General features: G+C 37.2%; 8 protein-coding genes across 15 annotated transcripts; 5 read left to right on the forward strand and 3 right to left on the reverse strand.

The window, feature by feature from the left end:
- Positions 1 to 81,149: 81,149 nt before the first annotated feature.
- Positions 81,150 to 82,481, reverse strand: LOC129259432 (muscarinic acetylcholine receptor M2-like). Its single transcript, XM_054897722.2, has one exon. The coding sequence runs from the start codon at positions 82,479 to 82,481 to the stop codon at positions 81,150 to 81,152; it is 1,332 nt and encodes a 443-aa protein (XP_054753697.2).
- Positions 82,482 to 84,926: 2,445 nt separating this feature from the next.
- LOC129259431 (ligand-gated ion channel 4-like) lies at positions 84,927 to 100,143 on the forward strand. The gene is made up of 5 exons (XM_064098535.1): positions 84,927 to 84,967; positions 90,103 to 90,366; positions 91,277 to 91,563; positions 93,140 to 93,404; positions 98,700 to 100,143. Exons 3-5 carry the CDS (start codon positions 91,344 to 91,346, stop codon positions 99,073 to 99,075), a joined length of 861 nt encoding a protein of 286 aa, XP_063954605.1. The 5' UTR covers positions 84,927 to 84,967; positions 90,103 to 90,366; positions 91,277 to 91,343; the 3' UTR covers positions 99,076 to 100,143.
- An 8,027-nt stretch (positions 100,144 to 108,170) lies between these two features.
- On the forward strand, positions 108,171 to 124,915 carry LOC129258367 (peptidase M20 domain-containing protein 2-like). 4 transcript variants are annotated; one of them, XR_010293388.1, is made up of 9 exons: positions 108,171 to 108,547; positions 111,063 to 111,320; positions 113,891 to 114,094; positions 114,683 to 114,831; positions 116,264 to 116,406; positions 117,924 to 118,078; positions 120,405 to 120,630; positions 121,598 to 123,848; positions 124,159 to 124,915. XR_010293388.1 is itself a non-coding variant. In XM_054896653.2 (8 exons), exons 2-8 carry the CDS (start codon positions 111,138 to 111,140, stop codon positions 121,750 to 121,752), a joined length of 1,215 nt encoding a protein of 404 aa, XP_054752628.2. In that variant the 5' UTR covers positions 108,171 to 108,547; positions 111,063 to 111,137; the 3' UTR covers positions 121,753 to 124,915. The 4 variants fall into 4 exon arrangements, 2 of the variants coding, with proteins under 2 accessions (XP_054752628.2, XP_063954606.1); XR_010293389.1 differs by having other exon boundaries at positions 121,598 to 122,943; positions 124,168 to 124,915; XM_054896653.2 differs by having other exon boundaries at positions 121,598 to 124,915.
- Positions 124,916 to 126,409: 1,494 nt separating this feature from the next.
- LOC129258366 (retinol dehydrogenase 8-like) lies at positions 126,410 to 135,603 on the reverse strand. Its single transcript, XM_054896651.2, has 5 exons — positions 135,499 to 135,603; positions 133,657 to 133,930; positions 131,919 to 132,098; positions 131,045 to 131,138; positions 126,410 to 130,061 (listed from the first exon to the last, which is right to left on the reverse strand). The coding sequence occupies exons 2-5, from the start codon at positions 133,922 to 133,924 to the stop codon at positions 129,731 to 129,733; spliced, it is 873 nt and encodes a 290-aa protein (XP_054752626.2). The 5' UTR covers positions 133,925 to 133,930; positions 135,499 to 135,603; the 3' UTR covers positions 126,410 to 129,730.
- Positions 135,604 to 142,629: 7,026 nt separating this feature from the next.
- LOC129259429 (peptidase M20 domain-containing protein 2-like) lies at positions 142,630 to 157,611 on the reverse strand. The gene is made up of 8 exons (XM_064098537.1): positions 157,307 to 157,611; positions 150,548 to 150,798; positions 149,522 to 149,725; positions 148,350 to 148,498; positions 147,688 to 147,830; positions 146,953 to 147,107; positions 146,095 to 146,320; positions 142,630 to 144,235 (listed from the first exon to the last, which is right to left on the reverse strand). Exons 2-8 carry the CDS (start codon positions 150,731 to 150,733, stop codon positions 144,087 to 144,089), a joined length of 1,212 nt encoding a protein of 403 aa, XP_063954607.1. The 5' UTR covers positions 150,734 to 150,798; positions 157,307 to 157,611; the 3' UTR covers positions 142,630 to 144,086.
- A 19,181-nt stretch (positions 157,612 to 176,792) lies between these two features.
- Positions 176,793 to 188,860, forward strand: LOC129258905 (glycoprotein endo-alpha-1,2-mannosidase-like). Of its 5 annotated transcripts, XM_064098540.1 has the most exons (5): positions 176,863 to 176,965; positions 179,280 to 179,468; positions 181,476 to 182,465; positions 183,063 to 183,172; positions 185,528 to 188,860. In XM_064098540.1, the coding sequence occupies exons 3-5, from the start codon at positions 181,775 to 181,777 to the stop codon at positions 186,221 to 186,223; spliced, it is 1,497 nt and encodes a 498-aa protein (XP_063954610.1). In that variant the 5' UTR covers positions 176,863 to 176,965; positions 179,280 to 179,468; positions 181,476 to 181,774; the 3' UTR covers positions 186,224 to 188,860. The 5 variants fall into 5 exon arrangements, with proteins under 5 accessions (XP_063954608.1, XP_063954610.1, XP_063954611.1 ...); XM_064098538.1 differs by lacking the exon at positions 179,280 to 179,468 and having other exon boundaries at positions 176,793 to 176,965; XM_064098541.1 differs by lacking the exon at positions 179,280 to 179,468 and having other exon boundaries at positions 181,570 to 182,465.
- Positions 188,861 to 192,768: 3,908 nt separating this feature from the next.
- On the forward strand, positions 192,769 to 235,449 carry LOC129258904 (polyphosphoinositide phosphatase-like). Its single transcript, XM_064098543.1, has 25 exons — positions 192,769 to 192,920; positions 195,479 to 195,590; positions 196,073 to 196,171; positions 196,394 to 196,544; positions 197,262 to 197,316; positions 197,840 to 197,941; positions 199,851 to 199,901; positions 201,255 to 201,313; positions 201,816 to 201,956; positions 203,177 to 203,277; positions 204,015 to 204,177; positions 206,236 to 206,333; positions 207,602 to 207,735; positions 208,349 to 208,468; positions 209,676 to 209,724; positions 210,895 to 210,984; positions 212,524 to 212,582; positions 212,906 to 213,072; positions 214,497 to 214,632; positions 215,752 to 215,955; positions 218,165 to 218,248; positions 218,955 to 219,114; positions 219,465 to 219,544; positions 229,447 to 229,548; positions 230,545 to 235,449. The coding sequence occupies exons 2-25, from the start codon at positions 195,531 to 195,533 to the stop codon at positions 230,723 to 230,725; spliced, it is 2,646 nt and encodes an 881-aa protein (XP_063954613.1). The 5' UTR covers positions 192,769 to 192,920; positions 195,479 to 195,530; the 3' UTR covers positions 230,726 to 235,449.
- An 18,351-nt stretch (positions 235,450 to 253,800) lies between these two features.
- On the forward strand, positions 253,801 to 266,371 carry LOC129258901 (uncharacterized). The gene is made up of 4 exons (XM_064098544.1): positions 253,801 to 253,955; positions 261,317 to 261,492; positions 262,640 to 265,349; positions 266,026 to 266,371. Exons 1-4 carry the CDS (start codon positions 253,813 to 253,815, stop codon positions 266,120 to 266,122), a joined length of 3,126 nt encoding a protein of 1,041 aa, XP_063954614.1. The 5' UTR covers positions 253,801 to 253,812; the 3' UTR covers positions 266,123 to 266,371.
- Positions 266,372 to 288,358: the final 21,987 nt, after the last annotated feature.

Consider the following 288,358-nt stretch of genomic DNA (forward strand, 5'->3'; position numbering starts at 1 on the left):
ATGTGATCACTATCCAGGCTTGAAATTTCAATATTTTAGGACAAGGCCATTTCTCCATCTAAAAGCGTAAACAGGAGAAAAGGGGCACCGAACAATATCCAATATAAAATGAGATGGGCATTGAAGCCAGCAAACGGGGCATTAAAAACAACAGCTTCAGTGTCCTTGCGTTAATTTAAACCCTGATTATTGATGAATTCATAAGGCATTAGAATTAGTGAATATCATGTTTTATAGTAAGCAAAAAAAGAAAAAAAAATGTTTAGGTCCCAGTTTTTGTGAAAGACAATTCAACTGAGGACAAAGATTTCCTTTTCATCATGTATCGTTTAAAATCCGATTCTGAAAGCATCAGCGGCAACCAAAGTCTGGTCCTTTTCATGTCTGTGTTTGTGTACAAAAGGAGGGAAAATTTGTTTATAACGACTCTGTTTAAAAAATAAAAGAGGGGGGGTGGTACACTCGACTTTTATTTTCTTTCCATTTTGAAACCCTTATCCTTCTCCTTTTTTGCACATTTACATATTAGGATCTATCTTTGCATCAATGACAGTGCTGCTACTCGGTGATTTTTCATGATTTGGTTTTGGACAGGCTGGATATCGATACGAATTAGCATTGACGTTTCCAATGTAGAAAACGTAATATTTGTATTTGTATGAAGAAAACTTAGAGTATAGATGAAAATATTTCTGTGAGCATCTTCGATGCTTCAAATGCGCCCTTAATTTGCATGCACAATAAAGTATTTTATTAGTGTAATCGAATTCATATCTTTATCAAAAGTTGCCCTTGACATTCTAAATAAAAAAAAGATTTTCAGAGGCTTGTCAAAAATGGTTAAGAGTAATTTAGCCAATGTCTACGTCTTTATCTCTCGGGGGAAAAGGAGGCCCCTGAATTGGCAACAATGCATTGAAGAGGCGGTATCAATAATTAACTTTATATTATTGTGTCACTACGTAGACGAATATCTGATTATGACGTCATCATATGGGATGTTTTTTGTGAGTAAAAAAAAAAACACTTTTATAATAGGATGAAAGATCCCCCCCCCCCAATAATGTAATATTTTATGTGTGGGCGCGCCTTGGTCAAGTTGTTCTGACTCTCACCTTTCAAACAGAGGTTCGTGGGTTCGAATCCTAGCCATGGTGTGTTTTCCTTCAGCAAGAAATTTATCCGCAATTTGCTGCATTCGACCCAGGGGAGGTGAATGGGTACCCGACAGGATTATTTCCTTGAATGCACTGAGCGCCGGTGATGGTAGCTCGAGCTAAGGCCGGGGTAATAATAGCAGCGCTTTGTATCCTCAGGCAGAAAGCGCTTTATAAATCCAGCTATTATTATTATTATGTGATATGTTATTGTTTGCTGTGTTCTGTGTTGTAACATTCGATTTGTGCTAATGCAAGGTATGGCTGCATTGGATGGTAGCAGATATCCATGAAGAAATATTCCTTCCGTTTAGCACTTGGTAAAGAGTTACCTCCACGTTAATCGTATGGGCACTGTGTGAATATCGAGTCCAGATTCACCTTTTGCAATCTGTCTCAGCCATTCATCCATGATTCATTCATGATTTGGAGGATCAATTTTAGCATTGCATGTCAAATGTGTCTGTCATTGACGCAAACTATATACATTTGGTTTGGATATCTAATCTTAGTAGGTTAGGTGTTTGACAGAGTTATTAATGATGGGATGAGGTGTTTCGTTCCAGCTGACGATATCTGACGTGCCATTTCCTACTTGTGTCACTGTAGGTTTGCTTCCAATCTATCACTTTGATGCCTATTGTAGCTATTTTGGGTGGCTTTTCTATATTCAATTATATTATTATGTCCATCTTACAAATCTATTAATCAATTTTCTTTAAAAAAAACAACAAAAAGGTTATGCGTTTACTTTCAACTTCGTCATGAACAGTGCCGGATTAAGCGTGGGACTGCTTTGACTCATTTGAAGAAGAAAATATGTTGATTAAAGAAAGTTTATTTGTTGTCAAATGTCATGAAGCTGACATATTTAATTGTTTTGAAACCTTCCTTTCCCTTCATTCCTTAGCTGACGGCATAAACGTTGAAAATCTCTTGATTTACCTCTGGCGTACGGTAGGGGTCTGTTTTGTGCCCATGTTTTAATATGAACATCTTGATTATTGCTTTCAAACTTGGTTTCAAACGTATTTGAAAGAGGAACATTAGCTGATTAATATTTATACCAAGAAATGTTCATGCATTTAACAAAAGGTCATGATGGGTTGCATTTTTTATACTAGATCGTTTCAACGTAGATCTATCTCACTAACATTTTCGCGGTTTGTGAATCTATTATTTTGGAATAATATTTGTGCGAATTCTATGCAGAATAAATGATCAGTTGACGTTTACAATCAGCCGTAATCTTAATGGGACAATATAATATTTATCTTACTTGAAAAAAATAAAGACGAATAAATTGGAACATTTCAGCACTCCATAAATGTTCATATATGGCTCCTAAAATCATTTGTTTGTTTTCAACCAGCTTTTTGAAACATTCCCTGGGTCCTTCCTCAATGCATCTGATGCATGGCTCGGTGATTAGATGCATTACACGACCCACTTCTTGCCAGAGCATTTTACAGCCGACAGACGGTAAGCCGGCGATTAAAAAGCTAGAATAGCGATGTCCACACCTTCTTTTACAGCCCGAACAATTTTCGCCACACGCGCCTTCAACTCCCCTTCTCATTTCAGGATGGGCCTTTTTATTCACAGTGGCAAGTCGGTGAGAATTCACTAAGGGGTGGACGGATAAAACTATATGAATCTTGTAACATAGTTCTCGGGGGGTTTTCAGGCAAGATGTTGGGGGAAAAATCATGAAATATTACTGATCATCTTGAATAGCATGAAATACACTCCTGTCAATCATGCACTTACATCGCAATTATGCAGTGATATATACTTTTTTTTCAGGACCCCGTAATGCAAATAAAATGTCCAGATATGAACACCCATTTATAATTGGTATGTGTTGGTGCTTTGAACAAAAATGGTATGTCACAATGATCTTGATTGGCCCTCGTCAATTGATCGCTAACCTTTGAGTTACTGGAGCGCGGGATGGCGTTTACCCCTCAACAGTTTATTTTGTCTGGCAAGTTTCCTTGTCTTTTATTGGCTGATAAGCATTGTTTCTATGGAAACTGTGGCTTAAAACAGACTTTGTCGGATAAACCATCCGACAATTCCTCTTACAAAACATTCATGTGGTCTTGTGTAGTCTGCATGGCGTAGGTGCCACGACATTGGCTCCTGCGACGATTGCTCCAGGCATAATTTCGTCTAAGATGTAGGGTTGGGGTTAGGGTTGCAATAGGGTTTTATGTTAGGTTAAGGGTAGGGTATAGTGTTAAACCCAGGGTTGAAGTTGGTCATTCGATTAGATATGGAATTTACAGCGGAGCAACTATCGCCGGAGCAATGCCATGGAACCCAGGGGGGAGGGAAGATACAGTTTCCCCTGGTCCCTCCTGGATCTGCATCTGCTAGCTTTTTTCCAAACGACTCTAAATCAAATCATCCCCGCTCGAAACCAGTCATCTGAGGAATGAAAGAGAGCGAAATGGGGGTTTCACTGCTCCTCGTTTTCCCCCCTGCCGGACATAGACACGTGCAGTCAGATCAGCATCGCTTGACTGCCACAGATATTAATGCAATGTAAACAGCGGCTTAGATTACGCTCTAGCTCTCTGACCAGGTGGAAGATATTGGCAAGGATTCGGTAGGACAGACTGTGTCGACTACCGAACGCAGAAACTATTTGTTATTCCATTGTCATCAGTATATTCTACGTGTATAAACAATATCTTTTTATCGGCGATGTTAGTCATTAGAATATCATTTGGATTATTGATAACACGGGAGGCTCGTAAAATTGTCCATTAATTTGGAGAGTACGTTTCCATATGATTATATATGTAGTAGGAATAGTCCTGTTATTCCATTGGCGATGGCGCATAATGGAGGCAGGGTGGGTGGATGGTGGAATTCAGTCGAATACTAACTGCTAATAAAATGCTCGCAACATTTTTTTTTCAAAGATAGAATGCATTAATCAATTTATTGTGCGCCATTTTTATTTCGTGGGTTGTGTAGTTGACGAAATCGTAATTCACTCTCCTTATTTTAACATTGTAACCCACAAAAGCCACTTTAGCAGTTCCCTCCATTTCCTAAGGCATAGAGGGAAATGAGTCTCGCCAAATTGGCCTCATCCATATGTTTCATAGCCCGAAGATGGTAGCATTCTTACATTTTCTTACATTCTTACAGCATGGCAGTGCTAAGAGGTCTCACTGTCAGCGTTTTCAAAATACTGTCACATGCACTCCCAAAACCAAACCCCAAAACATTCTACAATACGACATCGTATATCAGTGCCATCTTACTTAGATATTAAGTAATTGGTCGCATTTCTTAATACTGTGCTGTTTGATTGAATCATGCAGTATACTGTTCACTAAATAGTTAAACATAATGTTTTTCACATTCTATTTAGCTATATAGCTATACATTATCTTAATTTTACAAATCAGGGCTCATCGGTGTGGAAGGTTGGGGGGGGGGGGAGAGCTCTCAAATTCCTCATCTTTTTTCGTATGCCACCCCACCTCCCCCCCCCATATTATACCTTGACGTACAAGTCGTTGATGGTTGAATAATGATGATGATGATAATAATAATAATTTTATGATAATATTTACAGGAGGTGTGGCATTGAAAACGTTGCACTATTGGGGGGGGGGGACCTCAGACTAGAGTATTATATCAAGGAAGCCGGTGGGCGTGAGTGTTGTTTTGTAAATGTTAAATAGCTTATGGACAGGGCATGTGCCAAGGTCGAATCGGTGAGGCTATCACCATCTCCCAAATAGAATACAGATTACATAGCTTACTTTGATAACATTGCTTTCGTTTGGGGGTAGTTTCATGGGAATAATTAAGAACTCACATCTCACAGTTTGCACACTGGTGCATCCTGCAGGCCAATGGTCTTGTTTGTAAAATCCATTTCCTTTTCATTTACTCGTCTGTATTTGTTAGCATTGAAAACTTGCGGTATTTTTTTTCTTCTGATGATTGAATTTGTTTCATACACGTAAATATCATTTATTTGTGAGTGATCATTATGGATTATATTTTTTTATCCGCGGGGGGGGGGGGGGCTTTATTTATTAATTTTATTGATTAAAAGACCACAATGAATGCAGATTTATTATTTATTGGCTCTCCCTTATTAGTATATAGTGATTGAATCAATGATTAAAATGTGTAAATGAATGATTTGAGAAATAAATATATCACTGAAGAAAAAAATGTTAAATGCGATGAACGAATTTACCTCTCATGTTTTTTAATCACATCCCAATGTTATTTACGCAGTATATCTAAATAAGATATTAACATATTCTATACATCCCGTTCAGTCATTGTGATAAATATGATAGTGTAGCTATACAAATGCACTATACCTTTGGAACAAACCTACTTTCTTCCACCTCGTAGATAGATCATCACCTTATACTGTAATATACATATCAATGGTGGTCACTTGCCTCCCAATCAAGTCGAATTTCCCGCATGATCTGACCTGAATGGTAACTGATTCCGGCTTTCCTCCCTCTCCTACGTTTGACATTACCTCCAAATTCTACTCGGGGCAGCCAGGGAGAAAATTGTCCCCTCAGGAGCTGTTGGTTTCCATGTTCTGGTATGCTCTGGTCGATAGCAATTGAATCGAGTGATACATTTACCAGGATGATCACACGCCTTTTGACATTTCTGCAGCCGAGACGCTATGTTTGGTCGAAAAGTGTGATTTGATCGGTTAGTTCCGTGTAATTGTACATTTATATTGCGCAATTCCTACATGTTTATACCCAACTGCGCATTACAATAATGTTATTATTATTACGACCTTGGATATCTCCATGCTATCTACAGGTGCTCTGGCATTCGAGGAATTTCTTCCTACTGGTACCCATTCACCTCACCTGGGTTGAGTGCAGCTAACTGTGGGTAAATTTCTTGCTGAAGGAAAACTCGCCATTGCTTGGAATAGAACTCACGCTCCTCAGATTGAAAGACGAAAGTCATATTCACTATAGACCACATCGACCACCACCCCCCCCCCCCACAGACCACGACGCCCCCAATACATTCTACTTCAATAAAGCAGTGTTCATCTCCTGTGATATTACACTCTAAAATATATTGGGTAAAATGCTCCATGAGGGTAATTATGTGTCCAACCAACATTGGACATTTCTTTTGGGCAGTTCTATTTATTCAGTGTGATGAAAATTTTGCCCATTCTAAAGTAATTTCTGCTTATTTTTTAACCTTACGGGACAATATGGTTCCTGCATTGGGTAAAATACTGCCCCAAATTGGTTGGGCATATAATTACCTTCGTGCTGGTTAAAATTTTACCCAACATTTTTTACAGTGTACGGGCCAATTGGTCTATGAATTCCTCTTTATATCATTTATCATTTTCATGTGTGGAGCTTAATCATTAACGCTGAACTAGTCGAGCAACTAATTTGTTACTCAACACTTACGATATGTCGCAAAACAATGTTAAAAGTCCTGTGACAGAACAGGCACCTAAACAATATAAAAATATATTTCATTTAGTACAAAATTGATCCCTCAACAGACATGGTGTTCGATGTTTTATTTATGTGCGTTAGCTTTAACATCTCACGAAATTGGTTAATATGAAGCTATTGGCAAAGATTTTGTACGTGTTAGTCTGTCTGTGTATAGGGTAAGATAGTTTCAATCGCAACGCTCTGATATCATTTTTTTAAATGGAAGTGGGGGTAAATCTTAGGAAAGCCCCGATATCATGGTTAACCTCTTCCACTCTCAATATGAACAAATCGGTGGTTTTTAGACAGTTCTCTAATACTCACTTGACGGAAAAGTTTTACCGAATATCTTTTGTCGGTGATTCTCAATTTGCAATTGGCTTTCACCTTCTAGGGATTCCACCAACAAAATTAATTCTAGAATATAGCAAGGTTAGGAAATTTCACCTTTCCGACCTTCCTTTTCCCCTCTTGCTTCCTTTGCTCAATGCGCCGAAAGTCACGGCTTATAAGTGATGCGAAGAAACGGATCGTGCGCATCAAGGGGCAAAGTGAAAATTGATGAAAATTTCTCGATGCTGTAACGCGATACATTCATCAATGAAGATCTAATTTAGTCATGTGATCGCTGGAGGGTATGCTGAAAACGTAGAGAAAGGATGATGTGGAATTGGTTTATACCTCGCCTTTTATGATAATGCCGTTCATTCCTCGTGACGATGAATTATATGAATGGTAACGTTTATGGGACAAATATTACAGATAATCTTGTTACGAAACCTTGCACAATTTATAGAACCCCGGGAACCTCCAAATGCAGTACGTTAATTTTCATTTATCAGTAATATTCTGATGGAAATTTAGCTAGAGAATGGGTGGCACTTGAAGCTATACTGTCACGTTTACATTCTGTTAAAAATGATGAGATCAAATTATGGATGAATTATGGATGCATCTATGAACTTATTTTTTATCAGGTTTGACATAAGTTTGTGGAATCGTCGAAAGTTAAGAAACTAAATCTACCCTTGTAACATATCACTCTGCGCATAAATGTATTCATGGGACTACAGACAAATTGTGAGCATCCCTATCTTTTAGGCTGATTTTATTTTGTTTGTTTTATTTCGGGTTATTCATATGTTTTGAATTGTGGTAATGAGATTGTTTCAGTGTGATTTCGAAATGTTGATACCAATACACTTAACGATTGGTCTTATGCTATTATACTTTAAGGTAACTGAATCACCCAACTGCTGTATTGTGAACTCTGTAGCTGTTGAGTAAAGTGCATTCCTTGCAGAAGTGAATATGTGAGACTACACACAGATGTTCCCAAACATTCCAGCCGATAGTTGTTTTGTTTGTTTATTGTTGTTTTGAGTTGGGTTGTATTTGAAATGACAGGCCATCGCTGAAGCAACCCTTGCAGTGGCCCTTTGTTGCCAATTGAAGTTCTTTGAGGCATATTATTGAAAATGTGGCTGTTTGTCTCGTTTGCTGAAGCTCGGGTTATGAGGCCCAAATGACATGGTTAAATTTTTTTTTTAAAGAAACTAAAATGTTTTCTGGCCTGTGAACAGTGATATCCCAGTAATAGAAGCTTTATCGAAGTGATGCATCGACCTCAGTCTCATAAGCTACGCTGTGGGATCACGATGAGTTACGACAATTATGAGTGGGGATTCAATACGTTTCATTCGTTATCATTATGAATTTCATGGCATCAGCTAAATTTGCATCCAACAGATTCTATGCCTTTTGGCGCCATCATCGTAGTATAGTCACGGCACATTACCTTTAAAACAAATACGGTAATACCAACCTATGTGCTAGACTCACAACGACGAAAACGACTCCAAACCGACCGCTGATCTGCCATTAGTAATAATATAACGGGTTTTCTCGATCTAAGTTTCGTTTCGCCGATGTGACCGTATCGATACCTTCGTATCAGATAAAGCTATTTGTTTCTCTCGAGCTTTGATGCTGTCCACCTGTTCCAGGAACAATCAGGTAGATGTTATCATCCATCTCCTCACTCATTAGAATATATCTCATCCCTCATTAGTCGGCCATCATCCCGGCGCCATGGCAACACGCACCACTGCTACGTGGTATCCTTGCCTTTTGGGAAGGCATCTTTGTCCTCCTGTCTCCCGCCCTGTCTCTAGGTCATCCCGTAAATACCGCACCAAGGTTAATTAATTGCAATCGCAATTGTTTTCAATACCATCTCGATAAAAACTCTCGAATCTAAATACATCATCAATCATATCCTCGGTGAGCGATATAAATGACCCCTCTCTGTATCACTCAGTGTCAATTTTGTGTTAATTATGCAGTGTGCACGGGTGATGCATCGCATACACGTTGGTCGAGTTGAAGGTTACTCCCAGTTGATGCGACAGTCATACCAAAGCAACTGACTCCAAACCGAACGGTGATATGCCATTGGGGATAACGTATTTTGATCGGACCAGAGTCGGTTTCGTAGGCGCGCATGTAGGATAACTCCCTGTTACTGATTAATCTTTCAATAGTGAGTTTTCGCAACACTACGCAGACGCTTACTGGAACGTTGGGAATCAATTGAAATTGCCCGTCGAATCACAATGAACAGCGTGGGTGACATTGTCGAAAGTTGGTGAACCGGGACAGCAGATCGTCCAAGGATTCGGAACTGACGAAAAATGGCCAAAAAAAAAATCGTTTTTCCTGAATCCAGGTCGACACTGCTGTTTTGATTCACCGATTTTCGACAAAGTCATGAAGGGCTTTCGACCATAGATTCTCAACGCTCCAGAAAGCGTCAGCGTAGTGTTTGCCAAAATACCCAAAATAGTGATAGTAACGTGTATGTTTGAAGTCATTTTGAAGTGTACACCCAATATTACTAATAGATTTTCATCTGATTCTATGGCATTATGTTGAAATCGGGTTCAGGTTCATAGAAAACGTTACGAATGTGGAAACTTTGGCACCATCATGACCATGGTGATAATTAGTATGGTTATGGGGGTTCAGCAGCATGCATCCATATTGTTGTCATAAAGTGCATGGGGACCGAGTCTGACATAATCATACAATTTACTTGAGGCGGGATCGGTTTCATGAAAGTGGCTCTCAACAGTTATTGATACAAGATCTATGACAAATTAGCTCCGGGCCAATCAAAAATGACGATGTCTGTAGTTCATTAGGCACTGTACGCCATTTCTCACTAGTTTTTACCCTGCATCTAGTGAGGCCTTTATTAGAAAATATGGTCCGCTCAATATCCTCTCCATGTGTCATGGTGATCAGAATAATTTTTGTCAAATTATTGAGGTGATACTTGATACCTAAACTCTTACCACTTAAACGCCTAAATATTTTAATGAGTGGTTTCCATGATCATTGCTACAAACCGAAATTCTCCAGATTTCATCTTCTGATTCCGTTTATTATCATTCCATCACAACATCTCGGCAGTGGTTAGCATGTATCAAATATAATTAGGCACGATTAAGCTTGAAATATGTGAAGTATTGGAATACTGACCCCTTTTGACAAGAAAAAAAAAAACGTAGATTATGTGCCCCATTTCTGAAAATCCTGGTTCCTTCCGCAATCTGGTGTTTTGTAATTCGATGTATTTTCCCCTTATTAGAACAAAATTGGCATTCATTTTTACCGATTTGTGGAAAAGTAATCGCACAAAATCAAACGCGCCTTATCATGGCTCGAAATTAGGGATTCATTAGTCGCCATGGAAACAAACCGAATGTACTATTAATTAACACTCTTTGTGGTTATTTTGAGACTGACATTGCTAAAACAGCTGCAATTATGAGGAAAGTCATTATTTTTAGTATTGTAATATTGACATGATTGAGCTGCTATCAGTTTTAAAAGATGTATGGTTTGCTTTCTTCCCTGAATTACGAAGTATTTTGAATTTGATACTGGACCCCCCCTATCCCCTTTTGTTCTAAGAAATTTTTGTAAGACTTTTTTCTTTATTACAATGCTTGGACCCCATGGAAGAACAGTACTGTCTATGGGCAGAGCTGAACTGGGTGTCCTTTCAATTTCACTATTCTCATGTCTCTTTGATATTGTTTCTTTGTATATGTTTGTTCTTACTTATATTTTTATGTCTGTCTTTTATATGTTCATTTGTACACTTATGTTTTTTTGTTTTGAATTTCGGAGAATTAATAAATACAAAAATACAAATGATATATCGTATATGCATACCCTTTAAAAAAGGTGCAGATATACACATTTAGAATGCTCAAGTGCAATGCAATTTTTAAATTGTTTCATACATTCGAGATTTAAACGGACAACTTAAACACAAATCTGTATTCTTACAGTTTGTTCTTTTTCATTTAGCATACTCAAGGTTCAAAAAGCACCAAGAATATGCTGCCAGTGTTACATTTTTTCTATCTTAAAAACATAATAAAACGTACCGAATGAACATAGCTCATGTTCATCATGACGAGAGATCAATGACGTCCGTCATTAAGGGGTTCTGGCTTTCACGACGCCCGATGGATTCAAGAACATAGAAAATGTATTGTCAATGACCTTCATGACAAAGCACGGCCAATATGTCTTTGTCGAAAATTGGTGAATCAAACCAACAGTCGCTACCTGCAGTTCACTCTGGACAAACGACGTATTTTCCATTTTTCGTCAGCTCCGAAACTTGGAACGAAACTGCTATTCCTCCAGTTCACCAATTTTCGACCAAGACTTCCCAGCTGGTCTTTGTCATTCGAGGGACACTTTCAATACATTTGCTGTGTTCTTGAATCCGTCTCCATTGTAACTGCGAAACCCCTTATTGTGTTTTGCCAATCTTGGGCTATAGTTTCCTAATGCATTGAAGATGCCAGTTATCATTTTTTTCTTCTATTTCAAACGTTTTTATAACTGTAGCAAAAAGGGGTCACAGATAAATGCTGTATATAAAGTGTGCAAACGCGGAACATATGATAGGAGCACCTGCACAGCCACTTAGCCGACTCTCTCTCTCTGTAGGCGCTTTTAGACACACCAACTTAAGATGCATTCAAAGGACGTATGAATATACATGTACAAACACCGCATACACATCTGATACCATACAACGGTCACTTATGCGATAATTGCATGAAAGCGTTCAGATGCAACTGACCAATATACTGTATTTTCTTTAAATGATAAAATTCCAATAGTAACATTACAATATATAACACATCATGATAATAATTTCAATAATGATAAGTCAAGCAAAGGCAAAACAATAGATTTGACAGATAGATTAAGCAATAGAAGGATACATCATTATTTGCCATTTAGCAGTCATCCTAGGGGTAAGGAAACGACGCCTCAGTATAAGAGCATTGAGACGCTGAAAACGTCCTTTATCCATACGTCATATATCTATACGTCTTATATCCAGATGTCATATATCCACACGTGGTATATCGATGCGAGACCTCTCTCGTGTGAAAGCGGGATGAGACTTGTTTTTTTTTTGTAAATGAAAAGAAATCTACCACCTTAAATGAATCATAATGAAAAGAAGCCTTGATGTCAAATAGCAATCGTTTTAGTAGGTTATTCCAAACATTTCATTTAACAACTTCCAAAATAGAGAGAGGAAGAAAGAGAGGGAGAGCACATTCATATATCCAGCCATTATAGCTTGTTGCATAGGAACGGCAATAGTCTCAAAAGCGCGCGCAAATTTTAACACCGAGTACATCCTTTGCAATGGGTACATCGACATCACAACAGCTGCCTCTCGACAGAGCTCTTGTCAAAGCTTGATTCCCGTAATTGTAACAATTGTGACAGCCTAAATTGGGTGCCAACCTAACACATTTCCACTGCTTTGAGCTCGCATTTCCATCCAATCTGCAGTCTGAGATTCATAATGACTGTAGTCAGTTTCGTTAGCCAGTTTATGCACCACATAAGTAATTTTTGCACAATTTTAGTCATTAAAATACCCATGGGAAATATTTTCCTTGGAACTTCAATTAATATATGTAAATAGATTATGTGATACATAATGTTAAAGCCTAATTTTGAATTGATTTATTTGACTAATAATTTCAAAATGAAACGGAAACTATATCAAGTTTCATCCCTTTACTTCTTTCGTTTTTTTTTTTTTTGCTTTTTTAGGAGGGGGCGGGATATTTTTATTCGAACTCTTCTATCACATATGTTGACTTCATTTCCTTTCTGCCTTATCCCAGAATGGAACAAACACACGCCTCTCGCATGCGTGCATACCCTTACACAATACCTCTACATACCTACCCAACGTAAGTTAAATAGATGAAATTAAATCCACACCAATAACAACTCAATTATCAAGTAAAAAAAAAAACACTTTGAGATGATTCAGTAAAATATCAATGAAATTATTACAATTTTAATAAACCCCAAAACAAAAGTAGCTGACTGGCATAGATAAGTGAAAATCATGTTTGTTTGTTTTTTGTAGGGTGGAATAATTCAAACTAAATTTAATACGCGATTTGGGACAGCATTCATGAAAGCCTGTTTGGTTTGTTTTACATGCTTATGTGTTGATTCAAATCTTTACCTGTCATCCACGTGCAATTGACATTTTTGGTTTCCTTTCTTTTTCATTGGTGTATAAACAAACATCAGTCGCGCACATTCCATTGTTCTGGAATTATGATTGAATAGAAATCCTGCATTTTTCATCATCATCATTATCAGGCCCGCTGCGTGGCGCATCACACAACCCCCGGTACGGTGGTACCATATTAGAATCATAGCATTTTGATAATTTGCCGGTTGATTAGTTTTGGCTCCGTCCCCCATTAGAGTTTTATCTAATTAAGCCGTATCCTGTGCAGTCAACCGGCATTATTAATTGTGACGTGCGTTCAATATCATAAAAAATATTGACTGGTCCGTATTCTAGGGGGCATGTCTCCCCTGCTCAACGGCGCGGCAAAAATCGAGGATTATTCTGGACAAATAAATCCATTTTGCAGATTTGTTTTATCGAGTGGAACATGAAAAAGGATGACCTCATTCGCTTGAAAAGCTGCTTGTTTGTTGCAATTTGTTATTTATTTTTGTTTTGTTATTTCCCAGATACCTTCAAATAATATTTTTGTTGACGTTCAATATATCATTTTATGCAATACTGAAATTACTAGTTGTTTGAAGATAAAATATTAATTTGCAGTAAATCGGAAATAGACATCTCTCATAATTTCTTAATTTTATGTAAATGGAACTCTTTTTATTAATATTATGATTATATAAATAATATTCAGATCACACCCAACACTGGCTTTTGTGTTTGTGCTTTTAATGATATTTTTATCTATCGTAAAATTATTCAATTCACGATAGTTCAGTGTCCGGTTTGTCCGATGTGGTGATTTTTAACCGAAGCTCATCATGAAGTCAATATGCGTTCAGGGGGAAATGTGCATCGTTGGTTCCTTGAATTTAGTGAAATTAGAATTCTATAGAGAAATCTTAGACAAGTTAGACAGAGAGACATCAGGGCCCCGTCTTACAAAGAGTTACGATTGATCCAATCAACCTCAACTATGGATAGCCAGGAACGTCATTATCTAAAATTGATGTTTGTCCAAAATGTTTTCTAGATATGATGTATATTCATACATTCACAGTTTTCTTGGGAATACAGTATGCTTGTCTATGTTTCTAATTTACATCGCGCAAATTTCCTAGGGAAAAAGAAATAACATTGATGGATTTCCATATACTTGAGGTTTATCGGATCAATCGTAATTCTTTGGAAGACGCGGCCCCAGATATGCATTTTGTGATGTGCCAGTCTTTCGTACCCTAGTTTTTGCCCCTTCTATCCTTACCATTTGCATTTCAAAAGCGGCAAACGATCCCCTGCTCACTATATGACTTTGAGTATATACATGTTCTGAAGCTACGCAATGCATTCTTAATTTGAAAAAGGAACCAAACGTAGAATTTTGAATGAGAATATATTAAAATCGGTTAAACTGAAAATAGTATCACTTTAGGGCGTATATTACATATATCGTATAAGCATTGAAAGTTGCATGGAATTAACCTTTTAAAACCATGCCTCACAAGTAAGAAATTATAATTCTATAAATAAAAAGACGAGTGTAAAAGAGATGAGGCGGTTCGATTCCATTGCAAATTAAACAGCTGAATTAAGAGTGTCTACACTGCAAAAACTCCGGTGTTGATTTAACACCAGCCCGGGATATATATATGTCCACACCAGAGAAGTATTGAAACAACACCAGATTGGAATCAAACCGATGCTGTTTTGATACTAATTGGTGTTGTATTAACACCTATCTGGTGTTAGACCAAAACGAAACTGGTGGTGTTTAACACATCTCTGGTGTGGACATATATAGATTCCGGGCTGGTGTTAAATCAACACCAGAGTTTTTACAGTGTACCTTTAAACAATATAATTACCAACAACGCTTCCCCTATGTAAACATTACTGTTTTGTTTTCTTCATTAAAGTTAGAAGTTATATATTTTGTGTATAAGCATGCTCTATATGACAAAACATCAAACATAAATAGCGGCCAGTAATTTCCATTTCTTAATGTAAATTGTGTTGAAAGTATATGGCATGAATATCATGGAAGTAAACCAACTTCAAGGTTGTATCATATTTTGAGAACAATGGTATTCTTTGATGCATAGTCATCTAACGCGTTTAGTTATCGTCTGGGCGCGTCGTGGTCTAGTGGTTCTGACTCTCGCCTTACAAACAGAGGGTCGTGGGTTCGAATCCTAGCCGTGGCGTGTTTTCCTTCAGCAAGAAAGTTATCCACACTGTGCTGCACTCAATCCAGGTGAGGTAAATGGGTACCGGCAGGAAATAATTCCTCAAAAAGCTGTGTGCACCTGAATCGGTAGCTTAGCTTAGCCGGGTAATAGTAATCACAGGGCCCGCTGGGATAACAGTTTTCGGAACTGAAGTGGCTACCCTGGGTAAATATGCCGTTACAATTATCATTATTATTATCATTATAAACCTAATCAGGTTATCATGCAAGTTCAGGTTCAAATCCAGTTTTGATTCCAATCATAACTTAACAAGAGACATTGATTTTTTTTTTTTTTTTTTTTCAAAGACAGTTACTTCCAATTAATTGTAGATCCTTCTTTATTTTATAAACACACATACTGTTGCTGCTTAGGGATGAACTGCTTGTGTCTCAGATTTAAAATTAAAAAGGTCTAAAATGGTTCCTTTCTTCTATATTGCCTTTAAAGTTTCAGTGTTGACGGCGGGAAGGGGGGATTACGATTCTAACATTCAATTTTGAATTCGCTCGGGAAAAAATATATCGAGTTGGTGTCATTTCATGCAGAAATACCGTGCATGAGTAAGCTCTGGATTTCTGGCTCAGTAGAATTTATACAAGTGATTTGAGCATAAGTGAATCTCTCATTTCCATGCAGCCAAGTGTCAGGATGTTCTGTTGCATGTCTTTAATGTTCAGTTTCTAACATTTGTTTTGCGAAAAATCTACAAATCAAGAAAGTAGTGTTTCACAAACCTCCCCAACGTTAGATACGGCTTTACGGACAATTTCAATGCATAGAGCTGATGTGGATTACCATAAAATCGAAAGTGATCTTCCCCATTATATAAGTAAATCATTAATAAAAGAAAAGAATGAGATGTATTTAGTATGGGGTATATAATATCACAAATGGTGAAAATACTGACAATTTTAAACCATGGCCATTATTTTAAAAACTAATGTTTTATATTTCTAAAATTTTGTCAATTTGAAAAGTTTTGATTTATTCTATCTCCATATCACGGAACATTCAACTTTTTGTTACATCATTTATCTCGTCTGATACAAAATGAAAACGAGTTTGAATGTTTTGATATTATAGTGCAATTAATGAATACCTGCTATTTTCGTTGATCATAGGGCCTACATTTCCAAACTCGCACAAAAAAAAGACCAAGGCCATAATGTGGCCCACACGTACTACACCTTTGCTACCCAGCTCGAAGTCGTATCTTAATATTCCTGACGCTCAAAAGTGAAATGAATGTATCTTTTGACAATGCCGGAAGGAACATTTTGATACGGATACTATACAACCGGCACCTTAAATTATGCACCCGTTAATTTCATTGTAGCTGCTATATACCATGTATAGGGAGACAGATACTTAGAAAAGAGTCAATGTTGTGTTTTAGAAACATCGGAAGGGACACTGGATGCATTACTGAAGAGATCTTCGCCAAAGGTGATCCATCAACTCCGCCATCTTTGGCTTTACCTCCTCGTCTTCAACAAGGTATGTCTTGAGGGAAAAGAACGAGCCCCTCTTCTCGGATGGCAGCGAGGCGAAATAGAATGCCAAAGAAGTAATGACAAGAAACTTCTAATTTGACATCTTCTCGCCGTAAACAAGTCTATGATGAATCGCGATGCGAGCTTGGAGTCTGGCAGCGTCGCGTTTGTTGGCTTCGATCACATGAAACTTTGATGCTGAATGAGGCTGAAGTTTGGGTTTTGGATAAAGACAAGAGAGATCTCTTCTGAAGCTCCAAGACACTCATGAATTCTGAACCTAAATTAAAGATGAGCGCCAGAGGAGCTTTGGAGCACCTTTGTCATTTCAAACATTAATGTTGCCATGGCTACGAGCAGAATTTATTCACTGCCTTCATGGAGGCAGACGTCTGTTTTTAAATGGGGAATTTCAAGTGTAAAGAAAGCAGAAAATTCACGATAATGCATTCTTTACGCTTGTGCTACCAATCCTTATTTGTGTTGAAGACAATAACTAAAATATACTTGAATATGTAAGTTAGGTAATGAAATTAATTGAGAAATATATAAATATATATGCAAGAATATCTAACCGTCCTTTTTAATATATATGACACCCCAAATAAATTGTCGGATGTTTTTTTTAAATCTCTTGGCATGTTAGATGTGTTTTCTTATATATATATTCATATTAGTAATACAATATCAAAAGACAACACAAGTTAAACGTATCTTTTTGACATAGAAAACAGTATCATAAAACACTGATATCGTGTGCCATGAGGGCAAGTATGCTTAATGATTTTTCTTGTTAGTCTTTTTGGAAAAGAAAAACCCTCGCTTCGACTTAATGACAAACCCTTCAAAGAATAAACGTTTTGCCTTTTTTATTAGATAGCCAGAGGACCATAATTATCTTGAAACGGTTCATAAACTTGATGTATTCACATATTCATCGATTGCAATCCCGTAAATCATGTAGAAGTCATGGGAATAAAAGCTGAAATTAATGTCTAATATGAGAGCGATCCAATGGGGATTATAAAAAAAATAATGTTTTCCATTTGGTTTTCATGTACACCGACCCTGGTTTAAAATGAACTATAAAAATATGATATATTAGTTACGTTACCATGCACAGTTTCAACGAATTTATCACTTAAAATGGTAGTTTAACGGGGCCGTAATCAAGTAAATAAACCAATGTGTCATTAAAGAAAAATAACCACAGATTCTCAAGACCCAATCCTTCGGATTAAAAAGAAAATCTTTATATGTTTAGGAACATTATACATGTCACTTTCAAGCAGGGGTAGAGTGCAACACTTTTGAAAGATAATGTCTTTAAAATCAAGGTTGAATGTTTAGCATCACAAATCTATAGATTTGTTAAGGTGTGAAATAGTTTAGGTAAATTAAATGTCTTCAAAGGTAGAAAGGTATGCAAACAAACCGTGTATGCTATCGTGTTTGCATGTGTATGATTGTTGAATTGAAAAAAAATATATAGAATACCTTGCAATTTTCTTTCTCATTAGTTAGCGATAACTCACATTTTAACGGAAGGATTTGCCACATACTTTAATTTTATTATTCAGTCATGTTAGTACTGTGTGCAAATATCGTACTCTGTTCGCATTTTTTCTGATCGTATCTTTTTAAAGTAGCTTTAAAAATGCTCACATTGGGTACACTGTTAGAAAAAAAAACAGATTTTACAGAAAGAAGTAACGAATCATTTTGTAAATTGTTAAAACAGGAAAGATTTTATACAATTTGTATAGAATTTTACAGGTCTGTTTTAAAAAGGGGGAAAACAGTTTTCTTACAAAAAAATTGTAAGGTTACATACACCAAATATCTATTTTCTGTAATTTTAAACAAATGCATGTAATATTACACAGCGCAGTAAGATTATACAGGTGTTCTCGAGACTCTGCTGCAGGAATTTTTTATTTTTTTTTAGAAGAAATTTTCTATTAGTGTAGGTTAGGAGTGGGTTCACCGTATAATAAATCCCTCCGATTCAATTTTGAAAAAAAAATGGGAATCCACACTATGCAATAGATTGGTGGTTGAATTATGAATTCGAAAGGTGTCATGATGCGAATATCTTTACCGAGTTTCCTCAATTAAGGTCATCGCTCGTGCTACAGCGGACGTCAAGTTGCTTCAAGCACTCAGATATGGTTGATACGTGAGGTCACAACTGCGATTAACTTCTAGACGATTGAATATTTCCTCTGAGGCTTTGAGAGGGTCCGATTCTGATTTGATTGTATTAGGTCCGGAATGGCCAGAATTGATGATTAGGATACAGTCCAGGGCTTAAATAATTTGATGTAATCCAAGGTTTCTTCTCATATCTTGTTCATTTCGAGGGAATACTTCACTTCTCTGTGTGCGAAGTGATCTGTCATAATATAAACATAAATAATTCATTAAGAATTATAATAAAACAACAATCAAATAACTATCATATAATATTATAGTCGCGCCAACGAAATAGACTGCTAAACAACTAAAAATGTATCATTCCTTTGGAAACAGCGTAGTAATTTTAATCGGTCTGGTGCCGGTTTTATCGGCACCAGACAGCGACGTGCTCAGTTGTGCTCAAAAGTAAGTGAACCCCACAACAAATTGGACTACTTCAAGCTGAGTGGTGAATGAAGAAAACAACACTACACTGTCCGGCAAGCGCAGCGAACCAAACTTTACTGAATGTAATATCTTATCACCTAACTTCACAATTAGATATCTTAAACATGGCAGAACTTGAACACTTTAAATATGTTTATTTTCTAGTAGGTTTCACGTTCTTTTGAGCACCACTGCATATGAATGGCAGTACACTGGAAAACAGTATCATTTGGTGTTGTGAGCAGATAACACCGATCAGGTGTCCAAAATATACCATTGGGCTTGAATATAACACTAAATAGTGTCGACAAATTGAATAGAATAACATTGGGTGTTGAACTAAACACTAGAGCACAGACTGGTGTAATCGTACCACCAATATGTCGACACTATTTAGTGTTATATTCAAGCCCAATTGTATATTTTGGACACCTGATTTGTGTGATCCGCTCACAACACCAACTGATGCAGTCCTCTCGCAGCACAGACTGGTGTAATCGTAACACCACTCTTTTCCAGTGTACTGTACTTTCTTGAAAACTGAGCCTGACTGCATCTACCAGATCATGTCCTGTCCATTATCGCCCACCAGTTCTTAAGAAGAAAAGCAAGGGACGAACAAGCAACACAGGCTCTGAAAATCAATATTTTAGGTGGCTTCGCACATCCCATTTATAAAATCGATTAAGCATCATGAAATATAAATATTTTAAAGGACTTTCACCATGGTCTTTGTGTGTGTTTAATTAGTTGTTTAGAAAGGGACTTATTTGTACATTGTAAGTAGCATTTATACACACAAATACACACACATGAAAATCGTTTCCATCTTATATTTAATGTCAATGCGACAGTCATAGCAACGAAACCCACTCCAAATCGATCAGTTCTTTGCATTGATTTCGAAAGGCATATCAAGCGTCGGTTTCGTTGATATGACTGTGGCATTAAAGGAAACCAAAACCCAAGGGGCCGTATTCTGATAGCAGGTTTAACTTAAGCTCAGGTTTAAAGTTGAGGTTTAAGTATGGATAGCCAATTGTTACATAAATCACTAACGGTAGAGAGATCATATCTCAGCTCATTTGGCTCTCAAATCATTCATAATTGTCTTGGAAGTATAAATAGATTATTGTCTTCAACATCGATGAATCAAGAAAGAGCACAGAAAACATAAGAAACGTTCAACTAAATAAAAAAATTTGATACTTTGGCTTCCTATACTTAAACCACAACTTTAAACCTGAGTTTAAGTTAAACCTGACTTCAGAATACGGGCCAAGATGAGAAGCAATCTTGTTGGAAAGAGTAAAATAAGAGGAATAATTTAAAACAAGTTTCATCAAAATCGGTTGTGAAATAAGCAAGTTATGGACGTTTGAAAAGTCTTGTTGTACTTTCTATGGGGATCCTCAAATTGGCAAATATGCTTCAAGATGGCTGATTTTGTGGACAACTCTCCAATTGTTTTGTACACAATTTTTCAGATTTTCCCTAGTATCTTTAATATTGCATATTGCCTCATTCTGAGCATAGCATATGCTATGGGAAAATATAATTCGCACCACATATGTCAAGGTCAGGAGGAGGGGATGTGAAATACATAAAATAAAGGGGGAAATCTGAAAATTTGTGTACACAACAAATGGAGAGTTGTCCAGAAAATCAGCCATTTTGAAGCTTGTTTTTTAATTGTTCCTCTCATTTCACTCTTTCCAATAAGATAGCTTCTTTTCTTGGGTTTTGGTTTCCCTTAACTTAATATTTGAGGCTTTACAGCCATCACCACGTATTTCAACACATGGAACATTTCTTACATTTACAGATCAATGTGTTTACTGGTCATAAAAAGAAGTTACCCTCGTTCATATTTTGGTGGCGATCGGGTGGTAAACCATGGAATACAACTAATAAAATCGGTGGTTTAGACATTAGACGGGAACGTATTATTACCATTATTATTATTTGTTTGACGTCACCTGTACCTGGGAGGCAAAAATTCGAACTGAATCAACGTGACTCGCGGGTCTCTCCTTCCGATCATGGATCCTATACTGATTGGGGGGAGTGTAGGTGGACCAATTCATTCCCCCTTCCTTCACCGAAGTTAGGTAATAAGTGACGCCCTCTTGCCAAATTAGATTACTCTTCACCATTCCTTTCAAATCTTGTGCTATGAAGGTTGAGCTATATTTGTGTCCGTGTATGATAATCCCGTCCTAACATTGTGTCCTTTTTTAAATGTATTTCCTACTTTTTTCACGTGTTTATGTATGATTATCTCGCCCTGGCGATGAATTCCGTACTGGAAAATCCATTTTGAACATACTCATGTTACTGAACTCCGTCGATCTGCATGCTTTAAGTTCCCTTTTCCTGTGCACATGTCTCTATCTTTAGCGACAGTATCTAAACACACGGGGTGTTTATTCTGTCGGGATGACGGTGGACCTGCATTAGCTCGGCTGGGTGCTCACAAATGGATAAATAGCTACCAGACTCTGATAGTCGAGTCTAATCCTTTTTACTTAATGTCTTTTAGCACAATCTCCGGGGATGCCTTTTATTATTCTCCCACTTCTTATCTAGTCTCTACAGGGTTCCTGGGAAGAACTTGTTCTCAACATGAAATGTTTCAAGACTTCTCTTATGATGTCTTCAGAAACATTTCCCTCCTTTAGATTATGTCTTAATACCCTTAGACGACACAGCAAACCTACTTTTTAAATGGAACGGAAGTTTCTATATAAGTTTTACAAACACAATAAGTATTGTGTTTATTAATTGTCCTTTACTACTGATTTTAGCTGTGTGTGTATATATAAATTGTCAACATTTAGAGGTCATCGCTGCATTAATATAATCGATCATTAATTAGAAATATGTACTCTTACATGAGAGGATCATCGTAAGCTCCTAGAGCTTGAAAACTAGGCCCAAGTATGATAGAGAAAAATACATGAATTATACAATGGCTCAATCCATAGATGCACCTTTAAAAATCCCCATCTCTCTTCTCTTTCTCTCTCTCTCTTCTCTATCTCGCTCTCTTTCTCTCTCTGTATATTTCTCTCGTTTGCCACGCCTTAAACTTCCGTCCCTCTTTCAATAACACCTCCACCCTGTCCATCACCCTCCTTCTTTTCCTCTTACTGTATCTTTAATGGTTAGCGTGAATTCGTAAAATAAATCGTCATTAATCATGTTAATCATTCGAATATTTAACACTCTATGCCCCCCCCCCCACACACACACACCGCTACGCTGTCAATAACATTCAGCGTGCTTCTTTAACCATTTATTCAGTGCGTGTAGACACGAAGTTGTGAAATTATAGTTAATATTAATATTTTAGTTTTTAACACCTGTAAAATCAAGAACAATTTAGTTCGGCGATTGGTAAAGATGAATTCACTATGTATCACGTGTCTATTTATGGGTCACATGTCTAATCATGGGTCACGTGACTGAAATTTGAAACAGTTAAGTTGATCATGTTCATGCCTAGACATAAGTGAATGTATTGCGTAAAATTCAATTTAAAATTAATCCATTATGTTTCTTTTTGGGCTAGCAAACTATTAAAAGGTCAACGAGGTTGCTATCTTACAAAATAATAATATATCATATATCCTTACACTCGTAAACTACAATTCTTTTTAACAACTGAATGAAAAATTATGTGATATGGTCCAATATTCACAAATATTATATGAGCATTTTTCATTACACATCACGAAACCTATAAGTCCAAGTTTTTATTAAGTAGTATGTATAGTGAGGACAAGAATAAATTGTTCATCGAATTCTCCTCCACATGTAGACATGGTTGAAGGTGCACAGACAGCAGACATGCCTGTGCCTTGACGGGCAGGTCAGAAAGGCCATAATTCAGTACAGCCGAATCTCTCAACACGTAAATGCTTACGACAAAAATAAATGTATATAATGTAAATACATGTACAAATTTAGAAGAAAAATACACAACTTGTAAAAAACAAAAGCTAGTTTGCTATTATGAACACTCTCATGTACCCATTTAAAGTGTCATTGACATGTTTTGTGGGACACGCTGTATAAAATGAAAGGGTATGTGCTACCAAAATTTCAACACTAGCAATAATTGTCTGGGTTGCATTTGTTAGCAGATAACGGACAAGCTACCATCTCGAACCTAGAAATGAGGATTTAGAGATAATTCCTGCTGGAGGGCCCTAATAGGTTTACGACGATAGATTACCCCCCTCCAAGCTGCGTGTGATGAGTGTTGTAAAGGCTTTCAGTTGATGAGAAAGTTGGCGGGCAACCCAAAAGGAAGGAATAAACAAGAGGAAGAATTAAAAGAAAGCTAATGTACAATTGCGAGAGGTGTTGAAATGTGAGTGGAAGCATTGATTGCAAAGCAGGAGTGGTGTAATTTGATATTTTGTGATAAAAAGCATAAGGTTCTTACCGCCTTCGTCATTTCGATCGCTGAGGCGTCTGTTTTCAATTGATAACGTTCCCTTGACTATGACCATTGCCTGTGCCTATGTTTATCACCTCTTACCAACTGAAGTGCAAACCGTTCCTTTCTTGTTTTTTTTTGTATTATAAGCATTGGCTATTGATATCATTACATGTATTCCTATAATAAAGATGAAATTCTCCAAGGAATGAAGCTACATCGAGCCGTTTTTAAATAAGACAAATTAATTGATAAGCACTCTCATATCGGCACGAATCACCGTGAACATGAACAAATATTGATATGAATATTGGTATAGTCAAGCTCTGCAAAATACATTAAAGAGGTATACACATGATTCGTACGACCAGGAATATCATATCGATTGTATGACACCATAAATGTCAGAAGGGAGTTTTAGACTTGAGACCAGTTTGCCAGTATACGGTTATGTAGCAGAAATTATGTTATGTACTTGCGCAGAATAGTTATGTTTCGTCTTGCGCATGTGCATAACTTCATTTTTGGCCAGATAAATGCCTCGCAGATGTTGCGGTACAATTTTAAATCTGCTGCCATGTTTATTTGGCAACGCTTCGTGAAACGATTCGGCAAGGAAAGGAGTTACAAGCTACTGAAATCCTTGTTTTTGATTCGCCGAGATCGGTCTTGTCAGTGATAATCACTTCCATGACGCTTTATTGAAAGCTCAATTAATCTAGAGTAGATGTGAACATATCAAAACAAGATTAATGCGGACCTGCATCATAAAACAATGCCACCAATTCTACAATTCTTTTTAGACTATTAATAGTTCATGGCAAAGCGTTTACAGAGATATTAGCAATCATACTATACAACATTGATTTTCTCTCTCTCTCTCTTTACTAACAGGGCCAATGTTTTCCGTTATACACCCATTGAATGCTTTATGTTATGATGGCACTCTCATCTAGCTGTTATAGTAAAGTATTATCTGTTTGTAAGTTGTATATCAATCTTCATGCCGTAACGTTATTACACTAAACATACATTTATAGAACTCTATGGGCATTTACAATGTAACGTTTTCCCAGTATTTATTAACATGAACTTGCATTGATTCGACCTGCCAAGAAAACAATAGGATTGGTTCCACGAAGAAGAATTTTCATGAACATGCAAAGTTTGTCCTGAAATTGAACCCTAAAGATGTGTTTGAAAGATAACTGTAAACAACATATTTTGTAGTTTTAAATCGCATTATTAACTCCAGTCGGTAAGTAAACGTATACCTCGAAAGGGGGTATTGACCGATACTCGAATTATATTGTGCGAGTCTGGAAATAAATGCGATGATATGCTATTCATGAATGTAACCGCATTCTGGTCATGGTCCCGGGGGCCGTTTCATAAAGATGTTCGTAAGTTAAGAGCGACTTTAAGAACGACTGGTGATCCTTTCTTGTGGTAAATGGTATACACAAAAACGTTCATTGGCGAGGGTTTTGCGCGTAAGAAAGGATCACCAGTCGTTCTTAAAGTCGCTCTTAACTTACGAACAGCTTTATGAAACACCCACCAGGTATTACCATAATTTTGCAATCATTATTATAGTTGTCTCTCTTCAATAATTAGGCACGTCAAGAATTATGGAAAATTGGCATCTATGTAAATATGTAGTTCCAATATGGCAGTGACCCTTTTTCCCGTTTACTTTTTTTTTTTTTGGGGGGGGGGTCATTGTTAATCATTATTCATTAATCCATTTATTCATTGAGGTTATAACCATTTTTTTACGTTATCATAATTTTGGTATTAGTAATATTAGAATCATTATACATTATATTCATCAACATCAGTATCGTTATTATCAACAGGAATATTACAGATATTTCAGAGAAATGAAATCAATATTGGATACCTTTGATTGATGAAGATATGTTTGCTACATCTCTGGATTTGATGATGATTGAAGAAATATTTGAAATGATAATTTTTGCCATATTGATGGGGGAAGTCTAAACCATCAATCGATCTGTTCACTAATTCAATTCCGATATGCACATTTAAAATGAAATTATAAGGCAATTTTGTTTATCCAGATGATCCAGGTAACTTGGCTCAAGCAGATTTAAGCATCTACTTTCACCTTAATTGATATTCCATTAAAGGATGAGATGTAATGAGTTCACTCAATCCTTTAAGGTTTACCAGATAACCATTGATGGGAATAGTCGGCGAGTGAGCACATTCATTTATATGACTGTGAATAATAATTATCTAAATAATGAAATAAGACCCTCGAACCCCTTCCCCCCCCTCCCGTTTTGCCAAAGTCATTGGTAGTCAATCTTTCCATGATAAGAATGATAAAAAACATTTTGCATTCTACTAAACATTCAACTGATATAATATAAACATCAACATGTTGATATTAAAAATGCTTGTTTCTATAGCCAGGATATTGATTTGATTTTACAGTTCCCTGGATATTCCCACGCATACATTTACACAACGTTTATATTTTTTCATGTCTCTTGCTCTGATACTATTCATTAACCGGAGGGTAGGAACATTTTGGACAAGTAAAAAGAAGGGAGTCTTCACTTTTTTTCTGTTAAAAATTATCAAAGACAGAATATGGAACGACAACCGTTACGGAGAACGGGCCCCTGTACCCCGAAACCAAACCAAACTGAATGCTGATGACAAACTTTGGTGGTCCACGGTTAATTAATTATACTACATAGACAATATACATGGTTTGCTTTGTGAGAATCCAAATAATTCATATTTAGGAGAAAACTCGGATTGCGTATTTTCAATATTTAATGAAGTCCATTTGGAGTACCCGACTCGCACTGACTGGATTGATGTGACGCGAAAGCCATTTCATTTATTAATGTAAACTTATGATACTGGGGCAGTGGCAGAAGTAGCATGTAGACCTCAACAAAGTATTGAATGCTGTCAAAATTGATGCAATTGCGACATTTTCGACTTCCCATAATTTCAGAACAAAAATAGACCAAGTTAAACCTTACTTCAGGATACTGGCCAATGTGTTATATATATATATATATATATATTACGTTTATTAGCAGTTTAATTCCTTGTAAACCATTTTCACTTTGAATTCTTGAAAAAAGTTTATATTTACGAAGTACATGCTACTTTGAATTGCAATGTCTACATCTACTAATGATGTGCGAGTAATCTCAGAATGGGTTAGACTTGCAACACTCTTAATCTAGTTTAAGACCCAGATACTTAACTGACTTATCAAATACATTGTAATAACAGTCAACCCATTACACCCACTTTCATGACTTTGATATACAGCCAAATGGGTTAAGTACGCGTGCCAACATCCTGCATAGTCTTGCACAATCCTACATGTTCACAAGTAGCTAGCCGGTACAGTTCTTGCAGTGCAGGAGTGAGAGAGTTGACAGTGTGTCTTGCGGGTATCACGCCATATGTGACGGAAAGCAGACGGTATGCCATCGAAAGTGGGTGACTCTTCCTTTTTTTCACCGTAGGGTAGTAATGTGAGCCGTCATGGGCTGGTCGTTGATCTTTGCCTACGTCTTCAAGGCACTGTACGGAACCGGAACAACGTGCAACGATATGGTCATGTAAACAGGTGAAGGGGGAACTAGTTTACCTACGTATATATCACAAAGTAAGAAAATTGTGATAAAGAGATAATCGAGAATGAGTTCAAATAAAATGCAGAGAGCGGGAGGGGATAGCATTGGTTAGTATACTGGTTTCGGGATATCATGCAACAACTGCAATATAAATTGTGAAAAAACAGATGAGATATTCCTATTTTCATCATTATCATCTTTGACAGATTTTAATACTTGCCATGTTGTATTTCATTGATCATGTTGAAGAGACATGGGCGATGTTGACTTTTTTGCCTAAAAACACTTGAAATGTGATCAGGAATTTTTTTTAATAATAATTTCTGTTATTCGATTTGGTTCTTTCATTTTCAAGTTTTTATGACTAACAGACAGCTATTCGCTAGTGCACCCGCTTATCAGTTTGCGTGTAAACATTGCAACATTCAAAGTAATTATTATCTCATGTTCTCGTCTTTTAACCACGGTATGTACCACTTAACTGTTATATTATCTACTTTTCGTCTTCTCATGGAGCTTCAAACTTCAACATCCACCTAAGATAAATCCATTTTAACATGTGTGATCAAATTTCCCTTTCCCGAGAACCAGACAACTGCAATGATCAAATTCGTCTTTATCTTTTATTAATGTAAGGAGGGAAGAGGGGAAGAAAATGAAATAAATAATCATATATTCCTGGAGCGTATAGATTCGGTTATTTCAAAGCACTGCGTGAAACGTCCATATTATTGCTACCCTGGATAACATGCGGTGAGAAACAGAATATTTTCCGACAGATGAAGCAAAGGGTTTTTACATTGCATGTTGTAATGAATAAAAATGTATACTCGCAGTATATGGTGATACCCTTTTTAAGTTGTTAAATTTCATCCAGAAAGAATAAACTTGTTGACGAATAAGTTCGTAAGTATTAGCTTGTCTCTTCTATATGTGTGTTTCCTGACTGTGATGACACATAGCATTATAAGAGGATAGAAATGGACTTTATTTGAAGAGAGCAACGTTGTCATTTAGGCTATGCCTTTTTGACGGTTGCATGATAAGTGGAAGATGTAAATATTTCTTTGATAACAGAGGTGTGTATAGGTTACAGGGGTAAAGTTATGCATTGGTTTCTATTCTTGATGTAGATTAATATGGTCTACGACGAAGCTCTCTATCAACGCATTGGAGTAACACAGGGCTATGATGTAGGTCCATTAATCTTCATGTGTATTTTGTCGAATTTCATTTTTACAAGCGATTCTTCCAGATTCCGCTGGCCGACATAATTCTTTTAAAACGAATATCCACTTAGTTATTCCTTAGAATAGAGAACTCGGATGATTCGTACAAAATACACTCTTATTCAATATGAAGTTTATGAAACGTCTAGTATATAAGGACAGGGAAGTGAGGAATGGTACTAAATTATTAGTCAATAATACATCGGGAAACTGGAACATTGTGGGGGTCGAATGAAAATCATTGCTTGAACTTGAAAGAAAGAGGAAAAGGTGTTTATTTGTAGAATCAAGAGCCGGTCTGGATTATTATATTGACGTAAAATATAGGCGAGGAATAACCTTTGTTCATTGAATCTCACGAAACTAAAAATAAAAATGTGCGTATGGGACAGAGCACTCATTAAGTAAGCACTTTATTTCTACATTCGATTTTGAAAAAAGAAAAGTACAGACTGCAAACCTGACTTTACTGGTGCGAATCCCTAATCCTATCACCGCAAACTGCAACACTTTCATTTGGCACGTTTGAAAGGGTAACAGTAGAAAGCTGAAATTGATAGCAGACGATATTAGCTGAGGACGGATCAATGCTGTAATTTCCGCTCGGTAAGGCGGGAATATTGGCGGGATTAGTGCTGCGTCACCGATTTGTGACTCCTATTTTCGCACATTGTGATTTGGATCGATCTCGGCGCCTCTTTCTGTGTGTAGGCCTATTTCGGCATGTTCATTCCCATATTGCCCCCATTTATTATTCTTTATATCATTCCGACTTTCTATCCCCTCTCTCTCCTTATCCTCTCTTCTTCTTCTCCCTCTCCATCTCTCACCCGCACTCATTTTTTTCCCTATATTATTTTTCTCTATTCTCGTAGACGGTTACCATTTTAGTCTATTTATTGTATTTGTATAAACAGATAAACTTATTTTCGCCATTATTGTTTTCTTCTTGCAATCTCATAAATTTTCTTAACAAATTTGAATGAAACTAATCATGCTAATGTGTTATTCTTGTATGTGTACGTGTGTGTTCTTTTTTTTTTGCCCGGCTGAATGTAAAGGTTTAATGAATTGTGCGTGTTGCGTTCGCATGTTTGTATCACGGTTTGCGTAGAAATGTTAAGTTAGTACATCGTCAAATTCCTACAATACTCACTGAAATTGCAAAAGTATAAGACATTATCACATTAAGCAATGTTATATTGCGTTTTTAATCGAGAAGCTATAAGGTAAAAAGCGATTCAAATTCTACATGGAATTTCAAAATCTTGATTTATTTTTGCTTTGGCTTTTTTACCAGTATTTTTGCACATTTGTCAATATTCCCTTCCATTATCTACGACCCACGATCTAACTTATATCATCTTTTTCTTTTTCCTTCTTTGTTATGTCTATCAGTCAAACAAATTTTGATATCAATACCGCATTTCTGAGTTTCGAAGGGATTGACATTTCCGATGGCTCTCGTTTGGCTGCTAAAAACAGATTATTGCGGGGAATCGACCTTGTATGTCACCGTAATTGAAGTATGATAAAAGGAGAACGGGTAACCACGTCCAGAAATTGTCCATGTGTCAATCCGTTTTTATTACCACAATTAAGCTTTAGATTTAACCCTGGAGAGGAACTAATAAGAAGTTTACAGAAAAGCATAATGCTTGCTGGTATTACTCCAGTGTGAATATTGTTCTCTTCCTATTTGTGTATGAAGATGGTTATGATACACCTATAAATGATTCATAAACTGATTTTTTTAATCTGAATTCGGTTACTATCTTGAGATGATATAATTTTCCAGCTATATTTTAATTATTGATAGATTTCTTGTTATAATTACTTTATTGTAGTCATTTTGATTCTGATCCAATTATCATCACAATCATTATTATCATTGTTATTATTATTATTAATATAATTATTATTAGCTCAATCGGCCCTCTGGTTGAGCTACATGAGGGTCACCAAACTTCCACACAGAATCTTGAAATTTTGATTAGAAAATTAGTATGCTAAATTATGCGAAATTCATTCATATATCACAAGAAATGCTTTTTTCCTTCATTTTGTAGATCAATTTCAATTTTGTTTGCTTATATAATAGCTCTAGGTGGGGATACAAAACTTCTACACCGAATTTTGAAACTCATTAAATATGCTAATTTATGTATATTTTTCAAAACTAAAAAAAAAAATCCATATTTATTTGTTGACCGATTTTGATTTGTTTTGTTCCATCTGAGAGCTATGATGTTCATTAAGGTTCTACACAGAATTTAGACATTTTGACTAAAAAAATAATTATTTATGCTAATTTATACGAAATGTATCATAAATCACAAGAATTGCATCTTCTCTGTCATTTCTTAATTCTATTTCAATTGTTCTGTTTCCTCAATTTATGTCACCAATATAATTCACTACAGTGCCAACTGGGCTTAAATTAAAAATTGTGTAAAATTTCGTTGCAAGATGCCGGATGCGCTCCACATCATTGATGTGCTAGTCATGAGTGTTATTGTTATTTATTTTTATTTTTGCATTATGCTTTTGTTTAGCATCATCATAATCATTAGTAGATGTGGAAGTAGTAATAGAAGTTGTAGTATAGTAGTAGCCATTATTTTTCATCAAGGGGCGAGGCAATGAAACAGGGGCGAAGAATAAACTGAGTGGGAAAAGGTTTGGAAGAGGGTAGCCCTTTCCAATGATGGGGAAATATGTTTGTAACATTCGTGTATGAAGACCGTATTTCTGCACACGAAAATGCAAACTTAGGGTTATGGAGACGAGAACAGCGACACAGATAGAGAAATGTGGTAGAATAAACCGAAATCAAATTTGATCAGTGAAACTTCACATTTTTCACCAATATAGTGTACATTGCAAGGGGGCTAGGGGAAATTTTATGCAAGCGAGCGTAGCAATTGACCTAGCAAATTTGCTGTTTTCACTAATGATACTGAGCGATTATAGTCCAAAAGACGGGATTGATCAGGGCACTCTAGTCAAAGGGTGTTTGCATTTTTTTAGCTATACCCCCCCCAAAAAAATAGCCCAAAACACTGCATTAGCAGCATATTCAACAATTGAAGGGCGTTTGTGCACGAGTGTGCGTAGCGACCGACCACAAAGATTTCCCCAATGGAACTGTAGCATTATAAAATAAAATAAAATAAACACAATACATTATAGGGAAATGAACAGTTTTACAATTATTTAAAAAAATACATAATTATTTTATTATTTTATTGTTCTACTTAACTACGCTAGTGGTTATGATAAAATCTGTCATTATTTCTTAGTTTCTCACTTGTCATTGCAGACGATGGCCGACCGTTTCGGGGAGACGAACAAGCTGTTTTTGAAGATATCATGATGAACTACAACAAGCACATGAGACCTGTACGAAATAACAAAGAAATGGTCGTGGTGGATTTTACCGTCAAGATAAAACAGATTATTGACATTGTAAGTATCCATTTAATCAATAAAATGTAATGAAATTTAAACCTGTGCAAGTACATGTATCCTACCTATTCTGGAGCTTGTTGTTGACAGAGTTTTGTTTAAACTCAATTTAGGGTATGAAGCACAAGTCATCAATTATGTCAATGCGAGCATCTCATGGGGTGAAAATTAGATTGCAATTGTTTTTTTTTGTGTGTGTGTGTGTTTCGTGTGATTGGAACTCTTTCCGTAATTGACCCCAGGACAATTATGTACATTAATTTTGTAAGCCACCGTAAATATATATATATACATATATACATGTATATATATATGTATATATATATATATATATATATATATATATATATATATCGTAAAATAGCCTTAAAAACGGACGAAGCTTTTCGACATGCACTCATCGGAGTAAAATCGCATGAATGACTAAGACCCCTGTTACATCTGAAAGTTTCCTACCCAAGACCCGACCGAGTCCACTTGCAACCTTGACTGGATTATTGGTGGATTAGCTTCGCGAACGGACCGAGTCCGAAATGTGGTCTGTTTACATCACAGCGTTCATTCCCTCCCCTATCGGTACGGTGTCGAGCGGTATCCGATTGCTGACACCAAAGGGCGCTCTCGATCTAGGCTCTGAATAATTTGCGCGCGCTAATTGAAGTTGTTTACATGTGCCGATCATTTCCAGAGAGAGTCGAAACGACTCTATACCTTTACCTTTACCCGAGATTCTGGAAGAATGCTGATGATCCCAGCAGTCGTTGAAGATATGATCGACTTGAAAAGGATACGTTTAAAATGCTTCCTTTTTTCCACTCAAATCAAAGACTTTATCAATCACAATTCACATGTCGCATGCCGCAAAACATTCGAAGAACGACGGGGCTGGGGAGGGGATAGCGCGCGCTATGACGTAGTTTGACAGCTTGCGAACGGACCGAGATAGGTTCCAAAGCTTGTGTGCGTTTACATCTACAAATCGGTGGACCGGCGGATCCTGCGCCTGGCAGACAACATTCTGTTCTAGGCACCAAATCCGCCGGCGGATCGTGTTCTACTCCGGCGGATTCAGTACCAAAAAAGGCCACTCTCTTCGGAAGATATCGTTCTTGTGCTATCGCGATATCCTTCACTCACATACGTGGAGGTGCCGTGACCGAGTGGTCTAGGCGGCCTGGCTATACATAGAAAGTCCGGGGTTCGATCCCCGGCCGCGGCACCTATGCCCGTGAGCCTGGAGGCATTTAATCTGCAACGCTCTTTTATCTTGCTTTCAAATAAATGGAAATGCTATATGCATTAGTGGTAACTATATAGGTGTGCACTGTTTAAAAAAAAAAATACGTCTTGTAATAAAAAACATGCATTTTTAATTTATTTCATACCTATTAAATCCTTCTTATCACAATTTTAGGGATAAATTGGATACAATATGCATCAATTATGATTGATACAGAGTATTAAATAAAGGCAAACAATGGCAGGATTTTGTAATAAGTTTTCTAAAGGGAAGTATAGATAATGATCACTGCAAATGAAATTCTTGATTTGCGAAATTCCTATGTATTATTATTATTTCCTCCACATTTTCTCGTATATTTTTTTTCTCCCTTCCCTCCTCTTTCTATTTCTCCCTTTTTGGTGCTATATCACCCACGCGTATACGCCCCAGATATATTCATAATGTGCCAGAAATGTTAGGAAACTGGAGATGAGGCAAAAGGGGCGAAATGAGCAGGGACAGAAAGAAAGGCAAAAAATAAAGAGATGAAAAACCAGAAGGGGGTATAGTAAGAGAAACAAAAGATATAAAGGATAAATTATATTTAACTAAAGATCCCATATTGATCTTAAAATTAGATGACTGAGAGGTAAATTAAGGAGCATACGATACGTGGCGTATCTAACTTTTGTCAGGGTGAACTTCCGGTCCCCAAGTTCAGATTCCTTAACAAAAATATTGAAGAAAAAAAGAATTTAAAAAAAATACATGATAAATTAAAAATTGGCCTACAATAAACTACATAAGAAATAAATCATGTTTTGACATTCTCTTTTTTTTGGATTTTTGTTAAAATGTCAAATTTATGTTTTCACCCAAAATTAGCATTCTACAAGCAATAATATGCGTTAACAGCAAAACATATTTTCATACACTTATTTGCATCATTTATTTGGAAATATGAAATTTTAATTTGTTGAAATTTTTCTAAACATTTGTAGTTTCAAAAACCAATATGCCTATACAGTGCGTATCGAACAAAACGGGACAGATTTGAAAAGTCTATAAAATTTTTGTTTCAAATTATGACATCTATATATTGGTGTTGATAGGTGCTCTGATGTCTTATCTTTCAAATGCCATTAAAAAAATAGTTTTGTTCATGCTTGAGCGAACACGGAATGTTTTTGTTTGGGGTTAAAAAGGAATCTTGCGCCAAAATGGCATAACATGATAAATATGATGATCGGACTTCTTGCTATTTAGCAGACTTCCTTTTAACCTTTTAATTATCTTTGACATAATTTTCGAATTATGATGTTAAAATTCATTTTCGAATCTGTTTATTTGCCTGAATTGTTCTGTTGTTTCTTTTTAATATGTTCTCTTTTAGCTTTCAATATTCATTTTATAAGCAAAAACTAAATTTTTAAACCGAAGTATGGGAAAGCGTGTATTTTTTTAATCCTTCCATTGTGTGCTACAAAGGTTATGGTGCTTTTGAACAGTGGCATACAGATGGGTGGGGGCTCGGGGTGTTACCCCCCCCCAATAAAAAGTGGAAAGGGAATACAAGGAAATATAGAAAGTGAAATATGATTTATTTTCTAAATATTTTGTCAAAATCTATCACAGAATTGGAAATTAAAAAAGTGGAAATTTTTGCTTGCTCGCTCACAACTATTTAAATACATTTTATCCGATCTGCCATATCTAGCTCCTTCAAAATTTACTCAATACATTGCCATTGAAAGACATGAATCCTTTCCTGTTTGCCCTGTCAAGCACTTAATTAAACTTGGTCAAGGAATCAATGACCCCTTGAAAATAGGATTCACGTTTTTCTATTATAAAAGTTCCATAACGAAATTTTTTTCACCTAATAAAATACGATTTGAATAACTACAAGTTCTCCCAATTAACATGATTTAATAACGCAAATCTTCTTCCTTGGGTTGACAAAAGTCTTCTTTTCTTACTTATGAAGGAAAATTCAAAGGTTAAAGAAGTTTTAATGAAAAAACAAAATAATTCAAGTATATAAATACATTTGTAAATAAAATTTGACAGCATAATTCGAAAATCATGGCGAAGATAATGAAAAGGTAAAAAGGAAGCCTGCTGATTAGCAAAAAGTCTGATCATCAAATTTCTAATTTCTGCCATTTTGGCGCAAGCCTCTCTTTGAACCCCCGACAAAAACGTCCCGTGTTCGCTCAAGCATGAACAATTTTTTTTTAAATGGCATTTCAAAGATAAGATTTCAGAGCATCTATTAACATCAAAATATAGATATCATAATTTGAAACAATTTTTTATAGACTTTTCAAAACTGTCCCGTTTTTTTTATACGCACTGTATGGGTCTGCACATTTTCGCCAAACAGTCTGGCAAACTGACACTAACATTGGTGTGAAAAAGCACAGTTAAAGAGATCGATGCATACTGCGGACTGAAAATAGTATACAAATTCAATAAAACAAAATGATGAAAATTTCATCAAAATCTGATCATAATAAATAGCAAAGTTATGGCGTATGTGCCAGGTCTATGTAATACATGAAATATCGAGACATTATTTCTCCTATTAATCCTCACCCCCATCGAGCCCTATGTCGAACGCTGTATGGATCCGCCCCTGAATAAAAATTCACTAAAGGCGGACGAAAATCCCCCCCCCCCCCATTGCGATCGACATTGCCAGAGCCGCGCATACGCGCGCTGCCGAGGTTGTCTGAATTACACGTATAGTCAATAGAACCAAATCCGCCGAGGAACCAAATCTGCAAACTTCAAGCCGCGCAAACCCGGCGGATATGGTTCCGATTAAAAACGATATCGGCCATTTAGAACGATATCTGCCGGCGGATACGGTATCCGCCGGTGGAACCGAATCCGCCGCTACACCGGCCCGATACCTACCCGAGACTACCTCTGGATGTGGTCTCGGGTAGGTTCGCTAAAAGGTGGCCCGAGGTATGTTTGGGATGTTTACATCTGATTTCTTTCCGACCCGAGGTAGGCCCCGGGCCGGCCCGCGAAATTATTTTTCCCACCGAGTTCTGGACCAACATATGAATATTCATGACTTGCGTCTTCGGATTAAGAGTACGCATGCGCGTGGACTTGGCCTCGACCAGTGCCGGTCGTAAGCATTCACGTTGCTCAGAATGAATTAGCATCGTCAAATTACCGGTACCCTTACATAGTTACAGAGGCCTTATAGGCTTAGATATATATATATATATATATATATATATATATATATATCCAATTCTTAAACACTTATCAAACTAGCTGCCATTAATGGCAAGACATGTGCTAGGCTAGTGCATTAACTTTACCTCAAATCCGGGCCTCAAATCTGGACCTGTCTAATGTCTAATACTAATAGCCGACTAATGCCATGTTAACTTCGAACCGGTTAATTCCCCTCTTTTGAACGTGAAGATCTTTTTTTTTTTGCTTGTCAAATTTTTTCCAGCTAAGAAATCCTTAATTTGGGGTGAAAACGATCACTGACGTTAGTTTGTGCCTGACGTTAGAATACGTTCCATGCACTGCAGTGGCGTAGCTAGGATTTTTTTCCTGGGGGGCACTGGGGGTCCTTGCTTTTTCAGGGGGGGGGGCACCGGCCATTTTTCCGGTGTGTGTGTATGTGTCACAAGGGCGGATCGGACATTCGCCAATAGGGGACGGGGCCCGAAATTATCTTCACCTATATTTTACCTGATCAGTCACTTTTTAGTTTTATTCTTATAAAACAACATAAACATGAAATAATCTCATAAGCCTTATAACAAGTGTGAGCGCGAAGCGCGAGCGATTTTTTTAAATAAACATTATGGGCAATGGTATGTGTGATCCTGAACAAGATTCGTAACTAGATGGTTACTGCAAACGCCAAGCACGAGCATTGCTTTCAGTTACCCACGAAGACGGTATATATTTCAATAATGCGAGCGCGAAGCGCGAGCAATTTTTGACATTCCGACCTAAAAAATTTTCATTCTAAGCACTTTTTGTATTAATAAATGGGATAGGTATGTAACTAAACAATTGATGCGAGCGCGAAGCGCGAGAGGAAAAAAATGAGATTTTAGACCTAAAAGCAGGACACTATTCATTTTTTGTAATCATAAATAGGATATAGTTAATTGGGTATCATTAATAATGCGATCGAGAAGCGTGAGCAGACAATTGATATTATTATGTGAAACTGGATAATTTAAGTACATTTTAAATAAAGAAAGACATGCAGGCTATCACGCATGTTTTAAATTTAGACCTAGATTCTGGGCATTCTGAATACATTTGTTGAATGGAACATTATGGAATACACGTAGACATTATGAACTTGGCAAATCAAACAATGTGACTACGCAGCGTGAGCTTAAAATGCTGATATGCAGACCATAAAACGGTCATTTTACAGAGCACTTAAATTTGTAAATAAAAAAAATAATGAAAGCTCGAAAGATCTCCCAGCTATGTTTTGTATATTGACTTCAAAACTTGCTCCATATCAGCCTATTGAGCAAGATATGAATCTCATCGAACAGGCAATTCTGGCGCGAAGCTCAAGCAAAAATTTTATATAGTAACATGAAAGATTTTTTTTTCAAGTCTTCCCCTCACAAATTTCATTCACTCGCCTTCCTCCCCTTATTTTCCTCTTCTTTTTTTTCTTCTGACTTTATTCTTCTTTTCCTTTTTCTTTTCTTCTCCCCCCCCCCTTTCTTTTTGCTCTGCCAATTTTTTCTGGGGGGCATCTGGGGGGCACACCAAATCTCAGGGGGGCACGTGCCCCCCCCCCCCGTAGCTACGCCACTGCTACGTAGCTACGCCACTATGCAATGGCGTACCTAGGATTTTCCAAAAGGGGGGCAAATTTTTGGAGGATATTCGTCCGCGAAAAAATGTGACAAGCCCCCCCCAAAAAAAAAAATTCTTCACGTTCAAAAGAGGGGACATACGTCTTTTTCATTGCATTTTTACATTACAAATTATTTATTTGGCTTCTCAAAGGGGGGGGGGGTGTTACACCCACAAATGTAATAATCGCCCACAAATGTAATAACGCCCACAAATGTAATAACACTTTACCCACAAATGTAATAATTTTGATCGCCCACAAATGTAATAATGACTTTACCCACAAATGTAATAAATTTGAAGGGATTTTTGGCGAATCTGTTCTAAACTGAAATCCTACGTTAATATAGCTCAAAAGTGCAAAGTCTTTTTTTCCAGACCCGGTTAATAAAGAAAGTATAATATAATCCAAAGTCTTTTTTTCCAGACCAAGTTGTTAAAAAAATTATAATATAAGTTCAAAGTCTTTTTTCCAGACCAAGTTGTTAAAAAAAATATAAAATAAGTCCAAAGTCTTTTTTTCCAGACCCGGTTGTTTCAAGAATTATAATATAAGTTCAAAGTCTTTTTTCCAGACCTGGTTGTTTAAAAAATTATAATATAAGTTCAAAGTCTTTTTTTCCAGACCCGGTTGTTTCAAAAATTATAATATAAGTTCAAAGTCTTTTTTCCAGACCCGGTTATTTCAAAAATTATGTCCAAACTAAGATGATGATAATGATATTCCAGTGGAATAAAAATGAGAATCGAGCTTAGTCTTTTCCCAGACCCAGTTAATTAAAACTGGTGGAATTAGTGTTTTGTTGTTGTTTTCACTTATACGGCGCATATTGTGAATATATGCGCTAAGAGTAAATTGAGAATCAAGCATAGTCTTTTCTCCAGACCCGGTAACTAAAAACTAAAACCCTATAGTAATGTGTTCGTATAGCACAAAAGTGCAAAGTCTTTTTTCCAGACCCGGTTAATTCAAAAATTATTATAAGTCCAATGTCTTTTTTCCAGACCCGGTTGTTTAAAAAATTATACTGTAAGTTCAAAGTCTTTTTTCCAGACCCAGTTGTTTCAAAAATTATAATACAATTTCAAAGTCTTTTTTCCAGATCCGGTTGCTTCACAAATAATATAAGTCTAAACTAAAACAACAAAACAAAGACCTATGGTGTAGTCTTTGCTCCAGACTCAGTTATTTCAAAATAGGAAATTATAAGAAACAATAAAAACAAACTAACTATATCAACAAAGACCCCACAATATCATTGATGTAGAATAACGTTGTTATTGTTATCTTGGGTTTTAACGTATCATTCAGATATGAACATTTATGCCTATGATTAATTTGTTGTTTTCGTGGTATGCGTTATCACAGGGTTTTAATAGTTTAGAAGATGCTGGGGTTAAGTTTTGAGATTAAAGTTTCGCTTAATTTGTATTTTTCAGAGAACTGGGTGTGGGGTACAGACAACACTCTAAACCTAAGCATTTTAACTGGGCTTAATTTTGAAATTTGGTCTTAGTTTTTTTTTTCAATATTTCTTTATTTCTTAAATAACCGGGTCTAGACGAAAGACTAAGCATAATACTCGTGTTATTCCACAGGAATAAGAATATGACAAAGTCTTGTGTTTTTAAGACTGTTTGAATTATTTTTTAAATGACTGGGTCTGGAATAAAGACAACGCTCTAAACATGTGCTTTTCTACATGGTCTTAATTTGGAGGATTGTTAGTTCTTAGATTCGTTGTTGGGGTTGGGTTTTATTGCTTTTTTATTCTTGAAATAACTGTGTCTGGAGGAAAGTCTACAATCGATCTTCATGTTATTCCACAGTAATTAGATTATTGGGTATTCGTTTTAGAATATTTGTAAAAACAATTTTTTTTTTCAAATAATAACCAAGTCTGGAGAAAGGATGTTTGCTTTACCCATGCATTATTACAATGTTTTGTAGGGGTCTTAATATTATTAAAAAAAACTGGGTGCGGGGTAAATACATATTTTTACACCCAGTAAGGGTGTAACTTTTGAAGATTGATCTTAGATTTGAACTGTTGAAGTTTTTTTAATTCATTTTTTTTAAATAACCGGGTCTGGAGAAAAGAGTACGTTTTAAAACTCGTGTTATTCCAGAAGAATAAGAATATGATATAGTCTTACGTTAGAATATTTTTTTTTTTGGTAATTTTTTTTTAATGATTAGGTCTGGAATAAAGACAATGCTCTAAACCTCTTTTTAAAACAGGTTCTTAGGTTGAAGGATTGTTTGGTCTTAGATTTGGAATTTTCTTATTATTACTGTTAGCGTTATTCTGAAGGAAACAAATAAATGGGTCTGGCTGAAAGACTATGCTATATGTCCATGTTATCCAGCATTAATAAGATTATGGGGTCTTTATACTGTTTTTGTTATTGTTGTATTGTTATTTATAATTTTCGAATAACAGGGTTTGGAGAAAAGACTAAGCTCGATTTTTATTTTTATTCCACATTATAGTATCTTAGTTTGGACTTATATTATAATTTTTGAAACAACCGGATCTGGCAAAAAGATTTTAAATTATATTATAATTTTTGAATTAATCGGGTCTGGAAAAAAGACTTTGCACTTTTGTGCTATATGAACGCATTACTACAGGATTTTAGTTTAGAACGGATTCGCCAAAAATCCCTTCAAATTTATTACATTTGTGGGTAAAGTCATTATTACATTTGTGGGCGATCAAAAATTATTACATTTGTGGGTAAAGTGTTATTACATTTGTGGGCGTTATTACATTTGTGGGTAAAGTGTTATTACATTTGTGGGCGTTATTACATTTGTGGGCGTTATTACATTTGTGGGCGTTATTACATTTGTGGGTGCAACAGGGGGGCACGTCCCCTGAATCAGTTGTGACTCGTCAGAGGGACAGTCTGCCCCCCCCCCCTTGGTACACTAGTGGTTCCATGCTGATACAGCGTAGATCAGAGTATAAATCTAGAGACTAGACTAGAACTAAGATAATTTTTTTTGGATCTAGGACTGGTTTTGTATACGGACTAGACAAACCATGGCAAATAAGCTAACATTTGTCTAAACGTAATTAAACGTAAAGTTCGGAATTAACCAGTTCGTAGTTAACCATGGCATTAGTCGGCTATTCAGTGTTGTAGTCAAGGCTTAAACCTCCAAGGCCAAGGCATGGAAACCCAAGGCCAAGGCCTGAAAACCTCAAGGCCAAGGCATTTCAAACTTACGATATACAGAACAATGAACTAACAATACTTAGGCGGCAGACATCACACTTGGTAAAATGTATGTGAGCGAGAGGACTGAGCGAGAATTTGTTTACCTTTTGTACATAAAACAAAAATAATTTCATGATAGAGACATATTAAAATAATGATATAGTTACCTGTGTACACATAATCTTTTTCTCGGCGATTTACATGGCAATAATTATTATTACCACGGCTATCTGATCCTGGCATTCTCAACGTATGTTTTTCTTCACTCCCGGGGACAGGGGCAGAAGAAAATTATTATTGGGGGGGAGGGGGTCAACGCCAAATAGGCACTCATTTATCAAAATGAGTTTTTTTTTTGCAAACAGATACATGTATTTTTAAAATGAGATTATGAACTGCGTGAAGTAATTGTGTGTTTTGTAGAAATTAAGTTGAGCAAAGGCTTTCTAAAGTGATTTTTAATTAGCGAGCAAGCGGTTTTGAAAAAAAAATCAATTCTGAAGTTGTAAAACTTGATTTATTGTCAATTATGGGGTTAATCATTGTTAAAAGGGCATCCTTGCGCAATGTTGCCAGCGCGAACCACCAGCTCAAACTTCTTGACATGTCATGTAATAAAACATGGAAATTAAATATTCTGAGCTGGTTTTGTAATCATGAAAAAGATCTAACTAAAAAATAACTTTACGCTCGCTAATTTTTTTTTATATACTGACCAGTAAAGGAAGCAGTTAATTACTGCATTTTAGATAGGATACATAACTCACCAATAAAAATAATGCGAGCGCAAAGCGCGAGCTCAAAAATTTGTGATATTCCAACCTGAAAACTGGACATTTTATAAGCATTTTTTTTGTGAACGGGAAGAGAACGAGTACAATAATTGATGCGAGTGCAGGAAGCGAGCCAAATTTTTTTTGATATTCCAACCATAAAGCAACATTCTATACATTTTTGTAACCATGAGCAGGATTAGTACTGTACTAAACAATAATTGATGCAAACACGATTCAAAATCTGTGATTTTTCGAAAATCTTCGAAAATTTTCGAACCTAAAATGTATTATGTTTTATTATTAAAGAAGGTTTTTCTTTTTTAAAAAGGGCATATTTCATTTGGAAAAAAAAATCCTACAGGGATTTTTTTTTTGAGGGGGGGGGGCAAGAGAGCACAAAGTGCAAGCTAAAATCTTCAAATGCTTAAACTGAAAATGAGTAATTTTTAGGAATCTTGTCAGTTTTCATATTTTTTTTCTGCTTTCAACCACTTTTAAATTTCAATTCTCATTTCTCGTATCTTCTACACTTATTTTACCTTAAAAAAACAGATTAAAGAATACTAACAATATAAAGTTATATTCAAAAGGATATAAAATAAACAGGGCGCATCCCATACCCTTAGTTGGTAGAGGGTAAATCTTAATTATTTCTTTAAACAGTTAATTAATCATTGATTATTAATACTTATTGATAATATTAATAATTATTCAATTATTATTTTTTTTATTAATTATTATTTCTTGAAGCCATATTGACACAAAAACAAATACGTTGTTTATTTCCTTGAAACTGTAGAGAAATGAAATTCACTGTTAAACAATATATGATTAAAAAGAAGTAAACATTTTTCCCCCTTTGTTTTGTCAATCTGACCCAAAACAAATATACAATTTGGAAAAGAGATAGAGAGAAGAAGAAGTTCCACCACCAAGAATAAACTTAGACAAGGGGGGAAATGGAAAGGAAAAGATGGAGTAAATGTGATATTATTTTTTAAACAATCTATCGCAAAATTAGCTTTTCCTATAGAAAGAGGGGGACAAATTGTGTTCACTCGCTCGCTTCTTCTTTTTTTTGACAGAAATTTTTCTCTATATGCCATGCTTGGCCCCTCAAAGTTTCTGGCTCATCATGCCATTGACATAACCCATTTGGATATGACAAAATTGAAGACTGTGTTCAAGTTTACCAAATCTTTTCAGAATATCATTAAGACTTAAAACATTCTTGTTGGCCAAAGAAAATAATACAAGGAAAATCCTAATGGAATAGAAATCAACCTTGTTATCGAAAAATTGTTGTCAAAATTGCAGTCAGATGTCAAATTTATTCTTGTCATCAAAGCACTATTATCTTGATCATGATCATGATTATTTACTGTCATTATCATCATTAGTCATGATTACAACACATTACCAAATAATACCAATACATAATGCTATTTTTCATAACTGATGTATTCTTTGTTGGAAATTTCTTGATAATGGTGACAATTACAATTGATGACACTGCTAGTACACTTACTACTGCTGCTGCTAATGTTACTGGTGACTGGTAGTATTGACCATTAGTGTCATTAAATATAAAAAACAATTAATTTAAACATTTATAATTACTTATTTAAAACAAATGAAAGTACAAAATACAAAGTGCCTTGAAATTTCAAGGCTCAAAATCCTCAAGGCCAAGGCTTGAATGTTCGAGGCCAAGGCTTTGAAAAAGTAGGCCTTAAGGCGCCAAGGCCGAGCATCAAGGCACTACAACACTGGCATTAGGCATTAGACAGGACCAGATTATACACTCTAAAAACACTGAGTAAAATTCTACCCAATATTGAGTAAAAAGGGAACATGCATGTTTGCTGAGTATTTTTTTCACCACGTAAAATTTACCAAATATTGGGTATCTTTTTACCCAACCAGCATGCATGTTCCCAATTAACCCAATAACGGTGCTGTAAACCTTTTTTAGAGTGTAGGTAAAGTTAATGCGCTAGCCTAAGCGAGCCCTAGCCTTGCACATGTGTTAATGGATATATATATATATATATATATATATAAATCTAAGCCTATAAGGCCTATGTAACTATGTAAGGGTACCGGTAATTTGACGATGCTAATTCATTCTGAGCCACTTGAATGCTTACGACCGGCGCATGCGTACTCTTAATCCGAAGACGCAAGTCATGAATATTCATATGTTGGTCCAGAACTCGGTGGGAAAAATAATTTCGCGGCCGGCCCGAGGTAGGGAATCTCTCAGATGTAACAGGGGTCTAAAACGCTAGAGCAAAACAATATAAAATAGAACCGTAACCCGACAATGGCCGTTAAATGGCGAGCCGTGATTGGCTGTCAAGCAAACAAGTTAGGCTTGGTACCAGCCGTATATTGAAGCGAAGCAACTAAAATAACGCAAGGGTTCTTACGAACTCCTTCTGGCGGCACAGAATCGGGTCTGTTAGCTGGACGCTGCCTCGAGCATGCGCAAATGAGTGAAACTCATTGCTCGGCTGAGCACCTTTCACGACTGTTTCAGAAACGGATTTTGAATTATCTTTGTTTTTGTCACATCATGGGCACTGACGAAGAGTGTGACTTTACCTATCATTTTTGGGAGCTATGCTCCTTTTAAAATCTACGATTTTATTTCCACGGCATTTACCAAACCATTTATTATTATTTTATTCCATATGCCGAAGCAAACTATTTCTATTTTATATGTACATATATATATATATACGGCCTCTACTTTGGGATTTCTATCTCTCCCTCTCTCTCTCTCTCTCTTTCTCTTTGTCTCTGTTCATCAACATGGTTTTATTGTGGACGTTCTTGTACTACACAGTTTTTAGAAGTCCTGGATGAGTGGACCCGCATTTTGGATGATGGCGGTAGTGTAGATGTAGTGTTCATGGATTTTATGAAAGCCTTTGACACTGTTCCCCATCACAGACTTCTTAGTAAACTACAAGCTCTTGGAGTCAAAGGTAAAACGCATGCATGGATTAGAGACTTTCTGCTTGGTAGACGTCAAAGGGTCGTTGTCAGTGGTCAACACTCCCACTGGTCAGAAGTTGGCAGTGGAATACCCCAGGGTAGTGTTCTCGGCCCCATTTTGTTTTTAATGTATGTAAATGATTTCCCAGATTCAGTGCAGACTTCAGCCAAGCTGTTTGCTGACGATAATAAGTTGTATGTTCGCTCTGATGTTCCAGGGGCCACCGGTAGATTGCAAGATGATTTGACTGAGCTTGAGGCCTGGGCTGAGAAGTGGCAGCTACGTTTTCACCCAGATAAATGAACTGTTATGAAGATTGGAAGAGGTCGGTCTGACTCTGAATATCATATGACCAAAGGTTCGCGATCGGTTGTTCTACGTGAATGTGAGTTTGAGAGAGCATTAGGAGTTCAGGTAGACTCACGTCTTTCTTTCAAGGAGCACATTTCTAAAGTGGTGTCAAAGTCTAATAGACTGCTTGGTATTATAAGAAGAACTTTTGTACATTTGGATAAGACCTCTATCAAGCTTTTGTTTAAGGGTATTATTCGCCCAATCTTAGAGTATGGCCAGGCTGCGTGGTCACCGTATAAGCTGGGTGAGCAGAGGCGGTTAGAGAGTGTCCAACGTAGAGCTACTAAATTGATCCCAGGTATTAAGCACCAATCATACTCTGAACGTCTTCGCCTCCTGAAATTGCTATCGCTCAGTCACAGACGTAAAAGAGGTAATATGATTGATGTGTACAAATATCTGCAAATGGTTACTATGATATAAGTTCTGAGCTTTTCTGTCTGAAAAATGGTGGTAGAACACGTGGTCATTCCTTAAAGCTAGAGAAAAGATATTCGCGTCTTGATGTGCGTAAGTTTTTCTTTGCTAACCGAGTGATAGATGTGTGGAACAGTCTCCCAGAAGATGTAGTTATTGCTTGTTCAGTGATTGCATTTAAGAATAGACTGGATAAGCATTGGGAGAAGATTGCCTATGATTTTGAGTCATTTTCCATTCTCGTGTGTTTTCATGGATTTTTTGCTGTCTACGATACCCCTGCCACCCCTCCCTGTCAACATAAGTAGTGCATCTAATTTTGTCTGAAGGAGAGCAGCAATAGACATTCTACTTTGATCGATGAACAGGCTTAGTCCTACAACATCGTTGGAGTAAACTAAACTAAACTATATATCCGTACCTCTCTCTCCACCCTAGCACACAAAACACATACACCCTCTTGCAAATTTCGACCTCACACACACACACTCGCGCACACATCCAGCAAATACCCCTCGCCTACTCTCTTTGTATCCCCCTCTTCCTTCCTTGCTTTCAAAAAAAATCTTTCTCTCATTATTTCTTTCTTTCTTTTTTTTTCTTTCTTTCTCTCTCTCTATCCCTCTCACTCTCTCGTCCTCTTCTACTCTGCAATCTCCTATCTCTTCCAATCGCCTTGAATCGATACTGCAAGAGCCCTATCATCATCGCTACCTCGTATTGCTCGTTTGTCTTGATCCAACAAACCTATTGAGATTAGTTCTCAAATTCCTTTCCCATCACCGTAACCCACTTCTCCCGCTCATCTCTCAATTCAGTCGCATCTTCCTCCATCATCTTCGCTCACTATCTCTTCTCTGATGGGGGTATAGGCATCACCAAAGAAAGAAAACAAGAATCCTAAAAGCGGTGCTTCATAGATAGCTCACCTGCCGATAAGCCCTCTGCATACATCGACAGCGAGCCAGCCTCAAGGCTTGAGCACGAAATGGTGTTTACCACAAACGATGAACGAGTGGTGCTGGTGATGATAAACCAGTAGAACCGGGATATTTTATACAAGGGTTGAGGTGGCGAGGGAAGGGGGATGCAAATCAACGATTTCCAAGGGGGTTTTCAAATCCTGAAAACAAACATCATATCCAAGCTTAAGAAAAAACATGAATTACAAATCAAACATAAGAAAGAGCCCCCCCCCCCCCCTTTACCCGAACAGAAAATAGAATTTTCCATTACAAATAAAAAGCGAATGCCAAAAATCATATAAAGTTATGAAGAGATGGCATTACGTAATGTTATTACCTTGTTCAAACATCAAAGATTTCCACTTTTATTTCAGCTGTTGATGTGCCAAACTCAATAAAATGTTTTTCGAAGAGGATGTGTGACGAAATGTGCCATGGCATTTCGTTTGACAGTTGAATGTTTATAAAATAAATATAACAGCCTTTATATAGCGCTTCGGAAGTTTATAAGCGCTTTGCAATTATAACACTATACATGCTACACCCTAAGAAATTCGGGTTCAATTTTACACCCCTAGGGGTGCACAGGCTTGTCCCTATACGAGTACCCCTAGCGGTGCACACGTACACCCCGAATAGGGGTGTACAGTGTGTACCCCTATTTGGGGTGTCCATCTGCACCTTAGAGGGTGTACACGTCCACCCCTAAGGGTGCATAATGTACCCCACCTGAAATAACAAAAAGATTGTTGAGACTTCCGGTCCTTTCACTTTCTGTATCGATTTCCTTATATGATGGGATTCGAACTCACTTCGTTTTATCTGTAGTCAAGATTCTTCCCGCTATGCAAGCGAGAAGCGCTGATACCAGATGAGGTCTCTAGCGACATGATCCGATTCTTTTTTATTCGAGTAGCTCTATTTACTGTTTCTCCAAATGTATACGTAATCAAATGTGTTTTTGAAACAATTATCATCACATATATATAAAATATTTAACAAATCATTTCACTTAGGTAAAGTGTGGCGTTAGTGCATTGTTATTTTGGGTAATCTTCGATTACAGATCAACTTTATCTATACCATACGTCTATAAGCGAGACTGGTGGGGTGCACGCAAAGAGTACAGGGGTGTACAACAGACATATACTCTCGCATAAGAGCTAACTTGCACCTCAATGGTTTTGCGAGGTGTACGCACGTATCGTACACCCCATTTGCACCGGGATTTCTTAGTGTGTATAACCGGGCAGCAGTTGCGCGCTCTGCATTTCAGGAAATGAATTCATGCAAGAACTCCATTTATTCACATGGGTTGAGTGCAGCAGATCTTTCATTTAGAAGTTGACATTCTCACGTTGAATGCTAAAAAGGTTGACCACGGTTTTCAATGTAGGTGACTGTCTTTCTTGAAATAGAATTTACCTATTTGTTATGTAACTTCGAAGTCTTAGATGTAACAAAATTAAAACTATTTGAATGATCCAGTTTGTTATACTAAGACAGGGAGAATGAATTATTACAGTACATCAACAAAACTAAAGTCAGATCAGTAAAAAGTGGCAATTTCTGCATGACTGATGATAATGATTATATAATGATAACACTATTGATAGTGATATTATAATTATATACTACTGATAACATTAACAATGATCATGCTACTACTACTGATAATAATAATAGTGAGTTTACATAGAAAATTAGGGGGAAATATTCTGTCCTCCCCCATTGTTCAAAATGTCCCCTTACGTAGATTTAATTCCCCTTAACGTCATCTGCAATATTGCGGATAATCAATAGAATCGCCAAAATGATGACAAATTGACTTGGTTCTTTCTATATGTTCTAAACGTCATGACAATAGATCACATTGAATATTTGGTTTGCAGTGGCGTAAAAATGACCCGAAAACAAATTGAGAGGGCAGAGCATGGCGTATGGGAAGGGTTAAAAAAATCGGTGAGGAATAAAAGTTTTACCTATTTGAACATGTTAAGAGGGAAATCAAATTTTGCGAATGGTTTGACATTATATTCACAAAATGAACATCTCACTTTCTTTATTTTCCCTTTCCCTTTTAATTTCTTTCATGTTCTCCTTGTTTTTATCGGTCGCGGAACTTTTGAGGGTTTAAGTGCCCAACCCCCAGCCACTCCCCCTCCCCAAAAAAAATATATATACCCAGGTAACAATACAGCGTTGGACCAACGTTGGATCAACGTTGGGAAATGTTTTCCCAACGTTGCCTCAACGTTGGCAGGCCAACGTTGCATCATCGATAGAAGTGCACGCGCATACATCGTCAGACCAACAACATTTCCAACGTTAGTTCAACGTTGTCCAGCAACAATGTTTCAACGTTGTCTGGCAACGTTGATCCAATGTTGGCTAAATAGTCAAATACAACATTGCTACAACGTTGGTAAGCAACGTTGTATCATCGATAGAAGTGCACGTCCATACATCGTCAGACCAACAACATTTCCAACGTCAGTTCAACGTTGTCCACCATCAATGCTCCAACGTTGGTATAATGTCGGCTGAGTCATCAATAACAGCGTTGCTGCAACGTTGATGGGCAACGTTGAAGCAGCGATGGACGTGCACTTGCATACATCGTCAGTCCAACTATGTTTACAACGTTGGTTCAACGCTGTCCAGCAACAATGCTCCAACGTTGTCTGGCAACATTGCTCCAACATTGTTACAACGTTGTCACAACGTTGCTCCAACATTGCTCCAACGTTATTCCAACGTATGGCAGTAATTAACAAAACATTAATTGGTTTCAAGGTGAAGTCCACCATTACAACTCTACACTCAAATCTTTATCATCATATGTCTTATCCTATCCTAAAATCCTACATCCTAATCCTATATCCTATTCCTATCATCCTACACCTATCCACTGTATCCTGTCATTGACTCCTATATATAGAGCAACTTTGCTATACTTGGCAGAATACAGTTAATATCATTTTCCACACTTAACCTTGAATATTTCACTTAGTATAATATGTTTTGATTATATATGATATGGTAATGGAGCCACATACTTTTCTGAAACTTTTCATGGTGGAAATATTGAATAAACATAAATACTCTAATCATTATAGCAATATTACCTAAAATTTTGGTCATTTACTGATGTAATGAATATTCATGAGTGCATAATCATTGTCCAGATGAGGCAGGTATGGCAGCGTTGGTCCAATGTTGGTCCAACGTTGGGTGACGTTGATCCAACGTTGGTATAATGTTGGTCCAATGTTGATGGAAAGTTGATTCAACTTTAGTCCAATGTTAGTCCAACGTTGGCGTAAACGTTGATTCAATGTTTGTCTAATATCGGTTAAATGTTGTTGTAACGTTGATTCTTTGTTGGTCTAATTCTAAACAAATCCAACGATGCGCCATCTCCATCAAACAGTTTTCAACACTGTGCCATCATCATCTGTAATCTGTTCATGATTCTATCAAAAAACATTACAACTATTATTACAGATATTCATTTCTTTTCATTCTTTCTGTTACAAGTCTCTTCACATAATTAAGAGAAATCAAGATAATTACGTGTGATATTTATTGAGGCCTTTGTAGCATTCAAACTTTTTTGACATCCTCTTTTTCTCAAACAAGACTAATACCAAAAAAACATATGCATATGTAATAAAAATTAAGATGTATTACATTTTCTTGCGAGTTGCAATCTCTGTTTCTGTCTACAATTGTTTAATGACTCGGTATGCAATGCCAATTGCAACGTCAGTAATCATCACAAAAACTCACATGTGTAATTGCAGTCTCTCAGTATTTACAAAATCAAAAAAGGAGGTCGCGTAACTTGGCCTCACTCAGAGTAACGTAGCTACTGCCTACTGTAACTAAAGAGTGCCTCTTTTTGATTAAGATAGAAGTCAACTGATATCTCAATATGCATGGCCATGGCCTAGTCTCGCTCGTGCCATAACTATTAAATGATATTTCAGCGTCAAGTGTAGCATGCCTCACATAGCAACTACAGGTTTGACTGCAGTTGGAAAACACTCGGTCCAGGCTAGGCCAGGCAGGACCGACCAAGTCAATTCAAGGCAGCGTATAATAAATAAGGCAGGAATGCCAGGTAGCAAGTCATTTGGGTGATTTCAAGTACGGTGTACGGTGTTGAGAGCGTGAAAGGGCTGCTGAACTGAGCTCCAACACCAAGCGTAATATTATTTTTCATTGAAATGTATTAAAACTCTAATGATTTGCTCTCATCTTAAATGTAAAAGATAATTTTACGGAGATGGTTCGTCGTGTTCGCCCCCTGTTCGTAATAAGCTACAGTTCATCAACACCAACACTGAACTTTAAATCACGATTCTCCCAATCCCTGGGGTACGTCGGTGTTGCTGAATGGGGAAATTGCTTGTAGATCATCAACACCATGCAGCCACAGTGCAGTGTTGGGTTCAGCAGATGACAATCAACACCAGCCTTCAACACAAACTGCCGGAAAAACACCATATTTTCCGAGGTCAATCTTAACACCAGCCTGATTCAAGTACGGTGTTGTCACAACACCAACACTAACCCAGGGAGCTCCGGCCCGCTCAGCGGGCCGGAGCCCAGGGGCTTACCGTGTAATTCACCATACCCACGGTAGTAGCGTGAAGTATGGTCTAAATAATTATCCGAATAAATAGTTAAAACAGAAATTAAGCACTTACCACGATTATATGGATGAAGGTCTAACGATTGGCAGCTTCCTGACATCGAGGCACAGACTGGAACCTCAAAAAACGAAAAAGTTATGTCGCGGTAGCTCTCCTTCTTTCAGAATTCATAGCAAAATGGCCGTTCGAGACCGGTACCGAGGGTGTAGGGCGCATGCGCGAATTTGACAAAGTCTATATCATAGAGATGTATACTAATGCACTAGTGCTATTAGTCTCGGTCTCAATCGGCCATTTTGTTTTGAATTCTGAAAGAGGAGAGCTACCGCGACAGAACTTTTCGTTTTTTTAGGTTCCAGTCTGTGCCTCGATGTCAGGAAGCTGCCACTCGTTAGACCTTCATCCATATAATCGTGGTAAGTGCTTAATTTCTGTTTTAACTATTTATTCGGATAATTATTAAGACCATACTTCACGCTACTACCGTGGGTATGGTGAATTACACGGTAAGCCCCTGGGCTCCGGCCCGCGCAGCGGGCCGGAGCTCCCTGGGTTACACTCACACGTATTGCCAGGTTAGTATTAGTATACTAACCTCGCACCACGAACCGCGTTTGGCAGTGGATTTCTTACTAGTGGGTCGCACGTGCTGGGATCTCACTTCTTGGGTCCACAACACACAACTTCTATGGCTTGATTTTTCTGTGCGCGGCGGCATGTAATGAACCCTTGGGTGCCTGGGTTACACCAACACCAGATTTCAACACTGTACTTGAATTTTGAAAATCATCCAATGACTGTTGCCTTGCCATTGGTATCGCATACTCGTTCCCACTCACACGTATTGCGAGGTTAGTATTAGTCACTCACACAAGCTAATTACGAGGTTAGTTAGTATGTTATACTGTGCAGTGACTGGTGTTAAGTACTACTTTACTACTACTTACAGTACACGAATATACTAGCGTCGGACTGTACGCACACAGAAGCTGACTCCGGGATCTTTCGGAGGGGATCAATGGTTGCAGTTACCGATTATCTGCAAGTGCAAAGAAAATTCAACTGTAGATTGTAGGTCCTAAATATACAGCTTATAAGTACTGTTCCAGATCACTAGATATTCTGGAATTTACTTATCTATATCCACTATCCAGTCCAAATTCTGCCAGATTCTTCAAGTTCAAAATTGAAGCTAGAAGCAGACTACACAGACATGACAGAAGGAGTCCGACGTCGCGACTAATTCTGCGCATCAGAATAGTATGGTATTTTTAAATAGGCACATTTGATGCTTGTATTTCCTTCTTCAATTTCTTCTAGTTATGTGACGGTAGGCCTATGACATATCTCGTACTTACTGTGAAAGGCCTTGCCAGCTGCAAAGGATCGACGAGGGCGTTTCTGGAAATTCTGGTCTTGAACTACATTTTTTTCCCTAGTTTTTCTTCTTTATTTTCTATATTAATCGACACATTTGCATCCCCAGGTGCATGCAGCCTCTCTATTCTACCCCATCTTTATTTTTGTTTTCCCCTTAGACTTAGTTTTAGTTCCTCTTTCCCTTCCCATTATTTTCCTTCTCTCTCGATTTCTTTTCCCCTTATTGCTGGGGGATACCAAGGGTGACATGGATAGACAAGCAAACTTACTTGATCGACCCCCCCCCCCTGGCCCCATTGGAAATTATGCCAGTAGTCTTGTCTTGTCTTGGGTTAAGTCGGCATATGCAGACTTGCTGTACTCCGCCAACTTTATCAATTATCAATTCTCCAATGAACCAGTTTCTAACGTTCTCAACACTGTGTATATTATGCCGGGATATTATGTTGACTGTCAAACAAATATCCAACAAACTATAGTTTCCAACATTGTGTCAATGTTAACTGTCCAATAAACTATTCCAATTACGCTGTCCACGTTGTGCCATTGTCCGTTGTTCAACAACTCTCCATCAAACTAGTTTCCAACTTTGTCAACGTTGTGCCATTGTCGACTGTCCAACAAATCTCCAAGAAAATAGTTTCCAACGTTGTTCCTTTGTCGGTTGTTCAGCAACTCTCCATCGAACTAGTTTCCGACGTAGTCAACGCTGTGCCTTTGTTGGCTGTTCAACACCTATCCAATCAAACACGCGTTTCCAACGTTGTGACGTTGTTGGCTGTCCAACAAATCTCCAACACACTAGTTTCCAATGTTGTGCCATTGTCTGTTGTTCAACAACTTTCCAACGTTGCCAACGTTGTGTCATCGTCGACTATCCTACTGATCTCCAATCTACCAGTTTCCAACGTTGTGCCAGTGTCAGTTGTTCAACAACTTTCCATCTAACTAGTTTCCAGCTTTATCAACGTTGTGTCATTGTATACTATCTAACTAATCTCCAATCTACCAGTTTCCAACGTTGTGCCATCGTCGACTATCCAACAAATCTCCATCGAACTAGTTTCTAGCTTTGACAACGTTGTGCCATAGTTGGTTGTTCAACAACTTTCCATCGAACTAGTTTCCAACGTTGCCAACCTTGTGTCATCGTTGACTATCCAACTAATCTCCAACCTACTAATTTCCATCGTTGTGCCATTGTCGACTGTCCAACAACTCTCCAACTAACAAGTTTCCAACGTTGCCAACGTCGTGTCATTGTTGATTGTTCAACAACTTTCCAGCGAACTAGTTTCCAACGTTGCCAACGTTGTGTCTTTGCTGGCTGTCAACAACTATCCAATCAAACGTGTCTCCAACGTTGTGACATTGTCGACTGTCCAACAACTCTCCAACTTACTAGTCTCCAACGTTGTGCCATTGTCGACCGTCCAACAAATCTCCAACAAACTAGTTTCCAACTTTGTCAACGTTGTGCCATTGTCGGTTGTTCAACAACTTTCCAGCGAACTAGTTTCCAACGTTGCCAACGTTGTGCCTTTGCTGGCTGTTCAACAACTATCCAATCAAACGTGTTTCCAACGTTGTGACATTGTCGACTGTCCAACAACTCTCCGACTAACAAGTTTCCAACGTTGCCAACGTCGTGTCATTGTTGATTGTCCATCATCTTTCCATCAAACTAGTTTCCAACGTCGATTCAACGTTAATCCATCAAGTTTTCCCAACGTCCAACGACTTTCAAGTTTCCAACGTGGAGCCAACGTTGGCTTGTTACCTGGGTATGTATACACACGCCATTGCATCTTTACCAAAGTTTTCGTTTATCATTAATGATAAGTGGCATGGCTGTTACTTTGCAAGTTGGTATGGGATAATGACAAATTCCTCTATAGGGAAAGTCAGTATATGCTACACATTGCTTCTCATTTAGCCCCTGGCTCTCCAATACTCATTTCTCCACGGCAATACCTTGAAACAAATTTCTATTATGACTAACTTCTTGTAAAAACAACGCGATGTTCTCGTTACATCAATATTAATCCATATCGCCCAAAGACTTGCAGAATGTGGCAACATTATCATCCTTAATCACGAACAAGTCGTGCACTTCAGAGGGCTAATACAAATCCATATAGTTTTTCAGCAGAATATTATTATTATCCGGTTATTGGAACGAGCAGAAACGCCTGTTTAATATTCATTTTATCTTCTTCATATTTTGCCTTCCAGCCGAAACCCGCGATCGTATGCACGATCACGAAACGAGATCGATTACTGGTCTTGTTGCTGCGAGATGCGTGTCAATGCATACGAGTTAGGGAGTAGGAATGCGCAGTAATTTTGGCGGGGGGAATGTAACCCGGATGTACATTAAGCCCAATTTGTATTCTCGGTTGGAGATGAAGATGTGAAGAGGAAGAGGAAGAGGTAATCATTCCAAATGATGATTAGGATTTTCGGTGCTCGAAGCCAAGGGACTGATTTGTCCCTGGGATCGGGTTTTGAAGAAGGAGCGGTGATGGGACTACGATGAAGTCGTTATATTGGTCGGATAAATTGACAGCTTGGCGTATGTTATGACTATGGAGGTAGTCCGAGACATGATAATTTGAGTTTCTGTCTTAATTTTCCACTCCAAAAAATTAACGGCCGTTATAATGACATTTCTTAATGTTTTGCGTTATTCCCATTGTGTTTTCAAGTACAGTGATAAGGGAAATGGACATTCAGAATCCAATAATTGTACTTTTTTCATCGATTCACTTTATTTCAATTTTATGTGTATCTCACTTTAGTCCGGCCTGTCGGGAAGATGTCAATAATTCTCGAGGGAGTCAAGAGAATACATATTTTTTTATACTTCGTCAATGTATAAAACGTAATACAAATGCAGCCTACCATTAGGTTCAAACTGCCCTTTTTGTTATCATTAGAACGATGTAAATTTAATAATTTGAGCTTGTACGTGTTCATAAATAACCCAATCATATCCAAAAAACAATTGACACGTCTTTGAAATATGTAAATTTCTGTTTGAAGATAAGAGATAATGCAAGATTTCTCATCAATCCGTAGACAAATTCATACTCCTTAGAAAATGTTATGTCCAAACGAGGAGGGTGTATCGACTGACGACATTGAACCCTCGGGTAAAAATTATTTGTGGATAATATTTCACATTTCCCCGATTTTCTTCACGTATCGTTGCTTTCTTTAATTTTTTTCTTAGTCAGATTTCCCGTTTCGTCTTTCCAATAACCATAATCACTCGCTTAAAGCTCGAATGCACTTTTGATAGTTTCAAGAATAATGATCTAAACATGATGAAATGCGCTAGATTGTCTGAAACGAATATTTAAAGCAAGTATTTATGCGAACATTTTATTTTACACTCATGATTTCCGACGGAGTCCACGGACTCTCTTTCGTACTGAAAGTCTTACTAGCAAGTTTTTGCTTAGCGATGCAGAATGAATCCTACAACACTGCAAATGCATTGAACATGCAAATCAAATCACAATTAAGTCTTTGTCGATGGTCGGTGAATCGAAACAGCAGTTTCGTCCTCATTTTCAGAGCTGACGAAAATTGGCAAATATGTCGTTTATCCAGAGTCACGGCCGAAACTGCCGTTTCGATTCACCGACCCTCGACAAAATCTCCATTGTCACGAAAGGCATTTGACAATAGATTACCTACGTTCCAAAAAGCGTCTCCGTTGCTGTTGCGAAAATCCCTATTATTTGGAGGAAGAATCACGTTTAAATAAGCATTCATAGTTAATGAGAGTTCATTGAAATCATCGGAGCATTTAGACATTTTGAGGAGTAATACATGCAAAGTATATATTGCTTCTTTAGATTTCTTCATGTGATTTTAGTATTTGAAATTTGCACCATTAGCTGATTTCAGTTTCACCGTCCACACTTTTCTCGTAAAGTTGAGACATAGATTCCAATCCGACAATCTTCCGTTTTCTCCTTCCCGGTACCCGCAAATATTATGATCCAAATTGTGCTGTAATTCTCCTAGCAACGACATAAGGGAACTTGTAACATCGAATTCAGGATTCAAATATTCGACGAGTTATCCGGAAAGAATTGTAATCTTTTAACTCAGACACTTGCAATAGCTTTATAAGCCCGGCGTTAAGTTATTCATCGCTGTTTGACGAACCTTGGTTATTTGCCGCCTTTTAGTCTAAAAGAGTTGATGACTTTCATTTCGCCAGCAAAGATTAGGTATTAATTATGATGCATTCAATAGGAAAACATACATACCTCTCATTCCGTCGGAGTTGGATTTCTCTACTGCCGACAAAGTTTATTCATAACTTTGAGTAATTCTGCTTCAGAATCATATAACGTTATCAAGTAAATTCAAATTGAATTATCATGTCTCAATTCCCCCTTCTCTCTCTCTCTTTTCTCTCTTTCTCAGTATTTCCCTCTATTTATTTATTTATATATTCATTTGTATTTCACCAGAGTAGGCCCATCAGTAAATGAGACAAAGTTTTACATGGGGGCCTTGCATAATACAAAAAGGACATAGCATCGTAAACATTTTACATTAAAAAATAAATAGAAGATTTTAAAAATCAATAGCAAGATCTGAAACTAAAACTTAGAAATAAAATCCTAAATGAACAAACTTTGACAAACAAATCGATATCCTTCTCACCCCCCCTCATGTTCTTCTTTTCACTCTTTTCTATCAACACAGACCTACCACCCCCTTTTCCAGCTGTAATCATTTCCATTGTCTATCTCCATTATACGGCTTCATGACATTTGCTCCGGCGACAATTGATCCGTTGTGAATTCCATACACTAATGGAATCACCAACCCCAACCCTGGATAGTTCCCACTGCGTCATGGCCATTTTTTCTTTTGCGTAGCGAGAACTGCATGGACTTAGCGTAGGTGTAATTGGGGTATCAGTTGCCGCTACGTCCAAATAGCGGAGGTACAAGTTGCGTAAATTGCTGGATGTAGTCAGAACGTAGCGGTAACCGTTTCGACGCAGCATGGACCGCTTTTGCGCGCAGAATACACTTAGTGGGAACACCGCATCCGCAACATACACAATGACGTGACGCGAGCGTAGCACGTACATGGAAATCATACAGTCGTCTTTCGAGAAAATCAAACGAAATTGGCGAGACGTTCTAGATTTTCTCCTGAATTTCCACAACGTAACGAGAACTTCATCTGGTGTAAAGTGGGGCTTAAGACTTGGGCCGAAAATATCAGTAACAACTGTCAAAAAGCTTTCAAAACATTGTATAGTTAATGGCTTGGAAATGCGGATGGCCTCTGTTGAAAGAAATTTATGTTTCTTCTAAGATGTCGTTTATGTGATTTTACATTAAATGAGTGACATAAATTTTGTATAACAGTTTGATATCGTGTGAATTGTCTATTAGTAGAAGAACCGGGGTCTGACCGAATAGGCTGACAAGTGGAGTGCACTTTTTTACGGACTAACGGATCGTCGAGATTTCGCGTAAAGAAAATCTCGACTTTTCTCTCGTCGCTTTGAAAAGGTCATTTCGTTCGAAAGTATAACATCTTCAAATGATTGGAATAGTGAGGGAGTGCGTTTGAAGGTGTGTGTGCGCACCGTGTGTGTACATGTCAGGAGGTGTCTTTGAATGGTATTAGGTGAATATGTGTGTCGCATGATGGAGGGTTTGTACCATAGTGTTTAGGTTTATATAACTCTATGGTTTGTACGTACCTTTGTGCGCACTTATGTGTGCATGTGTGTCATGGAGAAAGAGACATGGTTGCGTACGTGTGTGATTGTGCGTTTGTAACTTGTTTGGGTGTGTGAAAGCGTGTGCGCGTTATGGGTCGGGGATGTTATCTGGTGGGTGTTTCATAAAGCTGTTCGTAAGTTAAGAGCGACGTTAAGAACGACTGGTGATCCTTTCTATTGGTAAATGGTATATTCATTGGCAATGGTTTTGCGTGTAAGAAAGGGTCACCGGTCGTTTTAAAGTCGCTCTTAACTTACGAACAGCTTCATGAAACGGCCCCAGATATGAATAAAATACTTATTCCTTTTTCATCAGATTATATTACAACCATGACAAAATTGAAAGCCTTAAAAGTTGTGGCAAAGCATGCAAATGTTTTATTTCCTTATCACCTGAAATAATTAAACGACGGAGCCTTTCCGGTTTGAAATCGCTAAGATTATTTGAGATATTTCAAAGAAGAGGAGAAATTACGTAAATTTTGTGAGGGTCAGCCAGAATCCGTAGACCCAGATGATATCTGGAGAAACTTAGTGCCATCACAGTTTCAGTGACGACATACTCCGTACACAAGTCATACATGAATAAGGGAATGATAAATATTGTAAGTTGTAAATTAATTAATAAGTTATTATGAATTAATGGTAATCGTAGCAATTGGTTGAGCGCAACAAAAACAAAACAAAATGGCTGTATGATGTATTATGGTAATTGATAAACATATGACGTTTATTGCAAAATCTAGCAAGCAGTTAACTTTATCTCCAGGTTCACATTGCGAGATATTTTTATAAAAAAATAAGACCATTTGAAATCTCCATCCATTTCCCTTCTTCATTTGTAACGATAGCAGCGCATTGATTTTTACACGCTTACGATTTACAGCTAAAAGCTGCCTTCAGCGGAAACCATCACCGTTTTTTTTCTGTCCTTAACCTTCCTCCTTTTCTAGAGAGTGCCTTTCTCTTTTGACCTCCATTTAAATGTTAAGGCCATCCACCACCTGACATCGGTTTTCCAATCACGTGACACGCGTTAACCCCCTAGGTGCTAAAACGCGGTTATTGTTTTGGTAACCTGGGGTTACAAAAGGTGATCATAACGCATCGTAATTACTCATATCACGGAGACTGATGATGTTGTCAGCGACAATAAATTATTTCCTTTATGATGTTCTGATGTAAGCAATGTGAAGGTCAGTGTCTGGTTGTTACGGATAGGTGTATTAAAGCTGTGAAGTTTCTTTCATATTCTTTCAAATTGCCCTATTTTCCGTGGTCTTTTTATATTTTACTGTAAGTAGTTAACCATCCCCTATTTATTTTTAAAGAATTTATTTCACCCCAATATAGTCCTGAAATCATCATAATTCATCATCATTTTAATTTGCAATATGTGCTATCATCATCATCATAATGTATGAATCAAATTAAAACCTCACTTTCTCTCCCACCAAGTCCTCGTGTTGTCATATTTCTCCATCGTTTTGTTGAAAATTTATCTGCGTAAATGATATTGTCACGTCATTTTGTACAAATCCAAATGGTTTCAGAATCTTTTTTCCCCAATCCATCTACAAAACGTGGTCAGAAATCCTTCAGTCCGTGAGCTTTAGTAGCGTGTCATGACAGCGGCAATCTGGCCTAACAAAAGCAAATAAGGGGATCTTCGGTGACTTGGCGCACGGCGACGATGCCGCACTTTCATTTTTGTCTTTCCCCCGTAATCGTCATCCGAGATGAGAAAAGAAAATCCCCTTGTCTTTTAACATCTTAGTGGGACCGACTTGGGAGGAAAATTGGAAAGGGTAGACTGACAAGCCTGCTCTGGATGATGGAACGGGAGAGGCTAAGGAAAACATTTGATTGCACTTTCAGGGGACACAGGAATATAAAAGCTGAGGCCTCTTGTAGTATTCGGAACATTTCGGAGACACTCGTTCATTTCCGGCATAATGTAACGTTCAGGGGCGACATTTCATCTGGCTGACTTACTTACTTTGATTCAAAATGAAATTAAAAATAGAACAATTCCTTATCCTAATGATTGACATATTGTCTGTTTTTTATGAACGTCCATTGTGAACGTGGTGAATTACGACTTCTCTATTCCTATATCCCATTTTATTGCTTGTCTTTTTCATTCATGACGAGGAGTCCTCCGCCACAGAACTGCTCAAGTAAGCTCAGACCGCATGGTAAATGACATGCCATACGGTGAAAGCAAATTTCGAGGTGGCGCCAACACTTGCATTTATGCAGAGCCCTTTTTTTACATAGTTTGGCTATTACGCGATGCGTGGTGCCATGTTAGCAATCACATGTTATAACCAATGTTCCGCCATGTTGTAACCAATTGAAATCGAAATGCCAAACTCTGATGGGCTCTGCATCTATGCTTTTGGATACCGCAAGGTCCGTAACGGCTGTAAGCCTTCATGTGCATAATGGCGCCAACAACAAAAAATGGATGCCTTTTAAAGATGGTTCTACGTTCTGGTTATACTGGGTGCTTCTTCGAGCGTCATGGCAGGATACGAGGACAAAGGAAGTGGATGCTTGCGAAATAGTGATTTAAACTTGACTTTGAAGGAGTTTATTAACTGAATTATTTTGGCCATGATTATCATTAAGAAGAACTGGAAACATGATCTTTCGAAGAGCAGTAGACATGGTAGACGATCAGTCAAACAGAGGTTGTTCTATTAACGTTGTACCGTTATGAAGCTACACACACGGCTAGAGACATCTGTAGCTGCTAGATGAGCACCATAGCTGAGGAGGACCTTGTACTCCCTATATGGGCACTTCCCGACAATTTAAGATCGTAAAAATGACATCCAACTATTGTTTTGATTCCCTTTTCTTCACAAAGAAGGGTTTCATTTCCAATTTGATATATAATTTTCCTTATTGGCAAACATTTATTTTGACAAGAGAAGATATCTAATTGCAACGGTGCCACAAGCATCCAAATTATTTACAAGTGGCAACTGCTGATGAATTGTAGATACCACCCCCCCCCCCCCCTAACCGAAATACATTGTCGACGCTTGCCCGGCGTTGTAATGCTGAATAATTTCTGATATTACAGATTTATATGGATACTTATGAAATTTGCATATGAATCTTTCTTTTGTAAATGATGATCTTTACGATGTCATTCTACTTGACACACTGTATGCACACACGCACACTTCCCTCAAGATAACTGTATAATCCGTATACACTGCTTTTGCAAGTAGCTTTTACTAGAAAACATAGGCCCCCAGGGCAAACTGATAACAGCATTGCATGCACACAAAAAAATCGAACGTTATTCAATTTTGTTATATTTGATGATAAACATACAAAGTGTCTCATCATACTTGCTTGAATGCGGTATAATTTTTTCTCCCTCTTCGAAATCAGACGATCAGAGTGACACGAAATTGTGCTCCAAAAGAGTCTTAATCCCCACAGGGCGTGTGGATTACGCGTTGCCTAGCAACCAACCTACGAGATACCCATAGAAAGTCACCGAACGCCCGGTATTATTTACAAATTGATGCAGCACGCCAGCTATTTGGCGGGAACTCCGTCGGGAACTGAATTCTACGGACACTCGTGGCGGAAAGAGTCGAAAAGGTGTGTTAGCTGGGGATAATGTTCAGGGAATGTGTATCCCCCTCCCCTTTCCCATGCTTCCATTGGGGTTATTTCATGATATCATGAGTTGATCGGGATAGTATGATTACGCAAGTTCCACATGTATGGCGTAGAAGAACAGTATTTGCTATGTGCGCTAATGTACCAGTGATATTATACCATGAGTCTACCTCCATGACTATACATTATACATCAATCCCTAGCACTTGACATTCATTTCTTAAAGAAGATTTCTAGGACCCGACAGATATTATATTTTTCAGTTTCCCTTGTCATGCTTGTTGCCCATGAGAATGCATGTATTAGTTTCATGGGTTAGTTAAATGTATGAAGACCTATAGCTGGCAGATCTATGGCTAAAAATCATATTCCAAATTCGGTGTGGCCAGATAGTGTACTATAAAACAGAGTTGATTTATGAGAACTGCCCCGTAAAATGGCATTGCGTGATTTGCTGATAATGATTGTATCCAGGGATTATATCATGGAGCTATATCATTACATTTGATTGTCCATACTCCAGCTAAAACTGTAGATCACACTTTTCCGTGGAGTTATACCTTGGTCACATCTGTTCTACGGCGGCCGTACGGCGAGTAAAAAACAGCCGTTTTAACATTTTTGTTGGTACCAGCTATACATATACATGTAGGTGGTTTGAACAAAAATGAATAAAACGGCTGTTTTCGACTCGCCGTACGGCCGCCGTAGAACAAATGTGACCAAGGTATTAGGAGGAATTGTTATTGGAACTAAACAATGTTCTACCGAATCAAGCGTAAAATCGTTCAATTTTCACTTTGCATGGTTGGTACGGGGTTGGTAGCTGTTAAATATAGCCTAATGGAATGAGCTTTTTGCCGTAGGAAAATGCAAAAGTCTGATGTAAAGGGGATGAAGACATGACATACATAGTTCTAGCAAAGTCATGCAAAATGCAATCCAGGGTTACCCGGGGTGATGAACATTATTCGGAGGAGAAAGTGGGCTCATGGGGGAGATCTCCTTGTCATCAATTGCGTGAATCCCGGAGATCGTTGTCACATTAATATATAAGCCTGTCGCATGATACAGACATCGGTGATGAGGCGAGAACAGAGGGAAGTCGATAAATCAAATAGCTTTGAAGAATCAACTATAGTAATAAATAAAAGAGTAACTTGTCTGGGATGCCTGATTATCAGACTAAAAAATATTAGATAAAAAAAAACCTTGTCTGGAATGCCTGATTGTCGGACTCAGGCGCCGGTAAACGCTCACGTAAAGTTTACAGATAAATGAAAATAATTGCAGTAAACACTGATTTCATGAGAGAGTCTCTACAACCAATGCTAATTGTCACTACATCAGTGTAGATCTAGATCTGGTACAGTAACGATAACTCAGCATTGTGATATCATGAAAACTAAGCTGGAAAACAAATGATCACGGTGAAGATCACCAACACAAATAAGCAGATGTGGGACAGTGTATTATTATTGCTTGGAAAAATACCCGACATCGTGCTCGAATTTCATGCTTATTTTGCTCATTCCTTGCCTTCATCTGTAATCGCTTGCAGAGGGTTCGGTTTATGATTCGTATAATTTGTAAACGAATTTTTGAAGGCAATGTAGTCATTATGAGGTCATGAGAATGTTGAACCTGATATTTTGACATTAGTTGCGTATATCTAAGGCTTCTGCTCATTCCATAGCCTCTTTCTCGATTCCCCATTACATTGGAAATGTTGAAGAATTGTCAAAGAAAAGACATTAAGCGCGACTCCCGCCAAATAGTTGCCACTGAACATTGCTTACACTTGTGCACTCTAAAAAAAAAAAAAGGGGGGGGGGGTCCGAAAGGGTGGAGGATAGGAAAGGGCCGACGAGTGACATTTTCCACTTTTAAATGCTGTCAGTCTTGGGCCCTTCTGAAGGCTGCATTTTGCCCATCTTTATACCCTTTCAATTTGTGGAAAAGATCAGGTAGAGAGAAAGGGGTGGGTGATGTACTATTGTTCTTCCCCCGTTCTTTGATTACTATTTTTGCAAATTTCATGCAAAACGTTTATGGTTTGCCGAAATGATATCCTATTCATAGTTAATCAAATATGTATTTTAAACAACGATTACAATTCATCCCAGAATCGTGCCCTTATACCTTTTTTTTATTCTATTTATTCAAAAATGTTTTTTCTGATTTCTAGAAGTCGCCCTTTATATGGCATCTCTGAATTAGGTAATCGGCGTTAGTGCAATAAACGTTAAATAGCTGCGTCAGAATTGTGAGGGATTCCCCATGATAACGGAATAATTCACAGACCGGGAGGTATGTGTATTCGAAAGCTGACTATAATGAATATTCATGATATGTCACTCTCTGATAACCTATTTATTTATTGGCGTGAAGATCGCAGGAGGAGCTGCAACCACAGGCACTGTTAAAGGCAGTACTGTTTACAGCATTCATCAAAATAGTTTGTTCTTAAGCGTGCTAAGAAACAAATATAAGCAGATATTGACGCCATATATTATCATTTTCTAATGATAAACAGCAAATGCAATTTACACCAATTTTCAAATTATATTTCCTTGATCATTCAAAATCATTAGCAAAGCACTGAAGTATACTCGAGGATTCATACTGTGTAACGGGTGCCCTTGGTTACAGTACCCCTTCACTACTCTGGAAGAATAATGAACAGTCCCTTGCTAGACGAATGCAGGCAAAATGGAAATTGGGGTTAAAGAGCTACCTTCCCCGTTTCTGCGATAAACGGTAAAAGTGAGGCAAAAGGGTATACAAAAAATATTAAATGCAAGGAAGAAAAAGCTTAATTGACTTTTCACCAACAGCCAAACATGGCAAACACGCTCGTCTTAAGGTAAAAGGGCGGGATTTCAAAGTTTATACCCCGCCGACAGATGCTTGAAATTTTGAAAGGGCAACGATTTCAGCGATTGCTCAACCTCCCCCTTCCCATTTGTCTGTTGTGAAAATACACAAGCTCACTTTCATGAAAGGTTCTGTTTCTTCAGATACGTAAACAATTGCCGGTTATAATTATCAAGGAAAATATTGCAAACAGTCGATGGGACTAAGATCCGATTATAGTGGAGAAAGGTTGGTGAGAAGAAGATGTCACTCAATGGCGACGTTTTCTTTACTGATGTATTTGTTTATGAATTGATCTTTGGGGATTGCCGAAACTGCATGCATAATTTTCATTGAGCATCGAAAAAATGGGGCTGGTGATAGTATACTCCCCGTGGATGAACGCAGGTGGCATGATAAAGGAATATGACAAGAAAAAAAAGAGAACAAATATTAGAATGGGCACAAGTAGGAAGATAATCAGGGTCAAATGGCAAGGGAAATCGATAGCAGATCTTTACTTTTCTCGATTTATGATTTTTTTTACCATGTGTCCGTTTTCACTGATATGCACTCTTCGGGTATCCATGTCATGTTTTCTTGTGAATATTGTTTAGCGAGGAGTTTTCTCTATAACGCATGCTCACTGAAAATTAAATTAAATGCATAATTATGGAGGAACTGAATACTGTTTTGTGTCAATGAAAAATCATATTCCATTTCATCATACTTTGGTTTAACTCTGCAACATTGAAATCAGATCAACGGTAGGCAGTAAATTTCACATTTACCATCCAAGAATATTTGAGTCTTGGTATGTATCTGTAAAATTAATGTTGCACATGTCGTAAAAATCTTCAATTTGATTGGCCAACAACTATAAATGATATTCTCTCTTGTACTTGTAGAAATTTGAAAGACTTATTCTTATGGATCTGCAATATTGTGTCGTAAACTTCTAATGATCATTGCCAACAATCTCTTCTGATGTAGAAATATTGAGACCTCTTTTAAATGTATAAGCAATATTGCGTTGTATTATGTCGTGAATTCGTGATCTTCTAATACCATATCTCCTTCAAGGCTACCAGGATACCATGGCGTCAACATCAGGGACCCATTGCATGATAGTGTCATAATACCCCAGTTTGACGACATCTATGGAAAGCCAAACTGGGCAATATACGCTGATTGGGAAAAATGCAGACGCATGGTAGGCTATCTACACTTTGGAAGCATACGTTCGTTCACAATGATTATTGCCCGACATGGCTTTCCACAGAGAGAGCGTCGAGCTGGGTTATGACGCTTTCAAGAATCGGGCCCTAGAAGTATGCAAAGGACATGAAGAGTGTTTTTTTTTTTTTTTTTTCTATATTTTAGATAAGTTCAGTTTGGACGTGTATGTTGGTCAAGCGGTAGTCTCACGGTAACATGACGCGTACCCAACTGCATTGTATTCGTTGGCTTCATGTTGAATCCGAATGAACGTTATTAACGTTTCATAAATACGTTCTGTGCCAATTCAGCACTTTTGTCATTTCGATATGCAATAACTGTTTTTCATTTTCCTTTTTTTGTCAATAGGATGAACGTGACCAAATGCTGAAGCTTAATATTCAAATAAATCAGGTAAGTGTCATTCAAATCGTAACCATGGTAATATATATTACTGTACACGATTATGCTTGATATTGCTTATAAATACCATGATCAATAACACTACGGAGTTTTCAATTTGCATATTTCCAACTCGTTCTTTAACCTAATTCATAATCTCGAATTACAACTCATTCCCTCAACTTGGAACTCATTCCCCAGACGTACCAAGTCGCCACTAAGTCGTTCCCGTTACATTCTAACAAGTTCCCACATTATAAAGCTCACCGAAAGTAAACCGAAAGAATGAGCTAGCCAGTTGGCCTTATTGTCTTATCATGCCTTTATACGGCATTCACTCTTTTTTCCCATTTGTCTTTTATCAGAGTTGGACTGATCAGTTACTTCAGTGGGATCCTGCAAACTATCACGGCCTGACCGAGCTGAGGTTTCCATCCACGCAGATCTGGAGGCCAGATACTACCCTCTACAATACGTAAGTATATCCCAAGACCTAGTTACAGACCAACTGTGATACTGGTGTGGCAATAGCTAGGTGGTTCTAATGCTCTCGTCCCCTGGCTTGTGCCATCCTATCGCGTCATCGCGTCTGGTCGGGCAGTCGCGTAACCCGACCATTCGAGGAAAGGACACCCCAAAGTGTCAAAAGGTCGGGTCCAGTTTACCCGACCATTTGAGAATTTTCCCACAATTTTCACAAATTAATCGGGGAACTCGACCAGACGTTTCGGGAATTTAAGGGGGACCTTTGCTCGAATGGTCGGGTTACGCGATCGCCCGACCGGACGCGATAACCCGATGTGATGGCACAAGCTCTTCCCCTCGATGAACACCCCTAGGATAACCTCCCTCTTGGACCATTGTCCGAATGGCAATCACCCTCTAGGACGACTACCCAATATCAACTCTAAATGCTGACTACCTTGCTTCTTGCCCATGGAGCTCAACCACCCTTCAGGGATAATTGTCCATATTATGTGCCGCCAGAAAGGTAGCACCATCACCCTCCGACTATTATTCTTAGGACAATCATCCTCCAAGACAGCCAATCACGCAGGTATTTGGGAATAACGTTCCTGGACATGTTAGAGGTAAGTTATCCTCGGGGCATTTATCCGGGGACACATTGTCAGGATCTGCTAGAATACAGATACCATGACAGCGTGCCCGTGAGCCATCTTTGTTGTGTGAGAATCATGGGGAACGGTAGGCTTATCATCCCTTTTAATATCATTGGCGCCCGACTCTCCCAACCTAGTCACGTGGTATGCAATAAACTTGATGCACGTGAAGTGGTCTGATTAGGTCACGTGCCAGTGATACTCGCAACAAGTCGAGTCATTCTTCTTCCCGGGCAATTAAGAGGGAAGGTTGTTTAGGACAATCTGACGTTTAGTACCTGATGGTAATTCCTGTTATCGGCTTTAGTGCGACGAAGTCACGGGATATCGAGCTTGTCACCTTTAAAGACGGATATCTGAATGGGAATAAAGTAAAACTCTTCAAGGCAAAATGAGAACAAAAAGGGTGGTGCTTGGGAAATATCCCCGATATATTCATATCTACCGAAGATATTAAGCGTATATATTCATAGTTTAGTTCGGCATTACGCCTATTCCAATGATACACATAAAATGCAGAGAAATTGGAAAAAAAGGGCAAACTAATTGACAGAGGGGGAGGGGTGGTGGCTGCGATAATTCAGTGTCACCCCCCCCCCCCTCCCCGAATCACAGATTTCATCTTTTTTTTCTTTCTGTTTTTTTTTTTAGAATGTAAACTATAGAAATATGTTGGTCATGTAATGGATATATTTTTATGAAGGTACTACTTGGTATCACTCGATGACCGTGATCAGAAATGCCTCGTAGGAAAAATGCCATATAGAAACACAACTCATTCTATATTAACAGAAAAATGAGCCTCAAAATCACGATCCTATACATAAAAATGTTATGATGATAACAGTAATAATGTCAACAATCCTCATTATTATCGTTATTAATAGCGATTTCCTCATAAATAATTTACATCATTAATAAAGCGCTTAGTATAAGTTAGAGATTTTGATAGAATTAGTGACAATAGTATTCTGGTTATGTTGATGATATCGATGGCAATGATAACAGTAATGGTTATAATTAGTATCATTATTATCATGATTGCCGCAATAAACAACAATATCAGTAGTAAACAGTCACATTCTTTTCGTTGTGATGACGACGTTGTTGATGATAATGTTGTTGACGTTTGACGGACGAAAATGATGAAGATAATGATAAGTATTAAAAATCAATGTATAATAAACGACGTTATTATTAGGCAACTTTCGCGTTCACTCTGTTTGAACAACAATCCATCCATCGCCGTGCCGTGCCCATCGTGTGATGGCGCTCGACTGTTAACATATTAGGTAAAGAATGAGTGGCAGTCTTCAGAGATGCTTGGAAACTTTCATAATAGTCATACTCAAAGTGAATATTTCGTCTGTATAAAGTGTAATGATATCAGTTGTTAGTATATCGATATTGAATGTCTAAAATGAGATTCTAGATAAAAAAAGTGAGCTTGAGAAACGAGTTGTGATTAATCTGATCAACCACAACTATGGAAAGTCAGCAACGCCAACATCTAGAATGCATCTTTGTTCAAAATTCTTTCTTTATATGATGTATTATCATACATTCATCGTTATCTTGAAAATCAAGTATGCTTCGTCCTTCCTTACGAAGGCCATTGTACACATTTCTGGCAGGAGAAGTTATGACAGTAATTTCCATAATAGTTGAGGTTGATTGGATTAATCACAGCACTGGGTGAGACAAGACACTGAGCCCGAGAAAAGAGTTTGACGTGATATGATTGTTAGACCAGACTATCATAGATGTCAGTCAGCCCCTCCCGGTACACTGCAAAAACTGCGGTGTTAATTTAACACCAGTGTCCGGAATCTATATATGACCAGACCAGAGAAGTGTTAAAACAACACCGGTTTGGTTTTGGACTAATTCAAGATAGGCGTTTGAACAACACCAATTAGTGTTGAAACAGCATCGATTTGATTTCAAACCGGTGTTGTATCACCACTTCTCTGGTGTGGTCATATATAGATTCCGGACTGGTGTTAAATTAACACCGCAGTTTTTGCAGTGTACAATCTGATGTTGCAGGCACAATAACGACACCGATTCCAAACCGACCGACCGTCTGTCATTGGAAATACCGTCATAGATTTAGTCGGTTTGAAATCTGTTATGACCGTGTGACAGTGGCCTAATAGATAACCTTCCAAATCTCAGACAAAATAAATATTTAATTAATCCATGTAAAAATAAAACACAGGCCTTGAGAAAAAGTTCAGTTCCTATTTTTCTAACCTATAATTATGTTTTGTAGTGTTTACAATAACGTGTTTTTACTACTTTCTAAATACATAGTTTTACACTCTGGTTTTTCCATTTTAACATAATGTTTTACATACCTATCGATTTGAGATTGTACCTTTGCCATTTTTTAAGTTTGAATTGGAAATGAATTCTACATTAATTTGTTTGAGTTAATTGAGAGTTAATAAAAACCTACATTTGAAGGGCCATTACCTTGGAAGCATAACTCGCGGAAAGTTATTTTCTCGATAAAGTTCGAAATGTATAGATTTTTTGGGTAGGGGATGTTCCAAGAGAACCACGTTGTTCATATTTGTAACAGTCCGTAAATATCCGCAACATTTCGCAACTGTCCGTAAATACTCTTTCATCTCAGCAAGTGTTCAAATGCGTCCGGAAAATTTCGCAAGTCGAGAGAACAAATAAACGTGTCGGATCGTAAGACTAGTAGACGCATCTGGTCGTATCTCGTAGATAGGTGATGGGGAGAAATCCGCATATAAACTTACTTTTTTGGACGCAGAGTACTGTGGGAGTGTAGCATTAAAACGGTTTCTTAGAGGTTCCTATTTGGAACCTTCAAACTTTTCCTAAAAGATTTTATTTTTTTCTCTCTCAAAACAGCCACTTTTTATTTTTTTAATTTTTTTTTTTTATAGAACCATTTGTGGTTTTGAACGTACAGAACGTTTTTGGGAAAGATTTTTCTCGTGGGTTCCAAATACGGGTCAGAGGGGTTCCAATTCGTACCTGTTTTCTATATTGTATAACGAAAAGAGCCTTGGCATAGATAATTTTTACACACCCCTCCTTCGTGTCATCACCCTTCGATGAGCACACGTCTCTAAGGTATTAATAAACTCGTGATATATGCCTCAATAGTGGAAGTGGAAGCTCCATGGTGTAGCGGTTCTGACTCTTGCCTTGTAATCAGAGGGTCGTGTGTTCGAATCCCACCATTGCCTAGCGCCCTTTGGCAAGGTGTCAATTCACACTTTGCCACTCTCACCCAGGTGCTAATTGGGTATCGTTAGGAAATAACCGTCATTGTGGTTGGTTTAGCAAGTGTGCGCCTAACAGGCTGCTTGAAATGCTATGAATCCAGTGACCGGGTAATAATAATTGTGAAGCGCTTTAAACAGTCGTTGATTGATAAAGCGCTATACAGTGCGTATCAAAAAAAAGTTTACACTTTGAAAAAGCCCTGGGAATTAAAAAATATACAACATGTGGGTACTTTTGTCACATATAATCTTGGGTTTGGGTCTCATCTATCCAACGAAAGTTAAAGTTTTGACAGAATGTTACACTTGAGTGAGCACTGTCCATTTATAAAAAGCTCGCAGAAATATGTTTGCGCAGAAATGCTCATTTTCACGGTGTGTCAAGGGGAAAGGGCGAAATCAAACTTACCCTGCGAAATATTTCTCATAGTTTTTAGTCAATTGAAATAAAATGGATAGATTCAAGCATTTTGTAACAATTTTGCTACTCAAATTGAAATTTTAACACTTTGCACAACATTTACCCTTTTTATGCCAGCTGGATCTGAGGATATAACTGAATCTGAACAAAAGTTTATATCAGACATCTCCAGCATTTTTTTCACTAAGTTTTTATCATTTTATAAAGTGGGTTTACATTTCATTTTTCATTTAATACTTGTTTCTCCAAACTTTTCCCAAGCTTAAGAATCATTAACAAAATGAAAATCAAGCCTACGCCATTTCATGTATTATCACGGCTCAGTGTAAAGCAAATATCGTCACGATGGCCTCAGTGTGTGGGGGAGTGGGATGGGGCGCAATGCACTCTTCAGAGTGTTTTGGGCAAGGAAACAAATTAAAAAAGCTAAAAGATGTCTTCAAATAAATTTACTAGCTAAATTAAACGTGTTCTTCATGATTAAGGTCTACTTTTATTCGCATAACTATTTCAAAGTTCTGCGCAAATCATTTTCCACTAACTTTTCAAAAGTAAGTGGTGCTCGCTCAAGCGGAAATATTTTCTGACAGTTATATCGTCATTTGCTTAAATGGATCTGTACCAATGTTAAAATGTGGAAAAATCTTCAGGATATTACAAATATATAATTTTACAGGATTTTTTCTAAGTGTAAACTTTTTTTTTGATACGCACTGTATAAATGCAAATTATTATTATTATTATTATTAATAGCTGGTGATAATAGACACACAAATTATACAGTGCAACCCAGAAAAAATGAAACCGGGATGGATTCCCATGTCTTTTTTCTCCAAAAGCAAATGAAATATGATATTTCATTTGCATAATCATATAATTCAATTATGCCTCTTTATTTTTATAGCTAATATGAGACGAAAACTTCATGCATTTAGTGACAAAGACGAGTTTGAAATTTTGATATAAAAACCAGGTTGCGCAGTAAATTGGACAAGATTGGTTTGTGATACGGCGATCTTACTTATTCGACGATCTGGCTCATTGGCATTTCTTTTGTATTTTTTTTTAAGATTCTCTCACTGATTCCTGAAATGAGATTGGATTCAGATTCATACGTGAGTTTCTGCGCAAACTAGTTCTGATATGCCTCAATAATTTATGCATTGTTTGTAATCTGCCACGCGTGAACGATTTGCTAAGCTGTTGGTTTTCAAATTAGAGATGAGATGGCAATGAGTATCAAATTCACAGTAAAAAACATATTCAATGATTGTGAAATCTATCTCTGAAAATGGATTTCCTTCTTTTGTGGGACGCACTGTATATCTTTCTAGTGGAAATGCATTACCCCCCCCAAAAAAAAAAAAAAAAAAAAAAAAAAAAACCTGTATACAGAAGATAAAACTGGTGAAACGAAAATCGCAATAACGAATGAAAGTGAAGAATCATAAAGAAATTATTGGCCGAGGCATAATGCATCATAAAAATAGATATGCAGCCATATAATGGCCAACTGTACTCTTTTAAAGTAATCATGAATATGACATTTCAGTAATGCTCCTTTTAGCGTGCTTGTATTCTTCTTTTAGTGTTATTAAAGTAAAGGGTGGCAAAACGGATAAAAATTAATGCAAATCCAGCTTGTTTGTGAGAGAAAATATATGTATCAAGGCGCAGGCGTAGTATTATCTACATCCATTAACTAATGGGTTTATGCAATTGCGATGAGGACGGATTCTACAACACAGAAAATCTATTGATCATTCCCGTCAGATCACAATGCACAGCTGAGAGGTCTTTGTCGAATATTGGTGAACCGAGACAGCCGATCGTCGAAAGATTCTGAGCTGACATAAACAAAAATGCAAATATTTTGTTTATCCAGAGTCCATGACTAAAAAAAAATGAAAGTGCTGTTTTGATTCATCGATTTTCGATAAAGACTGTTTTGTCATTAAGGGCTTTTCGACAATAGATTTTCTATGTTGTAGAATCCGTCTCCGTCGCGATTGTGAATTGCCACCTTTCGCAATCCTCACGGACGCTAATATTAGGGTCCCCTAACACAAATGTTGACGCTTAATCATACACTTGATTTTTAAGATTGATTGTACATTATAGTCAATAGAATCAAACGTAGAAAACTGCTCTACAATCAATGCTAAGATTTGTGTTACAGGGGGGTTACAGGCCCTACATATCTGCTTTTTGTGTGCAAAATTCTTTCCCGCGACACCCGCGCGCCATACATGCATGTATTATGACTGATGGCTGGAGATATTCGAAATGCAGGACCTAAAATAGAATATGACATGGATAAGAAAGTGGTTTTTCAAACAATTCGAGTACATATTGAGTGAGGAAAAACTTACTAAATTAAGGCTTAAATATAGATCATTACAGTCCATCGAATCGATATTGCATTTAATGTGGATTATTGGTGGATGACTGGCAATTGATTCCATGGGTCAGATCACATCTCCAGCCGAACCCATTTTGCATTCGTTGATATGTACACAGCGTATGCAATACGTTTGAACGTGCGGGTTTCTTTTGTTTCTTTTGTTCACTCCTTCTACAACACAAACGATACGCCTCTAGCACACGATGTAAAGGGTATTATGTTTTACTTTCCCCAGAAATGGGGGGTTAGATTCAAATTCCGGGGGGACCACTTCCATTGATGAGTGGATACCAGGCACGACCATGGGGTTTCGAAAAGTACCCTAAACAAGGGAAACAAGTCTTTTCCAGATTATGAAAATGCATCTTTTAACAATTATTTGGCTTGTGAAACCCTACAAGTATTGGAAATATATCCCTTTTTTCAGTATTTTAATCATCGTTTTTGACACCTTTATAACGTTACATAGGCCTATACGTAACGTACTTACCCACTCTTTCCCGTTTTACGCGTTGTTACGCCTGGTATCCACTCTTCAATGAAATTGGGCCCCCCAGGCGGCCTCTCGAGCTCTGGGAGGAACCAAATGTGGATTTGGAAAGTCGTCCTAAATCGGATACATATCGCTGTTACCATAGTAGCAACCAGAATTTTGCACACGAAACGCAAATTGAATGTTTCCGTTCCAGATGCGAAACGAAAAAAAAATCTCATGTCACACAATTTGCATTGCAGGACAGAGTTTTAAGACCATGACGACGGACCCAAAAGTCTCTTCCAAAATCAACTAACGTCGTAAATAAGCGTTCGCGTCTTCCAACGAAAGGTCGGAAGTGTTGCTGAGAAACCGCATCAAACGAACTCGTATCATTGTGATACTCCTCTCATACTCTCAAATGTGCACACTGATTAATTCCGGTGTAAAGAAAAGGAGCCATATTCCGCTGGATGAATAATAAATGTTCGTAATCTGTATAATATTGCTTGGCATGTACTAGTATATCAATTTTGCGGAAATACATGTAAATGAAATGAAATGAATACGAAACACAAAATAAGAAATATTGTGTTTTGAGAATTCAAGTTAACCGAGGTCTTGCGCATGAAGTTTTTTGTTGAATTGGCCAGGGAATACATTGAATCATTATCATCTTTGATTCTTAACTATCGATTCATTTTTTAAGAAATGAGATCGAAATATTGTTTGAATTCAATTTAAAACTGGCATGAACATAATTTATATTATATGATATTTAATCACTCATTAATTTTCATTATATTTGCAATGCACTGGAAACAAACAGAACATAAAAACTGTTGAGACTATCACCGTGTTAGCCATGTTAGTCTAAAAAAGTGAGGAATGTTGCTCTGAAAACTGTTCTCCCAGCGGGCCCTGCTATTATTATTACTCCGGCTTTAGCTGGGCTGCCTAGGCGATCAAGCATTCAAGGACTTTCTTCCTACCGGGTACCCATTCACCTCACCTGGGTTGAGTGCAGCACAATGTGGATAAATTTCTTGCTGAAGGAAATTACGTCATGGCTGGGATTCGAACCCACGACCCTCTGTTTCAAAGTCAGAAGGCTAATCCACTCGGCCACAGCGCTCCACAATCTGTTGTATATGTTGCATTAACCAGGTTAAATGGTTCGACCCAACATTTAAATTGTTGGATTCAGCTTTATACAAGGTTTGGATATAACATTTGGAAAAGATTGTCATTACCCATCCTTTCAATAATTAACCTTTTTTAAGTGAAACATGAAGGCATAATAAATCAACTCGTCAGGTCAGAAAGAAAGAAGAAACGTGTTAAAAAGCTTAACGATGCTTTGTTAAAATAGAAATAAATTCATGGAGCTATTAAAGTGTTAACGTAAATAAATCAACATCTGATTCAGCAGCAATCCTGTAAATCTGTACGAAGTAGATACCTAATAAAATGAAGGAAATGTTTATCATGAATTATTCCAATTTGTTATGTAGTCACTAGCGATCAAATAAACATATAAAACATTACTGCATGTGCTTTTTAATATATTGAAATAATATTTTGATAGCATTTTAATCAATGATAGAATTTCCTCCTGTTTTAAATACAAATTATATGATTGGCCACTGATGATTGAATACAAGCCCTCCCCCGCTAGTCTAATCCCATTTCAATTTGATAGGTGTAATGTCAATTTGCATTCTTATTTTCAGAGATTGCCTTCTTTAACTTTTGTTAAAGGTTGAATTTTTGGACTCTTTTAAAAGTCCAGATAGTCAACGATATCTAAGATCTGAATGATTCGGACAAGATTATTTAGATGTATAAGAAAACCTTGAGAAACACTTCGATGACAAGAATCTTGGATTATCATATATGAATATTGGTAAATACGAGAAATCCCCTTGTAATAAGTACATAAGTTCGACAATTCACAAAATGGGAGAGCCGTAGATGAAAATCAAAATAATGCTTTACGAGTTGAAAAAATGGAATTTGTCAATTGTTGGCTTTACGACATTTTCGCGAGCTTTCCATTATGTTACCTATAGCATGATTTGAAATACCGTTAAACATTGTGTATAAAAAAGGTTATATTTTTTAGGAAGTTGCCAAAGTTACGTTTCTCCATATGAAGGGTTTATAACGTTGGCATTTACTATGTAACTCCATTTCATCCGACACTCAAAAGAAATTTTTTCTTTCTTTTTTTTTTGCTTGCACTGATACTGACTTTTTTGTTGTTGTTGTTGTTGTTCAGGTTGTCAAAAATTACTTGCACCAAAATGAAAACAAAATGACGCAACTCGAATATAATCTGATCAAAATAATTTATATTCGCAAGTGTAATAAATGTATTCTTTTTGTTTTATTTAATCAATACTTTTTTTTCTTCATTTAAAACATGCTTACGTAATACAATAAATTTATTTGCAACGTGAGATCTTGCTAGATCTTTTACCCAAACGAATATATGAAAGGACAAATGATTCGAGGCATATGTCTCTCGGGAGTTCCTGCTTCCACGATGCATCCAAGAACCAGTAAATATCTAGAAAATGTCCGTCAAATGACAGTGAACAGCTGGGAGGGCTTTGTCGAAAATTGATGAACCGGAACAACAGTTTCGTACTAACTTTCGGAGCTGACATCGTTTGTCCAGAGTCCAGGATGAAACTGCTGTTTTGATTTACCAATGTTCGATAAGACTTCTTGGCTGTTCATTGTCATGAATGGCATTTGACAATACATTTTCTATGTTCATGAATACGTCGTGTGTCGTCGAAGTGAAAACTCTCTATTAACTCAACAATCAGGAAAAAGGTGGACTTTCAAGCAGTATCTAAAAGCAAGATAAATATTCCTTCATTCTTCTCTGCTTCTTTATTTTCAGAGAAGTACTGAATAAAAAAAAATCTCATTACACTGGCTGGTAATTTAGTTACATCAAATAGGAATTTAGTACAGTTTGAATCAATTTGCTGTATCACTACTCTTAACGGCTCGCCGGCGCTGCGAGATCTTGAGGGTAATTAGATTTTACAATGGAGTTCCATCCAACTCAGTAGCATTATGGTCACGTTTGAAGCCGCATGGACAAAGTATGTCAGGCCTCTTTTTACTTACAGAACGTATACAACTTACTGACCAAATCCAATAGAAAATATGCTTTTGTAATAATGATTACTTTTCGCTGCCTCTTGAAAAGCAAACGTTGCAATATTTCAAGATTTCAAGATTTATGCAAACATGGGATTACAGCTTAAAAGCTTAATTGACAGATGTTTTACAATAAAAAAACCAATAAAATTAACAAATATAAGAATAAAGAAATATACAAGAATTACAATATAAATTCAAAATATTACGGTATCCTCAAGATGATAATATTTGAAAAGCTATAAGAAGATGCACTTTATTAAAGACCTGAAAGACCGTTTGAGAAGGTTGAGCAGAACTTCAATATAAATTCATAATGATATTATATGTATTTAAAAGAAAAGTTGTTTAACCTGTCTATTAAAAAATGGAGTATTGGCAATTAAAAAGAAAAAAAATCAGTTAACTGGCTAGTTTGAGAGTAACTTCATGAACTTAGGAAAATAAATCACAAGTTAGAAAATAAATTTGAATATACTTAATAACCAAAATAAATTATCGGTTCTATAAACTATAAATTGAAACATTTTAAAATACATGAAAGTAATAACTAAAAATAATTAGCAAGGTAAATATATATCGATATCATTTAAGAATAATACTTATGCAAAATTGAGCTTCATAATTTAGTATTCAACAAGCGGACAATGTATGTAGTAACTCACTTTTGGCGGTAGCGTTCAGTATGGCATTTTTTCTCCTGTGATTTTGTGACTTTTTCCGAAGCTGTCGGTGGGATAACCTTGTCGGTGGAAGCCAATTTTTGAACAGTTGTAAGACAAACTCTAAACACAATTAATCTCTACGATCACGTAGAGTGACTAAGGTGCATAATGCAATAGCTTGTTCATGTGATTCATATTCATAACCTAGCATTAATCTTAGTGCTCTCTTTTGGATACATTCAATTGCTGCAATTTGTTGTTTAGTTAATGACGAAAGCTATACCACGCAACAGTATTCCAATATTGGGCAGACCAAAGCGTTTTTCCGAAAAGCCTTGGAAGTAATATAATTTACATGCTCATCCCATTTTAGATCACTTTTGATAATGACACCAAGAAGCTTCACCTGGTCACAATAAGGAATTGCTTGGTTTAAGAAATGAATCTGTGGTTGAGGTAGCTTTTAGCGAGTAAACACAACCCTTACTGTCTTGCATTTGAGGGGATTTAGTCGCATACAAGAGCCTACACATCACTTCACAAATTCTGAAAGGATAGCTTGCAGCGTATCCGTACTGTCCATACGACGGCTTTTTGCGAGAGTCAAATCATACGTACTTCCATCTTTGAAAAGACCTTAGGACTTTATCAACAACACCTAAAAATGTCAAGGGGCCGAGGCGTTTGCACTGAGGTACTCTTGCTCTGGTTGTGAGCAACGAAGAAAGCTGACCCCGGTAGCGCACCTGTTGAGTTCGATTCGCAAGGAACGATGCCAACCACTGAATGAGAGAAGGTCCAACTCCTTTGGCATACAACTAATTTAGTGCTTGATTTGTGATCAAACAGACCAAACGCCTTCGAGAAGCCTGTGAGAACGATGCTGGTGACTATGTGAGGCTTATCAGCGCATGGCTGCAGACAATCTACGAGACGTACGAGGTAATGACTCATAGACATACAATTTCTATTGCCAAATTGCTGAGGATCAATATTTTTGCCAATATCTGCTGTGAGCCACCAGCATACAAACAATTCAAAAAGCTTGGCAAAATGATCGGTAAGAGCGATGGGACGTAACTTGTCGATTAATGGTGGTGATTCCTGTGGTAGAGGCACGATAATTGATATCTCCCAGGAGCTTGGCACTATCCCTTGTTGAAATGAAGCATTCAAGATGTGGCACAAGGGTGTACTCAGCTCTAGTGCATACCCCCGTATCAGTCGAGAAGAAATATCATCCGGCCCATCGCTCTTCCTGACTTCAGTCTTAAACGATTTCCTGTAAACTGTCCATGGCTGAACGGAAGGAATAGCGCTCGGCATGTATGGTCCAAATGCAGGCAGATGGACTGGGTCAAGTAGGCGAGAATCTTCAGAAATACTCACAAAATGGGAGTTGACTGCATTTGCTATTGCTTCCAAATCGTTTGGATCGACATCGGGAATAGGGAGAGATACAATTCCTGATTAGCATTAGAAGTCATTATCTTTATGTACTGGTACCATGATCTTGGATTCTCTGTCTTCAGATTTTGGACACGGTGGCAGTAAAATGACGTCTTCGCTCTCTTAAATGCTCGTTGGACCTTGTTACGCAGCCCTGGCCAACAAGGGGAGCTATCGTAGAAAGCAGTTTGTCGCTATTTAATCAATGCTTTCATTCTCAATGTTTTCCATGGCTTGTCAGAGATATACATTTTCACAGCTTTCATGGGAAAATGCAATTCAATAGCAGAATTAAGGTCAGAATAAAATGCCTCACACTTTGCGTCAACGGAAGGCAGATAAAAGACATTGGTCCAATCCTTGTGAACTATCCAATCACCAAAATTTCGGATGCCACATTTCTCGCATTGGTCGAACAAATTTACGGGTAAATTCGATTTACTGAGGCCGGCGTTGTTTCCGTCTATTTCTTAAAATATGATTTAAAATTACTCGACTGGCCGCGTGTTGGTGCAATTGTGAAACATAACATCACAGATAAAGATCTTCCAACAGAGTTATCATAATGTTTTCATAATGGGTAAGTTTTTGGAAATACATGGATGTAAATTTTTCATTTCAATAATGTCAAATTCTTTGATTTTATTCAATTTTGGAAATGTGACCATTGAATATATATGATATATATATATATATATGTGTGTGTGAGGGTGTGTGTGTGTGTATATATATATTCATTATATATGTAACATATTTTTTAGATAATAATTTACAGAATCTATTAAGATAATTAACCACATCCACTTTGGATATCATCGGACTGAGTTCTAAATGCTCGAAAAGTTTTTAGTAGTTCCCTGCCAAAGGAGGCCAGATCGTAAAGACTCTAGTAATAATACAGATGGATACAGTAGTCTGATTATGTTAATTTCACTCATCATTTTAACTGCAAGCATGTTGGTAAAGAACTAACTGATGAAAGATTGACCTCAACACATTCACTTTTCAATATATACACTTTCTGACCCACCTCGTTGGTTGATCAATTTCCTCTAATCTCCACCGCAAGATATGACGGAATGTGCGCTTTAGAAGCGGGTGCTTCCAGCCATATATTATTGGATTAATGCTGCTGTTGGCGTTAAATACAACGTAGGCAAAGAGGTCGTAGATATAAGGTATGTGTGGAAAGAGAATGCTAACAGATATGAAGGCGATGGCAATGACGAAAGCCAGAACGATCACGATCATGTTCTTCGTGACTTCCTTCTCGAGTTTGATCATCGGTACAGGTGCTTCGTACATTCTCGGCCGTTGCCCGACACGTCGTTGGTTAGATCTCATTGTCTCTGTGCCCTCTCGATCCTGTACGATTGTGCTTATGGCCTGGATACTGGAAATACTGACAGACCTGGCGGTTGGGATTGGTTGTGCAATCTGGCATGTTGGGCGTCTGTCAGTAGGTACTCTTTTCACTGGAATGAAAAGCTTATCCGGAGTGGATGTGGAAGACTCCTGCACTCGCAGCGCCTTCCACTGGATTGCGGACGGCAATTGCTTTCTTGAGCCTGATTTGCCGGAATCACAATCTGTACTGTTACACTTTTCCTGTTTGATGCTCAATTCGTTTGAATTATTTGGCCTCGAGAGATTTGACGGTGGGCTGCTTTCTCGAAGTGTCTGATTATTCATGACGACCTTCCTAGAATGCGATCGAACGGTTTTAGCGATAAGTAGATAGAATACGAGTGTCACCACGACGCATACGAGAAGAAATGTGCCAGCCACCATATCCAGTACGGGCCCATACACAATGGTGCAGAATAGACCACTGAGAAGACCTGTTCTCGCATTGCCAGTCACCACGAATCCTAAAGTGATCCCTAGGGGAAAGAGAATTCCAAATGAAGCCATTGCCGCTGACTTGAAACGCGAGAACAGCCTTCTCTTGACGGAAAGCCTTTGCGTAAGGCAGATGTAGCGATTAAATGCAATCAGGACCAACGTGAAGGCACTTGCTCCAAGTGTGACGTATCCCAGTACACCTGCCACGCAGCAAGCTATATGGAAAAACTTTGACCTTGCCTCCATGAGAGCAGCGATTTGTACAGGCATGATGAGGCAGGTAAGAAGATCTGTTACAGCTAGAAACCCAACAAAGCGGTTGTTGTGAGACTGTAGCCTCCTTGAGGTGGAGATTGCGAGGAGAACTAAGGTATTTCCGCACACGCCCACAAGGCAGATAGCACACCATATGATGACCGCTATCAGTTTCTGGCTAAAATATCCACTGGGAGTGGGTGGTAGTTCGCTCGTAAGATTCGATTCGGTTGACATATTTAGGTCCTCCATTGATCACAACAAAAATCATGTATCTGCAAAAGGGATAAGTGAATAAAAAATACATTAATCTGCCCCTACTGGCTACATCGAGTAGGCAGGCACATTGACAGATTGACACATTCAACACATTGGTCTTGACAAAACATCAAACGTCAAACATACCAAGCTGTTTACAAGGTATGTGAGTAATAATACCTTTTTGGAAGACAACACTATTCGTCACCCCGAGAAGACTTCAAGTCTTTGGCGTTCCTATCCATTATTATGCAAAAATCATATTTCTCGGGGCAAAGATAATGTACTATAATTCTTTCAACACGACGATAATCCATAACTACCGCTTTGTAAACCATTGTCTCAGTAACCAACGACCAAGAAAAATAGATTTAAGGTTATAAGATCATGAATTAATAGAATATTTTTCCCAACGCATAAAAAGGTGACCGGAACGGTTATACAGTAAGTAAAGTATTGCGAATCAAATATCAAGGATCCACAAAACGATCTTTTACAACGAGGCATACACATCATTTTTCTCGGTCATTGGTAAATTATTCATAGTCGTTTCGTTCGAATTTTGCTTCGGCCATGGGAGAATTGTTTCAAATGTGTTTAATTGTGTATAATCCTTTAATACTAATGATTTATCTGTTTTTTCTGTTTTAATGTGTAAGCCTCTATGAACACGCCCTTGTATTACTAAACCATTCAAACCGGTTTGGTTTATGGTTATAAAAAATAAAAATCTATTGCATTTGAAAACATGTTAATGACTATAGATGTCACGGAAACACAATATGGAATACCTCTATAAATGAGAGTAAATTGGGGAAGGATAATTTGTTGGTTGAAAAACTTGAAGAAACAAACAAAAAAATCGACTCATACAATATGACTTTTCGTATATACTGATCGGAATTGTTTACCAATCAAAACTAATCTTGAGCATGTTACAATTCCTCATTTTTTCTAGCTCATCCGGCCCGAAGGTCAAGATGAGCTTATGCCGTGGCGTGACGTCCGTCGTCTGTCGTCCTTCCTCAATCTCAAAATGCTTCTTCTTCGTCATTTCAAGTCCGATTTCAATTCTGTTTGCTTTATATGATAGCACTAGGTGGGGGATTCAAAACTTCTACACAGAATTTCGAAACTCAGTAAATATGCTCATTTACGCGCATCTTTCAAAATTAAAAAAAAATGTTTCTCCTGTATTTGTTGACTGATTTCTTTTTTGCTTCCATATGGTAGAACTTTATGAGGCTCACCAAATCTTTAGACAGAATTTTGAAATTTTGATCAGAAAAATTTTATGCTAATTTATGCGTATTTTCAAAATTCACATAAAATGCTTCTTTTTTATTTGTTGACAGATTTGTTGATTTTTTTGCTCCCATCTGGTAAAGCTTTATTTACACAGAGTTTTGAAACTAAAAATATGCTAATTTATGCATATTTTTCACCACTCACAAAAATGTTTATTTATTTGTTGACCGATTTGATTTATTTTTGTTCCATCTGAGAGCTACATGAGGTTCACCAAGGTTCTACACAGAATTTAGAAATTTTGACTAGAAAATCATTTATTCTATATATTCGTACGAAATTCATTCATGAATTTATTCATAAATCACAAAAATTGCTTCTTCTTCTTTGTCATTTCTTCATCAATTTCAATTCTGGTTCTTCAGTTTATATCACCAATATAAAAAAAATGTATTGGATTTTGTTTCAAGATGTCGGATGAGCTCCAAATCATTGATGTGCTAGTTAATACATCCAATTGTATCCGATTTTTCACAAAAAAATCTCTATACACTGCTTCGATTTGTAAAGAAGGTCTACGCGATCAAGTATTATACTAAAATTAGCTTGTACAGAAGTTCATCAATTCTTTTTTTTTTCAGTTTTCTAGTCAAGAAGACATAAATAATGATATGAAATAACATGACTTTGTCAAATATAATTTGGGTAAAATAAATCCCCCCCTGCAAATTATGGATTATATCTTGGTATGAATATAAAAGAAAAATTGATTGATATTTACCAGTCAAACGATGATGGGCATATGATTGAAAGTCTGCCTTGAAACAACGAGCCGTCATTCGAACCCTGCAGATCGGTTATTCTGTGCGGAATACACAGACAAGGAAATTCGACAGGTAGCTTTCCGATAAGTAGTTAATAATCCTTTCCAAGTGAAATTATAAACGATATCCCGGGTAGAAGTGTGTTGAAATGTCGCGATTAATTATTTACAATGATAGAGATTTTCTTCTCCAGTTTCGTTTTTTTGATCAATGCGCTGAAATCAGACTTTTTTATACACACAGAATAGTTGTGTTAATAACGCTGCCAACAATGACTCTACAGGAAGTCCGATTCGCTTCTAGATTTGGAGTTATTATGTATGTCTTCTCAGGTATTTACGAACGGTGCGGAGATTGTGGCTCTTGACAGAAGTTCGTCGACGACGTGATCTGGTAAGATTACATGTGTTCTCGAGACTCTGCTTGCAGGAATTTCTATTTTTTTTAGGATAAATTTTCTAAAAGTGTAGGAAGCATGGGTGCGGGTGAGTGTATGGATGAAAGGGTGTGTGTGTGTGTGTGTGTGTGTGTAAAAGAGGTGACGTGTTGTCGTCGGGTTGTGTTAGTGCGTGTGTAGAATGACAGGTACAGTATATGCGTCTTTCTGTGTACACGCAATGACCATTCTCACACTTTGTTTCATCACCCAGCAACTTGGCGCAACTGATATCTGGAGATTGTCCCTTAACACAGTCATGCATACAATATGAAAATGGCGCCAAAATATGCAGAGTGAATCACTCTATTGGAAAATATCACTAAATCAATTATCAAATAATAATTTTTCAAACAAGACAACTTCAAACTGATGTGATTTTTTTTACTCAGTCTGTAAAGCGCTGGAACCATCGAAATTGTAACCAATCTCAAAAGTTTGCCGAAATTCGCAATGTACCTTAAACGTGCTAAACAAAAATAAAACTTATAAACATTGATAGAAATATGGATATAAATACTTCCCTGAAGGGACGAACCAAAAATTGTCGCAACCAACAATTTAAACTGTTTATTTATTTATTTATATATCGCTTTATTTATCATGGCATGTTCGAGCGCAATAATTGAGGGTGTATCATTTGCAGAAGACCTTTTTATTTCTCGCATGCTCTTCAGAAACGGACATTGGCGTCACATGGCAACTGCGACAGTGGCATTGTCGTGGCGTCAAAATCGAGAAGAAGAGATTTTGAAAAAAAATGTCATCATAAGGTTGAAAATGTATTGATAAAAATCCATTCTGTGATAATTGGACAGAAGAATTATCAATTACATGCCAATAATCCTTGAATTTTTAGCCACATAATACCTTTAAAGGTTCATTTCGGGTCATATTGTGGCATCACCATCAAAGTCAAGATAATTCAACTGCAAGTTTATTGTATGGTCAACAGATCATTGAAGTCGTAGGAAGAACCGAGCCATTATACACTGTATATATCAATGACTGTGAATAGAGCCTCCCATCCGTATCTTTTTAACTGTTTATATATATTACAATGCTTTTGTTGTGAATTTTATACGGTAAATAAAACCGAACCAAACCAGTTTCGGTTACTGTTTGCAAATAAAGCCTATGATTAAAAAAAAGCATGTGATTAAATTTCACAATAACTTTCCCCAATTTTAATGCATGTAAGGGTCTGCGAATATTACCCTAATAGTCGTAGATTTGCTACAAAAGCCGTAAAATTTTGAACACAAAATCTCTAGAAAAAATTGCAACTTAATTGAAATTGAAATTGTTGACTAAAGTATTCAAATTTGCGAATAAAACTGTGAAATTTGGAACTAAAGATATGATATAGATTTTATTGATTTCCGTTTCGCATTGTTACAAGAAAACATAATGCAACAAATTCATATGTTAAAATAGATATAGTAGCATGTAAAAGATTGAGGAACGCAATGCAGAAATGACCAAAGTTGATTTTAGTACTCAAAATCTGAACGGATCAGTTACGTATGAGTTGTATAAAAGAGGGGCGACACGGCATTTGCTCCTGCGTCATTAGCTCAGGTCTTGATATCTCAGAGGGCATATGGTCCGGCATACGGTTAGAGTTAGTATTGTAATGGAGTTCGTGGTTCAGAATAATATGAAAATAAGGATTAGGGTTTATTTAGAGTTGGAGGTTAGATTTTACATTTGGTTTAACGTGCAGAATTTCCATCGAAGCAATATTGTCGCAGGAGCATAATTATGTCATGGAATCGGCAAGAAGATTATACTAACAAAGAGAAGGGGTAGAGACAGAACTGTGGAAGAAGTCCAGGCAGCAGGAGCAGGTGCCGAATTGGCAAGTAGTCATGCTTAACTTAGGCATGATTGTATGCTAGAGGTTGCAAAATGAAACATACATAATAATTATGTACTCACTCCAGACACACATTCGCATACATAACATGTCTGAGAATAACTTCGTTAAGTCATCTTAATTCTTATATCATATCATGGAGCTTTTAATACAAAGCTCCTTGATTGTATATGTCGGGTTCAATCGCCACAGGGGACAGTTTGATATTACTACCGGCCGAATTGTATGATAGCGAATGTATTTGATGATTTTCCAAGGAAATTAGATAAGCCGTATCAATTTATAATTGACACGATGCTAACTGAATTAACTCCCAATAGATTTATTCAGAAAAAAAATAATTGGAGACGTTCTTTGTTTTTAGGGGGTTCATAGATATGAAAAGCTGAGATGACGTTTTCCGTCCTCTGCTCCCCCCCCCCCACCCCCTCTCTCTCGCTCGCTCTCTCTAATATGAGGAGTATTTTGAAACGAAATTATCAGGGATAAAAGGAAAATCATAATTATCAGACGAGTACAATGCACAGGAAAATAAAAAGCAAAGAAATCAATTATTAAACGAGCTTTCAACTCCTAATGAAGGATTCATCCTCAATATAATCTCTCGCTAGAGAGCTGAAGTCTTTTATTAACCGCGCTACATGAAATCCATGAAAACACATTTATTTGATTAAAGTAATATTATTATGGAAATACAAGCATTATTTCAAAGAGTTTGTACTTTTCGTGTTTTTTGGCCATTTCCCTCGAATAAGATATCGAATTGAAGAGCAGATATTTCTACTGTATACATGCAATTTTCTTTTTGAAATTCAGATACTGCCCAGCAACATGACCAAGTGATTTTTTATTTCATGTATCACGCCCCTCCCCTCCCCTCCCTTCAAAACAAAATGAAGGAGTGACCCTCGAATAATAACAAGTGAATTTACCACTTGTATCCTGGTAATTTCTTATGAAAAGAAATCAGGTAGGTGTTTCATAAAGCTGTTCGTATTAAGTTAAGAGCGACTTTAAGAATGACTGGTGATCCTTTCTTGTGGTAAATGGTATATTCAGTGGCGATGATTAAGCGCGTAAGAAAGGTTCACCAGTCGTTCTTAAAGTCGCTCTTAACTTACGAACAGCTTTATGAAACAGCCCCCTGGTCCCCTGATCGATTCTATGAGGGGCCATATCGTAAAGTTGATTGAATTTTTGGTTGTAGGTTTATCTTTTTCCCTTCCTCTCACCCTCTTTCGTTCACACACACATACACACACTTCACTCACAATATACCTGTTTCCACACGGGTTTATTTCATCCAATGCCAAATTCGTCCAGTTGCCAACCCATCTACTATCATTTGGTCTACCATCAGTTCGTCCAATATCCACATGGTCTAATTGCCACTTCGTCCACATACCATTTGGTCTAATTTGTCTACGTGACAATTTGGCAAAATGAATGAAAATAAAACGAATATTAGACCAACTGGTTATGAGACGAAATTGTCATAGACGAAATGTATGAACGGAACGGCATTAGATTAAAAGAAGGTAGACCATGTAGTAAGTGGACGAGTTGGCAGTGGACGAATTGGCAATTTACCTTTCTATACTATACAGGGGTGACCCGAAGGATTACGCCTACGGCAACTCTATCCCTTGCTGGAGTGTTGAAATATCTCAAAAAAGATGGTGGGTGGATAATACTAAGGGATACGTTATGAAAGAGAGATCGCAATTGATAATAATTATCCTCAGAATGGAAAAATCTCACTATGGAAAATTAGTAGTATCATCGCGTAGGGAATTTTTAATTTCAGTTGGGGCTATTTACACGGAGGGAGGTAATTGTAACATCTGACCTTCCAGTGACATCACATGGTCATTCAGGTCACTAAATAATAGTTTTCAGGGTATTCAACAATTTAATCTGTCTTTATTTAGTCAGAATCAGCATGCCAAGTGTGTCCAAACTCCCTGGCTACATAATTATCGGTCCAAAATGTCTCTTGTCAGAACAGTACAGTAATTATCTACAGCAGAATTACGTCAGAAAACAATGGCCTAATAGATTGCCGGCTGGAAGGAGTATTTTGAAACGAAATTATCAGGGATAAAAGGAAAATCATAATTATCAGACTAGTACAATGCACAGAAAAATAAAAAGCAAAGAAATAAATTATTAAATGAGCTTTCAACTCCTAATGAAGGATTCACTCTCAAGATAATCTCTCGCTAGTTAAGAGCTGAAGTCTTTTATTATCCGCGCTACATGGAATCCATGAAAACACATTTATTTGATGAAAGTAATATTATCATGGAAATACAAGCATTATTTTAAAGAGTTTGTACTTATCGTGTCTCTTGGCCATTTCCTTCGATTAACATATCAAGTTAAACAGCTGACATTTCTATACATGCGATTTTCTTTTTTAAATTCATGTACCGCCCAGCATCATGACCAAGTGATTTTTTTTATTTCATGTATCATCCCATTCCCTCCCTTCAAAATGAAGGATTGACCCTCGAATAACAAGTGAATTTACCACTTGTATCCTGGTATCCGGGCCTGGTATTTCTTATGAAAAGAAATTAGGTGGGTGTTTCATAAAGCTGTTCGTAAGTTAAGAGCGACTTTAAGAATGACTGGTGATCCTTTCTTGTGGTAAATGGTATATTCAGTGCATGGCGATGATTAAGCGCGTAAGAAAGGTTCACCAGTCGTTCTTAAAGTCGCTCTTAACTTACGAACAGCTTTATGAAACAGGGGGCTGACATCGATGTTATGAGGGGCCATATCGTAAAGTTGATTGAATTTTTGGTTGTAGGTTTATCTATTTCCCTTCCTCTCACCCTCTTTCTTTCACACACATACACACACTTCACTCACAATATACCTGTTTCGACACGGGTGTATTTCATCCAATGCCAAATTCGTCCAGTTGCCAACCCATCTACTATCATTTGGTCTACCATCAGTTCGTCCAATATCCACATGGTCTTATTGCCACTTCGTCCACATACCATCTGGTCTAATTTGTCTACGTGACAATTTGATAAAATGAATGTAAATAAAACGAATATTAGACCAACTGGTTATGAGACGAAATAGTCATAGACGAAATGTATGGACGGAATGGCATAAGACTAACTGAAGGTACACCATGTGGTAAGCGGACGAGTTGGCAGTGGATGAATTGGCAATTTACCTTTTTTTTCTATACAGGGGTGACCCAAAGGACTACGCCTACGGCAACTCCAGCTCTGCGAACATCATTCTGAACCACAAGGGAGTCATCCGCCTGGTGTCCAAGCCTTTCTTGCAGAGCAGCACCTGTAAGATACGAATCCGCTACTTTCCATTCGACCGTCAAATCTGCCACCTCAAGTACGGCTCCTGGACGTACACCCAAGAATATGTCGACCTCCATAACTCGACCCAGACACCCGACTTCTCGGATTACCTTGTCAATGAGCAATGGGATATACTGTAAGTACAGACAGTTCATTTTTGTCTCGCCTGCATAGCAGAGCGAGACCATAGGCGCCGCTTTTTCCGACGGCGGCGGCGTCAACATCAAATAACCGAAGGTTAAGTTTTTGAAATGACAACTTAACTTAGAAAGTATATAGATCTAGTTCATGAGACTTAGCCAGAAGGGTGATGAAGTATTACTGAACATTCTGCCTGAGTTTCAGGTCACATGACCAAGGTCAAAAGTCATTTAGGGTCAATGAACTATGGCCAAGTTTGGGGTAATTGTGGATTTACCATTATAACTCTGAAAGTGTATGGATCTAGTTCATAAATCTAGGACATTAGAGTAATCAAGAATCGCTGAACATTCCGCGTGAGTTCAGTTCACATGAACAAAGGCAAAGGTCATTTAAGGTCAATGAACTTTGCCCATTTTGGAGGTAATTGTTAAATTGCCGTCATAACTTTGAAAGTTTATGGATATGGTTTATGAATTGTGGACATGAGGGTAATCAAGTATCACTGACAAGTCTTAGTTCACATGATGAAGGTCAAATGTCATTTAGGGTCATTGAAAATAGTATTATATCATTATATGAATCGTGTTTTTTGTGAATAATTTCTTTATAGTAGTTTCAAAGTCAGCACTCCTGCTATATTGAATCGTGTATTAAAATGCAGGCAAGACTGCAAGAGGCGCTCCACTTGTTACTTCTATACTTTATGTTCGTATTTTCAACCAGACGTAGGGCCTTAATATCGGAGGACATTGTCAGGATAACTGGGGTCAAGCATGTCCAGAAAGATCATTTTATAACTTAAATTTTCCCCTTATTTACAATTCCACCTCAATTCTGCCTACATGTTAGTTCTGCCTGAATAACCTCAGGGAGTTTCTTCATTGACTTATTCTTGTTCGCAGAGATGCCTATTTCAAACGGAACGTGGAATGGTACGAGTGCTGTCCTGACCGTTACGTCGACATTACGATGTACCTCAGTCTGCGTCGAAAACCCCTGTATTACCTCTACAAACTCGTCATGCCCATCGTTCTCCTCTCTGCTCTCTCCATGGTCGGGTTCCTCATGCCCTACAATGTCGGTGTCATCAAGGCCAGTCTCAGTGTCACGCTCACGTTGTCGATGACGGTGTTCTTGCTTCTCGTGGCTGAAACCATACCGCGGACGTCGGACAGCATGCCTCTGATCAGTGAGTTTTCAGTCTATTATAAGATCTTAAACATTAAGGCCCGTATTCTGGAGTCGGGTTTAACTTAAACTCATGTATAAAGTTGTGGTGTAAGTATGGGAAGCCAAAAATATCATTTTTGTTTTATTACGTTGAACGTTTCTTATGTTTAATGTGCTCTTTCCTGATTCATCGATGGTGAAGACAATACTTTATTTATACTTCCCAGACAATTATGAATGCTTTGAGAGCCAAATGAGCTAAAATAAATATCTCTACCGTTAGTGATTTATGTAACAATTGGCTATCCATACTTAAACCACAACTTTAAACCTGAGTTTAAGTTAAACCTGAGTTTAAGTTAAACCTGCTATCAGAATACGGGCCTAATTGTTTAGCAATCTGGCTGCGGAGAAATAGCAAAACGAATCTTTAAAAAAGTAAGGTATGTTGCGATAATGGACGAGGAATGAGCAGATTTCTTTTTGTAAATATATCAAAATTTGAACGTCGGGCTTCATAGAAAGAGAAAGAAATTATTAATTGATAATAACCATTATTTATTTAAAGTTATTTGACCTTAAATGGTACTGTTATCACTGACTTGTCATCAGCAATGCTTGGGAGTAGAGGTTGCTTCATTACAAAGCTTGGAATTTGAAAAAGGATTTCTGAATGCTAAGTTAACAGGGCATTTCAATATCCGACTCTTCAACTGTTTTTGCTGCATTTTGCAATACACTTTGTAAGAATGAATATGTAAACTTAAAAATACATTACACAATAGCGTAATTATTACGCTATTGTGAAATGTATTTTGAAGTGTACGTATTCATAATAGGATGGTTGGAACAAAAGCAGAAACCACTTCGGAATCAGATAATGCTCTCAGGATTTTTGAAGTGCTGGCAAATAATAGTTTTCATTTGCTGAACAAAAATTACTTTCTAATGCCTCTGCCTACAAGTGGTTGCCGGTGGCATAATGTTTCCGAGTTTTCGTCGTATCCCCGTTATCGCTCTCGTGATAAGGTCATGCATTACGTATGGAAAATGCGTATTAAAAAGAAAAGTACAAACAAATCCTTTTTTAACGAAATGTCACACGCCAGTATATGATTAGCATATAGATATGACATGTATTGACGCTCTTTGTGAGGTTTTCTCGAGAATGCCAATCGTAAGCTATGAAAATCCAACGAGTCCATAATTCATGTCTGGAACATAATGATAAAGGCCAACATTCTTGCTTTAGGTTTAACTAAATATGTATTATGGATGGCCAAATGCAAGGCAAATCTTTGCAGTTGATATTTTACAATACTCTTTCTATTGAGAGATCTACAATGGCTTTCTTCGCCACGGAAGTATGAAAAATGATGCAGTCATTCCAGTCAACATATGAAATATACAGTTTGATTAAATAATTGACACATGTGACTTCTTATCAATTCAACTGGCTCAGAATTAGACGATGGCTTAAATTAAAAGCAGAGCTCGGAATATACGAGTATGTCAGTGTATCTGATCACCATTTTCCGTTTACAACCTTTAACATTGTGTATTCTTCTATTCATTTACTTTCCATGCCGTTATAGCGGAATATTACATAATAATCATGGTTCTGATTGCGGTGTCGACAGCCATGAACATTGCGGTGCTCAATATCTTCCATATGGGCGAGAGCGGTAGGCGGGAGGTGCCGGAATGGTTGAGAAAGCTGGTGCTCTACTACGCAGCCCGTGTCATGTGTATGGGCTTTGTGGTGAACTACTGGAAGGAAATGATGTCGGCGAGAAAGCAGCACGCCATGGACCCCGATCGGCTGGCCATGCTAAAAAAGCAGCGATTCTTTGCAGCAAGGTTCGTCATTAAAATAGCCAGCTCGATCTGTTATGCATTTATTTTTCGAGTTCCTTCTGAACACCAGCCCCGGCCCCCCCCCCCCCCCCCATATGCTCTAGAACTTGCACGAAGGGTATTTGCACGAAGGGGCGCAATTTGTCTTATTCTTGGGTTCGCCCCGCGCCTCCTTTTGGATAACATGGAGTTGTTCAAGGAGCCATGCACATAGTACTTTGTAAGAACTAATTAAGAAACCCTCAGCTTCTTAAGCACGTTTAGCAAGCCACTGAGTTGCAATTTTGCACCTTTCTGTTATGTCATAAAGGTGCAGAGTTACACCTAACTTGATAAAGGTGCCGCGACACAATAAGGGTGCACACTTCGGGAAGAGTGGAAACACCGCTTGTCTTGTCAGAACAGTACAGTAATTATCTACAGCAGAATTACGTCAGAAAACAATGGCCTAATAGATTCTCAGCCGGAATGAGTATTTTGAAACGAAATTATCAGGGATAAAAGGAAAATCATAATTATCAGACGAGTACAATGTACAGAAAAAAGAAAAGCAAAGAAATCAATTATTAAACGAGCTTTCAACTCCTAATGAAGGATTCACCCTCAAGATAATCTCTCGCTAATTAAGAGCTGAAGTCTTTTATTGACCGCGCTACATGGAATCCATGAAAACACATTTATTTGATGAAAGTAATATTATTATGGAAATACAAGCATTATTTCAAAGAGTTTGTACTTAGCGTGTTTCTTGGCTATTTCCCTCGATTAAGATATCAAATTGAAGAGCAGATATTTCTACTGTATACATGCGATTTTCTTTTTGAAATTCAGATACCGCCCAGCAACATGACCAAGTGATTTTTTATTTCATGTATCACGCCCCTCCCCTCTCTTCAAAACAAAATTTTGTAGGTGATCCCAGTGTGGCGCTATAGGCTGCGCCATTAGAGGTGGAAAGACGGTATTGTATGGTTCCTTGGGAAAACACAATATTTGGAAGAAAGGAGGGAGGGGGGCAATGCCAAATAATGACGCACCACCCTCTCAGTATAGCCTGCGTTCTATAGAAATGATAGAGCAATGTATGAGAGTATGGCATATACGGGGTATTGCTAATTAGAAGGGATTATGAGAATAAAGGAGATGTAACCGTGTCATACAATTACCGGGATTCTAATTCAAATGGTTATATTATATGCTTATATTGGACCCAAATAGTCAGATAGTGATCTTATGAAAAAGTAACCACCCAGCCAAATAAAGAAACTATTACATTTTCAAAGTTGTTGGATTAGGGCAATTACAAGAATAACATGTCAAGTGTGTACTCTGACTGATAAGTTTATGTCATCAAATGATCGCATTGTAAGATATAGCTTAATTAATCCGGGAGCAAAATCTCACAGGGCCCTATTTAAGGAGTTCGTACAACCCACACCACATAAAAGGTTTGATACCATATGGGGATAGTATGGACCCCCTAGATTACTGCTATAGGTAGGTAGTAGTCTCAAATTGTGGTATCACTCTTTTCTACAGACGAACTTAAAGAGCGATCAAAAATGGCAAAAAAAATAAAAATCAATCATCTTTAAGGGTAAGGTGAAATGTAAGTTGCCATATCTCCGCTTGTATATGCCATGAATACGTCATTCATGTATCAAAGCGTTGGGTGACAGCTCTATCGTCACAGTAACATCTAAAAGTGAAATTTAGATATCAAACCTGCAAAATAGGAATACACTCATGGCCAATATCCACTTCCATCTCAAGAAGATATGAAAAAATTGATACGATAAAGTGATTTTATGTTATTAAACATGAGGCGCTCTATATAACTACAGTGGGACTAAATATGCGTTATTCATAACAAAATGAAGATTTCGGCAATATTTTTAAACATTTCAGATGTGTTTTAAATACCATATATGGGCTATTTTTCACAATCTTGTAGTGCCGTTAGTTTAAGATCCAACGCTGCATGATTCAAATAGCATTTCTTGTTACCTGGGGATATAATCTGATCCGGGCCATATTCCATATACCATTTTTTTTCTAATCTTTAATTTTTTTTTTTTTTTAGAGTTCGTTGGCCGAAAGCCCCCCCCCCCCCCCCCCCCAGGCTGCCAAAGTCACCCCATCCTTTTCCGAAGTTTGTCTATTTCTTGCAAAATTTCCCATTTTGAAGTCCCTATTGAAGCAGATAGCATTTCTAATATGTAGTAAACCCTCTTTTCTTCAATTGAAACCAGGAGTAACCTTTTATCTACTAGTATCTGTTATAAATAAAGAGGTGCTGGCAACCTACCTTCTCACTCAGAGGGGCTGTCAAATCACCCAGCCATTTTCAGTATTTTGTCTATTAATGTAAAAATCTGCCATTTTGAGACCCCATTGAGGCAAAAAGAACATTCCTGCTATGTAGTAAAGCCACTTTTATTGTCATGAAATCACGTGGGGACAAAATAGTAGGCTTTTTTCTATCAGCTACATAATAGAATTGCTGGGACATCGAAGCCTCTACCACACAGAGGGCTGCCGAAGTTGCACACCCCTTTTCCGTATTTTGCCTATTTCTGGGAAAAATCTGCCAATTTGGAGCCCACATTGAGGCAAAAAGGTATTTCTGTTGTAAAGCAACCCAGACAAATCACCTTAAAATATATGGAAATAGAAAAGTAGTCTTTTCTCTATCAGCTACATATAAGGGAGTGCTAGGGATTTGGAGCCTACCCCCTCAGGGGGCTGCTGAAATTACTCACCCCTTTTCCGTATTTTGCCTATTTCTGGGAAAATCTGCCATTTTGGAGCCCACATTGAGGCAAAAAGCTATTTCTGTTGTAAAGCAAGCCACACAAATCGCCTTAAAAATATATGGAAATGGAAAAGTAGTCTTTTCTATCACCTACATATAAGGGAGTGCTAGGGATTTGGAGCCTACCCCCTCAGGGGGTTGCTGAAATTACTCACCCCTTTTCCGAATTTGTCTATTTATGGGAAAGTCTGCCATTTCCGAGCCTCCATTAAGGCAAAAAACTGTTTCCGCTGTAAGACAAGCACCTTGAATCGTCTTATACCTACTTGGGGACAAAAGAATACCTTTTGCTCTATCAGCTGCATACAAAGAAGTGCTAGGAAATTGAAGCATACCCCTCAGGGGCCTGCCGAAGTTACCCACCCCTTTTTCGTATTTTGCCTTTTTATGGGAAAATCTGTCATTTTGGAGCCTCCATTGAGGCAAAATGCTGCTTCCGCTGTTTCTGATACAACAAAAATGCCATTTTGCTCCAATGAGTATGCCAAAAGACGATATTTCCAAATACATGTCAAGTACGAAAAAGGGTGAGGTAACTTCCTGTAAAAATAGGCTTTAGTATGCCAGGATAATATTTTGAGGCAATATCTCCTTGATAATTTGCAGGAGATCAATGAAAATAAAAAGCTGCTTCACTAAAATATGCGTTAAATCTACTCCTAGGTCATCTGCTTCATAAGTTAATGCCCTTTCTTATTCTAGTTGCCTATCTACAGTGTGCTCTTTTCTTCTCTCTTCTCTTCCTTTCCCTTCTCGCAGCCCTTTCTTTTTTATTTGTTGTTTACTCATGGTTTTAAAGGTATCCCGAATTCCGACAAAGGCATCTGCTTTCTGGGTTCTTACGCATTCTTCCATGTGCAATTTATGTACTGTATTTTACATTCATTGTTTTCTCTACTATATTAATGATATTACTGATGTGTATATTATACATGTAAATCGATTAAATGACAATTGGAATAAAATATATTTTAAATTGAATTGAAATTAAGTTAAATATATAATACAACAACAACGAAAAACCTGCGACATTTTTCAGTTACTTTAGTCATTTCAAATGAATGGGAATACTGAGTATAGTAACATTCGTCTGAGAATTGAACTTGATCATCAGAATTTGCAATGTAAACTTTGTTTGAAAATTATCACGAGATTTTCACTTCGAAATGTTTGTCGTATCACTGGACCTACCATCCAGTATCATTTTGATACTTGTTATTTAGGTGGCGGAGATCACCATACTTATGGGGGGTTGATATAAACCAAGACTATGAGAGGGTAAACGACTTGGAAATATTCACATTTTATGATGTTCAGTAATTAATACTGCTGTAAAATGGGGGGGGGGGGGTGGTTGGGGTCGTTGACCACTAAACAAATTTCACGAAAAAAAAACAAAGTTAGAAGACAGAAAATGAAAGATAACGGAGGAAATATTGTATTTTCTGGATAATATGTCATAATCTGTTCAAAAAACATACTGGTGTATTAAAAACGAATTTTTCGGCTCAATCGCTTCGGACGCGCACAGTTCCTTAGACATTTAACCCCATACTCCATGTCTGGCCCCATCATTTTAATTTTTGAGGGCGGGGTCCTACGCCAGTTGTAATGAATTTGGTTTGGATCAAATTATATCGCCAGTAAAAAGCAAATGATTTAAGCAGCGTTGGATCCCAAACTATAACGACGCTACAAGATTGTAAATAGTAGCCCTCAGGTTAGTTAGAATATATCTGAAAATGTTTAAAAATCTTCATTTCATTATGATTAACGCGTATTTAATCCAAGTAAAGTGTTATAGAGCGCCACATATTTGAATACAAAAATCATTTCATCGTCTTAATTCTGTCATATCTACTTGAGATGGAAATGGACACTGGCCATTAGTGTGTTCCTATTTTGAAGGTTCGATATCTCTATTTCACTTTAAATTCAACGGTAGTAAAAAAGTGATACCACAATTTGAGACTACTACCTACCTAGCGGTGATCTATTGGGTCCATACTAACTACCTATGGTATCAAACCTTTTCTGTGGTGTGGGTTGTACGAACTCATCTTTCACAGGTCCTTGCTCCCGGACTAAATTAGTCGATAGAGACTATTCTATTTTTGTGTTTTTTGTTGGTAAATGTGAGACACTTAAATCAAATCCTAGGTACTTAACATTTTAACAGGTTGTGTGGAAGATTTGTGTACTGAATCTTGGAGTGAAATACTAAGTACAATGATGTTTCCAATCCCTACTCTCGTTTGCATTTCATTGTTAAAAAAATGAAAAGCACAACTTTCTGGTGCATCCAATGACAATGAAATTTTCAGTGTCCTACTTGTCATGCATTTTTATTATTATTCAAAGTAACTGTTTTGTTTCAGTTGATTTGACTTTTGATGACATGCAACTAACTAGAGCCACATTATGTGGTAAATTCCATGGGAACTGAGGATATATTATGCACTTTGGGTTTTTTTTCTCCCCAGATACGGGGTATCGTATACACCTTTGGTTGCCAATGACGGCATGGGTGGCGGCGGACAGACAAGCAAACACGCCAAGAGTAGCTTCACCGGCGTGCAGGACGACGGCGAGAATGACGAATGGGCCAAGTTTGAGGAGAACCTCTCGGAGACCGGTGACCACCGGCTATCCCAGCTCGAAGTCGGTGTCGACAGCATCCTGAAGAACATGCGGACAATGAAGCGAAGGATCGACAGAAAACAGAGAATCCAGCGAGAGTGGGCGCTGTTCGCCACCGTCATCGATCGCCTCCTCTTCTGCATCTATGCCTGCTTCACTATCTCCATGTCCGTGGTCGTACTCCGAATAACGCCCGCACAACAGGAGAACGGGCTATAACCTTCATTGTACGCGCGAACCAGGGACCCATTTGATCAAGAGTTATAACTTCTGTAACTTTGCCATTGTGGCAACTACCATACAAACCTTGATTGTGATTGGCTGCTGAGCGTTGTTACCATGGTTAGTTGCATAATGGCAGAGATATAGTTGTTGTAAGTCTTCATGAAACGGCCCTAGTCAGGAGTTATGTGTTAAATTTCTTAAAACCTGACTGGATATTAGACATGTTAAAGATCGAACTATAAACACGTTATTTCTAGTAATTTAAGAATCCCAAAGCGTACCCAATGCCTGAATTTTGTGATTAAGTGGAATACAAGCCAAATTGAAGGTTATTTTGACTGTGGAGAGAAAGGGGATTCGGAGGGGATCGGTCAAAGTTTGAGCTAAATTGGACAGACAATAAGGAACTTTTTAAAGTTGTAAAGACTCAGTTGAAATCGCTACACCAATGGGGAATTCAAATACATTTACATGGAGCGTTGTGGCCCAGTGGATAAGTCTTCTGTCTTTGAAACAGAGGGTCGTGGGTTCGAATCCCAGCCATAGCGTAATTTCCTTCAGCAAGAAATGTATCCACATTGTGCTGCACTCGACCCAGGTGAGGTGAATGGGTACCCGGCAGGATTAATTCCTTGAATGTATGAGCGCTGAAAGGCAGCTCGAGCTAAAGCCGGGATAATGATAATAATAACAACGCGCCTCGGAATATAATATTTCTAGATAGATGGCGCTATATAAATGCCTATTATTATTATTATTATTATTACATGATGGCCTCGAGCTATTGCCAGTATTGATGATGGTGTTAGTGTTGAGGGATCCAAATCCTGAGCGACGTTCAGATAAGACGGCATGAAATAAAATATAGCACCGGATAATGACGTCACGCATCTGTCTGATCCGACCCAACAGTTAGCTTATCGTCGTTTTTAAAAACTATTCTTCTGCCCCCCCCCCCTTCAGATTTTTACATTTACCATGGTTGAGTTCCTCTTTAAGGTTTAAGAAATACAGAACATGCCTTTAGATCTCACCAATACATGTACCTCCTCTTCCACCCTGAAAACAAGATGATGATAGTGATTATGATGATGATGATGATGATGATGGTGATGATGATAATGATGATAATGATGACGATGATGACGATGATGACGATGATGATGATAATGATGATTATGATGATGATGGTGATGATGATGATGATGATATGATAATGATGATGATGGTGATGATGATGATGATAATGATGATGATGATGAAGAACATCATTGTATAGCGCCATTTATCTGTAAAACCATTCAAAAGCGACGGCTCCCCGATATGACGCACATTATTCACAAATTTCAAAACAGTTTGCAGATACAGCTTTTGATGTCGCAACCGAGCGTTCGCAAGCGTTTGGGTTATCCAACCATCGTTAGTGTCGCAAGAATTCGCTCTTCAGTGAGATGCCGTCCCGAGATGTCGTTCTGCAGTAAGCGATGAGGTGAGCACTTCAGAAACATGTATTGTCGCACAGCAAACTACAAACTAAGTCCCGTCTAAGATCCCGTTCATCTTCATTCTTAAACCAGTCCCGGAAACCAGTTTAGTGGAAAGCAGCTTAACATGTAATGGGAAAGCTCGAAGCGGCCTTGGGAGCGATCTTAAATGCTCTACCAAACCAAACCAGTTTGGAAATACATTCTTGAAGATCCCTTTGCTTGTCTTGGAAGTTCAATGTTTTGCACCATTAATAGAGGAATTCAACTCTGATATGTGTGGGTCCAGACGACATGTAGCCCATGCCCCCATACCCCAAATTTGTAAACAAAGAATACCCTCGGTATGCTGTACCCCTTGTTTGCACCCTTGACCATGTTGAGTCGAAAAAAAAGGGGGGGGTTATTGCTTGTCAAATAATTCCGCCCGCCCCCCCCCCTTCCCTTGAATTATGAAATCAATCCTGCATCTGCCTCTAAATTATGGCACCACTACACCAATAAGCACTCCCAAAATGTAGGAAGTTTCTATAATAAATGGCATGAACTGAATATATTACTTCCTACTTGTATTTGATCTGACTTGCCATATTATTATCCCATTCACACGAATCGTTGACTTTTGGTACATGAACGGGTTTTTTTTTTTTTTTTGGCGTTTTGTTCAGAATCATTCACATGTGGTCGTAATTTCGTTATAAATGCAAGGTGGAATACCCACTTTCTCATATCAAAAGCCAAAAAACTCACTAAATTATATGTTATAAATTGTTACGAAGAGAAAATAAATTTGTTCAACTGGACGTACTGTTATTGAAACGGAGAACAGTTTCACAACCGATCCTGGAAGCTTCTTCAGCTTCTCTTAAATGTTGGGAAATCGTTGTTGCCACTTGCCAGCTACCTCTCTCGAATTTACGATTGTCGTTTCGCCCTTTCACACGGTAGAAAAATCGTAATTTGAATGATGATTCCAGTTAAAAACAAGGTTAATGACGAATTTTTAGCACGTGTAAAACCAAACTAGAACATGGTTAGAACAGTTTTATGCTGATCTTTTGTACCTGAATAAATATGTTCTAATAAATAAAAACATTTAAAATAATATTAGAATCATGAACGCTAATCACAATCACGAATCAATTTATACTCCGGAGGTAAATTCCAGTTAAATTTCATTCAAATTACGGTACGAATTTTGCGTGAGAAAGGCTTGAGCTCTAAAACATCTTTTATGGGCGGAGCTTACGTGACATTTCAAGTACTTCCGTAGTTAATACAATTGTTATGCACCCGTCGGAGTTCGTATTGCGATGCAGTGCTTTGATTGACAAGTCACCAAGGACACATACCACCTTCGCTCGGGAATTCGAATTCAAATCACAGTTTTCGAATGAGCGTGTGAAAGGTGCGTTGATTCTGAAGACGAATTGCAATCATCATTACAATGATGATTCAAGATTCACGTGTGAAAAGGCCCTTTGAGTTGTCCAGATAACTGGATTGTAAATACGAGAAAGGTTGTGTCTTAATCCTCATCCGTTTTTTGTTTAGAGAGGGATGGGTTCTCCGCGGCGGTAGCGGAAGGAGCGTCCCGTGGATCGGACGTAAAAATATTCTCCATTTAGTTGAGTCTAGATGAACAGATTTATTTTCTCTTTCTCTTCCTGGATGATTAAAATCATACATCAGTTTGTTAAAAATTGTGTAAATGGGACAGAAAACCTTGACCTCTAAATCGTGCTACGATATATAATGTGAATTTTTTGTATGTATTTTTTTTTATTGTGGGCAAAGTGAAACAAATGATGCACCTAAGTGGAAAGTATTGCTTTATCACTTACAAGGTCTTTAAATTCATTATATAAAAACTGACTTGAATGAAACCATACAAAAGTTCAAGTCTTCAAAAACGGAGGTAGTACACCGGAGATGAGGAATTAAAGGGATATTTGCACGTCATATCCTTTTGTATGGATTGGAACGATATGATCATTACTTTTATATGTTTTCTGCTTTACTTTTATGTATTGAATTCATTCCATTATTTCTTTTATTATTTATTTGATTTTTATTTATTTGATTGTGTTCCTTATTTCTTTATTTGATATGTTTTTTATATATCTTATTTATTTGATTTTTATATTGTTATTGCACAATTTTCATTTTTTTTTATTCATTTCATTTCATTTTCTTCATTTTTTGGCAGAGGGGGGGGGGGGGGGGGTCGGGGAGAACTTGGCAGACAAATGTGATGGTGGCCTTTTCTTTTGGCTCGTGGGAGAACAACTAGAGTATTAGACCCTTTAACAAAACTTGCCCATAAGTGTGCAGAGATAACGTCCTCGTTTGTTGTGTAAGATAACGCAAAATTTGTCATTTACACAGTCGATTGTGTGAATTTCACGTTTTTTGGAAAAAAAATGAGAATATTTTACCCAGCAAGCAATTATGCTTCATTTTCTTTCAATATTGCCAACGGTTTTTTAAACAAATTTTGTAGTGTCACTATCTGGATGAGGCTTTAGTTGTCTATATTTTTAACGTTTAAAATAGTAAATTCTTTATGGTAAAGTCCATCCGAAGAAAAAAAATCAAAAAAGATTAATAATGAAAATATCATAAAAATCGGGTGTAAAAATAAAAGTTTTGTTTATCTTTTACAAAACAGTTATATATACAACTCAATGAAATCATAGTAAATCGTGTTACTAACTCACTATTTCTTTTGGTTATTTTTATTGTTTGAATTATATAATATTTCAATGTGTACAGACGTTACAATAAGGATCCTCTTAACTGAACCACAAAATGTTAAAACAATGGTATTTCCACATGTTCAAGGAGAAATAAAAAAGTTTCACTTAACAATGAAGGAAAAATGAAATATTTCACATTTCATACTATAAAATACAAAAGAAATAGTGAGTAAGTGATTTCATCCCCTAATTTGAATACTGACCAGGATGTGCATTAACTGTTTTGTGAAATAGAGTGAAAATTAGAAATGTTATCACTTTTTAAGTCCTATTTCGATGAAACTTTCAGTTCGATTTTTTTTCTCTTTTCATTCAATTCAACCTTTTTTGTGAGGGGTTTGAACTTGACCTTTAATAGAAAGTGCTTCCACCAAATGATGGACTCATTCACGTGTTATCCTCTGCTACATCTTGTTTTCTTACTTCTGCAACGTTGTAAATGAATGGAATATTATGCTTCAACATGAACTGATTAAAACATGCATCAGCTTTGCAACAAAGATATTTTGGACTTTCTGTCATGTCTGTGGTAATCATTGTGAGACCTATGACCGTAATGGCGGTTGTTTTTTTTCACAATAATAGGGAGATTTTTTTCCCTGCGACGCAGAACGCTTTAAAGAACATAGAAAATGTATTGATTGTCAAATGCCCTCCATGGCAAAGGGCATTTAAGAAGCCTTTGTCTAAAGTAGTTCAATCAAAGCAGTAGTTTAATCCTGGAGTCTGGATAAACGACATAATTGCAATTTTCGTCAGCTCCGGATCTTAGAACGAAACTGCTGTAACGTTTCACCAATTTTTGACAAAGCCTCCATTTTCAGTACATTTACCGTGTTCTTGGATTCGTTCCGCGTTAATGTGCAAAAAGAAAAACATGTTACTGATTCATAATATATATAAAAAAATCATTTAAGACTGTTCAGGTTGTTAATTGTTCTTATTACTGATGAAAGGACAACTAGTCTTCAAATCGATTGTTAAGCCCCCATCACACTTATTCCGAATCAAGCAGAATTGGCCTGAATGAAAGGACTATTGAGTGACCACCAGTTGGTCATTTAAATCTACTTCAAACACCGTTCGAAAATATCCCTCGAATGTTTTGAACATGACCAAAACCTTCGGGACGGCCAAAAGAAGTGACAAAAATGTTTCGAATGCACTCAGAATGCAGTCAGGATATTTAGAATGCCCCTAGAATGTCCAAGAACGTAGCACAAATAATAAATCTGACTCCATTGCGGTTCATTTTGACTAGTGTATGATGATACACGTGGTCAATTTACTTGATTTCAACTCCAGTTTGGTGAATTCATAAGTTCCTCCCAAAAATTTCTAGATTTTTTGAATATTTTTTTCTTTCCAGCTTCTGCTTGATTCCTGCTGATTCCGAATAAGTGTGATGGGGGCTTTAGAAATCATTCTGATGAAGTTCGTGTCGTTTCATTGGATATTCTGGACAATAATGTGTGTTTTAGGGAGACTTTTTTTTCGCAAGTTCGATCTGGAGCAGAAATACATCGGCCTTTCGTTAAAATACTTCCATTTGAATTGGATTAAGAAAAAACTTATATTGCATTTTCTTGTAAATCTGAAGAATAATTTCCTTGATCAATTGTCTAATGAAATTACGCACACGTTGCGTGTAAAATGTGATTTAAAATCTGATAAACGTAGTAAGATGTGTGCGCATGTGTCGTATGAGGGTGTGGGTGGGTGAGCGAGGGTGTGTGTGTGTGCCATGTGAATGAGTTACAAAGACATACATTTACAACGTGCTTAAATAAAGTACAGTCCGATCTCTGAACTTTTTGGTTCAATTTCTTTTCTGTCTCTCCCGTGCTTCGGTTCAAACAAACTTGTAAAAAAGAATAGGATGAAAATTCAGGTTTTTATATAAATCTCTCTGAATATCAAAATTAGGATCTATCTATATACGATAAGCGTTTGAAGGGACCTTGATTCATAACAGAGGGTGCTTAATCTCTCTGATGGCATTTTTTTCTTTTTCTGTAACAAAAATAGAATCATTCACCGGTTTATTCGATCAGGAGCGGTTCGGGGCGAAAAATTATGATTGGGCTTTTGTGGCTTTGGGCTTTAAATGTTTTCGACGTTGGTTTATGCAATACAATGAAAATGGCCTATCATAATCATATTGGCAGCACAGTGAACATAGGAGACTATACTGTCCTGACCTGACCTAGCAACCAGTCCCCCCCCCCAAAAAAAAAAAAAAAAAAAAAAATGTATGTACATGTATATATTTATGATATAATGCGAGAGAGCGTGGAGAGGGCACGAACAAAAAATCACATATTTAACATGCTTAAAATGTTATTCATAACCATTTCATCTGCATGTATAACATCCATGGGGGTGATGGGTGCTAAACGTACGGTACAGATGATGGCATGTGATTCTGCTTCACGATATAAGGGGGCAAGATTTAAAGGTCAAGTCCACCCCAGAAAAATGTTGATTTGAATAAATAGATTTAAAAAAAATCAAACTAGCATAATGCTGAAAATTTCATCAAAATCGGATGTAAAATAAGAAAGTTATGGCATTTTAAAGTTTCGCATAATTTTCACAAAACAGTGATATGCACAACTCAATGACATGCAAATGAGTCAGTCGGTGATGTCCATCACTCACAATTTCTTTTGTTTTTTGTTGTTTGAATTATGCAATTTTTCATTTTTTACAAATTTGACAATAAGGACCAACTTGACTGAACCATATAATATTACACAATGCTAATTCCACGTGTTCAGGGAGGAATTAATCGTTGTTTCACTTGGCAATGAGGAGAAAATTAGAATATTTCATATAATAAAATACAAAATAAATAGTGAGTGGATGACGTCATCAGTCTCCTCATTTGCACACTGACCATGATGTGCATATAACTGTTTTGTGAAATTAAGCGAAACTTTAAAATGTCATAACTTGTTTAATTTATATCCGATTTTGATGAAATTTTCAGTGTTTTGCTTGTAGGATTTTTCTCTTTTTATTTGAATCAACTTTTTGTTGGGGTGGACTTGTCCTTTAAGAAGGGGCTTGTGCTGTGAGGCCTACTTTCTCCAGGCGTTTCATTTTTATACGGGATCGAGCCAAGAGAACGAGCAAAAAATGTCTACTTTCAAGAGCGATATTTTCAAATTTAAGAGACATACGAACATACTGGCATACAAAACACGAGGAATGGATACTTTAATGACACCCACCCCATTATTACGAGAAAAATTTCGAAGTGAAACTTAGCATTTTAATAGGGCACTTCATTATGAACTTCCTAATAAATGTACATCTACAACATCTTTATATTCCATAATGGGATACTCAACATGCGGCTACAAATGAACTTGACATCGGGATCGCCTCCCTGTATAACACATTAGACGACACAATAGATAGTTGTAAAAAAAATAGAGTCCGTTCACTCTAAACACAGGTGTCGATCATGGGGGCAGCGGTGATGGCCCCCATTAAAATATTGAGGAACATATCAATTTGCCCCCCCCCCTAAAAAAATGACACCTGGAAATATTATAATAGCAATGATGCAAGAATATGGTTGAAAACTATCGGAAAGCATTATAAAACCATTAGGCCTAAATTTGACATTAAAATGGTTAGTTTTTTCTGCCCCTTCACGTGCAAAATTATAATTATAATTTGGCACGCAGGGCGTGTCTAAAATCTTGGATATAAATTGTACCCCTCCCCCATCTGAATTAAAGACGACATCCCTGATTCTACATTATAATATTTCAAACAACTTTAGCTGCGCCTTAGGGAGAATATAGCGACCGGGCAGGTTTCTCAACAAAGAAAACCATTGGAGTACAGATGGGGGCTTGGATGCTCTTGCCCCCCCCCCCCATATTTCACGACCAAGGAAAAAAAGAGGAAAGGAAAAGCGAAAGAGAGAAGGGTGAAATGTGATATTATTTTCTGAATCTTATGTCAAAATCTATCACAAAATCGGATATTTGGAGAAAAAAAAATGTCGATATTTTGCTCGGTCGCTTCGCTTGCTCGCCAACTTTTTTTAAAATGAATTCTACGCGATACGTCATATCTAGCCCCCTCAAAATTGTGGACTTATTACGCGGCACCGAAGAAAACATCCAAAATAATGGCATCCTGATGCGTTGGTCTCGCGTTCCCGGCCACTCTTCCTGGAATCCAGGAAATTCCAGGAAGTTTTGCTATTTCCTAGGATCCGATCCAGGAAGTGAGAAAGTCCAGAAAGTTTTCCAAGAAGTATATCATTTTCGAGAATGATATTATATTATCTGAATATTATGTCAGAATCTATCACAAAATTGGATTTAATTAAAATGTCAAAAAAATTTGCTAGCTCGCTTCGCTCGCTCACAACTCTTCCTAAACTTTGCCCGTAACGTCACGTTTCGCCCCTCAAAATGTTTGGCTCAATTACGGCACTGGGCCCTATATTTCATTTTTGTGTGTGTGTAGAAGAGAATGATTGTAACTTATAGAAGACTGGAGAACCGTTCAGAAAATTCCAGGATATTTTGTAAAATTCCAAGAATTTTCAGAGTAAATTCCAGGAAGTTCCGTTTTGAAAAGTGGAAGCACTGTTCCCGGGTCTTGTTATGGTCAGTATTGAAAAGTATTCATGCTTTCTGACAGGCGACAGACGAAGCCTTTACGGGCAGAAAGACAAGCCATATTAGAAATCTACAATGTTGGATTTATTATAGTACCATCCTTTAATGTGTTTGTTTGATTATCTTTTTATTTGCAAGCTATTTAAACATTCTTTGTTTGTCTTACTCCCCGTCTACGATTTTGATACCCTCCTTATACCATAAGCGGATGCGCTTCAGTAGTTGAAGCAACTCGGGGAGCCACTGTACAGAAAACGAGACTCGCAGTGCTACAAGAGTATAATGCACAACATTATCAACCAGACTTGAAACATTCAAACAAATATCGCGGGGTGCGTGTTTGCCGTTTCAAATTCGTTGATGAACCGACTAACGCCTTCTCTACCTGCTAATTCGTTAAAAACGAATGTTACACACGTTTCATAAAAGGCCTACCACAACCACTGTCTGCGAACTCGGCTTATCATACATGTCATACGTATATGGAGGAGTTATTTTTAAAGCTGACAACACCTTCTAACATTTTATACTCTACTCCACTGGTGGAATCCATCGAGCTATTCCGTGCGATTGGGTAAGTTTACATTTAGCTTTGCATCGACGTACGACAGGAGTATGGCAAGCCATATTGGTTTATCAAATCTTTTAAATCATATTAGCATAAATTGAAATATGCAGAGTATGTGTTTTACATGAAAATTTACACATGCATTTTATTAGTTGGTTAGACCTTATCTTATTTTACTGTTGTTGTGTTGTCTACAGGATAACTATTCTCATTTCATCGATTCCTCAAATATTGAATATGTTATCTTTGATTTTTTTTGTATTAGTGATAATTCTGTTTTTAATATTATCGAATTCTTTCATTACTTGTTTGGAACCTAAGTTACACTTTTATATTGTATGTACAGTAAATATTGTTATTTTATGTTAATATGACCATGTTGAAAAACTGTCGATCTGAGCTTGTTATCCTGTATAAAATATTTTGAAAAATAAATAATATTTGGCGGGTTTTCTTGTCTTGTCTTTCTGTTAATGCCCACAATCATTATATTGATTATCATATCATATGAACGTCAAGCTTGACTTGACCTGAATTTTGCCGGGACCGCGCGCAGGTGCAATACACCGGGTGAACACCCTACTCTTTGACGAATAGTGTATTGGTTTTAACGTGCATAGGTTGTGACTCTCCTATACACGGGACCAACATTTGCGTCCTTTCCGATGGACGGAGTGTTTTCCAACTGCATTCACACCTGCACTGAATACAGCGGTGAGGCACGCTAACACACAACGCTATCGCATCAGATATTTTTGATAGACGCGTTTCGGCATGAGCGGGACTCGAACCCCTCACGTTGAGATCTACGATCTTATCCGAAACATGCGCTCTATTAAACCGACTGAGCTACGCTGAATCCCCACTTTCTTTTAGAAAGTCTGATTTTGTTTTAAAGTTGGAAAGGGTTTTATGTCCGAAGTTCAGTGGCATCATCATTTATGACTATTGTTATTGTATTATTTTATTGAACTGTTTTTACATCCAAATTTGATGACGTTTTCATATACTTGGATTATTTTTTTTTCTTTTTATCAAATCGACTTTCTATTAGGGTGGACCTGGCCTTTAATGTGCCCATACACTAACTGCTTTTCCATTCAAATCAATGGCCTGTTGCTAACCTTTATTCCTTCCTGCCCGTAGTCTACAACACAGACCATGATTGAAGCTTCGATTTTTTTTAAAGTTTTGAAACAAATCTGGCAATTTAAAGAATGTGGCCTTCACTTTACACGTTCCATTTCCGCGCTTGAGACTGCAAAGTCAAAGCATTCTCCAAAATAAAAAAGGAAAGAAAGAAAATATTCCTAAATATATGCTGGTATAGGGGGTAGTATTTACCATTGTATTTGGCCGCCGCGATATAATCATGATAACAGTGCTATCTACCTGTGAATTATATCCCGTTGAGAAATAGTGTAATCACGGCAGGATTGGCATGTTCTTTTTTTTTTTTTTAAGTTTGGAGAAGCATTTTTAGAGGGCACGTTGATCATTGAACGCAATATGATAACTATTGGATAAATACTGGATACACTCATCACCCATTTTTCTATATTCACAAGAATCAATAGTCAATTGAAGATCTTAGGCGGATGAAGTAATGAAAATTTTAGTTGCAACCGCACTTGACGACCAATATCAAGAGCTTATATTCCCGCCATTCAGAAAAGATAATTATAATTCAAGTAGGTATATTTCACTTGTCCTTACTAAATACAGTTTATACCGGGCGTGCCACAAGACAGATGGTCGGTATCACTAGATTGCTTTAATGGTTAATCAATGTACTGAAAAACTGAATGTTACCATTCAATAGGTTGAATAAAGTATTTTCGATTTCTTAAAATTCAATCATTCCCAAAATCGCGAGTTTTCGCAATTGCATCGCGGAGGGATTCTACAACACAGTAAATCGAAAATGCCCGTCAATTCACAATGAACAGCTTAGTGGTCTTTGTCAAAAATTTGTGAACCAGGACAGCAGATCGTCCTAAGATTCGGAGCTGACGAAAAAATGCAAATATGTCGTTTGTCTCGAGTCCAGGATGACACTGCTATATTGATTCACCGATTTTCGTCAAAGGCTGCTTTGTAATAAAGGGCTTTTATTTGGTCTTGGCCTACCATCAATCTGGTATAACTGCTGTTTCGCCTGCACTAATTTGGTCTACCCACTTAATCTAATTGCCATTTGGCCTGGTACCCAGTTAGTCCAATTTCTACCTTATCTACTGTCGTTTGCCATAAAGAGTTTTTTGTCGGTTCATAAAGAGTTTATCCAACCGTTAAGTGTTATAGTGGTGTTAGACCTAGTGGATATCAAACGAAATGTTTTTAACCTAACTGAGAATTGTACAAAATGGTAAATGTGCTAAATAGGGTGAAGTGGTCAGTTGGCGAGTTGTATACGAACTCGGATTGCACCATGCGGGATGGGACGAAGCGGAAAATAGACGAAGTTCAGTATACACCAATCAGTGACTTACTCTTTTTTAATGGTGTGCTTTCATCTCAGGTAATTTGCTTCTTTAAAGCATTTGCTATCCGACTCACTATTTCCAAGTTCCAATTAAGATACCCGAAGGAAGTGATGAATGAGCAGGACAGCGCCCTCTTGTCAAGGTCCAAGGCTGCAGCTGAAGCTAAGATAGAAGAGAGTGCTGCAGCCTTGCATGAACTGAGCAATGACATCTGGACTCACCCAGAGCTAAATTATGAAGAACACCATGCCCACGCCAGCCTGACAGACTTTCTCGAAAGGGATGGCTTTGAGGTAAGGCGTTGATTCTTATAAGTTTATGGCGGGAAAATATTGGACGTGAAATTGATGTCTTCTTATACACTACTCAAAAAAAGTTAAGGACCACTTTTTAATGTGTGTATACAATTTTCAAACCGGGTGTTGTATTTCTAGAAATACCCGAATATGGCTGTCTTGAATCTCCTCAAACACCCTGTAACAATTTCACACATGGGTGGTTTCAGTTGTTGCATGATGTCTCTCGCATTATTGCATATCCTGAAAAGTGGGCCCATTGTGAAGTGGTACAAATGTGGATTCAAATGCATTTTCTGTCTTTAGTCTCTACAATCAACAAATTGCTGACAACAGCATTGCCAAGATACAGCTGTCCAGGATGCCATCAAACACAATGAAATCAATTTCACACATGCAGTTCTTTCATGTCTCTTGCATCATTGCAATGTGCCCGTACAAAAGTGGCTTCCAAAGCATTTTCTGTCTTTAGTCTCTACAATCAACAACTTGCTGACAATAGCAATGCCAAGATACAGCTGTCCAGAATGCCATCAAACACAATGACATCAATTTCACACATGCAGTTCTTTCATGATGTCTCTGGCATCATTGCAGTGGGCCATAAGACAAGTGTCTTCCAAAGCATTTTCCGTCTTTAGTCTGTACAATCAACAACTTGCCTACAACAGCAATGCCAAGACACCACCTAAGTGAAACAGATGTAGCCAGAGCCCTAGGGATGCTGGAAGCTGGCCTCAGTCAGCGAAGAGTAGCCAGAATGATGGGCGTGTCACACAGTGTCATTAGCAGAGCAAATCAAAGACACCGAGAGACAGGGCTATACTCCGAGAGACCCCGCAGTGGCCGACCAGTTTCGACAACCCCTAGAGATGATCGCTACTTGACGAATCTCAGCCTCCGCAACCGCTTTCACAGTGCACGCCGCCTCAACAATGACTTCGCTGCAGCAACTGGAGTGATTGTTTCCACTCAAACAATCCGTAACCGACTTCACAGAGCCAATATGCATGCCAGACGGCCAGCTCAGTGTGTCCCACTCACCCCTGCTCACAGAAGAATTCGTCTCAACTGGGCCCGGGAGCATGTCAGATGGACCAGACAGCAATGGCGTAGAGTTCTGTTCACAGATGAGAGCAGATTTTCCCTTGACCACAATGATGGACGTTCGAGAGTCTGGAGGCGACCAGGAGAGAGATTTGCAGACCCCTGTATTGCAGAACATGACCGTTATGGGGGAGGCAGCGTCATGGTGTGGGGAGGCATCACCTACGCCAACCGTACTCGTCTCTACGTGGTCCCAGGGGGAGCAATGACAGGAGTGAGGTACAGGGATGAGGTCCTTGAACCTATAGTGGTGCCATTTGCAGAAAATGTGGGACAAAACATCATTTTCATGGATGACAATGCCCGTGCCCACCGAGCTAGGGTGGTGACCGAGTTCCTTGAGGGCCAGGGGATTGAGCGTATGGAGTGGCCAGCGAGGTCCCCGGACTTAAACCCGATAGAGCACGTCTGGGACATGATGGGGAGGAGTCTCGAGCAGCTCGAAGCCCATCCACTTGGACTGCAGCAGCTGGGTGTGGCTCTGGAGGCTGCATGGGATGCACTGGACGTCAGAGACATCAATCGCCTCATCAGCTCCATGAGACAGCGCTGTGAAGCCGTTATTGCTGCAGGAGGTGGTCACACTCGTTACTGAACTGCCTGAAAGACACTCAGACATTCGTTTTTACCACTTCATGTCGGTAGCTGATACCCCTCGGGGCCCACTTTTCAGGATGTGCAGTGATGCGAGAGACATTGTGCAACAACTGAAACCACCCATGCGTGAAATTGATTACAGCGTGTTTAAGGACATTTAGGACAGTTGTACTGAGGTATTTCCAGAAATAAAACACCTTGTATACAATCTTTATGTACGTTTTAAAAAGTGGTCCTTAACTTTTTTTGAGTAGTGTATATAGATAGCCCCGTGAATAGATTTTTAATTGTTATACACTGTAAAAGTCATCATTATGTTGTCCATGATTACGTTCCTTTCTTTTTTATTCTCATTATGTGGCACCTAGAATGATACTTCATCAGAAAGTATGCATTAAAAATACTTACTGACTTTTTTTATTACCTTAATGCCTTAAATAAAGTCTTGTTTGTTAAGTTTGTTCCTTGTTGTGGATGATTAAACTTTAGCTTGTCTTTATAGATTCAGTCTTTGGTAGAAAGCGATAAAAAACATTAAAATTGATCTTTGGAAAAAGCTTTGAAAGTTCCTTTGCTTGTAATCATTTTCATGAAAACTTTTCCTTTGATCATGTTGACGATATAGTCAAAAGGAATTTTTCATCAAAAGAAACAGCATGATCCATGGAAACAGTAAGTAACTCATTGAAATCGGTGAATCGCTATGAAAACCATGTCTCGTATCAGTCCCTCAAGCAATCAATCTATCACTTCGTCCTCATTTAAGCACTCATTAAGTCAACCATTCATTCAACACTCATTTATTGGTCAGGGGACCAATACATCAATTAATGTTCAATGTGTTTCTGTATGTACTTTCTAAGGTAACACGGAACTTCCATCTGGACACAGCCTTCAAGGCTACATACGGGACCGATGGTGGTGTCCATGTTTGTGTGATCTGTGAGTACGATGCTCTACCTGATATAGACCATGCCTGTGGTCATCCTCTGATTGCCGAGTCAGGAGCAGCTGCAGGTTTAGGGATCAAAGCTGCACTCGAGCTGCCCGATGCACCGAAAGGAAGGGTGAGCCTTGAGTGAGATATTTTGGGTCGGACGTGTGAGGAGGAAAAACAGGAACTACACCGTAGCGCCTACTCCACGGGCATATTAAATGCGAGGATAAAAATCGGCCGCCGTTTTGAGTTTGAAGACCACCCAACCCCTTCGAAACTTCTGAATCTCGAATAATATCATGATCAGGAATTTGTACACTATATTAACTCTAATAATGAATAGTTCTTGCAATTCATAACAAAGAGATTAGCCGCACCTTTATGATCACATTCAGACATTGTTATTTTCTTGATGCCTTGAAGATTCTCCATGACATTACAAGCAATATGCTTTAATGGCATCATGAATTATTCAAATAACAATGAAAAATCTTGTTATACATCTGATGAGGCTACAACAAGTCTGACAAACTCTTAAGATTCCGTGGACATTCTAATAACCACCATTGACCACTTAAATATTCTCTTAGCACATTTTAAGTAAATAATTGGATAGTGGACAAAGTTGCCCCCCCCCCCCCGATCAATGCACGGTGTACATCTAAGAAATGAACTGACTGTTATTGGCGTATGAATACTCACCAATTTCCTTTGACAGGTGACGGTCATGGGTACCCCTGCTGAAGAGGGTGGTGGCGGGAAGATTAAGCTCATCAATGCAGGAGCCTTCCAAGGAATCGATGTTGCTATGATGGTTCATCCCTACCCTCGTAATGTATCCAGGCCCGTCATTCTGGCTTGCACAACGTAAGTCTATATTTTTTCTTTGGACAATGATATCATAAACTTATTTCGATCTGCTCTATCCAGGTGACGGTCATGGGCACCCCTGCTGAAGAGGGTGGTGGTGGGAAGATTAAGTTAATCAATGCAGGAGCATTTCAGGGAATCGATGTTGCTATGATGGTTCATCCCTTCCCTCGTAACGTATCCAGACCGGTCATTCTGGCACGTACGATGTAAGTTGTTCTCAATATTTGTTAAAAGTGCTGTATCTTATGCACATCCAAAGTCGGAAAATCGTAACCAATTATGTGTCTAGGAGTTTGTAGTACCCGTACTTGCAGACGTCGATTTGTAATTCTGATAACCATGCAAGTTTCAGCATGCATGTCAAATGTAGGCCCTAGGACATGTAGGACTCTTGATGTAGGCCTATACATGTACGAATGCCATGTATAGGTATGAAGGGTCAGTGTTATATTTTTATTTTCACTGCCTGGCAAACTGAATCTGAACCTCTGAATTTCATCTCATTTACAGTTGTCAATGTTCACCAAAGATAGAGAGCTGATAATATGACTCTCAAAAGGCATTTTGCTGTAATGAATCAGGTTACTAGTGTTGTTGAAGTGGTCTGACTAGTTCCACATTGAGCCGCAGTCTCTCATTCGGTCGAGGCCGGGTCCACGGCCTCGGCGGGAAAACATCCAACTTCAGATAGATGCTGTCGTCTCAGTTCATGGAACTGCACTAATTACATGTCAGTCCCAAGAACTACGTTCCAGCCAGGAATCTTAGCGTCTGCTACATTATCTCTCGTATGGTTGAACCCCAGATGTGATGTTGATACCCAGGGGGCGGGGGGCACTGACATTTACGAGTGGATACCATGCGCGACCAAAAAAAAAACACGTAAAAAGGATGTCTTTTTCCACGATAGCAAGATAGGGCACGTTACGTACGTAACGTAATAAGGGTATTAAAAACACTAAAATAATGAGAAAAAAGGTATTTATTTCGCTAGGAAAGCTACGTGTTTAGAGTCAAATTTGGGAGGGTAAAAACACTAAAATGTTATATAAAGGATACACTTTTTGCCCCAACAGTCAACACTACATGTTTAGAGTCCGATTTGCGCGAGATTGGGCCAAACTAAGCCCAATGATGTAGGAAAAGGTAACACAGACGTGACATGAAAATATCGCTGTACTTGTTTAGGGGTTCAGTTCAGGGAATACTTGCCAAGGGTATCGTTTTGTTTCCAGTACTTGTTAAGGGTAGGGTTTTACACGCCAATACTCGTTAAGGGGTGAATTTTCAGAAATGTGGAAAATACTTGTTTAGGGTGCTTTTCGGGACCACATGGTCGCGTATGGTATCCACTCGTCAATGGAAGTCCCCCCCCCCCCAACCCTTGGTGTTAATATTCATCACAATAATCTTTTTTCAATCCTAGCATGGATATTACTTTCACTGGTCGGGCAGCACACGCGTCATCATGTCCATGGGAAGGGGTGAATGCTTTAGATGCTGCAGTCTTGTGCTATGCCAACATCTCTGCTATGAGACAGCAACTCAAACCTGAATGGAGAGTCCATGGTAAGTAATGCTTCTCATTAGATGTTTGGCGAGTGTGTTCATTTATTTTTAGGCCTTGAACAAGTGTAAAATTTATATATTATTCAAATAAGAAACGAATATTACATATAATAATAATAATAATAATAGGCATTTATATAGCGCCATCTATATAGAAATATTCTATTCCGAGGCGCGTTGTTATTATTATTATTACCCCGGCTTTAGCTCGAGCTGCCTTTCAGCGCTCATGCATTCTAGGAAATAATCCTGCCGAGTACCCATTCACCTCACCTGGGTCGAGTGCAGCACAATGTGAATAAATTTCTTGCTGAAGGAAATTACGCCATGGCTGGGATTCGAACCCACGACCCTCTGTTTCAAAGTCAGAAGACTTATCCACTGGGCCACAACGCTCCACATTATCACACAAAAAAGATGATTTAAGCAAGAGTGAATATATTCCAGAAATATACTATTGTCTTTTGTTTTTAGGTGGGTTAATAGCCACCTTTCACGTTTTTTTTTTCATTAAACGTGTACAATTTGTCTCATTTTGTACATACTAAACGTTCCACGCGTGTATCGCCACCTGAACCAGAAAGTAACCTTTTGTTGTTGTTGTCACGCGTTTGTAAAGAGATGTAGTTGAGTGCATTATCTACCATATCAACGTGGGATTGAAACTTGACGTTCTAGACCTTCCTCATGTCTTGTTTAAAATATGATAGGCCTATATATCCTGACTTTTCGGTGTCATTAAAACAAAGTTCATTTCAGCCAAGTAATTTCTCCCCTGACACACAACAGAAATATGCAATGTGTAGTGTTATATTTTTCAATGTGTATATTTTGTTTGTGATTACAAGAGTTTTATGTTTTGTATCATAAAATGTGAGCCATCAGATGATTTCATGCAAATTTCGTTTGTGCATGACAGTTTACATATTTAATTCAATGCAATGAATCAATTACTGCCTCATCCGTTGGCAATATGACCTCCCGAATTTGTCAAACCACCATTTAAAGGAATGTGACTAACCGCCCTTTCACACAGTAAAAAAAAAAATCGTAATTTGAATTATGATTCCAGTGAAAAATAAGGCTAATGACGAATTTAAGCACGTGTGAAACCAAACTAGAATCACGAACGCTAATCACAATCACGAAGTTAAATTCTACTCCGGAGGTGAATTCCAGTTAAGTTTCACTCAAATTACGGAACGAATTTTCCGTGTGAAATGTCCGATGATTCTAAATACGAATTGCAATCATCATTACAATGATGATTCAAGATTCACGTGTGAAGAGGCCCTAAAGTTCTGCCCGAACTTGGTCAACGATTTAGAAATCAGTAAGCTGTAATACATGTAATAGAAAATCTGCAATTTTCGCCCACAAAATAGGAGCTACACCGTACATTTAATTCAATTGTATTTCCAGCAAATCTAGCTTTGTTATCGTAGTTCGATTATCAGATGTTTGGCTAGGTTATCTAATTCCAAAAACAAACGTTGCTCCCGGTTTTATCTCCACAGGTACAATCGTAAAAGCTGGGAAATGTGCCAGTATCATCCCAGAAGAATCGCAGATGACATTCTACCTAAGAACAGTCGAAAGCATTGATATGCCTACACTTAAAGAAAAGATCGGTGGGTGTGCGAAAGGGGCGGCGTCTGCCACGGGATGCAAGGTAAATGCAGATATGGGCACACCACCAGTACACGCAATCCATATGTTTGCTATAATGGCCTTGGTGTTGAGTTTATAGGCCCGTATTCTGAAGTCTGGTTTAATTTCAACTCAGGTTTAAAGTTGTGGTTTAAGTATGGATAGCCAATTGTTACATAAATCACTAACATTACAGATATCATATTTCAGCTCATTTGGCTCTCAAATCATTCATAATTGTCTGGGAAGTATAAACAGATGATTGTCTTCACCATCGATGAATCAGGAAAAAGCACAGTAAACATATTAAAAAACATACAACTAAATAACCATTTTGACACTTTTGGCTTCCCGTACTTAAACCACAACTTTAAACATGAGTTTAAATTAAACCCGACTTCAGAATACGGGCCATAAACTATAAAGATAAAAAATGTTCGTATAAGCATGCCAGAAGTGACACACGGTCACCACACTATTCAAGATATTATAATATATTCGCATATTCATTCCACTGCAATACAATGTTACACGTTTTCACATTGTAGTACACAGTGTTTCAACACTGAATATTTCCACATACGAACACAGTGTGCATGGTGTGAAAATAAAATGGATGGTGTCTCACTGGTTTTCATCACAGTGTTGCAGTGTGGTGACTGTTCATTCTGGAAGGAATATTTTCGTTTTTAATTTTAGAGAACCATTACCCATCCATATCTGGCAAAGACATGAATTTGGGGCAGTGTAATTTCTTTGTAAACATGACAAATAATATAAAGGGCGTAGTATATGATTGGTTTTTCATCACATTGTGTTCGCATAGTCATTCCACTGCGATCATAGAGAATTTGTTCCCTCTGTATTCACATTGCTGACACACTTTGTACCTCAGTGCAAAACCGTGTTCCAAATTATTACAGTTAAAGTGACTATTTAACACAATGTGTCAACAATATGAAATACAGTGTTGTCACAATCAAAGTTTATCTACCCCGGCCATACTGACTGTTAGTTTATTCATTTATGAAAAACAACAATGCATATTTACGTTTGTTCTCAAGATAGTATTGTCTTTTGAATGCATATTTAAGTAAAATATGCAAAATTTGTCATCACATTGTGATCACACTGTGCTGAACAAATGCTACAATATGCTCATACCGTTGGCTACAGCACTGTCAGTGTTGACTATATATTCTTTTCGGCAGGGAACTGGTATTTAACTGAGTGCATCCAGGGGCTAAAGGGCACTGCGCTTAGGTGGCTGCTTACTATGCTGTATTCGCCAACATGGCCAAGATAAGAGCTGCGCTGATCTGATATCGATTTGCTGTCAATGCTGTGATTTCTTGCTGAAACTCACCAAGTTGTCTACATTCTATATGCATGTAGATATGAACAAGACCCAATGGTAAACAGTTCATCGCTTGCTCTCCAATATTCAATCTCTGACATCTCTGAGCTATCGCAATAAATAAAAGTGCAAATTTGATACAGTGAACATATATTTTGTTCCAAAACAAATATGTTACTAAATAGGTTCATTATTGCGGACTGAAATAATCGCTAGAGGGTATTCATTTGTCTCGCAATCTACTATGGTCAACAAGGAAATTCGTGATCACTCTCGCAAAAAGTGTTCACTAGCTTACAAGTTCACGAGCTTACGAGTGCCGCTGCAACTCTTTATCAAGTGACGAAAATTATCTGATAACGTATAAATGGAATAAATAGACTACGTTATCAGATAATTTTTGTCACTTGAGTGATCACGAATTTACTTGTTGACCATAGTACACAGCGAGACAAACAAATGTGTTGTTCTTATTTGTTGGGGTACTATCGATGTCCACTTTGCACCAATAGCAGATAAATGTATACATTATGGTAAAAAAATGCTCATCAGCCAATCAAAATCAAGAATTCCATAAAAGATTCCATTGGACAGTTGGATGGCAACGTTATCATAATAGTTACTTTTATGCAACGGGGCCTAGGAGAAGAGTCAGTGTAAAATCTCTGAAAAGTTGGTATGTGGGTGTTATCTGAACCAAATTTAGTAACGAAAAGCTGTACCTTCAGAGTATAAATTCTCTGAAAAGTAGATGTCAAGCATAGCAAACTAGCAGATTTCATTGATGTCATTTGTACCAAACTCCGAACCGAAATACTTAGCGTTAAGGTCCAACATGTACAATATATCTGGTGTAATCTAAACCAAGCTTAGGACCGAAATTATTCAGAAGTTCTACAAGGTAGACTTGTATGTAGGCATATGTCGCCTGAACCAAAGATATGAAGCGCAAATTTCTTCATCCAGAATTTACTTCGTGATTTTCTTACAGGTAGAGTTTACCTTCGGAGGCGACTACGCCAATTTAGCCACGAACGAGGCATTAGCGTCAGTGTACGAGCGTCAGCTATCGGAACTCTCCGTTGATTACGCAACCAGTGAAGTGACGTTCTCTACGGATATGGGGGATGTTTCTTACGTCGTTCCAAGTATACATCCCTTGTATTACATCGGCACTGACGCTGCCAACCACTCGAGGGAATTCAATACTGCAACTGGTAAGTCATGAGGACAATCTATCCGCGAAATACCGTTAAGGTGATCTCTTGAAGATCAGAACATAATGTCACAAGGGCCTACTATTTAAATGGTCGTTTTCGATTTGTCTTACCTTTGATTAAATACTGATTAGATTTAGTACTATTGATTTTTCATCAACGAAATACAAACAAACATAACGAATTCAAATATTAGATAATTTTCAATCAAATATTCAAGTACAAAAATAAACATAATATTTAGTACTTAAAATCAGGAATTTAAAACATAACAGTTTTACAAGAACTAATCTGATTTAGTTAAGAACGAAATGAAGTATGAAAACATAATTATAACAAAATGAGCAGAAATTGATTGTTTTCTCGCGTCAGATGAATACTTGCGTGCTATCATTTTGTAACATCTACTTACCCTGAGGATTTATCATACCATACGGGCACATAAAAACACATTGGAACATGCACTTTTACACATCCATCAGACAAGCGTTTCATGGATTTTTTTTCACAGTAATGATGATAAAGATGATGACAATTAGGCATTTATTAACTGAAATAGTCAGCTGCCCTGGCATAATAACTTGGAAATGACAGATTAGGGTCTTAGCATGGTGCAACAGGCGTTGGATTGCTTTCTCATGATTGAAATGATAATAATTGTGATAATGATAAGGACGATAAAGATGATGATCATAAGGGCATGCATAGTTGTTGAATTCATGAGAGAATATATTTGGACATAGTGAGCTTGCTAGCTCGTCGGGCAATCCGGGCGCTTTGATTTTTTTTCTGACGGTTCCTGTCAACATTGAAACAATTTAATCAGAACGAAAACCACTTTCTCACATCAATTCCATATTACAATAACTGATATCTATCGGAAAATTGATCATTTTGAGTGATCATAAGAAAATAACGTCAGTTCTCAATATATTTAGTCCCAACATTACAAATTCTCGTGTTACAGGAGCTGATGCAGCTCAGAAACCGACTCTCGCCCAGGCCAAGGCCGTGGCTTTTACGTGCCTCGATCTGATGCAGCCCGGCAACAGGCATCTTCTAGACAAAGTAAAGAAGGAATTCAACGATAAAGTGAAGCCTCTAAATGATGCTCAAAGCTAGGCCTATAGGCCTATCAGGTCACCGGGGTTTGTCCAGGGGCGGAAATCTCTCCCAAAAGGTAGGGGGGACACAGGGGCGGATCCAGCCTTCGCCAATAGGGGGGGGGGGGGGCGGAAATTTGTTTCAGCCATATTTTCCCCGATCGGCAGCTCGAAGATGATTTGTGTTTGTTTCTTTGAAGGGGTAGTCCTCATCAGTCACTTCTAAGCTTTAAATTCATATATAATATCATAATCCTTAATTATATGATGCGAGCGCGAAGCGCGAGCTAATATTTTGGAAATTTTCATGTATTTTTGCTTAAAATTTGAACATTCTGGGCAATGTTTGTTATCCTGAAAAAAATCTGTATGCAACTTAATAATTACTACGAACGCAAAGCGCGAGCAGAAATGAACTGATGGAAAAGATACCTGATTAAAGACTGCGTGCAGTTAGCATTTAACAATCAAATAATGCGAGCGCGAGCTGATTTTTTTGACATTTTCACATAAAGAATGGAAATTCTAAGCACTTTTTGTAACTCAAGCAGAATAGGTATATAAGTAGACAATATTGATGCGATCGAGAAGCGCGAGCGGACAATTTCGAGATTTAGTCCTTTAATATTTACTGAACGAGACACTCTATTCATGTTTTGTAAATCATGAAAAGGATGAGTATTAGTCATGCGACCGCATAGCGCGAGCAGAAATTTTGTATATACGTACCTGTTGAAAAGGTAACTGTTAAGGACCGTACTTGCACTTAGCCATGAAGGCGTTACATATTTCAACAATCAAAAAATGCGAGCGCGAAGCGCGAGCTGAAATTTTTTGAAAATTTATAAAGAAAGAATGGAAAATTTTAATCAATTTTTGTAATCGTGAACAGGATAGCTGTATAATTCAACAAATGATGCGAGCGCGAAGCGCGGTCAGAAAAAAAAATCGAGATTTAGACCTAAAAATGGGCCACCCTGTTCATGTTTTGTAAACAGCCATAGGCTGATCGAGGGCTTTTTACCGTGTTTAAATAAAATAAATCAATCAAAATCAATGTTTTGTAAATCATTAATAATGCGAGCACAAAGCGCGAGCAGAAACATTTTGATATTGTGATCTGAAACTGGATAATGATTCAAATAGAGAACAAGTTGAGTATTTTAATAAACATGCGCGCGCGTGTTTCATATTTAGACCTACAATCTAGGTATTCTAAATACATCTTTAATCATGAAACTTTGATATTCCGATCTGAAAAAAGAGTCAATTACAGCTTTATATTTCAAGCACTTTGTAGGAAAATTGTAAGGTGGATATGGATTGCACTTAAAAAAAGAGCTAAAATTGTCATTATTATTACTTTGAGTTTTGACATATAGGACCGGGACATCCTTACGACATGTCATGGAAATGATGAATATCTTCCTATTCCTCTTGCTAAGCGCGAGATGAAACAAAAGGGACAATTTGATTTTTAAATTAATATCATATTTATTAACGCCTAATGAGGGCGCGAAATCTGATGATATTAAGGCATAAAAACTGGACATTTCACTTTTGTAATTATGAATAGGATGCATCAGTTAATATATTTTTAACCATTAATGCAAGGGCAAATCGCGAGCTAAAATTTTTGATAAACCGTCATGAAAAGGGGATTTTAAGTAGTTTGTTGTATAATCAATATTAAAACATACATAACTCGCCAATCAAAATGCCAGCGTGCAGCGCTAGCTGATACGTCTTGACAATCAGACCTAAAAAGGGATATTTTGAAAACTTTATGGAATCCACGAAAATAATAGGTATCTGATAAATCACAATTAGCGAGCGCGCAGCGCAAGCAGCAAATGTTAATAAAATTATTCAGACCATAAAACTGACATTTTTACAGAGCACTTTTTAAAAATCAATTTGTAAATCACACAAAATAATGAAAGTTCGATCTCCGAGGTGAAATATGTTTTGTATATTGTCTTCTACACTTGATATTTGAGCTCCATATTGAACAAGATATGTAAATCACCTAACAGGCAATGCGAGCGCGAAGCGCGAGCGAAAATTTTATATAGTGGCACGAAAGATTCTTTTTATTTTCCAAGTTTTCCCCTCATCTTATTTTATGCACTGGTCGTCCTTCTCTTCTTTTTCTCCTATCCTTTTCCCTCCTTTTTTCCTTTTCCCTTCTTTCTTTCCCTTTCTTTCTTTTTTGCTCCGCCAATAGGGGGGGGGGGGGGCCTGGATCCGCCTATGGGGACAAGGGGCGGGGAAATTTGACAAGTAAGAAAAAGGTTATCATCCCAAAAGTACGGTCATCTCGTCCCAAAATACATGTTTTATTTCGATTTAGAATTATGTATTTCTTACCATCATAAAAGACAACAAATAGTAGGGGGGACATTTGATATTGTGTCCCCCCTACTATTTTGAGTAGGGGGGACACGTCCCCCCTGTCCCCCCTGGGATTTCCGCCCATGGGTTTGTCTGCAGTGCAAACCTTTCACTCACTCAGGTTAAGTGGTCTGAACACACAGCCTACAACGAATTATGTACTGAAGGCAGAAATTGAAACCGCAAGTTTTAAATGTCCTAGTCATTTTTGGAGACCCATTAGTTGATCAAAGTTTCAATCAGCATGATCAGGGTCTGTGCCTGCAGACTAGGGGCTAGTATGTAATTATCATGATTATATACCGTAACAAACTATTTGATACATGATACACATGAACATTCACCACTCCATTTGCAATTATGAAAGTTACATTTTTATGTTTACGACTGAGCAAAAAAAATCGCATGGAAGGGCATTGTTTTAAATGTGACTCTAATTCATCATTTGACTTCTAATTTACTTCTTTAAATGGGAATTCAACCCTAATAGAAAGTTACTTTTAGAGGGGGAATATCAGACAAGTTGTAAATTTAGACTTTACAGAGAAAGAGAGAGAGTTTATTGCGTAATCCGCCTATGTGAATAATTCAGTAATATCTTATACTTACTCAAATAATAGCTATCATTCTGTTTGGTCTGTTTCAGAACGAATCTATTGAAATGCATGGATGGATTATTCGTTTACAAATATTACATAATAATAATCCTTATGTTATTCAATTGACAACAATTGCTATAATCAATATGTGTGCTAAATATGAAATAAAATATATATGCAATAAAACGACTTGTTGTATAAGTTTGTGTTTTTTTTCAGCAGGAGGAGGGCGACAGCCCACCCCAGGCCTATTATTTTTCAAACTGTGAAATAATAAGAAAGAAATGGAAAATTGTAAAAGGAAGGGAAGAATATGAGTATACAAACGATATATTTTAGTTGTGTACCTCTTAATGGCCCTTGTTATTCAACTGAGATAAAAAGTGGCGTCACATTTGTCTTCAATTCCCCGCCCCCATTACAACATCCTGGCGGCGCTATTGCACTTCTCTATACAAACTTGTGATTGTTTGCTTGTAATTTTGAAGCGAGTGACTGAAATATTTTTGGAACAGATGTACTAGAAATATTTATCCACGCACGGGTGCCTATGTCCATTTGAAGATTATGTGATATATGCACCAAGGCGATACAAGGAGATCCCGCGCGATGGTGGCAAAGTTCCATTTGCCATGTCTTTCAGGTGAAAGTTTTTTCGACTGAGGCCAAATGCCACGAGGTACTTAAAATAGTGTGAGGTACTTAAAATAGTATGCCTTTTAAGTGGCTGATCTGTGGGACAAGAGTACAAGACGTGTCAGTTTCCTAAAGGATATTGGCCCATATAATTTTCACAATGCAGCGAGCCATTCGGAGAATGCACAGGTACGCCCGCATTTCTTTTTTTTTTGGGGGGGGTGGGGAATCTGTTAATTGAATCGTGTAGGACCATGATTGAATTGCATGCATTCATTCTCTGTACAATATTATCTTATGAACTTGTCCACAGAGTGTATATGCGTGCTGGTTTGTACGCGTTGTTATTTTAAGTTCAGACTTGTGAGGGTTTGCCCCATATTACCAAACCATGTGTGGAGGAATTAGACCATTAAAAGCATAATAACTTATTAGGACCTTATCAGCAATGATCAAGTAAGTGTTGTTTGATTTGATGTATAAATACAATAGTTAATAGGAGATTTCATTATTATGTTTATTAAATCTGAGTAAGTTATTAAAGATCATTCCAAGATTCACCTGCTTAATGACGGTAAATTGCCAATTCATCTACTGCCAACTCGTCCACTCACCACATGTACCATCATTTAGTCTAATGATGGTACATTTCGTCTAACATCATTTGGTCCAACTATCACTTCGTCTAATCACCATTTTGTCTATGACCATTTCATCTCATAACCAGTTGGTCTCATATCCATTTCAATTTCATTCACTTTGCACAATTAACACTTAGTCCAATTAGACCAAATGGTATATGGACTAAATGGCTATTAGACCAACTTGTTAAATTGTGAGTTGATGAATTGGCAATAAGGCCATGTGGAAAGTGGACGAACTAATTTTAAACCAACTGATCGAAGACGAGTTGGCAATTGGACGAATTGGCATTAGACGAATTGAAAATAAACCATTAATGACTTGAATTCTTATCTCATCAATATCTGTTTTGCGAGAACTTTCTTACGTGTTCCAAACAACATTACTCTTACTACTTTGAATCAGTCATTGCAACCCATTTCATTTAATTGAATTACATTTATTTCCACGATAGCAGCACCGTAAATACAATAAATGCATCATAAAGTCGTTATAAAAATACGATTCAATTTACGTCGAAACATAATACAGTACATTTTAAAAAGTACGTGAATAATCATAAGGAGAAATATAGTCATGTAACTTTCAGCTGTCTTTCAGAGGAAACCCTCAGAACCGTATTGTCATGATGCGAATCAGCTTGTGAAATGGGAATGCCCATAATATTGCGTTTTGAAATTCCGATTGTAGATAAACCAGAATTGACAGGATCGAAGTGATATGTCTTTACCTTTACAAAAGAGTGTTCTACCATCTGCATGAAGGCACATACTTTGTTTGTATTTTGTAAGATTTAAATCATAACAACAAAAAGTAGGGGGGGCCACATAGACCCATGTGGTTAGCCTTTCGGCCCACATCGCGATTCGTTGACAGTTTAAACGCTGGGAACGACTCGTGGTTTTCAAACCACGTCAATTCAGATTTCTGGATATCATATTACTCATACAATCCAGGTATTCAAATTAATTGACTTTCAATTATTTCACACTTTGGAATATATTTAACAATCATAAAAAAAATAATACTCGATCCTTATACAGCGCTTTTTAACTTTTACTTTATCGGTAGTTTTAAGCGCTCTCGGTTTGCAGTGCTCATAATTAACATGATTAACATGGCTTTAGCAGAGTAGCTGTGTGCTTCAACTTTCGAAATAATGAAGTTGAGGCATGATAATAACGATACATTACGTCGGAAAATAATAAAGATAATGTAAAGAACGTTGAAAAGGGAGGAATACCCTTAATAAACTAATGTAGGTGGAGTCCATTGACAGGTCTTTTAAACAGCACAAAATTACTTGATACTTACAATATATTTTACAATCATAAACAGAAATAATAATTATGTTTACTAATAGCGCTTTTCTCTAAGCGCTCTCAGTTAGGCAGCGTTTACCTGGCTTAAATTGGCGAAGCAGCTGTGTGTTTCAACTGTAGGAACATCAAAATAGAGCCAACAAAATCCTAACAATGGCGATACATTACGTCAGGAAATTATAACGAATGGGGAAAAATATAGTGATACCCTTAATAAACTGATATAAGTAGAGTCCAGATAAACAATACATCATTATTTCACACTTTAACTACATTTTGCAATCGAAAACGGAAATTACAATAAATATCCTTGCTTATGAATATCGCTCTAAAGCTTCATCAAAAGTCTCTACGCGCTCTACAGTGCGTATCAAAAAAAAGTTTACACTTTGAAAAAGCCCTGGGAATTAAAAATATAAAATATGTGGGTAATTTATTCACATATAATCTTGGGTTGGGTCTCATCTATCCAATGAAAGTAAAAGTTTTGACAGAATGTTACACTTGAGTGAGCACTGTCCATATTTGTAAAGCTCGCAGAAATCTGTTTGCGCAGAAATGCTGGTTTGCCTGCACGCTGTGTCAAGGTGAAAGGGCGAAATCAAACTTACCCTGCGAAACATTTCTCATAAAATTCCCTTGCACTGTTAGTCAATTGAAATAAAACGGATACATTCAAGCATTTTGTAACAATTTTGCCACCCAAATTGAAATTTCAACACTTTATAGCAAGCACAACCTTTACCCTTTTTGTGCCAGCTGGATCTGAGGACTTAAAGGTAAATGCTAGTTTTGGTAACGATATCAAAATTAGTTCGTACAGAATCCAATGAAATGACCACCAAAGTGTCTGTTTGTATAAATAAAACGCATGTGCCAAATGATTCTGGAAGAAATTGTGTAATTGCTGAGAAATCAGCAAATAAGCACAGGATTCGGGTAGAGCGTCGGGCCCGACGCTCAAAGCAATAATTATACACTGTCCCACGTGCGCTTATCTGTGTTGGGGAAGTTCAGTCTGAACATTTTTCAGCGTAGATTTCAAGATTTCACAAAGTTCAGTTTATGTAACTGTACCAGATCTAGATCCTCGATGATATACTGACAATTAAGCCTGGTTTTACAGACTTTCTCATGAAATCAGTGTTTACTGCAACTACTGGAATTTCTCTTTAACTAAATCTGAACAAAAACTTATATCAGACATCTCCAGCATTTTATCACTAAGTTTTTATCATTTAAAATGGGTTTACATTTCATTTGTCATTCAATTCTTGTTTCTCCACACTTTTTCCAAGCTTGACGATGATTAACAAAATGAAAATCAAGCCTTAGCCATTTCATGTAAATCACAGCTCAGTGTAAAGTAAATATCGTCACGATGGCCTTGGTGGGTGGGGGAGTGGATGGGGTGCAATGCACTCTTCGAAGTGTTTTGGGCAAGGAAACAAGTTAAAAAGGTAAAAGATATCTTCAAATCATTTTTACTAGCTAAATTCCCCGTGATCTTCATGATTAAGGTTACTTTTATTTGCATAACTATTTCAAAGTTCTGCGCAAATCATTTTTCACTAACTTTTCCAAAGTAAGTGGTGCTCACTCAAGCGGAAATATTTTTCGACAGTTATATCGTCATTTGCTTAAATGGATCTGTACTAATGTTAGAATGTGGAAAAATCTTCAGGATATTACAAATGTACAATTTTACAGGATTTTTTCTAAGTGTAAACTTTTTTTGATACGCATTGTACAGTAATGCAGTATATTGAGAACACGTGTGTTTCAACTTCAGAATGAACTTTTATTCTGATTATCGAAATCGAGAGGCATTACGTCAGAAAAATATAAAAGTAATGCATGAACGAACGCAGGGGCGGATCCAGGATTTTCCAAAAGGGGGCACATTTTTTCCGAGGAAAAATTTGACAAGCAAAAAAGAAAGGTTTTCATCCAAAAAGTTAGGATATTTCGTCCCAGAAGAAAAATTGACAATAAAAAAAGCAAGAAAAAAAATTGTTTTGCTTCTCAATGAGGGGGGGGGGGGCACACGGACCAGCGCTGTGCCCCCCCCCCCCTGGATCCGCCAGTGAACTAACGTTACAAAATGGAGGGATGCCCTTAATATAATATTGTGAGTAGAGTTCAGCTAAACAATACACAATTATTTTATACTTTAAATATATTTTACAATCATAACGGATATAATGATAATAATTATATTTACTTATTACAGCGTTTAATACTTACTTTATCATAAGTCGCTGGGTGCACTTTTTATGCGGCATATTACCCTGACTTTTGGGGAGCAGCTGCTACATCCTCATCGCACACCCCCTGACACACGCGCATTGGCACACAGGCACGCACACATACATTTGGATGATCATCAAATGTTATCATTCTCTCACTTCTCTGCCTTCACAATACGCTTCACGTTCAATGCGATCCCAAGTTCTCCCGATTCTTCCGCCATGATACTGGCTATCTCATCCCCTAAACTCTCGGGTAAGGTGCATCGAAATCTCGGCTTCTCTGCCTGTAGAATCTCAACAAGCTTGCCGGCTGCTTCGTCTGGCGTCATAGATGGCTTTTTGGTCTTCAGATCATCGATCCAATTCCGAGCGAAAGACCTATCAAGGTCGTTCACGGATTCGTCGGCGGCGACGTCTTCTAGGTCCCCAAAGAGCCTCTCCTGAAGCTGGGTTTTCATTCCACCGGGTTCAACCATGACGATGCTGAAATAAAATCAGATGTTACACACAAATTTTTTTTTAGAATTAAAAAAAAAATCAGTAGACCTTTCGTATTGACGTAATTGCGCCATCTTATTGGTTAGAGTAATATCTTGGTCGTATCGGCCTATTAACATTGGGAGGGAAACAGATATTCATTCGAGCCAATCATTCTCAATTTTTTTCATTTTGATATGGCTGATTGACAAAGTGTATGAATAAGATTGTCCATCTAACACTGATTCTATTTTGGGTAATTACTGAATTTCCTTGTCCCAAGTTGGGAAGAAATATCACCTACTGTAGAACTATATTTTGACTGGCGGAAGGATAAGGACTATTTTACTGTACCAGGTGATGAATTTGATCCCTCAGGATATTCCTTTATAAATGCCGATTTATTTTTAAGATGAGCCGGTCGATGGAGTACCCTTTTCTGGTCAGATATGGATTGTCAGATATATATTCAATCCATTGGTAGTAAACATTCGACCCCCGAATTTCATCCTTATTTTTTATGAATTTTTTAAAAGTGCAATTTTAACACACGAGTCTCTGGGAAATGTTTTAGGCCTCAGGTGATCGGCATGGTCCATCTCTGACAGCTCCATTTCCTATAGGCTCGGAGGGAGGGCGCTATGAGATTATGACGTCACAGACATAAATAGCCTGAGATGACAACTTATTAAAGAGTCTGCGTGTGATCTAAGCATCGGCCTTTTACATTATTTTACAGCAGGGAAATTATGAAAAGTAACTTTAAACGTCATATATTACAAAAAAAAAATAATTGGAATAGATCCGCTGATAAAGAGAAGAGTGATGTAAGAGTGACACACCACTGAAAATCAAAGGACAACATCAATAATGAAATTTACGTCACCAGTTAAATCAATCAATCAGACTCGAAAATTGGAGATAAAAACAGCTCTTCAGTACTTCTTTTTTACTTGATGCTTTTCTATTATAGTTTGAAGGGAACTTACTTGATGCTGAACTGCCTCGCAACTGGTACCAGCGATTCGAAGAAACCCTCAATTGCAAACTTTGAAGCGCAGTATACTTCCAGTAGAGGAATCCCTGAAATGAACAAGGGCGTAGCAAAGGCGGGAAATTAGGTTTTCATGGTCAAACAATGCATTTAAAATTGATATACGAATCATTCATGTCATTAGTCATAAGTTGACAGATGGGTTTTGTGATCTATTTTTTAAGATAATGATACATACCATACATTATCTTAAATAGTTACCATTATCAATTTGATGTAAAATATTCATTATATTGTGAGGAACTGGTATCACCTAAAATAAGGGGAAAGGCACAAATTTCATATTTTTTCAAATAGGGTAGAAGACTGAAGCAAAAAAAAACGAAAGAGGAGAGGGATAAGATTGTCTTTTCATGAACTCGGTATAACCATGGTGCTCTTTGTAAAAGTTGATAGCCAATGGATTGTCAGGAAGTTCACACACTGGCTTATCCAGGGGGCACCTCCAGCCTCCAATCCGTGCCCCCCCCCCCCTCAACAAGGTACTTAAAGATACATGTATCTTATACTTGAATGATGGAAAATGTCCGGGCATATTTACGCAACTGAAGAATTTTATATCATATTTGTCTGAAAAAAAATTATGCCCCCATGGAAACCCGGGATCCACATATAAGTTCACATATCAAGTTTTAATTATCAGTAAAACTCTTCTGTGTATATTTTATGATTTAAAAATGAATTAAATTCTCATCCAAGTAAATCCAAGGAAGCAAGTAATATTCCCAAAATCGATTGATAAAGGGTGCGTAAATTCGTAAATTACAATCAAATTTATTTAAAACAGAAGGAATGGTTAAAAAAATTACCTGTTCTACCACCTCTACTGCTGACAGTTAGTATCTTGCCCTTGTGTCTTTGTTTCATGTGAGGCATAACGGCTTGGGTAAGTCGGATTACTCCTATGGTGTTGATGTTAAACATTCCCTCTATCGTTGATCTAGGCATGGTGTCCATATAACCGCACGATCCTATTCCAGCAATGTTTACTGATGGTAAAATTATGGTAAAGTGGCGTTATAGAAATGATGAATTTTATCATATAGGCCTTGATATATATATATATATCAAGGCCTATATGATTCTACCTTGATTCTACTCTACTCTTCACACATATATTATAAACAATGATCAAAGCGATTGGTACATATATCCACGCCTCTCTCGTTATATATATATATATATATATATATATGTATCATTATACCCGCCCCCCCCCCCCCACCCCGGAGTCACACGCTATGTCCTATATAGCCTGTAAGCTAGGACAGGTCAGCCGGGATAACTAATAGACCTTATGCACGTGACGTCATATTCCCATACGCTCTCCTTCAGAGGCTGTAGGAACACGCGTAAACGGAGTTGTCAGAGATGCACCAGTTGCAGATCACTAACGCACGCGAGGCAACATGACACTGACCTCTATAAAAGATGACGAAGGTATATTATCACGTTAACTGATCATCAGAAATCAGACTTATACTAAAAAAAAGACAAACTCCTTCGAATTTTTTTTTGATAATTTCTTTTCGAAGGAGTTGGCCCCAGTACTGCTAATAGATGGTTTTCGCTTTTACTATGGAGAAACTCGTTACAACGCATCAATTCCTTTGAAAATGCAATTAAAATCACAATGGAGAGTTGAGAGGCTGTTGTCGTAGGTTGATGGACTGGGGCAGCAGATCATCCGAAGATGATTGCATATATGTCGTTGTCCAGAGTCAAGAGATACCGATGCTGTCCCGGCCAACCAGCTTTCGACAAAAGCCTCTCAGCTCTCCATTGTGATTTGTCTTGCATTTTGAAGGAATTGGTGCGTTGTGGAGAGTTTCCCCGTAGTAAATGCGAATAGTCCGAATTACGGTCACACCGACTATAACAAAAAACCCGGTCGATGGTATTTCGTTGGAAATAACGTGATTTAGCCGGGATGTAGCTTAAGTAGTTTAGTAGGTCTCGGGTAAGTTTCACCGATGTGTCTGTGTCATTCGCTAGTTTTCGCAATCGCGACGGGGAAGGATTATCCAACATAGAAAATGCATTAATGTCTGTTAAATCACAGTGAACAGCTGAGAGGTCTTTGTCGAAAATTGGTGATGAGGGACATAGTTAATAGCCGTAAGATTATGAGCCGACCAACAATTGCAAATATGTCGTTTGTCCAGAGTCCAAGACGAAACTACTGTATTGATTCACCGGTTTTCGACAAAGACTTCTTTGTCATAAAGGGTTTCTGACAATAGATTTTCTATGCATCCCCGGTGTGATTCCTAAAACTCCCCATTATACACTGCAAAAACTATGGTGTTGATTTAACACCAGTCCGGAATCTATATATGTCAACACCAGAGAAGTGGTAAACAACACCAGTTTCGTTTTGGTCTAACACCAGATAGGTGTTTATACAATACCAATTAGTATTAAAACAGCGTCAGTTTGATTCCAAACTGGTGTTGTTTCAATACTTCTCTGGTGTGGACATAGATTCCGGGCTGGTGGTAAATCAACACCGGAATATGTGCAGTATTACCAAATAAGGAACCTTACGTAGTATGTCGATCCGATCGAATCTATGTAGAACTGTTTGAACTACGCTTTGTACATCCTCATCTTTGGTGATATCCATCTTCATGATGTAAGCAGTGTTCTCAAGATGTGCTCCAATGGCAGCAACGAGATCGTCTTTCTCCGCGAGAGAGACGACGGTCGCTATCACGATGTATCTTTGGTCTGGGTCTTGGGCTAGGCGTGCGGCTGTATGTAGACCTAGTCCAGACACACAGCCTGTGACCAGTACAACCTCCTGATTCATCATGGATTTCTGTAGAAGATGGCATATACATGTAAATGACGTTACAGTATATACTGTATTTCAACGCCATTACCGTGACTGTAATTATCAACCTTGTTACCCGACGTGACTGTTGCAGAGAACGCTAATTATTAAGCATAAATTCAGTCAAGCATGAACATGTGAGATATTATATTAAGAGTAAAAGCGTCTCCAATATCCTATGCATATTTCATGCATGCATAGTAGACGATAGGTGTGTCTTTCAAGGCTTGTCTTAGGAGAGAATGACAAAATAACTAAATGTAATATAGTATGTATACTATACTATGTATAGTATAGAAATATACTATTTGTCCAAACAGTTACTTTATTAATCACAGGTCCGTTTTGAGATGTGAATAAGGGAGAATCGTACACTGATTCAATTTTACCATACTTTCTTCATGCGGTAAATTCAACCTTTGAAACAAAGCCATACGTAGGGATAGGTCGGGGCCAAATTATTCAAATCATTGAGATAAATTATGATTAATCGAGGGAGCGGAGAAACCGAACGGAAGATTTTGAATATGTTAGATTGCAAAATTGGGTCAATTGAATCATTTAATTATATTTAAAAATAATGAACGACCTAAACACTGATATTTGATGAATTAAAAAGGGGCTGTTTATTTCCTGAAAAGTGGGAATGCTTGTACAGCACCCCCCCCCCCCTCAGAAAAGTGGAAGGGCCTGAATATATGATAGCGTAGCTTTTATTGTTGAAATTACAGAGCATTCCAAGTTCAGTTGTTTGTACGAAACAAACATAATTTATCAAAAGAGGGTGACATTTGTATTCGAATATTCGTATATTAATTGTATTTAGTAATTTAATCCTGTACGACATCATTCATTTACCAAGTTGAAACAAAAAAATAAGACAATAATTTCAGTTTTAAATCATTGCATGGACATGATGACTATAACATGCAGAGGTATGTATGAAATAACCCTGATGCTTGAAGCAACACCATCCCTTAAAGAAATAAAGCTAATGCTATTGAGAAAAAACAAATGAGTAAATTGTATAGTTCTACATACCTGAGATATTCATGACATTTCAAATTTATCCTATTGAAATACCCAAATGTATAGAGATTACACAATTTAAAGACTCATAAACCTAATGGCCCGTATTCTGAAATCGGGTTTAACTTAAACTCAGGTTTAAAGTTGTGGTTTAAGTATGGGAAGCCAAAATTATCAAAATTTTTATTAAGTTGTGTGTTTCTTATGTTTACTATGCTCTTTCCTGATTCATCGATGGTGAAGACAATAATCTGTTTATACTTCCTAGACATATATGAATGATTTGAGCCAAATGACCTGAAATATGATATCTCTACTGTTAGTGATTTATGTAACAATTGGCTATCCATACTTAAACCACAACTTTAAACCTGAATTTAAGTTAAACCGGACTTCAGAATACGGGCCTGTAAGTCCAAATTTGTTTTTTTTAATGATTTACCAATTTGCTTATGTATTTTTCCTTCTTTTAAACAGCTTGTTACCTGGTTTTAAAGTTTCACTTAAATTAGGCCTATACTTACTCAGTGTTTCCCTTTGAACTTCGGTTGATAAACAGGACCCGCTAGTAAGTAAATTGATGGGAGGCTTGAAAATGTCGCTTCTTCCAAAATGGACGAGTGAAGTGTACTTCGGCCCATATATTATGGGATCTTATATACGCTAAATGTCTTTTAAAAGGTAGTGAACCATTTATTACCTTGGTATCGCGTGCGTCCTTGCATGGAGTCTGTCAGCAAAGTTCAGGAGAAAACCTTTATTTTTATTCATAAGTAATATAATTTCGTCAATCAAACGCCATTCACAAAACTCTTTTGCATACACAGAGAGGTCATGAAGACTTGTATGATAGAGAATCGAGGTGTGACGTCAAAGCTATTCACCAGCATGACAATGGGTTTTGTAACTTTATATGGTATGTGAGCGACGTCGCGTTTTGTTTAAAGGGCAAGGACACCCCAACTTTTTGTGCGTGTGTGTTGATATGCATATATAGTATATAGTTGATGTGCATGTATAGTATATACGTAGCATAACTCGCTACGCTCTCTCGCAGTTTTTATACGCCATGTTTGGCCCCTTCAAAATCTTTGGCTCATTACGCAACTGGTAAGATACATTTTAAGCGCTATATAAACGAGTATTATAGTAGTAGTAGTAGTTTTCATTCATTCATTTATTTATTTGTACTATTATCGTCATCATCGTCGTCGTCATATTAAGGAGGGTCGATATCTGCCTCTAATTTTGCTTTGCTCACGTGCGAATTTCTAGGTCAAATATACTGTCCCATAAAAATATGACCCTCTTTTGATTTGCCTTGCCTCGATCATGACGTCAGTGTCCTCAAAATTCATACTTGATCGATCATGAAATTGGTCTTTGCTTTAAGAATTGAAATTTAGCCTTGACCACGTACCACCCAATTCCTAATAGACGATTATATTTTCATAATGGGTCGGTTGAAATAAAAAAACAGCATTTATCAAATATCATTAAAGAACAGAGTTATAAGAGAAATCAAAAAAGCTAAAGTGGATTACTACAAGAATCGGATCCAGAGATTAAAAAGTCAGAACCCAAGTGCATGGTTTAAATTTGTTAAAATTGCAACTAGTAACTCAACACCACTGAATGTTATAGAAGTACCTGGACTGGAAAGCCATGATGACCAGTCGATTGCTAATGCAATCAACCACCACTTCACTGACATCTCCGCGAATGTTCCTCCATTGGATGTACGACTACTACCAGCTTATCAGCCCATAAATCCTTCAAGTGTCGTAGAGGTCACTCCATGGAAAGTATACTGTGAGCTGAAGAAGACACCAGTTGGGAAAAGTTGAGGACCAGATAGAGTGTCTGCAAAGCTGATTAGAGAATTCGCAGTAGAGTTGAGTTCACCCATATGTGACATTATTAACACCTCTTACAAGGAAGGAAATGCCCCATCGCAGTGGAAAAGATCTATTGTGGTCCCAGTCCCTAAGAAGTCTCCTCCTACAATAGATCAATTAAGACCAGTCTCATTGACTGACCACTTTGCAAAGTTGGCTGAACTCTTCATCTATCGTCAACTGATGTCAGATATTGATGCAAACATCGATCCCCAACAGTATGGAAGTCGAAGAGGGAATTCTACTACACATTATCTCGTCAATCTTCTTCATTTCCTCCACACAAACGCTGATCGGCTTCAGACTGTTTCCACCGTCGTGATTACCGATTTCTCAAAGGCATTTGACTTGGTCAACCACAATATCGCCATCAATAAGTTGTTCGCGATGGGTGCTCGACCATGCCTCTTACCTTGGATCAGTAGTTTTCTTCATGGGCGAAAACAGATGACGAGATATAATGGAGTGGTTTCGTCTCCCCTTACTCCTGCTGGAGGGGTACCCCATGCAGGGTACTCGACTTGGGCCAGCAATTTTCCTTGTGCTAATAAATGACGCTCTGAGAAACACCACTGGAATATCGAGATGGAAATACGTCGATAACCTAACCTTTGCAGAAGGCCGTAGGATGGGCTCAAACAGCGTGATACCTTCCACCTTGATAGAGTTTGGTCAGTGGTGTCTGGATAATGGACTTCGTATCAACTCGTCTAAGTGTAAATTCATGAGAGTGTCATTTGCACGGACTGACCCTCCACCTTTGCATCTTGAGTTAGGTGATGCAACTCTCCAAGAGGTCAAAGAGCTGAAGCTTTTGGGTGTCATGCTGCAGCAAAACCTACATTGGGACAGTCATATTCGTGATATCACAAGACGTGCATCGCGGAAATTCTACATCATTCGAGACCTGAAGCGTTATCGCGCTCCTGTTACTGACCTCTTGACTGTATACACATGCTATATTCGACCTGTACTTGAATATTGTGTTCCTGTGTGGCACTCATCAATCACGTCGGAGCAGGCCAGTGATATCGAAAGAGTCCAGAAGAGGGCACTCCGTATTATCTTCCATGATCGATATCAAAGCTACGAGCATGCTCTCCAGATCTCGGACCTTCAATCGCTCAGTGAGAGAAGAGAACACCTATGCCTACGATTCGCTGAATCACTCTACAGACATTTCCGTGATTGGCTGCCGGACATGCAAAGTATGAACCGAAAGTTGAGGCACAGTGAGAGATTGAGAGACTTTAAATTCCGAACAGAAAGACTACGAAATAGCACTCTTCCTTACTTGGTTAAGACTCTAAATCAACATTTTACTTACTAGGCCCATGTTCTTTCTTTTTGCATTTTATGTGAATCGAATGGACAGATCAGTTATCTCCGTGTTATTGGATCTTCTTAGTACTCAGTATTTTAATAATGTCTTCGTTTTACTATTCATTGAATTTTTACACAATTGTGAATAAGGTATTTATTTATATTCATTTTATGTTTCTTTGTATTTTTATCGTGTGCAATATCAATATTTATCTACCAATTTCAATACAGGAGCATTTTTTTATTAAATGTTGTAATATTCAATCAAAATATTTTACTTAATATATTCCCAATTGCATATTTTGTTTAATCACTGAATGAGTACGATTTATAATTGATTACGTTTAACCATGAATGACATTAATTTTAGCACAATTTGAGTAGAGATTGCATGACTTTAGTTTGATTTTATTTTTACCATATATTAACCCAGATTATTCAATTTTATTTTAAACCTGTGCAATATCAATCTACAAACAACCAATTTCAAAATACAAGCATTCTTGTATAATAATATTCAATTTTAATAACTTTCTAGTAATATCATACTTCCTAGATTGCATTGTTATTCCCAGTGAATACACTTTTATTTCTCATTAATAATTGTTCCAAAAAGTACTACTTTCAATTGTGCATGCATGTAACTATTTCATATACTATTTATTTCTCGAACCAAATGTTTAATTGTATTATTTATTTTATCTTGTACATACATTGTAACTATTGCAATTCAGTCTTTGGACTACGAGAATGGATATTTTCAATAAAATCCTTCAATCAATCAATCAATCAATCAATCAATCAATCAAGCGGAAACAGTGCACAAGCAGATAAAAGAATAATCGGGTGAGTTGTGGAGTTAACCTCTTTATGTTGAAATTACCCTTGGGTCAGATATATGCCTACATTATTTGGTCTAGAACGAATTCACATTCAATGAAAATATAATTTTTCAATTCATGATTATCCGGATTGCTCCGATTAAAAAAAAATGTTTTTGGCAGTTCATAAGAAGTAGTTGGTTTTGTCACTACTGTTTCACTGTAGAAAGATTTAATATCTCTATGTTTTTTGGTAAAGTAGTATAATAATTATTCAACACAAAAATGAGAATCTCCTAGTTATTTTATTCTTGTTATCTATTTTTGTCACAGTCTACAGCATTAAAAACCCATATTCGGTGCTGCAAGAGTTCGAACACAACCTCAAGTCACTTCAGGGTGTGGGTGCGCTGCGGACTCTCAGAACACCGATTTATGGTCGGTTTTACACCGATAAGTGTTCAAATGCACCATGGAGTTTGGACATAACACACAAAAGTGTTTGAATAACAAACGAATGTGTTACAATATCAATGGATCTTGACACCAACAAGAACGGGTGCTGAACTCAACACCGATGTACAATGCTTGGGGGGTCCTCTTGGAAATCTTAACAATTCATTTTTCTTTAGATGAGTTCACGATCAACATTTTATTCCACCAATATCAATTCATGAAGTCTTAAAAAAGTATTTAAAATAATGGAAAAACGGGGCAAAATATAAAAGAAAATAACAGACATAGCTACATCATACACGCATATGATATATCAAGAGGCAGACAATGTAAATTAGAATATCAGGCTTATTCGAAAATACCATTTTATTGCTAGATTCAACCACGTGCACAATAATAAACATGGACTTAAACACATACAGTAACAAATTACAAATAGCCCGAAAAAATAAGCACGCAATCCTTAACATTATTGTAGTACGCAATATTGTAAACGAACGAGGTGAAAAATTATTCATACATATAACCTGTCACTATATATATGTGTGTAATATAATATCATTTATTTATATATATATATATATATATATATATATATATATATATATATATATATATATATATATATTGGCGAAGAAGCTCAAAAAGCATTGAAGCTAGAGACGTATCCTGGTTTTATTCAACTTTTATTAGTACAACCCAGAAGGAAAAACCAGTAAGACCAGTATTTTTTTTTACTGGTTTCCAGTAGATTTTTACTGGTTTCCAGTATATTTTTACTGGGCCAGTTGATTTTTAACTGGACCAGTAAAAATCAACTGGAGACCAGTTCCAACAACTGCATTCCAGTTGAAGCAATTAGTAATACCAGTTAAATTGTTTTTCATCAAACTGATGCTACTGGTCCAATAAATGGTTTCCAGTAGATTTTTACTGGTTTCCAGTATATGTTTACTGGACCAGTTGATTTTTAACTGGACCAGTAAAAATTAACTGGAGACCAGTTCAAACAAAGTAGTAATACCAGTTTAATTGTTTTTCATCAAACTGGTGTTGTACTGGTCCAATAAATAATGACTTTATTTCAAGTCAGATCATATGACGAATTATGGAAAATGAATCTTGCAATTCAGAGAAAGTTATTACCGTTATCATTTATCATTGTTATCATCATTCTTTTTATAATTAATATAATTATTATGATCATTGTTGTTATCATTCTTATTACTCTTATCATTGTTATTGATTTTGTAATTATTATTATTAATATTATCATAATTATCAAGTATGAACATTATCATTAAAAAAATTATTTCCTTTTTTAAATGATTAAGATAAATCAAGATATATTCCTCTGATAGAGTCAACTTGTCTAAAGTAATTCATTGTTTGAAATTGAACTGGTCAAGACCAGTAATACCAGTAATTCTGATGATGCTGATCACGTGGTTTACCTCATTTGCATACTTCCTGTTTTTTAAAGAAAAATCAGGATTTAGAATGGAATATCCTTGCAATGGCACTTATTGTTGTTTAAAAACTTTCTAAATAAGTGTGTGAACTAATTCACAATGAAAATGTGTAATTTCATACATCACATTTAAAATAACAGCAGAAAGATTAATTTACTAACCATTTTTTCTATCACATTTCACTGACCATGGTATATAACAAACCAAATGCATGTAATAAATTGATCCAGTAAGACCAGTACGAGGACCAGTTCGACCAGTTCGAGGACCAGTCAGACCAGTAAAAAAATACCAGTAAAGACCAGCTGAAATTGGAAACCAGTACGAAGACCAGTGAGACCAGTAACAGCCACCAGAAACAAGACCAGTATAAAATTCCAGTAGTTCAAGACCAGTTAATTTTTAACTGGACCAGTAAAATTTTAACTGGACCAGTATGACCAGTTAGACCAGTAAACCGATGTTCCAATTTCCAGAGTTACCAGTTAAAATTATACTGGTCTAACTGGTCCAGTGGAACTGGTTTTTCCTTCTGGGAAGCTTTCGGCCCATTTAGTTGGGCCTTCTTCAGGTATCTGAAGATGTAAAAGACATAATGGCTTTACAATTACCATGCATATATTTGGATTAATTTACTAAATATTATGTTGTATATATTGTATATATATTGTATATATATATATATATATATATGTATATGTATATATATGTATATACAGTGCGTCCCAGAAAAAACGAAACAAAGTTTAAGCGATGATTTATCATAACTTAATCACAAATACAATAGACAAATAGATTATTCCCCATTCACGCATGAGTGAGCAAAAACAATTTGAAGAAAGGATACCAAAAACTCATTTGGTGGGGGTATCTGAATTTCAAAGAGAAAATCACTTGCCTAAAAAGTTCAATATCTGCTCTTTTATTTGATACCTTAATCACAAAAAATGGTCAAGAAGTAAAAAAGTTATGTTCCTCGAAACAATGCTTGTATTTCTATACTTTTATTAAATATACGTGTTTTCACAGGTTACCCACAGAAGCTATCGCATGGTTAACATAAGACTTAATGCATGGCTGATCGTCAACAAAACGGAGTGTCAAGTGAGTTTGAACGCTAGCCTGTAGAACCTCTTAATTTTATGAAATTATTGAAATTTAAGCCTTATTTCAAATAACCAGAACTTTGTTATTTCTTGACCATTTTCTGTAATTGAGGTATCAAATTAAAGAGCAGATATTGTTAATGTGGTTTTCTTTTTTTTTTAAACCCATATACAGCCCGCCAAATGACTTTTTGGTATCCCCTCTTCAAATTGTTTATGCTCACTCATGCGTGAATGAGAAATAATCTAAGTAATTTCAGATGAAAGAGGAGATTCTAAGCTTTACAATGGTAGGTCATTTGTCTATTGTATTTGTGATTAAGTTATGATAAATCATCAATAAATCTTGGTTTCGTTTTTTGTGGGACGCACTGTGTATATATATATATAGTGTGTGGGTGTAGGATTCTAGCATATACATGTAGAGCAATAATTACAGCTATTTGTATTCAAGTTCAATTATCCGATACTAAAATGCTCCCCCTCTACCCCAATCTCTCTGGAAACTACTGCTCATACTGTAAGTTTGTTTTATTGTTTTTGTGTGTATTTTTGTGTTTTTTAAATAATTTTGATAACCTGTTTTGTAAATGTGGTAAAAAAAAATCTTAAATAAATACATTCCTTATGATCTCGCATTGTGAAACCGAGCATGACTTGTATATTATGAGAATACATGTACTTATATGATTTTGTTTTATCTTCCATCTAAGCCAACACACCATCACCCACTCTCACACCCACAGGCACACACAGTATCGTAATTTGTAAATCGGGGACTCACTTATCATTAATCGATAGAATGGGGACGTGTGTTTGTGGTCTCATTTAAAAAATATATATTAGTGCACTATCCAGCTTATTTTTGAGAGCCGAGTACGCTAACCGTGTACGCTTCCTACCGCCCTCCACACACAACTTGAGTTTAATTGGGTTAATGGGGATATAAGACGGTTTGACATGAGATGAGAAATAAATTTGGCATGTTTATCTGGTTCAAGCTGCACATGTAGGAAATGTCCCCAGGAGTAAGTCATTACAACTCTCACACGCACGTTTATCACAGACAGACATATACATCGCCTATAACAACGAGTCACTTAAATTGCTATACTTAAGGATATGCTTCTTCACTCGCCCCACCCCCCTAATTTTTTTGTTATACCATAATTTGAAAGCATGTATTATAATCAAATCTTAGTATTTTGGCCCTATCATTCATCTCTGAACGAAAAATGGAAACAAATATTGGGAAAAGGTGAAAATGTCTTTTATACAGGAAGAGTTGTTTAGCATAGCTGTTCAAAAGTTAGGCATGGCTTTACGTACGACTTAGGTGATATGTACATCATTTAGCACAAAAACATGTCGCAGGCCAAGCGTCCCTTATGGCGCAGTCACATTTCCCTTACGGCGGCTGTACGGTGAGTCTAAACTGAACAGCCATTTTTACATTTTTGGACCAGCTACACAGAGGTGGTTTGAATAAAAATAAAAAAACAGCTGTTTTCGACTCACCGTACGGGAAATGTGACTGCGCCATTTCTAAGAGTTTTGTGATGTGAAGCGGCCACCAAGGATGGCAACTAGGAGGATGGTATGTTGCTTGGAGAACAATGCAAATCCACATGAAAGGAACATCTGGGAGAACATCAACGGCACTCATCCGTCTTCATGTATTTCGAAAAAGAGCATTAAGGGAATGCGTCGCTCTTTTTTTTTTTTTTTTTTGGGGGGGACAAGAAACAAAAACCATGTACATGTACTGATGTCCGTGAAATTAGTTAGGTTTGAGCTTTATACAATGGTATTTGACTGGCTTTTCTAGTTTTATAAGACTAATAGTCTTCCAGGACCCACAGCGAAAAAAGAGGTGCGTTTAAATGCATTTTGATATATGATACAGCAGTCCACAATGCGATATATTACACTCGAGTCGACAATGTAATTCCAAATTCTGCTTGCTTCAACATCAAGTAATTATCAATTGCGACTCTCTCTGGAACGGACCCGGCCTATCCAGAACCGAAAACTCTCTATTTTGGAGGAGATGGGCCTACTTTGTCGTTGAATTCCTCCTTCACTTTGTCTAGAAGATGCCTGTTGCCGGGCTGCATCAGCTCCAGACACGTGAACGCCATGGCCTTGGCCTGGGCGAGGGTCGGTTTCTGTGCCGCTGCGGCTCCTGTGATATAATAATTGGTAGAAGTTTTTAAAAAAGCAAGTAAGAAATAATAACGGCATATTTACCCAGGGTAGCCACTTCAGTTCAGAAAACTGTTCTCCCAGCGGGCCCTGCTATCAGTATTAACCCGGCTTTAGCACGGCTACCTTCATCGGGTGCTCGAGCATTTGAGGAACTTCTTCCTACCGGGGCCTGGGTCGAGTGCAGCACAATGTGGATAAATTTCGTGCCGAAGGAAATTACGCCATGGCTGGGATTCGAACCCACGATCCTCTGTTTCAAAGTCAAGAGACTAATCCACTGGGCCACAACGCTCCACTTCTAGTTCGCAATAATGATAGCAAGCATATATTCACAAGAGTATTGAATATAACTAAACAAACAATTCTAAAGGAATTCGACATTCATAACTGACGTATACAAAAAAAAATCGATGAAATGTCTTACTGCATTGACTTACTTGGAATGAACAAAAATTAATGTAAAGCAGTCGACTTCGAAATCGAAGTCGGCTTCTTGTCATTTAGACTCAAACGACACTTTTTAATATTATTTTTGATGCGTCAAGTAAAGGGAGAAACCGATGCGATCCAAATGATCTGCCACTCCAATTTTGTCACAGTTCTTCCACTTTTGTCATTGATTTCGAACTCGATTCTTTTCAAGCTCACTGCGTCCAAATATTAGTTTTGAATTTGTTTCTCTTTCTTTTCTTCTCACCCTCCCTCCATCTCTCTTTTATTCTTATTATTTATCCACTTTCCCTATTTGACTCTTTCAACGCCCCCACAAATTCTTTTCACTTAATATCTTTGGCTCTTCCAAATTCCAGTGTAATCTGATTTTGAGTTTGTCCTATTTCCTTGATTGCTGATTTCATAATATTTTAAAGGAAGCTCTGCCTTTAATGCAGGTTTATTCATATTTCACACTCATTTATTGTCATTGTTACAATCTACTGTCATATTTTTCTAAATGAATTACTAATTACTATGCCACACTGTACTCTGTTACATAACCAAATATATTGTGTTGTCTTGTGTTGATATGTTGTTATTCATTTTTTTGAAATATGAGAATAAATTCACATCAAAGAGAAATTAAAATATTAGGATTAGACTCTTCGATTGCCAAGCACATGTACTATGTCTTTCCTATTGTAAATAGGATTTCAAAACAAGTCTTTAAATTTTTCATCTCTGATAAAGATTGAATCTGTCTAGTTTCATTAAGACAAAATTCGTCCAATGTGACCCTACAAGAAAATAACCTGGTAAGTGTTTCAAAAAGCTGTTCGTAAGCTAAGAGCGACTTTACAAACAACTGGTGAACCTTTCTTACGCGCTAAATAATCACCAATGAACATTTAATGGCGAATTTCATTTACAACAAGAAAGGATCACCAGTCGCTCTTTAAATAACTCCTAACTTACGAACAGCTATGAAACGACCCCCGGGAATTGAAAAAAAAAGAAAGAAATGGAATGACAAATTTGTACACAAAGCCGAATCCAAATCGATGGTTTACGAATCTCGTACAACATTGGGAACACCATTCTTCTTATTGATGATAGGAGACGTACTGATGGAAAGTGATAACATGGATATTGCCCTAGTTACAAAACATCTCGTAGGAGGCCCTGCGTCAGCATTTTCGCAATAACCTTATATGCGCCAAAAATCGTGAGGATGTATGAAAAAATCATTTAGGCATATACGATACAAATATAGTAGGTTATTCTTATTGTAAGCTGAATAACTTTCATATTAATAATTGCAAGTAACAGCCATGATGATGCGCTTTTCTCTCGAGCAGTCTATCCATAATGTCCATTCGCAGTTTATATGGTTGGACTTACCAGTTGCAGCATTGAATTCCCTCGAGTGGTTAGCTGCGTCAGTACCGATGTAATACAAAGGATGTATACTTGGTACAACGTAAGAAACGTCACCCATATCCGTAGAGAACGTCACTTCACTGGTAGCGTAATCGACGGAGAGTTCCGACAGCTGACTCTCGTACACTGACGCTAGTGCCTCGTTCGTGACTAAATTGGCGTAGTCCTTTCCAAAAGTGTACTCTACCTGTAAAAACGCGATGAAGCAAAGAACACATGTAGATATATATAATTAATTTTAATAATTCATATTAATAACTCATTTTTCCTACCTATATAGAGGTTTTACAGGTGATTCTTTTAGAGCCCTCCACCCCCTCTCCTTTGCTCTCTTATCAGGGTTGTTTTTTTTCTTCATTTATTTCATCTCGACTTTGATTTAAGTTATATTTTATTTGTATCTCAGTTCAGACATTATTCTGTTAATACCGTTTAAGACAAATTTCATAACACGGTACTAATCTACATGATCTACATAATATGTAGAAATTGTGGATAAGCCCACTCTAGTCTACAACTTGAGCCAGCGATGCCCATGCATAGCTTTACTTTAAGCCTACATGTAATGTTTGCCTTGCAGTCGAAATCGAGGTACTTTTGTCGACACTTATCTAACGAAGCTTATTTTGCTCTCATTTCGCCAAGATTGGACGGCTAATTAATTTAAAACATTTAAAATTTATTATGCTAGTTGCCACATTATAAAACATAATGACATTCACCGAGTCACATCAACAAAGATACATGCGACTCTTGACGTCTCTGCGGTATATTTCGATTGTGAACATTTTCCCGTTCCATTGGCTTCCTTCAATTTACCTTGCAGCCGGTTGCCGTAGCAGCTCCTTTTACACATCCGCCAATTTTGTCTTTAAGTGTAGGCATGTCACTGCTATCGACTGTTCTTAGGTAGAATGTCATCTGCGATTCCTCCGGGATAATACTGGGGGTCTTGCCGGCTTTCAAAATGGTGCCTGTTTAGGAGGATAATAAAGAAGGAACAATATATCAGTCACTGGGATGTTGTATTAGTTAATCCAAACGGTCAAAATCATGGCAATTTAAGGATGACAAGACAGCCACACTGGATGACCGAAAGTTAGATGATTATAGTCGCCACGAAAGCATTTCAAAATTTCTGATTACTATGTGTAATTATTAGGCCTACTTTCGGAAGACATAAATTCTTTTGTTGATTCCTTATTTATGATGAAGTCACGTCAAAAGAATCGAGAAACTCGACGTTTGACGAGATTATTTGGCAACATCCATCTTCGCGAGAATACGCAGTTTAGAAGAAACACATTACGGATTTGTTTATAAATAGAAAGGAAGAACATGCTTTTAGAACGTACATGTATCAAAAGTGTAGTTAAAATCGCCAAAGTGGGGTTCTGGCATGCAATTGGATGTTTTCAAAAGGCCGATTTGTATTATCGGTTGGGCAATAGTGCCAGAGAGTAGAAGGGGCTGAACACATGCTTCAAGTGCATTAGGATGCGAAACGATCACGGTCAGACATTTGGATGTGTAATGACATCTCCTTGCACTTACCATGGACTCTCCACTCAGGTTTAAGATGCTGTCTCATTGCGGAGATGTTTGCATAGCACAAGACCACAGCGTCCAAAGCATTCACTCCTTCCCATGGACATGATGACGCGTGTGCTGCCCGACCAGTGAAAGTAACATCCATGCTAAGATGACGCCAAACAGACAAAAATAACTGAATACTGACATAATACTAGTATATATGGAAATCTTGTACGAATCTGTTGATTATCGCTATTACAAACCCATTCGGTCTCAAAACATTAACTATTAACCATAATAGTTCAAACAGGACTCGCTCCGAAAAAAAGAAAGTTAAATGTGATATGCAAAGTGTCAGGTGTGCTGCTATGCCAGTTAATATATCATATTTTGCATGGCATGCTTGAGCTCACCTTGCACAAGAGGGAATTCGCATATGCCCCTTAGGCCCTAACCTATCCTTGCCTATTCGCATCGCCCATCTATAACATTAAATCGTACCCTGTCGAAAAGGCCATTGCCGCTCCAACCACCATTGACAAAAGTCCCGTCAATACCTATAACCTCTCAGGAACACAATGTGTCCTTAACTTCAGCCTAAACACAAATGGTCCATGACTTCAGCCTCAATGTATTGCCCTAATTGGTTCAACTGTCTACAGAAACTGAAAATATAGACTTACGTTGTGCAAGCCAGAATGACCGGTCTGGATACATTACGAGGGTAGGGATGAACCATCATAGCAAAATCGATTCCTTGGAAGGCTCCTGCATTGATGAGCTTAATCTTCCCGCCACCGTGCTCTTCGGCAGGGGTACCCATGACCGTCACCTGGATAGATTAGATGATAATGGGTTTATCATCTATATAATCCGGGCAAACAGTACTTATTGCATTTCGACATCGAAAACGGGAGCAATGTGACTTGGGCGCGTGTACTGCTTTGGGCGCATATCTCAAACGCGAATTCGTCATGATCCATGCCAAGCGCTCTGACGATAAAGTAGGCCTTATCCATATCCATCGTCCTCAAAAAGGCAGCGTTCTGTTAATCCTATGATTCCTCACGGCGCATTACTGGGTTACAATTGCCTTGAAATTCGTATATATATTCTTATTTAAAAGGAACTATTAACTGGTTCGCGTTTGGCTCGAAGATAGCTGCTCAGTCAGTAGATCCGCGGTTTGGGATTCGGGTGACCCGGGTTCGAATCCTACTTGGTGCGCGAGTACCCTTTGGTAACGCATTTCTCCTCGGTCCTCTAGTAGCTTGCTAACAAGCAGCTGCTCGGCCGTAATATCGCAACAAGGTGTATCTCAGCTAGAGGCCTACGTGGTGAGAAATGGAATCGAGAAAAACGACATTGAAGTTTGAGCAGTTGCATTTGCTTCAGAAGCTATATAAACATTGATGAATGGTTAAGAGTTTATTTTTTAGTATATTTGTATATAATATATTTTCAAGATAAAAACCAGTTATATCTAGATACATTCTTTTCCCCTTAACATGTAACGAGAGCCGCAATGACTATCTCGTAAATCAGGTTTAAAACATCACCACTAGATCCTGTAGAAACACAAAAAAAGTAAAATACATTGTGAGAGAATACCATAGGGCTTTTTTGTAATATATGATTTGCTATAATTTTCCTTATATATTGGTCGTGTAAAGAAAATATTTCATCTAGTATATATCGTTCGTCTGGGGGTAATACATGTTGATGCTAAGAGGGAGATTTCGCATGAATTATATCCAACTGTTGATGTGTAGTTAATGCTGCCTAAAGCTATTCTTGTCATTCACATCAACAAAAACACACATATAATCAAGGAATTGTATCGTTGTAATCTCACCCTTCCTTTCGGCGCATCGGGCAGCTCGAGTGCAGCTTTGATCCCTAAACCTGCGGCAGCTCCTGACTCGGCGATCAGAGGATGACCACAGGCATGGTCTATATCAGGTAGAGCATCGTACTCACAGATCACACAAACATGGACACCACCATCGGTACCGTAAGTAGCCTTGAATGCCGTGTCCAGATGGAAGCTCCGTGTTACCTTGAAAGAAATTTAAGAAATAAGAAAAGATAGAGTTTAATATTTCATGTCGATCTAGTCAAATGTTTGGTAATTTTGATTGATTGGTTAATCGATTGATAACCTGAATAGATAGATATATGCATTTGCAATCATAGTACAGCTAGGAGTAGACATCATATACGGACGAATATGATTGATGTAGGAAGTGTCTGCATGTTTGCATGATACGGTGACTGATAGTTACACCCACTGGCGAGTTAAGGGGGGGGGGCAAAGCCGGCCCGTGCCCCCCCCCCCCCCTCTTGAGAGGCACAATTAAATTTGTAATGTTAAAATGCCGTTAAAACAGAAGGGTCCCCTCCTTTTGAAAGTGAAGGCCTTCTTTATTTTTCCTTGTTAATTTTTTTTCTCGGGAAAATGTTCCCCCCCCCCTTTGGAAAATCCTGGAACCCTTCCTGGTTACACCCACAATCATATAGGCGAAACAGACTCCAGACAGACTCATTCGCTAATGCTATTTCCAATGACATAATCAGTCGGTTAATGGGAGTCGGATTCGTAGGTGTAACAGAAGCATGGTATAGATGTGTGATTGACGGTCATTATAATTAATCTAGGTCTGAGTGACTTTCATTGAGTGATATAAACGGTTGATTGAACCGATTGTTCTTTTCATATATTGATCTAACATTTCACCAACTATATACTGATTAATTGGACTTTCATCTTCTTTGAAATGAATTTTAGATACTTATACCTTGTTGACAAATCGATTGAATTTGATTGACCGTACTCGCAGATTTATTTATTGATTAATTGTGCTAATTTGATATCATATACCTCGAATCCTTCCTTTTCTAGGAAGTTTGTCAGGCTAGCGTGGCAATGGTGTTCCTCAAAGTCTAACTCAGGATGCGTCCAGATGTCGTTACTAAGTTCATTCAAAGCTGCAGCGGTTCCTTCGATCTTAGCTCCAGCTGCATCCTTGGACCTTCTTAAGAGGGCGCTGTCTTGGTCATTCATCATATAGGGTTGTGATGGGTTTCTCCAGAAACTTAAAGGAGATCAGTCAGATCACTGATGTGTTTTTTCTGACAAAGAAAAAAGGAAATTGATATTTAGCTCATCGCAAATTGTAAGGCGTTATTTTCTTACAGACGAGGATGCGTTTGATGGGGATTGATTTGTGATTGAGTTACAGAGGGTTTTTTTAATGGAGCAAAAGTTCAATGCTGAATTTTCGATGTCTAACTCAAAGTAGGAGAGCACGATATCCAAGGAGCCGATTCGGGCCACGCGGCAACACATTTGTCTTCTTTGCTAAATTGATTTAACATCACAAAAATATCAAGTAACACGATTAAGTCTCCTCATCATCGATTCACTGCCTATCTACAGGCATTTAATTTGCGGTACCCCAAAAAACAGGACTAGACCAGTCTGAAACATTGAACAAAGGATACCCAGTAGGAAGTGCAGCCAGTTTAGGCCTGGGGTGGGTCCGGGAGTTCATAACTGGGAAAGTGGGTCGGGGCAAGGTCCTAGCTCACTAAAAAGTAAATTATCCAATCCGCACTTCAGAAAGGCAACAATAGGGGGCGCACTCATCTCACTTTGAGGCGCAGAACCAGGATAATCCCCCCAAAAAGTGACGTCACACCCTTCAATTGAGTACCAGGGTAACATCGAATTACGACTCGGACTTCTCTGTTTAATAATTCTGCTTGCTTCGACTGCCATCTTTTCCCTTCTCCATTGAATTTTCGGTTCCATGACATTTGCTCGGGCGACAATTACCCCGATGGAAAATGTACACGTTAAGCCAAACATAAAACCTAACCTCCATGACTTAATAAACCCTTTTTCCTTAGCTCTTTACATTATTCTAAACCAAGAACTCTAGTACAATCCTAATCCTATATTTACCCACTGAGATTAACACCGGAGCAGTTGTCGCAGGAGCACATGGCGTGTCACTGTATTTTTCCCCTCCTTTTCAGGCCAAAATGTGTACACTACTAATTGGCCCCTGTGATAATAAAAAGGTTCCATTCTTGTGTGCACCTCCTCCGCCGGTCCCTCATCGGAAGGATTTTTTTTTTTTCGGTTTTTATTATAACAAATTGAAGTAAATCACAAAATTTAAAAAAATATTATTGGCTGATTGCAAATCACATAAACAATAGTTGGTTACACAAAAATCTCATCGAAAGGATTAAGGAAATGCTTCCCTTTTTTGTCAGGTCTCTGGGGGCGAGGGTGGGCTTCTAGAAAAAATTACCCGCACCCCTCAGATCGATTAATTTTCGATACATGTACCGCCCCCTTCCTTTATAAAATCATAAAACCCAGGCACCGAACTTGCCTCGACACATTAACACATATCTCTTAGCATGATACTGTTATTTAATAGCAGTATGCGTTTGTATGCGTATGGAGCCTACTCATGGGCCTGTTGGAGCAATTAATGTAGGCCTAAATCAATATAAAAAGGGTTTTCACTCCCTATGTGGTTTTTATAAAGAAATATTGTCATTATTATTAGTAGTAATATTAGTATCATCATTATTGTTATTATTACTGTTGTTATTATTATTATTATTATTATTGTCGTTATTATTATCATATCATTATTATTATCAAAGGGTCTTCACTCGAGAATGAAAGTAAGTTTTGTCAAACTCCTAGCCTCCGAAGAAATGTATATGACTGCCCTAGCTATGTGTTAACTTGGTAAACGAAGCCTAATGATGTACATTGGAGCGTATACCAACCAAATTTCCCAGGGCTGCCTTTACCAACAAAATTTCCCAGGGGTGCTGCAAATCCCAGAATCCTTAACATGCCCGCTTGCGAATTGCCAGGGCCATGAACCTTTAGCATTTCCGAAAGAACTTGGCACATGAAATCCATCGGGGGTCTGTCTAGGGTCTGCACCTGGGTACAAATGCTACAGTCTTACCGATGAGACCGACTCCAAACCGATAGATGGTCCCGGTCGAAGGTGTCATCGGTGAAAAATTAATATATCTCTTGTCGATCTGAGGTAACACAAAGCTTCACAATTATCGTAGAAGAATATCTTTACGATTGATTGCATTAACCACAATGTACAATCAATCGTAAAAAGCAAGCGTACAATCAATCGCTAACCAGGGTCTCGTAACACAGAGGTTAGCGATTGGTCGCTAATTTCAAAGAACAATTATGATTGGTTCATATTCAGTCTACTTCGCAAAATGCGCATGCAACGAGAATCTTGATTGGTCATAAAACTAGCGATTACTCGCTCACCTTTACGGCGCCCTGGTGGGTGTTTCATAAAGCTGTTCGTACAGTTATGCACAACTTTACGCACGACTGGAACGTGTTCTTAGGTCATGAATCAATTATACAGGGATATCACGTAGCACAAGAAAGGATCACCAGTCGTGCGTAAAGTCATTTGTATCTTACGAACAGCTTTATGAAACACCCCTGGTATCAGATTCGCTGATGTGACTATACATGTGGCGCGTCCCTGATTCATTGAACCGACTCTTCCAAGCTCGCACGGTTTATTCCCAATTCGTCTAATGCCAGTTCGTCCAATTGCAAACTCGTCTACCATCATTTGGTCTATCATTAGTTCGTCCGTCCTCTATCCACATGGTCTAATTTCCAATTCGTCCACTGACCATTTCGTCTAATAACCAGTTGGTCCAGTAGCCATTTAGTCCATATACCATTTGGTCTTATTGGACTAAGTGTTAATTGTGCAAGATGAATTAAATTGAAATGGATATTAGACCAACTGGTTGTGAGACGGAATGGTCAAAGACGAAATGGTGATTAGACGAAGTGATGATTAGACCAAATTGTTATTGGATCAAATGGTTGTTAGACAAAATGTTGATGGACGGAATGGCATTAGACTAATTGACTGTAGACCATGTGATGAGTGGACGAGTTGGCAGTAGACGAATTGGCAATTTACCGCTGGCATATAATAATAAATAACATAGGATTTGTATAGCGCACGTATCCACCTTGCTAGGTGCTCAAGGCGCTCCTATATTACTCCGGCTAAGCTTGTCTACCGATTCTGGTGCGCACAACTTTTTGAGGAATTACTTTCTGCCGGTACCCATTTACCTCACCTGGGTCGAGTGCAGTAGTGTGGTTAAATTTCTTGCTGAAGGAAAACACGCCATGGCTAGGATTCGAACGCACTGGCGTAAATCCCGGGGGGGATGGGGGGGATACATCCCCCCCACTTTTCGAGGAGGGGGGGATGGCCTGTACAAACATCCCCCCCACTTTTTACGAAAGAAATAAAAAAAAAAATCACAAGAGATAATTGTTTTATTGGTGAAAATTCTTCCTAAAATACCGCTTAACAAATAAAACAATATTATTGAATCATAAAATGCAAATAAAGAGCCAGTTCACCATTTCCAAACGAAATATTTATGTCCTTATTATAACATTGAAGAGAAATCCCCGTTTCTTCCAATATTCATCAATGTTGGGGTCTTTGGGAAGGGATTAAGATGGAATGTCAATTTTTTTTCAATGTAATCTCTAAGAAAACAATTAAACCATCATGGGGTAAAAAGATAATAATATTGGAGGGGTATTTGCCATATGGACATACAGTGGCGTAACTACGGGGGGGGGGGGGCATGGGGGGCACATGCTCCCCCCCCCCATCGGCTGACCAAAACAAAAACGGGGAAATGGGGGAAAATAGAAAAGAGGGAGAAAGGAAGAGAAACGTAGTGGGAAAGAGGAAAATATTATTCATTATAATGTTGTATTATAATTATGTTATGTTACATTACATAAGAAATATTGTCATCATAACTTCATGAAATATGATTTGCCCAGGGCCTACGTCTTCATAGTTCCTGGTGCTCGCATTGTCTGTTCAACGAGATATATAATCCTGTTGTACTAAAACATCCCGTTTTCAAGTCAATATAAACTAAATATATTTCCTAGCACTTGAGTTATCATTGTTTTATGTAGTGACATGAGCTTCTTTTACATGATTAAAAAGGTGATTGCCCAATGTTAAGGTCTTCGTATATATAAAAACATTTCCTTCCGTGATTACGTTCGCATTAGTGGATTGGTGAGATATGTCTGCTCTTCATGAATTCCTAAAATCAGTCCTTGAAATGTCCCTTCTTCTGATCTGAATATAAAAAATTTTCAGCTCGCGCTTCGCGCTCGCATCATTTGGTTAATGAAATACGTATGGTCCTAGTTAATTCCTACAAAGAAACCTTAGAATGCCCCACTTCAGGTCTTAATTATCTAAATTATCTAAATTTTCAGCTCGCGCTTCACGCTCGCAATATTTGATTAGTGAGATGCGTATGATAATCATGATTGCAATGAGTACAAAAAGTGTTTCATGTGTTCAGATGTAATTCTAATAAAATCAGCAAGCGCTTGGCACTTGCATTAGATGACTATGGTGAGATATGCATACTCTTAATGGATTCCTAAAATATATTCCTTAAAATCTCGCTGTTTGGGGTCAAAATATACGAAAATTTCAGCTCGCGCTTCGCGCTCGCATTGTTTAGCGAGACAGGTACCTATCATGATTACACACATTTGATTATAATGTCCCTTCTTAGGTGTGAATATAAAAAGTTCAGCTCGCGCTTCGCGCTCGCATTATTTGATCAGTGAGATACATATCCGTTCAATGACATTGTCCTTAAAATGTCTCTATTAGGTCAGAATAACTAGCAACCGAGCGCGCTTCGCGCGCTCACTCAGTGATTCGAAAATTCTGCTGGTGCCCCCACAATGCCGTGACCCACGGTATGCCACTGTGGACATATCAATTACAATTCCTTGCATATCTAAAAACATGATAACAAAACAAAAAGCCAAAATATTTCAGTCATCCCCCCCACCCCTCAACACGGATTTACGCCAGTGCCCACGACCCTCTGTTTGAAAGGCGAGAGTCAGAACCACTAGATCTATACCACGACGCGCCCACATTGGCCAATAAAGGGAGAGTTCACCCTGACAACAATTAAGTTTATTGTAAAAATAAAAAAAAATATAATAAATAAAAAAAATATTGCCGAAGGTTTGAGAAAAATCCACCAAAGAATAAACAAGTTATTAGAATTTCAATTATTTCATTTGTGACGTCATATGCGAGCAGCTTTCTTACATATCGTATGGTAAAAAATCAATGAAAATTGTAAATGGTTTTTACTGTACCTTCAGTATATCAATACACAAATCAGTTTACACCCGTTTCTAAAAAAGAAAACAAAAATAAGTCATCACGAATCATTAAAAAATCGAAATTTATGCATTTTATATTGAACATATTGGGCAGCTGCTCGTTTATGACGTCACAAATAAAGAAAAATTAAATTCTAATAACGTTCTAAATCTTAAATGGATATTTCTCAGACCTTCACCAATATATTTTATTATCTTTCTGCTATTCTTATAACAAACTTTTCTTTAGGGCGAACTTCCCCTGTTATCATAGCATTTACAAAATGTAAAACAGATAGAAAACAATAACTAAAATCTTATAAAACATCATATTCCACATGATCAACATGATGGAGATTGATTGAAGGATTTTATTGTAAATATCCATTCTCGCAGTCCAAAGACTGATTTGCAATGGTTACAATGTATGTACAAGATAAAATAAATAATACAATTAAACATTTGATTCGAGAATAAATAGTAAATGAAATAGTTACATGCATGCACAATTGAAAGTAGTACTTTTTGAAACAATTATAATGAGAAATAGAAGTGTATTCACAGGAAATAAGTTGTACTTTTTCGGACTTTGTCAATAATTCATATATGGCATTGACTTATGAAATGGGTATCATACGAAATATTGAAAGTTCGTGTCTAAATCATGAGTTTAGAAGAAAAACTAAACAATATGTATTGCACAGGTTGAGTAGGTTTACTCCAAAGATATTGGGCAACACACCGTCCACACAACAGTCGATCAGAATATCTATCAAACCCCGGGCAGCCTCCAACCAACACCGTATAGTTTGAATGAAAACTACACAGTATTGGTCAAAAACAACCAGAGCAGACACACCTCCAACCAACCACCGCGCGGATAGCACGTGGAGGTGCCGAGTGGTCTTATATGCGCCTGGCTATTTATATGGAAAGTTCGGGGTTCGATCCCCGGCCGCGGCACTTATGGAAGGCATTTAATCGACAATGCTCTATCCTGCATTCAAATAAATGTAAATGATATACGCATTCTTGGTCACTAGAGGCCTTTTCACACGTTAATCTTGAATCATCATTGTAATAATGATTGCGATTGTATTCTTGGCTGTGATTAGCGTTTGTGATTCTAACCATATTCTAGTTTGGTTTCACACGTGCTAAATATTCGTAATTATAGAGCCTTATTTTTCACTGGAATCGTCATTCAAATTACGATTTTTTTTTACCGTGTGAAAGCTAGGGCGGTAGGCGATGATCCCATTGCATTGAATTCAAGTCTTTTGAAACATGATAAGTGTGTCCAATGATTTTACGTACAAGTATTAGATTTAATCAAAGACAAAATATGGTTGAACTTACCAGTTATCGAGAAGAACGAATAACCACGTCTTCATCAAAGTATATAGTCAGACGTAGTACATATTACAAAGATGTACAGTGGCAGTGTTAATCTAGGGTACGTATTTGTTTATGATATCACCTCCGTCCTGTTATGCGCTATTATACAACGTACAACTACAAGACTGACAATGTACAAGGACTTTACCATGCTCATGTTCGCGGTCATGTTCCGTTCAATTCCGCAGTCATAAGATGATTAGTATTCATGAGTTTCAATCATGTTTGGCACATAGCCAGTATAAGCAGGGTTGTTACATATACCCTGGGATTCAGTGGTGTAACTACGGGGGCACGTGCCCCATGGCCCTGGGAAGCACGGGTGCTGAAGCACCCCATAGATTTTCCCAGGGGGTGCTGCGTGTATTATTTTCCATATAGGCAGCACCCCCTGGAATTCTGGTTGGCGTGTCACATAGGCATGAGCGGAAATCCCAGGGGGGACGCGTCCCCCTACCATTTTGGAAAGGGGGGACATAATATCAAATGTCCCCCCTACTATTTGTGGTCTTTTATTATGGAAAAAAATACATCAAAATCGAAATTATACACATGGGCATTCTCACGGTAACTGACGTTACAAGGCACAATTTTACACACTTTTCATTGTATGTATGATTATCTCTAAAACAACAAATGATGAGAGTTTTGCTTTGAAGCAAAACATATTTCGAAATATGTATAAACAAATAGCTTTTGTTAAGAACTGGGATAGGCAAAAAGGCATACCGGCCCGACTATTCTCGAACTCGCATCTAGCCCTATATGCCAGCCAAAGAGTGATGACTTTGATGGCCATTGTCAATTTCATAACTGATATAAATGACGAAAAAAGAAAATCACCTCTGGATACTTATAAGTAAATTTAGTGCATAGATAGTAGACGAGAATGTTCCATACCCCGTAAGAACATACTTTTGTTAAACCAATTTATTTTCCCTTTATTCCACATTCACTTTGAATATAAGAATAATTTCATTGTCCGTGTACTCAGTAAAAAGAATAGTTTTCATGAGTTATGATGAATCCTTCGCTATGAGTTTGAACTATATTTAATTCCCCAAATTTGTTTTTAAATACGCTATTAACGAGACTTTTATATTCCATTTATACACGAAATTCCTGCCGTGGGATGGGTCATCATAGGCAGGCGCGGATGCGGGGGGGGGCACTGGGCGCACGTGCCCCCCCCCCCCCCCCTTGAGAAGCAAAATTTGTAAAAATGCCTTTAAAACAGAAGACCTTTTTTTTTTTTGCTTGTCAAATTTTTTCGGGTATGAAATATCCTTAATTTGTGATTTTTGGGGCTTGTCAAAATTTTCCTCCGAAAGATTTGCCCCCCCCCCCCTTTGGAAAAACCGTGGATCCGCCCCGGATCATAGGTAGATCAAGGGGGCGAAGCGGTGGCCCGCCCCCTATTGGCGGCACAAAATAGGAAGGTGAGGAGAAAAATAAGAAGAAAGATAGGACGAGGAAGAAAATTAAATGATGGAAGGGGAGGGTAATAATTGGGAAAAAACAAAAAACTTTTAGGTCATGATATAAAAATTAAAAAATCGCTCGCGCTTTGCATTAATACACAGCCATCTCTTTATTTTAAAACGTTCTTATTTTTCCCCTTTTTAGATCGAAACATATAAAATCAAATCATCCATTTAGGAAGATATCCATCTTTACCCTAATATGTAGGTTTAAATCTTAAAAAAAAAGAATAGCTCGCACTTTGCGCTCGCATTGCTAATTAAAATAAACTCCTTGTTCTTTATTTCAAAAGTGCTTGAAAGATCCAGTTTTCAGATCTGAATATTAAAAAGTATTAATTTCGCGCTTCACGCTCGCATCAGTAATTATGATTGAGTCAGATACTATCCTGTTTATTGCTATAAGGTGAAAAGAAGATGACTTTTTTGGTCGGAAAATAAAAAGAATCAGGATACGCTTTGCGCTCACATTTATTTATTTATTTATTTATTTATTTATTTCGTCTTTATTCAACAGGGTAGCCCCATCAGTAATTACAATACTGTTATACTTGGAGGCCCTGCATAACATAAAATACATATACATAAATATACATGAAAAACATTCGAAGGTGATATGAAAGATCAGTACAAAATGATATAATATTGCATGCTACTTGTCAATGCGTAATGATAGAAAACAAATATTTACAACATAATTCATGACTTCAATATATGTTCATTTTTGTTAAGTTATGGTCAACGAAAATATAAAAAAACAAAACAGTTCATTTTAGGCTAGCAACAAAATAAAGTATAAGAAAAAAAAAAGACATTTGGTAGGAGCAAATCCGGTCTAAACTAGTCATGTAACTGATCATATTACAATAAGCTACTTTCAGAAATAATATTAATGAATGATATAAATTAGAATAGGATATGTGTGATTGTATACAATTTGTAGTTAATTGTTATATTTACCTAATTTCTATTTCATCCATCGTAATTGCATTTATATGGCAGGAAAGGCATGAAAAGGGATTCTTTGCAGTGTGAAAGATGATCAAAGTAGAAGATTGGACAGAAGGTATAACGAGAATAATAGAGAAGTGACATAGAAAGAATATAAGGAGAGTGAGAAAAATACAATAGAGAAAAAGGTACGTGGAGATAAGAAGAACATGTATCATCCAGTTACTAAGAGACCGAGTTACTAGCATGGCTCAATAAATAGTCTTCACTTGGAACACGAAACAATAGCATATATGTATCATGTTCAAATTTGATTAAGCCTGTATCTCCAATACGATGTTGTGAATGAATTTATTGACGTCGAATTTCTTACATCATTGGGGAGTTGGTTCCACAGGCACGCCCCATGGTGAGAAAAGGCTTTCTTACCGGCTTGGGTACGTGCCTGTGGAACCAGAATACCACAATTAGTAGCATTTCTTGTATTATGTGAGTGAACATAATACACATTAATCAAAATTTAGTGAGATATCTACCCTGTCCTTGATTTTAAAATATGCTAATAATACAAATTTTTAGGCCGGAAATGACATATCTTCAGCACACACTTCGCGTTCGAATCTAATATTGTTTAGTAAAATTTCTATCCTGTTCATTTTGTGAAAAAGTGTCACGATTGTCCAGTTTTTAGGTTGGAAATAAAAACTTTCAGCTCGCGCTTCGCGCCCTCATTAATTGTTTAGATTCCTGTCCTGTTCGTTTTTTAGGTGCTAGGTAAAAATGGCAGAGGTAAAAATGGCAGAGGTAATAATGGCAGAGGTAAAAATGGCAGAGGTAAAAATGGCAGAGGTAAAAATGGCAGAGGTAAAAACGGCAGAGGTAAAAAGAGCAGAGGCATAAATGACAAGAGGTAAAAATGGAAGATGTGATAATGGCAGGGGTAAAAGTGGCCGAGGTACACTATTAGAATAAAACAGTAGATTCTAAAAGAAGAAAAATTAAAAAACAGGTTTTACAGAAATTGTAAATTATAATAACAAGAGGATTTTCCACAATTTTTATACAATTTTACAGAACAGATGTTTTAAAAAGGGGAAAACAGTTTTATTACAATAAATTTGTGAGGGTACACGCACAAAAACCAATTTTCTGTAATTTTACACAAATGCATGTAAGATTACACAGTGCAGTAAGATTACAGGTGTTCTCCAGACTCTGTTGCAGGAATTTTTTATTTTTTAAGAATAAAATTTCTAAAAGTGTAAAAAACGGCGGAGTTGAAAACGGCAAAGGTAAAGATGGCAGAGGCAAAAATGAAAGAGATATGGGGTGCTGGTTTGTTGAATAGCCGAGAAAAAAAGTTTTCACTCCAAAATGAAAGGGGATTTGGTTAAGGGGGAAAATGACACAAAAAATATTTCAACTAAATGAAGTACTTTTAGGTCAGAAAAAGAATGACAACAAAAATAATAACGATTAGATAATAAACAATGTTTTTTCTTCTGTTTGAAAAATAACAGAGATTTGTATCAAATCTCTACATTTTCGCATACCAAGCTAATTACCAAGAGGGTGCTGCTTATGGTGTACAAAATGCCCAACAGCACTTCCGCTTCCAAAGGTTATGACCATCGAGCCGTTTATATCATATTGGATGCAGTGGTATAGGTTCAGGGTCTTCTTTTATGCAAAGAATCTGAACCAGACGGTCCCCCTCGATCGACCCCAAATTGGTTTACCAGTCAAAACAAGATTATTATTGATTTTCATAATCAGTTACATATTCAGTGCAAAGCCTGGGAACGCATGCTTATTGTCATTCAAAAATTTAAAAGAATAGTACAGACGACATTACAAATAAGTACATAATATTTAACCACAATCATTCGTGACAATTTCAACGTCTAAGCTTTCCCCGCTATGTTCTCTATGTTTTTCCCCGCCCCCAACCCTCTCTGTCTCTCCACCTCTATTATGTCTACTCTTCCTCCTTTTTGTATCGGTAAACCTGGCAAAACTTTAGATATAAAAAAACAGCCAGACAAAAAGGAATGTTATAAAATGATGAATGAGAATAGTGCAGTTCCATTTTGCTCCTGATAAATTGAATGAAAAATATCTGTCGTTTGATTTCTTTTTAAAAAGCGTTCACGGTACACCTCCAACGAATTCGTAAATACCATTGTTAGGCCGATGAAGACATACTGATATGATGAAATGCCTAACCGTGACATGCACTTCTAATTTAATCTATGTACATGCGGGGGCTTTTTGACAATTCATTGCGTGGGGGTTTAAGACTGGCCATATTTTATCTAGAGCTGTCATTTTTACCTCTCCCATTATAACCCCTGCCATTTTTACCTCTGCCATTTTTAACCTCTGCCATTTTTACCTCTGCCATTTTACCTTTGCCATTATTACCTCTGCCATTTTTACACCAAGCCGTTTTTTAAGACCTAAATTTGAATGTCTAGTATTTAGATTGGAAAATCAAAAATCTTCACCTCGCGCTTCGCGCCCTTTTTAATTGTTTAGAATCCTATCCTGTCCTTTTTTTAAGTACTAAGAATGTTTAGTATTTAGGTTGGAAAATGAAAAACTTTCAGCTCGCGCTTCGAGCTCCCATTAATTGATTAGATTCCTATCCTGTTCATATTCTTCTTAAGGTGCTATGAATGTCCAGTTTTTAGGTTGGAGAATAATGAAAACTTTCAGCTCGCGCTTCGCGCTTCCATTCAATGTTTAGATTCCTATTCCATTCATTATTAAGTGCTAAGAATGCCCAGTTTTTCGGTTGGAAAATCAAAAACTTTCTGCTCGCGCTTCACGCTCGCATTAATTGTTCAGATTCATTTCATGTTCATATTCTTTTTAAAGTGCTATGAATGTCCAGTATTTAGGTTTGAAAATAAAAAAAAAAATTCAGCTCGCGCTCGCAGCTATTATTTACTTGAATTCCTATTCTGTTCATGATTCGAAAAAAGTGTCACGAATGTCTATTTTTTAGGTTGGAAATTCAAAAACTTTCAGCTCGCGCTTCGCGCTCGCATTGATAGTTTAGGTAGGTTCGAATCTAGTTCATGATCTCAAATTTTTTTCAGAATGTTCAATTTTCAGGTCACAATTTCTGAAATATCAACATACTGGGGCTAGCGCTTCGCGCTCGCATTATTTATTGAGGCCTTTCATCTTTAGTTAGGAATACCTCCCCTCTTCGAAATATGTATATGTATATATATATATATATATATATATATGTATGTATATATATATATGTGTGTGTGTGTGTATGTGTCCCCCCTACCTTCAAGGAGAGATTTCCGCCCATGCACATAAGATAATATAATGTATGGAAAGTGACCAACATCTTAATTTTGTGTTGAAACCCTTTTTTGGGGGCTTATCAAATTTCATGGCACCAAAACGACCTATTTTGTAGTGAAACCTTTTTTTTTCATAGGCGGATCCAGGGGGCCTAAGGGGTCCTATTTCGATCTGAAAAAAGTTGACAGTTTAATGGACGTTTTTAATAAAGAACAAGATATATATCCAACAAAAGATTATTGCAATTCGAAGTGGGAGGTTTTTTTTAGGTTTAGACCTGAAAACGGGACATTCTATTCACCAATTTAATCATGAAAAGTATGGGGTTTTTTGCTAAAGAAATGATACGAGCGCGAAGCGCGAGCTGAATTTTTTTTATATTCCACTCTGAAAAACGGACATTTTGATCACGATTTTAAATAAAGAACGAGTTGTGTATCTCAATCTCGCTTGCCGATTTCTGTGTAACATTACAATCTTGTTTTATTTTTGCACATCCGGATTTATTGGGGGGGCAAAACGTTATGTTTGCCCCCCCCCCAATATTTTGATTGGTGGGGTGATTGCCGCCCCCCCCCCCGATCGACGCCTCTGACTCTAAATGACCTTTGACCTTGGTAATGTGAACTGAAACTCGGGCAGGATGTTTTGTAATACTTGATTACCCTTATGTCCAAGTTTCATGAACTAGGTCTGTATACTTTTTTAAGTTATGATGTCATTTCAAAAACTTAACCTTAGGTTAATAATTGATGTTGACGCCGAAGCCGCCGTCGGAAAAGCGGCGCCTATAGTCTCACTCTGCTGCAGGCGAGACAAAAACGTGGGAAAAGGTTTAAGAAGGAGAAAGAGAAACGTAGTGGGGGGAAGAAAAATTGTTGTATTAATATTATATCATGTTATATATATGAAGAGTTTAGTTGCAAAAGGGGTTAGGTCCATTTTGGACCATTCCGAGAAAATCTTGTTTTTTATTCTCACTTACTGCAATATTCTTATGAGAAACTAAATTGACATGATGTACTACCCTATCATGTGAACATAAAATTGGGTATAATAGAAATCTACCTGTCTTCAGTTTTTTTCTACATATTCTTTTAAAATTATCATTGTTGACCTAACCCCTTTTGCAAGTAAACTGAAATGAATCCAATCTATTTTGATTAAAAAAAAATATTTTTCTTTGCCATTTCTATTTACGTTTTCATGTGAATTTCAAATTTTCTTTGTTTTCATCAGAGCGACTTAAAATTTAGAGGTTTTGAGACAGAAAACAATAAAATTTATGAACAATTGACCTAACCCCTTTTGACAAATGAGCTTTTCAGAAGAGTTTGTTTGCAAAAGGGGTTAGGTCCACTCCAAGAAAATCATTTTTTTTATTCTCCTCCCATATTGCAATATTCTTATGCGAAATAAAATTTTCATGATACCCTACCATGAGAATATAACATTGGGTATAAAAGAAATCTACCTGTCTTCATATTTTTTAAAATATTTATTTCCAAAAAAAATATGTGTGGACCTAACCCCTTTTGCAACTAAGCTGAAATGGACCTAACCCCTTTTGAAAAAAAAAGGTGATTTTTCTTTGCCATTTTAGATCACTTTTTAATGGGAATTTCAACTTTTCTTTGGTATCATCTTATAGAGCTACTAAATATCTATACATTGAGACAAGAAAATCAAATATGATGAAAAATGGACCTTACCCCTTTTGCAAGTGAGCTCTTCATATTATAACAACAAATATTTCTTCCATAACTTAAAGGACAAGTCCACCCCAACAAAAAGTTAATTTGAATAAAAAGAGAAAATTCCAACAAGCATAACACTGAAAATGTCATCAAAATCTGATGTAAAATAAGAAAGTTATGACATTTTAAAGTTTCGCTTAATTTCACAAAACAGTTATATGCACATCCTGGCTGGTATGCAAATGAGGACTCAGAGACTATGACATCATCCACTGCACTATTTCTTTTGTATTTTATTATATGAAATATTCCAATTTTCTCCTCATTGTCAAGTGATACAACGATTAATTCCTCCCTGAACATGTGGAATTAGCATTGTTTAATACTATATGATTCAGTTAAGTTGGTCGTTATTGTCGAATCTATAAAAAATGAAATATTGTTTAATTTAAATAATAAAATACAAAAGAAGTAGTGAGTGATGGACATCATCGACTGACTCATTTGCATGTCATTGAGTTGTGCATATCACTGTTTTGTGAAAAATAAGCAAAACTTTAAAATGTCATAACTTTCTTATTTTACATCCGATTTTGATGAAATTTTCAACACTATGCTAGTTTGAATTTTCTCTATTTATTCAAGTCAGCAGAAAAAATTAAGTTATGTGACAGATGTTATATTTCCATAGTATATGAACGAGAGAAGGTATAAATCACAATTTGTGTCCAGGCAACTTGTTCGGCATCAGGTGGTATATGAAGAGCTCAGTTGCAAAAGGGGTAAGATCCATTTTTCATCAAATTTGATTTTTTTTTTTTTAGACTTTTAGTAGCTCTATAAGATGATACCAAATAAAAATTGAATTGCCAATTAAAAGTGAACATAAATTGCAAAGAAAAATCAATTTTTTTTCAAAAGGGGTTAGATCCATTTCAGTTTGGTTGCAAAAGGGGTAGATCCACAAAGAAATATTTTGGAAAATGATATTTAAAAATAGTATGAAGACAGGTAAATTCTTTTATACCCAAATTTATGTTCACATAGTAAGGTTTATCATGAAAATTATGTTTCGCATAAGAATATTGCAATATGGGAGAACAAAAAAAAAGATTTTCTTGGAGTGGATCTAACCCCTTTTGCAACCAAACTCTTCTAAAGAGCTCATTTGTCAAAATGGGTTGGATCAATTTTTCATAATTTTTTTTTTCTCCAAATCTACAGATTTTAGTCGCTCTAATGATACCTACCAAAGGAAATTTGAAATTTACGTTAAAACGTGACTAAAAGTGGAAGGGAAAAAAAAAACTCTTTTGTTCAAAAGGGATTGGATTCATTTCAGTTCTTGCAAAAGGGGTTAGATCCACAATGATGATTAAAATATATATATTAAAAAAAAAGAAGACAGGTAAATTTCTTTTATACCCTGTTTTTTTTCACATGGTAAGGGAGTACATCATGACAATTTAGTTTCTCATAAGAATATTGCAATATGGGAGAATAAAAAAAAACATGATTTTTCTCGGAATGGTCCAATGTGGATCTAACCCCTTTTGCAACCAAACTCCTTATATACAAATTTGGATCTTATTCGAACAGCATGTATAGGGTGTGACATTCTTTCCCTTGCCGAATGGATACGATACGGTATCACAACCTGATCGAAAGCACGGGCCGCAAAAGTGGGGGGCTGAAGCCCCCCCCCCCCCCCTCACTTTTTTCCAAAACCGTGTACAAAAACGTAAAAATTACCATATGATTGTGATATTTTGCATGGTCAGCCCCCCCCCCCCACTTTTGGCTCAGCCCCCCCCCCCCTTTGAAACAGTTCCGCGGCCCCTGGATATGGCATTGGCAGTGCACAGGCAACATTTTTTCCTAGCTTTGATGTCTTCAATGTCATGTCAATTATGTTTCCTCCAAGATGAAACAGGCTTATAAACCCCTAAAAGAATATTGGTAGAACAAATAAATGTATGTATCGACAATGAGAATTTGCATGTGCTTCCTCTACGGTGATATCTTCAGAAGATATCTAATAGTTCCCACGTCAGCCTCTTGATAATGATGTCCAATACGCTTCAATTGATGATTGGTTTCTGTTCACATTGCACCTGCACTGATATCAGCTTTTTACAGGATAAGAGATTCCACCAATGCGTCTTTTCAAAACACTGAAGAGATTTTATCATGTTCTGAATTATATGTTGAAATTCTCTTTTTGGGGGCTGCCAATATGACCTTTTAAGAACAGAAACTGACCTGTAAATGACCTGCTCACGTTTTGAAAGTCTGATGATCCATTATATTTGCATTGAAATTTTCATTAGCTTTAATTTGAAACCCGGCAAATTTGATATGTCCATTCCATACATAGCATGTAGATGGGTGATATAATATATGCCGATGTGAAAAAGTAAGGAAAAAAATGCCCAAGGATGACAAAGTAGCACCAATTATATTCTTAATGTACACTACAAATTTCATTTAACTATAATACTTGACTTGTTTGTATTCAAAACACGAGATGTTCTGCCTTATGTGAAAAACTTACATTTGTGACCTAATTTGACCTATGACCTTAAATGACTTTAAAATGATCAGGGGCCCGTAAAGCTTAGCAATGATCGTACAACATTTTTTTACGATTGATTCCATTGACTACAATGTACAATCACTCGTGAAAATCAAGCGTACGATCAATCGCTAACCTTTGTGTTACGGGACCATGGACGAGTCCTAAATGCCATGAGATCCATGCATTTACTTTTGAATTTTCATTAGCTTTAATTTGATACCGAACATCATATTATGCTTATTTCGTAAGATAGAAAAGTCATCACAATTAAAAGAAATGTGAAAAAGTGGGCGTGGCTTATGATGCTGATAAAAAAACAATTGCCTTACAGTCCCAGGTTAGTAACCACCAGATTATAAATATACAAACTCTCAACTACAAATTTAAAAAAACAACATAATGATATGTTCTATTTTTGTTTCCAAAACATGAGAGCTATGTTCCGAGTTATATTTTGTATTACCCTTTTGTGTCCTAATTTAACCTTTAAGATCTTTAATGACATTTAAATGACCTATTCGTGGCCTAAATACCATATTTGATTTGTCATTAGCATTAATTTGATACCCAACATGATATGTTTATAAGGCCTACATAAAAATAGAAAAATCATAATTGACATGATTGAGAGGAATGTGAAAAAGTGGGCGTGGCTTATGACGTGAATAAAAAAAAATGCCCAAGGGTGCCCAGGGGAGCGTTTCATGAAAGGACTTGTCGGACGTTTTATCCGACAAGTCCCATTTTATCCGACAGTTACTATAGTAACAGTGCCTCTCAGCCAATCAGAATCAAGGAAAGATGTCAGATCTGACAACTTGTCAGACAAAAATGTTGATGAAACGGTCCCCAGGTGGCAAACTTCGTATTCTTGAAGACACCCTATGTACTACAATATTGAGCCCTCAAAAAGCATATATACCCAACTTGACGGTCATGTTGGGGTTACGTAATGGACTAGTATGGTCTTTCCTATATACAATTTTACATGCATTCTTGGTAATTGAGCTTGGAATTGGGCTTGTCTGTATTCGAAATGTAATTGTCATAATTAGTTAAATGTTAGGTTTCAGTAATTCACAAAAGGCGGGTGATATCCAGGTCAGTGTTAAAAAAAACTTTGTAAATATAGCTAGGGTCTTATTTAATTTGAGCATAGCTAGGCCAGTAGGTATATAGACTGGCAAAAGATATTCATTTCTTCTTACAAACATGCTGAGTGCATGCATTCAGCAGTTAGTGAATGAAAAGTAAGAGAGACAATTCAGTTGTCCAACGCGGATATTATAATCTGGTTTTTCCGTACTTATTAGCCGAGATATATTTTTTGTCTGTTTCAGCATATAGATTCAATCAAAAAATCTTAGTCTGCCGATATATCTTACCATTTGCCCCATAAATAAAAGTGACAAGGAGACTACCAACAGAATACCGCTTGTGACCACCTTCCATCCCAATCTACCCCCTCTCCGCAAAATCCTGTGTGATAACCACCACATTTTACACACTTCTGATCGTCTCCAACAGGCCGTTCCCGATACTCCCCTTCTAGCATATCGACGCCCACCAAATCTCAGGGACCTCATTGTTCGTGCTGAAGTGCCCTCCCTCACTAACCATTCTTCTCCCATACAGCATGGCACCTTCAAATGCACCAGCAACAGGTGCATCATATGTGTAATACACCTTCACGAGGGCGACACTTTCACGGCCAGCAACTCTACCAGCCTGTCTCACCAAATCAAGGGCAACATCACATGCACTACCACTAATGTTGTATATCTCATCACTTGCAGAGTTTGTAGGGTACAATACATAGGGGAAACCAAGACCACACTCAAGAAACGATTCTACGGGCACAGATCCACCGTCAACACAGCAAAGCTGGACACTCCAGTTGGCCGCCATTTTAACCTCCCTAACCACTCCATCACTGACATGATGCTACAGGGCATCGAATCTTTAGGTACCCGTCCTGACTCAGTCCGTACTAGCAGAGAGAAGTTCTGGATGAGACGACTTCGCACCACCCAACCTCATGGCCTGAACATCCAAGAGGGGAACGACTGATTTTTCTTTCCTATCCACTTTCAATTTATATATACATATATTTTTTCCCCTCAGCTCTATTGAATAGTTACATTATAGTTGCTTCCTCTACTTTCCTCCCATATCTCATACAAGCTCAGCAAAAAAAAATTTCCTTCCTTATTCAGGCGATATAATAATCATTATATATATTTTTTTTTTCTCCACTCCCTCTTTTAGATTTACCACATTTGCTTATTTAAATAATAATAATAATAATTAACATTTATATAGCGCTTAAAGGGGAATCCAACCCAAATAAAAACTTGTTTTTATGAGGAAAAGAAAAATCAGATAAGTTGATAGGTGAAAGTTTGAACAATATTGGACAAACAACAAGAAAGTTATGAATCTTTAAAAGTTGTAAATATTGGTAATCACTATACCCATGGAGACTTCAAATTGGCCGCATATGGGATGTCACAGTGATGTAAGGCAAGGACTACTCTTCCATGTACTCCAATACATATTATGGCTAAAATTTCATTTTTACCAAAAGTTTTATTTCAAATTATATTTTTCTTTCATGAGGACATAAAACAATATACTACCTGGGTTATATTTAGATTACTGCCCCAGGGGAATGGGTACTTAGGAGAAAACCACATATCCCTGATAATAAAGTACATGGCCTATGGGAAAGTTGTCCTTACCCCTTGTCATAATTTACTTACCCAGTTGCCAATTTGAAATCTACATAGTATTAGTGATCTCAATTTTAAAGCAGCTATAACTCTCTTATTGCTTGTTCGATTTCTTTCAAACTTTCACCATTCTGTTTAATTCATTTTTCTCCTTCCCAACACAACATGTTATGGCCAAGGCTGGATTCCCCTTTAATACAACAGTTTCTAAGCGCAGTGGAAAGAAAAAAAAAGTGAGAACAGGATATGGAATTAAGAGGACTGCTTAATGAGGTAAGATTTGAGGAGTGTTTTGAAAGATTCGACAGTGGATGCATTACGGATGGAGATGGGGAGATTGTTCCAGAGTTTAGGGGCAAGAGCAGAAAAAGCACAACGGCCATAACGGGTAAAAGTGCGGGGTCCTAGAGATAGTCGAAGGTGAGCAGTAAAAGAAGATCGGAGACGTTGAGTTGCAGAGGATGAGGGACAGAGAGAGATAAGATTTTGAAGGTAGGATGGGGTGAGACCATAGATGATTTTATAGACAAGGAGAAGGAGCTAGCTTAAAAATAATTCTATTATGAACCTGAAGCCAATGGAGGGAGTAGAGAATAGGGGTGATATGTTCAAATTTCTTTGTGAGGGTTACCAATCTAGCTGCAGTATTTTGAATTCTTTGAAGGGGGGCTATACTAGATTGAGGTAAACCAGCAAGTAAAGCATTACAATAATCTAAATGGGATGATACAAAGGCATGTACTATACGTTCAGTAGATGAGTTATCAAGATACTTTCTTAACTTCCCTATCTTACAAATACCCCATGATGCACAACGACAAACATTTCTGATATGCTGGTTAAGGGTCAAGTTGTTATCAACAATAACTCCAAGGTCCCTTACAGTATCTGAACCACTGATATTTCCAGCGAGAAAATCTAAACAAGGTAAATGAACAAGGTAATTTACATGTATACTATGGTTTCTTCATAATACACCCCATCTCTTCTATATTTGCTTTTACCTTTTTAGACAATTTGCTTCCTCTTTTTCACATATACAATATAGTCTTATGTTTTTTTCCCGTCACGGTCACACCTATATAGCGGATTACAATATCAGTTACACCATATGTGTATTTATATTTTTTCATATACATTTCTTTTTTGGATATATTTATATACATATCACTCATAGATACATCTTTACACTTACCTTCTTCTCTTAGTTTGTTTAATGCTTTATCATATATACTTATATGTCTTTTGCACATTATCAGTTGTTTTATAGCATAATTCGCGTTTATGTTGAAAGATGTTGACGAAATTATCATCGAAAAGCGACAGGCCTGCATGGGGCTCATTGCACGAAAGGGTCTTTGCAAGAACCGTCTTCGTATCGCCCATTTATTCTGATGCGCCATAATGACTATATTTATTTATTATTTATTTATTTTGTTTTATTTATTTTATACTGCAGGGTAGGCCTGTTCAGTTCTTAAAACTGCTTTACAAAGGCGCCCTGCAGTTTAAAATACATGTCAAGATAACTATGAACAACAACAACAACAAACAACATCAAAAATGCAAAATACAAAATATCTAACATCAGAAACAATTAACACCAAAATATAGAGTGGGAAGTGACAATTTAAACATACATAGCATTGTAAATCAATGGAATATCATTTCGCTCTTTATCAATTCTAGAACACATTTTCAATGAATTACCTTCAAACATATTTTATTCGTCCAATTAAGTAAACATACAGCATTTTTGTTCATGAAATGATGTAATATCTCACGAAAATGCATAAAAATAGAAGTTATTATTTATCATAAATTTCAGAAATATCCCGCATACAGCGTATTATAAAAGATGGGCGATATAAAAGAAGATGTAGGCCTACTAACATCATCTTCATGGTCATTCAACTTTCTTCTTCTTCGATTTAACAATATAATTTGCACCATTTCATTTATTAGAGCCCTTATTCTAGTTGCCCCCATAAATTTCGAAATTTCAAAGTTTATCATATTGAATTTGCCAAAAAATGACATATTGTATGTTTGCGAAAACGAGCGGAAATCAAGTTCCACGGGAAAAGATCTCCAAATAGTTTGATTCTTATTCTTTTTCTTTTTGAGTTTCAAGATTACTTTTAGTCAGAGTAGTATCCCAAAGGAAGCCCCCTGTCTGCACCGGAGAGACACCGAAAGATATACTTAAAAAATGGGAGAGTAAAGATTGAGGAAAAGAAAAGGAAAGAAAGGAGGAAGGAAAAAAAAGAAACGAATAGAAAGAAGAAAAAAAGTAACGAGTTGGCAGTAATAGTCATTGGCGGCGGAAGCCAAAAAAATTAGGGGGGGGGGTCGACCTGAAATTTTTGGGCTGGACACAGGTAAAAAATTTGTCAAGCAGAAAAAAAAAGGTTATCAACCTAAATTTTAGGAGGGGATTACCAACATTTTTTGACAAGCAAAAAAAAAAAAGGCGTTCAACCTAAATTTCAGGGGGGGGGGCCACAAACATTTTAGGGGGTTCACGTGAATTTAGGGGGGACGCAGGAAAAAAAATTGACAAGCAAAAAAAAAAAAGTTATCAACAAAAAATTTAGGGGGGACCGTCCCCCCACACCTCAAATTTAGGGGGGGGACAGGTCCCCCCGCCCCCCCCCCCCGCTTCCGCCGCCTATGGTAATAGTCAAATATGACTGGTCGCCATTATACCCAACAAACATAACAGAAGGCGGTCCTTGGGCCCCCTTTCGTGCAATCAGCCCCTGGACTGAACTTCGACGCAAGGCCTTGCTTCGAAGTTGTTGACGCCCTCTGGTGGCGAAATGTGAGGAAAAAACAAAACAACTTACTTGTCTTAGGCGCTAGCTTAGCAGAAGTTTATAATAAAAGAAGGGTATACTGTATAGGCTGAACTGCACTGGCTGAGCTGAGCTATATAATTGGTCGGCCGTTCTGTAGTATGAGGCGCCGAATGTACCATTATTATATAGAACAATTATTTGTTATATAATCATTATTTATTAAATAATAACTATTATTTATATATAATTTACATTTTATTTGTAAATAACTACTATTATATAAAATATCATTTCTAATTATTTATATATAATTCCAAGTAATACTTCATTATTTGTAAATAATAATAGTTCGACATTCCATTATTTATAAATAATGATTATTTGTTTTTCATTATTTATAAATAATGATTATTTGTTTTTCATTATTTATAAATAATGATTATTTGTTTTTCATTATTTACAAATAATGATTATTTGTTTTTCATTATTTATAAATAATGATTATTTGTTTTTCATTATTTATAAATAATGATTATTTGTTTTTCATTATTTATAAATAATTTGTTGAGTTTTCCATTATTTATAAATAATGATTATTTGTTAAATAATGAAAACGTCTACTTCATTATTTATAAATAATTTTTTCGAGTGCACCATTATTCTCATTATTTATAAATAATCATTATTTAATGTTCGAGTTTTCCATTATTTATAAATAAAGATTATTTGTTAAATAATGAAATATCTACTTCATTATTTATAAATAATAATTTTGTTTCAATATCCCATTATTTATAAATAATCATTATTTATAAACAATTTTTACAGTTTGCCATTATATACAAATAATCATTATTTATATACAAATAACCATTATTTATTAAATAATGCCATTATTTATTAAATAATGCCATTATTTATTAAATAATGGAAAACTCGCTATAACATGCAAATGTGGGACCGCCCATGATATGAATATTCATGATGCGATTTCCTTTTTCGTGATTTTTCTTCACAAATTTTTGTCCATTTCCTCTTCATAATGACATTTCTTGAAGCAATTTTCTAGGGATATGGTCTGATTGTAATATTCTTCATTTTCTATATAACCTTGTCTTCGTAGAAATATCAAAAAGTGTAATTTTATACGATTTTTCCTACAGTTCACAATCCCCATAGGCGCGCGTGTATCGTAGGGACAACCGGTGAATCGACGGAGTGCTCTTCATCGAAATACTACGTTGGTTGGTCCCCGGAAGTGGCGGGCGGAATTTAGCCCGAATCCTCGATGGAAGTCGATCAAGTGCATATGAGCTGAGAGAGTGAAATATCAGTGTACTTGTACAGGCCCTTCTACTTTTTATAAATATTTATTGTTGCTTTTTTTGTTAAGTTAATTTTTCCTGGTGTAGAGATAAGTTTCAGTTCTAATAATGCACTTCAAATACATTTTGGAGTGTCTGTTTGAGGCGTTTGGGGCGATTTCACCCTGGCCCCAAAATGCTCGCAACGACAATACGGGGCCATGGTGACCCCTAAATTTTTAAAAACTTATTTTTCTATTGAAAATTATCACAAAATTCACCAAAAGTGTGCACGAAAGCCTTCGTATTTCACTTTTAAAACTCCAAAAAGTGCCCAAATGACAAGCTTGGTCGCTTCGCTGTGTCGCTTTCAACTTGAGAACGTTTACGCGTAGCTGCTTCCCCCCCACCCCCCTCCTCCGAAAGAAATTCTGTATACGGCCATGCTCTAATAAAAGAGCCTGGCACATTGATTTATGTATACTTCATTTTCATTATTTTTATCTCATTATCATCATGGCCTTACGCAGAATTTTTTCCGGGGGGGGGGGGGTGGGGGGAGCAGGATGCGCGCGTAAACTCATAAAAATCTTAAAAAAGCGAAGCGACCAAGCTTGTCATTTGAGCTTGGTCGCCTCGCTGTCTCGCTTTCAAGATTTTTTTGAGAAACTTTACGCGCGTCCTAGCTGCTCCCCCCCCCCCGGTAAAAATTCTGTGTAAGGCCATGATGATAATGTGATAAAAATAATGAAAATGAAAAGTACATATAAATCAATGTGCCATATGCTCTTTTGAGCATGGCCGTTCACAGAATTTCTTTCGGGGGGTGGGGGCAGACGCGCGTAAACGTTCTCAAGTTGAAAGCGAGACAGCGAAGCGACCAAGCTTGTCATTTGGGCTTGGTCCCGTGGCTGTCTCGCTTTCAAGATTTTTTTGAGAAAGTTTACGCGCGTCATGCTCCGGCCCCGGCCCCCCTGGAAAAAAATTCTGCGTAAGGCCATGTTGATAATGAGATAAAAATAATGAAAATGAAGTATACATAAATCAATGTGCCAGGCTCTTTAGAGCATGGCCGTATACAGAATTTCTTTCGGAGGAGGGGGGGGGGAAGCAGACGCGTAAACGTTCTCAAGTTGAAAGCGACACAGCGAAGCGACCAAGCTTGTCATTTGGGCACTTTTTGGAGTTTTAAAAGTGAAATACGAAGGCTTTCGTGCACACTTTTGGTGAATTTTGTGATAATTTTCAATAGAAAAATAAGTTTTTAAAAATTTAGGGGTCACCATGGCCCCGTATTGTCGTTGCGAGCATTTTGGGGCCAGGGTGAAATCGCCCCAAACGCCTCAAACAGACACTCCAAAATGTATTTGAAGTGCATTATTAGAACTGAAACTTATCTCTACACCAGGAAAAATTAACTTAACAAAAAAAGCAACAATAAATATTTATAAAAAGTAGAAGGGCCTGTACAAGTACACTGATATTTCACTCTCTCAGCTCATATGCACTTGATCGACTTCCATCGAGGATTCGGGCTAAATTCCGCCCGCCACTTCCGGGGACCAACCAACGTAGTATTTCGATGAAGAGCACTCCGTCGATTCACCGGTTGTCCCTACGATACACGCGCGCCTATGGGGATTGTGAACTGTAGGAAAAATCGTATAAAATTACACTTTTTGATATTTCTACGAAGACAAGGTTATATAGAAAATGAAGAATATTACAATCAGACCATATCCCTAGAAAATTGCTTCAAGAAATGTCATTATGAAGAGGAAATGGACAAAAATTTGTGAAGAAAAATCACGAAAAAGGAAATCGCATCATGAATATTCATATCATGGGCGGTCCCACATTTGCATGTTATAGCGAGTTTTCCATTATTTAATAAATAATGGCATTATTTAATAAATAATGGCATTATTTAATAAATAATGGTTATTTGTATATAAATAATGATTATTTGTATATAATGGCAAACTGTAAAAATTGTTTATAAATAATGATTATTTATAAATAATGGGATATTGAAACAAAATTATTATTTATAAATAATGAAGTAGATATTTCATTATTTAACAAATAATCTTTATTTATAAATAATGGAAAACTCGAACATTAAATAATGATTATTTATAAATAATGAGAATAATGGTGCACTCGAAAAAATTATTTATAAATAATGAAGTAGACGTTTTCATTATTTAACAAATAATCATTATTTATAAATAATGGAAAACTCAACAAATTATTTATAAATAATGAAAAACAAATAATCATTATTTATAAATAATGAAAAACAAATAATCATTATTTATAAATAATGAAAAACAAATAATCATTATTTGTAAATAATGAAAAACAAATAATCATTATTTATAAATAATGAAAAACAAATAATCATTATTTATAAATAATGAAAAACAAATAATCATTATTTATAAATAATGGAATGTCGAACTATTATTATTTACAAATAATGAAGTATTACTTGGAATTATATATAAATAATTAGAAATGATATTTTATATAATAGTAGTTATTTACAAATAAAATGTAAATTATATATAAATAATAGTTATTATTTAATAAATAATGATTATATAACAAATAATTGTTCTATATAATATTGGTACATTCGGCGCCTCATAGTTCTCAGGCCACTCTTCATGCCACACTGAAACTTGCTGACAGAAAGTCGACAAACTGGAGGCCGAACGCTCATCAAAAAGTGTGATATTTATGGGTAGATATCAATTATTTTCATGTGTAGTCCCACGTATTCAAATTATGTGCGTCAGATCGATGCGCAGACGTGAACACCGCCCTGCCTAACCCAGAGAGCTCCCGTCCGCGCAGCGGGCGGGAGCTCTCTGGGTTACGCCCTGCCTAGACCACTCACACGTACCGGTATTGCGAGGTTATTAGTATTAGTATTACTATTAAAGGTCAAGTCCACCCCAGGAAATTGTTGATTTGAATCGATAGAGAAAAATCAAACAAACATAGCGCTGCAAATTTCATCGAAATCGGATGTAAAATAAGAAAGTTATGACATTTGTAAAATTGTAAGTTAAGCTTATTTTTTCACAAAACAGTTTGAGTAAATGCACAACTCAGCGATATGCAAATGAGAGAGTCGATGATGTCCATCACTCACTATTTCTTTTGTTTTTTATTGTTTGAATAATACAATATTTCAATTTTTACAGGTTTGACAATAAGGACCAACTTAACTTAACCATAAACTGTTAAAATAACGGTAATTCCGCATGTTCAGGGAGAAATAAAACTTTGTTTCACTTGACAAGGAGAAGAAAATTAGAATATTTCATATTTCATATAATAAAATACAAAAGAAATAGTGATTGGGTGACGTCATCAGTCTGCCAATTTGCATACCGACCAGGATGTGCATATAACTGTTTTGTGAAATTAAGCGAAACTTTAAAATGTCATAACTTTCTTATTTTACATCCGATTTTGATGAAATTTTCAGTGTTTTGCTTGTTGGATTTTTTTCATTTTTTTCAAATCAACTTTTTGTTGGGGTGGACTTGTCCTTTAATTAGTATACTAATAGGGTGTCTGGAGAAAAAAATTATTTTTCTTATTTCAAGAAAATATCACATTTTCTTTGTGAATTTGAAGAGAAATAACCTTCAGACTGACAGAAATGTAACATTTTTGAAAAAATCAAATTATTGAATATTGGCTGCAAAAAAGAAGAATGAAATTAGGTAAATTTTCAGCATTTCTCTGCCATAGACTGTGTAGTTAAGAAATGGACACACACAAATCCAAATTTTTAGCTTCCGAGAGCTGCTATAAATTTATTATTAATGCCAAAAACTTGTCCATAAAGAGTCCAATAGTGAATAGGATTTTTTATGCTCTATCTGATGGTATGATTTTTATAAAGATTTGGAAACCAGATCACAATGAATAACTGCGACAAAGTGAAACTGAAAAAAATTGTGCATAACAGAAATTTCATTTTCCCATAGAAAACGCATGGAGAAATGGCAATCTCAACACACACAAAAATAAGGGTTTGCAATTTATCTCTAAATCCTTATTTAAAATGATCATATAAACTTGTCCTTACTGTCAAAAGAAGCCCCTGGATTTTCTCTTTCCATACATGCCAAACACAAGTTAATAATCAAATCAGATCACATTTTCTAGTAGCCTGAACTTCCCCGAAAAAATGTGCCAAAAATGTGACACTTTTCATTGTGGCTTCAGACACCCTAATACTAACCTCGCACCACGATCCGCGTTTGGCAGTGGATTTCTAACTAGTGGGTCGCGCGTGCTAGGATCTCACTTTTTGGGTCCACAACACACGACTTCTATGGCTTGATTTTTCTGTGCGTGGCGGCATGTAATGAACCCTTGGGTGTGCCTAGACCAAAAGCTTCGGTCTCTGCAGTGTAGTCATGGTAGTGTTATGTTGGTTGTTCCTCTGAACTACATGTACGTTGGCTCCACTCACCAAATACAGAGACCGAAGTTCTAGCGCGATCTGTACTTACAGGGGACTCAATGGCCATATGTTTATGTACTTAATTTAAGTTTTATCCGAACTTAAGTCTATTGGAGTGGAGTCTAGTGGAGCGTTGTGGCCCAGTGGATTAGTCTTCGGACTTTGAAACAGAGGGTCGTGGGTTCGAATCCCAGCCATGGCGTAATTTCCTTCAGCAAGAAATTTATCCACACTGTGCTGCACTCAACCCAGGTGAGATGAATGGGTACCTGGTAGGAAGAAATTCCTTGAATGCTTTGAGCGCCTAGGCAGCTTAGCTAAAGCCGGGGTAATAATAATAGCAGGGCCCGCTGGGAGAACAGTTTTCGGAACTGAAGCGGCTTCCCTGGGTAAATATACCTGTATTATTATTATTATTATTATTATTAAGTTCGGATAAAACGGGGAAGTGAAGATGCGTGACAGCCGAAGTAAGCCACTGTTTTTCCCTGTTTTGGTGCATTTCAGGCCAAAACGGAATAATAATCTCTATTTTGGTACAATTCTTCTTCAATATTTTTATGAAATAAAGGATTAAAGACATAAATCGATGTGCCCCGTCGGGGGGATTTTGCATTGTTCACCCCCTAATGGTGGCTGCACGATAGCTACCTCGGGCAAAGTTCGTGCAGGCTTCACTCCACTTCACTACCGCTACACTACGCTCCACCTACCCGAACTTCGGGACGGTGAACCAGTTCGGATATACCGAGTGACAAAGGTGAGATGGAATGATGGTTTATTGTAAAAATTACAGAAAAAAATATAACGAGAAAGATAAATAGCTTAATATCTTACTCTACACCTTATTTCACTCCGTGTCCATCCTCCGGTTATCCTCAAAATTGGTGATTTTGGGCCAGTATCAAATTCCTCACACGTATTATTCACCGCCGATTTCAAAACATTGTGTGCAACAAACGTAGAGGGCAGCAACACACATCAGTGTTGCTATTACTATTAGGAAGGTCCACTCGATACGCGCATACAATGTTTTGAAACCAATTTCGGGAGGTGTGTGGTCTCTTTGACCAATCAGAGTGCAGTATTGTTTTGGAGCTGCTAAATGTACTTGGCCAATGAAACGTGTGACCTGCGATTACACCTATTCCCATTTTTTAACTTGTACCATTTTAAAGCATAAATATATATATATTCAGCTTTATCATGATCTAAAAATCATTTTGGCTCAAACAAAAAATTAAGTGTAAAAATAACTTTTGTCAGGTGGAAGTAATTATCTTGTACCATGCTTTAGATCAAAAGTTTCACCTTCATTGCAAAATCTTCAAATAAATTCAAACACATGACCTGAAAGAATTATTCTTCTTCTTAACAATGATACCAAAATCATGAATTTTGATATATTTAGAGCAGCAATGACTGAATTTAAAGAGGTGTTTAGGTCCCATCAAGCTTGTTACATATAGGTATATATGCAAAGCTACTCTATTATCATGAATATCACTTTAGTGAATGAAGCTTCTTTTTGAGGACTTGCCTACTGATTGTTATCCAATTATTTTGGCAGGAGGCTGCCGTCAATCCATTTCAGTTTGATACTAGGCCTATTTGATACTGTCAGAAGTATTCTGGGATGAGTTAGTTGGTAGAGGTTAGCAGTTAATCACTATTTTTGTGATTATTCGTGTGCAAATAATGTATGCCCCTCATACCTAGGATTGATAAAAAGGTAATGTTATACGAGTAAACCATGAACAATAGTAACAATTAGCTAGGAAGGCGATAATTTAGAAAGCCCCTCGTTTGTCATTAATAATAGATCTACATTAAAACAATCCTCGACATGAACCTGCCAAAATAGATTTTTGTGCTGAGAAGTGTTCTTAGACATTAACTTGTCTGCAATGTAAAGACTGCATGAAAACAAAATTGATCGCATGAAATTCATTGTGCGAGCCCATTTCTTTGGCTTCACTTGGCCTTTGCACTTTATGCGCTACAATTCGAGTTTCGTCAAAAGCCAAACCACTGAAATGATCTGAGAATGCAGCAAAAATTAAACAAAAGAAACTTACAGAATTTTGGAATTATTAATATTTTTAGCATTGTTTCGAAGTTCGAACGATAGTCTGTGATTCTATTTGGTATGGCATTAAGTTTATATATTTTTAGGGCAAGACAACCTTTTAGATGGGCACATATGGGCATTTTCACGGTAACTGATGTTGCAAACTCCCATCATTTGTTGTTTTAGAGATAATCATACACACAATGAAAAGTGTGTAAAATTGTGCCGTGTAACGTCAGTTACCGTGAAAATGCCCATATGTGAAAAGCACAAATTTGAAGAAGAAAAAAATTTATATATCAAAGGCCAATAATGCTTATTGTAACCCACTCTTCACCTGCATCGCACAATGTTACTTTTCTCCTTTGCAGGGTTCTTGCCACTTTGAGAATCACAGAAGTAAGGAAATAGCTAAACATGTGTAGCAAAATAATCCAACAGGGGCCGCGGAACCGGGGGGGGGGGGGGGCTGGGGGGCTTCAGCCCCCCCACTTTTTTCCAAAACCGTGTACAAAAACGTAAAAATGACCATATGATTGTGATTTTTAGCATGGTCAGCCCCCCCACTTTTGGCTCAGCCCCCCCACTTTGAAAACCGTTCCGCGGCCCCTGTCCAATGCAGCTCAGACAGTGACTATTACAATAATAATTCATTGATTAATCTTGATTATTATTTATTCTATTTCTTACCTTCAGGATTCTTGCTACTTTACCTCAAAGCACAAAGTAGATAAATTTGTTTCTATTCTAACAAGAGAACTGTTGTTTCTGGCATGCCAAACCCATCTAGACTGCTGAAATCTGTAATTCCGGATTGCTGTGTACATATACAACAAATACCGAGCTTCAAATGGCAACAGGTTACAAGATTCCTCGAAGTCATTAGCATCAGCTTTAATTGGAGAGATATCTGAGAGTTCCTGGGACTTACAGCCAATTTAGCCAAAGCCCGTGTATGTGTCCAGAGTGTTCGTACATTGAAGCAACAGGGAATTATGGCTCTCTGTAGGAATCGGAAGGTTTGCAGGGTTGTCAGTGCAGTCATTGTCATCACTTTCCTCGGAGGCTGCTTCATGGCGATTTCCAACCTCATGACGGTGGATTCTGACGGGGAGATAGAGGCTGCCCGAAATGTTGTGCAATATGTCAAGAAAGAGGGCACCCTTCAAAGAGACGAGAGTCATGATTACAATGTCAGAGAGCACCTGAAGGGTCATTCTGACAAAGAACAGTCTCTGCAGGAGAAGAGTAAGATCTTACAGATTCATGAGGTTGTTGCCAAAGGCAAGAACAAAACGCACAGATCCGGCGAGGCTGTCAAACTACTTGAGACATTAGCTAAGAAGGAAAATACAGCCAACAGAACTGATGCCAAGATCTCGGCCATAAACCAGGAGCAGAATTTAGCCTGGGATGATCCTGCCACGTGGCCCCCTCCAAACTACAACCTTCATGCATTCTATTACCCGTGGTATGGCACCCCGGGGTTTGATGGTACGTACCTCCACTGGAATCACCCGCTCCTCCCACACTGGGACAAGAATGAGGCAAAGAATTGGCCCTCCGGCAGTTGGAAACCTCCCGGGGAGATTGGAGCCAACTTCTATCCCCAGCTAGGACCCTATAGCTCCCGGGACCCTGCTGTCATTGAGGACCACATGAAGCAGTTAAGACTAGCAGGCATAGGTAAGTTAAAGTTCCAGTCTTAATTCTGTACACCTGTACTTGTCAGTCTCAAAGCAGAAGTCCATTCAAGTTCAAGTTTCTTTTCATCCTAATAGAAAAATTTTATTGAAAATTTGGTGAAAAAATCTTTTGTCAGAGGATATTGAAACAAAATTATGGAATTTTCAATGATTTACCTTTCAGACAGCAATACCAGCTTAAAATTATTTACCTAGATAGTGTAGTAGGTTTCATGGTACACCATGTATCTTTCTTGGGCAAGTGTTGGTCCTGAAATACTTGCCCAAGAAGGATACATGGTGTACCGTGAAACCTACTACACTATTCTTCTTCGCCATGGAAACCTTCAAAAGTTAGATTTACCTAGAAGCAGTCATTATAATGATACCTTATTCCATACACCCATGAAAGAACTACATTTACAGTACAGTATTAGCCATGATTCAAAATTGCAATTTATTGAAAGGGGAATTCCACAGCAACAATAATTGATTTAAAATAAAAAGAGACAAAAAATGAAGTATGTAATTAATTGTGTTTGTTTTACAATTCATTGAGGCAACCTTTCCTTCTTGACATTTCCATTCAATGTTATAGGGGTGATATCGATGTCGTGGTATCCAGCAGGCCTAGCAGACGATCAAGGGAAACCTATTGATGATATGATGCCTACGTATCTCAACATAGCTCACAAATATGGGATCAAGGTGCGTACGTTCTAAACCCTACTCTTGTCCTCTTTGAAGGAATGCTTTCGGAGGGGGGGTGGGGGTAATCCACTGAAAATAGAATTTTAATTAAAAAGAGAAAATTCAGACAAGCATAGTGTTATGATTTGTTTTCCCAGTGTTTGCGATTTAAGAAATCTATTGAATATGCCTATGTACTGTATGTGAACAAGGTCTCTCTAAAAATAAAACAAAGAAGGAATGACCCTTGTTTATAATCATTTAGATTTCAATGAGCATGTCCCAAAATGTCTTGATTGCTGGAAAGCATATATTTTGTTGTTGGAAAATAACCATTGCTGGTCTTCTTTATTCATCAAACAAAATATATTCACAGTGCTAACATTTGCCTCCATTTCTGGAGGGAAATACATGGTTTTCTGGATTTCACATTTTCTTCTTTCTGTAAACGATATCTTAATAGGTTTGCTCTATTTGCTCTATTTCTATAAATTATGAAAATTGATTTTCATTAAATACCTTTCAGCTAGACTTGGTCATGGTGAAATACCATAATCCATTATGAATCATATTAGTATTTTGCGTAATTTTTTTCCTGTTACAGTGTTCAAAGTAAAACAGGGACAGCACTAAATTCATGCTGATGAAATTTCTTTGAGAGTACTTAAAGGAGAATGAAACTCTTGGAGCAAGTTAGCTTTTGTGAAAGCAGAAAAATCAAAGAATAAGATCAACAAAAGTTTGAGTAAAATAGGACTAGCAATAGAAGAGTTATGAGCATTTGAATGTTGAGATCACTAATGCTATGGAGATCCTCTCATTGGCAATGCGACCAAGATCTATGATGTCACAGATGAACAACTCTCCCCTTTTGGACACTGAAAATATACCCCAAAACATCTCTTTTTGCTCATTCTAATCATATGACAAACGATTCATCAATGATATAATGTTGTGAAACCTCTGTACTTGTCCTCTCATAAAGAGAACACCTCACCTTGTAATAGACTCTATAAAAGTGAGAATATAAGTGAAATAAGTACTAAAGTAATGAGGGAGTTGTACGTGTGTGACATCACAGATCTTGGTCACATTGCCAATGGGAGGATCTACATGGCATTAGTGATCTCAATATTCAAATGCTCATAACTTTCTTATTCATTCCATCTTCCTCAAACTTTCAACAATATGTTTCTTTGATTTTTCTCTTTGATATGGATTGCAGCTGGTTTCAAGGGTTTCATTCTCCTTTAACATTCCTGGGGTAGTTTTCCTATTACTAGTAATTTTATATATTTTGTATTGGTTTTTATTGTCTCACCTGCATAGCAGAGTGAGACTATAGGCGCCGCTTTTCCGACGGCGGCGGCGACGGCGGCGGCGGCGTCAACACCAAATCTTAACCTGAGGTTAAGTTTTTGAAATGACAGCATAACTTAGAAAGTATATGGACCTAGTTCATGAAACTTGGCCATAAGGTTAATCAAGTATTACTGAACATCCTGCCTGAGTTTCATGTCACATGACCAAGGTCAAAGGTCATTTAGGGTCAATGAACTTAGACCATGTTGGGGGAATCAACATCAAAATCTTAACCTAAGGTTAAGTTTTTGAAATGTCATCACAACTTAGAAAATATATGGACCTAGTTCATGAAACTTATACATAAGGTTAATCAAGTATCACTGAACATCCTGCATGAGTTTCACATCACATGATCAAGGTCAAAGGTCATTTAGGGTCAATGAACTTTGGCCGAATTGGGGGTATCTGTTGAATTACCATCATAACTTTGAAAGTTTATGGATCTGATTAATGAAACTTGGACATAATAGTAATCAAGTATTACTAAACATCCTGTGCAAGTTTCAGGTCACATGATCAAGGTCAAAGGTCATTTAGGGTCAATGAACTTTGGCCAAATTGGGGTATTTGTTGAATTACAGCCATAAATTTGAAAGTGTGTTGGTCTAGTTCATAAAACTTGGACATAATAGTAATCAAGTATCACTGAACATCCTGTGCGAGTTTCAGGTCACATGATCAAGGTCAAAGGTCATGTAAGGTCAAAGAACTTTGGCCACGTTGGGGGTATTTGTTGAATTGCCATCATATCTCTATAAGTGTATTGGTCTAGTTCATAAAACGTGGAAATAAGAGTAACCAAGTATCACTGAACATCTTGTGCGAGTTATAGTAGTTTTCAAAATCAGCACTGCTGCTATATTGAATCGCGTGATGCAGGTGAGACGGCCAGAGGCATTCCACTTGTTGAATACTCTTATCACATGGCACATGAGTATTTTCTTTACTGCATTTTAGGTTTAGCTGATACATGTATTTAATGATTTCATATCCATTTTATTATTGCAGATAACCTTTCACAGTGAACCATACAAAGGTCGATCCGAGGTCACATTTCGTGATGATGTCAGGTACATCATCGATAACTATGGCTCCCACCCAGCTTTCTATCGCTACAAGTTTAAAGGTCGACATTTACCAATGTTCTACGTATACGACTCGTATCATACCAGTTCTTCGAGCTGGGCGCGGCTCTTCGGCATCAATGACGAACTGAGTGTGAGAAACTCTATATACGATGGAATTTTCCTTGGTTTGTACCTGGATGCGCAGCATCGATCCGATATCCTGGAAAGTTTATTTGATGGCTTCTACACCTATTTCGCAAGTAGTGGTTTCACGTACGGTTCCCGCTGGAAGAACTGGAAACTTCTCGCGGACTTTGCACAAAAGCGCAACCTTCTGTTTGTTCCGAGTGTCGGACCGGGATACGTAGACACACGGATTAGACCGTGGAATGACATGAATACAAAACATCGTGCTAACGGCGACTACTATGAAAGGTCCTTGCAAGCTGCGACAAAAGTCAAACCAGACATCATCTCTGTGACTTCCTTTAATGAGTGGCACGAAGGGACACAGATAGAAAGAGCTGTACCAAAGAAGTTGACAAACTTTACTTATCTGGATTACGGTCCAGATGGTCCTAATAAATATCTTTTGCTGACACAGAAGTGGTCCAAGACTTTCAAAGGAAAAGGCTGATGGTATTATCTTAATAATAAACAGGCTCCACAGTATTTAAGTAACTGCTTGAATCTGTATACACCAACTAGAGCACTTAGATCGGCCAGTGATCACCCTCGCCTCACATATTCATTAACTCGTACATTAGCTGGTGACAGAACTTTTACGGTGTCGGCTTCAAAATCCTGGAACGACCTGCCACTAATAATTAGACAGTCTCCAACATAAGCAATTTTCAAAAAGTCATTAAAAACTCATCTCTCTCGTACTTTGTAGTTTTTAAAATATTACATTTAATTAATTCATTGTAAGCGCTTTGGGCCTAATGGGAAAAGGGCAGTACAAATAACAAGTAATAATGATAATAATAATAATAATCTTACGTTTTCTCCTAATACCGTTTGTCTCAACAAGAGTGAGAATTCAAATCAGAATGTAATACGGTAAGGAGTTTATTCAGATAATTGATCTGCACAGAACCTATGCAGGTCTCTTAGTTTCAGAATCTTCCCTCATATTTTGTAAAGCTCACTCTTCCCCAGTCCAGGTCTGGAGACAGCTTGTTATCAAGGGGCAAATTAAAGGGTCACATAGCAATAAAAAATGAAATGCACCGCAATGCAACTCCTAAAATCAAATGCGTTGATTTTCAACCAATCAGAGCAGACATTTCACGACAAGTGATTTTGTGTGTGTGTGTGTTCAAAAGCATTCCCGCAGCAATAGATCCTGGATCATTCTAAATATAAGGTTCTATTTGATCCGAGAGGCTAGGGGATGAAGCTTTCCACACAAGCAGGTGCATAGTGCCATCATTTTCAACGTAAACCTGTAAACATGATGATTTTTAAAGCAGCCCACCTCATATTTTTCATGTTATTGTAAGATTTCCTGTGAGCTGAAAATATTAATTCCACAGCTTATCTGTTTACAGTACCATGATGGTTATTTACCTGATTGCATTAAGAATAGTTTGAATGCACCTTACCATACACATCAGTCTATGCCGCCTCATTTAATAGGAATACTTTTTAATAGCATTTTTTCACGTAGATCAACATACTCGGTTATCCCATTTTATGTAATCTGATATGAGATCAGAAGAAATAAAAGGCAAAAATACACTGAGTGTTTAGAATGCAGATTAATAGCATAGTAGCGTTAATACATCCATTTCACTTGAATCAGAATTGCGGATTTGGAGTGTCGACTAGGATCGACAGAAACAAACAAGCATTGGCAGCAGTCATCTTCCGTGGCAGGGGGAAAGGTCAAGGCTTAACCTTGCAAAAATCAAACTCTGAAGTCCTAAATTATGTTTGTGAAATATTCCCCTTGTGACGAGAAACAGGCATTTCTGAACAGTTGGGATAGTGTTGCTTGTATACCTGTATCTGATTGCTATTCTTGACACACGGACTGACAGTCGATACATTTTTTTGCATGCAGAATCAATAACGATTGCCTATTCCAACCAGTAAAATACCAAGAAGACCAAGTCTATTCAAAGACAGTAAACAGTAAAATACAAATACTACCTAATTCAGATTAAAAAACAAATCTTCATGCAATATTGTAAAATCAATTAAGGTGCTGCAATTCAAATGTACAGGTAACATGAAGGGGAAGTCCAATTGATGTCAGGTTTTGAAAAACAGAAAACGGAAAAAAAAAAAAAAAAAGTACCTATGGATTTTTGGAGAAAATTATATGGTTTTAATTTGTGATGTCACATGTGACCAAGTCCTTGTACAGTATATACATTGTGTCATTCGTGTGACATACACTCTACGTACACTATGATCTCATAGATTATTGCATTATTAATATTTTCAGTTGTAAACCTCTAGAAAATTGGACTTAATTTAAATTATATCTCGTGACATTTGGGACAGCTGCTCGGAGTGCTCGCGTGTATGTTGTATGTGGCATCACTCTTTACTCTTTATTACTAAACTAAAGGGATTTTTCTCAGATGTTCTTTATCATGTTTCACTGATAGTTCTGCTTGATGATGATGATGATGGTGGGTGATGATGATTATGATGATGATGATCAAAAGCTTTTATATTGCACCATATTTCTGTTTATGAAAATCATAGGGATGTTTGGAATAAAATTAAACTTGGTATCCTTTCCTGGAATGTATTCCCCTTTTGTAGGTGGCTAACAGGTGGCTAACAGGTTCTAATTATTAAGGTGCAATGAATTATTTGGACAGCCATGTACAATCTGTATATATTTTAGATTATAGCAAGCACACCAATGCATGCTGTAAAATGGCATTTTTTTTCTGAAGTAGGATGTAATTGGTGTTATTGATCGACATGAACATAGTGATCTTTCATACTTATTTTTATTTATGTGTGTGTTTTTACCATGAAATGTGATGAATTTGTAAATATATATTGCTTTTTTGAAATGTTGACGATACTGTGCAGTACTTTGACAAGAAGGAATGTACTCCTTTACAATGCATAATTTGACATACATATGAAATACTCTCTGTGTAATATCATATTTCAATACATTTTATCTCTTTAAATAATAGGAGATGGTTTAATTGCATATTTATATCATAAAGTAAAATTTGCCAAATTTCAAAGGTTAACATGTACAGTAAGCATGGATAATTTGTCCTTCCATTTAAATGTCAAAAAAGAAAAAAAACTCAGACCTGTTTTCAAACATTTGCCCTGTTGTACAATGTGAGCACGCCGTGGTCTAGTGGTTCTGACTCTCGCCTTTCAAACAGAGGGTCGTGGGTTCGAATCCTAGCCATGGCGTGTTTTCCTTCAGCAAGAAATTTATCCACAATGTGCTGCACTCGACCCAGGTGAGGTGAATGGGTACCCGGCAGGATTATATCCTTGATTGCACTGAGCGCCGGTGATGGTAGCTCGAGCTAAAGCCGGGGTAATAGTAGCAGCGCTTTGTATCCTCAGGCAAAAAGCGCTTTATAAACCCAGCTTCTATAATTATCATTATAACAAAAAATACATTTTGGATGATTATGGTAAGAAACATGGACATCATGAATTTATTGGATGCTGCTGAGCCCTTTCGCCATGGAAGTTACCACCTAAACCTGGTGCGAATCCAGGATCTCTTAAAGTTGGTGCTATTTGTCCCAAATATTTGACAATCCCCCCCTTCCTCCCAAATAAAAAAAAAGTTAATCACTTATTAAGATTAAGGGCATTTTGTCTACAGAAAAATATGACAAGTGAAAGAGAGAGAGAAAACATTAAGTCATTTTTACAGGGTGCACCTGTATTTTCTGCCCCCCCCCCCTGATCCGCTCCTGTCAACCAAAGTCTGGACTTCAAAATATAGCAGGACTGCAGCTCAAGTGACTTTCACATTGGCTTTCCTTGCATTCCCCATTGTCTGAATTGTGAGGATTAGTGAAGGGAAGACTGGAGTCCCTGATTCCACCGATCATTTGCAATGTATTCTCCCTGGATAAGACAAAGTTTATTGTGTCAAAAAAATTATACTTGTGCAATTGTGATTGTTTGTATCGTTAAAAGAGCAAATAGTGCTTTTTAATAGTAACTGTATGGCTCTGTCATGTTGTGTAATATTTTACTTGTAGTTCTAATTGGATTTTCATTTATATCATCAGTATTTTTGTGTTTCCTTCCTGTATTTACAGTATTATGATATTTGAAATCTACCCGATTATACATGTACGAAAGTATAACCAAGTTGTAATCATATCACATTTTCATGGAAGTTCTTGTCACCCAGTTGCGTATCAAAACTTACTGAGAGATCCCAGGTACCAGGCCCCAAGCATGGTAATGTAAGCATCACATACATTTGGTGTAAACAAAGTTTTGATATAATGGTTTTGGTTTTCGCTAATTTCATAAACCATGGCTTCATTTAGAATTATACTGAGGCCCTTGACAATAATCGTATTGTAAAACCAGATGATAGTGGTTTATAAACCCGTTGGCCCGTATTCTGAAGTCGGGTTTAACTTAAACTCGGGTTTAAAGTTGTGGTTTAAGTATGGACAGCCAATTGTTACATAAATCACTAACGGTAGAGATATCATATTTCAGCTCATTTGGCTCTCAAATCATTCATAATTGTCTAGGAAGTATATATAGATTATTATCTTCACCATCAATGAATCAGGAAAGAGCACAGTAAACATAAGAAACGTACAACTTAATAATAAAATTGATACTTTTGGCTTCCCATACTTAAACCACAACTTTAAACCTGAGTCTAAGTTAAACCTGACTTCAGAATACGGGCCATTGTAGTGAGGAATTAAATCCTAGCACAGTCTATCAAAGTTTTCTATGGACCTGCAAAGTACAGAAAGGCAAGGGTAACAAAAGTTGGACCATAACTTGAGGTAAATTTCAATGAAGGTTGTTGCCCTGAACATTGGAACAATAATAGCACATCCTGTTTATAAACAATGTTTACAAGCTTTAATTCATGGTCCAATGATGTGTTGAATTGGGGGGATCAAGGTTACACAAGTATTCAAGGTTGTATAGTGTCCTGGGCATTTGACAAATCTTAGTTTATTCTGTATACAGTATCATGCTTAAGTGCCAATATTTATCTAAAGATAGTGCTGAAATTTCATGACTTACACTTTGTTTGTGCCGTTTTGTTCATGTTTTATTCAGTGCTATATTCAAATAATGAACAGTAAATTCTACTTCTCTCATTCTGACCTGAATTATTTTATGCTTTTATTTTTATTTTGTGTAAACTCTATCTTCCAGGTACAACATATTTTTTTATTATCATTGGTCACAGCTTCCCTCTTACATGTACATGTTTAGTACAGAAGTATCCATCACTTAGTTATTCAGTCATGTTTGTATTTTTGTTTTAGTGAACTCAACCTCCCCCCCCCCTCTTCCCCTTACCAACAAAAAGAGAATCAGATGAATTTAATATTTGTGAAATCCATTTTGCTTGATAATTCTCAACCTATCCCACCTTCTTACCAATATACATGTATATTTGTTTATTATTTTTTTTTTTTGGGGGGGATGGGGCGGAACTTGTCGATACTAGTATTAGTTGTAATAAAAAATCTCATTCTATTCCACCATGTATCCAATAACAATCCCTGCCTATAATATAGCATGACAACATGGATGTAGCATTTATGATAAAATGATGAACTAAAATAATGGTTGTGCAATATATTCTTTGTATTATTTGATTAATACAGTACTTATAATACTCTGATGATTATGTTGTAAAAATGCCCAGATTGTTCTTATTTGTTTATTTTTTCTGTTTATTTGTTTGTTATTTTTAATAAACCACTGATGTGAGATTTGCACATTTGATATAAAAACTTGAAATTCTGTGTTTGTTCTTTTGTTGTGTATATATAGGCCTATACAGTATATATATATATATATATATTGTAGAGAAATGGATGAAGAGAACAATGGTAGGCGTAGCTTAAATCAAGGTTCCCCAGAGCTATCTACCCTTTGGAAAAATTGGTGATGCCGAAAAAATGTCTCTGCCGGGAATCGAACCCGGGCCCCCAGCTTTGAACGCCGGTGCCCTAACCACTAGACCACAGAGACGGGTTAGTGGCTAGGGCGACCCCGATCCGATTGACCGTCAGATAGACAGATTTTCGACACTATACCAATTATAATTTCCTTTGTCGGGTGAAGGTGGGTTTCGAACAATGACAAGCCATATATATATATATATATATATATATATATATATGACTTTTCATTGTATTAGAAAATTGGTGTCTTTGATATGTTTTGTGTATGCCCAAAGAAAAGGAGAGCGACTGTGATGTGAAATATTGAGAAAATGTCCTGAAAATATTTCTCTTCATTTCCTTTTTTTTTGGGGGGGGGGGGGAGAGGGGGAGGGTCCATGGGGTCCATAATAACATTTTCTTTATTTGGGGGATCAGTAACAAAAATAAACTGCTCTGCACAATGTTGATGGTTCAAATAAAATATATACTAATATATTTGATAAATAATTTGATATAAACACAATATCACTGCAGATCGAGCTCTAAAAACAAACTAAGTTTGAAAACTATTTTTCGGTAATAACACTCATGCTGAGAAAAAAAATGTCCGTTTATAACAAAATGTACAGACAAAATGTCAGTGTGTTAATTGTTTCTTGAGGATTGCCTGCTTTCTTGGATGGGGAATCTTGAAATTTTCATTTTTGCAAAAAGCAGCTGTTTCTCTTAAAAAGTAATTAGCCCTTTCTATTATAGACATGATTATTATACATTTGATAGGCAATTGTCCATAAAATATTTGTGCAAAAAAATAAATAAAAAAGAGTGGAATTGTCAGTTAACCCCTTTGTTCTTATGCTATTCTTTTGATTTTCCGAACGTACAAGTACTAGTACTAAAGCACTCAAACTATTATACAATCATTTGCCCATCTCGGCTTTAATACCTCCCCGCTGGCGCTGGCATGCATGCAAGGGTAAAAGAAAATACCGGTAGTCGTCTTCAGGAAAAAGCACAGGAAGCATACAAATACAATGTTTACAAACACAATTTTGACATGTTTGGCTTACCATACATTTAGCACTACGGTCGATCCAAGCTAAACCTTCCTTCTGACTGCAGACCAAAAGCTTCATTTATTCATTCTAATATTTTGGATTTGAAGAATGTTATGGTCTACTGTTAATTTTCTAGGCTAGGACCTGACTTTTATAGGTAAGCTGCAATTGTGGAAATGAAGTAGTCTTGTTTTGGCCTTCGAATCGGATCGAGTCTCTTGCCGTAGATTCTACCGGTAGTTCACCGGCGCGCTCCCGGTGTGTTTCCCGCTTGCTGCAGCGGTGAGTGTCGAGTGTAAGTGTTGACCGTGGGCGTGGTCTGCTTGAGTTGAGTGAATGAAGTTTCTGCATTTGACATGGTTGAAATTGATCTTAATGACATTTTTACGTTGTCTCCACTCCATTGAGAGCTTGCCATGCTTGACAAGACTTCCATAATAAGTCCCCTCGATCGACCTAGACAGCTGGCAGCCATCTGTTTCGAGGAGTCTTTTATTCAATTTCAAGTTTTAACATTTTTTTATTTTTTAAATTTCTCCTCGTACACAGACGGCTCGCTATCGTGCAGCCACCATTAGGTGACTTACAATGCAAAATCCCCCCGTCGGGGCTCTTCAATTTTTGTCTTTAATGAATCAAACTTTTGAAAATTAACGCTACCGAAATGCATATTAATATTCGGTTATTCCCTCTTGGCATTAATTGCCCCAAAACGGGGAAAATCAAGTTAAAAGGAACAAAAACAGTGACTTACCTCGGCTGCTGCGCAACTTTACTGCCCTGTTTCATCCGAACTTAATACACATAAACATATGGCCATTGAGTCCCCTGTACAGATCGCGCTAGAACTTCGGTCTCTGTATTTGGTAAGTGAAGCCAACGGAGTTCAGCTGAACAACCAACATATTACAGAGACCGAAGCTTTTGGTCTACCCTCGACCTCACTATAAATAAATTTGAAAAAAAGAAAATTATGGAGGTTATGATATCTTGAACTTAGTCTTAGAGTTAGACATAGATCTAAATAATATTTATTATTATAATAATTAATATAATTACGTATTAAATTTTGTTGTTGTTGTTGTTCGTTTTGGGCCTGTTTCACGCCCTAGTAGTCTCCTTGGTAGACACTTAGTGTTGAGAACTCAAAGGTAGAAAAACTGCTAGGTAATTTTTTTACCTAGTATTAAATTTTAGTATTGGTTAGATAATAATTTGTATCTATTAATTGTTTTTCAAAACGGCATTTTGTAGCATCGCTAATCGAATGTATGTCATAACGAAGCGGTTCAAGGGTCAGACCTATTGTATTTGCTTTGTTGACATTAAACGGATCGAGGGATCTACACGAGATCGGTCTGGTAAGAAACCTTACAATTTTTACATTTTATTAACCAATTTTTGGAACCTTACGCATTAGGGCTGATTAGGCGTTTGAAGGTTCAAATATCAATAAAATTCACCCGTACAAACCGATTTCACCCTCTACATGTAACAATGGATTTCCTAGGCCCTAGGGAAATCCATCCGGGTGTATAGACGCTTCAGCATCTAAGGAAAGAGTGTCAAAGCTCCATGATGAAGAAGTATTATATGTCAAAATATTTAAAAAAAACATCATCATGGAGTCCTCAAGGCTAGGCATGCCTAGCCTTGAGGACTCCATGATGATGTTTTTTTATATTTTGACATATACTTCTTCATCATGGAGCCTTGAACTGCCTCCCATATATGTATAAGAGACACATATAAACAAAGATGGATTTCCCTAGGAGACTCTGCAAGACCATGCTTACAGCATGCTTAGTAAGAGATTTAAGAAGGAAAAAAAGTGGGATAGTCTACAAGACCACATACCAAAATATGGCTTTATTCTTTCAAATTATCGAGGGTGTGCAATTCCCAATGGCATCAGTTTAGAGGATTTAGACTATTTAGTCAGAAAAATAAATCTCTTACTCTTGGAGACTAGACTAGTAGATGTAATATCGGCTTATAATCATTGTGAAACCCAAGACTTTCAGTGATTAAGGCTATAGACTGGTGATGCCCCTTTCTGCAACCAGAGGTTCGAATCTCGGGTCACCCAGAAGTAGAAGTAGAAAAAAAAGATAACAAATGTAGTGGGGTTTCGTCATAGATTTTTTAAAATTAGTGTAGGGGACATATGGAAGTCTTTCCAGTTTATGTTGCAATTTGTATTTGTTGGTTGCTGATAATGATGTGGTCGGTATGAAGGGGTGGGGGGCATGTTTGTGCACCTATGAAATTAAGATTCAACATTTTGTGAGTTTCTTTTTACTCCACAGACAAAATCAGTTGATAATGTTCTTGTGAGAAAGACTAAGAGTGCAATTGAAAATTTCATTACAAAATTGAAATTAATATGATTTTCTTGGAAAAAACCTTGGCCAGTCATTTTCAGACTGAATAGAATAAAAAGAAATGGTGCCCCATGTCTGCGCACCCATTCACTTTACACATGATTCAGGGGTTTTGATGAGAAAGGCTGCATTTTGAGGCTGTCACATGAAATGCCTGAAATTCTATATTTTCCTACCATTTTGAGTCATCATTGCGTGTCTTCTTTTATTAGAATTGCGCAGACAAGGGGCACTGTGCAGACTTTGGGGATCTTACAATACATGTATGAACATAGACTGCGGGTCCTCGATCTAATGTCAAACCCAAAATTTTTCTCTTTTTTATATTCAGGAGTTTGGGATATCTACTAAATATTGAAGCAAGAAAAGTTCTTGGACTGAGCATGGAGACATATTTCTTTATCAGCAACATCCAGAAGATTGTTCTCTATGAAACCAAAGCTGTAAGTGTTTTGTCTGTCTGCAGTGGAGTAACTAAATGACGCTTAAGCAATGAACAAGATGGCTGTACCCATGCAGAATTCAATGATGTCATAAAATTCGGGCCGATAAATCAAGCAAAAAAAATAGAAATCCTGCTCGGTAATCTTGTTTCCAAAGACCTATTCTGTCGATTTAAATTATAAGGAAATGAACAGTAGTTGCTGGTTATGAGTATCTACATGTGGCATCTGCTTGAGGGTATTTAATTGGTCAAAGTAAGTTGTCTAAATGAAAGCATTCTCTCTAACACTAGTGGCAATTTCTATCCGACATGAGTTTTAGAGGCTGCGGGTCATTTATTAGACACCGATAAATGTCTTATACTTTCACATATACATGTATGAGTTTTGTTACCTGTAGGCTGTTGAATATTTTCTTTGAATTCACCCTGTTAAAATTACTTGCACATCATGATGAATAACGTAATCACATTTTTTTCCAGCGTTTTTACGTCATAGGTTCAAACAATGCTGAAACAGAATTCAGAGTTTTGAAGATTGATCGAACAGAAGCTAGAGAACTACTTCTTACAGATGATAAGGTGAGATATTTTAGATTCAAGGGCCCATATTTTGAAATTTGAGTGGCTTTAGACCCGATTACGCCAGAGTCAGGATGGAGGGGGGGATAATTTAGCCCCCAAAGTGCTCAAAATACCCCTGAAAACTATTTTTTTTAAAGGTAGCCCTATTGCAATGTTTAATTTACTTGTAGATCTGCAAATTGAATTGAATCTTGACTCCTTGTTTGTTTTACTTTTTAGATCGCCTACACTCTCCCTCAAATCAAAGACCTCCTACAGACGTTGCGCCATGGCAACAGAGGAAGCTCTACTGCCACCTCCTCGTCGTCTTCATCTTCATCCAATCCCATGGCCGGATGGTCAAGGAATGTCTCCGCCTTCGGAATAGCAGGTGAGTTGACCGAATGGAAGTTTTAAATCTCCTATTTCACTTTTATATAGTGTTTAGTATTTCAGAATGATGTCTGTAAACTTTACACATAAATTATTACCCCAGTCTTCAGATCCTGGCTTGGTTGCGTATGCGCATTATATCCACTCTCTCTATTCCCCCTGGAATATTACAACAAGAACTTTCAAACTTATATTTGCTTGGCATACTACACTAGGCTTTCACATCCCCCCAGGGGGCCGTTTCATAAAGCTGTTCGTAAGTTAAGAGCGACCTTAAGAAGACTGGTGATCCTTTCTTGTAGTAAATGGTATACACAAAAATGTTCATTGGCGAGGGTTTGGCTCGTAAGAAAGGATCACCAGTTGTTCTTAAAGTCGCTCTTAACTTACAAACAGCTTTATGAAACACCCACCGGGTATCCAGTTAAAACACGAGTGGAGAGTGGCAAGGGGTGGATTGACCCACAGTCAAAAGACACTGGCCGCTGGGAGATACAGTACAAACAAAACCAATTACTTTAAAAACAAACAATATTTTTTGCCAAACAAAGTTCTAGGTTACTGAAATTCCTCTCAGCCCCCCCCCCCCCCCCATTGCCACTTAATGTGTGATTACATCACAACTTAGTGTAGTTTGAAAATAAGATATTGGAACACGTCGGTTAGGAAACCCATGTTTCCTTCTTTTTTTATTTTTCTCTTCCTCTCTTTTCAGGCTTTGTCAAGTTCTTAGAGGGGTATTACATCATCCTTATTACTAAAAGAAAAAAGTAAGTTCATATATAAAAAAAAACGCAATAAATTCTTCTATAGTAAACTACTACATGTAAATTTACCACTTCTTATCAACTACTACTACCTCTACTAAAAGAAGTACTCTTATTATATCTATTATTTTCGTTATTATTATGTCACGTTAAAAAACTTGTACCACATGTACCAGCACCTTACACAGACATCATTAGCAAGATTTTTTTTTTTTAATGCGTCCAGCTTGGTTTCTTTGCTCCCTCACTTATCTCAAAGGCATTTTATGCAGTTTAAGGATGAAAAGAAAGTAAAACTTGTGAAAATTGGCAATATAAAAAAGAAGGCTTCTTGAAAAAAGCTTGAGGGGGCAATTTCTGAGACTACCTGCCACAGAGGTAATAGGTCATTATGTATGATAATTCTTGTGCAGTAGTCATTTGCTTCCATGTCCTATGGATGCAATATACAATGTATATCTTGTTTTTCTTGTTCAATACTACCTAAATTTCACTTTAATTTTGTTCTGTATTCCATTTCCTGCAGAGCTGCTATTATTGGAGGTCATACCATCTACAAGATAGAGGATACGACTATGGTGCACATCCCTCACGATAACTACCGCAAGCAACACCCCGATGAAGCAAGGTTTGTACACCTTATTTGGGCTTTTAAGCTTAGTGTTGACTTGGTATAAATATTGGGCTGATTTTCACGTCAGCGCAGCACCAAATTAGAAGTACGACTGGACTTTGGATATGTTTCACTTGGTGTTGAGCTATTGATGATGTGATTTTGACCTATGTTGTTAATCTAAATTTTACTTCCAACACAAACACCGATATCGAACTTGAAATCACCCAATGTTCTTGGTTACATCTTCAGAGCTTAGGTGTCAGCAGAAGGTTTGATATCTAATGGATGGATGGATTATTGATAGATCATTGATGATAGAGGAATGGATGGATGGATGAATCAAAGAAAAGAGGAAGCAACATATGGATAGAGGGATAGCTTGATGGATGGATGGATGGTTGGAAGAATGAATTAATAATTGCCATCAACAAATACTTACTTAAATGCATGTACATATATCTTTGACGCTATGTCAATTATTACTACAGCTTTTGGTCTAGTTCTGCATGTCTGTAGTCAAATACATGTAATAGACACAAATGTGCATTTTATTTTCATGCCAAAGCAAGGTCTCATGGTACCTACAGCAATGTTAAGCTTGTGGGATGTCAATTTACCCCCCCCCTTTAATATCTCACTTCATCCCTGCATTCTCAAACTTTGTGCTCGCTGTATACAAGCTATAAGAATTATTTATTTATTTATATATTTGTATTTGTATTTGTAGTGTTATTTATACAGGGTAGCATTGTCAGTTTCAGAACTGCTTTCCACCACAGCCCTGTCCGCACAACAATTTGTTATAATTAATATAATTGAATCAGTAATATTTACAAAATCCATAGCACAATTCCATTTGGTTCCATCTATATGGAACCAAAAATAATTGAAAAAAAATTAACAAACAAAAAATATCCATTAAAATCTAAACAATGAATCAATTGGTTTCAAAATAAGCAAAGCCCTCAAAACAAACCCCAAAATCCATTTTGAAAAAAAAGGGAAAAAAATCATATGAAGTTCTTCCTTATAAATCCATTAATGAAAATGAAAATTAATATCAAACTATCACACTTTTTTGTTAATCCAGGCATTAACCCTAAACTGACCGGGGGGGGGGTTGAATCAACCCCCCCCTCAACATTTTCTGCGATAATTCCGCCGTGCAAATTTTTTGACCGCGCCACTCACAGAGTTTATACTTTCAAGTCTCGCGCATCTTTTGAGACCAAATTTGCGACGCCCGGGTACGCAGTTCCGAAATTACGCGACATTTCGTAAGTGCATGTCAGACCAAAAATTGTTCCAAAATGTGATTTGTGTCAAAGTCAATGCAAATTGAGTTTTCTCATCTTATTCATAAAGATATGATTATTTTTGCTTTAAACAGCTGAAATCAATTGATTTTAGCAGAATTATGCTTCAAAAAGGTTGTGCAATAAATCTGCTGAAAAAAACAAAGAAAAACAAAAGGTTGAAAAACAAAGAAATACATAAGAAATTCATAAAACAATAAAATACATAAGAAATTGATTTCCAAACCAAAGTTTTTTTCAATTGCGATTGTTAAGAATGCTACAAAGATTATTTTTACCAAAAATTAGCATTCTAGGAGCTTTATTTAGTGAATAAGAGCAAAAAGTATGATTTATGCATAAATTAGCATAATTAATTCATATAAAATAAAATCTCATTATTTTGGAAAACTTTACCATACAGCCTTGTAGATTACATCACACACTACCAGCGTGCAAGATCTCAGGGGGGGGGGTTGGCCCCCCCCCCCCCCCCCCCCCGGCCACAGAACAGCCAAAAAAGTCCGGCCTAGTTAGGGTTAAAGTGACTATTTTCCTTCGAATTATGAATTTGATAATCAGGTTTAATGAATTGTATTTGTTTTCCTGCTTATAAAATGCATTAGGTATCTCAAGATGTTTCAAAATGTGGATCTATCAAGCAATTTCTACTTCAGGTAGGTACCTATTATTTTTTTTTGTGAACTGTTACAATCAAATAGAAATATTCCTATTTTGTAGTGGCCAGGAATTAATTATATTTACCCATTTCCTGTTTTTGTACAAGTTTGTCTGAAGCAATACATATGAAATTCAGTAATGTTCATATTTTTGAAAAACCTTCAGAATTTGTTCCACTTGTGACTTCCATGTTTCTGAGGATATGTATAAACTCCATGCAGTTTTTAGGCCCAAGTCTCGTTTATTGTTTCAGATTCTGATGGCATTATATCATTTAGATATCAGTTCTGATAACTGGATGTCAGGGTGAAAAACTTTAAAATGAAACATAAAGAAATTATGGATGCATGTTCCCACACAGGGAGTTACAGGTCTTTTTATTTTATTTTTTTAAAAATTAAAATGGTTTATTAAAATACTTTCTTTGCAGCAATAGCCAAATTGCAAAAGTTTACATTTCAAACAATAAACAACAATAACAAGAAAAAAATAACTTTGTATGGCAAACACATTTAAATTTACCGGTAGACATATATGTGTAACAAAGTACATGTATATCAAAAGTAAGTCTTTGCTTCTGATGTAGCAATCTCATAATATTTTGGAATTTTTTTGTGCGAAATCATCATGATCTACATCATTTTCCGCTTAATGAGGCTGCAGTAATAACCAGACTACATATGTGGTCTTGACTTGAAAGTACAGATCGTAAGGTCCCTCTGTAACAAATAGACCTGCATGAAATGAAAGCATTCATGTAGCTGCAAGACATATATGTAGAAACTGATATTTCCACACAAAGCTGCGTAATATTTGACTCAGATAAACTATCATCTGAATAGAATTGACCTTGACTATGAATTTGTGTTTACACTGTAAATTGCCAATTCGTCCACTGCCAATTTGTCCACTCACTACATGGTCTACCTTCATTTAATCTAATACCATTACGTCCATCAACATTTTGTCTAACAACCATTTGGTGCAATAACCATTTGGTCAAATCATCACTTTGTCTAATCACCAGTTCGTCTATTACCATTTCATCTAATCACCAGTTGGTCTAATACCCATTTTTTCCCCCCATTAATTTTGCACAATTAACACTTACACCCCTGTATGTTTAATTAGACCGCATGGTACATGTATATGGACTAAATGGCTATTGGACCAACTGGTTATTAGACGGAATAGCATTAGACTAAATGAAAGTAGACCATGTGGTGAGTGGACGACTGATGGTAGACCAAATAATAGTATACGAGTTGGCATTTGGACGAATTGGCATTAGACGAATTGGAAATAAACCGTTTAAAACATAGTCTTATTTCCTATTTCATTATATGCAGCTACAGCTATGACCTGACGCATTCCTTGCAACACAATCTCAGTGCTTACCAAAATAAAGGTCAGTATGAAGACAGATCGCAATGAGACATAATGTAGGTGAAGGAGTGACTCCTACTAGGTATCCACCTTCTCCACGATGGTGGAGAATGGCTAAATTAAATCAATATTTTACCATACAGACAACTATATTGAAAACAAATCTAGAGGGCACATAAAAATGAGTTTGATTAAAAGAGAAATTGCCATAGGCATGCCGTCATGACATATATTTTGCATAATGCGGTCTAAGAATTTAATTGTACTCTCATGGTTATTCAACCTAAGGGAGGCTGATTATAAGAACAGACTTCAAATATATCTCCTAACTATCACTCTAGTTCTGTATATTGTTGTTGTATTTCATGGGTGAATTGGAGAATCCATGAATGGTACCCATTCAGACCAAGCCCAAGTTTGCCTGGAATCATAATTTTCAACCTTTTGGATGTCTACCTAAATTTAAAACTGGAGTTCCTAGCTAACACTCTAGGTTTTTTTTTTTTTTGTTATTGTTTTTCCAGATGAATTGGGGAATCCCCGGGCGGTACCCATCCAGACCAAGCCCAAGTTTGCCTGGAACCACTTCCTCTGGAGCAAGCTCCAGGACCAGGTCCATCCCTGCTGGGCCATCCACATCGTCCATGGATTCGTAGGACAGTGCAGTATCCTTTGTGTCACTCTTGTCATCTAGTTACAATGTTGGATACCTTTAGCTTTTGCTCAATTGGTTTTGTTAACCCTTTCCACGCGTACTTTGCACCAATGCACACTCGGTGCCGTGCGAACTTCGCATTTCACACTCAACAAACAATGCATTGTTTCCCTCCCTGAAAATAATTCAGTACAGATGGGTTCATGGTCCAGCACACAAAGAGTTAAACCTAATGAGGGCCCCGTAACACAAAGTTTAGCGATCATCATAGAACATTTTTCTACGATTGATTGCATAGACTATAATGTGCAATCAATCATAAAAATCAAGTGTACGATTGATCGCCAACATTTGTGTTAAGGCCACCGCACACCTTACGACTGTTCGCGATCCGATTTTGGAACAAATCGCACTTTGCTAATTTTCTGAAAATGTGAATGGAACATATCATTTTATTTGAGGTTAAAATTAATTGAAAGAATACTTATATAACCATTTTGAAAGATTGCAACCCTTTATTTTGGAGTAAAGACCAAATTAGTTTCAAATCGTAGCCAATCGTACGACTGCTATGACGTCATTACGACTAGCTATTTAGTTCGCTTTTATTCTAAGAAGGATGACAGCATAGTCACAGATTTGAACATAAGTATTTGTACGATGATTTTGAACATTACACAGTAATATATTCCAAGTCTCAATATTAGCATCAAATTCTACTACTTCTATTCTGAAATTGGGTCGCAGACTGATCGTAAGGTGTGCGGTCGCCTTTATGGAACCCAGAAGTCAGAGATCCATCTTTCTTACAGGAATCGCCAAAGTGACTTTCCATTGTCAAGTCTCATATTTTATCATCTAGACAAAACAATAAGAATGTGGGGTTGTGTAAAGACTCTTTCATGTAGCGGCAAGTTACAGTAGGATTCCTGATTAAAAATGCAGCACCAGAAGTTTGTAAGTCTTTGTATTGTACAGTAGTACTGTCTGGGACTCGCATGTGTTCTGGGGCCTTTTACATAGAGATTTACAATCAAATACATCTTGATTTTTAACCAAACAGATGCAGGCCTTGGGGATTGCTTTTGGCAAATTTAGCTGCATTTAAACCACCTCTTTCTGCATGTTTCATAAGTTTCTTTTCAGGCCTAGTGAGTAACTGTCTGGCATCCCTGTTCGAGTTTTGCACTCTAAAGTTTGATATTCCTTGACCGTGAAACCCCTTTATAGATGTTTGTGTCTTTGGTAGACCGGTGTTGATCACCATGATAGCTAGGAGATCTGCAGAGTATGCCGGCACTCGATTCCTCAAGCGTGGAGCAAACTCAGAGGTAGATGATATCACCGGCTTGCCAATTCCATTGAATAATGGATAGGGTCTAATTTTGTTTTTAAAAATCTTATAGTGTATCTGGGAAGTGTTTTGTAAAGCTGTTTCTAAGATATAGAATTCTTTCTTTGAGCATGACTGAAAAATTTATTGGGTCAGATTCTTAATCATTTTGATTCCCTACAGTTAAGTTGAAATCCATTTTTTTCATGGCTCACCCACTGTTTGTTGCCAGAGGCAATATGTTTTGAGTTTCATTAGTTGTCCATTCATCCTCATTTTGTTCTCTCTTAACTAAATATAAGTATTGTATGACGAATCAACTTAAAACTTGTTCAAGTATGCATATAGGAGGAGTGAAGATCTGATGAGATATTGTGGGTCATTAGGTTAGAGGTCAAAGGTCACAGAGGTCGTTATATGCAATGAATATCTTGTTCTCATGATAATGGAAGAACCTTTTTTAGAAATAATCTTCAATCTAAAGAAATTATTAGTTTGCAGGTCACAAGGCTGGTGTCACAGAGGTCATTATTTGTTAATTCAAAATAAAATGTTCAATAAATGTTTGGTCTGGTAGAGGCATAAATAAGTAATCCATTGAATATAAGATGACAAATTGATTGGATTTTTTTCCTTTAAGGTTCATGTTTCTGGGTTAGAAATACTTGTACAAAGTTAATGTTGATGCTGTAATAATTGATTTGAAAGTCATTATTTGATGTGATCGCCTTACAGGGAGGAGTTGCTAATGAAGTCGAAACCGAGCAGATTGTTCATGATGCTTCCCTGTCTGAGTTTAAGACTGGACGCTTCACCTCGTATGTCCAGCATCGTGGTTCAGTGCCAGCCCTGTGGTCTCAAGATGTCACTACGATTGTACCCAAACCACCAATCAGTAGTAAGTCCGGGCATTAATTGTTTTCTACTTGGCAATTCGTGCGTTTATGGGTGCAAGTCGCACCCTGATTGTGACGTCACTTACACATGTACATCCTGAGAATTTTAATAATAATAAAAATATAGGGCTTTTATAGAGCTCTATACAATAGTTTCTAGGCAACCGCGTGCCAACACTTACAGAGCGCGCTCCCTAGGGGGTGGGTGCAGGGAGGGGGAGTTTCCCCCTCCCTTGCGAAGCTTTTGGTGTTTCATAAATGAAAATGAAAAGGAGCCGTCTCTCTTGTCTCTAGTACCTATATCAGCTCCAATTCAGTTGACTATATTGTGATTTTGAACCTTGTTTTCATGAACCTTGTTTTCAAAAGTGATTGTGAACGCACAAAAAAGGAATACAATGGAGGAAATTGATATAATAATAACCCCGCGCGAAGCGCGGAAGCTGAAGCGTTTTATCAGTTTTTTTGCCATGAAAAGGGTCCCGAGAAAAGGGTATTCTCAATGATATATGGAATACTTCCCTTGGAAAGATCAGATTTGATTACAAACAATTTAGCGACAGTGCATATCTTTAACTCGCAAAACAGAGGAGAAGAAGTGTATATGCCGGGAGGAAGATATTGCTCCCCGCGCAGAGCAATGAAACTCTGGAATTTCAAAGAGCGGACGTTTCATCAAATGCAGATATCTCTAATACCCCATCGGCTCTAATTCAATTGATTTTTCTAAGATCGTTGAACTTCATTACAAGGAAAATAGTGCGCAAAATGTTGAAACTTCTATGATTTATTAAAATTATATAAAAAAGGATGCCTAATTTCTTTGACTTATCCTGAAGCGCTTCATTTGGAATTATAAAGAAACTGAAGTGTCATTCAAAATTTCAAACTGAGGGCGCAAAACAGGACAGGAGATGAATGTGCAGGGAAATGACATGAAGTTTAATAGAATTAGATAAAAAATATTGTACTCTTTTATTTAATGCGACACAAATTTTATACCTTCCTCTTTTAAAATTAGGAACCTGTTTGCCCGAAAATTATGATTGTTTAGTAATGAGCTGAAAAGCGGGAGAAGTTGACTTTATGGAGGTGACGGCAGAAATTGATATAAAGATTTTACCCGCCTGGAGCCGACCCGACCAGAAGTTGCGCGATCAATTAAAAAAAAAAGATAACTTCATATACTTCGGCCTACTCTAATTCTATGCCCTAATGTATACATTTGAACTTTAACTGGCAAGAAACACATATCGCTGAGGTGGAAAAACAGGGTTGGGAAACAATGGAGAACTTCAGTATTGTCATTTAACCGCGCGCAGCGCGGAAGCAAAATTCATATATAAATTTAGAGCAAGAGTGAAGGAGTTTCTCTTTTGAGAAAAAAAAGAATAAAAAGAAAAAAAAACACAAAGCTACCTTTCTTCCCTTTTCCTTTTCTCCTCTCTATTTTCCCTTCTTCTTTTCCTTTTTGGGGACGTTTTTTTTGGGGGGCGACTGCCCCCACCGCCCCCCCCCCCCTGGCTACGCGCCTGTTTCTAGGTGCTTTACAACTTAAATGGTAAGAAAATAAAGCAAAGGAAAACATAGTAAATATAGTGGATAGAAACATAATATGAATTACAAGAACTTATTATGATACAAAATACTATATTAGAAGAGCAACACCTTTGCGTACAGAATTGAGCAGTGATTAATATCTAATCATACAATAACAACATGATAAAGTAGATTTGTTCACAGCAGTGTGCCCAACACCTGCGCATTTATTCTTGTGTCTGTCCTTCGTAGTAATTTTAATATAAATAATTTTCAAAGAAATTTTAGCCTCATTTTAACACAACAGTTTTCCTGGGATATCACTTGTAGCTCTAGTCATCGATCCTCATTATTCCCTGTGCTTGGAATGTTTCTTTAATTTTTACATTCTCACTTCTTGCTGCCCTTGCTTTTCTTGTATGTTTTAGGAAAAAGTGGTCTACCCACACGTTTATCATTAGTGTTCATGCTTGCATTATAAAATGTGTGAATAACAGCAGCTTGACCTTTGACCTTTACAGTTGACATGGCTGATCCCTTTGCCCATCTGGCAGGACGTCACATCAATGATCTCTTCAGTAGGTTTGGAGCTCCTGTGATTGTTGTCAATCTTGTCAAGGTGAGTCTGTCAGCAGCCTCTCCCCACTTTTTTCTTGTTATATTTACAATGTATGTGTCATCCACCCTAGATACCAACCTATCTCACTTTCTGTCTCTCTCCTACATTCTCCCCTTCTCTCCTACCCTCTCTCACTTAACCATATATTTCTCTATTGCTTTTTTTCTTTCCTTCTTTCTCTCTTTCCCCCCCCCCCCTCTAATTCTTTCTCCTCTTCTCTCGTCTCTCCTTATCCCTCTCTAAAACCATCTCTTTCTTTCTCTCTCTCTTTCGCTCCCCACATGTCTCTTACCCCCCTCTTCTCTATCTCTATATTTCTTGTCCCTTCTCACCTCTTATTCCGTTTCATAATTGCTTGTGCTACATATGTATAATAGAGTTAGCCCAATGAGCCTGATGCAAGATACATGTATCTTGGGCTAGGTCCTACTGGTCATGGAAATTGCATAAAACTCGGTGTAGAGGCTTCACTGTACACCGTGTATTCTTTTGTGGGCATGCGTTGGTCCTGAAAAGGACCACCCAAAGTTGATGCTTTTACAACTATAATCTTGTCATTTTTACAAGAATAATGCTGAATAATTATATAATATTGACTGGCCTTGAGGGGAACATCAAATATGTCGCCCGCAAAAGGATCACATTGGCCAGAGTCTTTAGACGAGGGCAATATGGTTCTTTTAAGGGCGACATATTTGATGTTTCCCAAAAGAAGAGCCAGTCAATATTATTATTATTACATAAGGCTGTACAATACGTAATTCAAGCTACTATTTGGAACAATTTATATGCCTGTATGTTTATCACTACTGATTTCTGGGTATTCATGACCTTAGCGAAGTAACCCTTGATAAGTAATTGTGACGTAATTGTTAACTTGCAGTCTCGCATCATGCATGGCGCGCACATGCACTCAATCTTGCACTGGCCGCGCCGCAAATTATCTACAATGCGTTAATTCATAAACTGGTTCCAGCCAGCCAGATTTCTGAAATACTGAAATTAGCGATCAAACTCGGCCCCTACTGCGCAAGCGCACTAGCAGAAATATGGCCAATATTGCCCTCTATTTTGTACAGGATTTAACATGGCAAATATTTATCTTGTTGGTCTCGGATTGAAAGTAGCGAGCGAAATATCTCCTAAAATGCCTTGTATAGGTAATAATACTGCATAATGCCTATATCTTGTCATATTTGATGCCCAGGTAAATGACTTGATTTGGTAATTTAAGTATACCGGTATACTCTGTTCATTTATATTTTTAGAAACGAGAAAAAAGGAAAAGGGAAAGTCACTTGACGGAAGCCCTCACTGCTAGTCTTGCCTACCTGAACCAGTTTCTCCCGCCCACGCACCATGTACAGTATATACACCTTGATATGGCAAGATACACCAAGAAGTAAGTAGAACTACACATTATTGCATGGGTTCTTTCTAAGCACCTGAAGCACATTGATTATTCAAACACCATCCACTGAACACCATATCTGAACCAGTTTCTCCCTTCTAAGCACCACGTAGAGTATATACACCTTGATGTGGTAAGATACACCAAGAAGTATTACAGTAGAACTTTACAATATTGCATGAGTGCTTTCTAAGCACCTGAAGCACATGCAATTCAAACACCATACACTGAACACCATATCTGAACCAGTTTCTCCCTCCTTAGCACCATGTACAGTATATACACCTTGATATGGCAAGATACACCAAGAAGTAGGTAGAACTACACATTATTACAAGGGTGCTTCATAATAACATGCAAAAATATTGACACATTTAGTAATCATTGCCAATGTCCCCAACAGAAAAGCTTTGCTATTGCGAAGATTCTGTGTGGGGAATAAATTGTGGAAAAATTGTGCTGTGGAAGTGTTTGGTACATCTGCCGATCATGAATTCAACAACCCGCGAAAATGTTGGGACCCCGCCATTCGCAAAAAAAATCTCAATGTGAAAATACAAGCTCATACATTACAGCCACTAATGATAATCTATTCTTTTTTCAGTAAGCATGCTGACGTAATGTCAAGACTGGAGAAGATCGCTTCAAGTTCAGTAGAGAAGACTGGTATCTTCCTAAGCGGACATGGTATCCACCCAAGCATACCTGTCAGAGAGGGTGCAAGGTAACTTGAGAGTTTTTTTTTTTCATGAAATGAAATAGCAATCTCGGTATTGAGTTTGTGTATTAAAGAGGTGAAGAATTTAGGAAATTTGAGAAGTGGGAGGAATTTGAGACTGTTGAGTGTTCATGTATTAGTGCGCTTCTCTGGCCCATGTTATGATCTGACATAAATTCAAGCATCTGATCGGTCTGAAGGAATTAGTGAAATTCAGTGAAAAGATGCTCCATTATTGATTTTAAGGATACTCTGCTTTTCTCTAGTGCTTAAAAGAAATGGAGGCAACCTCTATCGGCACTTCTGTTATGTGTGTTATTACCCCGGCCACAAATGGATTCCAGGTCATTGGGTATTTGAGCAAACTCTCAAAGCCTATAACGATTTTTCAAAGTATTCTAAAAGGGTATGCTATATTGAATATTTTGTACTGCTTTCGAAGGCTCATATTGCCTTAATACAAGTCAGCATTTGAAGATTTTGCATTGAAATTATGAACATTTTGTGTATACATGTAGTTTTATATGCTTTTCACACTGCACTTTTTTCCCTTAACCCCAGGAAATTGGTGGGGCTAAGGGGGGGTCTTAGCCCCACCAATTTCCCGGGGTTAAGCTTAGCCCATTTCGTTTTCACACTACGTTTTAGCAAAGTGGGCTAGCACGGTAAATAGTATGGTACTATCTGGCCCTGCAAAAAAGCAGGGTTAGCCGGCTTATTGTGGTGCTAGCACCACAATTGCAGTGCTAAGAGATGCAGTGTGAAACGAAACAGGGCTAAGCATTAGCCAATCACAGAAGTCAAAATTGCACGTTAATCACGCTCTGTATGGTAAAATCATCAATATTTATGAGCTGTGTGATTGCCCGGGGTTAAGGCGTTAACCCCGGCTAAGCAAATAGTACGGGGTTAAGAAAGACAGTGTGAATCGAAAAAAAGATAGTATGGGGTTAAGGATAGTCCGGTGTTGAGGATAGTATGGGGTTAAGGAAATGCAGTGTGAAAAGCATATTAGACTCCCAAGCATTTGCAGTGTATACAATTTCAGGGCTCTGCGTCTAAATTACAACACACCTTGCCCTGAAAGGCTTACAGGGAGAAAAAAATCATGAAGATGGTGATAAAAATCAATTAATTTTAGGCTTCTTCCACCAGAAATTATGAGAAGACTCATTTATTGATTAAACGAGACATTTTCTTGTTCAATCTCCAGGACTAATATACCCCAGGAGGGTTCTTGTGAACAGATCTTCATCAGACAGGTCAGTGAACAATGATGTATGAAGAGAATAAATTCAAAGAAAAGATCTATGAAAGTTTGAGGGAAAAAGAGGTTAAATTATGAGTGAGATATGAACATTTTAATGTTAAGATCAGACCTACCAACCAGTACGTTTTAGCCGTATTTAGTACGTTTTTGCAACCAAAATACGGCAGTACGTTTTTTCTTTAAAAAATATGTTTTTTGTAAATCATCTCTATATGTCTCTATTTCATAAAACGTACACAAATATGGTTATTAGATCAATGTAATTTCAGGTAACTTTTTTTTTTCAATCATTTTGTAAAAACCAGGGTGAGATATACACAAGTTTCAATGGTTTTTTTTTTTCATCTGTAAGAGCAGTGCGCATTTTAGCTTGCATGCAGCTTGAGCGCCGTGATGGGCTAGTGCGCCAAGCATTTTATAATGCAATACACTTTTTGGGGAAAAATATTTATCTCACACGGTAAAAATACTGATTTTTTTGTCAAAATACTGATTTTGGGGGATAAGAATACTGAAAATGCAAAATACAACTTGGCGGCTCTGTAAGATCACTAATGCTGTGCAGACCCCCCCCCCCCCAAAAAAAAAGAGAAACTCTTTTAATACATCATGGGTGGATAAGTTTATAAATGGTTTAAAACTCTTGGCTAGAGATGGCATTATTGGATACTTTTCTCATTGCTGACTCTAATCGCTGAAGAACATTTTACATACCTGCCAACCTGTAAGATATTATCGAATTATATAGTAATTTTTTTTCCTTCAAAATAACAATATAAAAGCAAATATCAGATTTTCAAAAGTATGCGCAGTCTACATGTACTTTAGTGTGTAATTTCCCCCAAAACAAGATTTTTACTTTGTTTCAGTAAGATTTTTCATTTTTGAAAAGTTGGCATGTGTGTGTTTTAGGTTGTCAAAGGTACCTTTTCAAAAGTCAATGTCTTTCCGCAAGGAACCTGCAAACGACTCTACATTACCAGTTCTCACATTGCATAAAAGACAAAACAATAGAGAATGAGGGAAAGTCACTGTTTCAATATAAAAGCAAAGCACCTTTGGAGCATGATTCCTGCAAAAAGATGCGGCACAGTCTTTCGACAAAGTACCCGAGGAGAAGGCTACTCAAATGAACAAAATCTTTTGTTTTTGTGTGTTGTAGATGGGTGTGGTTAGGACCAATTGTGTAGACTGTCTTGATAGAACCAACACAGCCCAGTTTGTCACAGGAAAATATGCCCTCGGCCATCAGGTAAGTTCGGGCTGTCTTGTCCATCCATTGGGCAACTCTGGCTAACTTCATACTTTATATTTATATTGATGATGTATTGAAGGGCCATTCGAGTCGAGATGAGCTCCCCCCCCCAAAAAAAAAAAGAAGATGTCTGAATATCGATGAATGACTGAATGAATAAATAAATAAATAAATAAGTATATAACTAACTAAATAAATAGATAAATAAGTAAGTAAGTAAATAAATGAATAAATAAATGTGTAAATACTAGTAAATAAATAATAAATGAGTGAATTGATGGTTAACAATGTGTAGTAGCAGGCCCAAAACAGGAAAAGATGCCCTGAAGGTTTTTTATTTTCATTCTCATTTTCAATGATAAACAAAGAACGATGCTAAATAGTACCAATATGATTTCGCATTTATGTAACACTTGATACATCACAGGCCCGTTGCAGAAAGGGTTGCAATCACTGGCATAAATTCAAGTTGTGTACCTCTTGTTCCGGGGGGGGGGGTGAACTATTGTGTCATCCCCCACTTTAATAGTATGATGTTATGCATTTACGTCAGTGGTTGCAATTAAAAGCTAGCTGATCTTAAACCAATCAGAAGCCTGCTTGCAGGACTTTCATATTGTGGCTGGGCTGATGAAACCTTGTATCTCAAAATTTAGATATTTTGATGACAGCTCAGAAACATGGTTAGCAACCTTATTTTGCCTCAAAAGAGTTCTTCACTGATATGAGGAAACTGTTTTCAGCATTGCTGTATTCCTAAAATACAGCCTTTTCTAAGCTGCCCTCAAAAGAGTCCTTCACAGTTATGAGGAGACTGTTTTCAGACAATATGGCCCGAAGATGGTTTTTAAAGCGTACGCTATTTTATATATAAGTCCACTGTTTGAAGAGTGGACTCATTAATTCAAAGCAGTGGACTCATGAATAGAATAGCATGGATAACCACGGCAACATGCGTCAATTTGGCGCACTGTGACAAAAGCGCGCATCAGCATTGGATATTTTTTAATAATTTTACGTAATTTATACATGAAATCTGCATAAACCGTGGGTTCAACTAATGGTTTTAAAAACCACCTTTGTAAATTTGGGCCTATGAGACTGCCTTCATCAGCCCAGCCATGATATGATATTTTTAGTTGGTATTAAATGCAACCCCTTCTGCAATGGGGCCAAACTTCTGTGACATACAAAATCTGCCAGACAGGATTTTGCTAAAGCAGGTGTGCATTTATTGTTTATTTTATTATGTATAAATCACATTATGAATGTCACATATTATAATGCTATTATTATTATTATTTTATTATTATTATTATTTTTATTATCATTATTATTATCATTACTACTATTATTATTTTTGTTTTTGTTGTTGCTATTGTCATTGCCATCATCAGTAGTAGTAGTACATGTAGTAGTAGTAGTAGTATTAGTAGTAGTAGTAGCAGTAGTAGCAGTAGTAGTAGTACATGTAGTAGTAGTAGTAGTAGTGTTATCATCACCATGATCATAATCATTGTCTTGTCCTTCTTTCAGCTTTACTCACTTGGTGTGGTTGACAATCCCCTGCTTGAGTTTGACTCAGATGTTGTCAGGTGGGTCTTCATTCTGACATCACTATTACCATCCAACACAATCTGATTTATGGATAATCAATACACATTCATTTATGAGTATGTCACTTCGCTGCCAAGAGAGCTTTATAATATGGTAAAGGGTCAGGAATGAATTAATTTCAAGATCCTCTTGCTTAGAAAATGTGCATAAATGTGGTTTTAGACCATTGATTCAAAATCACTTGTGAATTCGGGCGTGAAGGTTTATAAACCAAAGCTAATATTTGATACGCATGGTCTCGTCACCTTATCCATAACTTACAACTTTTCTTTTCTGTCCATTTTTTAATATTTATTTTAAGAATGCTAGAGGATTTATATGAAGACATGGGAGACACGTTAGCCCTGCAGTACGGCGGCTCCCAGCTTGTACACAGTATCAGTACTTACAGGAAAATAGCCCCATGGACATCACATTCCAGAGATATCAAACAGACTTTGTCACGCTACTATAGCAATGCATTCTCAGGTAGGAGCATCGACTTTGAAAAAAATAATGTGAAAATAGTTGAAAATTATGGAGTGCTTCCCTTTTTTTTCCATTAATTCTCATCATGTTAGCCCAGCAACTGTTCTTTTACATACAAGTGAATTAAATATGTCTTTCTTGTAGTGAGCCCACAAAAATAGACTTGGGATTGATCGCAAGTTTCTTGCAACACCCCATTTTGGTGGTCCCTAAATCAATCGTATGTCTTGCGGTTAATTGCAAATTAAAGATTGATTGCTAATCTGCTCCTTGAAACAAGAAGTTTAATCCGATTTGCTACAGCTCACGTTGATCACTCAGTTGTAAAATTCCAACAGAATATTTGCAATTGATCGCAAATATTTTCTTGCAACACCCCCAAAGGGGGTCATGTCATGCTTAAAGAGCACTGTATTCTCATTTATGGGCAGTTGGTTTGTAAGTAATGATGGTACTTCAAAGTTGATGCTTACACTGAGCTGCATATTCTGGGAGGTTCAACATCATTGTAATACTGAGAGCATACTGCATGCAGCTAAAATAGAGTATCTGGTCCTGTGAAACAATAGTTATATGTACTAGTCCCTGCACATATGAAGTTAGGGCACTGCTAACAAGAGCAATTGAGTCTTCAAAAAATCTAAAGTGAGTTTGCATACAACATGAGATAAGTCATACTAGTCATACATACCTTATAGCAAGATCTGCATCACAGAAGTTTGGTTGCCGGTCTCAGCCTGCCCAAGGTTTGAGACTTTGTGGGTAAAATACTCAAACGCGTAAAACATCTGTATTAAGCGTGTTATAAATGTTATAATTATTATTATTACTTGGCCTGACTTGTTATTGGCATTGGTGTGTTCAGAGACTTTACATTAACCTGAAGTTAAATAGAGCGGTGTTGGCTCAGTCGGTAACGCGTCTGCCCGTCGAACCAAAGATCGTGGGTTCGAGTCCACCCCTGGCGGATGACTGAAGCCAGTGCGTTGTGTGTAAACGTCTCTCCCATGTTTCATAGATGCAGGCTATGTTACAATGGAAAACACTCCGTCCCTCGGATAGGACATTAAATGGAGGCCCCGTGTAGAGGAGAGTCACCACCTTTGCACGTTAAGAACCCACTGCACTATTCGTATAAGAGTAGGGGGAAACCCCGGTGTAGTGGTTCACCTGCATTCCCCCCAATCAGTTATATTGGGAGGAGAGACCTGCGGGTCATAGTGATTCAGTTCGCTTTTCGCCTCCCAGGCACAGGTGACGCCAAACAAATAATAATAATAATAATAATAGTCCTACAATAAAGCAATAAAAGTACAATAAAAGTTTTCAGTTGGGAAATGAAGCCATTTCAAATGCTTTGGCCGAAAATGAAGTGGTGCTTTGGACAGTTTGGTGAAACCAGGCCTTTTCATTTCTTTGAATAGATAATGACAAGCAAAGTGCAATCAACCTATTCCTTGGGGTGTTTACACCAAGAGAAGGACTTCCAAACCTCTGGGAGTTGCCCACCGACTACTACCTGCACCACAGTGATGCAGTCGGTGCTGGAACAGAAAAGAGGTATTGATATCTTTTCTAGTGTGAACATAATGATAGTTTTGATGATGATGATAATGATGATGGTGATGATGATGATGATGATGTTGATGATGATGATGATGACAGCTATGATGATGATGATGCAGTCGGTGCTGGAACAGAAAAGAGGTATTGAGATCTTTTCTAGTGTGAAAATAATGATAGTTTTGATGATGATGATAATGATGATGGTGATGATGATGGTGATGATGATGATGATGGTGATGATGATGGTGATGATGGTGATGATGATGATGATGTTGATGATGTTGATGATGCAGTTGGTGCTGGAACAGAAAAGAGGTATTGAGATCTTTTCTAGTGTGAAAATAATGATAGTTTTGATGATGATGATAATGATGATGGTGATGATGATGATGTTGATGATGATGATGATGATGATGATGATGATGATGATGATGATGATGATGATGATGATGATGATGATGATGACAGCTTTGATGATGATGATGCAGTTGGTGCTGGAACAGAAAAGAGGTATTGAGATCTTTTCTAGTGTGAAAATAATGATAGTTTTTATGATGATGATAATGATGGTGATGATGATGATGACAGCGATGATGATGACACTGATCATGCAGATACTGATGATAATGTGTATGAGAAATGATAAAGATGGTGTTGATGATGCTGTTGATGATGCTGGTGATGGTGAAGCTGCTGGTGCTAATGATGGTGGTGTTGGTGGTGGTGGTAATGGTGGTGGTGGTGGGGGTGGTGGTGATGGTGGTGGAGATGGTGGTGGAGATGGTTGTGGTGAGGATGATGATGATGATTGGAAGTATAATTATTGTGCCTATGATGATGATGATGATGATAACGATAATGGTGATGGTGGTAATAATGATCATGATGATGATTGTGATGGTGATAATGTTGATGATTGGGAAGAAGAGGATGATGATGGTAATGAGGATGTTTGTGGAGATGATGAAACTAATGATGGCTAATGATACTATTGTGATGATGGTGATGATGATGATGATGATGGTGACCATTATCATGATGATGATGATGCTACTGAGTATACATATAAGTGATCATACACATCATTACTTTCCTCTCCTCCTCCCCCTCTAGCTGTGCTCAGTGGTATGACAGCAGTGTCTTGGAATGCCTTCCCTTGCCACGAGATGAAGTCAAGAAGACAATCGTTATAGAAACCGCCGACATGAACCACCTCCCAGAGGACTGCATTGACATATATTTTGACCTCTATCGTCCATCCCAGTTGGCGTTATTGGACGAGAACTTTTTCTTCAAGCTGATCCCGCACTCACTGAGGTATTCAAACTTCATGGATCCTCAAAATTTATTATAGTATTTACCCCTCCAAACATCCTTCTTAAAGGACAAGTTCACCCCAACAAAAAATTTATTTGAATAAAAAGAGAAAAATCCAACAAGCATAACACTGAAAATATCATCGAAATCGGATGTAAAATAAGAAAGTTATGACATTTTAAAATTTCACTTAATTTCACAAAACAGTTATATGCACTTCCTGGCTGGTATGCAAATGAGGATGTTATGACATCATCCACTCACTATTTCTTTTGTATTTTATTATATGAAATATGATATATTCTTAATTTTCTCCCCATTGTCAAGTGATACGATTAATTCCTCCCTGAACATGTGGAGTTAGCATTCATGTTTAATACTACATGTATATGGTTCAGTCAAGTTGGTCCTTATTGTCAAATCTATAAAAAATGAAATATTGTATAATTCAAACAATAAAAAACAAAAGAAATAGTGAGTGATGGACATCATGGACTAAGTCACCTAGTTGTGCATATCACTGTTTTGTGAAAAATAAGCGAAACTTAAAAATGTCATAACTTTCTTATTTTACGTCCGATTTTGATGAAATTTTCAGCACTACATGTATGCTGGTTTGATTTTTCTCTATTTATTCAAGTCAGCATTTTCCTGGGGTGGACTTGACCTTTAAGAACCTCCGTCAGATGCGGGGGAGCACTTCATGAACATTATTTGTCTGACAAGTCAGATCAGACAACTTTCCTTGATTTTGATAGAGTGATAATCACAGTTCTTATGGTATATGTCAGATAACATAAGGACTCATTAGACAAAAAAGTCTGACAAGTCCTTTCGTGAAACATTTGCTCCCAAGGAATTCCAGTATGCCTACATATGTATACCACAAAATTGCAATATACATGTAGATAAAACTGTCTATTAAAGGACAAGTCCACCTCCAAAAAAAGTTTATTTGAATTAATAAGAGAAAAATCCAACAAGCATAACGCTGAAAATTTCATCAAAATCGGGTGTAAAATAAGAAAATTGTGACATTTTAAAGTTTCGCTTTATTTAACAAATCAGTTATATGCACATCCTAGTCGGTATGCAAATGAGGGGACTGATGACATCACCCACTCACTATTTTGTATTTTATTATGTGAAATATGAAATATTCTAATTTTCTCCTCGTCGTGTGAAACAAAGTTTCTCCCTGAACATGAGGTACATGTATTACCATTGTTTTGACATTTTGTGGTTCGGTCAAGTTGGTCCTTATTGTCAAATCTCTTATAATTGAAATATTTTATAAGTCAAACAATAAAAAACAAGAAATAGTGAGTGAGGGACATCATCGACTGTCTCATTTGCATGTCACTTAGTTGTGCATATAACTGTTATGTGAACAATAAGCGAAACTTTAAAACGTTATAACTTTCTTTTTTATATCCGATTTTGATGAATTTTTCAGTGTTATGCTACATGTAGTTTGATTTTTCTCTTTCGATTCAAATCAACATTTTTCTGGGGTGGACTTGACCTTTAAGTCCACCATTGGCGTAAATCCATGATGTCATGCTATTTAAGTGTGGGAGGGGGGAGAAACAATAGATCATCCCCATGAACAATAGGGTTCATTTACCCCCGTGAAGTCCGCTCATGTGAGACAAGAAAAGCAGTCTTTTTGAGTAAGTGGTCTTTCTAGACAGTTTCTTTCAGTTTAGGTGTGGTATACAGCATGTAACTGCATTGGTCATGCTGTGCTTAGTCTCGGAGGATCCACACAAAGCTGCGTGTTTTTTTTGCGCAAAATTTTCAGTCAAATAAGCCCCATGATATTTTACAAACAAATATCAAATGATTTCATCCATACCTATATTATGCTCTAAAAAATGTTGGCAAACATAATCCTTCAGCATATGCTTATGTCAGACTTGATATAAGATCACCATATTTACAGGTTTTAGTATTGTGGCTTCATATACATGTAGATTTCTCTTTGAATATCTGTTTTTATTCTAAACTTTCAATTTAAGGTTGCAGATCTACATGTACAGTATAATAGTAATAATAATAGCTGGATTTGTACAGTGTTTTTGCCGAAGAATACAAAGTGCTGCTATTCTTATCCGGCTACTTATTAGATCTTACTAATTGTTTTTATTATTATACATATTTATTTGACGATTCTCACTCAATTTGTCCTTTTGTCCCCATTCTGAAGGCACTACTCAAGCAGAGATTCAAAGGAATTGAGCCCTTTTACATCGAGAGTTTCTCCCCAGAGCAAGAGAAGCGAGGAGAACAGGTAAAATTCTTTACAATTAATTGCCATTTCATATGACATATAAGTTCATTTATGTCACATTCATGCATATTATTTGTTTCGTGTGTTTTATTTTGAATATATTTTCATTTTACTTTATTTAATGGGAGTGGGTGTGAAAGTGCTGGGAGGCACAAACTTGTGGAGCAGTGCACATATTCTACTTACCAAATCATCATGATCTTCTCAACAGTTCCAAGTCCAGTCGAGCCGCCAGAGCAGGCACTCCAAGCTCCTCGCCTGATGATGAGCTGTCTTTTGTAGGGTCACAGACTCATGTTCTGAACTTAGGCCATGCTCCAACTCTGTGCTAAAATTATGGGTGGCCAAAAATGTCAGTATTTTATCAATATTGCATCTTTCATGCTTTCACTGTCCTTTTTCATCCTGGTATGATGGCAAAGAAAACTAATTCAAATTGTAATTCTCAGACAGTGATGACTGGTCTGTGACAGATGAGCTAAAAAAAGGTGAACTTGTACATTTGGAGATCTGTGTTAAAGTTCATCTTCCATAGTTTCACCACACCTTTTGACCAGAGTTTGAATTAAGCTCGAGTTCAGAAGATGGACCACAGAGTCAAATCCTTTGTTTGCAGGGAATGTGGGGTGGGGGTGGCAGATGATAATACCTTGTTGGAAAGCAGTGTACACTTTCTAGTTCCAAATCATCGTTATCTTTTCTGCAGTTCCAAGTCCAGTCGAGCCGCCAGAGCAGGCACACCCAAGTCCTCATCTGATGATGGTTCAAGCTCCTATGGGACATCGTCCAGTAGTGATGAGACGTCGGATGATAGCTCCATGGATGGAGCACTAGGGACCGCATCCTCATCATCACCGACTATGAAGGTAAAGTAGGAGAAGGGAAGAAGGAGAAGAGGATGAGGATGAGGAGAGAAGGAGAAAGGAAAGGGAAAAGGGAAGAACTAACTAAGACTTATATGCATGTAGGTGATAAAAAAAATAGAATTGATTCAGAAAATGCCTAAAAGATTGTTGTTCATAACTATTTAAGTTTTGCATCTAATAGCAATTATACAGATTTTATTTTGTCAATATTTTTTTACTCTTATAATTTCTCCTGTTCTCATATTCTTCGAAACATTGTTTTCAATAATGTGAATTATTTATTTGTCTGTTTAATTTGTCAATAGTTTTTGCTGTTAATGTTATTCTTTGTTATTCTTTTTTTTTCACAGGATATGTTTCCTACAATGAAAGAAGTGTATGGTGTCAAAATCAAATCACCAGAGAGAAAGGATGTGGCATTGTATCAGAGGTACTTTCAAATTTCTCTATTATTTGATCCTTGGATTAGAAATATATGTACTGCAGAAATTAAATTCCAAAACACTATATATGGCAAATTTTATCCCAATATTATATATAGAAATAGAATATTTCATAAGAAAAATTTAAATGATTTTGCTAATTGGATTTTACCTTATTAGGCCAGGGGAGTGTTTCATCAACATTTTAGTCAAATAAGTTGTCAGATCTGAAAACCCCTTGATTTTGATTGGCTGAGAAGCAGTGTTACTGTGGTAACTGTCGGATAAAATTGGACTTGTCCGATAAAACGTCCAATTAGTTCTTTCAAGAAATGCTTCCCTGGTCTTTTGTCCACTTTATTAAAAAAATAAAGAATGAGGGCACTTTTCTCTTTTTTTTTCTTAATCAACAATTCCACCCTAAAGGTGTCTGAAGTGTCTTTCAGTTTAATAGACTTCCATTTTCAGAGGTACAAGAGCTTGAGACAGCAAAAATCATTCACAATTGTATCTTTCCATTGTTTTGTTTTCTCAAACTTTTTTATGCAGTGGAAAACTGCAATGCAGATAGCGATTGTTATAATTAATTTTTTTTTTTTTCATTTTACTTGGAATTCAATAGATTTGTTCACCGTGTAACGTCTGGGGAAAAGTTTACCAAATAATTTACCATAAATTTATGAAAATTACTTCTGATTTTAAATCATGAATCACTATATCACTATTCTGAAGCTACATGTACTATGTTGTTGATTACAGAATGTTTTTATTGGACACACACTTCATCATTGTGGGTCTCACCCATTAAAACACTACTGAATTTGATTTCAGATCATTTTATATCCATAATATGTTGTCATAAATTGATAATGTTAAAAGTATTGGAAGTTGTGTCACGGAGAACTACATGTATATGGCCATAAGTCGCATATAAATACTAGGTAATGTGATATGTGAATCACCTTACATGTAGTTATGTACATTCAGCTCCTGAAATGTTTAAAGAAGCCCCAACAAGTTATATAAAGAAAATGATTATTATTTTTGTGTTTGAAACAAAAGGTTACTTTGAATGAGCAGGTCACGTTGCATAAAAGTTACCATTAAATTTTGCCACGGAATTCGTGATTTTGATTGGCTGTTAATCAGCATTACCATGGTAGTTACCATTGGATGGCAAAGTTACCATGATAGTTTAACTTTTATGCAACGGGGCCCAGAAGTAGTAAAAAGCGACCACTGCACGGAACTTCTTTTTTTCCCATGCATAACTCACACATTATTAAATTTATCAATCAGTCAGACGGCAGGTCCCAAGATAGTGGCTTCTTTCATCCAAGTGATATTCATGACTTTAGATGTTTTGCATATTTAATGAGCTTGATGCGGACCAAAACACCTCTTTTCATTCGGTCATTGCTGCTCTAATTGTGCACCGAATTTCATGAATTTGGTATCATTGTAAAGAAGAAGAATCATTCTTTCAGGTCATTTGTTTGAATTTATTCAAAGATTTTGTAATATAGGTTAAAATTTTGATCTAAAATATGCTACAAAATAATTATTTTCACCAGACAAAAGCTGCTATTTTCACACTTTATTTTTGTTTGAGCCCAAATGATTTTTAGATCATGATAAAGCTGAATATGTATGCTTTAAAATGGTTAAGATTTCAAAATAAGAATTGGTTTAATCGGGTCAAGATCACACTTTTCATTGGCCAAGTACATAAAGCAGCTTGAAAACAAGAATACTGCACTCTGATTGGTCAAAGAGACCACACACTGGCAAATTCCAACGGTTCCAGTGCCTGGGTTCATGGGAAGGTCACACTTCCCATGTGGTAATCTCCTCAAATACCCCGCGCCTGTTGTTCTGTGAACCTTATCCCGCCAATCAGAACTCTGGATTTCATGCAAGTACAACATTTCAGAAATCTCGTCTTTTACCTTGGTGGGAAAAGTGTGATCTTGACCCGATTAAAAGGTGCCGCATATCAAGAGTGGCATTGTGAGAAAGTACAGAAGTTCAGCTTTATGGTGATATACACTGTAGATATCATTGAGGCTCAAAATAAAAAGTTTTGCACAATTTGCAAAAGAAAACAGAGGAAGAAAATTCAGTTTTGAGGCACATTTTCAGGCCAGAAATTTACTTATTTAACAAAATATTGTATACAAAATAAATGACCAATATGAAAGAGTAACATTTACTCTATCTGATGGTGCAATAATATTTAATTTAACTTGAGGTTAAAACAGGTAAATTCTTAGAGAAAGAAAATCTCACGAATCACAAGATTTTGCAAGGAGGAGGATTCAGCCACGAGATGATTTTGATGAATCTGGCCTTTTTGCTCATTAGCATAGGGACCTGCGGTCTGACTGCAATGGGATTACGTATGTGCATTCTGCATTGTACTAACACCCGACTTGAAGTCAGACCCATGATCCACTGTGAAAGAGCCCCCTCATTGACAATAATTAGGTTAATGCCCTCAGCTGTTCTGCTTCTTGTCTAGTACAGCTTGGGAAATATTGAGGGGAATAAGGCAATCATTAAATATAAAACTTGGCACTTGAATTTATAATGTCTTGTAAAAAAATATTATTTGCGTCTACAAGCTCTTGATAACGCAGAAATGGAGCAGTCGCAATGGCCCAAATTCGCAGAAGAGTCTTAAAAACCATGGACTGTGGAGATCTGGTGTATAATTGCACCTTTATTTATCACATGACAGATGCATGCTTTTGTAAAGAGTCTACATGTACTAGTAATAATGTATGCTGAATTCCGCACAATTATACAGAAAATCAGTATACGTGTAGTACATAGTTTAAACTTCCTCCTGGATTAATCCTCTTCTGTGAATATGGGCCTTTATATCCACATAATATACTAACTTCCATATTCTTTCCTTTCTTTTATCTTTTATTTTGTCATGGTTTCGCTCAGGTGCACAGCAATTTGCGATAATGCTGGGTAAATCACACACAAAAAGAAATATCTTAAATTTTGATTTTTTTTTTTGCTGCTTCACATGTACATGTACATGTACTTGCTTAATTTGTTTAATTGCTTTGATTGATCATGCATCTTCACACAGAAATTCTGGGATATTGATATTCAAGGTTGTTTGAATTTTTATTTGTTTTATTCTTTACTTTTTGGTCCAATTTGTAATATGTACTTATAAAAGAGGGCCTTCATCCTACAAGCTCTGCTATTTAGCTGACCCCCCCCCCCCCCCCCCGTTTGATTGATCATAATTGGAAAATAATTGAGATGAAATTGAATTGGTAAAGGTGCAACAAGGTGAATTATAATTATTTTAATATCGTCTCACATTTTGAAAAAGGTGTAGTGGCTGTTTTTTTTTTCACATCCATTTATTCTTTTTTGAAACTTTGCATTTTCCCATTAACAATATTTATTTCCCCCTCTCTGTAATATTTTGTCCTTTTCTTTAAAAAAAAAAATCCTGTGGAACATTTTATGCATCTTACACATTCAATGGTTGTAGTGGGTTATATCCTGAATGATCAATTCTTTAGTTCAGATGATTATATACAAAAAAGATAAAGACATGCAGATGTTTGTACTTTTGTCAGGATCAAGACAAAAAAAATTAATGGAAAACCGCAAAATAAAGCCACTAACACATATTGTATAGTGGTTATAGTGGTTACAGTAATGTTTGACCAACACATTCATACAACGCAGTGCTGAGCTAGAATAGTGATAAACACTTTTAGAGGGATTTACTCAAACTTAAATTAGGCTTTAGAGCTGTTGTAAAGTATGATAAATCTGAAGTTTATTCATTTGTAGAAATTGAATCCATTGTTAGGTGAAATATATGAGCATGTCATAAAACAAATTTGTGTAAATGGTGCAATCTATGTAGAATTCCCTATCCAATAGAGTAATTTCTTTTAAACTGAAAATTTCAAAGTTGAAAAGATTGGGGCCAAACTATTTCAAGTACATTTCAATCTTTGTTTTGATAGAATAACTTTTCATGCATGGTAAGGACTTAATTTTTCAGGATACAGACTTTCTAATTTGTAGATTTCTGGTTTATACAATATTTACATCTAAAAGATAAATGTTCAAAATGGCTGTCAAAAAAAATTTAAACTGTACTGAGAGAGGGGCTTGTTCAGTGGTTAATACTTTCAAATTTCCACAAAGAATCAATGAATGTACAATCATGTATAATTTATAACCCTCACTAGTATTATTAAAGTGTAGTGACTCACTACACTTTAATAATAAAACATTAAATAATTTGAATGAGAGTTTATTATAATTCACAATATCAAATATTTACTGAAGCATTAGACAGGCTTTAAAACTTGGTTGTTTTGTCTTTCCATGTAGTTACTTTAGTGAAATGGTTCTTCAGTGACAATGTATGCATGTAAACAATACATACTTTCAAGTGCTTACAAGCATGTCCATATATATATGAGAACATTTTCTTTAGTTTGCTTTGGGAGTTGTGTTTTGCTATCCTTTCCTATACATGTTATATCCTTTGATTTTGGGGAAGAGACTTCTGAAACATAAAGCCTTTAGTTTCATTTTTTCCTTTTTTTTTCATTGTCCCTCTAGTTCCCTTGTTTAATGTAATTCTGTACTTTGACCTCTTACCGTAATAGAACCGGGTTATTTGAGATTATTAAACATTCTTTTGTTATGGCTATCACTCAATTTTACCTGTTTTGGTAAGCTTTTGCTTGTAAGGCTACTAGCTTCATCCGTCTTTTGTCTTAAAGTGTAGATGGCGAGGTTGCTGCTATACATGTAGCACAATTAGCACAACATAGAGTTACCCGTTGTTGTTTTGTCATCACACCAATTATTTGAATCTGCTCATTGATCCAAGCAATTCTTTTTACACATCTCATCTTCACAAAACTTCAAGGAGGTTTTTTTTTTTTTTTTTAGATTTTAATTTTGTGATGTCACAGGTGTGCAGCAGTCCTTTACATTTATATCATATGATGAAGATACCCTTATAGCCATTTTCTCTGCAAGTAGAAAATGATTTTACCTGTTAATTCAATCTTTCATTACACGAATAGTAGGCATGTTTATGTTATTCACATTATGAAACATTGACAAATTCGGTCTATCACAAAACATACTGTACACTTTACATTGCAGCTGCTCACATACAGTGAGGTAAAAAAAAAAATCAAGACTCTAAAACTCTACAATTATTATTTTTGAATGATTTTCTAAACCATCATGTTGCACTTAATTCCTGCTTTGATTAAAACCAACACCCATGTCAGGGCACGTTCGTCCTTTAATGTTTTATCCTTTTTTGGGGGGGAGATCCACTGATTTTATTAATCAGATAAACATTGGTACAGCTGCTGCTGCAGTAAAACATTGAATAGCGCCACCTTACAATGAGAATGGGAAAGTGATTTTCAAGATGTGGAATCACAATGCACAGTTTTACCCTTTTCAAGCTGTTATGGAAAAAAATTTGTAATGCACAGTTTTACCTTGTACAAGCTGTTGTGAAAAAAAAAAAGTAATTTATCTTGGGGCATCTGGATTAAATGAAATTTGGATTATGTGTCACAGCATACAGAGTGATTGCTAGGCAGCTAAAAACAAGTGGTGTTTTTCTGATGTATTTGTGTGAATGAAATAATGTGATATAATACTATTTTTTAATTGCTTCAAAATCCCCTCCCCCAACTGCAGGAAATCCATGGCTTTAAACAATGATAAAATTAGGGTTTGATTTATATATTTAGGTTAGTTTAGAGCAATTCATTGCATTAATTGTTAAACAACAAAAAAAGCTTGCTGGTAATAGTGATTATGCTGCTGATGACGATGATGATGATGATGATGATAATGATGATGTTGAATAAAGTGATGATGATATTGATGATAATGAGGAGGATGACATTGATATTGATCAATAACGATGATGATGATGGTGATGGTAATGATGATAAGGATGGTGGTGGTGGTGGTGGTGGTGGTGGTGGTGATGATGATGATGATGATGATGGTGGTGATGATAATGATGGTAATGATGGTGGTGGTGGTGGTGGTGATGGTGGTGATGATGATAATGATGATGGTGGTGGTGGTGGTGATGATGATGATGATGACTGATTGATTGATTGGTTTATTGATTGATTGGTTTATTGATTGATTGGTTTATTGTTTCACATTCCACCAAAAAGTACAGGTATCCATCTTGAACAAATAAGAACATAATAAAAAATAATTACATTCACTGTTCAACAAAGTAATTGAATTGAGTAGGCCTATCGTGAAATATGAGAAACCTATTAAAAAGCATAGCTTGAAATCATAGGTTCCCAGAAAAAAATGATGATTAAAAACTCCAATGAAAAAAAAATGCAATGAAGAAAGATGAATCAATATTAAGAAATATAAATACATTATATACATGTACATGTAGAGGTCTACATGATATTCACTCGGGTAAAGCGAATACCCAGTATGTACAAGCATACGATTGTAAAAGAAACTTTTCAGTCTACGTGTAAAGGAATACAATGAATATACAATGATGATGATGGTGATGATGATAATGGGGATGATGGTGATGATGACGATGGTAATGATGATAATGGGGATGATGATGATAATTTTCTTCTATTATAATGAAGGAGATGATAGTGATGATTGTGATATTGGCAAATAAGGATGATTTTCTCCTAATAATGATGGTAACAATGAAGGTGATATTAGATGATGATGATGTTGATCATGATGATGATGATGATGATGATGATGGTGATGGTGATGATGATGATCTGATGATGATGATGATGATAGTGGTGATGATGATGATGATGTGATGATGATGGTGATGATGATGATTGCTGTATTGATATTAATACTGCTACTGTTGATGAAGATGACGGTGAAATGAAGGTAATATTAGATGATGATGATGAAGATGATGATGATGATGATGGTGATGATGATGATGATGATGATTGCTGTATTGATATTAATACTGCTACTGTTGATGAAGATGACGGTGAAAATCATGGCAGTATTATGATGAAGGTGGTTTGGCAAGGATGATTATAATAGGATAATTCATGTTTTTACAACAAATGTATCACGATTAGTTGCAAATACATGTATATACACAGTGGAAATTGATAGATAATAATCAGACTACGCCTCCAAACTATTGATCTTATTGTTATGAAAAATGCAAAATTGTAGTGCAAGGCCATTCTATTGTCACTTCTCTTTGTTGTGCTTTTCCTCCATTGCTTGATTTGTGAAAAGTACTGACAGATGTTTGTGTTGTACATGTAGCTTCAAATCGTAGCTAAAATCATGATTGTTGTGCTTGCTTGCATATTTCATCATTTTGAAATTAAAGCTGTTTTTAAAGTATTCTGATAAAAATTCAATTTGATTGAAATAAATTTCAAATTATTCGATTGAGATAAATACTCAATTGAATCTACCTAATATGTGACTCCCCAGTTCAAAATCTTCAATAAATCAACAATGGTTTGGATTAAAGAGCAGACCAGAAGCTTGAAATTGGTGCAGTGGCTTGCCAAAAATTATAGACTATCTATATTACTTTATTTGTTGTTGTAGAAGATTTCATAGCGGGTGTTTCAAGAAGATATTTGTGATCAATTGCAAATATTCTGTTGCAATTTTACAACTGATAGATCAACGTTAGTTATAGCAAATCAGATTAATCTTCTTGTTTCAAGGAGCAGATTAGCACTCATTCACTAATTTTCTATTAACTGCAAGACATATGATTGATTTAGGGACAAAAAATAGACTTGCAATTGATCGCAAGTTTCTTGCAACACCCCAATAAAGCAAGGTCAATGAATAGTTTTAACTTGGTTCCCTGTTATACATTGTACCTTGTAAGATTTGTTGAAGCTCTTAGCAGTAACAACTGAACTATGAATGGCCATCTTAACCCTATGTAGCGCTCCCCACATATTTTGGACAAAGTTGCAGTGTAGAGTAAGAATTATTCCTTCAGATTCAAAATCAATAAATAGATTCCATATTTTTCAACCCATCCTAGAATACTTTACATTATGGTAACTTTGCCATGCAATGGTTACTTGCATGGAATCCTTGATTCTGATTGGCTACTAATCAGCGTTACCATGGTAGTTACCATTGGATGGCAAAGTCACCATACTAGTAACCTGTATGCAACCGAACGGGACCTGGCATGGTAAAGAAATCAATGTCTCCAACTTACTGTTACTTTTTTTTTTTTTAGTTGAAGTGTAAAATGTAAAATATTCTAAATTAATCTTATGGTGAAATTGACAATGAGAAATTTACCGTACTTTGTTTTATGTTACATGCACAGCGATTTTCTTGTTGACATGATATACTACTGGATAGTCAGTAATCTTTGATATCCCATTTTGTAGTATGTATACATTACATTAAAAATAAAACTATATAGTTTTTTATTAAAGGTAGCATTATATTTTGCATGTTGAACTTTGTATATTATTCCTCATATATTCTAGTTTGTTTATTTGGCGAGGGGTATAACTTTCCGTACTTGAGTAATTTTCCATAATCAATTCAAGACATTTTATTATTCACATTCATCCATTCTGATTTGAGTTTCAAAACAAAAAATGGCATAATGATTTTTTTTTTTTTCAATTTGATATTTGGGATGGACATTTTTTGTTCGCTTTGCTCTGCATGATACATGTTTACATGAGTCTTATAGAGATGCTAGATGTCATGAATGTAAAATATGTTCCTTCGTTTGATAAATCATCTTTAGACATGCATGAAAATTACAAAGCTTGCTATTAAAAGAGGTAGTGAAATTATATTGATCATGTAAACATATTGGATGGCTTTTTTCAAGAGTTTGCTAGAATAATTTCTACCTTTGGGGGTATGCATATTGGAAGCATTTCATTGAAAAAATAGTGATTTTCACAGACTATTTGTTATAAGCTACTGAAATCCTTGCATCTGATTGGTTGAGAGTAAAAGTAGTCGGGGAAAATTGCTGACTAAACCTCTCATGAAATGCTCCCAAGATGAGTGTGCTTTTTAGACCTAAATTTCCAGATTAAAGTGCATTGAATGTGACATTGCTTGTCAAAGTATACAATAAATCAAAGGAAGTTTGAAAAAAGTAGGTTCAGAGCTTTCAGGCTAATATGACGTGTCGAAATTGATCAGCAATGAATATTTCATTAAATGCAGACAAATTCTGGTGAGAGTTTCAAAGAATATTCACAAAAACACGGATTGAAGTTCAGACTTGCATGCTGTACAAGCTGAGTGAAACTACCAGGAATGCAGAAAACATTCAAAGAAACTATTGTATTTTGATTTCAGTAGTGCTTCAACAGTTGAAGAAGAGTTGTTCTTTCAGAGAGGCTGATATTTTTCAAAATTAAATAACTATAATTTGGGCTATTTACAAAGGTTCTTGCCTGACAACTACATGTACATGTATCTTATTGTGGGTTTTGAGGCAGATGGTATTGATTTTAGTCCACATTGTAAGGGGGGGGGGGAATGATGCACTTTAAACAAATACCATGCCATTTTGGATATGAAAGACAAGATACTGAATGGGAGAAAATTGTGAAAGATTGAATTTTTGCATGAAAATCACAGCAAATTTGAGTTAGAATATCCCAAAAGAAAGTATTTCTAAAACAACCAAGTATAATAAACGGAACAAAACTGGGTGTACTGTTGTAATGATTGAATGTACATGTATGCATCCTTCATGTACATGTATACGGTGAAGAGATTATTGGTTGCAATTTAGATGTATTCTGTTGTGTCATTGTATCTCTGTAACTGTTGTCCCTAAAGCTTTGATGGTAATATTACTTGATCATTGCAGGTTTTCAGCTGTTGGAATTAACTCTAAACAAGAGGTGATGTCCCGACATTCAGACGTCTCCAATTCCCCCATCAGAAGGTGCATGAAGAGAGCCACTAGGATGTAAGCATTCACATGTACATGTATTTGTTTCCTATCATCAACATACATGTAGCTATGGAACAGTGTACCATGTTCACTTGGAATGCAAGTAGTTGGTCTACTTAGATGATACCACATGGGCTAAAATCATTTCTCTATGATCAATTTGGTCTACACTGCACTTGCTCTAATACCAACTTAGTCTAATTCTCATTTGGTCTAATACCCATTTGGTCTAATACCTAGGTGGTTTAATTTCCACTACATCTACTTATCATTTAGCACTTTATCAAATGAAAATTTTGATCATAAACAGTTCATCTTATCAAATAGACCAAGTGGTGTTAGACCAAATGGATATTAGATGAAATAGGTACAGCCAAACTGGAAATTAGACAGAATGGTAAATGGGCCAAATGGCAGTTAGACCAAATGGTTATATCCCAACAGGTGGTAGGCAGAGTAGGATTAGACCATGTGGGGTGAGACTGAAGGGAAATAGATAGAGAGAATTTAGACCATTTAGTAACTCACATAGAATAACATGAATAACATTTGGATCTGAATAAAATGTGGATTTACAGAAGATTAAACTAAAAAAATGCCAAGTTTTTATGATATTTTTATGATGAGCTTTCTGTACACAGCCTCTCAACAGACAATCCAGTTCTGTCAGATGATGCACGTTAGCTGGTGCTCAATTCATTTTATTCATGTCTGCATCAACAACAACAATAATAATGATAATACGCATTTATATGGTGCCATCTATCTAGAAATATTCTATTCTGAGGCGCACAAGAGAAAGAAAGAATTAAAGAGTTTGGATGAGTGTCAAAGTGCCAATAATACTGTTAGAAAAGATAAGACTTCAGTTTAGATTTGAGAGTCTCTCGTGATGATATGTGATGTTATCATTATCCTTCATTATCATCTTACCCAAAGATTAAATACATGTAGACGAGATAGAAATAAAAATGAATGACAATTATGTTTCGTTTTTTCCTCTCATTGCAGAATCCCGAGTAGTGTTTTCTCCCTTGACACCTCTGTGAAGGTCACGCCGCCGACCGTGGACAGAGTGTCGCGTTCGATGTACGAGGCCTACGTGCTTTGCGGAGCCAACGGTCCGAGACCCTGTTTGGCCAAAGACCTGAGTCGATACAGGGAGTACATTCGGGAGCCAAGATATCACTGATGGGCGGATAGAGTGTCTCGTTCGATGTACGAGGCCTACGTGCTTTGCGGAGCCGACGGTCTGAGGCCTTGTTTGGCCAAAGATCTGGGCCGATATAGGGAATACCTTCGCGAGCCAAGATATCACTGATGGGCGTTCTTTCAGTAATTTTTCTTTCCAATTTCCGACGGCGTCTCACTAGCTGGAATCCAGTGTTCTGATAATTGGATGTTGGGAAACTGATTTTTTTACATTAAAGTGCACTCATTGTTAAGGAAAAATCCACACCGAAAACAAGTTGATTTGGATAGAAATAGAGAATCTAGAACAGTACATTTATAACACTGAAAATTTCATCAAAATCAGATGTAAAATAAGAAAGTTATGTTTTTTTTGTAATTTTACTGTAGCCCATTTCTTTTTGTTGACAGCTTGTTTTTCGAGGTCTATGAATATGGACCTTATAAACTGGTACCTGCTGAATATTGTTGTATTTGCCAAAAGTGATAACTTGTGGCAATTTTACCGAGAATCACCTGCACTGCTCACAGCAATGAATATGTGGGAGTATACGCAGGTTATCAGCCTAGCTGTTTCAGCTATTCTTTGTTATATTATAAATGCAAGAGCATTTTTTTTTTTTTTTTTTTCCAATTCATTAAAAAAAGTTGATATCATAATCTTGTACAAACAAAGAGACAATAAAAATTAAAACATATCATTAAAACATAAATAAATACAAGCAAAAGTGATAATCAAAGTTTTATTGCCAGATCATTGAAACAATATAAAACAAGACGAAAGATTTTGAAAAGAATTCTGTGCACCAAGTATTCTCTTAGCGACTTTCTTGATAAATATCATGTGACAGAATTTCAAAGCTCACTTTTTTTTCCTTCGTCTTTCCTACAACTCAAATATTATTTTAGGTCCTTTTGGTACCATGATCTTAGTGAAATGTAACCAACTGCATAGACCCGCCCTACTTGCTCTAAAAGGCACGGTATTGACGAATGGAAGATCCCAGATAGGAATCCCACGGTCCCAAAATCAGTCCGGTTCAGGGATATGACGCATTAGACAATCAAAGCATCAATAGGGAGCCATCTGATGCCATCTGTCTTTTGTTCTATGACAGCTCCAGTCTGCCTCCCTTCCTCTCCTGACAACGCCTCCTTCGAAAGTGTGAAAAATCTTGTTGTTCCCATCGATTTAGGGGAACAAAAGAGGTGTTCCTGATTGCCAAACAAGCATTGTTAAGGAGATTGCATATTTGGCTGGATGTCAAATGCATGGTGACATGTGTGCAGTACGTGATCCCTGGTGTATGCGCTGTTTAGTGCTAGAAAGGCATTGCATGATAATTATCTGACCACGTATTTGAGAGAAAGTGTGTCAAATGAAAGATCCTTGTGTGCTACAATTTGGTAGTATATTCCTGTTTCACCATACATGCAGTCACTGAAAGGGCAAAAAAATATATAAATGCCATAGTTTTACAAGTTTTATTAACTTCTAGCACCATCTTTTAAAGCCACTTTGAAACTCAAGAACCTGAGCTACCCATTTAGTACCTAGACTCTTAGTCAGGAGGCAACATTCACATGTTGTCTTATGATAAATGCACACTAGAACAATGAATAATTTTTTCTGAGCTCACTTTACAGCATTCATACCACAACATTCGCCAAGTTAAAATGTGACCTGCGACCCCCAAAGGCAAACCAACAATAATTCAACCTTAATTTATTTCAAGATTTTTGTTTAAATGATATCAAACTCATCAAAATTGATCAACATTAGCCCACCCAAGTAATTGATTGAATGTCATTTAGAAGAAATTCAGTGAGAGCTTCCGAAATAAAGGAGAAGCAGTGGCTGTACTCGACCTAGGTGAGGTGAATGGGTGCCCATTACTATAAGACATTCATGCCGCTTTCACACTGAAGGCGAAGTGGAGTTACTCCGGAGTAACTCCGGATTGAGTTGATACGCTTGTACTGCGGACCGACTTACGCCCCCTTTCAAACTGGCAAGCGCCGCAGCGGTGTATCCGCAGTCGTTTCTGTGGTTTCCAAGCGAGTTTGCGCCTTATGTGTGGCGCGCGGAATCTCCTTCATGCGGAAATGAATGAGATAGGCGATACTGCACTTCCGGTGTGGACTTGCTCCTTTTGTAACCCTCTTCTCAAAGTGGGTTGAGTTCTCCACTTTGAATCCAGATCAAAGTAATCCTAGAATTTTCATACTGCCCTCCAAAGTGGAGTAACCCCTTCTGGACTCCAGAGTAACTCCACTTTGGCTGTCACTATGAAAGTGGCTTCAGATCGGTCTATTTACTAGAACCCATATTGTCACACCATTTTAAGTCACAAAATAAATATTTTCTTAGGATTCTTATTTGCAAGAAAACAAATTACAAGCTGCAAGAATCAAATATCAAAACCAATTTCAAAGTCAATTTCGAATATTGGTTTGACTTTTTTTTTTGCAATTTCCTAATGCTTCTCATAGAGTTTAGAATATAAATGGAAGTCATTTAGATTTGTGATTTAAAGATAATTTTTATCACTTTCAAGCTTTTGAAATAATCATGATGTTAATCAAGAGAATTCAAAAAGAGTTAAAAGATTCTTGCCATTTTTTTCTTCAGAAGAGATGAGATATGTGAGGGCATAGTGGTCTAGTGGTTATGACTCTTGTCTTTCAATCTGAGGGACGTGGGTTCGATTCCCAGCCATGGCGTGTTTTCCTTCAGCAAGAAATTTACCCACATTGTGCTGCACTCAACCCAGGTGAGGTGAATGGGTACCCGGCAGGAAGAAATTCCTCGAATGCCAGAGCGCCTGTAGGTAGCTGGGCTATAGCCGGAAAATAATAATAATAAAAACATTATTGTAATGTGCAGTTGAGTATGTGTACATATAGAAATTGCGCAATATAAATGTACAATTTATTTTTTTATTTTTTTGCATTTGTTTTTGCCAAAACAAAGTGTATATGATACTTTTTATATTCATATCTAATATTCATCACTTTTCATTGATAATGATAATTGCTATTCACTGATAATTCTGAAAAAAAGTATAACTTCATACATGTAGCACCAGTAGAAAAACCAGAGTAGAAAATGAATGATCATTACGTGTTTATAAAACGATGAGGGAAATACATAACGATCAGCATGTGTCTCAATATATTCTCTGGGGGCGGTTCGTTTATCTGGTATCATTCGGGGGTAATCTGTCAATATTATCAGTATTTTCAGGTCTTTCGCCAGATAATTAAAATGCAGCGAGTAAGTACGCCTCTTCCGCCTCCATTTAACCTTTTTTTGCCTGGAGTTTACAAAGTTTGCAAGTTCATGGCTGCACCATCCATCGAACTTCATCAGCCTTTTTCACACAATGCATAGGCGAATAGTTGCAAAAACAAAAAATGGACACGCCCCCTTCCAATGTACATGTACCATATTCTCTGTGACATGTACATGTATGTACACATACTCCCCCGACACGCCCACTTTTCAACCTTGCTATGTCCTATTGAGAGTTATGAGAGTTATGCAGACAGTCAGCCCCCAGTCATCTAAAACAGAGAGATTTGCATACACCCTGCCTCCTCGTGTTTGCACTTCCTTGATTGTTTTAGAAGGTAATCAACACCATCTCAAGATCATCCAATTGTTATGGGGTATGCCGCCATGTGTTCTTTGTATCTTATTGTCTGGGTGTCTCTTTCATCCTTCCCCTCCAACCATAGTTGGTCTGTCCTTCGTACCGGCTGTGAAAAAAAAAACCCAGGGATTCATGGATTAGGTGGGTTGTTGTGGCCCAGTGGATTAGTCTCCAGACTCTAAAACAGAGGGTTTTGGGTTCGAAATAACTTGAAAGGTAACTTTCCTCCTATAATTTTTTTACCTCTATAAGACTGATTTGCCCACAAGATTTGGGTTCATAGCATTCCAAATCCAAAGGACTCTTTCAGCTGGTAATTCAATAATTATAATTCCTTACTGGGTCAGACAGTAATGTGTAAGGCTTATAAGCCGATGGTCAGTTATTCTTTTATTTTGCTCGAAAAGGGTACCACTATACAATTCTGTCTGAAGGCAAGGTTTCAGTGCATTGTTTGCTGCTATGCTAGGCAGCCCACGTTGCCTGCCTGCCAGATCCTTGCAGACATGGTGTAGGTGAACATTGATTATTTGTTGCCTTTTTAAAAAAACTTGCAAGAACTTGTGCTTATGAGTGTGACTTCTGATGATAATGCCCCTTTTGATGAAATAAATTATTCCTTTTTAATCCAACATTGCTTTTACTTTTTCAGACCTTCGTGTAGCAGGCATTGAATCATAGTTTTTCGGACAAGCAGTCAAAGTTACCAACTACATCATTTGCTAACAGCTTACTATGATTGGTGCCCATATCTACTATCGTGCTTTTCTAAAGCAACCCCTTTTAAGGATACATTTCAGATCTTTTCACGAAAACCACACTAGATGAAATACAAATAGGGCTATCTACACAAATTATTTATTTTTATAAACTTTATTTTCATAGTATGGCTGTGCAATTATTTTTCACTCATTGTTATCATGGAGAATTCATGTTATTATCTATTGATGCTGTAACAAAATACAATTATATATATTTGATAATTATAAAAGTTGATTTTGCAAAATATTTATTTATACTTTTGTTTATGTTATAAAGTTTTGACCTTTTTTTTTTCTTTTTGAAATTTAGTAATTTTGTTTGGTCATCTGCTTATTTATTCATTTAATAAATTAGGAGGTTGGGGAGTGTTAATCGAAGAAGAAGGAGGGAGATTTGGAGGAGTTTGTGGTTGGGGAAGAGAAAAGAGATGGTTAAGGTGGAGATGTGGTTGAAGAGGAGAAGGCAGTAGTGGATCGAGGGGGATTAGGATTTAACCCCCCCCCCCCCCGGCACCTCTGTCTCCCTAAAAATAATAAATAAAGGAGTGTAGGATCAACTTCCAACACCCTTCCCTGGTTTCGAGAGACGCAGAACAGTGCAGTTCATCGTTTTGGGGTCAACTTGTCAAATCCCCTTCGTGATCGCCACGGGAAGGGTGTGGTCAGAGACGAGTGGTATTGAGCTGGTTTGGGAAGGAAGGAGGGATGGTTGAGGACATCATGGACATGGTGGTTGGAGGAAAAGGTGTATGGGAATACGGATGAGATGGTTGTTGGAGATTGAACAGATGGGTGACGCGGAAGAAATATTGGTTGACGGAGATAAATTGGGAGTTGTAGAGAAGCGGAGAACGATAGGGAAAAGGGGAGAATATTGAGCAAACTGTGTTTTTATGAAAAAAGAAGAAAGGGTAAGAAGATGGTGATTTTGAAAGGAATATGATGAGGAATTAAAAATGATGGTTTGTGGGACAAAAATCAAGGGAGGTGTTGAGAAGAGGGATGGGATGGGAAAGAGAGGAGTCGAGTGAAATGGGAATCGAGAATCATGTTTTTTGTTTGTTTATTTTTTTAAGAAAGAAATGCAAAAGAAAAAGAGGAATAAAAAAAAACTTGACAGAAGAATTTAGATCGACTGATGTGAAGTAAGCCGTATGAGTATAAAAGAGACTGTTACTTCACACTGGTGGACTGATTTGATGAATTACGAATAATGTGACGGAATGTGAGTTTGTGTAACAGAGGGCGAAGGTATTCGATCTGATAAAGGCAGGGTGACCAGACGTCTCGTATTTCCCAGGATCGTCCTGTATTTTGTCCCGGGGTCCCGACAAACCCTTCCCGGGACGCCTATTTGTCCCGTATTTCAGAATTTGAACAAAATGTGAAGTTTAAAAGTGACGAATTTTCATCGAATAACCAACAGAGGACGAAGCAGAGACAACAATAAAATCGATAACTAAACTTTTGCTATTTCTGCGGTGATTTTCTTGCTTACCCAATACATTGCGAACGAACTGGCCTCCTGCCTGTGTGTAGCAGGGCTTCTATAGCTAGGCATGTAGGATCGGAGCAGATTCTCAATGGTGCAAACAATAAGATGATAAACAGTTTTTCCACCAAGATAATCACAAAATCGGCGGGAAATTTGTATAATTATAATATGGATTCTCAGATTACTGATTTGGAGATGTAATGGGAGGAACAAGCTATTGAGTTTTCATAAAACTAGTTCAGCTTTCGTTTAGTCGAGCGCCCCCTCACGCCAAGGGAGAGAGCATGGGAGGTCGTGGCTCTTACCCTTGGCCGATCATACCAAACTCCGGGACCAAACTTCCCCTTTAACATGTTAAAACGGGATAATTTTCGCAACCACTACACAGGTGCATCGTAGAACGTAGAGAATCTACGGAAGAAGATGGAGGGGAGAGGAGGAGGAAGAAAAGTGACTGGAACAAGAGGAAGGGAATAACCCCGGGGAATAACTGGAAAATGAAAAAAAAAATCAGACTGATTTATTGATTGAATTTATTTTTCTTCATTTCAAACAAATTGACAAAGTAAGTAGGAACAAAACAGAATATGAATAACAGAAATGAAAAAAGGGAACTCTTTGGAAAGCTTCGCTTGTTTATGTGAGTCCCCTGAAATAAATAACTAATTAAAATTGATCAAATACAAATAGAAATTAAAAATATTAAATAAAAAAATACAATGATTTGAAGAATACTAATGGGTCAAGCTTCGTATGTTTATGCACCATACAAAAAATTAATACAATCATGACAATATATTCATACCCATGATATACACAAATATATATATACAAGATAACGATTCAGATATTGTATATAAGATAAATTTAACAAGACGAGGGAATATTAACAGAGATAAAAAAAAAACAAAGACAGTACGGTGTACAGAGGAGGAAAAGACAGGACAAAACAGGACAGAGAAACAAAAAACAAAACAAACACTACAGATAACAAGCCAAAAGGCCAGAACAGACAAAACAAACAAGAAATATGCACATTAAGAATAGAAAGAGAAGGTAAACATGTGAGGAGAGGGGAAGAGAGAATAAAAAAAAAAAGAGGATGCTGGATATCTGCGGTTTATATTTTGTGGAGAAGAATTTTCTTTAACCCATTACTGAAACTAAAATGTGTCGGTTTATTGCGCACTGATTCCAAAAGAGAGTTCCGAAGTTGTGTACCGGTAAAAATAAAAGTTTTATTCAGAAGGATGGTTCTAGCTCTTGGTGGGTGAAATAGTCCGGCAGACCTTGTTGGATAATGATGAATATTGACATTTTTAGTGAACATGGAATAAAAAAATGTTTGGTAGTTCATTTCTATCTAAAGTATACATAAGCTTTCCAAGATTATAACTATATAAATCACCGACCTTCAAAAAATTATGATTGTAGAAAAGTGCATCAGTGTGTGCACGAAAATCTGTATGACAAATAATACGCATAGCCTTTTCTGCAAAAGTACAATTCCCCCATGCTATTATGCCATAGTTTAAGTGCGGCAGAATCAAAGTTGAATACAAATTAAATAATATATGGGTGGGGAAGAAAAATGTTACTTTATTTATAATACCAATATTTCTCGAAATTATGTGACAAATGTGATCTACGTGTTCCTTCCAGGATAAATTGCTGTCAATAGTTACACCAAAAAAATTAGTACTGTTAACTCTTTGTATGCTAGTATTTTCAAAAATAACATTGCCTGCAAGATCATCTATAATATTACTGAAGAGCATATAGTTTTTTTTTTTTAAGATTAAGTGGTAATTTATTGGCTTTGATCCATTCTGAAACCTGTTCGAGTTCATGATTAATGGTGGCAAGTGAATGGCGTGGATCCTTGTGGGAGAAAAAAAATATTAGAGTCGTCAGCAAACAAAATAAAAGATAAAATATTGGAAGACTTGCAAAAATCATTAATATTATATATATATAAGGAAAAGTAGGGGACCCAAGATAGAGCCCTGCGGAACACCACAGTCAACCATTTTTGTTTCGGAGATAGTATTTTCGATAGAGACAAATTGTTTTATATTGTCTAGGTAGTTCCTGAACCACTCCAAGGCTATAGACCAGTTCGTAGTTAAATCAGGGACAATTTTGGTCAAATGACCTTTCATTTATTTCATTATGATAGGCAGATTTCAAAGCAGGATATAACATATGCATGCCTTACATAGCAGGATGAAGAAATGGAATTATACCAGGTGTCTAGAATAGCACACCATTGAAGACTCCATTAAGGTATTTGTTGCATTTCTACTTTGAATGCATATTATAGCATGTTGTACAATGTACTCGGCAAACTGCAGTGAAATACCAGTCGTGGACGCATTTTTGTTCTTTGTGGATGCAAATGAAAAACACAATTGAAAAGAATATATGAATAATCAAGACACCAAAGTTGGTGCTTATCTCATTAAATTTTAAACCACCATGCCACTTTAGTACAAATGACCTTTCTCTGATCATGCGCAGCATCTTATGATCAGTGCGCAGAATGGAACTACGAACTGGCTTATTCCTCTGACTCCATAATAATTAAGTTTGTATAATAATATTTCATGATTAATGGTATCAAAAGCCTTGGAGAAGTCCAGGAACACCCCAACAGTATGCTCAAAATTGTCGATTCCCCTAGCAATCTTGTCAACTATAGTTAATAAAGCATGTGTAGTATTATGATTCTCACGAAAGCCAAATTGTAAAGGATAAAATTAATCATGCATATTAAAGAATTTCGAGGTGCGAACAAATATCAGTTTTTCAAGAACTTTAGACAAACATGTTAATAGGGATATTGGTCGATAATTACATAACACCGTACTGTCACCTTTCTTAAATACAGGAATAACACGAGCTAGTTTCAGTGATGAATGTACAACACCGGTAGACATACATAAATTATAAATATATGTCAAGGGCTTAACAATTAACTCACAATTCTTCTTTAACAAGATATTATTGATACCATCATGACCACAACTTTGCTTATTTTTTAAGTTATGAATTATGTTCGCAATTTCCGCCTCATCTGTAGGAATAAAATAAATTGAATTTGGGTTGGGGTCACGTAGGAAATCTCTAAAGTGTTTTCTGGGGTTAGGAATACCTCTGGCAAGATTTGGGCCAATACTAGAAAAATAATTATTACAAGTGTTTGCCAATGTACGTGGATTTTCTATAAGAATACCATCAACATTTATTTTGGAAACAGTAGATTTTTTTAGATTTACCTTGCAAGACTTCCTTGATTATTTTCCATGTATTTTGTATATCATTTTTGTATAAGTGAAACTGGTTACAAAAATACATATTCTTACTTTTCTTAAAATGTTCTTGTAGTCTGTGTATCTTTTTTTTATATCACATGGTTTAACAATAGATTTTAAATAAAGATTATTTTTCCTATTAATGGATCGTAAAATGTCCTTGGAGATCCATGGGGATCTTGGAATCTTTTTGTAGTTTGATCTTTTTTCCGTATCAAAGGAAAACAAAGATCCATCTTAGAAGAAATAATACTCATGAAGGAATCAAATGCATTGTTAGCATTTTGTAAAGTGAAGATCCCCGACCAGTCTGTGTTTTCTAGCTCTTGTCTGAATTGCCCCATATTATGTTAAGAAAAATCAAGTTGTGAGATACAAGAATTTAAGTTCACCGAAAGGTTGGTATTGAAAAATACAGGAAAATGGTTTGATAAATCAAAAAGAATTATACCAGATGACAGCGCACCCCGTACATTTGTGAATACATTATCAATCAAAGTAGCTGAGTTACCAGAAATTATGGTAGGTTTAGTAATTGCTGGTAAGAACCTGCTGTAAGTAATAAATCAATGAAATTTTGAGTAAATGTATCAGAATCATATTTTAAGAGGTCTGCATTATAATCACCTAGTAAAAAACAATTTTTATCAAGCATGACGGGTGGTTTAACAATTCACTGAAATTGATCAAAAAGTCATCACGAAGACAGGGGGTCTGTATATAACTCCAATAAATAAAGTCTCGATAGAATTATCCATGCGGTTCAGATCAGGTCTTAAATTATACTCATACCGTTCAGAAATATACAGGCATACACCGCCACCTGTTTTGTCTGTCCTGTTTTTCGTAATGAAATTAAAGCCAGGGATTGAACAAAATGATAATTCAGTACCCGGAGTGAACCAGCTTTCTGATAAACCTGTAACCGAACAGTTCAGATTCGAGTTTGTATTGAAATAAAAATTTCGTTCTCGCTTGCAATGCCTGATGGTGATTGATATGTGCATTTTAGGATAACATGAAGCTTAACAATTGATGTATTAAAGTCAGTTAAATTCAATCATACTGCTCGCGAATCGAGTTTTCTTCCCTAATTTTTTTTTAGATAGGCGTCCTGTGTAAAGCAAAATCCTGAATATAAAAAACTGCAGCTCCCGCTTCGCGCTCTCATCAATTGTTTATTAAGATACACTCTCGCTCCTTATTTAAAAACGTCCTTGATGTCCACTAAGTTTTCAGATCGACATATATAAAGTTATTCTCGCGCTTTGCGATCGGTATCATTTTATTCAGAAATAATTTTCATGATTACAAGAGTGCACAGAATATCCCGGTTTTAGGTCGATACCTGAAAAAAAAAATCAGCTTTCGCTTCGCACTTGCAAATAGTTGTTTATTGATGTACATAAATTTTTATCCTTTTTTATCAAGTACGTACTTAAACTGTCCATTTTGTCTGGTTAGATTAACCCAAACACTATTTTAGGTCACGCTAGTCATGGTTACAAAAAAGTTCTTAGAATGTCTATTTTTCAAATCGTATCAATAAAGCAGTTGTGTCCAGATTTGGTGTCCCCAATTTTTTAAGGAAAAGGCCGTAAAAAAGAGAAAAGGAAAGTGAAGGAAAGAGTGAAGGGTGAAATATGATATTATTTCTGAATAATATTATGTCAAAATCTATCACAAAATTTGATTATTGTTATAAAAAATGTTGAAATTTTTGCACGGACGCTTCGCTCACTCGCAACTTTCTCATTCTACCTGATACGCCATATCTGGCCCCCTCAAAATATTAGACTCATTACACCACTGAATAAAAGGGGCTACAAATGGTCTGTTTACAGTCAGAATATTTTTTTTTTAATGGGGGCAGGTCAAAACAAGAGCATGTAAGCCTAGCTTTATAAAACGCTTACCCGAATTTAGAAATTATAAAATATAACTTGATTGTTAAAGGAGAAGTTCACCCTGACAAAAAGTTTATTGTAAAAATAGCAGAAAAGAATTATTGCCAAAGGTTCGAGAAAAACCCATCAAAGAATCAAAAAATTATTAGAAATTTAATAATTTGATTTATTACGTCATATGCGAGCAGCATTTCCCCACGATAGCGGATGGTAAAAAAATAATAATGAAATGTCATTTTCTCAGAAAATTGGAAATGGTTTTTACTGTATTTTTTGTATATTAACAGACAAATCTATATTAACAGACAAATCTCTTCACACCCGATAATGAAAAAAAAAAGAAAACAAAAATAAGTCATCAGGAACCATTAAAACAATTAAATGCATGCATTTTTATATCACATAATATATGGGGCAGCTGCTAGTTTATGACGTCACAAATCCAAAACTTAAAATTATAATAACTCTCTTAATCTTTAACGGATTTCCCTCAAACCGTCATTAATATTTTTATTTCTTTTTCTGCTATTTTTACAACAAACTTTTCTTCAGGGTGAACTTCCCCTTTAAAATGCACATAACATTGATGACACAAACACCAAAAACATAATGAATTAAAGATGTGTAAAAAAACAATGATAATGAACAACTTAAAATGATTATCTGTCAACTCAAGAGAATGAAAGCCTGAGTAACATTTATTGTTTTTCTAAAAGAGTTTGCCAATCGTTTAATTATCATATGCAGTAGCTATCTATTATTTCAGGGGCCCATTAATACTCCTGAAATATAAATTCAATGGGATATCCCCCCACCCCTTATCTTCTTCCTCGCTCGTGATCGACCCCCCCCCCCTCCCCCCTTTATCATACTTTCCGCTCCCATGCACCTTTCGAAAAGTTCATTTTATTGACAAATCAACATTGTGTCATAATAATGAAGTCACCCACAAGTGTGCTATTTAGTATGGGTTTACAGGAAGTGACAAAATCACCAGTGCACTACCTACAGAGTCGTTTCTATTCAGTGTCTATTGCAGTGCTTTCTTGTTTGTGTGTGGATCTACATAGGAATCGTTGTAAACGCCCTGTTTAGGAACTGATCTTAACAGAAATGGAGTATATACACCTCTAGGAATATAAAGTTATCAACCCGGCCTGCAAAGTGGTAAGGTTAATCAATAGAAAATAATAAGTTTGAAAGTTATATTATATCAGGCCGGGTAGGCCTCTATGATCATTAATTTGTAGAGTTGATTCAGAATAATGTGAAATCTATATAGGCCTATATAGTCATACATGTTTTGTGATGTATGAATTATTCTTTTGGCGAATAGAGCCCCGTGGTTAAATTTATATAAATAATCACGTGATGATCATATAGATCAATATTTTCATGATCGAAGCTCTGATACTTTGTCAGACTTTTCGTTGCTAACGTATGATTTCATGTAAATCCTTCGTTATTATCTTGTGATTTGTGATGATTTATTCCAATAAAAAAAATAAATATAAAAAACATACATGAAACATACATACATGTATCCAAGGCAGCAACGGGATATGGGGATATTTTCAGGGGGAGGGGGGGGGGGTAAGACGACCTAAATCATGACGTCATTCTTTTCTCATTTTGACGTTTCGGGATATTATAGTGTTGTAGTAAGTAGTCCATATCTCTCTATCTTTCTTTCTTTCTTGAGTTCCTTTCTTATTCTTTCTTTCTTTCTTTCTTCCTTCCTTTCTTTCTTTATTTAATTCTTTAAACTTCCCGGCCTTTTCTTTTTTTTTTGTTATATACTACTTGAAAATCATAGTCATCTTCAATTAGTTCGTATTTTTGCATGACCTTTATATTCATGTTTGTCATTCAGGATATTGGTCTTTCCTGCATGAAGGGTTGAGGCGGCCAGACTTGGCATTTGGGGTAAAATTCCCCCAAAGCTGCTAGCGATCGAAGCGACGAAGCAAAAATTTGACCATTGAAAAATCTAACTTTGTGATTCTGACATCATATTAAGAGAATGATGTCACATCTACATTTTTCCATTTCCTTCTCTTCCTTTTCCCCTTTCTTTTCTTTTCTTTTCTTTTCTTGGTCGTTAAAATTTTTGGGGCATGGTCCCCCAAACCCCCATGTAGGCTAGTGATTTTATCATTATTATTTATTTTATCATTATTATAAATTATTTTATTTTTGCCAGGTACGTCTAGGCTTTGAATCGCTTTATATCTCCCAACCTTAAATGTCCCCTTTTCGGTTATTTCATTATGTGCCTACTACCTATATCAACGATTGGTAATATGTAAGGAATTTCAAACTGAGCTGGACATGCTGGGGGTTGTCGAAGGAGGGGAGTAATTAACCGATGAAAGGGCTGAATACCAATCACAAAATGCCACATTTGCTGCGGAAAACGTGTCATTTTCGTAAATGAAATTTATCATTTCTACACTGCAGAAAAGTCGGTGTTAATTTAACACCAGCCTGGTATCTATATCGGAAAACAATGGAGAAATGTTGAAACAACACCAGTTTAGAATCAAACCGATATTGGTTTAACACCATTTGGTGTTGCTTAATGACAAAGTGGTGTTAGCCTAAAGCCAAACCGGTGTGGGTTTTTTTTTCAACACCTCTCTGGTCTTTTCCGATATGTAAATACCAGGCTGGTGTAAATTTGACACCGGCGTTTTTGCAGTGCATGAATATAAGGGCAAGATAATGTAGTGAATCCAGTTCAGGGCATTTGTATGGGATAAATGCGTAGCGAACGAGCGAGAATTATTTTCACCAGTGAAAGTAAGCCTTCTGACCTTCGAACAACGGTACAAATTATGATAGGACATCATGGCCCGTATTCTGAAATCGGGTTAAATTTAATCTCTGACAGGTCTAAAATTGTGGTTTAACTTATTTATGTAATAATGCCAATTGTGACATAAACCACTGACATGTAAAGGTTAGATGTATATATCAGCTCATTTGACTCCCAATCCAATCTTAAATGTCCGGGAAGAATAAAGAAGATAATGTCTTCACCATTAACTAGGAATTAGAGCACAGTAAACGAAAGAAACTAACGATGTAAAATAAGATGACATTTATGTCTTTCCATAATTTAAGCACAGGGTTAGACCGTGATTTAAGTTATAAAACCCGAATTCAGAGGAATGTTTCATCAACATTTTCATCCGACAAGTTGTCAGATCTGACATCTTTCCTTTATTTTGATTGGCTGAGGACGACAGTTTCTATGGTAACTGTCGGATAAAACGTCTGACAAGTCCTTTCACGAAACACTCCTCGGAATACGGGCCAATAATATGTGTGCAAGGAAGTGTTTCAACGAATGGGTTTTTTAAGTGAAATTATGAAACACTGATAGTTTAACTTTTATTTTGAAAGGGATAGGGGTAGGCGGTGATGTGAGATGCATGGACTCAATGATATTTTTTTCTTTATCTGGGGTCATGGTCCCCTCTGTCACCCTGTTACCCTATTACCCCCGGCTACATTTTCCATGCCCCCCTCCCTCTCAGTCTTTATTTCTTTGCTCCTTTATGTCACCTGAGATTGCCTCTTACGGCGACCCCGCCTTACCCGTGGTCAATTGCCAATTCGTCTACTGCCAACTGGTCCATCATGGTCTACTTTCATTTAGTCTAATGCCATTCTGTCCATCAACATTTGGTCCAATAACCATTTGAATTAATCATCACTTCGTCTAATCACAATTTCGTCTCGTAACCAGTTGGTCTAATATCCATTTCAATTTCATTCATTTTGCACAATTAACACAAAGTCCAATTAGACCAAATTGTATATGAACTAAATGGCTATCGAACCAACTGGTTATTAGATGAAATGGTGAGTGGACGAATTGGCAATTAGACCATGTGGATAGTGGACGAACTGATGGTTCACCAAATGATATAGACTGTTGGCAATTGGACGAATTGGCATTAGAAGAATTGGAAAAAAACCTTACCCGAAATACTAAGATATAAAAAAATAAATGTGCTCTTTATCACGATGGATGGAGTAATAATTACGATCGTTCAGGCCGTAGGGCCTACGCATATTTTGTCCCGGGGTATGGAGTGGCACACATAAACATCTAAAAACAACTCGATAGCAACACACTTAAAATGTTGGGCAACATACTGTTCACTGTGTTAGGTAATGTATGTTGGTATATTCTGGGCAGTTATTATCCAATTTAGCAAAAAAATAGCCAATTATTGGTTTTTATTACCCAATTTGTACAGATTCTAACCATTAGTTGTGTGAACAGTATAATGCCCAGTGATGGTTGAAAATTTGGTATTTTTTGCCCAGGCAACCTTTTTAAGAGTGAAGGAATCGAAGCGATCGAGCTTGTCATGGGGGCGTTGCAATTCTAAAGTGAAATTGAATGATTTCCTGCACACTTTTGTTTGATATTGTGAACATTTTCTGTATCAAAATATAAATTTTCGAAATTTCAGGGGGAACTCCCCCCCCCCCCGCCACCGCGGCGCGCCGTTGCGTACGCCCATGCTGTATATCGATCCTTTTAGTAGACCGGCCAAAACGGTTTTTTATACTTTGGACGGCAAAATTTGTTAATGCTTGCTAATGCCTGGCATCCCAGCTAATAGTCTTGCAAAAATACCCAGGAATAGCGTACGGCCGGATGCCAAGCGCAATTTTGCGTGAAAGTGTCATTTTTAGCGTAAAATCTGAAAGAATGTCGAAAATCACGCATTTTGATATTTTGACGGATTATTTTAATATTTTTGATTATCTTTGATATGCAATTATTCTTATTCAGAGTTTCAAATTATAAGTCTCATAAATATACATTTCAAATTTGATTATTGCACACGTACATATGGCACAGGGAAACATAAAACCGCGATTTCCTCAAAATAAAAGTTTGTGAAAACTATCAATAGTTTAAAGTTTTTTACGCAACTTAAATTCTTCGATTTAAATGCGTTTCTCAATCGAATGTATAGTAAATGTCCTAATGCCACAAATATTAAAATAATTTTCAAGTAAGATGGAATATATCTCATTTTATGTTATCCGAAAGGAGACAATGTGCATTTTACCAGGTGCGCATTTTGAAAGGAAAATTGAAAATACCGTACATTATGTACATAATTACATGTATAAGTACATACTAAAGCGAGTTTTTAATTACATGTATAAGTACACACTAAAGCGAGTTTTTAATTGAATAGCACAATTTGTCATTTCTTTGCATCCCAGCTCAAATTCTTGCGGAAATCCTGAGGAATAACGTACGGGCGGATGCCAAGTGCACTTTTGCGTGAAAGTATCATTTTTAGCGTGAAATCTGAAAGACTGTCGAAAATCACGCATTTTGATATTTTGACGGATTATCATCATATTTTTGATTATCTTTGATATAGAATTATTTTTATTCAGAGTTTCAAATTATAAGTCTACTAAATATGCATTTCAATGTGGAATATTACACACACATATATGGCAATATGACATAAAAATCGTGATTTACTCAAAATAGAAGTTTGTGAACACTATCAATAGTTCTAAGTTTTTTTACAACTTAAATTCTTCGATTTAAATTGGTTCATCTATTGAATATCGATCGTTTCTAATGTCACAAATATTGAGAGAATTTTCAAGTAAGACGGAAGAAATATTTTCCGAAAGGGGCATGCAAAATTTAGCGGGGAGGGGGGGGGGGCATTTTGAATGTAAAATTGAAGATACTGTAAATTATTAACATAATTACATGAATAAGTACATACTTAAAACGAGTTACAAAATTTCTGGCCGCAACTGCCTCCCCCCCCCTCCCCCCGCTGCCTAAGGTCATGTGTAGTGTCCGAAAGGATTACATGGAGCTGAAAGTATCCCGTTTTCAAGATAATAAACCACTAGCGTAAAGGGGGGGGGGCAGACTGCCCCCCCCCCCAACAAGTCACAACTCATGCAGGGGACGTACCCCAGGCCTGCCCCCCCTGACGATTTTTTTTTTCTGGTACAAAATCCTTTATTTGTGGTTGAAAACCTTTTTTTTGCTTGTAATTTTTTTCGCGGACGAAATATCTTTAAAAAAATTGCCCCCCCCCCCTTTGGAAAATCCTGGGTACGCCGCTGTAATATACCCAAAGTATTCTGCTCGCGATTCAAGTGTATATTTTATTGTGGTGTAGCGAGATAGGCACCCTACACGGGATTACAAAAAGATGGCAAATAAATTTTCGACTCGAGCTTCGCGCTGGCATTAATATATGAGATAAACAACTTGCTATCTGTTTAAAAAAAAACCTTGCTTGAAGTGTCAACTTCTCAGAATCCAGTCGCATCCAGTCCATTATCAAATAAATGTGAATACTGTATGTCCAATCTTTGGCTCTTAGTCTCTCCCAATTTTAGCTCGCGCTTTTGCGCTAACGTTTTTGTTAAGTAAGATATTCATCTTTTTCTTCATTAAAAACATGTTTAAAATCCTTCGTTTAATTCGACATTTTCAGTTCACGCTTCGCGCTCGCATCAAATGCTATAATTAAATACTGATCATTGTTCATGATTTCACGATTTTTGTTTTACCTCATTTGCTAAGAAAGCGTGAATGCTTCTAAGCAAGCAACCAGATGACCGATGGCTTAAGGTACTCTCCGAGGGACCTATAGGATTAAAATGCCTTACTACCATTTAAATGCCTTACTTGGCACTAGCGCACCAAGTGGGAATCGAACCCAGGCCACCGGAATCCGAAACCCCCTCACTACCGATTGAGCTATCGCACCTTAGAATGTTTCGTTTCTAATAAAATAAAAAAAAAGCCAGCTCGGCTTGTGCTGGATTTTTTTTTTAAACAGATACATAACATTCTTTATTTCAAAACGTCATCAAAATGTCCAGTTCACGGATTGGAATATAAAAATCAGATTGCGTTTCGCGCTCGCATCAATAGCCTATATATCATTTTAAAAAAATATGTATTAAATGCTCCGTTTCCACGTCAGAATATTAAAAATTTCTGATATTTTTAACATTACAATATTGTTCATGATTACACTTACGAATTGTGTAACTTTCTAACTTTCAACTCTAAATTTCATGGCATATGAATCAATCTATTTTCTATGCACTAGCGTACCTACGGGGGGGGGGGGGGGGCAGAGGGGGCAGTCTGCTCCCCCTGACGAGTCCCAACCCATGCAAAAGACGTATCCATGCCCCCCCCCCCCCCGACGAGCTTGAAGACCTTTTCCTACAAAATTAATGTTACCATGGTAACGGCAAATTAAATATCAGATCTATTTATGAATATCGCCACAGGTAGATTTACGTTCAGCACCAATTAATTCGCGGAAATAGCAAGAAGATCGAACTCTACAAAAGTAAACATAATCCGATATAATATCATGACGAGTATCGCACTGATTAATATTAGTATGTGCATTATAGATGTAATATTGTGCGCTGTTTGTATTTTATCAGAAATGCGCATCCGATAATTGTACATTGTTATCTTTCGCATATATAACATAAAATGATATATCTTGCATCTTCTTTCAACATTTGTTTTCACTATATGTGCCATGACAACAATTATTATGTATTTATTCGGTTAGCGTTAAAATTGACGAAATTGAGATGCAGAACACAAACATTATACTATTGATAGTTTTCACAAACTACTATTTTTAGTAAATCACGATTTTATATTTCATATTGCCATATATGTGTGTGTGTAATATTCCAAATTGAAATGCATATTTACTAGACTTATAATTTAAAACTCTGAATAAAAATAATTCCATATCAAAGATAACCAAAAATATGATGATAATCCGTCAAAATATCAAAATGCGTGATTTTCAACAGTCTTTCAAATTTTACGCAAAAAATGATACTTTCACGCAAAAGTGCACTTGGCATCCGCCCGTACGTTATTCCTCAGGATTTCCGCAAGACTTTTAGCTGGGATGCAAAGAATTGACAAATTGTGCTATCCAATTAAAAACTCGCTTTAGAATGCACTTATACATGTAATAATAAAACTCGCTTTAGTATGTACTTATTCATGTAATTATGTACATAATGTACGGTATTTTCAATTTTTCTTTCAAAACGCGCACCTGGTAGAATGCACATTGTCTCATTTCAGATAACATAAAGTGAGATATATTCCATCTTACTTGAAAATTCTTTTAATATTTGTGACATTAGGACATTTACTATACATTCGATGGATAAACGCAGTTGAATCGAAGAATTTAAGCTGCGTAAAAAAAACTTCAAACTATTGATAGTTTTCACAAACTTTTATTTTGAGGAAATCGCGGTTTTATGTTTCCCTGTGCCATATGTGTGTGTGCAATATTCAAATTTGAAATGTATATTTATGAGACTTATAATTTGAAACTCTGAATAAAAATAATTTCATATCAAAGATAATCAAAAATATTAAAATAATCCATCAAAATATCAAAATGCGTGATTTTCGACATTCTTTCAGTTTTTACGCTAAAAATGACACTTTCACGCAAAATTGCGCTTGGCATCCGGCCGTACGCTATTCCTGGGTATTTTTGCAAGACTTTTAGCTGGGATGCCAAGCATTAACAAATTTTGCCGTCGAATCCTTATCTAGAGCACTTTTTGACTTTTGGCCGGTCTGCCATTAATTGTTTCATCCTACTGAATGACAAGACCCGTTATTGGCTCATGAATTAACTACTAATAATTATTACAACAAGGTATATGATACTCTGTTTGGAATATTGACTTGAGTTTTGTTTTAACTCCATTTCACTCATTGTTTCATTCACTTTGAATTTCGTTTTCAGACTATATATGCTACCTTGGAATCCCTTTGTGTGTAACGCGTGTAATATTGCCACCTTATAGAAATTTACAGAACAATCGTAATAGATACCGCTTGCTCTTTATTAAATTATTTGTATTATCACTAGTATTATCTTTCAGTAGGAAACTGAAATTAGCTGTGCTCAAGTACTCTCAAAGTTCCAATGATCGTCCGGCTTCAGCCCCCCCCCCCACACTTTTTTTTCCACAAAATGTGTACAAACTCGTAAAAATGACCCTCTGATGTGATTTTTTTTTCATGGTCAGTCCCCCGCCCCGGTTTAAAAATGTCCCGCGGCCCCTCAGTGACACGTACATTTTAGAAGTGAAAATGAAGCAAAAGCGAAATAAAACTGGAATTTATTCACAAACAACAGAGGAAGCATAGTTTGTTGAACATGAATCATTATTGGATTTGAGAGTCACAAGTAAACAGAATTGGAAGCCGCTTCTGTTGATTGACGCTGTACTGAATTAAACCCGACATTGATTTACCAGAAATGAAAAAGGACTCCTGTTTGCCAAAGACTGTATGGAACCGGGAGTGAAAAGCCAACGTATCCTTGAGCATGTTGAGTGCATTAGGGTATGACGTGCCTGTAATCGTGACTGTGATTAGCGTTCGTGATTCTAATCATGTTCTAGTTTCGTTTCACACGCGCTAAATATTCGCCATTAGCCTTATTTTCACTGGAATCATTCAAATTACGATTTTCTTACCGTGTGAAAGGGCGGTTAGTTTTAACTTGTACTTTAGTTTTACTGTTGTGCTCGATATATTCAAGAAAAGCTTGCCGAGAAATAATCGAAAAACCAGGGGAGGGGGGGGGGGGGTGGTATGTAAAATTAATGTTAACCCTAACACAGTGATTTCGATCTCCATGATCCCCTGATGTCTTTTAAATTGAGTGCTCATTTGTAATAACATGGCAGCAAGTATCATCCACAAGACAGCCCCACCCCCATCTGCTGAGGAAAGGGGGAAATGTCCTTTCAAGAATTATTAGACTGCATCGAGCTACACTTTTAAAAATGTGGTGTTAAAACTGACACCAGTTGGTGTTAATAGAGGACCACGCCTTGAGGTGTTAAAATTACACCCAAAGAGATTGAACATAAAACCAAAGAGTCAACCAAAGGTGTTGTAATAACACCTATATGTGTTAAACTAACACTGTCAATTTAACACCGGTGTAAAATGGTTGGTGTGGTCTTCTATGTACACCGTTTAACACCCCAGTTTTTGTTGTGTACACTCCTTTTTTTAAATCCACCTCTCCCCAATCCCCACGCTGACACAAGTAAGAAGAAGAAATCGAAACTTTTTTTTGAAAGACACGATCATCTAAAAAAAAATGTAGGCCTATCCCCCCTGATATTGATCATTAGTCAATTGCTGTTTGATACTCAATCTAACATGACTAATTATATGACATTAGCTTCTCAGGAAATATGCCTGCATGGCCGGGGATGTTTATTATGCTACTTATCCTACACGTCATATAGCGCAACATTTACACTGAACGATAAAACTAGATAATGGATGTCGAAAAACAGTCCCGGACGGAACCGGACATGGCGTCATCTGCTATGCAGGGAAATCAATGACTATTTGAAGAAATTTACTGGTATGCAACTGCAGTACAGAGGCGTCACTGATTTTATTTTTACAAGAGGAGTAAAGATTCTTTTTTTTTATTCTGAAAGAGGAGGGAATATAATGTTGCATACATCCCTCGTTTCCGAATTGAATTAGAATAATGATCAATGAGTATTTGGGTTAATGAAAACGGATTCTCTGAAGAAAGATTTGTGGAAATTGTTAATTTACCAAGTTAAAAAGACTGAGTAAATAAAACATGTAAAACGCGCAATTTCTAAACTACTTTCATACTGTCTTTGGTGATGTGTAGACCTAATTATATATATATATATATATATATGTGTATATATATATATATATATATATATATATATATATATATATATATATATATATATATATATATATTGTAAAGAACTGGATGAAGAGAACAATGGTAGGCGTAGCTTAAATCAAGGTTCCCCAGAGCTATCTACCCTTTGGAAAAATTGGTGATGCCGAAAAAATGTCTCTGCCGGGACATATATATATATATATATATATATATATATATATGTATATGTATATATATATATATTTATTTATTTATATATATATATATCATATATTTACAGTACCAGTCATTCAAAGAAAGTAATGATGTTTTAAAGTTTCGCTTATTTTTCACAAAACACTGAAAACAGTGATATGCACAATCCAGTGACATGCACATGAGACGGTCGATGATGCCCTTCACTCACTATTTCTTTTGTTTGTTATTGTTTAAATTAAACAATATTTAATTTTTTACAGATTTGACAATAAGGACCGACTTGACTGAACCATATATTTTTAAACAATACTAATTCCACATGGTCATGGAGGAATTAATCGTTGTTTCACTTGACAATGAGGAGAAAATTAGAATATTTCATATTTCATATAATGAAAGAAATACAAAAGTGAGTGGATGACGTCATATACTCATTTTCATACCGACCAGGATATGCTGTTTTGTGAAATTAAGCGAAACTTTAAAATGTCATAACTCTCTTATTTAACATCCGATTTTGATGAAATCTTCAGTGTTATGCTTGTTAGATGTTTCTCTTTTTATTCAAATCAACTGTTTGTTGGGATGGACCTAATTGTTTTCCAAGTCAGCACTGCTGCTATACTGGATCGCGTTAATGCCGACGAGACAGCCAGAGGTGTTCCATTGCTTTGTTTGGTAATAATTTTACTGGTTGCGCCTTTACCGTCTGCCACACCCCAGCATGGATCCTGAGTGGTGGTGATTGATGTTATACTGTCCATACAGCGACTGGTAATAACGTCTGAATGTGCCCCTTGTATAATCCACGACTTCATAGGCATAGATATTGATTATCCATAATCGAAATCATGTTGGTAAATTAGAATACCACCTTTTTGTTAAGATCGGTGTTAATTAATTGCTATGAAATGATACAGCGTGTGTGTTTTAATCTTTTTCAGGAAAGGGTGGCATAATAATGGCCACTCTTGGAGTTCCTGAAGCTAACCCTGCAGTTAAGGTCAACGTTGAGGACGCCATAACCGATCTTCAGCTCATGACCATCGCCCAGCAGATAGGGCCCGAATCTTGGCGTCTCTTGGGACTGGAGCTCGGATTGAGGCAAGTATCATTTTATTAACATGCACTATGTATCTCCTACCATTTCCTATTAAAGGTATTGTTTAACTTTGTGAGCAGCCGATTTAAAGAATTCTCAAACCAAGATGAAACATGTGTACAAGTGCATGTATTAGAACTAATAAACCCTGAAAACAACCATTATTGAGAATGAAAAAAGCTAAAACTACAAGGCAAACCCCGATTTTGTAAAATGGCGTCTTATAGACGCCTAAATAGTACACATAAGTGTATGGGATGAAATTAAGATGGTGTTTTCGGTCACTTTATATTTCAATTTTTGAAGCACTAAATAATTATTTTCGAACGCAATTTTTTCTGGGCTTCATTTTTGTAACATATCACAGACACAGGTGACAAGTATGACCTTCTAGCTCAGATTTTTTAAAAGTCAAACCAATGTTAACCAATCACTTTAATAATAGTATTCCGTATCCAGGAGTGTGTTGTGCAGAATAGAGTAGTTTTTACAGATTCTGTGGATTTTTTTGTTTGTATGTTTAAAAAGAGAAGATATTGATGATATGACTAACAGAAAAGGCATTTATATACCTATCCGCTAGCCAAGCTAGGGTGTGTAAGAAATGAGAACTTTCTTAACATAAAAATATCTGATTGACTCACCAGCACTGAGGTCCTCTTTGCGAAGGCAAAAATGTAGAAAATCAAGTGGCGATTAATTCATCGGGATCCTTTAATGCGATGTCCATAAACAAGATAAATGCGAATGAAGAACGATGTCGCGATGAAGAACGACCGCGTACGTGAGGCCTCAGCGAAACGCGTCGCGAATAGGGTAATCGTGACACGAGATGTTCTCCTAGAAATATTACACGCTGTCCACTTAATTGGATAACACAAGCGATGAATATATATTTACATATGTCCAAAATCAAAAGGATGGAAAATGAAGAACTTGAAATCCTGATGATGAAAAATAAATCCAAAGTAAGAGCTATTTGTTGTGTTGCAAAGAAAAATGACTAGCAGAAATTGTACATGTCCTTACTAGGTGAAGACTTTCTACCGCGTGTCTTGGAGTGTAAAAATTAACCATGAGGTTGCTCTCAGCTTAAATCTGATTGGCTAGTCGTTGCTAAGTGAGAAAAAACATCCGCTTAGAGATAGACAGGAGAATCAAGTTGAATAGGCTAACTGAGAAGTGCTCCATGAAAAGAATTAATTAAGTTGTAAATCAGCTGTCTTTGCATGATCAATGTAAAATAAAGTGATCAAGCTCTGATCATGTTGAAATCAGTGTTTGATGAAAAGAAAACCACTACAATACTCCCCTCCTAGATCAACGAACGAGAGTTAAGTTGATCGATACAAAGCACTGGTCCCATGATAATGTAAGATGTCCTTTCATCCATTGGAAAACTGGGCAAAACGAGCTGGAAAATGGACGCGGCGACCTGATCTGGTTGTCCGCACCGGTGGAGTAGAGGCAGTAGGAGTAGGTAGCGATGAAAATGATGCATGATGTTGAATTGAATTGTCCATGCTTGTAGTAGATGGCAGATGAGCAACCTTGAGACGATCAACGCTGACGGAATCATTCTTCCCTTTCACTTCCAAAATGAAAAACTTTGGCGTCCTACTAACAACTCTGTAAGGTCCATCATATTGCGGCTGAAGTGATGGCCGGACAGCATCACACCTGATAAATACATGCGAGCAATCTTGCAAATCAGGTGGAACATGCGATGTAGTAGTTTGAGAACGTGTTCGTGCAGGGTTGATGTCAATCATATAGTTGCGAAGGCGATGAACATAGTCGCCTGGGTTGGAGAAAGAGTCCGGAGTCGTTGGTGCCACCAGCTGACCTGGAACCTTCAGTGTAGTTCCATACACCAGTTCTGCTGGTGTACATCCAAGATCCTCTTTTACCGTTGTGCGTATGCCCAAAAGTGCGATAGGCAAAAACTCTTGCCATTTGCTGGGATCAGATTGCGCTCGAAGTGCTGCTTTGAGCTGACGATGGAATCTCTCCACAATACCATTGGCCGCAGGGTGATACGCAGTGGTGCGTGTACGAGAGCTCCCAAGAAGTGAAGTGAGTGCTTGGAAGAGTTGCGATTCAAACTGCCTACCTCTGTCCGTGGTGATGGTTGAGGGTGCGCCAAATCGGGAAATCCACCCATGCACAAGTGTCTTGGCGACAGTCTCTGCTGTAATGTCTGATATTGGGAAAGCATCGGCCCATCTTGTAAACCGATCAATACAGGTTAACATGTAACAATATCCATTTGACGAAGGCAATGGACCGACTAAGTCTACATGAATATGACTGAATCTGGCGTCTGGCGCAGTGTAGGTTCCAAGTGGTGCCTTGATATGTCGATGGACCTTAGAGCGCTGGCAAGATAAGCATGAACGAGCCCACGTACGTATGTCCTTGTTCATACTTGGCCAAACAAAACGTGAAGTAATCATTGCTTGGGTAGAGCGTACACCAGGATGTGACATATTATGCAACGCTTCAAATACCATGCGGCGGTGTTTCTTCGGGACGTAAGGTCTCTCGTGGTCTGTAGAGACATCGCACCAAATCATTCCGTCGCTTGAAGGCCGTGGTACTTGCTTAAATGTCAGTGAAGTTGATTTCTGTATCTCTTCCCATTCATCATCAATTTGGTCGGCTGCAATCTGATCAAAATCAACAGTAAATGATGTGTGGAGAGCATCCACATGCAGTCGAGACAAGGCATCAGCTACTGTGTTGTCTACACCGTGTACATGCTGTATGTCTGATGTAAACTGCGAGATATAGTCTAGCTGGCGGATTTCTCTTGGAGAGTGACGGTCAGGCTTCGATCGCAAAGCGTAGGTCAATGGCTTATGATCTGTGTAGACTGTGAACTCGCGTCCCTCTAAGAAATAACGAAAATGGCGAATCGTGAGGTAAATAGCTAATAATTCCCTACCAAAAGTGCTGTATCTTATTTCGGTAGGTTTGAGTCGCTGTGAAAAGAACGCAATTGGCTTCCAAATACCATCAGCGTACTGTTGAAGGACGCCACCGACTGCTACATCTGATGCATCAACCATCAAGTTAGTTTGGAGATCTGTCGAAGGATGTACAAGCAAAGCAGCATTTGCAAGTTCCTCCTTCGCACGCTCAAATGCACTGATGCGCTCTTCCGTCCACTCAACTGCCTTGGTTGATCTCTTCGGCTGACCACGGAGCATGTCGGTAAGTGGTGCGAGGATAGCTGCTGCCTTGGGGATAAATCGTCGATAAAAATTGACAAGTCCTAGAAAACGACGGAGCTGTCGAATAGAAGAAGGACGAGCAAATTCGCGGATCTCCTCCACGCGCTTCTCGAGGGGTCGAATGCCATCTGCGCTGATGTGATGTCCCAAGAAGATGAGAGAACTCACACCAAACACACACTTGGCAGGGTTGATCACTATACCATACTCGTGAAGGCGAGCAAAAAGAAGTCGGAGATGTTCCTTATGCTCTTCCTCTGTTGCACTAGCAACTAGCATGTCGTCGATGTACACAAAGACAAAAGGCAAGCCCCTGACCACTTCGTCCATCAAACGCTGGAAGGATTGGGCTGCATTTCGAAGTCCGAAAGGCATTCGCGTAAACTCGAAGAGTCCGAAGGGTGTGGTAATTGCCGTCTTCGGTATATCAGATGGTTCAACGGGTATCTGATGGTATGCCTTGATGAGATCTATCTTCGAAAAGATCTCCTTGCCATTCAATGATGCTGTAAAATCCTGGATATGTGGGACTGGGTAGCGATCTGGTACAGTTCGAGCGTTAAGAGCACGGTAATCCCCACATGGGCGCCAATCACCTGGTGTAGATTTGGGAACCATGTGGAGCGGGGATGCCCAATTGCTACTCGACGGTCTAACGATCCCCAGTTCCTGCATATGTTCGAACTCAGAACGTGCTATCGTCAGGCGATCAGCAGCTAAACGACGTGGACGTGCGGAACATGGAGGTCCTGTCGTTACAATGTGGTGCGTAACAGAATGTTTGACAGCTTTGGGGCGATAGTCAGGACGAGTGATGTCTGGGTACTCCTTTAAGATGGCGTTATACTCATCACTGCCTGTAGTCGATGAACGTGAAAACATAGGACTGACAGACTGCGTGTGAAGTGGAGCACGGATGCCGTCGATCGTGAGCTTTGTAGTGGAGTCAATAAGTTTTCGATGCCTAACATCTACAACCAGTCCAAATTCATCCAGGAAATCGGCTCCAATAATGGGTGTAGGAAGATCGGCAATCACGAAAACAAAACGAAAAGTCCTTCGAAGGCCTAAATCCAAAGTGATGGAGCGTTCACCATACGTACGAATGCGAGACTCGTTAACCGCTTCCAATGTGAACTCTGAATGTGTATGCCGTTGTCTGTCAACTGCAGATGGCGTGATTATGCTGACTTCCGCTCCAGTATCTACCAAAAATTGAGTACCACTGATCCGATCATGAATGTAGAACAAGCGACCATTCTTATTCTTAGCACCAGCACGAGTCGTCGCTCTTAATCCCGGCTGGCTCTGTCGTTTCCCTGAGCATGGGTGTTGGAAGAAGGCTGTTGAGAATCACTCGAAAACAAAGAAGCGTGATTAAAGTTACATGGCGGTGTACACTTGCGAGCTTCTGCACCATGTTTCCAGTGATACCAACAGAGAGGACGCTTTTGACTGCTACTCCTGCTACGTTGTCTATTTGAATGAGTATTTGGACGTTGAGGGCGCCTATTTGGAGATCGACCACGTTCATGTTGAAGTTGCGTAGTCAATGACTGCACTTGAAATGTAAGTCTGTCTACTTGCTGTTGAAGTTGTGACAACTCTGAACTAGAAGTAGAAGACGAGGGCGAACTAACAGCAGAAACAGTACTTGTTGAACCAATATCAATGATTCTATCAGCCAAGTCTGCCAACTGTGTCACCTTCATGTCGTCGCGGCTTGACGCTAGAATTGTCTGGACATGATGTGGAAGTCGCTGCAAAAATAATTGTTTGAAGATTGTTCCATCAAGATGATCACTTCCAAGCAGTTGTTCCATTCTACGTAATAACTGGGAGGGTTTTCGATCCCCTAGTTCCTCTTGGGTAAGTAGCTGGTGGAGTCTTTTCTGCTCCGAGACTGATGTCCTGCGAATCAATTCTGCTTTGAGGTGCGAGTACGGTGTGTCCTTAGGAGGGTTCATTAAAATATCCCTGACTTCCTGTGCAATCTCAGGTTGAAGTGCAGACACAATGTACGCAAACTGAGTCTCCTCTGAAGTAATTCCCCTCGTCATGAACTGGGCTTGTACTTGAGCGAACCATACAGCGGGATCGTTCGGCCAGTATGGGGGAAGCTTTAAGGCGACTGCAGCGACATGCGATACCGCAGCAGCTGGATTAGCTGATTGTTGATTCATGATGAAAATTGTTGCGTCTCGAAAATCACGTCGGGATCACCAATTGTAAGAAATGAGAACTTTCTTAACATAAAAATATCTGATTTTCTACATTTTTGCCTTCGCATATTGGACCTCAGTGCTGGTGAGTCAATCAGATATTTTTATGTTAAGAAAGTTCTCATTTCTTACAATTGGGTGATCCCGACGTGATTTGAACACGGGGTCACCAATTGTAAGAAATGAGAACTTTCTTAACATAAAAATATCTGATTGACTCACCAGCACTGAGGTCCTCTTTGCGAAGGCAAAAATGTAGAAAATCAAGTGGCGATTAATTCATCGGGATCCTTTAATGCGATGTCCATAAACAAGATAAATGCGAATGAAGAACGATGTCGCGATGAAGAACGACCGCGTACGTGAGGCCTCAGCGAAACGCGTCGCGAATAGGGTAATCGTGACACGAGATGTTCTCCTAGAAATATTACACGCTGTCCACTTAATTGGATAACACAAGCGATGAATATATATTTACATATGTCCAAAATCAAAAGGATGGAAAATGAAGAACTTGAAATCCTGATGATGAAAAATAAATCCAAAGTAAGAGCTATTTGTTGTGTTGCAAAGAAAAATGACTAGCAGAAATTGTACATGTCCTTACTAGGTGAAGACTTTCTACCGCGTGTCTTGGAGTGTAAAAATTAACCATGAGGTTGCTCTCAGCTTAAATCTGATTGGCTAGTCGTTGCTAAGTGAGAAAAAACATCCGCTTAGAGATAGACAGGAGAATCAAGTTGAATAGGCTAACTGAGAAGTGCTCCATGAAAAGAATTAATTAAGTTGTAAATCAGCTGTCTTTGCATGATCAATGTAAAATAAAGTGATCAAGCTCTGATCATGTTGAAATCAGTGTTTGATGAAAAGAAAACCACTACAGGTGTTTCTGAATCTCCTTTATGCGATCATTAAAAATGTGCCGAACCCGCACGTTATGTTTAAGATACATTAAGATGCCCCAAACCAATTCCAGTTTTGAATGTGCCTCAAACTTCATGTTTATCATCATGACAAAATAAAGATATTCCCCTAAAATTATGATACCGCATATCAGGAGAAGTGACAGGGAAATGTTCTTGTTATTATTTTCATTTTTGTAAGGGGGGGTCTAGATGACCTATTAATTGGTACTATTTATTTATTTTATTTGAAAAAAACCAAAGGGTATTGTATAGTTGCACATCTAATGCTTCTCTTTTCCATACTCTTTCCTTTTTCTTGTTTTCATCACCTGAAAAAATTACATTAGAACTAGCCCGCTCCATTTTAAATGGAAACAAGCCATGGTCATAACATTTTGTGTTGGAAAGGAGAAAAAAAAATAAAAGAGAATGGTGAAGGTTTGAAAGAAATCGGACAAGCAATAAGAAAGTTATGGCTGCTTTAAAAGTGAGATCCCTAAGACTATTTAGATTTCAAATGGGCAACTGGGTAAATTATGACAAGGGGGCAAGGACAACTTTTCCATGTAATTAATTATCAGAGAATTGTGGTTTTCTCCTATTAAGTACCAATTCCCCTGGGACACTAATCTAAATATAACCCAGGTAGTATCATTTTTTTATGTCCCCATGAACGAAAAATAGAATTTGAGGTGAAACTTTTGTATAAAAAAAAAACATATGAACTTGTCTGATTTTTATTTTTCCTCTAAAAACAAGTTTTTATTTGGGTTCGATTCCCCCTTTGACATCTTCCAATTTCCTTCCACGCAATTCAATCGTTTTACTCTGCTATTTTCGTTGCTTGTGTTGGAGCTAACTCTTGGTTGGATTATTATTCATTCACGCTACAAACAGAAAACATCACTTTCTCAACCACGTTGTCGTAATTATGATAAAGGTGGGTCTTTTTCATAAATGTTATTTTAAACAAAGTTTCTTTGATTTCTGTTCCACCTAGGGAGCTTGAATTAGCCCATATTGAGAGGGACAACCGATCCAACTTTGGTGAATGCACGTACCAGATGCTAATCAAGTGGCGTCGGGACCAGATTGATGCTGACACGGCCCTTAATAGTCTTAAGAATGCACTGATAAACGCCAAGCTGGGTGCCGTTGCACGCCAATTAATCAGAGGTGAGTATAAGCTAAGCGGCACAACATGAAGTGTTACAAAAGGGGCGAAGCCATTTTCTCGGGAATTTTTCTTTATTTTTTTCAAACAAGTGCCCGCATAGTTACAAAGAATGCGTATATATAGGCAACATATAGCATTTCCATTTGTTTAATGTGCAAAAGCATGCTGTTGCCTTGCTCACTGGCATAGATTCTGTGGTCGGGGATCGAACCCAGGCATTCATGTTTGCCGAGTCTGGCGCCTTTCACCACCCAGACACGGCGCTTCCTCAATATTAGAGTAACCGTAATGCAAAGATTAAGATTAATCAAGATAAGCTTACGACTCCGTGCGATGCTGCCACACTGTACGGGATTGCCACACCAAGCATTTAATTTCAACATCAACAATTTCAAGGTGAAGACCAAGATGTTGAACGATCTCTTTTTTCATTTCCCCTCCTATTTTTTTTATTTTTTTTTAGTCTCTTATTACCTTAAAGTCATAAAGGCGTCGGCCCTTACCCTTAATGGCACACTTAATTTCATTTATGTTAACAGTATATTTCATATATCAGAGATACAGAGTTCAGACTCTAAAAACATTGATTTAGTGGTTCATTCATTTCATTTCCATAAGTGTTTGTAGATTATTAAAATCTGCCATCTTTTCTAATAAACTAAAGGTATCTGAGTTTTTATGCAATTAAAAGTTTGAGTGGGTTTGGGAGAGTTTTTTATACCCCAAAGTCTTACTTTCAAAACTTATAATTTGTTTGTATCTTGTTGGAAAATCGATATATTATTTAGTCTTGAAGTGTTAGAAAATGGTATTCGGTTGATAAAAGACTATTCAGATTGTGGGTAAGGGACAAGACAGTGTGCACCTTCCTGTACATGCAAACCGCACCACTGGCGGGGGTTAACTTTTTAAATTTGTGGATACGTTTTAAAAGTTAACATGTAATCCGTCGAAAATTGATTTTGTACTCGACAAAGATCAGGGGGCCGTTGCATGTTGACTTACAATAATTGTAACTCCTATGGAAACCTTGATTGGTTGCTAAGCCTGGTTACCATGGTAACTGCCATAATGGCAAGGTTACCGTACTTGTAACTCTGTATGAAACTGGCCCCTGAAGTTATCTACCTACGTCTTTCCTTTCAGGATCGACATATGGCATGGACAGCGTGGACGGTGGTGTTGTCCTCAACACGGCCTTGTTGAAGGGAGATAACTTTGACGTCCGGAAACTCCGGAGGGAACTCGAGATGAAGTACCACTCTCAACTTTGCACCATGAGACTGTTGCCTTGGGATGCGAGATCAAGGGTAGCCGTTGATCGTTATTTTACCGACATTGGTATCACTCTTGAAGATACCTCAGTCAGGCAACACACCAAGATTCCTTTGGAACGTCATCGCCATAATATCTTCACCATCAGCGCGGTGAAGAACTTGCCAACCAACCGGATTCTTCTTCAGGGAAACGCTGGATCAGGGAAATCGACGGTTGTTGCGAAAATGGCCCTCGATTGGATGTCACGTCATCCAAAATCACCCCTCAAAGACCTCCCGCTTTTGTTTGTGCTCCCTTTGCATAAGCTGAATGAAATGTCCAATTTCGGCGATGCAGTTCGGGAACATTTGCTTCCAGAGGACACGGCATTTACAGCAGAAGCAATAGACGCATACGTGAAAGCAAATCCAGGAGAAGCTGTACTTGTCCTTGATGGATTTGGTGGAATGCAGAAGGGCGAGGCAAAAGGTGACAAGGTCGGGAATCTGATGAAGATTATTGAGAACAAACGTCTCACAGAATGCAAGGTTCTGGTGACATCACAGTTCTGGAAAGTAGCACAGATGAAGGAGTCAGTCATTCGAGAGTACACCCTTCTGGAAATGGAAGGTTTTAAGGTAGAAGATACATTCTCCTACATCTTAACTTACTTTGAGGATGACGAAACGATGGCACAGGGTTTGATCCGCCACGTTGAAGCCTCACCGAACATCATGGAGACTCTATGTCCATATCCTCTATTTTGTTCTATCTTATGCCATCTTTGGGAAGAAGGTTTTTCCAAGGACACAGGAAGAAATCATCTTGGAACTACCAGCCACACGACAAATCACATCATTCGCAGTTTGTGGGCGCATCTCGAGGCTAAGAACAGGGATGAAGATTTTAGCGATGACTTAGATCGGTCAAGACATGATTCAGAGGCAACGCATGGAACAAGATTGTCTCTTCTCTGTCGAAGGATGAGGAGTATTAGAAAACGGTCGATCAAAACGGGACTTGACAAGTCTGGTCTCCCAAGGCATTCGCTTAAATCAACGATGTCCCGGCTCGGCAAGGTTGCCCTGGAGAAGTTAGTATCAAGGAACCCTGAAGGGGAGTTGGAACAGAAAGACGTTGCTTTTTGTCGCGAGTTTACAGAGATCGGTTTAGCAGTAGGGATTCTATCTCAAACTCGAGGGGAAAGCACGGGATTTGCACTACCTAGAGGGTTCCAGAGTGAAAACCTGAAAGGCGTGCGATTTTCCCACAAGGGGGTGATGGTGAAATGTGCAGCTATATATCTAGCGTCTCTCTGGAAGAGAAACCATGCCAAATTCGCTGAGATACTGAAGCTCATAAAGGACAAGTTTATTGCTCAAGCATTTGAAGGATTGTTGCTGCTATCTTGCGGCGAAGATGCTAATGTGGCAAGGGAAATTCTACAGCACCTTTCTTCTGTTTCAGCTTCACATGACCTACTGCTGAAATGCTATTTTGAAAGTACTGAAGAAGAATCTGTGGATGAGGAAATGGCTCGAATATTCAAGGAAAAGTACTATGTTGCATTGAACAGCCCAGGGCGTGATTCATTCTCTGCTCTTAAATATTTCCTTAAGAGAAGAAGTACTGGTGATTCTGTGATCAGGAAGTTGTTGATATCAGCTCCTCCCTTGAGTAGTTTGCAGAGCTTCGTGGAGGCCCTTGACATTGAGAATTGCAGAAGCATTTCTACCGTTAGTTTGTCCTGGTGTGACCTTGAAGAAACCAAAACGTCAGCACTGATCTATGCACTCGGAAATCTTTCCTCACTCACTGAATTAGACATGCCCGGATCAAAAATAGGGCCAGCTTTCATCCAGAACTTAAGTCGCCTGCCGGAGGGATGTTTCAAGAGCCTTGAAAGCCTCAAACTACCAATATGCACCGCAAGAGCTGATACAGTCTTCGGGGCAGTGTTCTGGTCTGACAAATTTCCTGTACTCCAGAAGGCCTTTCTCACTATACAAGATGTGAGCTCCGACAGCGCCAACCACATAGATGAAAATAATACTCAGGGACATACTCCGAAGGATCTTCGGAAGATATCTTTGAATTCGAGCACTCTGGGTCTTCACGGATCTCTGCGATTTGCCGAAACACTTGCACACTCTGCGAAGCTGAAGACTCTGTCCCTTGTCAACTGTAGCTTCCATCCTGACTTCTTTAGCCGGGTCGGCGAGTTACTGGCTCTGAGAAAAGTTGTCTTGCACATGGAGTATTGGAAAGAGTTCCACTTGGAGACATTCTTGAAGAAATGCCCTAGACTTTGCCACATGGAAATCAATTCCCCATCGTCTTCTCGGTATGAAGACGTTGAGGAGACGTTGAAGGTGATCCCTCGAATCATGACCTGTCTGCCAAAATTGAATACCATGCATGTTTCTGTGGGTCTCGGCTGCAACTTCACAGCGAATGATGACACATTGGTAGCGATTTGCGATGCCTTAAAGATCTGCAATATTTTGAACAGACTGATCATCACCGGGATTAAGATGACAACGAACCGCGGAATGGACATCATTCGAACATGCAGAGGTGGCTCTGTCCGAATCATTGCGTGAGTTTAACACATTTAATGACTTTCTCTCTCTCTCTCTCTAAATATCTCTCAAAGGTTATGTTTCCACAAATCATGAGGAGTACGCAATGGGAAAACTTTCTTAATGTTTTAGGCCGAAAACCTGCCCCCAACAAATTACTTTGCATCATTACCCTGGTTATGAGGAAATGACTTTAATGACAGCCCTTAGATCGGATACAACAACCCCAACCCCCGTGTTATAAAAAAAAAACCCAGAAATTAAGGTTACAAATACACAAACTAACAAATTCTTCACTCAGAATGAATTGTCAGACAGCCCCTGGGCATATTTTTACTTAAGGCCTATGAACCATTTTTTTCTTCAGTTTGAATACAACATTATTTCACATCGGGAAGGGATGTACATGTAAAATGCCCGTACCCAGGCCCGTGCCTTCATGTCTATAGGCGTTTCCCGCCACAAGCCTCAGCTTTGAGGGTATACGCCTTCTTCTTCTTTAAACCCAACATGTACATATTTATATTTTGCATAACAAATTGATTTATGTATGAATTAATGTTTACGAAAAATGTAATGAAATGGAAGAAAATGTTTATTTGAATTGAATTGAATGTGAAATACTCAAATGCTGCAGACAATATCGCTGACATTTTTACCCCACTCCTCTTTCTGTTTTTTTGCTTTCTACAGTCTTAACGCATGTTTCAAACCGGGAGAGGATTTGACGGAGTTGAGACTTCTTCGTGACGAGGTGAACAGAGGAAAGGATATGGTTGTTGAATGTTGAGATGGATTGCCAACACGATGACTCAGTAACATGTCAATACAAGCTGGATTTATACAGCGCCTTTTGCCAGATAATACAAAGCGCAACTATTATAACCCTGGCTTTAGCTCGAGCAGCGGCACTCAGTGCATTCTGGGAATTGATCATTCCTGGGCCCCGTCTTACAAAGAGTTTTGATTGATCCAATCAATAACTCTATGGAAATAACTCTCCATAACTCTATGGAAATCCATCAGTGCCATAACAAAATTTCTACAGGATATTTGCTAAGTGTCCTTTGTAAAAAAAATAAATAAAAAAAAGGAGAACATACCAAATCTTCAAGAAATCAATGAAATTATGGATATACTTCATATCTCGAATTTTTTTTGGAACAAACATGCATTTTATATGTTGACTTCCTGGCTTCCATAATTGCGATTGATCAATCGCAACTCTTGTAAGACGGGCCCCAGGTATTCACCTAACCTGTATCGAAAGCATCAGAGTGGAAATCAATTTCTTGAAGAAGGAGATTACGACATGGCTGGGATTCGAACACGCGATCCTATGTCTCAAAGACTAATCCATTAGGTTACAACGCTCCATCGGGGGTTAGATGCGAACCTGAGACCAGCCATAAGAAGAGAAAGTCTGATAGCTAGTCGGTCGATATATACGCCTTTCAGTCTTTCCACGTGCCAGTTATGAGCAGACTGACGTAGCCTGCGTTTTGAAAGGATGAAACGCGGCTATGGACACGAAATTCTTTCTGTAACCTCTTACGAATTCTTAACACTCAAAACATTTTTGTTTACATTTTTGGGAGATCGTATACTCCCACTCCTTTCCTCCATCCCATCCTATCCTAGCTCTGGGCGGTCTCAATCTAAATCCGTTATAAATTTTCTAGATTGTGCCGGTCTCTTCCCCATCAAAATAGGCATACCGAGAGCAACATTTTCGTCCAGACAAATTTTGACTTTTTAACCAAGGTGACGAAATTGTGAAAAACGAGTCATTTTCACAGAGCAAATGTTTTTTTTTAATGAAACACCTGATGAGTATCATTGCATTTACTCCTCGATGCATAGGCCTACGGTTTGTTGAAACCAATTAAAGGGACATTCTGGACTATCGCTTTAATACTTTATTTGGAAGAAATGATTGTTTGCTTGTTCGGGGTGAATCTGCCCGAAAAAACCTAATGTGAACCCTTTCTTTTGGTAAGATATCGCGACTTAAAACGACTCACTTATAAGGAGGCAGTTGTCCCCCGTGATTGTCCCTCTACTTATCTATAACCAGTCTTGTGTCACTTACAGTGTTTGCAGGAAAGCTTGCTGGCGATCGCCATCTTGAAAATGTAGAACTATGATCTATTATAGTAACTTTGCCATCCCATTGTATCTTTCATGAAATCCTTGATTTTGATTGGCTGATGTTGGGTCATGTTACAATGGTAGTCACCATTGGAACGCAAGGTACCCCGTTTTAGTACTTTATTGGCAAAAAGTACATTTATGTTCGATGGTCATAGATTTTGGAGCTTCCGCGACAATAACATAAAAAACAGCCCTTCTCTACATTCTTTTAAAAGAAAACTGAAAACATTTTTACTCAAATTCTACAGAGGTCTTCAAAATCAATTTTCCCACCTCAGTTTCCCATTAGACCACAACTTATTTTCATTTTTTTCATCATTATTTTAATTTTATACTCTCTTTCGGTCGCAATTCGTTCTGTTTCTACTCATGTTTATTTCTCCTCATTGTCGTCCCGTTTTTGTTTTATATTTCGTTTTGTTTTTATACTTATTTAATGTTGTCTTGTTGTGTGTGTTATCTTGTTCTTTTTATCTGTTAACAGCAAGTATCCGCAGGCAAATAGCAACTATTGCGCCCCCCCCCCTCTCTCTCTCTTCACATTATTATACAAGCTATGCTTTTGAGTGAATCTTCCATTTCCAAAGATCCTTATTTTTTCTATTTAAATTATGTATTATTATTTGTCTACAAAATATACCATATTAGGTAAATACCTGTGTTAATTATCATTGATGTTATTGAATATAATTCAAATGACAATGATTCGTATTGTAAATGTTTGTTATAAATGTATGAAAATACTTTGTATTAATCTTTACGTTCTGCTGGAAATAAAATCTGAATCTGAACGAAATCTGAAATAAATAATAGTAACTTTTATGTAATGGGGGCCCTGGGCCAAATTCGTTCAGCCACTGCCTTCCGAGGAATCTGACCTGGGGTCCGTTTCATAAAAGACTTGCAACTGTTGTAACTTTGCCATTATGGCAACTACCATGGTAACAGGGCTCATCAGCCAATCAGAATCAAGGTTACCATGGTAGTTGCCATAATGGCAAATTTACAAAGTTGCAAGTCCTTTATGAAACGGGCCCCAGATCAGTGTCTGTGCTTTACTTCACCAGAATTGCCGTTTTAAGACAACCGCTTTTTCGGCATGTCCGCGACTCCGCGATAGCTGAAGCTTGGAATAGTTTGCCCAATGCTTTCCCCGGTCAAAACTGCGCATGCTCAATGGGGAAGCGCCGGGGTATACTTCTTTTTAAGCCTTTTAATAAGGGTCATTTTCATATATAGAGGCAAGATGATCTCAAGGACGCGTATTTTTTCCCATATATATTAAATATGTGACAAATACGGTGTAGGTATTTGTCGTTGGTGAGAATGAAGCCTCGATTCGTCAGGAGAAGTATGTGTGTGGGAGGGTGGGTGTGTGTGTGTGTGGGTGATTTGCCTCTACGTTCTAGGCCATATCATCCAATGACCATGCCTAATGCCGTTGGTCCAGTATGAATTCGCTCAGTAGCCATTTCGTCCAATAGCCATTTCGTCCAATAGCAAGTTAGTCTATCTTCATTGCCAGTTGGTCCAATAACCATTTGGTCTAATAGCCGTTACTTGGGGCAGGCGCAAATCCAGGGGGTGAATGAGTTTTCCGCCTCGTTCCCCCGGTAAGAAAAGGGGGAAACATACCACACTACAGGATGAAATAAATTATGATTTAAACACAAATAACAATTTATTAGCCTGATTTTGATAACACTCTCTTCAAGGCTTTGGTTATGCCCATTTTTCTCAGATTTAAGCACTTTTGGTGTTGCAATTTGTTTTTAGTTTTGTTCTTGCATTTGCATGGGCGGAAATCCCCCCCCCCCTACTCAAAATAGTGGGGGGACACAATATCAAATGCCCCCCCCCCCCTACTATTTTTTGTCTTTTATGATGGTAAGAAATACATCATTCAAAATCGAAATAAAACATGTATTTTGGGACGAGATGACCTTACTTCTGGGCTGGTAACTTTTTTTTTTGCTTGTCGAATTTTCCAGCCCCTTGTCCCCCTACTTTTTGGGAGAGATTTCCGCCCTTGTGCATTTGTAACAAATGACAAGCGATAAAAAAAAAGGGAATTTTTTTTTCAATTTTGAGATCTGAAGAGAAAAAAATATTGCACATTGCATATCTGATATTGGGAAAGTCAATAGCGTTCACTCAAGGGGTGAATGAGGGTGTGTGTGTGGGGGTGTGGGTGAGTGTGTGTGCGTGTGTTTGGAGGGGGTGTATGAGAGGCAAGAGCCCAGGGGCGTTCACACATGTCATCACCATGCGGTTGCATAGATCCATACACATTAGACCAAATTGGCATTGGACCGAGTGGGAATTGGATCAAATGGGTATTGGACCAAGTGGGAATCGGACCAGCTGTCAGTTTTACCATGTGGGCACTGGACTGTCAATTGGACCAAGTGGGTATTGGACCAAATTAGACCAAATGGATGTTGGGCTAAATTACATTAGACCAAACTGCAATTGGACCGTGTTTTTCGGCTAAACTGGCTATTGAACGAATGGTTAATTGGTAATTTGCACATTTAGCTAATTTATCAAAATGTGCAATTTATCAAGTGTGACGTAACAGATCCCAGCATCAGGCATAGGTGCACTTCTGGCACATTTTGTCAACAAATTTCTTATACCAAAATGTGCAGTTACCAAAATGTCCCGCAACCTTGTTCCGACACGTTTTGGTATTGCACACTTTCATTTACCAAAATGCTCAATTTACATGATCTACCAAAATGTACCGTAACAAGGGTTCATACTATCAAAGATCTTTAGAATCGCATAGAGAGGTTATATCATATATTATCATTATTGCATAATCTAATTATGCCAGAAAAAATCATAGGTATAACAGGACATGCATTGGCGTCTTATTCTAATTCAAATATTGCATTTATCTCGTGATAAGCAATACAAAAGGAAAGGTCTCTCACTCCTTTCCTTCCCCATATATTTTTTTTTTCAATTTCCATTCTCTCTATCTTTTTCTCTTCGTCTTTTTATTTTTCCCTCGCTCTCTCGATTACTCTGTGTCAATTCACATTTGTAGTATACAGCTCTGCCTTCTGATAAATATCTCTTTCGTAAGATTACCGAATAAGTCACTTCACAAGAGTTCATTCATTGCGATAAAAAAAATTTGGCTAGAGGTATCCATTTTACAGTCAGTTGCTCCCAATTGTTGTTCTGGCATTGTCACAACTTGTGAGCATTTCTTGAAAGGGTAGAGTTCGATGAAAAAGTTATATTCAAAAGTCAGAGTTCAGTGAAAGAGGAAATCTTGAGGTTGTTTGAGTCGAGTCCTTTACCTCAGTTCCTTGGCTAAACTTGGCTTTGAGGTGGACGACGGTCGGATATTTTGGGTCAAAATCTGCCAAAGGTCAGATCCTTGTGAAATCTAAAGTCTGTGTAGTTTTAAAGTGTTTATTAATCACAAAGTGCTCAATATAGTAGAATACGGGTGCTTTTTGTGAATCATGCCATACTTCATCGGGGGGTTCACAAGGAAATTGTGATTTGTGAGAACATTATTGATTAAAAGATATCGTTGTTACTATAAACAAAGAAAGTGTCGCTGAATAATAAACGGTCTACAGGCGCCAAGGAGCAATGGGCCATTAGTTAAGCTCACGTTTAGAATGGTAAACACTATAGAGGCGCCAAATAGCCACGGTCCTTGGCTATCCATTGCCGAGCCGTTCAATACATTGTCGCCACTGTTATGGCATAATTCTTTCTTGTGAACAAGTTTTCGTGGGAATATTTTCCCCCTAAAACGGAGGGAATGGAGACACCGTGCATTCTGGTGGTTTTGAACGATATAAGTATGACTGAAATCACACAAAAAATGCCACTTTCAATATAACCAGCAGTCGACTGACTGATATTCTCCTTTCGAGTGCAGCATCTATGATACTTCCGTGTTTCCATTTTTGGTTTGCTTCCTGATCGAGAATGCGTCTCGAAGTGTTCCTGCTTTTGGCAGCAACTCTTGTTGCGTCCTGTAATGCAAATCTGCTTGTCATAGATGAGCCACCTCCGCCCAAGCCTTGCTACCCTGTCTTTAATCCGAAGCCAGACTGCCTCGGAGAGCCGGTGGTTGGATGGCATTACTGGAGCAATATGCAATATTTGTGTACCCCCGAGAGACTCACCAAAGACGAAGCCGAGGAACGTTGCCAGGGATGGGCCGAAGCCATCTGCAAGGGTGATGACGTAGCCTCCATTATCCTATCTCACCTCGGCTCTTACATCTCACGCGGAGAGGTAGAAGAAGCTCTGCTGGAAAGCTGTAACGATCCCTGCGTCCCATTAGGAGATCTCATTTGGACTGGCGTGGAGCGGATTGAGGAGGATAGACTTTATTACTCAGACGGAAGATCCACCAGCAGGCACACTTTCTCCAGAGCTGCTGGACTACCCGATCATCTGGAGGAAGGGGAGGAATGCGTGGCCATGAAAACAAAAGACGGCACCATGCAAGTCGTACCCTGTGATTGGAAGCTCCCGTATACCTGTAAGATGCAGCCTAACACGCCCCACTAGATATCAGAACTACGTACCGCAGGAACACCATCCAGGATGCTGGAAACTTATAGGCCCATTATTTTGACCTATGATAGTCTATAGCTTGCAGATATTCTAGCCACAACAACAATTCATACTACTACTACTACTACTACTACTACTACTACTACTACTACTAATGATAATGATAGTAATAATAATAAATATAATAATGATGGTGGTGATGATGATGGTGATGACGGCAGCACTAATAATAAATATTTTTTAAGGGCCGTCTATGTAAAGATACATTTTTACCGAGGCTTTAACTCCGACTTGCATTTCAAGCTCTTGATACGTTTGGCAATTACCAAAGATTGAATAAAGCGATTTGACTGGGTTACTAGTCCTGTTTTAAATCTTACAAAATGGTATTTAGTAATCGTTTTTTCCCTAGAATTAGACTTTGTTTTCAAATAAATGTTACACTTAAGATACTTTATTTTGTCCATCTCCAATTATGTCATAATTCAACATGAGTTAGTAAACATATATGCTAAATTTCTATTATTGTGATATATTATTGAAACAATGTCTGACAACATGATTTCCTTTGCCAAGTAGGTAATTAAAGACTGTATTTCGTAATTCAAAATGGCCGCCATAGGCCTTATTTGGGTTTCAGGTCACATGACTAAGGTCAAAGTTCACTTAGGGTCAACGAACCATGTTGGGGATATTTCTGGAATTGTCATCATAAATTTAAAAGTTTATAGAATTTGTTCATGGAAACCTGGGACATAAGAGAAACCCTGTATTCCTGAGTATCTTGTGCGTGTTTCAGGTCACATGCCCAAAATCAAAAGTCATTTAGGGTCAATGAACTTTGGCAGTGTTTGGGGTATTTGTTGTACTGGTATCATAACTTAGAAAGTTTATGGATCTACACATGCAGTTCATGAAACATAGACATAAGGGTAATTATTGTTTGCACATGTCTGATGTAACATGATCGTGGTCAAAGGTCATGTTGGGTGAATGGACATAGTATTTTATTATCATATGAGTGTTTTCTTTTGTGAATAATTATTCAATAGCTGTTTGTAAAATCAGAACTGCTGGTATATCAACTGGTGTAATGCAGGCCAGGCAGCCAGAGGCGTTCCTCTTATTTATGAATAAAAGGTGATTTATAAAAAAAATTAACAGGATGGTGTGGTTTATAACGTCAGAAAATGACGTTGCCCAAGGTTGCCAAAGTAGCCTTTGTCAGATTCTTAATAAGCACATCCTCAACTTTCAGCCCAAAATAGACCTACATAATTATATAAGGCTCGGTGTAAAAATGGCAGAGGTAAAAATGGCAGAGGTAAAAATGGCAGAGGTAAAAATGGCAAAGGTAAAACTGGCAGAGGTAAAAATGGCAGAGGTAAATATGGCAAAGGTTAAAATGGCAGAGGTAAAAATGGCAAAGGGTAAAATGGCAGAGGTACAGTCAGACCGCAGGTCCCTATGCTAATGAGCAAAAAGGCCAGATTCATCCAAATCATCTCGTGGCTGAATCCTCCTCCTTGCAAAATCTCGTGATTCGTGAGATTTTCTTTCTCTAAGAATTTACCTGTTTTAACCTCAAGTTAAATGAAATATTATTGCACCATCAGATAGAGTAAATGTTACTCTTTCATATTGGTCATTTATTTTGTATACAATATTTTGTTAAATAAGTAAATTTCTGGCCTGAAAATGTTCCTAAAAACTGAATTTTCTTCCTCTGTTTTCTTTTGCAAATTGTGCAAAACTTTTTATTTTGAGCCTCAATGATATCTATATCACCATAAAGCTGAACTTCTGTACTTTCTCACAATGCCACTCTTGATATGCGGCACCTTTTAATCGGGTCAAGATCACACTTTTCCCACCAAGGTACAAGACGAGATTTCTGAAATGTTGTACTTGTACTTGTACTTCTGATTGGCTGGATATTAAAGGTTCACAGAACAACAGGCGCGGGGTATTTGAGGAGATTACCACATGGGAAGTGTGACCTTCCCATGAACCCAGGCTCTGGAACCGTTGGAATTTGCGAGTGTGTGGTCTCCTTGACCAATCAGAGTGCAGTATTCTTGTTTTCAAGCTGCTTTATGTACTTGGCTAATGAAAAGTGTGACCTTGACCCGATTAAACCAATTCTTATTTTTAATTCTATATAATTTTTAAAGCATACATATTCAGCTTTATCATGATCTAAAAATCATTTGGGCTCAAACAAAAATAAAGTGTGAAAATAGCAGCTTTTGTCAGGTGAAAATAATTATTTTGTAGCATATTTTAGATCAAAATTTTAACCTATATTACAAAATCTTTGAATAAATTCAAACACACGACCTGAAAGAATGATTCTTCTTCTTTACAATGATACCAATTTCATGAAATTCGATGCACAATTAGAGCAGCAATGACCGAATGAAAAGAGGTGTTTTGGTCCGCATCAAGCTCATTAAATATGCAAAACATCTCAAGTCATGAATATCACTTGGATGAAAGAATCCACTTTCTTGGGACCTGCCGTCTGACTTGGTATAAATGACAGCGGTAATAATGGCAGAGGTAAAAATGACAGAGGTATAAATGGTCAGTCTTAAACCCCCATGCCAAAAAATCCAAAATCCCCTCCATGCACACAGTACATTAAATAAGAAAGGTTCTGAGAAGAAAATTGGAATGATAATGTTTGACTAATGGAAAGGGTAACATTTTAAAATGATACTGTAGATCTTCTGCACCAAATTGATAACACTTGAGCTGATATTTCTTATTTTTTCTGGACTTCCATGCACGGCCTTCTCATGTCAAATTGCTCTTCTAATATTCAAATTTAAAGCACACTTTGGATCCCAAGTAATATACTTAATTCATTACAGGGGAAATTCACACTGACATAAAGTTTATTGTAGAAATAGCAGAAAATAATTAAAATGATATTGGTGGGGGTTTTACATTTTAACGGTGACGACATTTCCGAGCAGTTTTTCCCACATATGGTGTAATAAAAAATATAAATGAAATGTCATTTTCTAAAAAAAATGAAAATGTTTTTTATTGTACCTTAAGTATATCAACATACAAATAATTTCACATCCGCTCCTGAAAGATTTTTTTTGGCAATCACGAACCACTGATTAAAAAATTGAAAAGTATATATTTTGGTGCATAAAATACGGGGCAGCTGCTAGTATACGACGTCACAGATCAAAAATTCAAACTTCTATAATAACTTTCTTAATCTTTGATGGACTTTCCGCAAACCACCAATATATTTTTCTGCTAATTTTACAGTAAACCATTTGTCAGGGTGAATTTCCACTTAAATATAGGTCGATAGAATGGTACCTAAGAAACACCTATAAATTTAAATCCCTGATTCGCTACACATTTCAAAATTCATGCGGTAACCGTTACCATAATTAGAAACAAATTTAGGAACCTGACATCCACTTGGACTAGGTGCAATGATGTATTGCTGTGAAAAACTGAACAGTAGTTGATATTATTATATCATTTTCATTAAACTACATGCGTATCATATATCAATATCTATTCGGATCCATTATGATGTTGAAATATAAAAATTACTTTTATTACAGAGCGTTTTGTTATTTTTCGGTTATCCAAGTTATGCAAGTGGTTCAATAAAAATTGTTGGGTATGTATGGGATGAAGTGTTGTTCTACTATGCGAACTGGCCAAGATAAATCCTTTCATCAATCACTCATTGAAATCATTTTGGCATTAAAATGTTTTAGTTTAATCATATCAACGATAAACTATAGATTAATGATGACTTAAATCCATATAATGTCTAATCAGTTCATAATACTCATTTCGCCGAGAGGAGTCCATTCAAGTTCAATAATTATGACTGATATTTACCGAAAAGGCTCCGTCTTCCTTGTTGATGTAGCATGTCATGATCTTTACCTCTGTCATTTATGCCTCTGTCATTATTACCTCTGCCATTTTTACCTCTGCCATTTTTACCTCTGCCATTATTACTTCTGCCATTATTACCTCTGCCATTTTTACCCGGCACCATAAATAATGCCCAACTTGTTTTTATTCCAAGCATGATACCAATAATATATTGTATTTCTTACATTTGTGACCCAATTTGACCTTTTATAACATTAAATTAAATTAAACGCCCTGGACACATTTTAAATACGTAGCGCTTGATACTATGTGGATTTTATTTTGCATTTTATTTAACGTGACGTCAGAAAAATAAAATTCCTCAAGATGCCAAGGTAGCATCCATCGGATTCTTAATATGCACACTCTCAAACTTAAACTTAACAGAAATGCACATAATACCTAACTTGTTTGCACTTAAAGCGTGGTATGTTCCACATTGTATTTCTTACTTATATTAAAGCAATTTGACCTCTAATGACCTTAAAATATTACCTTTAACTGACCTATGCGTGATTAAAATGCCCAGTAATCCATACATTTGCATTTGATTTTCCATTAGCTTTAATTTGATTTTCCATTAGCATTGATTTGATACCAAACATGACATGTTAATTCCGTATAATATGAAAATCATATTTAAGAGGAATATGAAAAAGTAGGCGTGGCCTATGACGTTAATAAAACAATGACCAAGGGTGCCCAGGTGACACCCGACGGATTCTTGGAGTAGACACCCTTTACTACAACTTCCAGCAAAAAATTGCAGTCATTCCCAATTTGAAGGTTATGTTGGGGTTCTACTTGACTATTAGTACAGACCCTCTATACACTGGCGGATCCAGGGGGGGGGGGGGGCAAATCCGGCCCGTGCCCTTCCCCTTTTGAGAGGCACAATTAAAATTTGTAATTTACATGTAAAAATGCCGTTAAAACTGAAGTGTGCCCCCCTTTTGAAAAGGAAGACCTTTTTTTATTTTTTATTTTTATTTTTGGGGGGTGGGAGGCTTGTCATTTTTTTCGAGGACGAAGTAACCTTATTTTTGGCTTGTTACGATCGTCTGCGTTCGCGGAGCGGGGAAAACCGGGGTAGCTTTTCTCGAAAGGGTGGGTTGAGGGGGGAGTCAAAATAACGCACCTTTTCGAGACAAGCGAGGGAGCTTTTCACGAAAGGCAGTGCTGAGTAGTCTCTTGTACCAGTTGTTTATTTGTGTGTCTGTGTAAATTTGTGTGAGGGTAAGGAGGCCGTATATGAGGTGAGGTTGTGTGTGGGGGTGTGTGGGGGTGCTAGTGTGTCATCTTTGGAACACTTCGACGGACACGACTGTGCATTGAAAAATGAAGGAAAGAAGGAAAAAAACACAAATTTTCATATAGGCTTATTTATTGTCAATAGTCTCGGCGGCGCAAGCGTCGACCGGGATCTACCGTACATGGTAACTATTATATTTTACCTCGGTCACATTTGCTCTACGGCGGCCGTGCGGCGAGTCGAAAACAGCCGTTTTATTCATTTCTATTCAAACTACCTATATGTAGCTAGTACAAAAAATGTTCAAACGGCTGTTTTCGACTCGCCGCACAGTGGGCCAGAATGAACCCAAAGTGCGCCAAAAACCCATTATTCACACATTTGTACGATGAAATTTGGTAAATAGGGGTAATTTCACCCGTAGAATTCAGTAAAAGTATTTTCAAATATTGATGACGTCGTTAAAATACTGTTTTCTGATTGGCTGTTAACATTTGAGAAGAAATTACATGTTTCTAATTCTACAATAAGTTTCAAATCTTCAGAAACTAGTTTTAGAGAAATTTCAGAAAGAATTAAGCATATTAGCAAACATCAAACACACAAACAGGCAAACAAACAAGACAAGTCTGTGCTCGGGGTATATACAAACAATTCAATTGGTGACTTTAGTATCGCTTAAAGAGGGCGCCCTACCATGAATCCGGAATTGTAAAATTCAAAGTGAAGTTGTAAAAAAAAAATGCAAAGGAGTATTTTCATTTCCTGGGTACAATGATTAACCACACCTACATGAATTAAAATGGATTGATACCAGAAGTTGACAGTGAAACCTTTGAAATAATTATTCCAATGATAAATAATAGAGGCCGGGTCATGTGCAGGTTAATTAGTACAAGGCCTTACAAGGCCTATAGTCCAGTCAATATAGAGTTTTACCCACCACTAATTGCAACACGAGATATTCCACTGCAATTATTTCAAGGAAGGTCCCCTAAACAACATACTAAAAGTCCCAAGAAATCCAAGCAGTGGAAATTTATGAAATTTGCATATTATGCAAATTAGCCATAAAAAGTTAGAAAAAATAAGGAAAATAGCCCAAAGATTACAAATTGAGTGTCCAAAACAGTTTAATTTGAGCGAAAATCCATTATAAATAACTGTATTCAATGTTCTTTGTCAAAAGTGCAAAAAATCTACCTCATTTGCATAATATGCAAATAAGCATCCTTATATGGAAAAATGTCAAGGTATTGTGATTTTTCTCTCATTAACTGCTTGAAAATATCATTAATATTGAAATTTACATGCTGCTATCACTAAGGACGTTGAATACATTTGTATTCAGCTTAGTGTCTGTAGTGTAATTTGCATATTATGAAAACAAAAGTATCTAACATGTTATAAATATTCAAGAAAACACACTGGTGATACATCCCTCAAAAATTGCAAGTAGATTATCTATTGAAATTGGAATATGGCAATACCTTACAGGAAGGCTTCCTAAACACCATATTATAAGTCCTTAAACATACAAGCATATAGGAAAATCACAAAATTTGCATTTTATGCAAATAAGCCATAATAGATTACAAATAAGGAAAATGATCCAAATATTGGAAATCAAGTGCAGAAAACAATACGAATTGAACTGAAGCCCATGATAAGTTTTACAAATTTAGTTATTTTTAAAATAAGAAATCGTTAATAAATCTACCTCATTTGCATATATATGAGCATTTTTATAAGGAAAAAAAATCCAGAAATTTTGACTTTTCTCACAAAAACAGTTATGAAAACATTTCAGTCTAGATTAATATGATGTGATCACTAAGAATGGCAAAAACATTAATAATCAGCTTAATATCTGAAGTGTAAATTACATATTATGCAAATAAGCATCCGACATGTTATAAATATTCAAGGAAACACATAGTGATACTTTCCTCTAAAATTCCATGTAGATTATGTGTATTAACCATGATGACCTTCCCTACACTTCTTGCTTGGTTGATATTGACTTTTGTCACGAGCAGTTACCCCACTCATGTTGTACAATGATGAGTCCATTCTACATGGATCCCACTGCTTGAATGCTTCATTATTTCCATCCAAGTCTTGCTCTCTTCTTTACTTTGTAGAGACTTTGCGTTTCTCATCTTGCGAGTATAGTCCATGCTAGCAAGCTCCTGGACTGCCAAGTGATCAGCACAAGATGTCACACCCGTACAAATAAAAGCCCATTAGCTTCGAATATTTGGTCCTTGTAGCACACCACTTAGCTTATAAACTTGGGGTCCTTGTATTTAAAGCGCTTAACGATAAATCTCCACCCTACATATCAGAGCTCTTATCTCAGCATAGACCAACACGCAGTCTCAGATCAGCAGATCAAGCATTGCTGAGGGAATCTCTCAGCCACACAACCTGGGGTGACAGAGCCTTCTACATCTCTGGACCAAAGCTGTGGAATAGCCTTCCCCAATTTATCAGGAGAGCAGAGACCCAATCAACTTTTTGAGTCGTACCTTTCTGTTCCCCACTCCAACATTATCCCAAGAATAACTCAATTGTAGTATTACTAGAACAGTACTTGAACTGAATGATGATCCTAAGCACTGTTTGAAGACATTGAAATTTGTGAGATATTTCCTATTTTTTGAGCAAGCGCCATGAGCGCCCAGCTGAGGCGGATACCGGCGCTTTACAAGAACCCATCATCATCATCATCACTTGTCTTGGTGGTGAATATGAGTACTTGCTTGGATCACAAGATCTCTGGGCATGCTTAATAAGAGTAACAATGGGCATTTGCCTATACGAGCGACATGAAAGCCATTCATAAATTCATGATGAAGGCTTAAAGTGCATTATAGGCATCTTTCTCAGATACAGGAATCGTGATTAGACGTTCTTGCTGAATCCAGTTGCTGCTTCATGATGAAGCATTCATTTTCTGTTCTTTCCTCTTTTATAAATCTCCTATGGTAACCATCTCCAAATATTAAAGCTATAGTTTCTAAGTAAGTCGTATGCAAATAACAATATTAATGTCCTGATAATTATGGTAAACAGAAATTCCTCAGTCAGACAATGAACAAACCAGATGGAGGACTAAGCCAGATTATTGCCTTTCCAACAAGAAGACACAACACAATGGAACACCCTTAACATCACCATCAAATACCATCCAACATTGATTACACAGTGTGTACCACTTCCAGGATTTATTTACCACAATGTGTTACTCATGGGTATACTGTGAGGTTATCCAGAGGAATAAACCTTTTAGTAATTATGGTACGACTAAGGATGTTCTTCTGGAGGAATGCTGACTTTAATAGTGTCATGCAGATGTACTTTGGACAATCATACAACTCTCTGTACTGAAATCCGACAAGGCGAGCATAGGAGACTGAATGCCAATCAAGAGGACTTTAACAAGAACACACCGTTAACCATGTCTTCTTCCGACACAAGTTGCCTCAATGGACAATGGACATAAGTTGTGTCGAAAGATGTCAAGATTTTAGAGAAAGGCTAGGAAGGCTTGCACATTTTAGAGCTCCAAAAGCATCAGTAAGGTAAAGCTCAGAATTGCTACAATGCATTAAAGAGGACCATAAGAGGGTTTGTAGACAAACCTATAATACAGAATTTGTTGACAGGATTGACAATGATCCAGGCTGTAACAATTAGCATGTTGGGTCAATAGCTATGACTACATTGGAATAGCATTATTAAAGGAAGGCAAATATTTTTAGTCTTAGTATTCACCACTGATCATGATGATGATGATGATGACGCTGCTCTACAAGTCCTGGGACCCAGTCCTGACCCAGATATGGCCAGATAACATATTGTTTAGTCAAACAGGTGTACCCAGACTACTGAAGAAATTGTTAAAGAAAACACCCTGCATGAAGCTACTAGGCCAGACGGAATCTCTGCTACACTTCTTAATGAGACTACTCGTCAGATCTTACCTGCCATAAGTTTGCTTTTCCTGGCCTCCCTTTATCATTTTCATACGGTGAATTTTCAACAAAGTATAAGTCGTTCCCATCCATATAAGAAAGGGTTGTCAACTCTAACAAGCTACACACCAGATCAAATACTGTGCTTTGTTCTTTCCGATCCCATCATCTTGTCAGACTAACAACGCGGCTTAGGAAGCGAAGAACATATTTCCAGTATTTTTCCTTGAATATAAACCATATTAGGATAGATTTGAATGCTTAGTGATAGCAGCATATTAATTTGAAAAACTGATATGTTTTCACTGCAGTCAATGTGATAAAAATCAAAATTTCTTGACATTTTCCATATAAGGATACCTATTTGCATAATATGCAAATGAGGCAGATTTGCTAGCTTTTTTAAATAAAGACATCAAACTTATTCATTCATCATGAACTTTTGTTTAAAATTACTTGCTGTGGACATTTAATTTGTAATCTTTGGATTAATTTCCTCATTTTTTTTTATGGCTAATTTGCATAATATGCAAATTAATTTTCAGGCATTGGGATGAATTCTCATGCTTAGTGATATAGTAGCATATTAATGTCAACATTAATGAAATGTTTTCAAGCAGTCTATATGAGAAAAATCACAATATCTTGACATTTTTACCATATAAGGATGCTTATTTGCATAATATGCAAATGAGGTAGAAATTTTTGCACTTTTGATTAAAAACATTGAATTCAGTTATTTATCATGAATTTCCATTCAAATTAAATTGTTTTGGACATTTAATTTGTAATCTTTGGATTATTTCCCTTCTTTTTCTAATTTTTCATGGCTAATTTGCATAATATGCAAATTTCATAAATTTCCACTGCTTGGATTTCTTGGGACTTTTAGTATGTTGTTTAGGGGACCTTCCTGGAAAGCATTTCAGTGGAAAATCTCGTGTTGCAATTAGTGGTGGGTTACCCCCCTATTCTGGCTAGATTGACTGGACTACTACCTATTTCACCAAAAAAGGCGTATACAAAGTTATTCCGAATCAGAGTCTCTCTCTGCTATCTCACCAACTATTATGTCTTTGGTGAGAGGATCTTTTAGCATACTTTGAACATCAGGGGGAAGAGGCTGTGATTGTTGTACTCTTCAAAACTTGCTTCTAATCACAATGTCACGTGTTACCATTAGTCTGTGGAATACATATAAAGTCAATGAGAGTCACAAACCAAACAATCCTTGAAATGATAATATACAATTCCTTCTTAATCGATACTAACAATTATAGCAAATTTAGAATGAGCCAAGAGATAAACGAATTCATACGTGTATGTGAAGTTACAAACCCTTTTGGGGGGATAAATACTAATAATGATAATGCAACTTATACATGTATAGCCCACGTATATCCCATCTCTGTCCCATGCACATTTTCATATTTTGGCAGAAAACTGCGTGAGACCTATCACATCCCTAGTCATGTGTGTTATAGCGATGTACAGTAGCCCCTACTTGGTTTATTAACAATAAAACAAATTAATAATCTTATCCGGGAATCTTACCTTAAGAATTAATCTTCTCAGGATGACAGCATATCAGATATGGAACACGGGATGGAACAGTTTGACATGAAAATGAAGTTGTGTTACATGTATTCTCATATAGTTAGTGGAAGTGGAAATGAAAGCTTGTCTAAATGTATGTTTAACGAAAATATTTTAGGCAGATACCAGTCGCAAGAGCCTTACACTTGAGCTAGACATCCCCCCCCCCCCCTCTCTCTCTCTCTCTCTCTGCACGCGACGGGGAGTTTGTTTAATGTCACCTGCAACGTTCGGCACGCGCATAATGGGACACTAACTTGGAACGATTTTTGTGATAAATACGGCGAACATGTGGTTGGAAAATTGGGTATATCTCCAGAAAATGCACGTATATGCAGCTAAATTTGGTATCAGTGTAAAGCATGAACTATAACAAAGACCGTCATGGTATTTACAGCGCAGCAATCGGCAGCAATTTTTAAAAGAAATGCTCATGAAAAAAAAATTTGCTAAAACCCCCCATTGTTAAATGGTTTCGTCCAAAATTACCTCTGAAGGAATTATCATTTTATCTTGAAAATTTCCGATCACTTAATACAATTATTCATCAAGGATTACCGTGGATTAGAAATAAATTAAGCAAACCGTTTTGTTTAAACAGTGAAATTTCTAAAAACGTGTCATTTACACATGCGGTAGCCGTAAAGGGTCATTTTCCGGTAATATTGAATAAAATGGGCAACTAATAATCAATTCCATGGAGAAATATTGTATGGAGACATTATTCAGGTTCTTATCTTTGCTTAGAACATGAAAAAAACAAAATTTGTTTCATGACAAAAAACCAGTTTTGGCGCACTTTTGCTCTCTCCTGGCCCACTGTGCGCCGTACGGCCGCCGTAGAGCAATTGTGCCCGAGATATTAGAACATGCAGTACTAGCTAGCATCTTGCGAAGGATAGGCAGTTTCAAAGTAATTGCATCAGTGGAGTACAAACAAAATCACGACCAAGAAAAAAAAAGAAAGGGAAAGAGAAAAGGGTGAAATATATTTTTTTATGAATCTTATACCATACATAATTATATTTTTTTAAAGATAAAAATGCTAATTTTTTTTCTCGCTCACAACTTTTTTTTAATATAAATTTGGCCTTAAACACAATATCCGGCCCCCTCAAATTCTTTCGCTCATTATGCCACTGATATGTTTCATTATAATTCTATGCATATGCTAATTTATTCAGAATAGAATACACTATTTATCCTAATAATTCCATTGTTTTATGATACATCTTTGTGGAATTGTTGGGGTCTAAAATTACTTCGTTAATATGCAATTTTATTCAAAATCACAAAAACTGCGAGTTCTCTTTTTTTTCTCCTAATTATTAGTGGCGTAAAGAGCCCAAACTTTTGATGGGCCAGATATGTCGTATCGGGAAAAATGTACTAAAAGTTGTGAGCGAGCAAGAAAAGATTTCAACAATTATACTTAAAAATAATCAGAAAATTATATCATACATAATCTTTCTCTCTTTTCTTTTCTTTCCTATTTTTTAGTCGTCATTTTTTTTTTTTTTTTTTTGGGGGGGGGGGTTGGGAAAGTGCCCCTAGCCCCCCTCTCATATGTGCAACTCTACCAATTATTAATATTATATTGTTATTATTTGATGAATAATTATCATAGAAACAGCTGGTTCAGAAAAATATTAAACACAGCCTTTTGTGAAAAGCTCCCCCGGTTGTTCCGAAAAGGTGCGTTATTTTGACTCCCCTCCCTCAACCCAACCTTTCGAGAAAATCTCTCCTGGTTTTCTCGAAAGGATGCGGTCACCCCCGCTCAGCGAACACAGACGATCATAACAAGCCCTTATTTTTGGTTAAAAACCTTTCCTTTTTTTTGGGGGGGGGGGGGGAGGGGGGCTTGTCAAAAATTTCCTCGGTAAAATGTGCCCCCCTTGCAAAATCCTGGATCCGCCCCTGCCTTCATGGCCTTTAGATCACTGCTAGGTAGTAGTCTAAAAATGTGGTCTCACTTTTTTTTTCTACAGACGAATTTAAAGAACGATGTAAAATAGCCCCCCAAAAATCAATAAACTTTAAGGGTAAAGTGAAATGTAAGTTGCCATATCTCCTCTTGAATATATCATAATGCGCCGTTAATGTATCAAAATGTTCCTGGGTGATAGCTCTAACGTTACATTAACATTAACGTGACATTTAGATATCAAACCTTCAAAATAGGAGTACACCCATGGCCAATATCCACTTCCTTCTCAAAAGATATGAAAAAATGAGACGATAAATTGATTTTGTGATGTTAAAGATTGAGGCGCTCTAAAAAACTACAGTGGGATTGGTGGTGGTGGTTTTTTACCTGATTGCTAAGTAAGCATGAATGCTTGTAAGCAAGCAACCAGAGGACCGACGGCTTAAGGTCCTCTCCGAAGGCCCTGGTACTGAGGATTAATGCCTTACCAAAGAGCACTAGCGCACCAAGTGAGAATCGAACCCGGGTCACCAGAATACGAATCCCCCGCTCTACCGACTGAGCTATCATGAGTTATTCATAACAAAATGAAGATTTGGCAATATTTTCAAACATTTCAGATATGTTTTAACTACGATGTATGGGCTACTATTCACAATCTTGTAGTGTGGTTAGTTTGAGATCCAACACTGCATGAATCAATTAAAATTTATTGTCTACTGGCGACAAAATCTGATTCCGACCATATTCCTTTTTTTTCTTCAAACTATATTTTTTCAATTTTTTTTGTAATTGTGAATTATTTTTATAGGGTTGAGTGGCCACAAGGCTGCCAAAAGCATTTCTTATTTGTAGAACACCCACTTTTATTCGTTTGAAACCACTTGGAGACAAAAGAGTACCTTTTATTTATTTGTTACAAATAAAAGAGGTGCTAGCACATTAAAGCCTTCTCACTCAGGGGGCTGCCGAAGTCACTCAGCCATTTTCAGTATTTCGCCTATTATAATATGGGGAAATCTGACATTTTGGAGCCCCCATTCAGGCAAAAAGTTTCCGCTATAAAGCAAGCCACCTAAATCGTCTTATAACAATTAGGAGACAAAAGAACATTTTTTTCTCTATCAGCTACATATGAATTAGAGCTAGGAAATCGAAGCCTACTCCCTCAGGTGCATGTCTAATTTACCCCCCCCCCCCTTCCGTATTTTGCCTATTATTGGAGCACCCATTGAGGCAAAGACCTGTTTGCGCTATAATAAAGCAAGCAACTTAAATCGTCTTAAAACCACTTGGAGATGTAATGATAGTAAGTCTCTTCTTTATCAGGAGTGCTAGAAAAATTAAGCTTATCTCACTCAAGGACCTGTTTCCCCCCTACCCCCCCCCCCCCCCCTCTTTCGTATTTTGCCTATTTATGGGAAAATCTGCCATTTTGGAGCCCCCGTTATGGCAAAAACCTGTCTCCGGTATAAAGCAAGCCGCCTAAATAAATTGTCCTGTCTTTAAACTAATTGGTGACAAAAGATTAGTTTTTTGTCTATTAGCCTCATATAAAGAAGTGCTAGGAATTTGGAGCCTACCCCTCCAGCAAATGTCTCTTCAATAATTTGCAGGGGATCAATGAAAATAAAACGCTTCTTTACTAAAATATGCGTTGAATATACTCGAAGGTCATTTCCATCATAAGGTCTACCCTTTCTTATTCTAATTGCTTGCTCGCCTCTCTGTGCTCCTTTCTTCCCCTGTCTTCTCTTCGTTTCACTTCTCTTAGCCCTTTCTTTTTTAATTGTTGCTTACTCATAGTGTTACTGGTATCCAGATTCCCTACAAAGGCACCTGCTTTCTGGTTTTACCTGCCTTCTTCCAGTCATGTACAATTTATATATATATATTACATCAATTGTTTTTGTACTATATTAATGGTATTATTGATGTGTATATTATACATGAAAATTGATGAAATGTCATTTTGAATCAGATAAATGTTTATTTGAATTGAATTGAAGATAAATAATACCACAAAAAACCTGCGACATTCCTTCAATTGCTTTATTCATTCAAACGAATGGGAATACTGAGTATAGTAACATTTATCTGAGTATTGAACTTGATCATAATTATCATGATATCGACTCGAGATTTTTACTTTGAAATTTTTGTCGTATCACTGGGCCTATCATCTAGTATCATTTTGATACTTGTTATTTAGGTGGCGGAGATCATCATATTTACTTGGGGGAAAATGGATATCATAATTATTAGGGGTAAAAACGATATGGAAATACCAACATTTTTATATGTTCAGTAATTTTTCATTTCATTTATTTCAAATTAAAAAACAATACACACAATTACAAAAGAGAGAATAGGAAATTACTCCATGTATATATAAAAGAGAGAGAGAAAAAAAAAACATACAACAAAATTAAAATACGATGTTAAATATTGTGACCGGGGCTAGCAAAGCAGAGCTTATCGAGTCTAGCCCCTTGCAGAAATGGAGAATACGAGAAGGAAGGAGAGGCCCACCCCGGGAGCACCTACGGTCAGGGGCATTAGGCACTCTGACCGTGACCAACTAAGCTCCCGGAGTAGCTATCTCCTCCAGTGAACACTTTAAAATCAACCTAATGGAAGTAGGGGGGGGGGGACACAAAAAAAGGGAATTAAAACGAGTTACACACTGATTTTAATTAATGATTATATAGAATTGCACAGATACCTTTTGTATTTCATCTTAAACTGCCGTAATGACGGACTTTGTTTGATGTTATCATCTAAAGCAGACCATACTAGATAGCCCTGATACTTCACACTTATCTGTCCTGTAGTGGTCCTAAAATATATGCTATGTAATTTCTTTGAGTTACGAGTATTATCACAATGGACATCACTGTTGCATTTAAACCAATTTTGGAGTGATTTTGGTATTAATCCCTTTTCAGACCTGTACATGAATTCTCCAAGTTGTAACTTACACAATTCGTATATAGTTAGTACTCTAAATTGTTTAAAAAGGTCTTTTGTGTGAGCCAGATAATGAGTTTTACCAATTATACGCAATGCACGCTTTTGATGCATTCATCGAAAGAATATCCCCATATTGTAAGTGAGGTAGAACCAAGGTATTGTATAACAAGAGTAATACATTTGATGGTAGTACAAATTTAAGATTTGACATAACGCCAATTATTCTTGATATCTTCAGTGCGATATCGTTAAACATGCAAAGACCATGATAATTTGTCATCAATACTAACTCCCAAAAACGGGTACTACTCACTTGCTTTAAGGGTTCTGATGAGTCCGCAAACTTAAGTGAAAGTAAGCTCTTATCATATTGTTATTACATGGGGAAAAAATCCATGAAATTTTTTTGTCAATGTTTATCCCTAACCCATTCACTTTATACCAATAATTTACATTTTGTATTTCTTTATTCATGTTTTGTATTAACGTACCTAGGTCTTTTGCACTTGCAAACACATTAGTGTCGTCAGCAAAAATAATATATGACAAACCAGATGATGCATTTGGTAGGTCATTTATATATAAAATGAAAAACAAAGGCCCCAATATTGACCCTTGGGGTACTCCACAAGTCAGATCTTTTTTTAGATGAAGTTGAAT

This window comes from Lytechinus pictus, chromosome 4 (assembly GCF_037042905.1).
Source record: "Lytechinus pictus isolate F3 Inbred chromosome 4, Lp3.0, whole genome shotgun sequence".
Taxonomy (NCBI): Eukaryota; Metazoa; Echinodermata; class Echinoidea; order Temnopleuroida; family Toxopneustidae; genus Lytechinus; species Lytechinus pictus.

Excerpts from the sequence above, each read along its gene's own strand:
- LOC129259432 (XM_054897722.2), bottom strand. The coding sequence starts at position 82,481 with ATGTCAACCGAATCGAATCTTACGAGCGAACTACCACCCACTCCCAGT.
- LOC129259431 (XM_064098535.1), top strand. The coding sequence starts at position 91,344 with ATGTACCTCAGTCTGCGTCGAAAACCCCTGTATTACCTCTACAAACTC. Across the intron at positions 91,564-93,139 it reads GGACAGCATGCCTCTGATCA|CGGAATATTACATAATAATC; the intron begins GTGAGTTTTCAG and ends ATGCCGTTATAG. Across the intron at positions 93,405-98,699 it reads CAGCGATTCTTTGCAGCAAG|ATACGGGGTATCGTATACAC; the intron begins GTTCGTCATTAA and ends TTTTCTCCCCAG.
- LOC129258367 (XM_054896653.2), top strand. The coding sequence starts at position 111,138 with ATGAATGAGCAGGACAGCGCCCTCTTGTCAAGGTCCAAGGCTGCAGCT. Across the intron at positions 111,321-113,890 it reads TCGAAAGGGATGGCTTTGAG|GTAACACGGAACTTCCATCT; the intron begins GTAAGGCGTTGA and ends GTACTTTCTAAG. Across the intron at positions 114,095-114,682 it reads CCGATGCACCGAAAGGAAGG|GTGACGGTCATGGGTACCCC; the intron begins GTGAGCCTTGAG and ends TTCCTTTGACAG.
- LOC129258366 (XM_054896651.2), bottom strand. The coding sequence starts at position 133,924 with ATGATGAATCAGGAGGTTGTACTGGTCACAGGCTGTGTGTCTGGACTA. Across the intron at positions 131,139-131,918 it reads CAGTAGAGGTGGTAGAACAG|GGATTCCTCTACTGGAAGTA; the intron begins GTAATTTTTTTA and ends TGTTCATTTCAG. Across the intron at positions 130,062-131,044 it reads GCGAGGCAGTTCAGCATCAA|CATCGTCATGGTTGAACCCG; the intron begins GTAAGTTCCCTT and ends ATTTTATTTCAG.
- LOC129259429 (XM_064098537.1), bottom strand. The coding sequence starts at position 150,733 with ATGATGAATGACCAAGACAGCGCCCTCTTAAGAAGGTCCAAGGATGCA. Across the intron at positions 147,108-147,687 it reads ACCTGAGTGGAGAGTCCATG|GCACCATTTTGAAAGCCGGC; the intron begins GTAAGTGCAAGG and ends CCTCCTAAACAG. Across the intron at positions 146,321-146,952 it reads CTACGGCAACCGGCTGCAAG|GTAGAGTACACTTTTGGAAA; the intron begins GTAAATTGAAGG and ends GCGTTTTTACAG.
- LOC129258905 (XM_064098538.1), top strand. The coding sequence starts at position 181,775 with ATGGCTCTCTGTAGGAATCGGAAGGTTTGCAGGGTTGTCAGTGCAGTC. Across the intron at positions 182,466-183,062 it reads GTTAAGACTAGCAGGCATAG|GGGTGATATCGATGTCGTGG; the intron begins GTAAGTTAAAGT and ends TCAATGTTATAG. Across the intron at positions 183,173-185,527 it reads CTCACAAATATGGGATCAAG|ATAACCTTTCACAGTGAACC; the intron begins GTGCGTACGTTC and ends TTATTATTGCAG.
- LOC129258904 (XM_064098543.1), top strand. The coding sequence starts at position 195,531 with ATGGAGACATATTTCTTTATCAGCAACATCCAGAAGATTGTTCTCTAT. Across the intron at positions 197,317-197,839 it reads CTTATTACTAAAAGAAAAAA|AGCTGCTATTATTGGAGGTC; the intron begins GTAAGTTCATAT and ends CATTTCCTGCAG. Across the intron at positions 207,736-208,348 it reads ATGGCAAGATACACCAAGAA|TAAGCATGCTGACGTAATGT; the intron begins GTAAGTAGAACT and ends TTCTTTTTTCAG.
- LOC129258901 (XM_064098544.1), top strand. The coding sequence starts at position 253,813 with ATGGCCACTCTTGGAGTTCCTGAAGCTAACCCTGCAGTTAAGGTCAAC. Across the intron at positions 253,956-261,316 it reads GGACTGGAGCTCGGATTGAG|GGAGCTTGAATTAGCCCATA; the intron begins GCAAGTATCATT and ends TGTTCCACCTAG. Across the intron at positions 261,493-262,639 it reads TGCACGCCAATTAATCAGAG|GATCGACATATGGCATGGAC; the intron begins GTGAGTATAAGC and ends CTTTCCTTTCAG.